General features: G+C 44.6%; 10 protein-coding genes and 2 long non-coding RNA genes across 35 annotated transcripts; 4 read left to right on the top strand and 8 right to left on the bottom strand.

Annotated features, from left to right (window-relative positions):
- Positions 1 to 25,226: 25,226 nt before the first annotated feature.
- LOC144582479 (uncharacterized) lies at positions 25,227 to 28,564 on the bottom strand. Its single transcript, XR_013535212.1, has 2 exons — positions 28,369 to 28,564; positions 25,227 to 25,376 (listed from the first exon to the last, which is right to left on the bottom strand). It is a non-coding gene; the product is annotated as an uncharacterized LOC144582479 (long non-coding RNA).
- A 2,535-nt stretch (positions 28,565 to 31,099) lies between these two features.
- PIGT (phosphatidylinositol glycan anchor biosynthesis class T) lies at positions 31,100 to 41,008 on the bottom strand. 3 transcript variants are annotated; one of them, XM_002747589.7, is made up of 12 exons: positions 40,806 to 41,008; positions 40,459 to 40,636; positions 37,898 to 38,025; positions 37,481 to 37,581; positions 37,286 to 37,372; positions 36,657 to 36,744; positions 36,451 to 36,548; positions 36,191 to 36,356; positions 35,300 to 35,500; positions 32,856 to 33,021; positions 32,658 to 32,741; positions 31,100 to 31,775 (listed from the first exon to the last, which is right to left on the bottom strand). In XM_002747589.7, the coding sequence occupies exons 1-12, from the start codon at positions 40,990 to 40,992 to the stop codon at positions 31,523 to 31,525; spliced, it is 1,737 nt and encodes a 578-aa protein (XP_002747635.4). In that variant the 5' UTR covers positions 40,993 to 41,008; the 3' UTR covers positions 31,100 to 31,522. The 3 variants fall into 3 exon arrangements, with proteins under 3 accessions (XP_002747635.4, XP_008994254.3, XP_078227879.1); XM_008996006.5 differs by lacking the exon at positions 35,300 to 35,500; XM_078371753.1 differs by lacking the exons at positions 37,898 to 38,025; positions 40,459 to 40,636.
- Positions 41,009 to 47,883: 6,875 nt separating this feature from the next.
- DBNDD2 (dysbindin domain containing 2) lies at positions 47,884 to 81,678 on the bottom strand. 11 transcript variants are annotated; one of them, XM_078371759.1, is made up of 5 exons: positions 81,616 to 81,678; positions 71,446 to 71,566; positions 49,820 to 49,966; positions 49,491 to 49,628; positions 47,884 to 48,560 (listed from the first exon to the last, which is right to left on the bottom strand). In XM_078371759.1, the coding sequence occupies exons 3-5, from the start codon at positions 49,956 to 49,958 to the stop codon at positions 48,355 to 48,357; spliced, it is 483 nt and encodes a 160-aa protein (XP_078227885.1). In that variant the 5' UTR covers positions 49,959 to 49,966; positions 71,446 to 71,566; positions 81,616 to 81,678; the 3' UTR covers positions 47,884 to 48,354. The 11 variants fall into 11 exon arrangements, with proteins under 11 accessions (XP_078227885.1, XP_078227888.1, XP_078227886.1 ...); XM_078371762.1 differs by lacking the exon at positions 71,446 to 71,566; XM_078371760.1 differs by lacking the exons at positions 71,446 to 71,566; positions 81,616 to 81,678 and adding an exon at positions 53,018 to 53,167.
- Positions 56,320 to 96,872, bottom strand: SYS1 (SYS1 golgi trafficking protein). 4 transcript variants are annotated; one of them, XM_078371756.1, is made up of 4 exons: positions 96,696 to 96,872; positions 96,318 to 96,482; positions 94,354 to 94,421; positions 56,320 to 61,649 (listed from the first exon to the last, which is right to left on the bottom strand). In XM_078371756.1, coding segments are annotated over exons 2-4 (231 nt in total). In that variant the 5' UTR covers positions 96,480 to 96,482; positions 96,696 to 96,872; the 3' UTR covers positions 56,320 to 61,648. The 4 variants fall into 4 exon arrangements, with proteins under 4 accessions (XP_078227882.1, XP_054111380.2, XP_002747638.1 ...); XM_002747592.6 differs by lacking the exon at positions 56,320 to 61,649 and adding an exon at positions 91,946 to 93,159; XM_054255405.2 differs by lacking the exon at positions 96,696 to 96,872 and having other exon boundaries at positions 96,318 to 96,644.
- Positions 81,797 to 87,377, top strand: TP53TG5 (TP53 target 5). Of its 4 annotated transcripts, none has more exons than XM_078371755.1 (5): positions 81,797 to 81,933; positions 82,525 to 82,599; positions 82,734 to 82,864; positions 84,514 to 85,031; positions 86,052 to 87,377. In XM_078371755.1, exons 1-5 carry the CDS (start codon positions 81,886 to 81,888, stop codon positions 86,153 to 86,155), a joined length of 876 nt encoding a protein of 291 aa, XP_078227881.1. In that variant the 5' UTR covers positions 81,797 to 81,885; the 3' UTR covers positions 86,156 to 87,377. The 4 variants fall into 4 exon arrangements, with proteins under 4 accessions (XP_078227881.1, XP_035154593.1, XP_035154592.1 ...); XM_035298702.3 differs by having other exon boundaries at positions 84,514 to 85,027; positions 86,052 to 86,194; XM_035298701.3 differs by having other exon boundaries at positions 84,514 to 85,027; positions 85,966 to 86,187.
- A 33-nt stretch (positions 96,873 to 96,905) lies between the features above and the next one.
- Positions 96,906 to 134,859, top strand: SDC4 (syndecan 4). 2 transcript variants are annotated; one of them, XM_078371757.1, is made up of 6 exons: positions 96,906 to 97,129; positions 99,243 to 99,448; positions 124,616 to 124,754; positions 126,854 to 126,900; positions 129,459 to 129,657; positions 132,761 to 134,859. In XM_078371757.1, exons 2-6 carry the CDS (start codon positions 99,383 to 99,385, stop codon positions 132,910 to 132,912), a joined length of 603 nt encoding a protein of 200 aa, XP_078227883.1. In that variant the 5' UTR covers positions 96,906 to 97,129; positions 99,243 to 99,382; the 3' UTR covers positions 132,913 to 134,859. The 2 variants fall into 2 exon arrangements, with proteins under 2 accessions (XP_078227883.1, XP_002747690.2); XM_002747644.7 differs by lacking the exons at positions 96,906 to 97,129; positions 99,243 to 99,448 and adding an exon at positions 112,258 to 112,357.
- A 5,758-nt stretch (positions 134,860 to 140,617) lies between these two features.
- On the bottom strand, positions 140,618 to 153,124 carry RBPJL (recombination signal binding protein for immunoglobulin kappa J region like). 3 transcript variants are annotated; one of them, XM_035298698.3, is made up of 12 exons: positions 153,030 to 153,124; positions 151,764 to 151,872; positions 150,312 to 150,437; positions 149,152 to 149,222; positions 148,855 to 148,970; positions 148,414 to 148,588; positions 147,062 to 147,199; positions 146,519 to 146,628; positions 146,098 to 146,250; positions 144,159 to 144,314; positions 143,932 to 144,035; positions 140,618 to 143,823 (listed from the first exon to the last, which is right to left on the bottom strand). In XM_035298698.3, the coding sequence occupies exons 1-12, from the start codon at positions 153,040 to 153,042 to the stop codon at positions 143,550 to 143,552; spliced, it is 1,545 nt and encodes a 514-aa protein (XP_035154589.2). In that variant the 5' UTR covers positions 153,043 to 153,124; the 3' UTR covers positions 140,618 to 143,549. The 3 variants fall into 3 exon arrangements, with proteins under 3 accessions (XP_035154589.2, XP_078227877.1, XP_078227878.1); XM_078371751.1 differs by lacking the exon at positions 153,030 to 153,124 and having other exon boundaries at positions 151,764 to 151,942; XM_078371752.1 differs by lacking the exons at positions 144,159 to 144,314; positions 153,030 to 153,124 and having other exon boundaries at positions 151,764 to 151,942.
- On the top strand, positions 151,477 to 165,221 carry MATN4 (matrilin 4). Of its 2 annotated transcripts, none has more exons than XM_035298696.3 (11): positions 151,477 to 151,840; positions 154,341 to 154,414; positions 155,128 to 155,697; positions 156,405 to 156,527; positions 157,534 to 157,656; positions 157,753 to 157,875; positions 157,968 to 158,090; positions 160,025 to 160,438; positions 160,538 to 160,690; positions 164,667 to 164,774; positions 164,857 to 165,221. In XM_035298696.3, exons 2-11 carry the CDS (start codon positions 154,345 to 154,347, stop codon positions 164,913 to 164,915), a joined length of 1,866 nt encoding a protein of 621 aa, XP_035154587.1. In that variant the 5' UTR covers positions 151,477 to 151,840; positions 154,341 to 154,344; the 3' UTR covers positions 164,916 to 165,221. The 2 variants fall into 2 exon arrangements, with proteins under 2 accessions (XP_035154587.1, XP_035154586.1); XM_035298695.3 differs by having other exon boundaries at positions 154,311 to 154,414.
- A 29,128-nt stretch (positions 165,222 to 194,349) lies between these two features.
- Positions 194,350 to 196,747, top strand: SLPI (secretory leukocyte peptidase inhibitor). The gene is made up of 4 exons (XM_002747642.7): positions 194,350 to 194,454; positions 195,167 to 195,325; positions 195,814 to 195,963; positions 196,551 to 196,747. Exons 1-4 carry the CDS (start codon positions 194,370 to 194,372, stop codon positions 196,553 to 196,555), a joined length of 399 nt encoding a protein of 132 aa, XP_002747688.2. The 5' UTR covers positions 194,350 to 194,369; the 3' UTR covers positions 196,556 to 196,747.
- Positions 196,748 to 220,301: 23,554 nt separating this feature from the next.
- On the bottom strand, positions 220,302 to 221,603 carry LOC103792908 (uncharacterized). The gene is made up of 4 exons (XR_619854.5): positions 221,442 to 221,603; positions 221,025 to 221,183; positions 220,697 to 220,734; positions 220,302 to 220,490 (listed from the first exon to the last, which is right to left on the bottom strand). It is a non-coding gene; the product is annotated as an uncharacterized LOC103792908 (long non-coding RNA).
- A 6,444-nt stretch (positions 221,604 to 228,047) lies between these two features.
- On the bottom strand, positions 228,048 to 243,282 carry LOC100408385 (semenogelin-1). The gene is made up of 7 exons (XM_078375398.1): positions 243,190 to 243,282; positions 241,862 to 242,946; positions 240,877 to 240,929; positions 232,150 to 232,285; positions 231,878 to 232,003; positions 229,595 to 229,724; positions 228,048 to 229,351 (listed from the first exon to the last, which is right to left on the bottom strand). Exons 1-7 carry the CDS (start codon positions 243,263 to 243,265, stop codon positions 228,048 to 228,050), a joined length of 2,910 nt encoding a protein of 969 aa, XP_078231524.1. The 5' UTR covers positions 243,266 to 243,282.
- Positions 243,283 to 280,775: 37,493 nt separating this feature from the next.
- Positions 280,776 to 282,410, bottom strand: PI3 (peptidase inhibitor 3). 2 transcript variants are annotated; one of them, XM_008995991.4, is made up of 3 exons: positions 282,311 to 282,410; positions 281,187 to 281,462; positions 280,776 to 280,950 (listed from the first exon to the last, which is right to left on the bottom strand). In XM_008995991.4, exons 1-2 carry the CDS (start codon positions 282,387 to 282,389, stop codon positions 281,188 to 281,190), a joined length of 354 nt encoding a protein of 117 aa, XP_008994239.3. In that variant the 5' UTR covers positions 282,390 to 282,410; the 3' UTR covers positions 280,776 to 280,950; position 281,187. The 2 variants fall into 2 exon arrangements, with proteins under 2 accessions (XP_008994239.3, XP_002747633.3); XM_002747587.5 differs by having other exon boundaries at positions 281,187 to 281,459.
- Positions 282,411 to 285,748: the final 3,338 nt, after the last annotated feature.

The following is a 285,748-nucleotide window of genomic DNA, read 5'->3' as shown; positions in this document are numbered from 1 at the left end:
TAGAAATAGAAATTCCATTTGACCCAGCAATCCCATTACTGGGTATATATCCAAAAGACTATAAATCGTTCTACTATAAGGACACATGTACACGAATGTTCATTGCAGCACTGTTTACAATAGCAAAGACCTGGAATCAACCCAAATGCCCATTGATAATAGACTGGATTGGAAAAATGTGGCACATATACACCATGGAATATTATGCAGCAATCAGAAATGATGAGTTCGTGTCGTTTGTAGGGACATGGATGAATCTGGAGAACATCATCCTCAGCAAACTGACACAAGAACAGAAAATGAAACACCGCATATTCTCACTCATAGGTGGGTGATGAAAAATGAGAACACATGGACACAGAAAGGGGAGTACTAAACACTGGGGTCTATTGGGGGGAAAAGGGGAGGGCCAGTGGGAGGGGGAGGTGGGGAGGGATAGCCTGGGGAGAAATGCCAAATGTGGGTGAAGGGGAGAAGAAAAGCAAAGCACACTGCCATGTGTGTACCTATGCAACTGTCTCGCATGCTCTGCTCATGTACCCCAAAGCCTATAATCAAATAAAAAATTAAAAAAAAAAAAAAAAAAGAGCATGGAGGGATTTTCAGAGAGCATGCAGTGCTGAGCACAGCAGACCAGGCACCCAGGGGCACCCAGAGAGCAGTTAACTGGAAAAAAAAAAACTCCACAAGTTATGAATTTGAAAAAGGAGAGGAGGCTTTATTTCTTGTATAAAGTGGTGTGTCTGCATATGTTATTGTGGCACTGTTCACAATAGCAAAGACTTGGAACCAACCCAAATGCCCATCAATGATAGACTGGATAAAGAAAATGTGGCACATATATACCATGGAATACTATGCAGCCATAAAAAGATGAGTTCATGTTCTTCCCAGGGACATGGATGAAACTGGAAACCATCATTCTCAGCAAACTGACACAAGAGCAGAAAACGAAACACCACATGTTCTCACTCATAAGTGGGTGTTGAACAATGAGAACACATGGACACAGGGAGGGGAATATCACATACCAGGGCCTAGGGGGTAGGGGAGCTAGGGGAGGAATAGCAAAGGGTGAGGGGATTGGGGAGGAGAAATACCTAACGTAGATGACGGGGTGACGGGATGATGGATGCAGCAAACCATCACCATGGCGCGTGTATACCTATATAACAAACCTGCACAATCTGCAATGTACCCCAGAACTTAAAGTATAATAAAAAATAAACTAATTAATTACTTAAATAAAATTGACAAATAAAAATAAAAAAATAAAGTGACGTGTCTGACCTTCCATCCCATCATGGATGGTAACTAAGATTTTAAAGTTTTCTGGAGTCCCCTTGGCCAAGTGGGGGTTCTGTTTAGCTAGTGGGGAACTTAGGATTTTATTTTCCTTTTATTTTACCCCCAACTCCATTGGGGGTACTTAGCCAGGGAAAGTCATGCAGGGCTTTCCAGAGGTGCTGAGCCCAAGCTGAGTCCCAGAGAAGAGTAAGGATCTTTCTTGTCAGCTGAGAAGGGGAGCGAGTACTAACTGGGAGAAGAGCATAAGGCAAGACTCAGAGGGGTTTTGAGGATGTGTAAATGGGTTTGCACGGATGGTAAAAGTGCCATGGAAAGACGAAAGACGCCAGAGGGATGGGGGTAGGGATGGGGCGCAGGATGCAGGACCTTGCTGTGGATGGGCTCCTTGAGCTGGTGGTTCACAGACAGTCAGGGGGGATGGCAAAGAGGCTGCTGTAGAGCAAGTGAGAGCTGGTGAGGAGGCCTGGTCTGAGGCTGTGGCTGTGATGGAGAAGGACAGCTGAATCAGAGGGATGTTGAAGAGCAGGGGAACCTGTCCTGCTGCCCACCTCCCCTTTTATCTGTTGGTTCTCAAAAGACTCCTCCCAGCATTTGCTGTACCTCAGGTAATGCTTCTGCTGTTGGAGAGGTGATAATGAAAAAAAGACCTGGGTGTATTTTTTGTTGTTGTTTAGCGATAGGGCTTGCTCTCTTGCCCATGTTGGAGTGCAGTGGTTCACTGCAGCCTCAAACTTCTGGACTTAAGTGATCCTTTCACTTCAGCCTCTCAAATAGCTGGGACTACAGGCATGTGCCACCATGCCCAGCTAATTAAAACAAAAATTCTTTTTTAGAGATGAGGTCTCACTACATTGCCCAGGCTGGCCTCCAACTCCTGGGCTCAAGCAATCCTTCCACATCAACCTCCCAAAGTGCTGAGATTACAGATGTGAGCCACCACTCCGGGCCCCTCTGTGTATTCTGAAGCCTAGAATCTAACTGCAGAAAGAAACTAATGCATTTTAGTTAAATGGTTCAGGAGGGTTAGCAGGGAGTTTGGGTCCCATTTAGCAAATACATATTGATTCTTACAGACGGCCAGGCACTGGGGACACAGTAATGACTAAGACATAGCCCTAGCTATTGAGGCCTAGTGGCTCAGTAGGGGAGACAGACAAGGAAACAGGCAGTTCTGGTAAGAGATTGGTTTTTTTTTAAAAGTGTTCTAAGCAGCCAGCAGGAAGGATTTATTTCCCCACCTAAGGAAACTATGGGCAGAGAAAGCAACATCTGAATTTCCCGGAAACATGTGGGGAAGGCATTCTCTACCCAGTTTCAAATAAGGAGGAAAAGGCCAGGCGCGGTGGCTCACACCTGTAATCCTAGCACTTTGGGAGGCTGAGGCAGGCAGACTGCCTGAGCTCAGGAGCTGGAGACCAGCCTGGGCAACAGGGTGAAACCTCATCTCTACTAAAATACAAAAGAAATTAGCTGGGCATGATGGCGGGTGCCTGTAATCCCAGCGTCTCAGGAAGCTGAAGCAGGAGAATTGCTTGAACCCAGGAAGCAGAGGTTGCACTGAGCGGAGATCACACCATTGCACTCCAGCCTGGGCAACAGAGTGAGATTCCATCTAAAAAAAAAAACCAAAAAAATGAGGACGAAATTGTGCAATTGTATATTTACCCAACATAAGAAGTCAGATGGCTAGGGAGAAGGTGGACTCACTCATGCAAGCAAACAGAATGAACCAGCCCCAAGCTATATTTTTATTGTGTTTATGAAACAGTAGACAGCAAAATAACATTTATAAGACATGTTGGATCTGCAAAGAATAACAACACAGCAAACACTTGTGAAAACAATGTGGGTGGTGGACGTCTGAGCGCTTGCCGTCAGGATTGTAATATGATCTGTGAATCTTTATGTGTCTCTATGATGTAATTTCCCTTTCCTTCCCGGCAAGACAGAGCCAACAGCTTAAAACTTCCGCTTAGCAGTTCCCTGCTTTTCTTTACAGTTTAACCATATATGTGTTCATCCCTGAACAATGTATTTAACAAACGTATTAGAGAGTCTTCTTTTACTATCCTTGGAAATCTTAGGCTGTGTGGGTTTTGTTGCATTCTCTGTCATTTCGTTGGCTCTCCTTTACTAGGCCTTGGTTCCCTTTTATTTTGTAATTTTTGACTATGAGCTCAGGTGCCTTAGAACTTTATCTTGTGGGAATTCTTTGAGACTTCAAAGGTAGATTCCTCCAGAAAGCCTTGGTTTCTGCCCAGTTTCTGGAGACACAACGCACACAGGACCTCTTTAAACCACATTTCCAGCTTGAGGCTTTTCAGGTCATGTATGCATTGTGCACTGAAGCTCAGAACCCGCTGCAGAGATAGTTCAAGGTAGGAGTAGGGAGTAACACCTTACCTCCCAGATGCTGAGTCTCCCCGACGTGTGCCCTGTGAGGTCCAGCCAGCTGGGACACTCCAGTCCCTAGCCCAATCCAAGAAAGAGTTTCTGGGCCATATGGCTGGGGCCTTGAGCACCACTCTTTTATTCTCCATTTCTTTGTTCCAGAATTCAAATGAGCAGATACTAGTGGGAATCATGCCCCTACTCTTTGTTTTCCTTTTTGAGACAGGGTCTTGCTCTGTCACCCAGGCTGGAATACAGTGGTACAATCTCAGCTCACTGCAACCTCTGCCTCCCGGGCTCAAGGGATCCTGCCACCTCAGCCTCCTGAGTAGCTGGGATCACAGGTGCACACCACTGCTCTCGGCTAATGCCTGCCCCCACTCTTATTGCTGTGTGACCTCAGCAAGTCACTGAACAACTCTGAAAGCCTTGTTTTCCTCTGCAGCATGGGAAAATGAAGGGAGCGTGGTGGAAGAAGAAATAAGGCAGTATTATGTGCCGAGTGAGTCATCTCTCAATAAAAATTATTTTCCTTGCAGGATGAGGGCAGAATGTAAGAGCTCATTTTAATTGATTACTTACTATGTTTCAGGCCTGTGCCTAAGAAGCTTACATGCAACAATTCACTCAACCTCACACTTCTTTTTTTAGGTTTTTTGAGACAGTCTTGCTCTGTTGCCCAGGTCTGGGTGCAGTGGCATGATCTTGGCTCACTGCAACCTCCGCCTCCCAGGTTCAAGCAATTCTCTGTCTCAGCCTCCCAAATAGCTGGGACTACAGACCACACCACCACCCCCTGGCTAATTTTTGTATTTTTTAAGTAGAGATGGAGTTTCACCATATTGGTCAGGCTGGTCTGACCTCATGACTTCAGATCCATCTGTCTTGACCTTCCAAAGTGTTGTGGTTACAGGTGTAAGCCACTGACCCAGTCACAACCTCACACTCTTTATAAGTGAAGAAACCAGAGTTGGCAGAGAAAGCAATTGGCTTAAGTCTTGCATCCAAGACCAGCAAGGCCAGAAATTACACTCTAGTCCTTCTGACATCAAAGCTTGTGCTCTTAACGCTCTACTATCTACAACACCACCTCCCTAAGAAGGAGAAGCAATGCTAGAATTCTTCATTTCCCAGATGCTTCTAGTTTTTGAAGGAAGCCATATGTAGTGTCATCTCAACAGGTATGGGAGAAAGTCCAGGAATGGAAAACTGATTTAAACCTGAATATTGACTACTGAGCTGATTAACATGATGGTATGACTCCACAGGGAGGATGAGTCAGCGAAAGTGTTCATAAAAGGCATGAAGGCAGGTGGAAAAGAAAGTGAAGTTCTCATTTCCCACAGTGGTAAGTCTTAAACCTGAAAAATCAAATAGTCACAATTTAGGTAACTCACCTAAATTTACACACAAGGAATAAAGTTCCAAAAGAATCAGCCAAGAGGCCGAGGGAGAGGATTGCTTGAGCCTGGGAGTTTGAGACCAGCCTGGGTAACATAACTTGTCTCTCCAAAAAGTTTTTAAAAATTAGCCAGGCATGGTGGCATGTGCCTGTAGTTCCAGCTTCTAGGGAGGCTGAGGTGAGAGGATTGCTTGAGCCCAGGAAGTCGAGGCTGCAGTGAACTATGATCATGCTACCGCACTCCAGCCTGAATGACAGAGAGAGACTTTAACTCAAAAAAAAAAAAAAAAAAATGCAAGATGTAAAGTAGCTAAAAAAAAAAAGTAAAAAAGAAAGAAACCCCTTCTCCATTCCGCACCCCCCCCAAAAAGAAGTCTTCACCAAGGCTTCTCTAATGCCATACTTCATGCATTCCTGAGAGGTGGGAAGAGCAGATTTTATCATCTCTACTTTACAGAGAAGAAAACAGAGGCTGAATTGGCATTCCAAGTTCAGGCAGCATAGCTCAGTCCCTGCGGGAGCAGGATGCAATCACAAGTACTGGAAGAATTCGTGTGGAATGCTTCATAAATGCTGATAAGGAGCATAACTGTACAACAGATCTTTACAGCATGGCAGCATTACACAATTACATGAGTGTTAAAAGGGATGCTTGAGGCCGGCGCGGTGGCTCACACCTGTAATCCCAGCACTTTGGGAGGCTGAGGCGGGTAGATCATGAGGTCAGGAGTTCGAGACCAGCCTGGCCAACACGGTGAAACCCTGTCTCTACGAAAAATACAAAATTACGCAGGCATGGTGGCGGGCACCTGGAGGTTGTGCAGGAGAATAGCTTAAACCCAGGAGGCAGAGGTTGCAGTGAGCTGAGATCACGCCACTGCACTGCAGCCTAGGACAGAGTGAGACTCCTCAAAATAATTAATTAAATAAATAATAAAAGCGGGGGATGCTTGAGTTATCACACCTGGCGCCACCTTCTGTTGTAAATAAGAACTTGAGGGACAGGTGACACTCTCCGGGGTCACGTGGTAAGGCAAGAGCAGAAATGCCCTTTTCCTATCATTGTGACTCTACATACACTCCCCAGGCCATATCAGCCACTCCTGCTGTATCATTTTCCATTTGGGTGGAAAATCTCAGATCTCTATCCATTACAGACCTCTCTCCATTCTTGGTGTGTTACATTCTCTTCATGGCAGCTGGTGATCTTTTAAAAATTAAATCATGACGTTACTTTCATGCTCCACGCCCTTCTGTGGTTTCCACTGTGCCTGGAATTACAATCTAAATACTTTGCCATGGCTGTGATCCAGTCCCTGCCTATCTTTTTCGGTTAATCAGGAAGAGTTTGTTCCTGCCTTAGGACTTCTGCATTCATTCTTTCTTCTGCACCCACCAGAGACCTACACTGCTCCTTCCTTCACTCCACTCAGAGCCATCCTGCCTAAACTGGTCCCTCTTTGCCCTGTACCCTGAATTATTTTCTTCACAGCAATTACCACCACCTGAAACTTATCTTGCTCACTACTTTTACTTATTATCTCTCCAGCTGAAATGTCAGCTCCAGGACGGTGGGGAGCTTGAGTACCGCCTCCACTCCTGTGACCAGTACGTAGAACAGTGCCCAGCGCATACAGTTGGCACTTAATCACAGCATGGCTATTGAGTCCTTCCTGAGTGCAGGCACTATTCCAAAGTCGATACATGTATTAACCTCTCCAGTCCTCACTAACAACCAAAGAGGTAGGAGCTGTTATTATCAACTCCATTTTACAGATGCATCAGATAATGACAGAGAAGTGCAGTGACTTGCCCACACAGCCAGTAAATTGGCAGAGTCTGATTTGAATCCACAGACTCTGGTCTGCACCTGCAATCACTGAATACCCTTTCTAAGAAATGTGTGCTGAACGAGTGCATGGATGAATCAGTGTCTACTCAACATCTTTGTCTAGATACCCTGCAGAGATGGGGTTTCACCATGTTGGTCACACTGGTCTGGAACTCCTGGCCTCAAGTGATCCACCGCCTCAGCCTCCCAAAGTGCTGGGATTACAGGCATGAGCCACCGCATCAAGCTTTTTCCTCTATTTTACAGAGAAGAAACTGTGGCTCAGAAAAGTGAAGCGACTTGCTTACGGTCACACAGTAATGTCTCTAACTACTAACGCCTAACCCCTTTAATTAGTACCAAGCTCTTTTCCATTACACTGTTATAACCTTATTAATTATTATTACTTATTAATGGTATTACTATTACTTTTATTATCCAAGCACCATTTATCGAGAAGTTACTCTGCCAGGTACTTGTACAAATGATTTCACAAACATTGTAGCATTTAATCATCACTATGATTCTGTGAGATCAACATGAGAAGGAAAAAAGCAGAACTTGCAAGGTGCGGTGGTTCACACCTGTAATCCCAGCACGTTGGGAGGCCAAAGCAGGCAGATCACCTGAACCTGTGGTCAGGAGTTCAAGATCAGCGTAGCCAACGTGGTAAAACCCCATCTCTACTAAAAATACAAAAATTAGCCAGATGTGGTGGCATGGACCTGTAATCCTAGCTACTCGAGAGCCTAAGGCAGGAGAATCGCTTGAACTCAGGAGGCAGAGGTTGCAGTGAGTTTAGATCACACTATTGCACTCCAGCCTGGGTGAGAGAGGGAGATCCTGTCTCAAAAAAAGAAAAGAAAGAAGCAGACCTGACTTCTAGGAGCTATCCTGACACTCAGCTGGGCCTTGATGTTCTCCTGATGAACATAACAACTCTAGAACATCACCTGACAAGGCCATACTGTGCCTATGACAGATCTAAACCCAAAACTGTAATCACATTTGAACGCAGACAAACATGAGCAAGCCACAGAAATAACCAAGCAGCCCTCTCCCCAGGCTAATATGAACATCGGCAGCTTCTTTACCAACTGCCGCCTTTTCTTACAGCTCTAACCTCCATTCAGTCATCCCTTCTCACAGCTAAGATTTATTAAGATACCCAGTCATAGAACTGCTGCACTTCCTGACAGCATCTGATGCAGAGCAAAGCCTGTTCTTTGAACCATCCCCCAAATCAACTAACACAAGCCCAAGTCCTATAAGTCCTTTGTAACATCGTTTTAATGAGATGCCACTGTATGGTCACCCAGGTCTGCTCCCTCACCGTAATGAGTAATAAATGCAAATTGTTCAACTTGTAGTTCAGCTAGGAAGAGGGGTATTCCTACTGGTCTTTGACTGGAGATATTGACAGGTATTATCATCATCCATATTTTATCAGTAAGAAAACTGAAGTTCAGAGAAGTTGAGAAGTGTATGAAAGACCACAAGGCAGTGAGTGAGAACCAGCTCTACCTAAAGCTGGGTCTATATCCTCACTTGTTTAACAATCCCTGCTATTTCAGCACTCTATGTCTCGGTTTCCTCATCTGCAGCAAGGCAGGTAGACTTTGCTCTCCAACGGTCCCTCCAGCCCCAATCTTCTCAGAGGCAGGTGGGCGAATGCATTGTCAAAGGGGTCCCACTTGGAGGAGCTGAAGAAAACCACTCTTTGGCTGGGAACCCACTGGATTCCAAACAGATTGTTCCCATGATGCCTTGCAGCTAAGAGGTCTAATAATGAACTTGAAGAGTGGTGCATCCTCAGAAATACCTTCATGAGCCTTGGACCCCTTCCCACCATGTACCTCCTACCCCCTCCTCTCAGCCATCCTCTTTTGGCTGTTTCTATTTCTGAATTACCATTGCCACAGCTCTTGCTTAACTGGGGTGGGCGAGCCAGAGGGCTGACTCAGGAGCTCTTATCCTGCTAAGCACCCTCCTCTTTCTACAGCTGCCTCTCTCCCCATCCCCAGGGCACCTCACAAAGGAGGCTACCATCTGGCAGCCTCTGCAGAAATTGTAGGGAGCTTTAAAAAAAGAGATTGCCTTAACTATGAATCCTAAGAGTCCAAAAGCTCGTGGAGAGGACTTAGCAAAATGTTGCACAAGAACCTAAAATACACTTTGTGGGAGGTGGAAGTACTTTGATTACCATTTCTCAATCTCTGTAGAGCTGTCTCAGTACGAAGACAGCTGATCCGGTTAGTGGGCTTCTTGGGAGTAGTAAGGACCCATGTGAAAATACAAAGCTAGGGGCAAAGGGAACACATATTTGCTTTTTTGTTTGTTTGTTTGTTTTAAACAGGATTTTACTCTGTCACTCAGGCTATAGTACAGTGGCACAATCATGGCTCACTGTAAACTCCACCTCCTGGAATCAGGCGATCCTCCGACCTCAGCCTCTGAGTAGCTGGGACCACAGGTGCATGCCACCATACCCAGCTGATTTTTTTATTTTTTGTAGAGCTAAGGTTTGAACAAGTTGCTCAGGCTGCTTTTGAACTCCTGGGTTCAAGCGATCCACCCGCCTCAGCCTCTCTCCTGGGATTACAGGCATGAACCACAGTGCCTGGCTCACATACTGGTTTAATGGGAAACAAGAGTGTTCTTCTAATCATAAGTACTGTCAGCTGGAACCTGCTGCCAAGAGGAGGTGAGCTTCCCGTTGGAGAAAATATGAAAGCTAAGACTAATTAATAAGCTGACGTCTATGAAATTCTGGGTTTTCATTGTTCAGAAGCCTTTCCCAACTTTTCTTCTTCCAGCACCAAATCCCTCTCACATCCTAACATGCACACACCTATGCCACTCCCCCCATGGATCTGTTTCTTAGAGGTAAGAAAGGTAGTGGGCTCTTTCCCTATGAGCTGGGTGGAGCAGAGGGAAGCAGGAGACTCAGGCTACAGGGGGGAAAGGCGCGGCTGTCATGCAAATGAGGCGGTTCCCCCATTCCTCCTAGGTAACTCGTCTTCCCCTTCAACCCCCGAGGACACTCCAGGTTCACCTATATTCAGGGTTGGGTGAACTCCTATGATCCAGAACAGCTACTTGAAACCAATACAAATACTCCAGCATTCTTTCGGAGAGGTGGGAGGTAAAGGAAATTAGAATCCTTTTCCTAGTGTCCACATCTTTGCCATGCCCCAAAGCTTATGTTTTCCTCTTTCTACCTGATAAAATTCAATTTATCCTTCAAAATGCAGGATGAGCACTAAGGGTCTCCACCTGGGCTCCCACAGCGTTTGTGCTCTGAAACGATTCCTCTGCCTCCTCTCTGGGCAGGGAATCCTTTGAGAGGCTAAAGACTGTTCTGGTCCAGCCTTCTCCTAAGTGGGGTGCGCTGTGGTACAGAAAGAAAATGTTTAGAAAGTTCTGTTTATTCACTTCTAGTCTATACTTTATTAAAATTTATATCATTGGATACTTATAATGTACATATTAGTACAACAATATGTATATATTTATAAATATGGAAACTGCACACTCAAAAACCTTTTACTAGGCTGGGCATGGTGATTCACACCTGTAATCCCAGCACTTTGGGAGGCTGAAGAGGGCAGATCACTTGAGGTTAGGAGTTCGAGATCAATCTGCCGACATGGTGAAACCCCATCTCTTCTAAAAATACAAAAGCTAGCCAGAATTGGTGGCAGGTGCCTGTAATCTTAGCTACTTGGGAGGCTGGGCAGGAGAATTGCTTGAACCTGGGAGGCGGAGGTTGCAGTGAGCCGAGATCACACCACTGTACTCCAGCCTGGGTGACAAAGTGAGACTCTGTCTCAAAAAAAAAACCTTTTACTGATATGGGTGGTGTGAGGGGTCAAATAAATTTGGAGCTACTGTTTTGGTCATTACTGTCTTCCTGGTGCCTATCACAAAACAGGTGCTTAATATTAGAGAGTGAGGCCTGGCGTGGTGGCTGTAATCCCAGCACTTAAGAGGCCAAGCCCAGAGGATTGCTCGAGGCCAGGAGTTCCAAACCAGCCTGGGCAGCATGGAGAGGCCCTGTTTCTACAAAAAGTTAAAAAATTAGCTGAGCATGGTGGCACATGCCTATAGTTCCAGCTACTGGGGGAGCTGAGACAGAAAGATCACTTGAGGCCCAATGATTGCACCACAGTGTTCCAGCCTGGGTGACAGAGCAAGACCTAGTCTCTAAAAACATATATATTATGTGTATACATATGCACACATATGTGCATAATTATACTGTCCCCTATTGGAAAACGATTGACCTGGATATCACTTAGAAGCACTAGCGATACATATGTGTGTATATGCACTATATATGTATCTAATTATATACATGTGTTACGTATGTATAATTATATACATAGAATTATATATATGCCTATGTATATAACTATACATACATGTGCATATGTATACACACATGTGTATATGTAATTATATATTGTTTAACATAAATATGTAGAAATATATATTATATACCTATATATAATGTTATATACATGTCTGTTTTACATATGTATTTAATTATATGCATATATACACACACGAGAGTGAATGAATGCATGAATGAGGCTAACTGGGTTTAGTCTATTATAGTGATTCTATATCTTAGCTGGGTGACATTGGGCAAGATACTTCCCTTTCTTAGGTCTGAATTCCTCGTCTGTGAAATGAGGAAGTTGGATCACATTCCCTCCCAAATGCCTTCCAGCACTAGTGTTTCTAAGTGATGTTGGGGTCCCTCATTTTGCAGTAGGGGGCAGTATAGTTTAGTCAATAACAATCACAGTTAATGTCTAAGCTGCAGTCATTACACAGTCCAAGGTCTCAGCATGTATTAATTCACTTAGCTTCACGACAACCCCACATAGGGAGAAGACAGGTACAGAGTACACACAGAAGTTAAATCACCATTCCAAGCCACATACAGAGTGTGGCAGAAGACATGTGCCCTACCCTTACCCCTAGACCTGACACCTTCGGTGCTGCCAGCTGATTTCCAAATGCTAGTGTCTGCCTCTCTTTGCCCGAGGGCTTCCTTGGAAGCCACACAAGGAGGTCCCAGATCAGGCAGAAACCCTCAGCCCATATGGAGACTGGTGGCCAAATACCTCCATTAGTGCATAAACACTTCCTCTCCTAGGGAAGTGGGGCCATAGCTGATTCAAGCTGGCCCTGCCCTCTAACATTCCCAGTGGGATTAAGCTCAGTCACAAATAGTGATGTGGGGCTTGATGCCTCACCCTTTCTCACCCCCATGCCCACCTTATGTAATAAGTTGCTTCTTAGATCCCCAAATACCCGAATTAAGACAGACCTGAAATTTGGACTCTTGCAGCCTGGCTGGAAAGTCTGGGTTCTTAATTTACATGATCTTCCTCCCTCCAAAGGACAGTGCCTTTGGGTCTGACACAGATGCCTGGGTTCTGCCATTTCTCAGCTGTTATGGGTTGAACTGTATCCTCCCAAAAAAGCTACTTGGAGTCCTAACCCCCAGGTCCCTTTGAACGTGACCTTATTTGGAGATGGGCTCTTTACAGAGGTAATCAAGTTAAGATGAGGTCATTAGCACGGGCCCTAATCCAATATGACTGGTGTCCTTAAAAAGGGGACAGACGGGGGAACACTATGTGAAGATTGGATTTATGCGACCATAAGTCAAGGAGCTTCCAGCTGCCAGGAGAGAGGCCTGGAATGGATCCTTCCCAAGCTTCTTCAGAGGGAACGCAGCCCTGTGAACACCCTGATCTCACACTTCTGGCCTCCAGATTTTAAGAGAGTAAATTGTAGTTGTTTAAACCATTCAGTCTGTCTGTAGTCCTTGTTCCAGTTGCCCCAGGAAAACAATATGCCCATTACGAAACATCACCGTGACTCCATAGCCGCCCCTGTAGAGTGGGGGCAGCCACACACACTCCTTCACAGGATCCTTGGGAATTAAATGCAACAATGCATGTAAAAGGCTACACGTGGAGCCTGGTACATGGTCGGTGTCTGCTGAATGGGTAGGTGTTACTGCTATTACTTAAGTAGCAAACCACCACCCCACAACACACACACACACAGACAAACGCAACTTCAGGGAAGGGGATTCCTTCGACAAGCGGACCATTGACCCTCATGCTCCTTCCCTTCTCCTTCACAGAGTCCAGGAGAATAACCTACCCCTAAACCTGACCTGGCCCAAAAGTTTTTTGTAAAAAAGAAAAATATCTTGATGAATATTTAAGATTGAAATTTAAAAGTCTCTGCAATTATTCAGCCATAGACTTCTTCACCTCCTTAGCAAACCATCCGGTAAACAGAGAAAAAAACCCCTTGGTGAAATGAGAAAACTTTACCATTGATGTGGAAGTTATTTCCTTGGTTTTTATTTATTTATTTATTTATTTATTTATTTTGCATTTTAGGTTTTGGGGTACATGTGCAGAACATGCAAGACAGTTGCATAGGTACACACATGGCAGTGTGTTTTGCTTGCTTTCTCCCCTTCACCCACATTTGGCGTTTCTCCCCAGGCTATCCCTCCCCACCTCCCCCTCCCACTGGCCCTCCCCTTTTCCCCCCAATAGAACCCAGTGTTTAGTACTCCCCTCTCTGTGTCCATGTGTTCTCATTTTTCATCACCCGCCTATGAGTGAGAATATGCGGTATTTCATTTTCTGTTCTTGTGTCAGTTTGCTGAGAATGATGTTCTCCAGATTCATCCATGTCCCTACAAACGACACAAACTCAACATGTCTGATTGCTGCATAATATTCCATGGTGAATATGTGCCACATTTTCCCAATCCAGTCTATCATCATTGGGCATTTGAAATCACATTCTGGTAGACGATTAACATTCTAACTTGACCTTGAAGTCTGGAATGACTCGTATTCAGAACTGAAGCTCTTGGGCTGAGCAGGGCTGGGTTAGGTTTCGGGGAGCAAGGAAGGACTGTGCAGGCACAAGGTTGGACCCTGTCTTTATTTTACATTTTTATATTTATTTTGTTCATTATGGACTTTTTGAATTAATTTTAATTTTTTAAGCCATTGCATTTAAATATGATTTATCTTGATGGCTGAGTCTTTTGACTCTTTAAATTCTGTGTCCAAGACCTCATTCATCTCACCCCAGTCCTGAGGTGAATCCCTGTCCCTTGGGGCTAGATGAATGAGCTGGATCTTTTGCTGAGAGCAGATCTGATGGAGACCTGGAAGGAGGGTAACACCAGAGCCCTGAGGAGGGAAGAGTGGATGCCACAGTGTAGAAATCATTAGGAAAGAGAAGGCTGTATTTCCTGAGGGCAGCCTCACCTGCTGGGTAGCTCCACCTGGGGCAGCTACTCTTCCCTCTTCACCTTTTGATGAGCAAATCAATGAGTTCCTGCACATTTAGAGCTCTAAAGTAGAATAACATATCTGTTTCTTTGAGTTGCAGGGGTTGGGAATATTGTTTAATGCTTTTATTTTCTAAGTTTTCTATCATGAGCATGTATTACTGCATTAATGTATCAGGAAACAGCAAAGGAAAGACATTTAATTACTTATGTAAAGAACAGAAGCACCCTCAACAAAGCAAAGCGTTCCTACTATTCAAGAGACCTGAAACAGATGGAACAACACACATACCCAGGCCTTCAGTGTTCGCCTGGACTGGCGCAGTAGCCTACTCATCCGCCTTCTGTCTCCACCCTTGGTCCCCTACAGGCCACTGTCTACACTGCAGCCAGGGGGATCCTGTTACAATTCGAATCAGATCATGATGTTCCCATGATTTCCCATCTCTCTTACAGACAAAGCCTAAGTCTGTGTACAGCCCTACAAGGCTTGCCCCCATAGCCTCTCTGAATGCATCGTCTTCCACCACCACCCCCACCCACTCAGCCCCAGCCACAGTGGCCTCACGCTGCTACTCAGACACATCAGGCGCAGTCTACCTGGGGCCCTTGCACTAACCACGTCTTCTTCCCACATTGCTCTTCTCCCAGCTGGTCACAATGCTCACTCTCACTTTCTACAGGTTCTGCTCTTTGGGCTACATAAAAGAGCAGCACTTCCTTTATCCCTGTTACTCCCCATCCCCCTCCACTACTTTGTCTTCAAAATGCTTGTCATGACCCACATATTATCTCCTCATTTGTCTGTTGCCTGCCTCCACCTAGAGGGCAGGGTCCTTTGCTGTGTTTTGTTTATAGCTATGTGCTTATGAAGAACATTGCCTTGTAGGTACTTGGCAAATCTTTGTCAAATGAATTAATCTGCTCATGCTCATTGGTGGTGGGGATGGTGCTGCAGTCATTGAATAGAATGAGGATAATTAAGTCCCCTGGAAAAATGTGTATTTGATCATGGGGCAACTCCTTCTTAGGAATCTAGTTCTAACATGCTATAAATGGTCTCGACATGGGAGGTCAGAGGAGGGAATGATTTTTTCCAACTAGAGGATCAGAGAAGTTTCTCAGGGGTTGGCCCTGGTTATGAGCTTTGTAGCACAGGTAGGATTGGGACTGGAAGAGAAGAGGGTGGAAAAGTGGACTAAGGGATCAGCACAAGCCAGGAGCCTGGAGAGTGGGGAGGACTTACGGCATGATTCTGAAACTGCCTTTGCCAAAATTATAACTGAGAAAATGATGACAGTGAAAGAGCTCAGACCTAACCAACTCCATCTTGCTTCTACTCTTTAAGCTGCCCTTGTTCATTCCTGGGTGTAGGCAGAACTAACCTTAGGAAGGAATTTAGTTTACGGTTTGACTGAAACAAAATTGACAATAGCCCTTTCCAAAAAATACCTTCTTCTTACCTGGGGACCAGTCTGCCTTCATTAGCTACAAAATTAGAAGGACAGTGTAGGAATCATGCAGCCTCTGCTGCAACAGTTTGAACCTCCCCAAACTGCTCCTGGCGATAACATCACTGATGTAAAACCTAAGACAGATATTTTGCAGACCCTGCACTTGATGGATCAGCTGACACCACTCAGAGCAGTAATCTGGCTCAACCAGATCTGCCTTCTCACCCAGGAAGAGAAGACAGCAGGAAAACCTCACTTCAAATCCCCTGTGATTCCATCTCCAACCTGACCAATTGGCACTCTCCATGTCCCGAGCCCTACCCACCAAATTATCTGTAAAAATTCCAATCCCCGATTGCTTGAGGAAGCGAATTTGAGTAATAATAAAACTCTGGTCTTCCACACAGCTGGTTCTGCATGAATTACTCTTTTTCCATTGCAATTCCCCTGTCTTGATAAATCAGCTCTGTCTAGGCAATGGGCAAGGTGAACCCGCTGGGCAATTACAATTTCTTCCAGTTGCAGGTATTGCAGGCTCCCAGGGCCTCTCCCTCCAACTCCCATCACTTCCTTCATCTTCCTTCTGGAAGGATTTCCCCATAGTGGCCTAAGCCCATGAAGATGGAAGAAAGAAGGAAGGCTGTGGGCATTGTAGGAGCAGAGGGCCATCAGAATGTAACTTAGAGCGTGGCCCAATGACTCAGCAGAGGACCTCAGTTCCCCTACTTCTCCCTCACCCCTGATGTCACCATGCCCAACCTTCACCTCACATGTGGTTCAACCCCAGAACCACAAAGCCAGAGAGAACTTTTTTCTTTTTGAGACCGAGTTTCGCTCTTGTTACCCAGGCTGGAGTGCAATGGCGCAATCTCGGCTCACCGCAACCTCCACCTCCTGGGTTCAGGCAATTCTCCTGCCTCAGCCTCCTGAGTAGCTGGGATTACAGGCATGCGCCACCATGTCCAGCTAATTTTTTGTTTTTTTTTTTTTTTTAGTAGAGACGGGGTTTCACCATGTTGACCAGGATGGTCTCAATCTCTTGACCTCGTGATCCACCCGCCTCGGCCTCCCAAAGTGCTGGGATTACAGGCTTGAGCCACCGTGCCTGGCCAGAGAGACCTTATAAACTCAGCAAAGCCACAGGAAGTGATGCTTATGGAGAGTGATGCCTTGTTGGTACTTGGCAAATATTTGTCAAATGAATTAATCTCCTGATGCTCACTGGTAGTGGGGGCTTGTGCAGCGATTGAATAGAATGAAGATAATTAAGTTCCTTAGTGAAATGTGTATTGGACCAAGGGACACCTTCTTCTTGCTCTAACAGCAGCACTCCCATGCTATGAGATTCACCAGCCTGAAGACACTCAAAGATCTCAAGAGGATAATAGTTGAGATGTAGGAAATAAAGGGCTTGGCGTTATTACGAATATCATGAGAGCCTGGGAGAAGCACGCCTTGGCCCTTGAGCAAACCTCCAGCAAACTCTCAGAATACAGAACAAGTTTCTTGCTCTCTGCCTACAAGTGCCTCGGGTGGTTCAGCTGTTCCAGATCCTTCTGAATAATTTTTAGAATGGGGAAATAAAATCATGACTTCACATCTGATTTTTTTTTTTCCTTGGAGGAAGGAGGTAGGTAGATAAAGTCTTTGAGAATAAGACATTTTAGTAAAAAATTTCCAGGTCATAGGTGGATTCAAAGATTTGTTTGATTCACAATTGGTTATTATCTAAAGATATGGAATGAATAGAAAGGAATGTCTGCAGTTAGGTAAGTGGTTAGGGAGACCAAGGTTTCATCATGCAGATGAAGCCTTCAGGTAGCAGCCTTCAGAGAGAATAAGTTGTAAACCCTTCTTATCAGCTTAAGGTCTGTGTTGGTGTTAACGATAATGAGGCATGTCTAACTCCCCCTTTCCTGAACCAGTGGCCTGAACTAGTTTTATAGGTTAACTTTGGAATCCCTTTGGCCAAGAGGAGGGGTCCAATCAGATGGGTGGAGGCCCTAGAATTTTATTTTTGGCTTACAGCACAGAGGTTAAGGCAGGTTAAGGACTCAGTCCCACAAGACTGCTCTCACTTCAGATACAAGTTGCAAATTCCAGGAGTCACTCACACTTCTGACTGATTGGCTACACAAATTTCAGTGTTCCACAACCCCCCTTAGAGTTGGATAACTCACTAAAATGACTCACAGAACTCAGGAAAGCACTTTGCTTGCTGTCATAAACCAAAAATAAAATTCTAAATCCCCCAGTCGATGGAATGGACTCCCCCCACCCTCAGCCAGGGGAATTCCAAAGAAACCTGAAAAACTAGTTCAGACCATGTTGGGAAGGGGAGAGTTGGACACGCTGCGTGGCACTCACCTCCCTTTGGAATTCAGGCACAACTGACCAGCATTAACATTGAAACAGAGATCTTTTTTTTTTTTTTTTTTTTTTTTTTTTTGAGACGGAGTTTCGCTCTTGTTACCCAGGCTGGAGTGCAATGGCGCGATCTCGGCTCACCGCAACCTCCGCCTCCTGGGTTCAGGCAATTCTCCTGCCTCAGCCTCCCGAGTAGCTGGGATTACAGGCACGCACCACCATGCCCAGCTAATTTTTTGTATTTTTGGTAGAGACGGGGTTTCACCATGTTGACCAGGACGGTCTTGATCTCTTGACCTCGTGATCCACCCGCCTCGGCCTCCCAAAGTGCTGGGATTACAGGCTTGAGCCACCGCGCCCGGCCTGAAACAGAGATCTTAAGACTAGCAACAGACTAGCAATAGGATACCAAATTCCAGCCTCATTCTGGTATAGTACCACATGTCAGATAGCAGGCCCTGAAAGAAATCAAAGTTAAGCTCTCATATTTATCTGGATAAACACCACTGTAAGGTGCGTTTGCCTTGAAAAGGGAACTGCCCAGCTCTCCCTGTAAAAGGCCAAGTGGAGCCCCCCAGCTGAAGCAGTTGATACACTTCTTGTAATTCCGGAGAATTCCTGAGAACTCTCAAGAATAAGCTCCTGTGCGTTTGGCTCACACACACTCATCAGTGACTGCTCAATAGGGAACGGTGGGTCCTGCATCCACCCGAATGAGCTCTTCGGGTAGCATTTAAAATTAAGGATTTTGTCCCTAAATTAGTGATTTTTACAATCAATTACACTAAAGGTTTCTCAAGAAGCTGATGATACCAATCTACAAAATGGAACAATTCCTTTATATTTATTATTTTTTCTACTTATAATAGTTACTTGATTTTACCTTTCTCCAACATCGACTGTCTTCTTGGTAACCACAGGTCAGAGTTACTTGGATATAGGAACAGGAGGAAGCCAGAGTGGTAGCGGGAAATCAGGCATGAAGAGCCCCCGGGCCTCTCTTCTGATCCCAGGACTAATTACAGAGAGAGGAGACCCAAACTCCTTTGCCTATCATATCCCTGGAAGCCGCCACTGAATCAGCCATCACTGCACTTGGGAAGGGTAGGACTCATGCCAAAGATGGGACACCATGCCGACATTATCTTGGGGCCCAAGATCACATTATCTTGTGGCAGAGGCAAGACCACCGCAGTTTCGCGTTACCACGAAAGCTGATGCACCTGGTGAGCCCCAGAAACCACCACGCATGGAGAGCTTCAGAAGCTGCCATTCCCATGTCTGACCACGCGAGGGCGGTAAGCCCTCAGATTGGGCTGCGTCTTTGGCCGCTGCCCTGATCCCAGACCCAGGGGAGCGGTGAAAATCCACTGGGCTTCCGACGGCAGGGCTGCCTTGGGAGCTGCGAACCGAAAGCATCAGCCCCTGGCCCAGAGCCCTTGGGGCCTGGCCGTGTTACGCAGCTGGAAAGCTTAGACCCTTTGGCGGCGTGGGATAGGAAAGGGATGCGAGTTTGCCCGCAGAGCCACAGCTCGCCCCAACCTGAAATTCCAGTTCACAGGGAAAGAGATGGTGACACCTAATCCAACTCCTCGAGCACAGAGCGTCGTGTCTCACCTTCTTGAGCCAGTTTCTTCTTCTGTAAAAGGGAAATGGTACTGGCAGTCATAAGATTTTGCAGGATCAAAGCAGAAAATCATTAGGAAAACACTTTGCAAACTAGAGAACACTGCAAATGTTATATATTAGGGTTTTAAAGAAAACTTAAATATTCTCTTTATTTGGAGAAAGAGGTAGGAAAATTCTGGAGATATAGTAATGAACAAAAAGTACCAGATGTCTGGCAAAATCTATACCAGGTGTCTGGCAAAATCTGTCCCTGTGTTTCTTTTTGAAATTGACTTGGATTTTATTTCCATTCTTAGTTGTTTAACATTTTGCTTACTTTTGAAATTGCTCATTCTCCATGCTACAGCCAGTGTGATCTTTTAAAAAAGTAAGTATGTTCTGCAAGTACATATAATGAATGGATGAACATCACAAACAACGCTGAGTTCAAAACCCAGATAGAAAACAGCACCTGCTGTATGACTGCATTTACACGTAAAGTACGAAAATCGTTGGAAGTCAAGATAGTGGTTACTCTAGGGGAATGGGTGGAGGGGATGTCTTTAGGGTCCTCGTAATGTTCTATAAAATTCATTGGGTTACACCCTGATGCACTCGTTTCTGTATACGTTATATTACACTTCAGTGTAAAGTGAATACCGTATGGGGGAAGGAAGGGATGTTAATCATGTCTCCACCCACCTAAAAGCATTCAGTAGATGCTGATTCTTCTGAATGCGAAATTTGTACTCCTTTTCCCAGGTCCACCTGGTGCCCCTGGCTTCATCACCAATGGGCTTACCATGGCCTCACAGTCCTCTTTCAGTCCCGCGTGTCACTCTCTTCCATGCTGACCAGCTCTGGCCACAAAGCTGCCTCTTCCATCACTGGGAGCTCTTCTCCCTACCCACCCCCCAGCTGTTCCCTCCACCTGGAATCTTTTCCCTCCACATTCCTGCCAGCTCATTTGCTCAGCCTAAAGGTCACTTTCTCACAGAAGCTGTCCCTGAGCCTCAATCTAAATTGTGTCCAAAAAGGACACAAAGATGGGAACAATACATCCTAAGGATTCCAAAAGGTGGGGGGGGAGCAAAGGTTGAAAAACCACCTGTTGGGCACCATGTTCACTGCTTGGGCGACAGGATCATTAGAAGCCCAAACCTCAGCATCCTGCAATGTACCTGTGTAACAAACCTGCACACATACTCCCTGAATCTAAAGGGATTTTTAAAAATAAGAGAATAACTTGTGCCCCCTTAGTTCTGAGTACCCTCTTTTATCTTTATAGCACCATAACTTGTATTTATAGGCTGATAAATGACCTCCCCTTTTTGATTTGACCTCTAAATCAAAAAGGGCTGGGGCTGTATCTGACTTAGTCTCCGTTGTATCAGCAGCACCCAGCACAGCATCTAACATAAATGATACTTATTTGTGGTTTGGCTTAACTAATAAAAAAAAAAAAAAAACTTTGGGCGGGCAGGGAATTCAATCAGCAGAAAAAATTATTATGTAGGGGACAGAAACAAAATGTAAAATGTTAACAGGTATTGTATTAGTGTTGCAGGATCATGGGAGTTCTTCTTTCTTTAATACAATCTATTTAATCACTTATGTTCTTTTTTTCGTTTTTCTTTTCTGAGTCAGAGTTTCTCTTTTGTTGCCCAGGCTGGAATGCAGTGGTGCCATCTTGGCTCACTGCAACCTCCACCTGCCAGTTTCAAGCGATTCTTCTGCCTCAGCCTCCCGAGTAGCTGGGATTACAGGTGCCCGCCACCATGCTCGGCTAATTTTTGTATTTTCGGTAGAGATGTGGTTTCACCATATTGACCAGGCTGGTCTTGAACTTCTATGTTTTATTTTGAGACAGAGTCTCGCTGTTTCGCCAGGTGCCAGGCTGGGGTGCAGTGGCGCGATCATGGCTCACTGCAACCTCCGCCTCCTGGCTTCAAGCAATTCTCCTGCATCAGCCTCCCGAGTAGCTGGGACTACAGGTGTGTACCACCAGGCCCACCTAATTTTTGTATTTTTAGTAGAGGCAGGGTTTCACCATATTGGCCAGGATGGTCTTGATCTCTTGACCTTGTGATCCGCCTGCCTCAGCCTCCCAAAGTGCTGGGATTATAGGCGTGAGCCACCGTGCCCGGCCCTCCTATGTTCTTTTTATAAGAAAATTAAAAACTTTAAAAATATTCTTGTACTATTTAAAATTAAGTTTTCATTTAAAACAGATTTCTGGGTGTATTAGTCCATTCTCCCACTGCTATAAAGAACTACCTACCCAAGACTGGGTAACTTATAGAGAAGAGGCTTACTGGGCTCATGATTCTGCAGGCTATACAGGTAGCATAGGTGGGGAGGCCGAAAGAAACAAGCATTGTAGAAGGCAAACGGGAAGCAGACATGTCTTACATGGCAGGAGCGGGAGAAAGAGACAGCGGGGACGTGCCACACACTTTTAAACAACCAAATTTCGTGAGGTCTTACTATCAGGAGACCAGCAAGGGGGAAATCTGCCCCCATGATCCAATCAGCTCCCACTAGGCCCCACCTCCAAAACTGTGGATTACGATTTCACATGAGATTTGGGTGGGGACACAAATCCAGACCGTATCACTGAGTAAAGTGCAGATGGCAGAATGGTTTCACAACAGAATATTCATCCTCCGGTTTCTATTGAATTGGATAGAAAAAAAAATATGCAAAAAAAAAAAAGCAGCAGTAAACTGCCAAGGGAAACAGTAGAACCTCATTTCATAAACTTCAAAAAGCAGTAGCAACAGAAAAATATGGAATATTCTGACGTGTTTCACCATGGGTCCTATCCCAACTGCTCTGTCCCAGAAAAGGTGCCAGGGAAAGAGGAAATAGTACAAAAGTCCTGAGAATTCTCATCAGTTGTTCCAGTGAGTTGCCTAACAGGATCCACGCTTAGTGGCATAAAACAACTATTTTCTGATGCACATGGATTCTGTAGGTCTGGAATTCTGGCAAGGTTAAGTTGGCAATTCTTTTGCTCCTTGTGGCTGTGTCTGAGGTCATTCTGTGGTACCCAGCTGGGCTGGGCTGGGCTATCCTGGAGGGCCCAAGATGGCTTCAATCACATGTCTAGGGCCTTGGCAGAATGACTAAAAGGTAAACACAGCTGGGACTGTTGGACAGTGTCCACTACATGCGCTCTTTTCAGCAGTGGCCTCAGTGCAGTCAGACTTTTCACATGGACATCAGCATCTCCCAGAGCCAGCATCAGGACAGCAAGATGGAAGCTGCACAGCCTTTTTTGACTAGCCTTAGAAATCACACAGCATCTCTTCAACTGCATTCTACTGATCATGATGGAGTCGGCCAGGTCAGCCCAGATTCAAAGAGGGGATTGACCCCAATTCTCAATGGGACAAGTGCCAGAAAAATTGCAGACATATTTTTAAACTGAGACAGATCAGTTAAAATTTTTCCTATATGTAAAATATAGTGACTTCCTCCAACCCCCCACTCCACCTACCCCTGCTGCCCTAATTCCCACTTAAAAGAAAAACCTCAGCCAGGTGCAGTGGTTCATGCCTGTAACCCCAGCACTTTGGGAGACTGAGGTGGGAGGATCGCTTGCATTAGGAGTTCGAGACCAGCCTGGGCAACATAGCAAGACCCAGTCTCTATGAAAAATAAACGTTAGACAGGCATGGTGGCACACACCTGAAGTAGTCCCAGCTACTCAAGAGGCTCTGGGGGAACCTGGATGGTCAAGACTGAAGTGGGCGGTGATCATGCCACTGCATTACAGCCTGGGTGACAGAGTGAGATGCTGTCTCAAAAAACAAACACCTCATCCTATTTTGACATCAAACCCAGCTCCAATTTCCGGAGCTTATCTACATCAAGTCCAACTGCAAAGAGGCTTCTTGGGGTCCGTTCCATGGGCAGAGTTTCTCTCCATCTGAAGACCTGTGAACTAAAGAGACATGTTTTCTGCGTCACAGGCACCCAACCTGCCATGGCCAGATCTGCACAGGAAACAACTATTTTCACTACTGTTTACAAAGAGGAAGCTCAATCCCCCAACCTCAGCAATTCTGAAATTGAATTGTGCACCTGTTGCCAGAGGTTTGGTCCTATTGCCTGAATCAGACTCCACTCTGATTCATACTTCCTTTTCCATAAGAAAAGGAAGTATGCTTGCAACTAAGTAGGCTTCTTCTCCTGTGTCTTAACAGAATATCTGAAACTGGGTAATTTATTAAAAACCAATTTTTTTTTTTCTCACAGTTCTGTAGGCTGGGAATTTCAAGGTCAAGGGGATGCACCTGGTGAAAGCCTTCTGGCTGGTGGGGACCCTCTGCAGAGTCCTGAGACAGCTCAGAACATCACATGGTGAGGGGGCTGAGCATGCTAAATCATGTCTGTCTTCCTCTGATGAAGTCACCAGCCCCACTCCTGTGATAATCCATTAATCCATTTATCTGTGAATGGATCAATCTATTCATGATCCAATCACCTCTTAAAGGCCCACCTCTCAGTATTGCCACATTAAAGATTACATTTTAATATGAGTTGTGGAGAGGAGTGTTAGAAAACTGCACGCAAAAAGTCAAGATGAATCCCCAGAAAATGCAAGTCCCTTGTTTTTTTTTTGAGACGGAGTTTCGCTCTCGTTATCCAGGCTGGAGTGCAATGGCGTGATCTCGGCTCACCGCAACCTCCGCCTCCTGGGTTCAGGCAATTCTCCTGTCTCAGCCTCCTGAGTAGCTGGGATTATAGGCACATGCCACCATGCCCAGCTAATTTTCTGTATTTTTAGTAGAGATGGGGTTTCACCATGTTGACCAGGATGGTCTCGATCTCTTGACCTCGTGATCCACCCGCCTCGGCCTCCCAAAGTGCTGGGATTATAGGCCTGAGCCACTGCACCCGGCCTAGTCCCTTGTTACCACCCAAGCTCTTAAGATCTCAGCAGAGATAAAAAGCCCACCTAGCCTTGCCATTCCCCAAGGCTCAAATTTGTAATTGATTGACTGATCCAAAGCTACAGGGAAACTTTTCTCAAAAATGGAAGAACTCATCGCTAGAGGTAGCCAACTGTGGTTCCAGGAATTAAAGAAAATCTCCAAAGAGCAGAGCCCAGACTGATCATCATAGTCAGGAGACATCTCCAACAGCATTCCTTTCTTCCCTCAACCCCATGACTTTGGCTCCACAGAAGTGTATAGAGGCAAACTTCAGACTGCAATCTGGGGATAGGGGATGGAAATAACAATAGATCTCAGATATGGTGAAAAGGAAATCTAAGAGAATATATTGACATCAATTGGGATAAGCAGAGTTGCCCAAACTAAGCATGAGCAAGATGAAGGGAAATTATGGAGTAGCTCTGCACCATAGGACATACAGTTAGAAGGAAGAAAGAAAAGAAAAAGGAAGAAAATTAAAAAGGAAAGTACACTGGAGAAAAGAAATAGACACAAAGAACTCAATTCGGAAGAAAATGTGGTAAGAGGAAAAATTTCCAGGAGGGCTTTCAGCTTAAAAAACAAAAACTTTAATAAAATAAGACATTAGGCTGGGCTCAGTGGTTCACACCTGTAATCCGAGTGCTTTGGGAGGCCAAGGTGGGAGGATTGCTTGAGACCAGCAGTTCGAGACCACCCTGGACAATATAGCAAGATTTCATTTCTAAAAAGAAAATAAATAAATAAATATTTTTAAATAAATACAAAATTTAAAGACCCTTAAAAGTGAGTGTTAGAGAAAAAAATTGAAGATCTAAGTAACACCACTAAAAAACTTGCAAATAAATTGAAAATATCAAGGAAGAAACAAGTCAGAGCTACGAATCAAATTATTAGCATAGAATAAAAGTTAGGATAATAAACACCACTAGCCTGGGCCAGGCACGGTGGCTCATGCCTATAATTCCAACATTTTGGTTGGCTGATGTGGGTAGATCACTTGCAGTCAGGAGTTCGAGACCAGCCTGGCCAACATGGTGAAACCCTATGTCTACTAAAAATACAAAAATTAGCCGGGCACGATGGTGCACACCTGTCATCCCAGCAACTCCGGAGGCTGCGGTGGGAGAATCACTTGAACCCAGGAGGCGGAGGTGGTGGTAAGTCGAGATTACACCACTGCACTCCAGCCTGGGTGACATAGTGAGACTCCATCTTGGCCTAGGAAGAGGAAAAAAAGTCAAATTAATTTTTAAAATATTAGTTTACATGTGTTAGATATTAATTATTGACATTAATTTAAGCATTTTAAATATACATACACATTGACTATGTTAATGAATACTATCTTATAAGGTAGTACTAGGGAAAGGGTTAACTCAACAGGCCTGGGTTGTTATAACCCTACACATTCCCAGGGAAGGTCTGTTTTCAGGACTGGCCTTTGGCCTGCTCCTGGGAACCGAGCTCATTGATCATTCTGGATGATGAAAGTGAAAGCATTTTTTGCTTGCCTGAGGCCTTGGGCTGCACTGTATCACATAGTGTACACCAGCAATGATTTATGGTGAATGCCCCTTTTTCTCTGGAGGTCTGGAGCTTTGTTAACTGAGGTAGGTCATGCAGGTGGTATATGCCTGTGAATGATCCTCAGTAAAATGCTGAGATGCCCAAGCCTGGTCAAGCTTCCCTGGTTGACAGCACTTTGCATGTGTTGTCATTCGTCATTGCTGGAGGAATTAAGCACATCCTGTGCTACTCCCCAGGGAGGAGACACTTGCAAGTTTGTGCCTGGTTTCCTCCAGACTTCATCCTATCCACATTTTCCCTTTGTTAATTTTATTCTGTATCTTTTTGTTGTAAACTTAAGTATAACAAGTATAAACTTACATCCTATGAGTCGTTTTAGGGAATTAAACCTGAGTGTAGTGTTGGGGACTCCAAATGTAGGTAGTTTGGAGTCTATTATCTCCAAATAGAAACTGTAGTACACAGATATTAAATACCTTGTCATGCTGATATTGGATGACACAGGTGGAATTCAAATTATCTGTCTCTAGTGCCCATGGTTTTAACAACTACTTACAAGTAAAGATAATCTGACATGATTGATGTCTCTTAAATAGAAAACTCAATAATTAAAACAGAAAACCTATGCAAAGATATAATACAAGAAAATTTCCCTTTTAAAAAATTTGCAGCCTAAAAAAGCACTGCTTTTCCAGTAAAAAAATAAAAGATGCAGAATATCACCAAAATATTGTTAAGTTACTGAAACTTGAGGATAAGCAAAACTATTTTTAGATATTCATATGGGGAAAAAAGTCACCTTTAAGGGAGAAAACATTCAGGCTGTTTCATAACAACACTCACAGGCAAAATGCAGCGAAGCTATGTTCACAATTGTACTAAAGAAAAGAAAATAGGACCCAGGATTTTGTACCCCCTCAAATTGTCCTTCAAGTATAAAGAAAATATGCAAAAATTCAGGGAAAACAATATCCATAAACTCTTCATTTTTGTAGAATTATTTTTGTCAATCTATCTAACAAAATTCTTATGAGGTTATCCTGAAGTTACTGATAGGTGCTTTATATGATAGAGCTTCAGTATCCAATATGGTGGCCACTGGCTATATGCAACTATTGAGCACATGAGGTACGGCTAATATCGTTAAATGCTATAAATGTTAATATACACACCAGATTTCAAAGACTTAATACAAATAAAAGTAAAATATTGCATTAGTTTTTATTTCATTTTAATGGTATATTCAAATGGCATTTTAGACATATTGTACTCAGTTAAATAAACTATCATTAAATTAATTTTACCTCTTTCTTTCTTTCTTTCTTTCTTTCTTTCTTTCTTTCTTTCTTTCTTTCTTTCTTTCTTTCTTTCTTTCTTTCTTTCTTTTTTCTTTTTTAGACAGGGTCTCCTTCCCTGTCACCCAGGCCAGAGTGCAGTGGCACAATCTTGGCCTACTATCAGCCTTAACTTCCTGAGCTCAAGTGATCCTCCTACCTCAGCCTCCCAAGTAGCTGGGACTACAGGTGCACACCAGCACACCCAGCTACTTTTTTGTTTTTAGTAGAGACGGGGTTTCATCATGTTGCCCAGGCTGGTCTCAAACACCTCTGCCTTCCAAAATCCTGGGATTACAGGCCTAAGCTACCATGCCAGGCCCCTCTTTTTACTTTTTAAAAAAGCTCATAGGAAGTTTAAAATTCAATGTGTGGCTACATTATATTTCTGTTGCACAGCACCATAGTAGACTGTGGGGAGAGATTTCGCTTGTTTGTACTATTTAGTGTAGTTTGATCTTTTAAAATAAGTATGGTTATTCATATAAAACAATAAACTCATTATTTCTAAATTGAATAAATAAACCAGTGGACAAAGAGCTATGCTTTTTCCCCTGGGATGTTGAGACAACTAGCTGGGAGGCTCTGGATGGGAACCAATAACAAAAGAATGGAGAACAGCTGTTCATTGTCCAGCCCACTCCTTTACAGATAGGAAAGCTGAGACCCCAAAGGTCACCTACCACTCTAAAACCTCACGGACTCAAGTGTGCAGCAGATGAAGCTGAAGACCGGCATTTCAGATGAGGCAGAAATACTGACTTCAGGGACATTCTCTGCAGCTCCCACAAGCAACTCCAAGGTGTGTAGCGCCACCTTCAGACAAGGAGTCCGGTTCATCCTGGCTCATACCTCTTGCCCAGAGTGCTTCCTCTTCCAAGAAATCAAAAACAAGATATTTCCTTTGGCCCATGGAAACAGGGACTCTTCTCCCGCAGGTGTAAGTTCCAGCCTCCCAGCCCTGGTTCAGAACTCTCAGCCCTTGGCACCATGAAGTTCAGCAGCTTCCTTGCCCTCTGTCTTGCCGTCTGCCTGGTTAGCTGAGGTGCTGTTGGGGAAGAGGACACTGAGACCTATAGCCTATGGGACAGGGCTGGCTCCAACAGGCTACCGGGTCACCTTCACCTCAGGGGGAATCCAAGGCCCAGATACTGAAAGGGCTCACCTGTGGTCACCATTTCAGTCTGGGGGAAGACCTGGGGCCAGACCTCTCAGATGTCTATTCGATTTAATTAAGTCATCACCAAATTATTATTTAGAGACAGAGTCTCACTCTGTCACCCAGGCTGGAGTGCAGTGGCACGATCTCGGCTCACCGTAACCTCCACATCCTGGGTTCAAACGATTCTCCTGCCTCAGCCTCCCAAGTAGCTGGGACTATAGGCATCTACCACCATACCTGTAATTTTTATATTTTTTTTAGAGGAAGGGTTTTACCATGTTGGTCAGGCTGGTCTCAAACTCTTGACCTCAAATGATCCACCCACTTCGGCCTCCCAAAGGGCTGAGATTACCACGCCCAGCCTGAGAAAGTTAAGTTTTCATACTACTTTAAAAATAAGACCAAGTTCTTAAGCTTGGCTACAGACTGGTGTCACTTGGGGACTTTGTGAGTCCCACCTTCCATAATTCTGATTTAACTGGTTTGGGTAAAGCCTGGACATCAGGATTTTTAAGTTTCCCAGGTGAATCTAACATGCTAGGATAGCAATTTGAAATAGGGTATGGCCAGGGAAAACCTCACTGATAACTTGATAGTGGAGATGGTGAAAAGGGGTGGGATTCTGGATTTATTTTGAAGGTAGGGTGCATAGAGGATGACTCACAGGTATTTGTCCTGGGTACCCGGAAGGATACGAGCTACCTTTTACAGAGACGAGGAGACTGAATGAGGATATCTGGGGTGGGGTGGAGCACATCAGAAGCTTGGTTTTAGAGACACTCAATTTGAGATGTCTTTAGACATCCAAATGGGGAAAGCAAGTAGGCAGTTGGGTGAATGAATCTGAGATCCAGGGAGGAGGTCTCATCTGGAAATATGTGGGTGTTGCCAGAGCATAGGTTACATGTGGCCGGATAGTGGGGGCTGTTTCTAGGTACAGACAGGGCTGCGGGTATGACAGCCAGGCCACAACTCTGTGCTCTTCTGACTTGGTGGACACCCCATGCTATGCATGCTGCATCCCACACCAGGCACACTACACAGACCACTTAGCTTCGTGTATCCACCCACCTGCATTCCTGTCTCATTTACAGTCTGCTTCTTTACCGCTTTGGAAGTAAACTCAAGTAAAAGCACCTTGAACAAAGTGCTTTAACCCATGGTGTAGACTAGCTCACTACCTGCCTACATACATACGCACACATACCACCCACGTGTTGAGGGTCTGAAAACTTTTCAAGGAATGGAAACAGCCTATCCATGTTGGCTACACAGACACCAATGCTACTGTGTTGAGACTGCTACACCCACGCATGTGAGCTTCTAGAGTGCCCCTTGCCCATCCCTATCTTGGATCCCAGATCCCAAGCCAGAATAGCCCTTACCCAATTAATACATTTAGCATTTGCTGATTGAGCACTTACATGTCCTGAGTTGGGTTAGGTCTTAATGAAAGACTGAACCTGTGCCTCCAGGAAGCACGCCATTTGGTGACAAAGAACATGTGTAGGTCTAAGGCAGTCTGGAAGCAGCAGGCAGGGGGCACAGGCAGTGGGCAGGGGGCACAGGTAGCAGCCTGGCACATCAAGGGAAACTTCCAGGAGGGAGCAACTTCTCATCTGGTTTTGTAAGAGGGAACCAGGCAGATGAGAGGTGTGCATGGTTGGTGGAATAGGGCATTCTAGGCCAAACCACTATGATGGGAGAACTGAGTGGGGTGGGAGGTGGGGGGAACTGCAAATAACTCACACAGTTGATGCCAAGTGTGCCAGAGGAAAAGACAGAAGATGAGGGCAGTGGGAGGCATTCGCCTAAAGGCTTGTTTTGCAGGAATCTAATGTTATGTAACCAGCAGGGGAGGTGGGCAGAGTGGGCTTCAATCCAAAGAGCCTGGCTTCGAAGCCTGAGGGTGGTCTGAGGACAGCACACAGCATGAGCTCCTGGGGAGCCTGCTAAAAAGTCAAAGGCTGGGCCATACCCAGACCAACTGAATTAGCAGGATCTGGACCCCAGGAACCTAAGTTATTTTCACAAGTGCCCCCAATACCTGATGCACACTCCAGTTAGAGACCCACCACCCAAAACTCTCCCACCTCTCCACTCTATCCTTGCTGATGTGGACTGGTTCTCAGGGCCCCCAAGAAGTAGGATGATTCATTTCCATGGTCATGGATTATGCTTTCAGAAACCCTCTCAAACAGCCCTGGGCAGCTCTGGGAATTGCAATCAGATGCGGATGGGGATGGGGAGATCAGGAGAAGAAATTTCTGACCAGGTGGGAGGAGGTAGTGGGTTGTTTAGGATTTTTTTTTTTTTTTGGATGTGTGTGTGTTGTGGGGGCAGGCATAGAGTAGGAGGTCCTGTTCAGGCACCTGGCAGCCACCCCCAGTCTGCAGCTCTTCCCAGGACAGAAGGCAAAGAACCAAGAAAACGTCATTTTTATTCCACAACCAGTAAACTCCCTCCACTACACACTGACCACACCGTGCAGCACAACCCATCACCTTGGCCAGTGCTGCCAACAAACCTTTCTGCAGTGACCGAAGTCTTTTCCTCTGCTGTCCAGTAGAGCAGCCACTGACCACTTTTGGTTATTGAGCACCTCAATATAGAGGTGGCCACTACAGGTGAGGAAATGAATTTCTAATTTAATTCAAATTCAAACGCCACATTTGGCTCATGGATCCTGTACTGGACAGCACAGCTGTAGGCCCTGATCCGGTCCGGGGCACTTTGGTTCAAAAGCCAACTCTGAGGAGAGCGAGTGGCAGAAAGAGCCCTTGGGCCTACCGCCACCCCTCCCCAGAGAGAAATGGCAGCTGCAGCTGCTGAAAAGGGCAAGAATCAGAGGAGGGGGACACCTCGGATGCGCCGGATAAGGTTGGCCAGCCGCTTGGCCAGGCCGCCTGTGCGGGGCTCCTCGATGTGGAAGGTCCGGGTGAGGAGATTGTAGAAGGAGCCGTAGCACACAGCCACCACAGTGCACGTGAGGCAGATCACGTTGTAGGGCATGCTGAAGTCCGGTGTCGGCAGGTTCACCAGCAGCGGCTCCGTGTAGAGTCGTACGAAGTAGTTAGAGCCATCAGAGACTGGGAACCTGGGGTTGGGGAAGGAGAGGTGAGACAGGACTGGCTGCTCCTCCCCACCTCACCCCGTCCTCACTCTGGCAGTCCTGGGCAGTGAAGCACAGTAAGTGTTTCCAATGTTCTCTTAGGCTCAAAACCTTTCAAAAGGCAGCACAGCTCAATCTATAAACCTGATAAAAGGAGAGCAGCTGGCAGGTGGGGGGCCGTGAGGCACTGGGAGGGAGGGCTTTAGGACAAAAACACCTAATGCATGCAGGGCTTAAAACCTAGACAATGGGTTGGTGGGTGTAGCAAACCACCATGGCACATGTATAACTATGCAACAAACCTGCACGTTCCGCACAGGTATCCCGGAACTTAAAGTATAACGAAAACAAAAAAGTAGAGAAGCCTGGTGTTGAAGTGGAAGAAAGGGGCCCGGCCTTTGGTTACCTCATTCTTAGCCTGATCTCAGCTTAAATGCCACCTCCTCAAAGAAGCCTTCCTAGATAACCCAGTAAATCAATCCCTATCCCACCTCTAACCCCATTACTCTCTAGAACAGACTCTTTCCTCTAGACTGTCAGCAAAGGGAGGGCAGGGCCAAGTCTGTTTTGTTTATTCTTGTACCTCCAGTGCTCTCAGAAGCACTTGGCATTTCATAAGTGCTTCATTAAATATTTAAGATCAAGGAGTAAATGTAGGCTCTGAATAAATGTGTTCTTTAAAATCATTTTATAAAGTCTTCACAAACTTCACAGGCTGCTGTGACTTTTATTAGGATTGAATTAAATCTGTACATTCTTTGGAAGATGTAACATCTACCCTGACCGCCCCTGCAGGAGCCTGGTCACCTGTGTTAAGACCCAGCAGGCAGTGGAGAATGTGTTATCAGTGAGTGTAGTCACACTTACAGGCTGTTGAAGAGGGGACTCTCTTCCCAGTCCACTGGCTTGGCTGCTACCATGCTGGGCACAAGGGCGCTGAGGACAGATGGGCTACAGAGAAGCAGAGAGATGGCCTGTGTTTCCACCTGGCTCCCCTGCCAAGGGGTAAGCAGCGGAGCGGGTGGGTCGGGAGGATGAGAGGCAGCCTGCGGGAGTGGGGCCCACCTGACGTAGAAGCCATGGTTAGGGTCTGGGGTATACTCAGTCCACTTCAGCAGCGCCCGCTCAAACTGAATGGAAACCTTGGTGACTGAGTTGGCCGGAAGCTGAATCAGCATCTCCAGGAGGTGGGGTTGCAGCCGGTCCTGGGCAGGCTGGTAGTGGATGTAACCTAGAGACAGGCAAGGGTCACCCACACCTCTTTCGTGGGGTCAGGCTACCTACTGCCCCTGTCTCTGCTGCTTGCCGTCTGGCCTCAATCTGGGTGCCTAGAAGGTGGGCTTAGGAGCGTAGCAGCCAGGCAGACTCGGGAAGAAAGTGGGCTAAAAAAAAGGGAGAGGATGTTTCCAGGGCAGTGATCCCAGGATGCAGTCAAGAGAGGCTGCTGGGAGTGCTGCAGGCTACTCATCAATCTTCACAACACTAGAACTGGGGCACCAGACACCAAGTGCCTGATGGGATGCAGAAGAAGCTCACAGAGCCACCTGGGAACTTTTCTTGCCAAAAATGTGGGACATGAATCTAATCAGGTTTCTAAATCTAACCACCAATACACAAGAAATATAGGAGATGGAGGAGCATGCTAAACACCAGCACAAGGACAAAGCCAGAATGTGGAACATTCTATCCAACAAATGACCCAGTTTCTTCCACAAATAAATGGCATAAAAAAAAAAGCACGGGCACTGCTACAGATTAAAGAGACTGAAGAGTACCCCACCAAATGCAAGATGCTTAGTGTTCAGGGAAATTCTGGGTGCAGAGACAGGGAGGATATGGGAACTCTGTGCTTCCTGCTCAATTCTTCGGTAAACCTAAAACTGCTCTGAGAATAGTCTATTAATTTTAAAGAAAGAGAAACTTTTGTGTGGGTGTGACAGGGTTTCACACTGTCGCCCACAGTGAAGTGCAGTGGTATGATCATGGCTCACTGTATCCTTGACCTTCTGGGTTCAAGTGATCCTTCCACCTCAGCCTCTTGAGTAGCTGGGACTACAGGGATGTATCACCATGCCCAGCTAATTAAAAATAATTTTTTTTTTTGTAGAGGTGGCGGCGGTGGGGGGGTGTCTCACGATGTTGTCCAGGCTGGTTTCAAACTCCTGCACTCAAGTGGTCCTTCCGTGTCGGCCTCCCAAAGTGCTGAGATTACACTGCATTTGCTTTATATGAAGTTCTTCGCTTGGGTGCACCACTGTGCCCACTCAAGAGGACCTAATATTAAGCAATTGCAATGTGAGAGCCTTGTTTAGATCCCAATTTAAAGAAACGAATTATAAAAAGACATTTTTAAGACCATAGGGGAAAACAGAAGTGGTAATGATAAGGTTACATTTTTCAAAATCCTTAAAGTATTTAAAGGTTAATTGATCATGTCCAAGATTTGCTTTAAGATACACCAGCAGGTAGTGGCTTACACCTATAATCCCAGCACTTTAGGAGGCCGAGGCATGAGTTTGGGGCCAGGAGTTTGAGACCAGCCTGTGTAACATAACAAGACCCTGTCTCTACGAAAAAATAAAAGGCACAGTAGTTCATGCCTGTAGCCCTGGGGAAGCTGAGGTAGGAGGATTGCTTGAATCCAAGAGTCTGAAACTGCAATGAGCCATCATCATGCCACTGTACTCCAGCCTGGTGACAGACAGAGCAAGAGCCTGTCTCTTAAAAAAAAAAAAAAAGCTGCAGGGTGGGTATAGGGGAGTTTATTATACTATTCTATTTGGGTTTGGGTTTGAAATTTTCCAGGCTAGGCGAGGCAGCTCATGCTTGTAAACCCAGCACTTTGGGAGGCTGAGGCAGGTGGATCATCTGAGGTGGGGAGTTCGAGACCAGCCTGACCAACATGGAGAAACCCTCTCTCTACTAAAAACACAAAAAATTAGCCAGGTGTGGTGGCAGGCACCTGTAGTTCCAGCTACTCAGAAGGCTGAGGCAGGAGAATAGCTTGAACCCAGGAGGCGGAGGTCGAAGTGAGCTGAGACCGCACCACTGCATTCCAGCCTGGGCAACAGAGTGAAACTCTGTCTCAATCAATCAATCAATCAATAACTGTACCTCTTTACCCCTGCCAAGGAAACAAAACACCGTCTACTCTAGCTCTGCTATCTTCCTAGCTTCAAAAACCCAAGACTGCCAAGCCCTTTCCCTACACAAAACCCAATGATCTGGAAAGGAGGCAAAAGTAAGCAAAAAAGGAAGCTACTGTCCTTGTACAGTCCTATTAAGAATCACCAGTATTATGTGTTTTAATTATTTCTGTTTTATAAAATTACCCCTGAACCTGGTACAATGAGGCTCCCGTTGCATTTTTGAAACTATTCCTTACTCTTTATGCCTCTGTAGCTTTTCAGAAGTACTTCAGGAACTACTCTGGGAAATGAGAGTCTGGGGGACCTGGAGAGAGCATGAGAGGGTGGGCTGGGGGCCTGGCTCAGGACTCAGCTCCTCACTTGGTTTGTTGTCCTTGCCCTTGGAGGTGATGGTGAGGGTGTGCACATACAGCCGCAGATACCAGGGTACGGTGTCCAGCAGCAGCACCGGGAAGGCCCGGTATGGGTGGGTGTTGTACAGCAGTGTGCTCAGCTCCCCCTTCTGCAGCCCATAGCCGCTCACATACCGCTGGGCATGCAGGAAGGGCACTGGGGGGAACTCTGTGTAGAGAAATGTCAACAGTTAAGAGCTGCCGAAGGTAAGGGTCACTCCCCACCCCAACTGCCCAGGCCATGTTCAGAGTCCAGAGCCAGAGAGTAGATGGGAAACAGTCCTGCCACTGAAGCTGGGCAATCTGGGTTCTGGAATCATCCTGTCTTTCCCAGCCCACAGGCAATGATGACAATAGGTTGCTAGTATTTACTAAGTGCTTATGTGATGAACACTGTGCCCCTTCGAACCCAAACCAGGTCTTCTCATGATATTCTGCTCTTTACCTTGGTAAGGGAACTGAACACAACCGTAATTAACTGACAGCTGCCCCTCAATTAGTAGACATTATATTTCTTGAGTGCAGTGCCCTCTGTCTTATTCAACACTCTATGCCTGGCACATAGTATAAATTCAAAAATATTTGGTTGATTAAGGGAATGCGTGAACTAACTCCATTTTTCACATCATCTCATCCAATTCGCTAGGTATATTCTTCATTTTTCAGATGTGGATGCTGAAGCTTGGAGAATTTAGGAACCTACTCAAAATCATAGAGCTTGGAAGAGCTAGAGTCAGCAGCATATCACTCCGGAGATCTGGTCTAAATACATCCCTATCATCTTACAGCAAAGACGTGGCATTGTGGTCTTTTCTCTGTAGCTGCTGCAACCCAGCAGTCCAACCATCCACCTACTCACCATTCTCTGCGGGTCTCTTCCACTTGAGCTGGATGTTGAGGTTTCGAGAATTGTTGATCGTGGCGGTGTCAAGCAAATCATAGATGGCATAGGTCTTCCGAGTGCCCAGGATGACATCCTGGTATGTAGTGGTTGGGGGTGGGTTCACCTCCAATGTCTCATTGTCCTAGGGACACAAGGGCAGGGCTAAGAAGCAAGCAGAGAGGGAAGGCTGGTCTTGGGGACTAGGAGTTTGTTTGTGTGGCTGGAGACCCTGTTACCTGGTTGTAGTTGGTAATGTCCACATAGACTCTGCTCTCTGAAGCCAGAGGGCAAGGCTCCGTGAGGGTTCGGGAGAACATTCGGAAGAGGGACCAGTCTGAGAAACAGAGAGCAGTGTTAAGCAGGGGCCAGGCCTAGGCCTAGTCCACACAGATAATGCAGGGCCGGCATAGGTGGGTAGAGATGAGTTGCCGAGATAGCTTACCTTTCTTCCCCTGCCCCGTGATGAAGGCATCAAATACAACTGACAGGGTCTGCCTCAGCTCCCAGGAGATGCTAGTACAGCGTGCATTCTATCAAAAGGGCCAGATGGTAGCAGTGAGGGAGTGTCACTCTCACCCAACCACACAGTCCCAAAAAAAAGACTCCTACTCAGACTCAATCCCTCATCTATGTATCTTCACACCCATTGATTTGCTCCCACAAACTCCTGAGCACTTGACCCCATGCCAGACCCCATGCTGGCAGCTTTATGTGCATCAGTTTGATAAACTATCACAACTCTAGGGGTGGAGTCTATGATCAATGTCATGTGTCAGAGTGGGAAACCAGGTTCAGGGTAATGAAATGATTCACCCAAGGTTATGCCAGCTGGCAAGTGACTAAGCTAGCAATTGCTCCCACACAGCTATTGTTCTGCACCACTGTTTTCCATGACAAATATGTATTCAATGCTTGCTAGGCAACCACTGTTTTCTTGGTGCTTGGCCAATGCCCTGAAGAACCATCACCTCATCTACCACTTAGTACTTGCTTAGCCTGAGAAAGACCCTTGGTCACATGCTTTTCTTCTAAGCCCCAGGATGGCAGTTTCCTCTACTTCCCATGACTTACTCTGCAAACAGGGCGGATATGCACTGCCTGGGAGTGGTAGCTGGTGTGGAACAAGCGATCTGCCTTCAGCAGCACAGAGAGGCCTGCCTGGAGGAGACGGAAAGAGGTAACAGAAGAGATGCCCTGGATGGAGCACTTGGTCTGGGGTGCAGGTTCTCTGTAAACCCCCCTGGCTGCCAGGCTGTGTGGCCTCACCTTGGAACTACAGGGCAAGAGCTTCTTCCACGGGGTGAGGTTCTCAGTGCAGACCACCTCCCGAGGTAGCACAGCATAGCGCAGAAAGTAGTGGTCAGTGTCTGAGGGAGACAAGAGGTCTGCCTGGGGTAGTCCTTGGGCTCTCACCCTTCAGGACCCACACTCCAGAGATGGGGATGACCCTCCTGCTCCCCACACCACTCTCTAGCACCACAGTCTGGACAGTCCCAGGTGGGAGTGGGACTCCCTTCTCACTTGGGAGAAGGCATGCAGAGATGGCACAGTATTGGGGGCCTGCACACATAGGGGACTTAGGATCTAGCCCAGGCTGAAGTAGCTGGAAACTGAGGAAAAAGGAGGCAAAGATTTGGGTAGGAGGTAAGAGGAAGAAGGAAAGGGCTGCAGGGATTATCTCACCATTGGCCAGCCCCAGGGGTTTGAAGGAGGCAGTGGGAGTGACCGTGTTGGTGGAGTCGATGAAGTTGAGAGAGGCGCAGAAGATCCCTGAGAGGACATTACTGAGCTCCTTCCAAGATTTATCCACACTGGATAGAGACACAAATCCACTCACTGTCCTGGGGCTGCCTCTGCTCCCTCTTTCAAAGCCCAAAGTGGCTGCTAAACCCATGGTAGGAGAAGGCTGTATTCTTAACTATCAGACAGGTGAGACCCACCCAGCCCACTTGCTGGGTCTCATCTTACTCAGCCCCTTCTTCCTCACTCTCCTCTGGACATTTCTGCATCCCCACGGGTGCAGACCCATGAGTGTCTGCTCAGGTGATTCTTCCTTCCTTGCAGGCCTTTGCTCATTACTTTCTGCCTACCTTCAAGATCTGGCTCTTTTTACTCCCTCCTCCAGAAGCCTTTCCTGCCCTCCTTAAGCATAACCTCCTCTGTGCAGTCATGGTTCTGACCACCCAAGCCTCTTACCAGGTCACTTCTGGGAGATGGCTGGGTGGCAACTGCATCGTGTCCTGAGCACCTTTTTTCTCTAACTAGGCTGTAAGCAAATTGAGGACAATGACCAGTCTGGGCCATCTATGTGCTTCCCATGACACCATGGAAAGCACCTCATACATCAGAGCTGAAATGAACTCACTGATCTTCCTTGAAGGTGCTCGGCTGGGCAAAACAATGCCTACTGCCCTGTGTATACCCTGGGAACAAAGGTAAGTCCTGGTTCTATCATAGTGAGAAGTCTTACATCCAAAAAAGCTCACTGAACATGGGAAAAACAACTGTTCTAGGACTTTATAAAAACATCAAATTAAATTAGATGGTCTTTCTTGGAGAAATATCAAAAGAAATTTGCTCTCAATAATAGAAAGCATAAAACCTAATAAGCACTAGAAAGAATTCTAAGCATTAGCTTAGGGGAGACAGTGACAGCAGAGTAGATAGGAAAGGGTAGGGGAGCCAGAGTTGAGGCAAGAAAGAAAGTCTTGGCAAGCTGGGAAGTCACTGCTTATTCCTCATTCCTTAGTGTTGTCCAGGGGCTTTTGACACTTCTTTGTTGAGAGCTTTTAAATTGCTCCAATCCTTAAGCCTCAAATAAAAATGGTAAACTTGAAGCCTGAAAGCTCTACCCAAACCATAAACATGCTTCATTTGGCATGCACTACATTGATCTGCACAGCACTTAAAATTTTTTTTTAATTACTTGCTGATACTTGAATTTGCCAATTTTCATATTAAATTGCAGATTGCTGGTATCTCTTGAAAAATGAGGCCAGGTGTGGTGGCTCACGCCTGTAATCCCAACACTTTGGGAGGCTGAGGCAGGAGGACTGCTTGAACCTAGGAGTTTGAAACTAGCCTGGGCAATATAGTGAGAACCTGTTTCTACAAAAAAATTTTAGAAACATTTGGGTCTGACAACATTAGGCCTCTATTCCCACATAGCAACAATCCATAGAAGCTGAGTGACAGAACTGTCCTCGTTAGAATGTCACACAAACTCTCTAGCCTGCAACAATTCCTGCTGCTCCCTTTTACTGGCCTAAAATTTGTTATCATACTTGCACTATTGATTTCTTACACTGGGATTAAGAGGAAAATGAGATATATTTCTCATTCCTGTGTTTGCCAATTTTTAAAATACCTTTATTCATTTATTACCTGTGTGGCTCATGTAGACATGTTTGCAACCATTGCATAGAAAGGTTCTATTCTAAATAGGACAGCCACAGTAGCCACTGGGAAATAGTGGTTTGTGGTTCAAGCACAGTAACTAGATCTGCCCCTCTCCCAAACAAAAGCAGTTCCTCTAACACTGAAGCATTCTGTTGGCCAGTTGTGACCCACAGATATGCTATGGTTGGCCTTTGTGGTATTTACTATTATAGAAAAAAATATTAATTAATGTATTTAAAAAGGTTACCCAGTTGCCAGGTTTCTACTGCCTTACTTCTAAATAAGTATGAATTGGGCCGGGCGCGGTGGCTCACGCCTGTAATCCCAGCACTTTGGGAGGCCGAGACGGGTGGATCACAAGGTCAAGAGATTGAGACCGTCCAGGTCAACATGGTGAAACCCCGTCTCTACTAAAAATACAAAAAATTAGCTGGGCATGGTGGCGCATGCCTGTAATCCCAGCTACTCGGGAGGCTGAGGCAGGAGAATTGCCTGAGCCCAGGAGGCGGAGGTTGCGGTGAGCCGAGATTGCGCCATTGCACTCCAGCCTGGGTAACAAGAGCGAAACTCCGTCTCAAAAATAAATAAATAAATAAATAAAATAAGTATGAATTGTTTGCTATTTGCCTCTGTAGGGATATGCATGTGCTACTTCAGGTCTGAAAGTTTTAGAATTGGGAAGCTTATTCATCTGTGGTAATAGTTCTTACTTCCAATGCCAGCTCTACTCCCGTGGACTAACTGCCTACTGGAAATGCTGTCCCCAAGAGCAGTCGCAGGATAACAACACCTTCCCAGCAACATTCCCTCCATGGCTTGTAACGGGCCCCAAGGTGTGCACTCACTTAGTGACAGTGTCTTGGAACCAGACCCAGAGCTCTGCACCTGATGGAGCCTGCAGGAAGGGTGGCCCCCAGTACCGGGTCCTCCAAAAGCCTTGTGTGAATGACAGGTGCAGCTCCCGTAGAGAATACTTGGAGATCAGCTGCCCCAGGGCTTTGGGAAACAGCCTGTAATGAGACACTGGGCAAAAGGGAGCGGGTGAGTGACGATCCCCACCTCGTCGGGGTCCACACCCAGGATCCAGAACTCCACCCAGGAATTAGACCCCGCCCCCAAGGTTTGCCTCCACTCTACAGCCAGCTAGCAGGCACTACGGAAATCTTTCTCTGGTCAGACCTAGCGCCCTCACCTCCTTCCCGCTGAAGCTCCGAATCCCAGCGCGTGCGGAACTGGAATGTGGCGGCTACATCTCCGGAAGGCAGCGGAGTGATGACAAGCTCCTCTCGCAGGCTGTCGCGCTGGGGTTCTGCAAGGCACCAGCCGCCGGGCCCCAGAAGCTGCAAGACAAATAGAGCAAGCGGCATGGCCGCCGCCATGCCTGCGGCTACTTCCGCCTTCCCAGCGGCGCTAGCCCCCATGGAAGGCCGGCATCCAATAGGAAAGGCGTATGGGAAGTAACTTCCGGTGCCGTCCCGGAAACCGGGATGCAGTTATCAGAGCGACCGCCTGCGCAGGTCGCGGAGATTGTCTCCGAGCTGGTGGGCCTAAAGGGGCACTGCGAGGACATGAGAGGGAGTAGGCAGGACGAGTAACCAGCTTGAAGCCGCGCCCAGTTAAAGGCGATTCCACCCACCAGGACATACTTAATAATATGAAGCTCCGTCACTGTTTTACCCATTTAATAGTTGAGGAAACATTGACTGAAAAAAGTCAATTACTTTTGGGAAAACCGTTCTGGTTTTAAATTGCATTTCCCAAGGTAAGAGGAACCTCCTGCCTCTTAGCTTCTAGTGTCTCCATTTGCTGCAAAACCCCCAAATAACTGTTTCTTTTATTATGAAAATGTTGAAACATACAGCAAAATTGAAAGAATGAGCACCTGTTATAATGAACCTGTTTCCTATCACCTACAAACCTAGACTCTACCATTTATGTTTTACTATATTTGTACTTTACCATATATTTGTCTATACATCCATCAGTCCATCTTGTGTTTTGGTGCACTTTAAATTGCAGACAGTGGTACATTTTACGTAGTTCAGCATGCATAAAATTAGAGTTGTTTTTGATTGCATTTTTCTTTTGATGTAAAATTCACATACAGTGAAACGAACAAATCCAAGGTACACATTCACTGAGTTTTGACAAATGCACACACCTATGTAATCTGGACTCCTGTCATGATACAGAACATTTCTAAAATTGGCCAGCACTCTTTCCTAGTCAATCCCTGCTCCTCTACCACCTTCCAAAGGCAACTACTATTCTCATTTTTTCCCCCACAATAGATTGGTCTGTTCCAGAATTAAATATAAATGAAATCATATAGTATATATACTGTGTAAGACTTTTTTTTTCCCCATGGGAAGAATGTTTTTGAGAATCACCAATGTTGTTGCATGTATCCACAATTCTTTTTGATTACTGCATAGTAGTATGAATTTATCCATTCAACTGTTGATGGGCACCTTTAAAGTTTTTGGTTATTATCAACAAGACTGCTGTCTGTGCAAGTTCCTTCGTAGATGTATATTTCTCATATCCTTTGGCTAGGTATTTAAGAGTGAAATTTCTGGCTCAAAGAACAGGTGTATGTTTAATTTTATAAGAAGCTGTTAGAGCTTTCTCCAAAATGTATTATGTTTCCATCAACTATGAGTTCCCATTGCTCCACATCCTGGTCAGCATTTGATGTTTCTAATTTTTTGTACTTTCTGCTTTTAGCCAGTTGGGTATGTATGTGGTGGTTGCTCTTTGTGGTTTTAATTTGCATTTCCCTGGTAACTAACAATGTTATGCATCTGTTCTTGTACTTATTGGCCATTTATAAGTTTGTGTGTGTGTGTGTGTGTGTGTGTGTGTGTGTGTGTGAAAGGTCTGTTAAGGTCTTCTGTGCCCCCACCCCTTTGTTTACTGGCTTGTCTTTTTATTGAGTTTTAGGAGTTCCAGAGTTAAATTCATGCTTTAGTTTTTCCACCTGCCCTGTGGGAAACACATTCATGAAGGATTCATGAGCAGTCTCTTGGTAAAACTCATGGCCACACTTCTAGAAAGAGCCAAATTTGGTGTCAGGCAGGTCTGCTAAGATATGCCCAACCAGCCAGAAAGGAAATGTCAAAAAGACGTCTTTATCTCATTATGCCCTCATTCTACCTACTTTCAGTGTTCCTGCCCCATTAGACATGACATATTAGGAAGGCCATGGGCTTAGATGTAAGAATGACAGGAGTCCAAATGCCTATGCTAGCCTTTAATCCATATGAGCATGATCAACCCATGTCACTTTTCTTCATTTGTAAAATGAAGAAATCTACTTTCAGGATTGTTAAGATGAGAAATTATGTACATGCAGGATATGGAACGTACCAAGTGCTTAATAATAACACTCAACACTATCACCTTGGCACTGTTATCTCTGTTTAGATAATATCTAAGTTTAGATAATAGTGCCCAGGTGATAGGGTTGAATGTTATTAAGAAATATTTAAGAAGTACAGAAACTGAGATAATAAAGGTCACAATGGGTGATGGAGCTAGGACTATAGTCTACACTATCAAACCTCAAAATAATAATTTTTTAAAGGTATCTGCCATCATTGTGACTATTTTGTACTTCGGTGTTTTCCTTTTGAAATTGCCTGTCTCCATCATTCAGGACCCAGCCACCTCTACCTTCTCCTCCTCTAGTGGCTTCATGTACTTCTGCTACATCCCTCATCACATTCTCTTTCCATTATCTGTGGCTATGTCTGCTCCTGGAAGAGCTAGTAGATGCTCAGTAATGCATGAATGAATGAGCAAACAAGATGACATCATAGTGCAGTTCTGTATTTTCTCCATTCTGCCATGCTGTTCAGTGTCAAGTTCTGTGCACTCCTGGGGTTGCTACACTGTGAGCCTTATAAGGAATCTTTTTCTGAGCTGTAGTCCCTCCTTTCCAGAGTGTGTCAGGATGTCCACCCTATGACAAGTCCATGCAAATATCAGAATATCAGAAGCCACGCTGTGGCTTGGAGACTGCTCCTTGACTTAGAGTTGGCTCCAGATCATCCTTCCATCTGCAAAGGCACTGTGTGGCCTCAGAAACCAGACAGCTAGGCTCTGGGCTGACATAAATCATGGTTTAACTTTAATGCGACACTATAATCAAATAGTGAATCTGAAGATTATCATTTTTAAAAAAGTGACCATAGCAAGTATGTTATTTTATAATCTTTTTCTTTCAACAGTTATCATAACTATCTTTCCACCAAAAATATGTGGTGAATAGATGATACAATCTTGGTACTATTTTGATTGTTTTTGAAGCTGTATGAGGGGAACATCTTTTTATATTTGTTGTATGTTTGAAACCCCCATAATAAGTTAAAAAAAAAAAAAAAAAACCAAAGAAACAAAAAACAGTCAGCTGGAGATGGTGGTGCTGAAGGCCAGCCAAGCCCCTGTGGTTTGGCAGGAGAAAAGGTTATTGTCCCAACTAGGAAGTAGTCCCGGGGTCTCAGCTGACATTAGACTTTTCCAGGCAGGGCTGAGGCTCATAGCAGCCAAGCTGAAGGCTCCCAGTAGACTCACAAACAATTCTACTTCTCTAGAGGGCTGTAAATTCCTCTCCCCAGGCAGGCTCCCCACAATCTTCGCATTGTGTGCCTGGGGTACTAAGAGATTTACTGACATGTTGACAGCAACCACACCAGTCTAGCTTCTCATCATTTGCCATGGAAGGAAGCGGGGTGATCGTGGGAGCTGAGAAGCCCTGCACAGCAAAGCTGTAAGGGTCAAGGGCCGCAGCAGCCCAAGAGATGGCTCAGCCACGGCCAGACAGGAGGTAGACCTTGCTACTCTAAAGGAAGGAGAGAAGGCATAAGAGGACAGAGATTATATCTTCTGTGTGCAGCAAGGTCATAAGGAACCCAAAAAACCCCAAAAGTTAATAGAGGACTGGGCCCTGGCCCAGCTCAGTGGACGATCTCAACTTGGACCTAGAGGCTATTGTACAGAAGGTATTCACTCCACAAGCTTCCTGGAGACAGAGAATGGCTGGTGGACACTTACTTCACTGGAGTTCCCACAAGTTTCTCATTAGTATTAGGAAAAGTACTTAGGAACAGATACTTACACTGGCCTCCTGCAGGGGTGAGAGCAGGATGGGACAATAGGAAGACTGCAGCAGCCTTATCACTCAGCCTTGGGTGGCACAAAATGCTTTAGGATTTTGGCTGAAGGTCACTGATCCCATGGGTGGTATTTAATGTATGAAGGGAGGTGGATTTTTTTTTTTTTTTAATGTGAGAAATGAGTTGATGTTCCTTAAGACTGGATCCTATAACCTCTCCTTTTATTCAGCATTCTCTCCCATCATTCACACCCATGGCTTCACTTACCTCCTATACTCTGAGAATGGATCGATTTCTTTTTCCAGCTCAATCCTCTTATCTAAATTCCACATGCATGGGTACAAGGGCCTACTCAACATACCCTCCTGGATGTCTCAAAGACATCTCAAACTCAACATTTCCCAAACCAAATTTGTGGCCCTCTTCTCAAACCTGGTTCTGAAACTGCCCATCTGAGTGACTAGCCCTCTGTTCCAAAAGGATGTAAGGAGGTGGCATGGCTGGAGTACTGCCTCACTTGACAGGCTAAGGTGTTCATGTCTACCTAGAGACACTGGTTTGAGAGACTCTACTGGAAGACTATAGGATGGTTGGCTGGGTGCAGTGGCTCACATCTGTAATCCTAGCACTTGGAGAGGCTGAGGCAGGTGGATCACTTGAGGTCAGGAGTTTGAGACCAGCCTGGCCAACATGGGGAAACCCCATCTCTACTAAAAATAGAAAAATTATCCAGGCCTGGTGGCGGGCACCTGTAATCCCTGCTACTCAGGAGGCTGAAGCAGGAGAATTGCTTGAACGTGGGAGGCAGAGGTTACAGTGGGCCAAGATCATGCCACTCCAGCGTGAGCAACAGAGCGAGACTGTCTCAAAAAACAGAAGACTACAGAATGGTTTAGGGGAGGGGGAAGTGCTAAGAAAAGCAGTGGCATCTTGTCCAACCTCATTTTCCATCTCCTCGGTAAATTATCCTGTTGCAGGAGGTAGAAACAATGGCAGCACCCTTGACCCCTTTCTTTCTCACACCCAACTGTTAAATTTTTAGGAATTTGCCTCCTAAATCTCTCTGCATTCCTTGTTCTCCATCCTCCCTACCTCCACCCTCATCCATTATCTCTTTTCTGGACAGCTGCAGGCATCCACTCTGGTCTCCCCAAATTAGAACTCCACAAGGAGCCCTGCCAGCTATTCTTCCCCTAGTTTACTCCAGTTCATCATTCAGATCTTAGTTTGGTTCAAATGCTACTTCCTTAAGGGAAACACCCCGTGACCTTTCATAGGCTTAACTCCTTCCTGGCACTATCAACACTTGTAATTTTACATTTGGGCCGCCACTAGACTGTAAACTCCATGACAGCAGAGATGATGCCGTTTTGTTTTGTTTTGTTTTGCCATTACTACATCCACAAGGCCATGCTCAGTATCTTCCAAATGTTAAATACCCACATTTAGTATTTATTGAATGCACAATGTTGTTTATATCCCACTGACCCAATTAAGTTAAATCATCACCACTGTCTTGTAGGCCCCCGTTACCTCTTGCATGGATTGCTGTGTATTTGTCTTGAGCCTGTCCTCCTCCAGTATGTTCTCTACACTGCAGCTAGAATTGGCTTTTTAACAAGCAAATCCAGTAACTTGTAATCCTTCATTACTCCCAATAAAGTTCAAACTCTTTAATGTGGCCTCTAACATGTAAACTGCTGGTTACCTACCCAATGACTACTGTTCTCTTGTCCCTTAGCAACAAAACAATTCTGTCAAGACAGCAGTGTGCACTGTTAAAGGACTATCCCAGTCTGCTCAGCAGCCAGGGTGCTGGCAGGTAGTACTGAAATCAGATGCTATGGCAAATTCAGTGACTTGAGAGGATTATTTTCTTTCCAAAGGCCGGTCTTCTTCTTTTCTGGATAATGCTATATCCCTATGTCTATAAAAGGTTTACAAATGACACATTTCTCAGTGTTACCAAGTTCTGGCCAATGAGATGGACGATGGAAGTAGATGCTACTAATTAGAACTTCCAAAAATTCAGCTGGGTACAGTGGCTCCTGCCTGTAATCCCAGCACTTTGGGAGGCCAAGGTGGGTAAATCATATGAGGTCAGGAGTTCAAGACTAGCCTGACCAATATGGTGAAATCCCATCTCTACTAAAAATACAAACATTAGCCAGGCGTGGTGGTATGCGCCCGTAGTCCCAGATATTCAGGAGGCTCAGACATGAGAACTGCTTGAACTGGGGAGCCCAGGAGGTGGAGGTTGCAGTTAGCTGAGATAGCACCATTGCACTCTGGCCTGGGTGACAGAGTGAGACTCAGTTTCACACAAAAAAAAGAACTTCCAAAACTTTCTTCCTAAATAGACTGGAATAGACTGGCTGTGCCCTCTTTGCCCATTCCCTCGTTTCCTCTCCTGCTTTCTGCCAGTCTCAAGGTTATGATGGCTGGGGCTTTGACACCCACTTTAGACGTGAGGTATCATTAAGAATGCAAGCCATGTGCAAAAGAGCAAAAAAGAAGCCCAGTGCTCAGTAATGATGACGCTTTCATGTAGCCCTGTATGTCTTACTTCTATATGAGGAAATAACTTTATATCTTAAGTCATGATCTTTCACTAGCTATCAAACTGAAACCTGATCCAGGCTTCAACGCATTTTACAACCTGACCTTTGGCAGTCTTACCTCTCCCTTCATTTCCTCAAATCCAACAATTCACCCAAAAGCAGTGTTTTTCAGCTCCTCAAGCATATGCTCTCTCTATTTAAAGTCTTCACGAGCTGCTCATTCTGCCTGGTTTATGGACCTTGCCTGGCTAACTCCCAATCATCCTTCAGCTAAAAACAGCTCCTCAGTGACCATACAAAAGATGCCCCTATTTTCTGGTGCCAGAGTAGTTCCTCATCATGCTATTTATTACACTGTGAACTGCAGCATTTACTTGATCTTCTCCTCCATAAACAGTAAACTCTATGAAGGCAGGTATACAGTACAGCCTGTCTTGCTCTAAACTGTATTCCAGATGCCTAGTGCGAGTGTTCAATAAATATTTCTTGACTAAATGGAATGAATGAGTGATAGGAATATGGGATTGGTTAGAGAGCTAAAGACGTATAGTGGGTCTGATACATTTGCGATGTGAAAAATGAGGTAGAATAGTTGGCATATGATTATTAGTTTATTATTTATACCGTGCTCTGTTCCAAAAAGGATGTAAGGGGGCAGCATGGCTTTAGTACCGCCTCACTTGATGTGTTAAGGAGTTCACGTCCATCTAGAGACACATGTTTGAGAGACGCTATTAGAAGACTACAGGATGGTTTGGGGTAGGGAAGAGTGCTAAGAAAAGCAGTGATATCTTGTTCAACCTCATCTTCTCTCTCCTCACTTGGAAATCCTATCTCAGGAGTGAGCTACAAACTGGCGGGAGGGTTGAAGCAGGAAAAAGGTTAGTAGTAAAGCAAGAGAGGGTTAATTCTTAGAAAGGTACACAATCCCACCATCCTTCCCACCTCTGGTGCCTACTGCAAGTCAAGTCTGGTCTTCTCCCAAAAGGCTCTGGCTGGGCCTACGGTCTTGTGTGGAGAATAGCCAGTGTGGTCAGTCTGTAGGCAGGGCAGGGGCCCACTGCTAGCTGCAGGCTCCAGGCTCTGCCCCTCCATCACTCCTTTCCTCCTCTTCATCCGACTGTGCCAAGGGCGTGTCTGCTCCATCATCACTTGGATTTGGGCTGTGCAGGTTAGTGGAGGAGTCAGAGGATGAGGAGGAGGTCCTAGATGTGGTCCTGTCTGATGTAGGCACCGGCAGGCTCAGCTCCTCCAAATGGCTGTCGACCCCTGCCCAGAGAGAAAGCTGGTCAGGCCACAAACAGGGCTTCAGAGAACTCTTACAGATAAACTCTTACAGAGCCAGGATTAAGACCACCATCTCCTGATTGCCAGCCCCTTCCATGTCATTACGCATGTCTGGGTTCTTAGAGTCGGGTCAATTAATGCAAGAGTTCAAGTTCCACCTGCATCACTTACTGCTGCTGAGTGGCTTTGAGCAAGTCACTTTCCCTTTCAAGGACTCTGTTCCTCCTTGGCAAAATGAAAGGGATACCTACATCCCCAAAACGTTTTGGGACTAAAATCTAAGAATGCTTATAAAATGTCTGGCATAGTAAGCCATCAATAATAAATAGTAGCAGTTTTAATTAAAAGAATATCTATCTTACAGGTTAAGCATATGGGCTTTGGAGTCAGACAAACATGAATTCTAGTCTATCTACCTTCTGGCTACAATGTGACTTAACTTCTCTGAGCCTAATTTCCTGCTTATAAAATGGGGATTATATCACCTACCCTGATGGGACATTGTAAGGACTGAGAGAATATATGTAAAGTACTTTAGTACAGTATTAGAACCTATTAAAGTACTCAATAAATATTAATATCATTATAATGACTAAAACTAGTTAAGTTGCCAAATGTAAAAATTCTCTTTTCACATTATTTTAATTATAGTGACTAATTATATTAATCTAACAAATGTAAAATTAAAGAAGAGATTGGCCATTTCTAGAATTTTGGATTGGAGATGTGTAAACCAGTTCCCCCTCACAGTTAACTTCCCTAAAATCAAAACAGGCAGCTGTTTCGTTGGTGGAAACACCCACTTCCAGCCCTTACTTGTATACTTCCCAGCCCAGCCTTGCAGCCTCATTTTAGAGCCTGACATCCGGCTCTGGCTGACTAGCACTGAAGTCGCCAAAGCAGAGGGCATACCAGACGACTGGGGGGTTGGTGGAGGATCTTCGCAAGGCAGGAACACATCTGCTCCGTCCTGATCCCCAAGGTCAATAAGTTCTACTTGCTCCAGTGTGTCCACATTCACTTCCATGGATGAGATACTACCTATGGGGGCTGTGGATCAAGAAGGGGGCAAGTCAGGAGGACCCAGGCTGCACACCAGGACAGTGAGAGTTACGTGTCAGGTCCCAAGTTAGAAGCAGAGAGGGCCAAGAAAACCAGAGGGGAGAGAGTCCCACAAGATTCAGGACCCACAGGACATTCCTGCCCTACCCTAGTCCCTATACTCAGAACTTGGGACTTACGTCTCTGTGACTCGAGATGCAGGTGGGACAGAGGAAAGACAAACTCTGTCTCTGGCTGTAAAATGTCCTCGAAGAATTTCTGCCGCTCCCGAAGGCGGAGCTGCTGGCGCTCCAGGGTGGCCCGAGGATTTGGGTCCATGTCAGCTCCTGCGGGAAGAGGAGCAAGACAAGTACAGCTGCAAAGTCGAAAGAGAAGATGAGGGCAGGGGCCTGGGCTCAGGGAGCCCCACTGCAGCCAGCATCCCAGCAGTGGGGCCCCTGGCTCTAACCTGGACACCTCTGCCCTTGGCGACCTCTTTCCCCTTCCCCCGAAACCAAGTGTGTCCCACAAACCAAGTCTCATGCAGAGGCGGGGCTTGCCCTAGCTCCACAAAGGGGATGCCAGTTCCAGGCACCACAAGAGAGATACTCTGTATTCAGGGAAAACAGCCAACGTCCAACTCTTCCTATCATGCCCTCCTGAGAGGGGTTAGAGGGATTACACGAGTTGGTTCAGAATAAATGGAGGAGGTACTTTTTTCCCTTAATAGACCCTGCTTGCCTCAGAAGGCCAGGGGCAGGACAGGATAGCGACAGAGATTTCAGGGTAGAGGGTTCCCTTCCTCCAGTGCTGCAGCTGTGACTCCTCCCCATCCTTCAAAACCCAAAGGATAAAGCAACCCCTCCCGTACCCCTCCCTTTCTACACACACACGCACACACACGTGCACACACGCGTGTGCCATCCACTCCAAGCCTTGCTCTGAAGTCACAGACCTGACTTCCAGACTAGGTTCTGCCTCTAGGGAAATCACCTTTCTGGTCTTAGTCTCCCCATCTGAAAATGGCATAATCAACCTACCTGCCTCAAATACAAGACCCTGTTTGTGAAGGTGAGCTATTTAGGAGACGACCATCTTTCCTTTGAATTCCCACAGCTCTTTATCTGTCCCCCTCGTCGGACACATCTCACTGACTTATCTCCCCATTAGTCAGTGAGGAGCAATTGGAAAGGCCGGTCCTGGGTCCAGTTCAGAGCAGGCCTTCTGACCCCTAGGGCTGAGAAGCTGCGAGCCAGCCAGAGCACTGAGGCTATGGGCCAGCTCAGGCCGGTGCATTCACTCGCATTCGCCCCTCTCCTTCCCGGCGTTCTGCTCTGAGCCCATCACCAGAGGCAGGAGAGTTTCCAGCTTGAGGATCAGACGTCATCCTCCGCAGACCGCCTTCCCCACCTCATCTGCACCCAGCGTATCCCAGACCCTGGCCAGCTCCAAGGGCGCCGCGGAGGTGGAGAGGGACCCAACCCCGAGTGGGCAAGGCAGGGCCAAGGAAGTGTGGAGAGACCGTGCAGCCGCGAGCCGGCCGCGGAGGAACGAGGTGCTGACGCCGATTCCAGGGAAAGGCTCTTAGAGCTGCCGACCAGGTCACAACGCTAAAAATACCCAGGCCCCTGGAGCCAGTGCTCCAGAAGCGGGGAGGGGGAGGGAGAGGTCGAGGTGGGGGAGCTGATGGGGTCAGGAGCTCCAGGACGCCCCCTCTCTTTTCCCCTCCCCCTCGCCCCACCGATCTCACGAGACTGAAGGAGCTGCCCCCTGGGTGGCCGCGGAGCCCAGAGCTGGAGAAGCGGAGTTGTTTACGCGACTATAGGTGCTGGGGAGAGGGTGAAGAGATTTGGGGGCAGGAGGCTGCCAGGGGCCGGGCAGAAGCCAGCGAAATGGAGAACTCCCTCTCGGTCTCAGCCCCACCCGCACTGGAGCCAGCAAGAGGGAAAAAAATTCCCTAAAAAGGGACGCGCGGCGTCGGCGGAGGAAGGAGGAGGTGGGGGAGGGCGCTCCCCCCAGGCCGTTCCCCTCGTGGTCCGGTTTCTCTGCGATCCCCTGAGGCACCTGCGCCCACCGCCGCCGGAGCCCCTACCTGCAGCGCCTGCGCCCCCGCTGACTCAGTCCGTCCGCTCCGGCGAGGCGGCGGCGGGGGCGTGGGAGCGAGCCGCGCCGGCCGGGGTGGGGCTGCGCCTCCAGGGCTCCCGGGGGACCGACGGGCCCTGGGAGCCGGGAACGAGGAAGAGGCGGGAGGCGGAAGTGGGGGAGGGGCGGCGGCGGGCGCACTCGCTCGCCGCTCGCCCAGAGGCCGGAGGCAGCCCCGGCGAGCGCGACTACTGGTACTTCCAAGGCGGTCAAAAAGTTACCCGCACGCATCCTTCCTCCCTCCGCCCAGCCGGGTTCCGCTGCACCACCCTCGCCGCCGCCGACGTCGGTGCGCTTGCCTCTGCTTGCTCGGATGCACTTGCTGCGCCCCCGCCCCACGCAGACCCACGGCGGGTACCCACGCCGGCTCTGCCCACGCACACTTGATGCTCTGCGCCTGCTGGGCAGCGCCCACGCAACGACTACGCACCCGAACCCTGCCTCCCGCACCCTTGGCCACACTTGCCACACTTACACGCGCGCACTTCTCCAGAGGACTCACGATGGGAAAGAGAGGGTGGGGACCCGCTGGAGGGGCAGGACACTAACCCGATGCCGCCCAGCAGGGCAGGTGCACAGCAGTGGAGGATCCCTGCCCCGGGACTCGCCCGGCTGGCTGCCCCCGATTCCAGACTCCGGGACTAGACAGAGCCGCCGCCCAACCTACCAGCGCACTGGGCGGGGTGGGAGCCGGGCCGGGCGGGTCAGGGCTGGAGGGGTGGGCCGCTGCGCCGCGCCCCCAGACGTCGGCCAGGAGCCAGCACCTCCACGGTGCTAAGAGGGGCGCTGCACTGCCGGCCTGGCAGGGGTGGAGGGGCGAGGCGGCAACTGCGAGAGGAGAAACGTTTGCCCTCTTCGCAGCGCCTCCTGGCTCAGACCAGTGCTAGAAGTGTCCAGTCTAGCAGCTCCTGGAACGAGACTCCGTGGCCATTCCCTTCCTCCTCCCTTCCAGCCATCCCCTTATAGTCATTGCTCTGAAAGCAGCGTGGGGACGTGTGCGGGGAGGGGAGTGGGGAGATCGCTCTGAGATACTTCTGCCGTAGGGTCACTGGATCATTCATTCGACAAACATCCGCGAGCAAGCCAGGAGCTAGGAGTCATCCTTGCTACTCCCGCTCCCTCTAAAATACACCTTCATTTCCTGTCGATTCTCCTTCCTAAATATCTTTCCAGTCCACCATTCCTTCCGTTTGCCCCACCATCTCCCGCCTGGGCTCCTAATGCAGTAGCCTTCTCTCTGGTTTTCTTGTACTCACTCCGGCCGGGCTACACTCCATTCCCTGCATTGCAAGTCGGCTGTTATTTCAGAGTCCAAGTCTGATGTGCCCCCCCCGCCCCCGCCCCCCGCACCTCCGCCGTTGTCCAAATCCCTCCATTGTTAGAATAAAATCCGGGCGCTGATATCTGAGCTAAGTCTTGAAGACTTGAGTTCAACAAGCAGAAAAGAGGGGGAAGGGCATGTGCAGAGGGAGGGAAGTGTGAACAAATCATTGACACATTCAGGTTTCCCTGACGGGACCAGCATTCTGTACAAATACCTAAAGCACTGACTTCCTCTTATATTACTGGGCTCTCAAAACAACCCTGTGAGATAAATACAGCATGCAACTTTCCCACTAGTTTACAAGCATGGAAACTAGTTTGCGGGAGGCAACAAATGCAGTGGTTAAGAGCACAGGCATTGCAGTCAGACTCTCTTGGGTTGTAAACCTATTGCTGCCTCTACCCAGCTGGGTAAACACTTCTCTGATCCTTGATCTCTTACCGATTAAATAGGAATAATTAATCCCTCCCTCTTATGAAGTAATTTATATAAAATGCTTAGTTCTAGGACTTGGGCACTTTGGAAATGCTCAGTAACCATTAGCTGTTCTGATTGTAATGGGGTCTGAGAAAGGGAGGGAACTGCTCTCTTCCACCAGTTTCTGAAACTGTAGGAAGTAAGCCCTAATTGTTAACACTTCCACAGAGCTTATTATGTGCCAGTCACTATTATAAGTACTTTACAAAAATTAACCCTTTTAATCCTCTTGCTGTTTCCACTTTACATATACAGAAATTGAGATACAGAGAGGTGAAGGAACTTGTCCCAAGCCCTACAGCTTAGTAAGTGATGGAACTGGAATTTAAGCCCAGGTAGACTGCCTCCAGAGACTGTAACCACTACTCCCAGGCTGTTCCCCTTTTATCCTGTTATAGTTTTCATCTACTAAGAAATATTTCAGTGGGTTGGTTTGATTCTTATTTCTCACTATGAATAGAGTAGACAATTCATCTAATTTTCTAGCACAGAAAATGAGGCCAAGTCAGGAGTACAGTGGATGAGAACTTAGCTCCCAAAGTCATGTCCCCATTTTCAGAGATGTATACTTTCTTTTTTTTTTTTTAGATGGAGTCTCGCTCTGTTGCCCAGGCCCGGGCTGGAGTACAGTAGCACAATCTCAGCTCACTGCAACCTCTGCCTCATGGGATCAAGCAATTCTCCTAACTCAGCCTCCTGATTAGCTGGAATTACCGGCATGTGCCACTATGCCCCTGCTAATTTTTGTATTTTTAGTAGAGATGGGGTTTTGCCATGTTGGCCAGGCTGGTTTTGAACTCCTGGCCTCAAATTATCTACCCATCTCAGTCTCCCAAAGTGCTGTGATTACAGGAATGAGCCACTGCGCCAGCCCAGACATATCCTTGAGAACACGACTCCGTGGATTATTTTCAGCCCAAGATGAAGAAAGATTGGGAACCTCTGTCCCTTCTCTTTGCCAGATATTTGCCATAAAGAAGGAATGGAGAGGGGGAAACGTAATCTGAAAATATTTCAGGGGCTAAGCTGGAAGGGTGTCACCTAAGAGAAAGACCAGGCAGCAGGCCAGGAGTGGGTGGCCAAAAGGTTGAAAAGCACTGTGAAAAGGGAGATGGATTTAGACACTGGCTTCCACCTAGGATGCAGAAAGCTAAGAAGAGCATCAATACCACACTACGAAGTTTTAGAAATTGTTGGGTAATGTACAAAATCACAACTTTTGTCAAACTTATGAGAGACCTAAGGTTGCAGAGCAACCAATTAAACTGCATTCCAAAGAAGGACAGGAGCCTCCAAGAAGAGATGGGATGCAGGCACTCGCTCAGTTGTGTAGCAGGAGAAAGACAAGCTCTCCTTGCAAGTATGTAAGAAAAGTTCAGCTAATGTTTATGTTTTTATTTTTTAGAGACAAGGTCTCACACTGTCCAGAGGCTGAAGTGTAGTGCTACAATCATGATTCACTGTAACCTTAAACTCCTGAGCTCAAGGTATCCTCCCACTTCAGCCTCCCAAATATCTAGAACTACAAATGTACATTACCACACATGGTTAATTTTCTGTTTTTGAGGAGAAAGAGATGGGGTCTTGCTATGTTGTCTAGGCTGGTCTCCAACTCCTGGCCACAAGTGATCCTTCTGCCCCAGCCTCCCAAAGTGCTGGGATTATGGATATAAGCCAATATGCCAGGCCAAAATTTTTATGGAATTACTAAATACCCAGTATAGCTAGCATGACTATATAGAATCTGTAGGAGATATAGACACTGAAGTAATCATAGAAACAACAAAACTCAAACCTAATTCAATTCCTGAAAAAATCGATGGAATCCTCCACACTAATAGCCTAAGAGAAGAGATATAACAATTTCTAGGCATAAATAATAATAAACTCGGTCCTTACTATTCTAAACACTGTGGCCAAAACTCAATAAAAAATTATAACACAGGCCAGGTGCAGTGGCTCACACCTGTAATCTCAACACTTTGAAAGACCAAGGTGGATGGATCACCTGAGGTCAGGAATTTGAGACCAGCCTGGCCAACATGGTGAAACCCCATCTCTACTAAAAATATAAAAATTAGCTGGGCATGATGGCAGGTGCCTGTAATCCCAGCTATTCAGCAGACTGAGGCAGAATTGCTTGAACCTGGGAGGTGGAGGTTGTAGTGAGCTGAGATTATTTCACTGCATTCCAGTCTGGTTGACAAGAGCAGAACTCCATCTCAAAAAAAAAAAAAAAATCCCACAAATTTTAAAATACCAAAACAAAACAAACAAACAAAAAACTTGTCAAGAGACAAAGCAGGCCAGATGTGGTGGCTCATACCTCTAATCCACCATTTTGGGAGGCCGAGGCAGATGGACTATTCAAGGACAGGAATCTGAAGACCAGCCTGGGCAATATAGTGAGGCCCTGTTTCTATATTAAAGGGAGAAACAGAAAGAGACAGAGAGAGAGAGGAAAAAAAAAAGACCAGGTTTAAGACCCAGATGCTGTAGTCATCTGACAGAGAACTTAAGACAACTATAAGTAATATGTGAATATGAAAGGCTCGTGTGAATAATGTAGACAATATGAAAGAACAGAAAAGAAATTTTTGCAGAAATATAAAGACTGGCAAAAAAAGAATTATAGAGAAATGCTAGAAATGAGAAAAAACACATATACATAACAGATTTGAAGAATGCTGTTGACAGGCTTATCAGTACACTCGTCCTTTCTCGTGCTACTATAAGAACACATCTGAGACTGGGTAATTTATAGTGGAGAGAAGTTTAATTGATTCACAGTTCCATGGGGGTGGGGAGGCCTCAAGAAACTTACAATAATGGCAGAAGGGGAAGCAAACATGTCCTTCTTCACATGGCGGCAGCAAGGAGAAGTGCTCAGTGAAGTTGGAGGCCTTTGATGCCAAGGCTTGGGGCTTGCACCCTCTGAAGCAACAGCCTGAGCTGTACCTTGGCCCCTTTTTGTCATGGTTGGAGTGGCTGGGATGCAGGACACCAAGTCTGGAGGCAGCACACAGCAAGGGAAGCTCTGCACCTGGCTCAGGAAACCATTTTTCCCTTCTAGTCCTCTGGGCCTATGATGGGAGGGGCTGCTGTGAAGGTCTCTGACATGTCCTGGAGACATTTTTCCCATTGTCTTGGTGATTAACATTTGGCTCTTTGTTACTTATGCAAATTTCTGTAAGGGGCTTGAATTTCTCCCCAGAAGAACATGGATTTTTTTTTCTAAAGCATCATCAGTCTGCAAATTTTCCAAACATCTACACTCTGTTTTCTCTTAAATGTTTTGCCACTTAGAAATTTCTTCTGCCAGAAACCCTAAATCATCTCTCTCAAGTTCGAAGTTCCACAGATCTCTAGGGCAGGGGCAAAATGCCACCAATCTCCTTGCATAGCAAGAGTGACCTTTATTTCAGTTCCAAACTAGTTCCTCATTTCCATCTAAGATCACCTCAGCCTAGACTTCATTATCCGTATCACTATCAGCATTTTGGTCAAAGCCATTCAACAGTCTCTAGGAAGTTCCAAACCTTCCCAAATCTTCCTGTCTTCTGAGCCCTCCAAGACTTTAGGAAGTCCCAAACTTTCCCACATTTTCCTACCTTCTTCTGAACCCTCCAAACTGTTCCAACCTCTGTCTGCTACCCAGTTCCAAAGCTGCTTCCACATTTTCAGGTATCTTTATAGCAGCACCCCACTGTACCAATACCAAATTTACTGTATTAGTCTGTTCTCACACTGCTATAAGGGCACATCTGAGACTGGGTAGTTTACAAAGGAAAAAGGTTTAATTGACTCACTTTTCCACAGAGCTGGGGAGGCCTCTGGAAACTTACAATCATGGTGGAAGGGGAAGCAAACATGTCCTTCTTCACATGGTGGCAGTAAGGAGAAGTGCTCAGTGAAGAGGGAAGCCCTTTATAAAACTATCAGATCTTGCAAGAACTAACTCACTATCATGAGACCAGGATGGGGTAACCATTATCCTCACCTGGTCCCTCTCATAGGGACACGTAGGGATTATGGGAACTACAATTCAAGATAAGATTTGGGTGGGGACACAACCAAACCATATCAGCCAATAAACTCAATATAGCTGAGGAAAGAACCAGTGAACTTGAAGACAGGTCAATAGAGACTACTCAAACTGAAATAGAAAGAGAAAAGAGTGAAACAAACAAAAACCAGAACAAATATCCAACAGCTAACATATAAGTAATTTACATCCCAGAAGAAGAAACAGAGAAAAAAATACATACATAGATATAATATTTACTTGTAGATATAATAGCCAATAATTTTCCAAAAATAATGAAAGATATCTAACCACAGAGCCAAGAAACTCACAATCCAGAAAATATTTTTTTTCTCTCTTTTTTTTTTAAGATGGGGTTTCACCATGATGGCCAGGCTGGTCTTGAACTCCTGACCTCAGGTGATCCACCCACCTTGGCCTCCCAAAGTGCTGGGATTACAGGCATGAGCCACCACTCTCGGCCTCCAGAAAAGATTTAATACCAATATACAAACACAACAAATAAGCACATGCAAACGCAACCTAATATATCATATTCAACCTGCTGAAAACCAAAGATAGAGAGAAAATATTGGAAGTATGTAGAGGAAAAAGACATACTCCCTACAGAGGAACAAAGATAAGAATTACAGAAGACTTCTCATCAGAAAATATATGACAAGAAGATAACAGAGTCATATCTTTAAAATACTGAAAGATAAAAAACTGCCAATCCAGAATTCTATAGCTAGCAAGAATATCTTTCAAAAGTGAAGGAAATGCAAACACTTTTTCAGATTAAAAAAAAATAACAACATAAAATTCATTACCAATGGACCAGCACTATAAGAAGTGGTCATAGAAGTTCTGCAGGCAGAAGAAATATAATACCTGAGAGAAACTTGGATCTATGTAAAGAAATGATGATCTCTGGAAATGGATAGAATAAAGGTAAATATAAGAGACACTGTTTCTCATTTTTTCTCACCTTAAAAGGTAATTGCTTTACTAAAACAATGCATTGTGGCCTTATAGCATATATAAAAGTGAAATGTATGACAATAACAACAGTAAAAATGAGGAGATGGAGGAATTGGAAATATGCTGTTAAAGGGTTCTTATGATATATAAGAAGTGGTATAACATTATTTGAAGATAGACTGATTAATTAAAGGCCAGTAAATTAAATAACAACCACTAAAAATTTTTTTTAGAGAGGTCTAAGTAACAAACCAATAATAGACAGAAAATGGAATCATAAAAATGCTGGAATAGGTAACTATGTGAGATGATGGATATGTTAATTTGCTTCACTATAGTAACCACTTTACTATATGTATCCCATATCATCATATTGTTTATCTTAAATATATACAATAAAATTTATTGTTTTAAAATGACTGTCGAACATGAAAACAAGTACATGTAATAATTTTTTCTAATGTTGGGAGGCTTCCTCCTTGGGCCACTTGTGTCCAATGTGTCTTGCTGATGATGTCAAGATCACAAGGCCCTGACCTCTCTTTCACCTGGGTCTTTGTTCAGGATTGTTAGTACAGCTAGAGTTTTGAGACATGATATCATTTCTTAGACCAAGGCAGACTTGCTTACTGCTTGCTATAAAACGTCCTGGGGCTGGGCGCGGTGGCTCATGCTTGTAATCTCAGCACTTTGGGAGGCTGAGGCAGGAGAATCACTTAAGCCCAGGAATTCAAGACCAGCCTGAGCGACACATGAGACCCTGCCTCAAATAAATAAATAAACAAAATAAAATAAAATAAACAGTGCTGGGCGTAGGTCCCTCAGCTGCAATGCAAACCCACTCTGTGAATACTATGAATCTGGGCTCACTGCATCACTTGTCGAATGTAGGACTAGAGAACCAACACAACTATGCTGATGTTCACATTGTTTGTTATGCTATGAATAATAGACTATTTCAATCAGATGCAATAAATCTTGTCTACTCGCAGAGCCCATGAGATTAGGAGTTTCCCTTTTCAAAACATAATCCTAATAGAGGAAGAAAAAAGAAAAAAACACAGATGCAAGAATAGAAAACAAATAACAAGATGATAGATTTTAATCCAGTGTATCAGTAAAAAGACAATGAATTAAAAGACAAATTAGCAGACTGGAACAAAGTAAGAGGCAATAATATGTTGTCTACAAGAGCCACTTTAAATATAAAGAAATATATGGGTTAAAAGTAAAAGGATGTATAGAGGAATTGGAACCCTAAAAAAAAAAATGAATGGAATAAGATACACCATACAAACATGAATCAAACAAAGTTGGAGTGACAGTATTAATATCAGACAAAGTAGATTTCAGAAGGACTATCACCAGAGATAAAAAGGAGTATTACTTAATTATAAAAAGTTCAATTCACCAAGAAGACTCAACAATCATTAGTGTGTATATACTAACAACAGTGCTTCAAAAATATATGAAGTAAAAACCAGTAGACCTGAAATAAGAAACAGAAAAATCTATATTGCACTTATAAAATTCAACTCTTCTCTCTCAATAATCAATAAAATAAGTAGACCAAGAAAGTAAGAATATAGAAAACCTTAGCACTATCATTAATTTCTCCTAATAATATTTTCATGACACTTCACCCAACAACAGCAGAATAAACATCCTTTTCAACCGCACATACAACATTCAATGAGAGAGTCATCATATTCTGGGCCATAAAAACAACCCTCAACGAATTTAGAAGAATTTAAATCATTTAAATTATGTTATATGACCATAACAGAATTCAACAGAAATAATAACGGAAAGATAACTGAAAGACAATCCCAGTACTTCAAAATAAAACAGGAGTCAAAGATGAAGTCCAAAGGAAATTAGAAAATACATGGCTTGGTGCAATGGCTCAGGCCTGTCATCCTAGCACTTTGGGAGGCTGAGGTGGGCAGGTCGCTCGAGTTTGAGACCAGCCTGGGCAACATGGCAAAACTCCATCTCTACAAAAATTAGCCGGGCATGGTTGCTCAGGCCTGTAGTCCCAGCTACTTGGAGGCCTAAGGCAGGAGGATAACTTGAGCCCAGGAAGTGGAGGTTGCAGTGAACTGAGATCCCACCACCACACTCTAGCCTGGGTGACCAAGCGAGATCCTGTCTCAGAAAAAAAATGAAAACATGTTGAACCAGGCACGGTAGCTCATGCCTATAGTCTCAGCATTTTGGGAGCCTTGCCAGGAGGTTCACTTGAGCCCAGGAATTTGAGACCAGCCTGGGCCACATTGACAGAAACCTCATCTCTACAAAAAATACAAAAATTAGCCAGGCATGGTGCTCCATGCCTGTAGTCCCAGATACTCGTGAGGCTGAGGCAAGAGATTTGCTTGAGCCTGGGATGTTGAGGCTGCAGTGAACTGAGATCACATCACTGCACTGTAGCCCAGGTAACAGAGTGAGACCCCATCTTAAGGCCAGAAGCAGTGGGTCATGCCTGTAATCCCAGTACTTTGGGAGGCCAAGGTGGGTGGATCACTTGAGGTCAAGAGTTCAAGACCAGCCTGGCCAACATGATGAAACCCTTTTTTCTTCTAAAAATACAAAAATTGGCTGGACGTAGTGGTGGTGCCTGTAAACCCAGCTACTCAAGAGGCTGAGACATGAGAATCACTTGAACCTGAGAGGTGGAGGTGGCAGTGAGCCTAGACTGCACTACTGTACTGTAGCCTGGGTGACAGAGTGAGACTCAGTCTCAAAATAATAAGAAGAAGAAGGAGGAGGAGGAGGAGGAAGAGAAGGAAGACAAGAAGAAAAATAGCTAGGTGTGGTGGTTCAGGCCTGTAATCTTAGCACTTGGGGAAGCCAATGAGGGTGGATCACTTGAGGTCAGGAGTTTGAGACCAGCCTGGCCAACATGGTAAAACCCAATCTCTACTGAAAATACTAAAATTAGCCAGGCATGGTGGCATGCATCTGTAATCCCTGCTCCTTGGGAGGCTGAGGCAGGAGAATCACTTGAACTCGGGAGGCAGTTTGCAGTGAGCTGAGTTCACGCCATTGCACTCCAGCCTGGGAGACAGAGTGAGACTGTCTGAAAAAAAAAAGAAAAAAGAAAAAACATATTGGATGGAATAAAATTGAAATGCCACAGTCAGCCACCAAAACAGCTCCCAGTGTTCCTTACTGTCTGTTATTTATACCCTGGGCAGTCCTCTCCTACACTGTACCAAGGTTATGTCATAGGAACCTTTGGGTGTCACTTCATCAGCGTGAAAGCCTCCGTTGCTGGTGGCACCTCTGCTTGAGTTTTGCTTGCGTCCGCTGGGCTCATTCTGCCAACTTGCCTAGCAGGCTCAGCTTGGCTAGTGCTACCATCCCGGATCCCATGCCTGCCAAGGGAGAGCCAGGCATGGAGTGGCGGGCGGAGGTGCTTGTGAGCAAGTGAGTGTGGGGTCCGGTCACTGCACACAGCCAGGCACTCAGGCTGCTGTGGCCTGTTGGGCAGCTCCAGGCACTGGCACAGGTACCAGCTCCGTGCAAGGCTGTGGCTGGACCAGACGTACTGCAAGCAACTTCCGCCGTGGGCACTAGCATCTGGACCAGGGGAACGCAGTGATACCCGAAAGTTCAGAGACACCAGGAACTGCAGAGCCCCAAAGATGGTGTTACAGCATGTCATAGCCCTGCCTTAGGGAGCCCCGAGATCTGGGCCCCCAGAAGGGCCGCAGCTCTTTTCTCTTTCTCATCACCTGCAGCAGTGAGTTGGGAGGTGGGGGGGCTGTATTTCAGAGGGTGGTGTTTCAGCCCATTTGTGTTACCACTCTTTCAGTCCTACCACCCTGCTCTGGCCTGCGGCTCCTGGGCTGGCCTGGACTAGCCACTGCTTCCTCTTGTGTGGGTTGGCAGCTGGGTACTGGCAGAGGGTAAGAGAACTATAGTGTTACCCCTCTGGCTTGAAGAATCCCAAGGTCTGGACCCCCAGAAGGGTCTCCACTCTTCACTCCCGCAGTTCAGAAGCAAATCACTGCCTGCACCTCAGTGAGGTAGCCAGGAACGTATTACAGTCCCTGCAGTTCCCACTGGCTAGGAAAGCGTTAGTTCCTTTCACTTCTGCATTTGGTGGGTCCTGAGTTCTCGTCCAGCATCCAGGAAGAATGAGGTTACATAGACAACTGGAGAGTGAGCAAGGCAGAGAATAGCTTTATGGGGTGACCAAAGAACTCTCACAGGAGAGAGGACCTGAAGTTGGTAGCTCCTATCTACAGGCAGGTAGTCCCAACCAGTCTGTGAGTCTGGCTGGGTCAGGAAAAAGCACCATCTGATTAGTGGAAAGGCATCAAGGAAGTTCTCACTCCAGGTACTGAACTCCACCCAAAACTGGCAGCCTGGCAGTCAGGCTTCAGGCCATCCCTGGCTTGAAGGTGGGGTTTCACCAGGAATCCGCCCCTTCCCACCTAGGAACCTGTCTGCCTCCCGCCACCATCAGTTCCTCTATGTGACCCATAGGGTATGTCAGAAATGATGGTATGTCACTTCTAAATTTAAATTAAAAAAAAAAAAAAAAGACTGCAGCTTCTGTCTTGAGTATGTACTCTATTTTTTGGATCACTCACTCTGGGAGAAGCAAGCTACCATGCTGTCAACAGCCCTATAGAGAGGCCCACATGGCAAGGAATGCAAGCTTCCGTCCAAGAGCCCGTGAAGGCTGAGGCCTGCCAGCAACCACGTGGTTGAGTATGGAAACTGATAAACTGGCCCTAGTAAAATCTTGAGATAATTGCAGCCCTGGCCAGAAGTTTGACTGAAAACTCATGGGAAACTTAGGCAGAACCACTCAGTTAAACCACTCCTGGATTCCTGATGCTCAAGCACTTTTGAGACAGTAAATACTTCTTGTCTTAAGCTGCTAAACCCTGGGATCATTTCTTATGCAACAATAGGTAACATATGAAGATTCTGTTCATGGGAACATACAAAGAAAAAAAGATTTTGGTACTGGGTAAAGTACTGGTGTAACAGCACTCTAAAATGCAGGAGTGGCATTCAAATTGGACTTTGAGAAGAGCGTAGTAAAAACCTGAAGTGCCTTGAAGAAGCTGTTAAAGAAGCCTCAGCCCTTAGATAAGGTGCAGTGAGGGCATGCAGGGAAAATGAAGTAAATACTGTTTTTCTGGTTGTTGTTGTTGTTGTTGCTGTTTTTTCTGAGACAGAGTTTTGCTCTTGTTGATCTCGGATCACTGTAACCTCTGCCTCCTGGGTTCAAGTGATTTTCCTGCCTCAGCCTCCCAAGTAGCTGGGACTACAGGTGTGTGCCACGACGCCTGGCTAATTTTTTGTATTTTTTTAGTAGAGATGGGGTTTCATCATATTGGTCAAGCTGGTCTTGAACTCCTGACCTCAGGTGATCCACCTGCCTCAGCCTCCCAAAATGCTGGGATTGCAGGCATGAGCCACCATGGCCAGTCAAGTGAAGTAAATATGGAAACTACATTTGACACAAAAATTAGCAACCCTATTGCCTGCAATGAAGTAGAAAACAGAATATGTGCCGAATGAATTGGGTGATCTAAGTAAAACAGTTTCCAAGCGAAATGTTAAAGGTGCCACCGGCTTTCTTCTCGCTGCCTATAGTGAAAGGCAGGAGGAAAGGAGTAAACTAAAGCAAGAGCTCTCGAGTGAGAGTGATACTGCCTCCCAGGGGACATTTGGCAATGTCTGGAGACATTTTTAGATGTCAAAGCTGGGGAAGTTGCTACTGCCATCTAGTCAGCAGAGGCCAAGGATGCTGCTAGACTTCCTACAATGTATAGGGCAGGCCCCTTCAAAACACCCCAATCCCCCTACCAAACATACACATCAAGTAACTATCCTGGCTGAAATATCAATAGGGCTCAAGTTGAAAAACTCTGAACTTCTTAAAGGACAGAATATTAAACATGAAAGAGCTAGGACTTCATGATTTAGAAAATGCTCATCCTCTCCAAATTGCAGATGATAGTAATCCCAGCTACTTGGGAGACTGAGGCATGAGAATCACTTGAAGCTGGGAGCTAGAGGTTGCAGTGAGCAGAGATCACGCCACTGCACTCCAGCCTGAGTGACAGAGTGAGACTCTGACTCAAAAATAATAATAATAATAATTTTTTAAAAAAAGGATTTCTGGTTTTGGACAAGGTAGAGTAGATGTATTCCTTTCTATCCCTGCCACAATGTACATTTAAATACTGGGAATTATATATAAAGCAAGCACAAGAAGGCAGAACAGCCTGAAATCTCAGTACTGGAGGAAGGACACAGCAATGAATCTCGGTTTTTTTCTTTTTGACAGAGTGCTGGAAAAGCCTACAACCTGGAAATGCCACAGGTACAGACAAAAATGTCCCCATGAAAAGACTGCTCTTTCTTGTCAAAGGACTAGGGAAGGGGCACCCCAGCAAGAAAAAAACTTTTTTTTTTTTTTAGATGGAGTCTTACTCTGTGACACAGGCTGGAGTGCAGTGGCATAATCTCAGCTCACTATAACATCTGCCTCCCAGGCTCAAGTAATCTTCCTGCCTCAGCCTCTCAAGTAGCTGGGACTACAGGCATGTGCCACCACATCTGGTTCATTTTTTGCAGTTTTAGTAGAGATAGGGTTTTGCCGTTTTGGCCAGGCTGGTCTCGAACTCCTGACCTCAAGTGATCTACTTACCTCCACCTCCCAAAGTATTGGGATTACAGGTGTGAGCCACCTTGTTCAGCCTGCAAAAGCCTTTTGATATTGAATGCCTCCAGCAAAATCCCAAGGTGGGGGAGAGGAGAAACTCCCTGGCAAACTCCATTAGCGGAGGTAGAGAAGAAAGCTAGACTTTAATTTTTGGTGATAAAACATTTCTCCCACTCACCTCTGGGTGGTGTCAGAAAAGGCTGAGTGGGAAGCCTGGGTTTCCATCACTACCCAGCAGTAACTAAGTGCCGCTCCCCATCACCTCCATGATATTTGTGGAGGCCATGTAGAGAACCTGACTTGCCATCCCCATTCAGTAGTAACAAGGCACCATTCCTGTCCCCACAATGTAAAGGAGGACAACTGTGGAGCCTAAATTTCCACTTCGTCCCAGCAATAATGGAGCAGCCCTCCCTTTTCCCTACAGGATGGTGTCAATGGAGGCCATGTAACAAGGCTGGACTTTCAGCCACATCTAAACAGACGGTGTTCCCTTACTTTACTAGCCCAGTTTCAGCAGAGGCCTGTTAAACAGAAGATGTAAATGAGATCCAGAGTCTCGTAACATAGTATTAAAAATGACCAGGTTATAAGTGAAAGTAATTTACCATGCCAAGAACCAGGAACATCTCAACTTGAACAAGAAAACACAATCAACAGATCCTAACACAGGTTGTTGGAACTACTTGACAAGGATTTTAAAAGAGGGACTACAAAAATGCTTCAACAAGCACTTACAAACATTCTTAAATAATTGAAAAAAAAAAGAGAGAGAAGATCTAAGAAAAAAAAATACACAGAAATAACCTCCGAATGTGACTTTATTTGGAAATAGTGTCTTTCCAGATGCAATTAAAGTGAGGTCATATTGGATTAGTATAATAACTAAATCCAGTGACTGGTGTCCTTATAAAAACGCTATATGAAGACACAAAAGAGAACGCCATGTGGAGATGGGGCAGACATAAGAACGATGTGTCTACAAGCCAAGTAACAATAAAGATTGCTGGCAACCATCAGAAGCAAGGAGAGGAACACGGAACAGGCTCTCCCTCTGAGCTTCTGGAAGGAAGCTGCTGACATCTTCATTTTGGACTTTTGCACCCCCAACATTGTTAGAGAATACATTTCTGTTGTTTTAAGGCACGAAGTTTGTCACCCTTTAATACAGAAACCCTAGGAAACTAATACAGTAACCAAAAATTTTTTAAGACTCACCAGGTGGGTTCAATAGAAGAACAGAAATGTGTAATGGACAGAATGTTGGTGTCCTCCCTCACCTCATTAATATGTTGAAGCCTTAGCCTCCAGTGTGGCTGTATTTGGAAATGGGGACTCTATAGAAGCAGTAAAGTTAAGTGAGGTCATAAGGGTAGGGCTCTGATCTGATAGGATTAGTATCTACATATGAGAGAAATCAGCAAACTCTGTGTGTATGCACACAAAGAAGATGTCATTTGAACACAAAACAAGATGGTACCTGCTTATAAGCCAAGAGAAGAGGACTCAGAATGAATCTATCTTGCTGGCACCTTCACCTTAGACTTCCAGCCTTCAGAACTAGGATAAATAAATGTCTATTATTTAAGACATCCAGTCTGTGGTTTTGTTATGCACAGCCTGAAAAAACTAATAAAAGGTAACCCAGGAAAGAATCAGTGAATTTGAAGATAAAACAGTAGACATTACCCAATCTGAAAAAGAGAGAAATTAGATTCAAAAGAAAGGAAGGAAGAAGGGAAGTAAGGGAGGGAAGGAAGAAGGGAGAGAGAGAGAGAGAGAGAGAGAGAGAATGAGAGAGGGAGGGAGGGAAGGAAAGAGAACAAAGCTTCAGGAACCTGGAAGATTATCACAAAAGATTTAACATTTGTGTCATGGGAGTCCTGGGTGAAGAGAAAAAAAGAAGGTAGAGCTAAAAAAGTGTTCAAAGAAATAAGGCTGAAATTTTCCCAAATTTGATGAAAGATATACACACACAGATTCAAGAAGCTAAGCCCCAAACATGATAAACCAAAGAAATCCATTACAAGATACACCCTAAATAAATTTTTTGAAAACTAAAGTCTTGAAAGCAGTTGCAGAGAAATGAACCTTACCAATAAAAGAGCAACAATTTAAATTGCAGCAGATTTCTCATTAGAAACCATGGAAGCCAGAAAGAAATAGCACAACATGTTTAAATACTGAGAGAAAAAACTGTCAAACCATAATGCTAAGCCAAGTGAAACAATCCTTCAGGGATGAAAATCAAGACATTCTCAAATGAAGGAAAAACTAAGATAATTCGTTATCTGAAGAACTATAGTACGTCCTTAATGTCATCAGTAGTTTCTTAGAAACTTCAAGTTTAAGCAAAATGATGTAAAATGAAACCAATTTTATCATAGACTAATTGATATTAACAAGGTTAAGTTCGTACAGCATATTTATGGGCACAAAAACGATACCACACTTCTAAATAAATGCCCGGACATATCTAGTATTAAACATTAAAATAAATGTGAGCTATACATACATTTAAGAAAGATTAATAAAAACAAGGAAGGTAATTATTTACTCAATTGTTGGTGAATCAGTAAGGGACAGCAGTCACCTATGGTGGTAGGTTAAACCAAGGAATAAATCTTTGCAAAGCAAAAACTGTAAGGAGTATCTCCTACAACCATGCAGTTTAACAACAAACAATAATAAATATGGCAGGTTGGCTGAGTGCTTTTATACCAAATTATTTACTGTTATACATTTGTATCAGTATTGTATGCTTTATAAATTTTTATTCTACAATAATTTATATTCATTTATTCTTCATTTCCAACCTGCTTATTCCATTTCAGAGTCCTGGGTGGCTGAGGCTTATCCTGGCAGCTCAGGGTGCAAGGCACCCTGGACAGGATACCACTCCATCACAGAGCATGCATGCACAAGCACACCCCCCGCATTCATACCAGGACAATTTAGATAAGTTAGATACACCAGTTAACCTATTGTGCACATCTCTGGGATGTGGGAGGAAATTGGAGTACCCAGAGAAAACCCACACAGACATAGGGAGAATGTGCAAACTCTGCACGGTGGCCATGGCTGGGAATAAGTTTTTTTTTTTTTCAACATTATAAAGAAATGACATTAAAAAAAACAGCACTACTTGAGGACCTGCTGTTCTGTAAAAGAATGGCTAGCTGGGCCTGGTGGCTCACATCTGTAATCCCAGCAGTTTGGGAGGCTGAGGCGGGTGGATCACCTGAGGTCAGGAGTTCAAGACCAGCCTGACCACTGTGGAGAAACCCCATATCTACTAAAAATACAAAATCAGCCAGGCATGGTGGTGCATGCCTGTAAGCCCAGCTACTTGGGAGGCTGAGGCAGGAGAATCGCTTGAACCTGGGAGGTGGAGGTTGCGGTGAGCCGAGATCACACCATTGCATTCCAGCCTGGGCAACAAGAACAAGACTCCATCTTAAAAAAAAAAAGAATGGCTAAAGAAAGTTATCCAAACATAAAAGAAATGATGAAAGAAGAAAACCCAAAACCTCAGGAATGAAGAAAGAACAATGGAAAGAATACAAATAAGGGTAAATATAATGGGCTATGCTTCTTCACTTGCATTTTCTAAATTATGTTTGATGGCCAAAACAGAAATGATAACATTGTCTGATGAGGATTCAATTTACATAATGAAGAGATTTAAGACAATTACATTATGAAAGGAGAAGGGTAAAGGGACCTAAATAGAGGTAAGGCTTCTATCACTCACTCAAAGTGGCAAAGGTGTCGATACCTGTAGACTGTCACAGGTTATGTATGTATGATATAATACAGAGAGCAGCCACTAAAAAACCTACATAAAGAGATACACTTTAAAAAAACTTCACCATATATCAATAATGGTATTTTCCCAAATTTGATGAAAGATATACACACACAGATTCAAGAAGCTAAGCCCCAAACATGATAAACCAAAGATCAATAAAAGTGGAACTCTAAAATCTGTTAAAGTAACCTATAGGAAGAGTGGAGAAATAAGAGAGGAATGAAAAGCAGAGGGAACAAAAAGAAAACAATCAAATGGCAGGCTTAAATCCTAACAAATGAAGAATTGCATTAACTGCAAGTGGTCTATAAATACATTTATAACTCTGAGACTGGGGAAAATGGAGTGAAAAAAATGACGCAAAATAAGCTCTATAAGAAACTTACTTCAAATATGACATAGGCAGACTGAACATAAAAGGATGAAAAAAGACAGACCATACAAAGATTAATTAAAAGAAAGTAGAGTTGGCAATTTAATATCAGACAAAATAAACTGCTGAGCAAAGAAAATCGCCAGGGGTAAAAAGAGACATTGCATAATAATAACAGGGTCAAATCACAAAGAAGACATAGCAATCATACGTGTATATGTACCAAACGACAGATCTTCAAAATCTATGAAACAAAAATTGGTAGAACTGAAAAAAAAATAGACATCTACTCTGAAAGTTGGAGACTTCAACACATCTCCCTCAACACTTAATAAAAATACTAGAGGAGGCTGGGCATGGTGGCTCATTCCTATAATCCCAGCACTTTGGGAGGCCAAGGCACGTGGATCACCTGAGGTCAGGAGTTCAAGACCAGCCTGGCCAACATGGTGAAACTCCATCTCTAGTAAAAATATGAAAATTAGCTGGGCATGGAGGCAGGCACCTCTAATCCCAGTTACTCAAAAGGCTGAGGCAGGAGAATTGCTTGAACCCAGGAGGCAGAGGTTGTAATGGGCCGAGATCTTGCCACTGCACTCTAGCTTGGGTGACAGAGCAAGACTCGAAAGAAGAAAAGAAAAGAAAAGAAGAAAGAAAGAAAGAAGAAAGAAAGAAAGAAAGAAAGAAAGAAAGAAAGAAAGAAAGAAAGAAAGAAAGAAAGAAAGAAAGAAAAGAAAGAAAAGAAGGAAGGAAGGAAGGAAGGAAGGAAGGAAGGAAGGAAGGAAGGAAGGAAGGAAAGACAGACTAGACAGAAAGCAGCAAGGATGTATAAGAACTTTAAAAAACCATCAACCAAAAGAATCTAATTAGCATTCAGAGAATACTTCACACAACAATAGCAAGATTCACATTCTTCTGAAATGCCTATGGAACACTCACGAGACCATACCTTAAGTTACAAAATAAAAGTCAACTAAAAAAATTTTTTTTTAAAAAACAGGGTCTTGCTCTGTTGCCCAGGCTGGAGTGCAGTGGTGTCCATCACGGCTCACTGCAGCCTTCACCTCCTAGCCTCAAGTGATCCTCCCACCGCAGCATAGAAGAGAGCTGGGATTACAGGCATGAACCACTGCACCTGGCCTTAGAGAATTTTTAAAAATCAAAATCTTACAGCATGTGTTCTCAGATTACAATGAAATCAAACTAGAAATCAATAACAGAAATATAATAGGTAAATCTCCACACACACACACACACACACACACAGAAATTAAACACCACATTTCTTAATAATACATGAGTCAAGAGGTGCAGTTGTGCACTGGGTCACCAAGGTGACTCTCTCAAAGTATACTTCATCACATCTGGCCCCTCCGCCTACCATCCTCAACCCATCTCAATATGACATATCTCCACGAACCACAACCTGAGCAGCTAGCCCCATCTCATTGTACTGAACAAGTACCCCAATTTAAACCCAGATTTAAATTGGGGTACTTGTTCAGTACAATGACCTTAACCATGATGATTCATCTATGGCTTATCAAAGATCTTGCCTAATAATTTGTGGGACCTGTGTAAGATCAGCAAATGTCTATCCCAATTTCAGACCCACTATCAAAAACTCATTCTGTAGCTCCATGTGGAACTAGATCCATTTTCTTCTGGTGTTGTTTTCAAAACTGGTAGGGGTAGAAAAGAAAAGCTTATCCAGAAAGAAAAATTGCATCAAACATTTAACATCTCATACTATGTCTAGCAATGATGACTATATGTATTCCTACTTAAACACATCTTCTATTATCAAAAAAACCCACGACATTTCTAAATAATAAATGCAGCCTGGATGCAGTGGCTCACACCTGTAATCCCAGCACCTTGGGAGGCCGAGGTGGGTGGATCACCTGAGGTTGGGTGTTTGAGACCAGCCTGGCCAACATGGTGAAACCCTGTCTCTACTAAAAGTACAAAAATTAGGTAGATGTGGTAGCATGCACCTGTAATACCAGCTACTCAGGAGGCTGAGACAGGAGAATTGCTTGAACACAGGAGGCGGAGGTTGCAGTGAGCTGAGATGGTGCCATTGCACTGCAGCCGGGCGACAGAGTGAGACTCCATCTCAAAAACAAACAAACAAACAAATAATATTTCTAATATGGGTAATTTGTAACTCCTTCCTTCTTTCCTTCCTTCCTTCCTTTCTTCCCTGCCTCCCTCCCTCCTTCCTTACTTCCTTCTGTTTCTCTCTTTCTCTTTCTTTCTATTGGTTAACCTGGCTAGAGATCGGTTAATTTTATTCATAATACAAAGGGCCAGCTTTTGGTTTCACCGATTTTCTTTATCATCTTCCGGTTTTCAATTTCATTGATTTCTGCTTTGATTTTTATTATTTATTTCCTTCTACTTACTTTAAGCTTAAATTGTTCTTCTTTCTCAAGCTTAGATTGATTTTAGATCTTTCTTCCTCTCGAATATATGCATTTAATGCTATAAATTTTCATCTAAGCATGGTTTTTGCTGCAACCCACAAATTTGGCAAACTATATTTTTCATTTTAATTTAGTTAAAAGTATTTTTAAGTTTCTCTTGAGTCTTTTTTTTGTTGTTGATCCATGTGTTACCTACTAGTATGTTGTTTATTCTACAAATATCTCAGAGACTTTCCAGCTCTCTGTTACTGGTTTCTAGCTTAATTACACTGTGGTTTGAGAACATACTTTGTATGACTCTATTCTTTCACATTTCTTCGGTTGTGTTTTGTGGCCCCGAATGTATTATTCTTTTTTTGAGGTGGAGTTTTGCTCTTGTAGCCCAAGCTAGAGTGTAATGGCACAATCTCAGCTCACAGCAACATCTGCCTCCCAGGTTCAAGCGACTTTCATGCCTCAGCCTCCCAAGTAGCTGTGATTACAGGCATGCACCACCAGGTCTGGCTAATTTTGTATATTTAGTAGAGACAGGGTCATGTTGATCAGGCTGGTCTTGAACTCCTGACCTCAGGTGATCTGCCCGCCTCAGCCTCCCAAAGTGCTGGGATTACAGGCATGAGCCACTATGCCCAGAAAATGTATTATCTCTTGAATGTCCCACGTGAGTTCGATATGAATGTGTATTCTGTTACTGTTAGATGAAGTACCCTATAAATGCCAGTAGATCAAGCTGATTGATGGTGGTATTCAGATCAAATATATCCTTACTGATTTTCTGCCTACTTGATTTATTAATTATTGAAAGAGGGTTGTTGAAGTTTGGAACTATAATGGGATTTGTCTATTTCTCCTTGGAGTTCTACCAGTTTTTGCCTCATGTATTTTCGTACTCCATTGTTAGTGGCATATACATTATAGGTTGTATGTCTCCTTGGAGAATGGACCCTTTATTATTATTTAATGTCTCTCTTTATCTCTGATAATGTACCTTTTTCTGAGGTTTGCTTTGCCTGAAATTAATACAGCTACTCCAGCTTTCTTTTGATTAGTGTTAGCGTGATACATTGTTCTCCATTGCTTTACTTTTAGATTATCTGCATCTTTATATTTAAAGTGTGTTTTTTTTAAAGGCTACATATAGTTGGGTCTTGTACTTTTTATATACTTTGACAAGCTCAGTCTTTTAATTGGTATATCAGGCCATTCACATTTAAAGTGATTATTGATACAATTGGTTTTATATTAATCATGTTTATGATTTTTAAAAATTTGTTGTACTTGTTCTTCACCTCTTTTTCTTTCTCCCCCTCTTTTTCCTCCTTCGCTGGTTCCAACTGAGCATTTTATATGATTCAATTTTCTCTTCTCTCTTAGCCTATAATTTTACATTAAAAAACTTTTTTAAGTCATTGCCCTAAAGTCTGTAATACACATTTATAACTAAATTTTCAAATAACACTATACCACTTCAAAGGTAGTGCAGATACCATAAAACATGGACCCATATTCAATTGAATCCACTGATATATAAAACAAATTACACACCAAAATGAAGTGGGGTTATTCAGGGATGCTAACCTGGTCTCATATTTAAATTAAATTAATATAATCTACCACAGTAATGAACCAAGACGGGAGGGAAACCACATGATCATATCAATTGATAAAGAAAAATCATTAGAGAAAATTCAATATCCATTTATAATAAAACCTCTCAACAAACTAGGAATAGAAGATAACTTTAAACTTGATAAAGGCACCTACAAAAAAGTATGGCTAACATCATACCATATGGGGAAAGACTGGATGCTTTCCCCTCAAGATACAAAATAAGGCAAGAATATCTGCTCCCATCACTTTTATTCAGCATAGTACTGGAAGTCAGCTAGTACAATAAGGCAAGAAAAATAAATAAAAGATATACAAATTTAGAAAGAAAATATTTGCAAATCACACACCTTACAAAGGACTCATATCTAGAATATATAAAGAACTTTCAAAACTGAACACTAAAAATACAAACAAACAGGCCAGGCACAGTGGCTCACATCTGTACTTTCAGTTTTTTGGAGGCTGAGGTGGGAGGATGACTTGAGGCCAAAAGAATTCAAAACCAGCGTGGACAACACAGAAAGACCCTGTATCAAAAGAAAAAAAACCAGCTGGGCATGGTGGTGAGTGCCTGTAGTCCTAGCTACTCAGGAGGATCACTCTAGTCTGGGATTTCGAGGCTGCAGTGAGCTATGCTCATACCACTGCACTCCAACCTGGGCAACAGAGCAAGACTCTTTTTACAGAACAAACATGCAAACAGTCTAATTAGAAAATGGGCAAAAGATGTGAACAGTTATTCACCAAAGAGGATACAGAGATGGCAAATGAGCACATTAAAATTATGTTTTGTTTTGTTTTGTGACACAGTCCTTCTCTGTCGCCCAGGCTGGAGTGCAGTGGTGTGATCTTGGCTCCCTGCAACCTCTGCCTCCCAGGTTCAAGTGATTCTCCTGCCTCAGTCTCCCAAGTAGCTGGAATTACAGGTGCATGCCACCGCAGCTGGCTCATTTTTGTATTTTTAGTAGAGATGGGGTTTCATCATGTTGGCCAGGCTGGTCTCCAACTCCTGACGTGAAGTGATCCACCCACCTAGGCCTCCCAAAGTGCTGGGATTACAGGCATGAGCCACTGCGCCTGGCCTAAAATACGTTAAACATCAATAGTCATTAGGGAAATGCAAATTAAAACTATGGTAAGATATTACTACACACCTATTAAAACAGCTAAAATTATTCTAAAAAGCAAGTCAAGATGTAGAGAAGCTGTATCAATGTATGAAAATTGCTGAGATTATGGACAACTGTATGGCAGCAGTCATATTCCTTGAAGTTTATTCCAGAGAAATAAAAATTATGAGTGGGGACGAAAACCTGCATAATAACCCTATATTGAAAATAAACATTCTTCAATGGGTGAATAGCCAAACTCTGTTATATGTATAGCACTCAGCAAAAAAAGGGACAAATTACTGATACAACAACTAGGGTGGACAGAAAGGCTATTATATGGAAACGTCAATACAAAAGTCACTCTTGAAAGGTTATGTACTATATGACTCCATGTATATAATATTTTCAAAATGACAAAATTACAGAAATCAAGTGGGATTTTTAGGGATTTGGGTGAAAAGAAGGAGGGGTGACTGTGGCTATGAATAGCATGAGGAAGCCTAGGGATGATAGAACAGTTCTATACTTGATTGTGATGGTAGTTACATGAATTTACATATGATTCTGATATTATACCAAAGTTACGTAAGATTTTCCCACCCACTGGAAGAAAATTAGTAAAGGGCACACAAGACCTCTATGTACATTTTTTTAAACTTTCTGTGATTTTTGAAGTACTATTGATACATGGCAATAACTTGGATCTCAAGAGCATTCTGCTAAGTGAAAAGGGCCAACTTCAAGAGGTCACATACTGTGTGATTCCACTCAGATAACATTTAACATTTTTAATATCTTCACTTGCTTGTATTCATATAATATTATTGAAATGACAACAATTATAGAGTGGATAACAAATTAGTGGTTTCCAGGGATTAGGTATTGGATGGAGGAGAGAGGTATAGATGGCACAAGAGAGATCTTTTTGGTGATGAAACACACATACGCAAATGAGTGCATGTACAACTGGTAAAATCTGAACATGGTTTGTATACTGTGCTACTGTCCATTTTCTGGTTTGGATGTTGTTCTAGCTTTGTCGGGTGTTACCTCTGGAGGAAGCTGGGTGAAAGGTACATAGGACTTTTCTATTTTGCAACATCTTTGAATCTACAATAATTTAAAATTTAAAAAAATCTTAAAAAGTGAAAAGAGTCTTTTCTAATTTGGTATTTATATAGGAAGAAAAGAAAAAAGAAAGAAAAAAAACAATTCAAAAAAGTGAAAAGAGGTCTTTGAACCCCAAAATTCTACGGCAGGAAGCAGACTGAGAAAACAACTCAACTGCAAATACACAGAAAAAGGAAGGAATGACTCAGAACGATGAATCCAAAGGGGAATCAAAATCCTAGGAGGATTTTATGTAGAAATCAGCAAGCTGATTTTAAAATTCAATGGAGAGAGGTAGCCTTTTCAAAAAATCATGTTAGGGCCGTGCATAGTGGCTCACACCTGTAATCCCAGCACTTTGGGAAGCTGAGTTAGGTGATCACTTGAGGGCAGGAGTTCAAGACCAGCTTGGTCAACATGGTGAAACCCTATCTCTACTAAAAATACAAAAATTAGCCAGCTGTCTTGGCACACATCTGTAATCCCAGCTACTTGGGAGGCTTATACAGGAGCATTGCTTAAACCCAGGAGGTAGAGGTTGCAGTGGGCTCAGAGCACAACACTGTACTCCAGCCTCGGCAACAGAGACTCTGTCTCAAAACAAAATAAAATCCTGTTGGAATAATTGGATATCTATAAGCAAAAGAAGAACCTTAATCCATACCTTAGACTATATACAAAAGTTCACTTAAAAAAGGTCAAATAACTAAATTTTAAAAACCTACAGCCATAAAACATATAAAAGAAAATACAGGAGTAAGCCTCTGTGACTTCAGGCTAGGCAAATATTTCTTAGATATGACACCAAAAGCATAGCCCACTTTAAAAAGTGATAGATTGGACTTCATCAAAATTAAGAATCTGTTCTTCAAGAGACGGTTAAAAAAATGAAAAGATAAACCACAGGCTAGTGGAAAACACTTGTGAGTCATATATATAATAAAGAGATCCAGAATTAGTAAAACAAACAAACAAACTCTCAATGCAATTCTAATTAAAGGAAACAACTGAAAATGGGCAAAAGACTCGAACAAAAACTTTATCAAAAAACATAGATGTAAAATAAATACATGAAAATATGTTCAACGTTATTAGTCATTAGGGAAATGCAAACTAACACCACCATAAGATATGATGACATACCTACTAGGGTAGCTAAGAACAAAACAAACAAACAAAAATCTAATAATACCAAATACTGCCAAGAACGTGAGTCAACAAGACCTTGAATATATTGTAGGTGGGAATATGAAATGGTACAGCCACTTTGGATACCTCTGGCACTATCTTCTAAAGTTAAACAGATAATTACCATATGATCCAGTAATCTCACGCCTAAGTACGTATCCAAGTGAAATAAAAACTGTATTTCCACAAAAACCTGTATACACGTGTATTCAGTAACTTTATTCCAAATCACTGAAAACCCGAAACTAGTCCTAATGTCCTTTATTGATTGTATATACAAGCTGTGGCATATTTATAGAATGAAATACTACTTAACAATGAAAAAAAACCGAATTATTGACACACCCAACATGTGCAAATCTCAAGTGAAAGAAATCCAGATTCAAAGGGCTGCATACTGTATGATTCTACCTATATGGTATTTTGGAAAAGGCAAAGCTATAGAGACTGAAAACACACATCAGTTTGGTGCCAGGGCTGGGAGTGGGAAAAGTTAACTACAAAGAAGTGGCTTGAGGGAACTTAGGAGGGTTATAAAGCTGTTCCATACATTGATTGTGGTGTTCTACACTAGTATGCATTTGTCAAAACTTAAAAAGGTAAATTTTACTATGTGTAAAATATGCCCCAGTAAACCTGACTAAGGAAGTTAAAGCACTATGAGAGGAACAAAATAAAAAAGTGGAACCTCCCACTTATTAAGATGGCGACTATCAAAGAAACAGAGAATACCAAGTGTTGGCAGGGATACAGAGAAACTGGAATCCTTGTACATGGTTGGTGGGGATGTGAAATGATATAGCCACTTCAAAAAACAATATGGTGGTTTCTCAGAATATTAAAAAGAGAATCGCCATATGATTCAGCAGTTCCACAGTTCCACTTCTAGGTATATACCGAAAAGTTGAAAGCAAGGCCTTGAAGAGGTATTTGTATATCCTTATTCACAGCAGCATTATTCACAATAGCTAACAGGTGGAAAGAATTCAAATGTCCATTGATAAATGAACAGAGAAAGAAAATGCCTACTCATACAATGGAATCAATGGAATATTATTCAGCCTTAAAAAAAAAGGAATTTTTTTTTTTTTTTTTTGAGACAGAGTTAAGCTCTGTCACCCAGGCTGGAATGAAGCGGTGTAATCATGGCTCACTGGAACCCTGACCCTCTGGATTCAAGTAATTCTCCTGCCTCAGCCTCCGAAGTAGCTGGGATTTTAGGCACCCGCCACCATGCCTGGCCAATTTTGGTACTTTTGGTAGAGACAGCGTTTCACCATGTTGGCCAGGCTGGTCTCAAACTCCTGACCTCAGGTAATCCATCTGCCTTGGCCTCCCAAAGTGCTAGGATTACAGGCGTGAACCACCACGTCCGGCCAAGAGAAGGAAATTCTGACACATGCAACACCATGGATGAACCATGAAGACAGGAAATAAGGCAGTCACAAAAAAGACAAACATTGTACCAGTCCACTTACATGAGGTTCCTAGAGTAGTCAAATTTATAGGGACAGAAAGTAGAATGGTGGTTGCCATGAGCTGGGGAGGTAAAATGGGCAGTTATTTACTGTGCACAGAGATCCAATTTTATAGGATAAAAAAAGTTTAAAGATGGATATCCATGATGGTTGTACAAAGAGAAGGTACTTAATGTCACTCAACTACTTTTTAAAAATGGTTAGGACCAGGCGTGGTGGCACACACCTGTAATCCCAGCACTTTCTGAGGCCGAAGTGGGTAGATCATCACTTGAGGTCAGGAGTTTGAAACCAGCCTGGCCAACATGGTGAAACCCTGTCTCTACTAGTAATACAAAAATAAGCCAGGTGTGGTGAGGCACACCTGCAGTCACAGCTACTGGGGAGGCTGAGCCATGAGAATCACTTGAACTCAGGAGGTGGAGGTTGCAGTGAGCCAAGATTGTGCCACTGCACTCCAGCCTGGGTGACAGAGTGAAACTGTATCTCAAAAATAATAAACAAAAATGGTTAGAAGGTAAATTTTATATTATCCGTATCTTATTATATGATTTAAAAAAAAAAAAAAAGAGTGGAGGCTTTCATGCAAGAGCCTTGGATTTAGTCCACATGGCTTACCAGCTATGTATCAATGGATAGGTCTCTTGATGTACTTTTCTGGTTTTAGCCCCTGCCATTATTGGCCCTTACTTTCTATTCCAGCAACACACAACTGTTCATAATTCCATTCCACACTCATATTTTTTAAATTCCCTCTTTTGAAGATGCTCTGCCCACCTCCCCACTCCCCATACCCCTTTTCCTGGCCAATGTCTACTCATCCTTCATTCCTCATCGCCATCTCTAGAAAGAGTCCCTGACATCCTCACACTGGGTTGGGGAGCTTCTCTTCTGTGCCTCCACAACCCTCAATATTACCCATATCATAGATAACACTATTTATTTCATTTTTTTTTTTAATACTTTTTGGAGCCAGGCACAGTGGCTCATGCCTATAATCTCACCACTTTGGGAGGCCAAGGCAGCCGGATCACCTGAGGTGGGGAGTTCAAGACCAGCCTAACCAACATGTCTCTACTAAAAATGCAAAATTAGCTGGGCAGCTACTCAGGAGGCTGGGGCAGGAGAATCGCTTGAACCCAGGAGGTGGAGGTTGTGGTGAGCCGAGATTGAGTCATTGCACTCCAGCCAGAGCAACAAGAGTGAGATTCCGTCTCAAAACAAACAAAAACCCTTTCTGGGTTTCTGTTATCCACCAGGCACTGTTCCAGGATCTGGGGGCTTATCAATGACTAAAACAGATACAAATCCCTGGCCTTGACGAGTCTACATTCTAGAAATACCTCTTCCCTTTGGCCTGTAAACCTAGAAGAATGCTCTGTCTATAATGTTGCTGTCCCTCAGTGCCTAGCACACCCCAGCTCTCGGAGCTTGGGGGCTGAGTGGCAGGTATAGGTGATTCTGATGCAGGCCGCCAGGCACCAGGGCCTCAGAGCAGCCATCGTTCAGTGAAGTCCAGTTGATCAGAGCTGAAAGTGTGTGTAAAGAGAGGGATGTCTGAGCAGGCAGAGCAGCCAAGGAGTATTGGGGCAGACAGGAGGGAGAGAGGGAGTACCCTCTGTGTCTTCCTTGCCAAATCACCACATTGCTTTCTTCTAGGCCACAGCAGCAGTTTAACCCCATACCTAACCTTCACTCTAATAAGAAAGGACCCAACAGGAAAGGATATTTATATGTGAGAAGCTATCCCACAGCCTAGGATTGGCCCCTCACCCCTCTATTCAGAGCTAAGCACACTCTGTGAATGCACATCTCTCACTGCTAGAAGTGGAATGGTGTGGAGTGGGTCCCACACTTGATTGGGTATCTGGTTGGCCTGCTGAATGGGGTGGTGTCCACAAAGATGTTTTTCACAAGCTCTTCATACCATTCTGATGCAGCCAGCTGGGCACCAGAGATTCAGGGCAGCCAGCGCCCTTCAAAGCCTGCTGTGATCTGCCTAACCCACAACTCCCTCTCTGCCTCATCTTCTCCCACCACCATTCATTCTCCTCTCTCCCTTCTCTCTCAGGTGTCTGCTCAAATCTCATCCTGTTGATGAATCTTTCCTAGATCACCTTTTTAATATACCAAACTCTCTACCCCTGCCCTCCCTGTCCCCTTGACCCTGTTTACTGTTCTCCAGGCACTTTATTTCCATCTGACGTAGCACTGGCATACTGGAGCTGACTCATTGGGGCTCACAAAAGTCTACTGTTACACTTCTAGGAATTCTGCAGGCTGCTTGTTAAGCATGACTATCATTAATATTTAATTTATACAACTTCAAATTAAATAAATAATATTAAAAACAAAGGTAAAAAATGTTTAAACTTGTCGTTTTTTATTTTTTTACTACCTTTTACTATTATCTATGTTCTCAGTATTCTATCTGCCTATCTGTACAGTAGAAATTTATCATACATAAATCATATATAGATCTGAAAAAAGACCCTCCAAAAACAACATAAAAGAGAAAACATAAGCAAGTGTCCTGTCTATAGCTGTTTGATTGTAAATAACAAAAAGAATCTGAGAAATATACTTCCAGTATTCAAAAACTATGGCCCAATTCAGCAAATAGGTCAATCAAGTCATTGATAAATGAGTTAAATTTCAGTATCTCTGTTGTTTCATTTTTCCACCTTCTTACTGTTCAGTGTAAATGAAAATACCAGCATTATTGTTGGTATTATACTTCTCTATCCATCACAACCATAGGTTGGCTATAAATAGAAGGGTTAGGCAAAATCCAAGAAAAGCATACTGTAAGAAGAACTCACTAATGGAAGTTACAAAAAAAAATATCATAGAATTTTATTATTTGTTTATTTCTATCAGTAAAATTTATAATACACACACATATATTTTGCTTTAGAAAGCCCATTATTAAACATTTACAAGTACACACACTGTTTCCCCACCAGTAGAATGTAAGCTTGATGGCAAGAATTTCCTATTATTTTAGCACTTAGAAAAAGCACCTGGCATTAGCAGGCAGCCAGTCAAAACAGGCAACATGACTGAATGGATGAGCATGTTTTGGGAATCACTGGTTTCATGGGTTGACTATTAGACCCTGGTTAGGTTTCCAGCCCACTATGATCTAGCTGGGCTAGATCTAGTGGGGCCTTGAGTAAATTATTCAACCTCTTTGAACCTTGGCTTCCTCATTCAAAACGAGATGATGATCCTCTTACCTCCCAGGGAAGTTGTGACAATGTACACAGCTGTCTGTCACCTACTGTCTGTATTTCTTTCTCACCCTCTACCCCTCACCTCTGCCATGTACACTCCTTGGAGACCCCGCCCTGCTGCTGTCACACTTCAGTGATGTCACAGCTACAGGTGGTACAGAGACAGCACCACAATCTGATGCCCAGCCTGAGTGCTGGCTGAACTGAGAGAAGCAGGGTGGGTGCTTGGCAGTGGTCTTGCTCCATTCGTCTCTGAGGTCTCACAGCCGCAGCATGAGTCCATCAGCAAAGAAAAGGCCCAAGAATAGCAGGGTTTCCAAGGTCAGACTTGGGACTAGACCCTGGGAAGGGGGGTGAGTCCCTAGAGGGGACTTTCACAAAGAGTCCACCATGCCAAGGACAGGGGCTTTCCAGCATGGGAGAAAAGGGAAAGGTGAAGGGTGAAGGGTGAAGGGAGGTCAGGAGAGTTAAAATGGTCTCCCAGTTCTGTCCCCAAATCAAGATGACAAAACTCCCAGCCTAGGATTGGTCGAACCATGCTCAGTCAAATGGAGAGGCACATGGAGGAGTTCAGGAGGATTCCTCTAATGTCTCACTCTGACACCCAGGCTGGAGTGCAGTGGCAAGATCTCAGCTGACTACAGCCTTCATCTCCTGGGTTCAAACGATTCTCCTGCCTTACCCTCCTGAGTAGCTCAGACTATAGGCATATGCCACCACACCTGGCTAATTTTTGTGTGTTTTTTTTAGTAGAGCTGAGGTTTCACCATGTTGGCCAGGCTGGTCTCAAACTCCTGACCTCAAACAATCCACCCACCTTAGCCTCCCAAAGTGCTGAGATTACAGGCATGAGGCACCAAGCCTTGCTGATTCTTCTGGGTTTATGTCTCTCTCTTAACCTCTGTCCCTCAGATGCATGATGAGAAACCACAGGACAAGACAGAGCAGCCTGTGAGCAAAGTAATTGAGAGGAACCGTCTGAGAATGGTGAGAGGCCCTGTTTTGGCCCCAGCTTGGGGGAGCTCATATACTCATGCAGTGCTGCCAGAGGCAGGCAGGGGAGAGGGAGGCTTTCCGGGCGAGCTGAAGCTTCTATTTATCTGGTTTCTCGACCCTGGCAGGTGTTAAAAAACTTGTCACTCTTGAAGCTACTCAAGGGCTCGAACCGTCGGATCCAAGAACTGCATAACCTGGCCAAAAGGTGTTGGAATTCACTGCTCAGTGTTCCAAAGATGCTCCGCATCTCCTCTGGGTAAGCATGGGCCACCCATGGCCCCCACAATGGACCCAAATGCCATCTTACTGGGAATAGGCATTGTGCTAAGAAATTTAGTCTTCATTTTCACAGTGGCTCTGTGAGAGGTATTTATTAACTCTATTTTACTGAGGTTCAAGAGATGAAATGATTTGTCTCACTCAGTTAACTCAACTGATAAGCAGCAGAGCTAGGATTGGAAGCCATTCCTGTCTGATGTCACAGCTGTGGCCATAACAACAGCTGTAATCATCCAATTGTGGCCTCACTCCACCCTGGGGCACTGAGACAGGTCACTCCTCCTGACTTCACCCTGGGGCACTGAGACAGGTCACTCCTCCTCCTCCCCTTGCAAATCAATATAACCCAGAGAATCACCTGCAGACTGACCCCTGAAATCTGAGGATTAATTAGTCTTGGTGAGGCTCAGTTTCTTTATGAATTTCTTTTTAGTTTTTTACCATGTCTCCGAGACAAGTTCAAACTATTTCCTCATAAGTCACATGAGAATATTAAGAAAGCAAACATTGATTAGTGCCTGCTAAATGCCATCTACTGTGCTAAGCACTTAAGAAGTTTCCCATTTAGTTTATTCTTCATAGCAATCCTGTTAGGTAGACAGAATTATTCTAGTTTTACAGATAAGGAAGCAAAGGCTCTGAGAGGGTAAACATCTTGCCCAAATCACATAGGCAGTAAGAGGCAGAAGCAGAATCTGTGCTCTGTAAGTCACTCTGCTGCACTGCCTCCTACTTCACAGAACTGTTGTAAGGATCCCGAGTCTGGCATAGAGCAGGCACTCAATCAGTAGGAGCCATTATTGTCATCACAGTATTGCCATTATCTGCAGCCCAAGGCCTCATGTCTCTCCACACCCTTAGCTAGGATGGTGTTGCCACTGGAGAGTTTGCAGGGGGCCTAGTCTGTTACAGACACTCTTTGGGAAAAACTCAGCATTTAATATTTCTGTCAAGGCCACCTCTCTGGTCTCCTTTTTCTGAATTCAGAACTCCTGTCTGTTGTGGACAATCAGGAAACACACAGCAAGAAAGATCAGCCCCATGATTTTCCAACTTAAAAAAATATTTTTGTATGGAGACAGGGTCTCACCATGTCGCCCAGGCTGGTCTTGAACAGTTTTCCAACTTTATTAAAGCAGTAAAACATCTGTTCAAATATCTGTCCCCAAGCCCCAAATGTGTTGCTCTGGGCAGGCGAAGGCATCCTGCCCTCATCTTGCCCACAGTGGGTCTCGGGTTGACATTGAGACACCTCCTCAGAACGCTAAGTTTCTTGGAGCACAATTTAGGAAAACTATTGGACTGTCCACCCTCCCAGCTGAAGTCCAGAGAGACAGAACCCTAATCTAGTGGCAGGTGATGTAGACAATATCCATTCCCAGGGGCCTTAACTACGAGTCATGGCTTCACCTTCCCAGACTCTCACATCCCTTCTGCCAATGCTCATCACATCCCCTCACACCAGCACAAGGCCTCTGGGCAGTAGGGAAGTTTCTTGGCGGGCCCCTCTAGCTTTTTTAACAGGCTCCCCTGAGCTGGCTACATAGCAACTGTCGGGGCAAAGCTAGGGGGCCAGGACCAGGGCCTTGGTCCTGCTCTGCTGACTGCCTTTCCTCTCCCTGCCAGGGAAAACAGTGCCTGCAATAAAGTGGAACAAAATAAGGAAGAGTTCCAGGAGGTCGGGTGCTCCAAGAAGGAACTCAGGTCCAAGAGATTAGAGTCTACAGAGGACTCTAAGAAAAAAGAGTACAAGGAATGGAAGCCCCAGGTGCAGTCAGGGATGAGGAACAAGGCAAAATCATCATTGGCAGCAATGCCATTAAAAGAAAAGCAGGTAGAGCCCGAGGTTCCAAGGACACCGAGGGGTCAAGGCTTGAACCCTGGAGCCCAGGAGAGGCAACCACTCACTGAGGGCCTCCGAGTCATCGTCATTAAGCCCCAGCACCACAGAACTCCCATGGGGGATAGGAAGCAGCTGGATGTGGCCGACCAGAGGATCTGGTTTGAGGGTCTGCCCACACGAATCCACCTCCCAGCACCCCGGGTGATGTGCAGACCCTCCACCCTACGTTGGGTCAAGCGCCGCTGCACCCGCTTCTGCTCCGCATCACTTGAAATGCCTATGTGGCGTCCATACAAGGTGGGTGTCACAACACCACTGCCAGGCCAGGTGAGATGCAAGCCCCAAGCCAGGCCCAGAGCTGGGCCCCAGAGTCAAGGCTCAGGATCTGGAGTCTTGAGTGGTGTGTGGCTGACAGTGCTGTGAGGCTGCACCTTCATGTCCAGAGGGGGAAGCCTTAGACCAACATCATATAGCAGTCTAGTGGCTAGGCTGAGGCCTCCCAGGATACAGCTAAGGGATCTGGGGAAGGAGTGGCACTGGATGTGTGGGTACTAAAGTGAGCCATCTCATTGCCTAAAGGCCTTAGCAGGGGTGGAAACAGCTGTGGCTCTGAATCTCACAGTCAGAGGCCTAAGTAAGCTGGTTTAAGGATTTCCAAATGTGGGAGGAGGGAGGTGGTCAATAGGGCTTTGCTGCATCCCATTCCCTTAGACCAATTCAACTCTCCATTTATGTTTGATGTATTCATGCCTCAAATAAGATTTACTGTGAACATGCTAGGCATGGCAGCTCACGCCTGTAATCCCAGCCTCTTGGGAGGTCAAGGCAGGAAGACTGCTTGAGGCCAGCAGTTCAAGACCAGCCTGGGCAACATACTGAGACACTGTCTCTACAAAAAATTTAAAAATTAGCAAGATGTGGTGGCTTGCATTTGTAGTGTCAGCTACTTGGGAGGCTGAGGTCAGAGGATAGCTTGAGCCCAGGAGGTCGAGGCTGCAGTGAGCTTGACTCTGCCACTGCACTCTACCCTGGGCAACAGAGCGAGACCCTGTCTAAAAAAAAGAGAGAGATTTACTTTGACCAGAAAGTTCCTTAGCAAAACAAGAAGAAAATACTCCAGCCCTTTCGTGGGAGAATTAAAATCTCATGAAAGGAAAGGGGTGAGTGCCCACCGCATCTAGCTTAAAGGGAGGCATTCCCTTTTTAGCAAAGCCATTTCCAACCCATTTCCACAGCACCCTTGTCCCTGCGGCCGCTCCCCAAACGACCAGCGCCCCCCGGGGACAGCCTTAGCGCCTAACACCGAGGTCTCTGCTGGCAGGTGATGTGACCTGGATGGGAGCCAGAGGTGCGAATAGAGGGTGGAGATCGCGCAATCAGCTGAAGGGGAGGGATGAGTGGGGAAATTCACGAGTCTACAAATAAAATCTTCCATATGGCACCTAAGACTAATACTGCTTACTCTGCCTGCTTGTCTGGGGCTGGGAAGGATGAAGGAAACAGGCCTTCGGTAGAGGTGGAAGAGAGCCTGTGTCACGGCTTCGGGCTTCCCCCACCCCCACCCTGAGGGACCTAAACTCAGTCTAGACCCAAAGAAGCCAACGAGCTGCACCCCTCCCCAACCTCCGCGAGCTGGTCTCCTGAGTGGCGCGCTCTGTGAAGTCAGCTCCTGTGCTTCCTGGGTATGAGGTGCCTCACAATCGCCCCATGAGCCCACAAGAGGAAACTGTGGTGTAGAGGCAGAAAGTAACTTGTCCAGGCTCATTCAGCTAGAAAGTATCAGGAGCAAGGGCTCTAAACTAGGTCTCCTGGTTGCTCCCCATTCCATTTTCCCAAGAAAGGGAAAAGGCGAAATGAGAGCCTGCTCAGAAGTCGTGAAGCAGGCGGAGCAGCCCCAGCCCCCTGTGGGTCATGCGCATGCACTGCGACCTGATTGTCAAAAATCGATGGTCAAAAACTGATTGCATTGCAGCTGGTGTCAAAAAGTGGATGTCAAAGTGGACGTCAGCTGTGCTTCCAAATGTGTCCTGCCTTGGTCACAGATCGTAGAAGGCACCGGGTCAGGCCGGGAAGCTGGTACTGCATCCCTGCTGCTCCAGTGTGACATGGCAGGTCCACCCTCAATCTGAAGCTTCAACCTCAAGCCCTGGTTGACCCCATCTGGCCGGGGTCATCCTCTGTCAGTAGGAGTCACAGGACCCTAACCATGTCATGGGGAGAGGAAAGCCCGAGGGAGCCGAGTTTTCTTGGGACCAAGACCCCCATATTCCCTGGAAGCAGGTTGAGTGGTGTCGGTGCCCTTGGGAGAGCAGTGGAGCCACTGAGGGGAGCAGAGCTCTACAGGGTTGGGGGTCAGAGCAGCGACGAAGATAGAGCTTCAGTTTGGGAGAAAGGGAGAACGATTGGATGGACATCCCCCACCCCTCCACTGGGCACCAAGACTGGGCATCAGAAGCCGCTGGGGCCAGCCTGGGTGGAGCCACGGCGCTGCTTAGCACCGCATAGTTTCTGCTCTCAAGGCGGCTGGGTACCCCTGCAGCCCATTCCCAAGGTCCCCTTTCCAGCGCAATCTTCCTGGAGCTCACCTACGGTGCCTAGCTCCGCCCCCACCACCCAGCCACTTCCCACGCAGCATCCACCCCAATAACCTCCACTTCCAGCGGTCTTCCCACCCAGCTTGCACTCCAGCCTATTTCCTGAACAGTATCCATTGCAGTTCCCTTGCTGGGTTTCTTCAATTTTATCCACTTTTGAAAATAATTTATACGGCCAGGCGTGGTGGTTCTCGCCTGTAATCCCAGAACTTTGGGTGCATCATGAGGTCAGGAGATTGAGACCATCCTGGTCAACATGATGAAACCCCATCTCTACCAAAAATACAAAAATTAGCCTGGTGGGCATAGTGGTTTAGGCCTGTAGTCCCAGCTACTCAGGAGGCTGAGGCAGGAGAATCCCTTGAACTCAGGAGGCGGAGGCTGCAGTGAGCCAAGATTGTGGCACTGCACTCCAGCCTGGGCTACAGAGCAAGACTCTGTCTCAAAACAAAAGAAAAAAAAAAGGAAAATAATCTACTCACTCTTCCATTCCATCAACCTTTGTGTGAACTTCTGTCCGGAGCACACTATCAGAAGGCAGTCAAGACAGTGTCCTCCCAACTAGAGAATCTGACCCTTTCTGGGGAGCCCCCTTGCACTAGCCTTCATGGGAGTCTGCCCAGGGAGCCCCAAGTGGAGGTTGGATTGGGGGGGCCTGGGTGAGACTGGCAACTTCCACTTTGCTCCAGAGAGCTGGAGTTGGGCCCCAGTTGCCCACTGGGAATGCCACCAAGTAGAGGGAAGGGCTGTGTGTGAAGGCAGGGACCCAGCATGGCCAGGGCAGCAAGGGGCAGGCCTAGGAGTGAGTGAGTCCCAGCAGTACACTCCTTCCACCTCATATCACCTGCCCGAGCACTTAGGCCTTTGGCCACTCACCTCCCAAAATTTCACAACCGGGGTCTCCCCACTACCACTCTCCTTTTGTTTAATGACTTCAATCCAAGGCCTCTTCTGGGCCCAGTAACACCGATTTGGGGAGGATGCCACCCCAGACATGGCTGCCTAACAGTTAAGTGGGAAAAAATTAGTGTTTGAATCTGATTTTATATTGAGTGACTTTTCAGAAGTCACATGACCTCTCTCTGAGCCTATTTCATGTTTATCAAATAGTGATACTGATGTCTGTTTCAGGGGGTTTTAAGCAAATCAAGCTTGATGTAGGAGAAGCCAGTTTGTGCAGCACTGAACAAATGTTTGGCCTTTTCCCACACCACCCACCTGGCCCTTTGCCACTATAATAAAACCCTGTGGCTGATCCTGGCTCCATTTCCCACTTATCAGCAGCTACCTCACTACCCACCTTGAAGGAACTAGCTGCTTGTTAACAAGCCAAACGTATGTTTACATTCACAACCTTTGCTAATCCGGCATCTAGATCCCCAACAGTATCCGTCTCACAATTGCCTGGATCACACATAAACATAACTGGACAGTGAAAAGAGAATGAGGCTTTTGAGGCAGACAGGCCTAGCTTCTTGTCAACTCTGTAATGGGGAAAAAGTTTACCCTCAATCTCTTTATCTGCAACATGGGGGAAATAGTGGTGCTTACCTTATTGGACTAAGTAAGAAGATACATAAATCACTTTGTAGTACCTAGCAAACAGGAACTCAGTACTTGGTAGTGGTACCTAGAGGACTGGCAAGCCTATCCGCCAACTAACATTTGAAAACACAAGGCTCAGAAGAAAGGTGCCTCTTCTTCTGTAAAATGGATAGGGGGGTGGTAGCCTAATAATTGCCTAAATTATGGATCACTTCCTATGTGCCAGGTGCTGTGCTAGGTGCTTTACATGTGACATCTCATTGCATCTTCACAATAAAACCATTAATTTCATTTTATGGAATTAAGTGTTGCCCCACCAGAAAAAAAACAAACAAACAAACAGCGAAGTATGTACCATTATGACCCTCATTTTACACATGAGGGAACCAAGGGAGGGGAGATTACATAGCTTACCCAAGATCTTACAGCTAGCAATGGGACTCCAGGATTTCTACTCCACTGCAGCTCTCTGAAGCCTTCCAGAATTGGACCCCTATGACTGTGACTTGCCCAGGTAGTGGTAGAGCAGGGATTCAAACCCTCCTGCCTCAATGCTGTTTCTACTACTCTTTATTACTTTCCAATGGAAAACCTTAAGACAGTGGTTTTTCATGTCTCCACAGAGGAGTTCTCCTCTACCTTGATTCTATCCCTATTCCTCCTGTCTTAGGTTCCCAGAGGCCCTGCTTCTGAGACTGTGTGGTCCCCGGGCTGCCAGTACAAGGAGGTGTTCACACTTGTGCAATGCCTGCCTTCTGGGACTGGCAGAAGGAAGCTACTCAGACCTGGGAGTTGCTGAGGAAAGAGTCCAAGGGGATTCCTGTCCAGGGGAGCCTGCGTGAGCTGTGTGGGATAAAGGGAGGTCAACTTCAGACACCTGGATAGTTAAGGGATATGCCAACTCAGCGGAGGGCAAGAAGTAGCTCTCTTACCTAGGTACCATTCTTCATCCTTTGGAAATAGATTTCCCACATTCCTAAGATCACTTGAAAATCTCTGGCCAATGCCAGGCACAGTGGCTCATGTCTGTAATCCCAGCACTTTGGGAGGCTGAGGTGGGTGGATCACTTGAGAGGCAAGGACTTTGAGAGCAGCCTGGCTAACATAATGAAACCCCATCTCTATGCAAGATACAAACATTAGTCAAGAATGGTGCCACGTGCCTGTAATTCCAGCTACTTGGGAGGCTGAAGTATGAGAATTACTTTTCCAGGAGGCAGAGGTTGCAGTGAGCCAAGATCCGGCCACTGCACTCCAGTCTGGGTGATGAAGTTGGAGAGAAATGCATTCTCAAAAAAGAGAAAAAAAAAGGCCAGTTGGGCTTCATGTCTCACACGTGTTATCCCAGCACTTCGGGAGATGAAGGCAGGCGGATCGCTTAAGCCCAGGAGTTCGAGACCAGCCTGGGCAAAGTGACAAAGCCCACCCTGTCTCTAAAAAAAAAAAAATTAGCCAGGCATGGTAACGTGTGTATAGTCCCAGCTATGGGGGGGTGCTGGGGCAGGAAGATCACTTGATCCTGGGAGGTTGAGGCTATAGCAAGCCAAGATCACACCACTGTGCTCCAGCCTGGGTGACAAAGTGAGACCCTGTCTCAAAAAAAAAAAAAAAGAAAGAAATCTCTGGCTATATTTAATGTACTGCATATCAGCTTTTCTTAGAAAGCTAGTAATGTTTATAATGTACTGTTGATCCTTGGTATTTAAAACAATACGGCAGGACAAGAAGATATGATTATACGGTGATAAAGACTATTTAACCAGACTGTTTAACCAGTCAGAACTTACACATCCCTGACTCTTGACCTCTCCAAAATGAGCTTATTAATATCACTACCAGAGCCCAAATCCTGCCTCTGCCAGCTCCTAAAAAGTCACCTTGGGTAAGTTCCTTACAGTTCCCTTATCTGTAAGATACAGATGATGTTACTTCTTACTTCAGAGGGTTCTTGTGAAGATTCAGAAAAGAGACATAAAGCACTCAGCCCACACGGATGGTCACCTCCTAAGCACTCAATAGATGTTATTTATTATTAAACTGACAAGCATGTCACTGCCATTGCCCTGCCCTCTCTGGAGCTCAACTCTTAAAAACTGCTCTTATTTTTACTTTAGAAATCATAAGAATCTTATTAAGGTCAAATATTTTTGATCCCCAACTATCATGCAGCTCAGTCTCCACATTGCTGAAAAAAAGTTTGGATCGTGTGACTTTTGGCCCTTTCTAAAACTCAAATCAACACTCAGGGGACAGAAGTCATCACAGAAGATATGCAGAAAAATAGGCACAAGACCTGGAAGTGAATCCCAAAGAGGTACTCCAACCACAGATGGAGTAACCACCACCACAGCTGGTCAAGGGTGACAGCAGCCACATGATGTGTGTTCTTGCAAAGACAGTCATGTGCCTGTAGAGTTTATGGTGTCTGGAGGGAAATCGATTGACCCAGGGAAGGTGATCCCAGCTGGTCTTACCTCCTAGGCCCTGCAGCCAGGATTACTGTGCTCCATTAACAAACTGCTTCCTTCCAACAAGGCACCATGAGTTACTGAGGTGCCTCACCCTAAAACATTCCCAGTCTCTTCCCAGGCATGTTTACCCCTAAACCTTCATCCTGTCGGCACCGACTCCCTACTCCGTAGGGCTGAGAGCCAGGAGGTCAGATGGGCTTTTCAGGGAGACAGCAAAACTCATCTGTGCTACTATAACACTGAGAGCTGAAAACTGACAGCTCTCTTGGGAAGGTTCTAAAGAGCCGAAAGAGGAATCATGAAGGTTTCAGTGCGGAAGTGGGTCTAGATTGTGTGCTCCATTGAACATGTTCAGAAATCACTAGCAAGTGGGAAAGGAAACTCAAGAATCATGTGGTTCATTTGAGGCATAATAGGGGAGGCTGCAAGTGGAGAAGACAGGATGCAAGAGTTCCCTGCACTGAGTATTGTAACCGAATGGAGGAGTGACTCTGGGGTCCAGGAAAGGGAGAAGGTGCCCTAATCATTCTTTCAAGTTCCCTTGCCTGACCGCACTGATCTCTCTCAATCTCAACCGTGGCATTACAAAGTAAATACAGGCAGAACCGTGGAAAATACTGTATTTATATACACAGGAACAACAGCTGCAAGCCCCTCACAGAGGAAACTCCACCCCAAAGAAAAATCTTAGCAGCAAATTCCTATCTACCTCAGCACTATCAGCACAGCCCAGGCCAGAAGGTTGGGCTTCTTGTCTCCAGGAACCCATCATACCCTTCCCGCCACAGAATTCTAAATAAGGCAGGAAAAAGAACTGGAGTCCAGTGGGAGCTGGGTGCCTGGTCATTCCTAGAAGACAGGCAGTGTCTTTATGATGCAGGTTAGACTTTGAATGATGCTGGGATTCTTCCCTGGGTCCTGTGGCCTGCTATGTTGAGAGCTGGCAGCAGGATGAGGACCTGGTAGAAGGAACTGGAAGCAAGTCATAGGTTCTTGGGTACCCGCATATGTGCGTATAACAGGGCACAGGTTGTGCATTTTCCTTGTGCTTGATGCCTCCATCTGTCATCCTGTCCCTGACAGCAGCCTAATACTTTACACCTACATTTCTTTCTGTGGCTATGGATCTGGAAACCAAGTGTTTCTCCAAACAGTACTGCTGTGATTCGGCAGCACTGCAAAGGTAACAGCTGTCCATTGGAGGTAAGACAGATAACTAAAGAAGTGGTTTGCTCCAATCAGATATCCTTGATTTCTTTTCTCTCTTAAAACAACAGGCTGGTGACAGGTACTGTGGCTCAAGAGTAGCATGGTTCCAATTCTGTTAATACCCTCAAAGAGGTCCCCTTCCTCACCTCTCAGATACCAAGGCTTCAGCAGACAGAGGCCATTCTTGCAGCTGTCATGCTGACTGCTACCTGCCTTCTTTGACAGGCCCTCACTATCTCTCCCACACCAACAGAGACTTCACATTTCCAGGTTTCCTCTCAGATCTGGGCTGGACCTCATCTGGAGGGTCTAAGCAGCCCAAGGTGTTGAGGGGCCCAAGAGCCAGCAGGATGTCCAAAGGGCCCGATTCTAGACATTGGATTTAGGGGCTGAGTTGAGGGGGATCTCCTTGAGCTCCGTCCGCATGCACAGGTACTCCCCGATGACAGCCATGAGTGCAATGCACACGGCTTGGACCAGCCACCAGGTCAGCGCCGAGGGGAAACGGGAGCTGTAGAACCAGCAGCCCAGGAGGTGAAAGAAATGGACAGTGACAGTGAAATCCAGACACTGCTTCCCTCGCCGGATGAAGTACAGCAAGCCCAGGGCACTGTGGGGAGAGGACAGCAGTGAGTTGTCACTGGGTTGTCCTGGCCTTAGGTCATTTGGGAGGGTGGGGAAAATTAGGATGGCAGCACAGTGGTCAGAAGTGACAAGATAAGTGTGAAGCAAGGGTTATGATATTAGATGCCTAGAAGAACCTGGCGGGTAATGTCGAGAGTGAAGTTGACTGAGTATAAGCTTGATGATCGAAGGCAATTATCACTAGGGCATCCTAGGAATTGGTGGGAATTGTGACACCCTGAAGCACACCCTGTGTCTAGCTGAAGTTGGGGCAGTAGCTACTTGCATCTAGGCAAATCTTGTCATGCTAGAAGGTTGGCCTGGAATCAATCAGTCATTCCATTAGTCAAGAGAAGCCAGAAGTCTGGATTTTTATATAAAATAGCCTGATCTTCAACTAAGTGGAAAAAAAATGTTTTAAACACCATGTGTGGGCTGACATCTATGTAAGCCAAATGAAACCTATCTGGAAGACAAATTTAGGTCAAAGTCAGCCCATCAGTTTTCAATCTCCAGTATAAGGACAAGAATCATAATAATGTGCAAGGCATTGTTCTAAGTCCTTCTTGTGAATTAACTTATTTAATCCTTACAACTATGAGGCAGGTAATATTATTAGCCCCATTTTACTGATGAGGAAACTGTGGTAGATTAACTTGCCCAAAGTCACTAAACTAGTGGTAAAGCTGAGGTTCAAAGCCAAATTAGTCTGCCTCCAGAGCCTGAGACCTTGATCACTATGCTAAACTGCCTCTTAAGAGACAGGCAACGGTTACGTGTGACCTTAGACATCACCCAGCCCAACCCTTCATGGACAAAAGAGGAGCCTGAGGCCCATGGCAAGGAACTTGGCCAATGGCACACCAACCAAGAACAGGACCTAGTTCTCCCGCCTCTCAGTGGAATCCTTTCCTCACCTCACTCCACGTCGGGGAAGCGATCTGAGATGGAAGTTGTCTGGTAGGCAGCACAAACATAGTGACATAAAACCTTTCCAGATAAGTCAAAATAGCAATGGAAAAAGACCCATGATAAAGCCGGTCCCAGAACTGGCCTCTGTCACCCACTTTACTCCACAACTCCCCAGAAACAAGTGCCAGCCTGTCTCATGTCCAAACTCAGAAAGTTAGTCCCAGCGCTAAGAACCCAAAAGCTGGATAGCAAAACTGGTGATACTCACCAGGTGAGGGCGTTGAGGATGAAGGACATCATGGAGAGCCGGCCTGGAGGAGTGGAAAAGCCCAGGATCTGAAGGGAATCACAAATGGAAATATGCTGGAGAAGTGACTTGGCAGATCCCCAGGCTCCAGGATCTCAGCAAGCCTCCTAAGAAACCAGCATTCTTCCCAGAGCATAGAAGATAATACCTCCCTTCATCTGCACGGCAGCCTATTTCCAACTAGGTGCTTTCATAGACATCCATTATGGAATTTCACTTATTTCTCACAGCAGGTGGAAAGGGGTTATTATTCTCATTTTACAAAGGAGGATGTAAAACTAAGACAAGTTAAGTTGCCCAAAACACCAAGAGTAAAGTCTAGAAGAGCATTCAGCTGACTATGTCTCCATAGGCCAGTTATCTGCTCCTGTACATAAAGTTTTATTGAAACACAGCCATACCCATTCACTTACATATTTATCTATAGCAGCTTCTGTGCTACAATGGCAGAGCTGAGTAACCCATGACCTAAAATCCTTACCACTTTACCCTCTAAGGAAAGGTTTGCTGATCCCTAGTCTAGAACTCAGGTTGTGCGCATCAGATGGCTCTTGAACAAAGCCCAGCCTTCCCACAGTTCTTCCCACGAGGATGGAGGCTCCTCAGAGATCACGACTAGGCACACAGTGGGTGTGCAACCTCCACTATCTAACACATTATCAAATGCCAAACATCCACACCACACTTTCAGCTGACACAGAAAGGTCTCTGACGTCCATAATCTCATATTATGCCTACAAAAACCTCACAAAGCCATTCTTCTTTTTATTCTTACCTCTTTTTGGATAATAATTTGCCCAAGGGCTACATAGAGAAAAAGCAGCAGGAGCAAGGACTCCATCCCAGGTCTCCTGGCTCTAAGAACTGTACTCATCACCATGCACCACAGCTGCATTTTTTCTCTTTTTTTTGAGATGGAGTCTCGCTCTGTTGCCCAGGCTGGAGTGCCGTGGTGCGATCTCAGCTCGCTGCAACCTCTGCCTCCGGGTTAAACTAATTCTCCTGCCTCAGTCTCCAAGTAGCTGGGATTACAGGAATGCACAACCATGCTTGGTTAATTTTTGTATTTTTAGTAGAGACGAGGTTTCACCATGTTGGCCAGGATGGTCTCGATCTCCTGACCTTGTGATCCATCCACCTTGGCCCCCCAAAGTGCTGGGGTTACAGGCGTGAGCCACTCACCCACAACTGCCTTTTAGATGAAACAACTTACAGACCTTCTCTACATTTTACAAAGTACTTTCTTAGTCCTAAACCCCTCTGGGCCTTGTAACATTTTGTTGAGGGAAACATGGCAGGAGTACTCTGCCCACTTTTCAGAAAAGGCTCAGAAAGGGAAAGCAACTTGTCCAAGGTCCCACAGCTAATAGTATATGTTTAGCTAGACTGAACCCTTGCTTTTCTGAATCTAAAGCACATGCTCTTTATTCAGTCCACCTCTCTGTAACTAGTCTCATGGTTTTGAAGACAGAAAAACAAGCCCACAGAGGTGACATTTGCCCCAGGTCACATAACTAGTAAGTGGAACTTAAAGGAGGCCTGTCTGACCCCAAAGTCCAGGCAGTTTCCACTGTACCCGCATGAATCCTCTTTTATCCACACCTCTCTCCGGTGTGGCACCTGAGAACCTAGCTCAGAGAAGTTAAGTCACTTTCCCAGAGTCTCAGAACGGAAATGTATCAGAGTTGCCTGAAACGCATTTGTATTTATTGTGTTAACATCCAGGCCCTTTCCTTTGTACCAATCAGCCTCTGTTGTCATTCCAGTTTATGGATGAGGCAGCTGCGACTCAGAAAGGTGAAATCCCTTTCCCAGGGCTACAAAGCCAAGAAGGTGGCCTAGCCAGATCTACAGCTCAGTAATGCTGGACCACAAAGCCTGTTCCGGAGGCCGAGACCCCACCCGCGCCAGCCCGGGGACCCTACCTCCGCGTCGAACATCTGGTCCAACGAGGGGGTGCTTCGCACTAGCCCGTCCACCAGTGCCAGCCACAGGCCCAGCGAGCCGTAATACACAGTCTGCATGAGGACGATCTGCGACAGGATCAGCAGCGGGTCCCACACGTAGCTGCGGAACTGGCCCGCCATCCCCTGCAGGAACACCAGCCGGGCCTCAGCCGGCGGCCCGTCTCCATGGCAACGCCACCCCGCCCGGGAGGAGGGACTGGGACTGAGGGGTGAGCCCATTCCAAGAGTTGGGGGGAAGGCGGGATGGACAAACTCATTCTCAGAGTGAGGGGAAATCCAGCCCATTCCGGCTGCGCGGCCCCCGCCCGTACACGAGCTCCTCTAGGGTCTACTCACCAGTGACAGACGACGATCGAAGTCTCTGAGTATGGCCCGGCCTCACCCGTGGGCTACCAAAACAGCGCCGACAGACAAGACCATGGAGGAGAGGCGCTGCTGGCCTAGAGAGGCAAAATGCCAGCTACCGCAGCTGCTGGAGCGGCCGCGTAGGAAAGAAGCGTTTCCGGGGAAAACAGCGGAGGTGGGCAGGGCTAAAGTTGCGCAGGCGTAGTGGGTTCAACCTTTGCCTGCATCGCGGGGACTTGGTAAGGGCAGCCAGATAACGAACGGAGCACAGGCGCAGAAAGAAGAGTGAAGACGAACGGAAGTGAGAAACGAAAGCCGCGGAGCTTGCGCGCCCTCTACAGGGAAATTTCTTTTTAACGGAGGGCGACTAAGAGAGAGAAGTAGGGTGGCTTCGGACGCAGTGACGGTGTTTGGGAATTAACGAGGTGATAAACGATGTCTCCATTTTCAACCTAGATTCTCAGTGTTTTCCCCTAGAGTCTGATAACTTGAAATGAACCTGCAACTCCTCCAGGTAGGAGTTTGCCATTATTCCCACTATACAGATAGTTAAACTAAGGGCCAGAGAAGGAAAGCAACATACTGGCTCAAAGACACAGTTAGTGGCAAAGTCAGGATGAAAATTCAGGTGTTTCCCCAACACTACAACATTGATTTCGCACTACTGGGTGGCAGGAAGGCTAGAACATGTACATATAAGACAGTCCTTGCGCTGAGACACAGTGGAACTGTATTAGAAGGCAGAGTAGTGGGTGTTTTAAAATGTGGGTGTCCGGTGGAAAAAAGCACAGGTTGTGAAGTCGCACCTGAAAGTAAATCCTGACCCTCTCTGCTATCATGACTATTTTATTTATTTTCCAAATCCGAAGAGTGGACAGTCAGTAAATATTTGCTGAATGAGTCAAGAACAGAGAAAGCAACAGCAAATCGATGACTCAGTTATTCCTACTCCAGGGACCAAAAGCCCTCAACTTCCTGGGTTCCCCCTCTCTAGAGTGGAAAGAAGGGAAGTAACTGGTTCTAGGAAAAGAATCTGTGTTTTAGAGCCAGCCATGCCACCTGGTGTGACCAGCAAGCCACTTCCTTCTTTAAACCTCAGCTTCCCTGTTTATGAAATGAGAAGTTGGACATGATTAATGTTTTCTACCATTTAATCTACCTTCCAGTAATTTTTCATTAAAAAATTTATCAAAGAGCCATGTAACCACCAATCAGAATTTCTGAAGCGCTTGCTCATGTTAACACCTTGAGCTGATACAATTCCAGACAAAAGTAAAGAAACTTGAGACTTTATTGAGAGTGTGCGATTGTCCTTATCATTTGGAAATACCCTAAACAATTCTCTTGGACTCCAGTTTGGGAGTTATTAAGGCCCAAAGATTTCTTAGGTGCTTTCCAGCTCAATCGTTCTTTTAGGCACCTCTATTCAGTTCAACAAATATGTATTCAAATCCCTCTAGTTCACTGATTATGCACATGATCTAATGTGTCTGAGCAAACATGTTTCTTAAGTGTCTACATGATCTTGTTTAATCCTTACAATCTGAAAATATAGATATTATCCCCCTTTTTATAGGTGAGGAAACTAGGCTGGGGGGAGGTGGTGTGACTTTCTAGGTTAGAGAGCTCATAGGGAGCAGAGCTGAGATTCAAATTCAGGACATCTGACTCCAAACATCAAGATGCATTTTTGTTTTGGTTTGGTTTGGTTTAGTCTGGTTCTTTGAAACAGGGTTTCACTCTGTCACCCATCCTGGTGTGCAGTGGTGCAATCACGGCTCACTGCACTATCAAACTCTCAGGCTCAAGCCCTGGCCTCCGGAATAGCTGGGACCACAGGCATGTGCCATTACACCTGACTTTTTTTGAAACCGAGTCTTGCTCTGTCGCTCAGGCTGGAGTGCAGTGGCATGATCTTGGCTCACTGCAATCTCCACCTCCTGAGTTCAAGTGAATCTCATGCCTCAGCCTCCTAAGTAGCTGGGATTACAAGCATGTGCAAGCATGCCCAGCTAAGTTTTGTATTTTTAGTAGAGACAGGGTTTCACCATGTTTGCCAGGCTGGTCTGAACTCTGACCTCGAGTGATCCGCCTGCCTCAGCCTCCCAAAGTGCCGGGATTACAGGCATGAATCACCACACCTAGCCCACACCTGGCTTTTTTGTTTTTCATTTCATTTTATCTTTTTGTAGAGATGGGGCCTCGCTATGTTTCCCAGGCTGATCTTGAACCCTGGGCTCAAGTAGTCCTCCCACCTTGGCCAAGGTGTTAGGATTACAGGCATAAGCCACTGTGTCCAGCCACAATGCCATTTTAGGATAAAAGAAAAGACAAGAAGGGAGGAAGGGAGGGATGGAGAGGGAGATGAAGGGAGACAGTAAGATAGTCAGGTGGTGGAATAGCAGGAAGTGGAAAAGAAGCAGTGAATCTCTCTGCTCAGTTAGCCTTGGGGAGAGGGATTAGGGAGGAGTGGGAGGAAAGGCTTAGGAAAAGGGCTGCAGGAGTTAACAGTACCCAGGGCAGCTGTCTTTCTTACAGGTGCTGGAATGCGTGGCTCTTCCTGGAGTCTGCTTCCTTCATGTCACAGCTGGGCCCACTCCACCGCATCTCTTCCCAATAGGGAAGGCCCTCGCTACCCATTCTGCTGAAATGAAAAACACAGGTAGCTTTCGACACTAATGCTGGCTGGAATGTCTGATGTCAACCCTGGAGTCCGGAGCTCACCTCTGGGAAAACCCCACTGGGTGTGTAAGCTAACCTCCTACCCTTTCCTTTTCCTTTTGCGAGTTCAGTTCTTGGATTCCCGCCTTGCCAAGCTTTGGGAATGTACACCATCCTGTGTCTTAATTTGGATCCAAGAAGGAAACCAAGGGCTGGGGAAAATCATGGCAACCCCCTTGTTTAGCTTCCTTGGTCCATTTTGAAATGTGACTACAAGCAGTCCACTTCAGACCACAGAGTCTGAACTACAGCCCCACTGGCTTGCTATGTGACCTTGGGTCAGTTCCCTGGTGGGTCCCAGTGTCCCAAACTATCAAATGAAAGAGAGATATTGGACTCTGACTTGCATATGCTGTTGTGGCCCTGTGCCTTCTGAATCACCTGAGGAACATGTTGGATATTCAGATTTCCAGTCCTTGTTTGCAGATCTAAGTCTAACTCTCCAGAAGCAGAGTGTGGAAATCTGTGTATTTAAAGAGCTCCCCCAGTGTTTCTGAGGTGCACCCACATATGGTAACTACAGCACAAGATGATCTGTAGTTGACCCTAAATCAGCCCCTTCATCTAACAGAAAACTGCTCTGTGACCTTGGCGTGTCACATTCCGGTTTCAGGGTTTTTTTCCATCTGTAATATGAGGGGGTTAGACTAGAATAGCTGGTCTCTGAGGGTGCTTCCTACGCTGCCAAGTCTGTGGTTCCAAACTTATGAATGAAATGTTAAACTTTAGGTCAGAGGCAGAGTGACGACGAACAGCCACAAGCTGGGACAAACTGTCCTCTGGGTGGAGGGAAGTAACCTCTGGTCACTTGGTCTCTTTCATCACTCTCACACTGGAGCCCCACTCTGGGCATGTGAGGACCATCGCTAAGGCCACTCTCTGGATCCACCCCCGTAAATCCCTTGGGAAATGTTCTCCCATAGGTCCATAGGCTTGAGAGTCCTGCCTAGATTCGAATCCTGGCTCTCCTGCTGCCTTGCTGTCCTGCTGCGTGACCTTGGGAAAGTTACTCCATGTCTCTGAGTCTCAGTTGGTTTCCTCTTCTATAAAATGGGGTTGAGAATAGTACCCATGTTACGGGCTATCCTGAGGGTCCAATGCGTGCTTAGTCCACTGCCTGATACGCAGTAGGCACTACGTCAACATCAGCAATGTTCGTATTATTGTTATTATTTCTTCCTTTGGAATGTGGGAACGGAAATGCCTGGTCTCAGATTTATGGCAAGGATCTAACAATATATCAGACAGAACAAGCCTGGTGGCTGGCCCATAGTAGGAGCATATTAAATGTGGTTCCTTCTCCTCCTCCTCTCACCCCTGCTCTCGTGTTCTCTAGATCCCTCCCACTCTCCCTTCCTCCTCCCCCAGCCTACTGCCCTGCTCACGTTTCCTTTTGGGGAATATCTGATGAAGACACTTCAGTACAGACACGTGTCTCAGGGACAGGTTACGCAACTCTGTGCTCACACTTTTTTTGAAACTCCATGTGGAAGGCTTGCAGTTGGCTGCCTGTCCTCTACATCGGTGACCAGCCTGGGCTCTGGCCAGTGAGTTCCTCTCTTAGAAGGGAAACTGGAGAGAGAGCTCATTAGCTGCCTGTTTTCTCCTGCAGACTGAAAACTCCTTTGTTACCCAGGTTGTTTTAAGTGTTGTGTGTGTGTCTGTGTTTGGGGCGGAACATTTGCTGAGTATCTACTGTATGACAGGCACTTATATAATTTAATCCTTATTTAATTTCTAAAACAAGCCTGTGAGTTGAGATACTATTAATAGCCCCACTGAACACATGCAGATCCTGAGGCTCAGAGAAGGGACATTTACCCAAAGCCATGATGCCAGGGAGTTTAGCGCTGAACTCCAACCCAGGTCAGTCCCTCACTCCATACACTATCCCTTCGCAGAGTGCAATAAAAAGTGCACTGGAGGCCGGGTGGCTCCTGCTGTAATTCCAGTACTTTGGGAGGCCGAGACAGGTGGATCCACCTGCGATCAGGAGTTTGCGACCAGCCTGGCCAACATGGAGAAACACTGTCTCTGCTGAAAATACAAAAATTAGCTAGGAGTGGTGAGGTATGCCTTCAGTCCCAGCTACTCCTACTGAGGCAGGAGAATTGCTTGAACCTGGGAGGCAGAGGTTGTAGTGAGCCAAGTTCGCACCACTGTACTCCAGCCTGGGTGACAGAGTGAGACTCTGTCTCATTAAAAAAAAAAAGGGCACTGGACATTACAGTGACATACAACTTTCATCTACCTGACCTCATCTTATCGCAACAGCCCCAGGGAGGTAGGTATAAACATTGTCCCCATGTTACAGATAAGGAAACTAAGGCTTGGAGAAGGAAGCAACTCACACTCAATACAGGTTGGGGTGTGGTGTGTCTTGTCAGCTGGAATAATCAAAGTTAAAAAATATCTGGGGTGTCCGTCTTTCCACTTCAGCTTTCCACTCCAACATCCCTGTTCTTTCCTTTACACCAGAGGGAGTCAGGACACTGGCTTTCTGTGTTCTGTCCCTAACGATCAGGTTTTTCTGCCAACCCTGTCTCTATGCAGGTGGATGATGCCAGGCATGAGAGTGGGTGGATGGACCTCTGAGTATAACCATTACCATCCCTTAGTATCCATAGGGGGTTGGTTCCAGGACCCCTGGCAGATATGAAAAGCCAGGGAAGCTCAAATCCCTTGTATAAAATGGTATAGTATTTGCATATAATCTATGCAATCCTCCCACATTCTTTAAGTTATCTCTAAACATCTAATACAATGTAAGTGTAAATAGTTGTGATACTATATTTTAATTTTTTATTTGTATTATTTTTATTGTTTATTGTTTTGTTTATTGCTGTTGTTGTATTTTATTTATTTTTATTTATTTATTTTCTGAGACAGAGTCTTGCTCTGTCGCCAGGCTGGAGTGCAGTGGTGCAATCTCAGCTCACTGCAACGTCTGCCTCCCAGGTTCAAGCGAGTCTCCTGTCCCAGCCTCCCGAGTAGCTGGGATTATAGGTGTGCACCACCACACCCCGCAAATTTTTTGTGTTTTAGTAGAGACGGGGTTTTACCATGTTGGCCAGATGGTCTTAATCTCCTGACCTTGTGATCTACCTGCCTTGGCCTCCCAAAGTGCTCGGATTACAGGCATGACCCACCACTCCTGGCCTATTTTATTTTATTTTTAAGATGGAGTTTCACTCTTATTGCTCAGTCTGGAGTACAATGGCACTATCTGGGCTCACTGCAACCTCCGCCTCCCAGGTTGAAGTGATTCTCCTGCCTCAGCCTCCTGAGTAGCTGGAATTTACAGGCATGCACCACCGCACCCAGCTAATTTTGTATTTTTAGTAGAGACGGGGTTTCACCATGTCTGGTCAGGCTGGTCTTGAACTCCCGACCTCAGGTGATCTGCCCACCTCGGCCTCCTAAAATGCTGGGATTACAGGCGTGAGTTAACGTGCCTGGACTTTGTTGTTTTAGAGATGGGTCCTTGCTCTGTCACCCAGGCTGGTGTGCAGTGGCACTATCATAGCTCACCGCAGTCAGTCTCTCCTGGGCTGAAGCAATTCTCCCACCTCGGCCTCCTGAGTAGCTGAGACTACAAGTGCATGCCATCAGGCCTGGCTATTTTTATTTTATTTTTTTGTAGAGAAGGAGTCTCACTATGTTGCCCAGGCTGGTCTCAAACTCCTGGGCTCAAGTGATCCTCCCGCTGTGGCATCCTAGAGGGCTGGGGTTATCCCAGCTGGCTCATCCCAGAGGCATGAGCCACTGTGCCCAGCCTTACACCTTCAAGTTTTCTTACTTTGATTCTTTTTTTTTTTTTTTTTTTTGAGACGGAGTTTCGCTCTTGTTACCCAGGCTGGAATGCAATGGCGCGATCTCGGCTCACCGCAACCTCCGCCCCCTGGGTTCAGGCAATTCTCCTGCCTCAGCCTCCTGAGTAGCTGGGATTACAGGCACGCACCACCGTGCCCAGCTAATTTTTTGTACTTTTTAGTAGAGACGGGGTTTCACTATGTTGACCAGGATGGTCTCGATCTGTTGACCTCGTGATCCACCCGCCTCGGCCTCCCAAAGTGCTGGGATTACAGGCTTGAGCCACTGCGCCCGGCCTCTTACTTTGATTCTTGACCCAATCATGTACTAAACTTCCTGTCCCTACCTAGAAATTCTTTATTCTGACCTTAAAGGACTCAGGGCTTTGTTTTAAGATGAAAAGTTTTCTCCACTTTCCTTTTTATCATCGTTTTTCATTCAGTCAATCATCTATTTGATAAATATTCATTAAGCATTTGTAATGTGCCAGAAACTGGTCAGGTGGTAGGGACATAAATGAATAAAGCGACTAAAGAGAAAATTCTAATCTCATAGAGGAGACAGAAGATAAACAAGTCAATCAATATACAATCTAGCATCAAGTAATGTCAGTATACGCAGAGCATCAACAGTGCAGGATTCTGTTATGACCGCAGAAAATGGATGAATCCAATATTTCTCTCCGCTCCTCTTAGGACAGGACACTTGGGAGTTGGGAGCAGGCATCAGGGCTGTAAGCTCAGTTGAGACAGCATGGTGAGGCAGACAGAATCAAAGAAACCTGAGTTCTAATCATGTAGCAGTCACCTCTTGCTATGTAACAAACAACCTGCAAATTTCAGTGGCAAACAGCAATGGATTTCTCAGTCACAGGTTTGCAGTAGGTTAGGGCAGCTTTGTTATAGTTACAGTTCTGTTGTCATTTCTCCTGTCTCAGCCTGTTTTCTCATCTTTAAAATAGAGATAAAACTACTTACTTCACAGCATCCAAGTGAAGATGATGCTCAACACTCCCTTCTGATTAAATATACCCTCTGCTCAGGGTATGTGAGAAGTCAAATGTTCACCCTCTAGGCCAAACAGTAACCCAAAAAGTGGTCTGGGCTGCAGGTGCTCACTTACGGAATAAGGAAGGCCATTGGCCAAGCCAATCAGTCTTGTGGGCCCCTCCCCAAATTTAGACTAGAAGAGAGAACCAGTAAATCAGTAAAAGAGTGAGAGGTACACATCTAGGAAAAAGAAGAGACACTCTTAAAGAAAGACCAATCAGGCTTAAAGAGCAAGAGTTAAGTCTGCTAGCCCGTGGCATCATCTCAATTCTTGATGTTTTCCTTTCAGTTTTGGTTTTTAGCCCTGTTGGTCCTCCCAATAACTCCTAAGCTTTTTCTTAAGGAGTCCTGAGTGAGGCATGTTTCCTTGCAATTGCAAGAGTTGGGCAAAGACAGAGAAGATGCATATAAACTGCCAGCCCATAGCTTGGCATCTAGTAGATCCTCAGTCTACTGTATAACTGGCAGCTATTGACCACTGATCAGGGAGCTGCTTAAGAAGACAGACAGGTCTTGCTGGCCAGAATTTATTGAAAAGCTTCTCACATGCAAGATATTCATCAGATATTTTTTGGATAATTGACCAAGTGAGTGAGTTGCTACATCTGAGCCTTTAAGGGAAAACATCCAAATGGCATTCATCCAATTATCCTACGACATGTATTTACTGAACGTAAACCTGTGCCAGACCTTGGACAAGGTGCAAGGGATGCATTTGTGAACATGGCAATGTTCTTGCCCTCATGAAACTTACATCTGGCAGAGGAAACGGGAAATAAGTAAAAGAATAAGTGCATGATGGCACGTAAGAAAAATGTCATGACAAAAAATAAAGCAAAGCAAGTGGAAAGAGTAATTGGAGGTGTTATTTTTAGAATTCTTCAAAATGCCTGTGGTGGATGCTGACTCACCGTGTGGACCTCGGTTTGCCTGTCTTACAATGGGGGTACTGTAGGATTGGACGGTTTGAGAGGATCCTTCTGGGCCTAGTATTTCTGTGGTTATGCAAGGCAGTGGCTGGACATTCCACGGCCCCTGGAAACTCCAGGCTGTCATTATCCGTAATTGGAGAGAGATTTGCATAAAGTGAGGAAGACCAGAAAGGGTTGGCACCATTCTGGGAGATAGCCCTACAGCCCAATCCCGATTCTGTTCTGAAAGTAGTATTGTGATTACCTGTTATTTACCATGTGTGAGGAGCTGTTGGGGAGAGAAATAACTCGAGACCCTTATGGGCAACCCCCTTGATTATAAAAATAGATAATACTTTGATGCTCCATATTGCACTGTAGTCTTAACATTCTTGTGGTGTTAAGAACTATAATGACCTTCAAATTACGCATGAGAGAACTGAGGCACAGAAAGTAAAAGTGTCTTGCTCCATGCCACACAGTCAAGATTGCAGTCTAGGTCTCTCTAACTTTAAAGACTGTGCTCTTAACCTAAAACTAACATGAATGACAAAGAGTGGGACAGATAGAATCCTAGAAATCTCAAGATAGGAAGAAATGAGAACTAAAAGAAGAACATGATAGAGGCTTCCAGGAGAAGAGGGCATTTAAGGTGTCTCTGGATGTACCAGGTGGACACAGCCTTGGTTAATTCTGGCCTAAGAAGTCTGAGAAAAGGGAGAGGGACACCTTCACCTCTGCTGTAGGCTGGGTCTCAGCTCATTTTTTAGCTCCATGGGAGGGGGCTGCCTGTTAAGTCCTGGATCACTTCCTTTTGCTTGAAAGGAAGCTAGGGGGAGGATGTGAAGTATTTGACCAACGACGTCTCTCAGACTCACTCAATCTCAGGTTAGAATACACAGAATTGAGTGTGTATTCATGGTGCCCACCACATTACTGTATTTCATTCTCCTGTTTACTTCAAGAGGGAATCATCTCCATTTTAAGGCGGAGCAAAGGGACTCACAAACTTTCCTCCAATTGGCAAGTCCTGGAAACAGGATTTTAATGAAGAACTTCTGGCCCTAAACACTGTGGGTTTTGTTTGGTTGGTTGGGTTTTTGTACTTCAGCCCCATGCAGGAAATTAAGAACTCCCATTCAGTATTACAAACCTCTGACTACTACTGCATTTTGTTTTTTGGAAGCCAAAGAAGAACCCAGTAAAACTTCTCAAAAATCTCAGGTTTTAGACAAATCATTTTTAACACTTTGGGGGTCAAAATCCCCCCAAAGGAGAATCCCCCGAATATCCTGTTTTTGTGGATATAAAGAAAGAATCTTAAGTTTCTTGCCCCAAGACAATTTATGCAGAGACATAACCTACAGGAATTCTGACCATTCAAATATTCTCTGCCCAGGTTTCATGGAGCCCATGTTAAAGACCAAAACATCCACAAATAATTATACTCAAACATTTGCATCCCTTCAGAGATTCTCAAAACTTGGGAAAGGGGAAATTATTTCCTTAATTTCAGGAGGTCGAGATAGTTTTATAGAAGAACTTCCATTAACTTTCGAAACTAGCTGTTTTCAGTCTTTTTTATTTTTATTTTTTTGCTAGTGTACTCTCTAAATAATTATTTTAAAACCATATACTCCTTGACACAATTTTTAGTTGATAGCTTAACATTTTTCATCAAAAGTTCAAATAGTTGCAAAGGTTGTAATTTCTGGCATATTGTAAATGTATACACTTAAGTAAAACAATTACATCACTCTTTTAAATGTATCCAGTTAAATGAAATGCCCTAACAATTCGATACCCACAACCATCCATTTAAAAAATACATGAACAAGCCCTTTTCTAAGAGTCAGTCATTTTGCATCATTTCTTTTTCTACTTGAACTCAAATTTCTACTCCAAAATTTTATCATAGTATACTTTTTTTATGCTTCAGACCGATGACTCTTTTAAAAAGTCCTACAACAATTTAAACAGCTTTATTAGTTTACAACTGACATAAAATAAGCTATACATATTTAAGATATACAATTTGACACAAGTATATGCTTACTGTGTCAGGCTGTTTGTGTTACTATAAATATATGAGACTGGGTAATTCATAAAGAAAAGAGGTTTCATTGGCTCACAATACTGCAGGCTATACAAGCATGGCTCCAGCATTTGCTTCTGGCAAGAGGATCAGGGGAGCTTCCAATCATGGCAGAAGGTAAAGCGGGAGTAGGCATCTCACATGGCAAGAGACAGGGAACATGGAGGTCCCAGACACTTAAACAACCAGACTGAATGTGAACTGAGAGTGAGAATTCATTTATCACCAAGTGGGTAATGTTAAACTATTCGAGAGGGATCTGCCCCCAAGATCCAGTCACCTCCAGGCCACATCTCCAACAATGGGAATCACATTTCAACATAAGATTTGGAGGAGACAAACATCCAGTCACATAAGCCAGTTCTACAAACTTTGATAAATAATTATTAAACAGAAAGAGTAAAATTGTTTTAGAAACAGCTGTCTTAATTAGGTGACTGGGGCAATTTTTTCTCTCCAATTAGCTCACTTAAACCTCTAAGATGTGGAGCATGGTGGCTCATGCCTATAATCCCAACATTTTGTTATTTGTTTATTTGTTTGTTTGTTTTTTTAGATGGAGTTTCACTGTTGTTACCCAGACTGGAGTGCAATGGCATGATCTTAGCTCACTGCAACCTCTGCGTCTGGGTTCAAGCAATTCTCCTGCCCAGCCTCCCGAGTAGCTGGGACTACAGGCACGCACCACCATGCCCAGCTAATTTTTGTATTTTTAGTAGAGACGGGCTTTCACCTTTTTGATCAGGATGGTCTCGATCTCTTGACCTCATGATCCACTCGCCTCAGCCACCCAAAGTGCTGGGATTACAGGCATGAGCCACCGTGCCTGGTCAATCCCAGCACTTTGGAAGGCCGATGCAGGTGGGTCACTTGAAGTCCGGATTTGGAGACCAGCCTCGCCAATATGACAAAAACCGCATCTCTACTAAAAATACTAAAATTAGCTGGGCATGGTGGTGCGCACCTGTAATTCCAGCTACCCAGGAGCCTGGGGCACAAGAATCGCTTGAACTTGGGAGGCAGAAGTTGCAGTGAGCAGAGATTGTACCACTGCCCTCCAGCCTGGGTGAAGGAGTGAGATTGCCTGAAAAAAAAAACCTCAATGAATATTGCTAGAATAAAATAGATTTTAGCAACAATTTCATTCCTGTTTTTTATTTTTTATAGCTGTCAAACCGTGGTGTGCTAAAGCCATCTTGTAGTGGTTCATGAAAGTCCATTTTTAGAAATTCTGTGGCTGGGTACCATGGCTCACACCTATAATCCCAGCACTTTGGGAGGCTAAGTTGAGAGGACTGCTTGAGCCCAGGCATTCAAACCCAGCCTGGGAAACATAGTAAGACTCGGTCTCTAACAAAAAAAAAAATTAATTAGCTGGGATATGTCTAGTCCCAACTACTCAGGAGGCTGAGGTGGGAGAATCTCTTGAGCCTAGAAGGTCAAAGCTACAATCAGCAATAATTTTGCCACAGCAATCCAGCCTGGTCTACAGAGAGAAACTCTATTTTTAAAAAAGCAAACAAAAATGTCCTTAGCTAGTTGTTAAACATAACTATTATTAAAAATTAAATTATATGAGCCGGGCACAGTGGCTCACACCTGTAATCCCAGCACTTTGGGAGGCCAAGGCAGGTGGATCACTTGAGGTCAGGAGTTTGAGACCAGCCTGGCCAATATGGTGAAACCCCATCTCTACTAAAAATACAAAAATTAGCTGGGTGTGGTGGTGGGAGCCTGTAATCCCAGCTACTTGGGAGACTGAAGCAGAGAATTGCTTGAACCCAGGAGGTGAAGATGGCAGTGAGTGGAGATTGAGCCACCGCACTCCAGCCTGGGTGCTAGAGCAAAATTCTGTCTCGAATAATAATAATAGAATTATATGAACATACAATTATATTAAAACAAAGGAAATAAATACTGAAAATTCGTAACTCCCTAATTATCTCACTACACTTTACTGTTATCTATGCTTTTGAGATTATTTACACCTATTGTATCTGTGTGATAGAAATATTGCTCATCTCTTCCCAGCTCCATGTTCAGGGACATCTCATTGGTAGCTTGAAATCAGCCCACCTGAGAGTGTGTACACTACACAAATTGGCAAATTAGCACTCGCCACTTCCCTTAGTCGGTTGTCAAACATTTACCAGCACACCACTGGCTGTAAGTGCTGAGAAACTTTCTTTACTTAAATAAGTTGGTAGGAACAGGAGTTTTGTTACAGTAAGGTGACAACAGATAACTAAAATCATATAGTTATCACTCATCAAAAGCTATATTTAATGATCTATCTACTGACTAGATTAGACCCTCCTGCAATTCTGTGGAAAGCAAAGATTGCAAACCATATTACTTTCAAAAGGATTTCTGATTCTGGCATGAGATTTCTTCATTTTCTCAGTTTTGTTCCAAATCCTAGGGAAGCATGTTAAGAACCACTGAAAGTCGTTGCTTACCTTTAAATCTGTGGGAATCCCATGGTCAGCATTTGAAGTTTGCTTTACTGCCAAGATTCTCTGCCACAAGAGACTTTTATTCTTTGATAATATTCAAGGGATGGGAAAAGGGAAGTCACTACCAATTCTCCACTCCACAAAGTGTATGAATTCATAATATGCCAACAGAGGCCAAAATGCCCTACTTCTAAGGCTATGTTATACCCTTAGAAAGATTTATACATAAGTCAGGGAGAGACAGGGCTAGGCTTCTTTTGTACTGTGATCATCAAAGACGCCCGCCTTCACAGGCTGCAGTAATTCCAGCAGTACCTGTGCTTGGGGCCCCAGAGAATTTTACAATCTCCATATAGCATCCCCCTCCACTTCTTCCCCCGACCTGCTCCCACCAATGCACTGTTAGGAGGATAAGGGGGTAAGGAGGACACACAGCTTTCTCTTATAAAGGGTGGAAGCTGACCTAAGAAATAAACTTGTAGACCAGTTCTCAGAGAGATCACACTTTTGAGGAAGTTCAAAATCTGAAACATGAAACCCTTAGTTAGAACAGAGGTGAGCACCTCTCAGACCAGAGTCAGAGTGGTCTCAGAGCGGCTGAGGCCCACCGCCTATTTTTGTTCAGCCCACTGTTAAGAATGGATTTTGTGCCGGGCGCGGTGGCTCACGCCTGTAATCCCAGCACTTTGGGAGGCTGAAGCCGGTGGATCACGAGGTCAAGAGACCGAGACCATCCTGGTCAACATGGTGAAACCCTGTCTCTACTAAAAATGCAAAAACTTAGCTGGGCATGGTGCGCCATTGCACTCCAGCCTGGGTAACAAGAGCAAAACTCCGTCTCAAAAAAAAAAGAATGGATTTTGCATTTTTATTTTTTTGAGATGGAGTCTTGCTCTGTTGCCCAAGCTGGAGTGCAGTGGCGTGATCTCCGCTCACTGCAACCTCCAGCTCCCGGGTTCAAGCAATTCTCCTTTCTGAGCCTCCCAAGTAGCTGGAACTACAGGTGCACACCACCATGCCCAGCTAATGTTTATATTTTTAGTAGAGACGAGGTTTTGCCATGTTGGCCAAGATGGTTTCAATCTCTTGACCTTGTGATCTGCCCGCCTCAGCCTCCCAGAGTGCTGGGATCACAGGAATGAGCCACCATGCCAGGCCTAGTTTTTGCATTTGTATTTATTTTTTTTTTTTTGAGCTGGGGTCTTGCTCTGTTGCCCAAGCTGGAGTGCAGTGGGGAGAGCTTGGCTCACTGCAATCTCTGCCTCCCTGCAATCTCTGCCTCCCGGGTTGAAATGATTCTCCTGCCTCAGCCTCCTGAGCAGCTGGGATTATAGGCACTGGCCATCACACCAGGATAATTTTTGTATTTTGTAGAGATGGGTTTTCAGCACATTGGCCAAGCTGGTCTTGAACCCCTTTGCTCAAGTGAGCCCCTGCCTTGCCCTCCCAGTGCTGGGATTGCAGGCGTGAGTCACCGCACCAGGCCTGCATTTTTATTTTAATATGTTATTTATTTATTTATTTATTTATGTTTTTATTTATTTATGAGACAGGGTCTCACTCAGTCACCCAGACTGGAGTGCAGTGAGCGATCATGGCTCACTGCAGCCTTCACCTCCCCTGCTCAAGCAGCCTTCCCACCTTAGCCACCAGAGTAGCTGAGGCCACAGGAGTGCACCACCATGCCTGGTTAATTTCTTCAAAAACTTTTTGTAGAGACAGGATCTCATTGTGTTGCCCAGGCTGATCTCCAATTCCTCGGTTCAAGTGATCCTCCCATTCCTCGGCCTCCTAAAGTGCTAGGATTATAGTTGTGAGCCATTGACCCTAGCCGATTTTTGCGTTTTTAAATGGTTGGGGGAAAAGTCAAAAGAATAATATTTTCATTACATATGAAAATTATATGAAATTCAAATGTGGGTGTCTATAAATAACGTTTTATTAGGACCTAGCCACGCTCATTCCATTAGTATGTATGACTGCTTTTGAGCTACGACTTTCGAGTTTGAATAGTTGCTACAGGAATGGTAAGGCCCTCAAAACCTAAAATATTTAGCCCTTTACGGAATAGTTTGCCGAACTCTGTCTTAACACTGCTAACGTCCCATTTGGGAATTTCTGTACCTTCGGAAGCAGCACACCCGGTTTGAAGGCTGGTCTACATTCAAGATCCTAGCAAGTCCTTCCCGTCCCCGGGCCTTAGTTTCCCCAACTATAAAATGGGGTTAGACGTAGCGATCTCTGGGGACCTGCCTAGCAGTGGGTCAAATAAATAAGGGGGGCGGAAGCTCCTGGAGGGTAGGAATGGAGGTTGACTGGGAGCCAGCAGGCGTGCGCGGGGCGGGTCCCTCGGGGTTTCCAGCTCCGCGGGCGGGCGCAGCGCCCCGCAGGCCTCGTTTCTACTGGGGAATTCCGGGCGGGGTGCGGGCGGCGGGCCGGGGGCGGGCCGGGGCGGGGCAGGGCTCGGCACCGCTGCCTATAAGATGGGTCGCGCGCCCGCCCCGGGCCACTAGCTGCTGCCTGCGCGACCTCTCACGTTCGCTGTACCATGGCCTCCGCCCGTCTGTTCGCGCTGTTGCTGCTCTTCGTAGGCGCCGCCGCCGAGTCGGTGGGTGCTTGGAGGTCCCCGGGGAGGGGGGACAGGGGGCGGGGCAGGCCGGTGTCCCCTTTGTTCCCGGGAGCCTGGGATCGGGCGGGGGCAGATCAGGGGGTATGTCGCCCCCAACTGAACACTGAGGACTGGGAAACTTTGTTGGAAACTTTGCTCCGGGGTCACCGGCCAGTTTCTCCACGCGCCGTGCGCCCCTCGCCTGTTGCTCTTGCCGCCTCCCCTGGCTTCAGCCCCAGGCTGCGGGCTCGTTAGTGACTAAGCTGGTGTCAACTCTTCAACTCCCACACTCTCGTCCCTTCCCTGGTGACCCTGGGGCAGGCTTGGAGCGCTGAACCCCCCTCCTCGCTCTCTTGGCGCCCAGAGCGGACGGTTTTAGGATCCGAGATGGCCTGGGGATCGGGGGCTGCGTGTACTCGGAAGGGGGAGGGGTTTAGGGCTGTGCGAGGCCCTCTTTCACACACCAGGGAGAACTGAGCCCTGACCTCAGTTCTGGCCCCAGCTTTGTCATTGACTTGTGACATAGGGCAAAGTCCTGCCCTTCTGAATCTCTTCCCAATACTGCACCAAGGGTCCGAGGGAGTGGGGCAAGAGGGGCCTGCTACTGCTTTAGGGTTTCTACAAAGTTGGGGACTCTGCTTTTTCAAGGACAGAGGAGAGGAATGGTTTAGGCTCAACACTTAGCCTGGAGCTGAGCCTCTGCTTTCTGCAAGAAGTATGTTCATTTTTCCTCAACTGCAGATAGGAAATTGAAGCATCCACCTTGAGTGGGGTGAAGGGGGCAGGGGGAGAGAAGTCCTCAATGAGCCCAGAGAAACGTTTCCTTCTCACTGTCCACTGGTCTCCGTCATAGCCGTCCCTGGGCCAGCAGAAGCTCTATCCATCCCCAAAGCCAGTTGAGGAGAAGGGAGGCAATCTCATCTGGCAAGTTGGGGGCATGGGAATTGCTGGTGAAGGCAAATTTGTCCCCCAGAGCCTGAGCTTTGTGCCCCCTTTGTGCCCTTTAGCCCCAGTTTTCAGAGTGAGTGAGTCCTTGGAGTTTAACCATTAATGTTAATTTCTTTGAAAGCTTTGGGGCTCCTGTTCCTCTGAGTTTACTTAGGAGGAGGTTGATTCTGCCTGCAGGCTCTTGATGAGGAATGAATGAGACCCCTAGGCAATACTACTGGCACAATTCCAGACAGGCCATGATGATTGCAAACATTAGCAGACATTGTTCTAATAACTTTCTAATGGGTATTATCAAGGAGCTTAATTCCGACAACAATCCTACTGTGTACTGTTCTTAAACTGGTCCTGTGGCTAGAGAGGTTAGGTAACTTGCCTAGGGTCACTCAGTTAATGAAAGGGTAAGTCAGATTCAAATTTAGGCAGCCAGGCTTCCAAGTTTTGGCTTTATCTTAACTTCTACTCTGTGCTACTCCAGTGTCCCATCCTTGGTAACTCAAGACAGATTTAGAATCTGTTGAGGTTTTAGGCCCGGGAGGCAAAGGAATTCTGAGGTAAAAGAAAACAAGGCCAGAGTGAGGGTGGTGACTTAACCTCATCCAAGGGGGACCGAGCCTAACCAAAGCACAGGGCTCTAAACTAGGCCCTGAAGGATACGCTGGGGTCTAGCAATTGGGGAAGCAACTGAAGGGCTGTACAGGGAAAAAGAGGAAAGGACCCAGGAGTTGCTGAGGTCACCATTTGCCCAGTCACATGCCAGTTTCCTCCCAGGGGCTGCTGAGCCTGCAGGTACTTCAGGGTGAGGAGCAGACAGCTGTGTCCTGGGGGCATTCTGAAGGATGTGGTTTGGGGGAAGCGGACAGTGTCTGTCCCGCCTGGGTGGCCCATCAGGGAGACGTCAGCCCTGCACAGCTGCTTTCTGAGAAAGGTGTCAAGTCTCATCCTGACCTCAGCTCTCCCCTTCCTGGCTAATGTCACAGACCTGGCTGTAACTGGGGCACAGGGCTTCCCCTTTGGCCTATCCCCTCCCTCTTTTCTGGGTTGTGGTTGGAAAAATCAGATCTAGTCACAGTTGGCTTGGACTGACAAGATAGATGATCCAGCGTGGCCTTTTTTTTTTTTGCAGGTGGAGAACAGTGAGACCCAGGGAGAAGGACTTTGCTAATAGTAGTTAGGATTCATAGAGTACTTTTTATATGACAGATATGCTGCATTTTATCCTCACCGAAAACCTATCACATGGGGATTCTATTATGCCTACTTTCCAAACGTGAGAGGTAAAATGGTACTACTTCGGGTTAACAGAGAACATCCAGGACACCAGGATTTCTGACTAGGAGTCCTCCCATTGTGGGTGATGTTCCCCCCACCGTTCCACCATTCTCCTTACCACCCCCAGGTTTTGGAAGGGAACCCAGGCTCAGTACCCAGCTGCCCTCTCCTCTGTTTGGCGGGGCTTGCTACACTAAACCAGTTCTTCCTGTCCAGCTGGGAGCATTCCCTGATCTGCCTTCCTGCCACTCCCTCTCTGACCAATTAAAGGCAGCCTTGTTTTGGGAGCCCCCTCCACCCAAAGGTGTTGCTGCCCAGGGCCACAGCCTACTTACTGACTTGGCCCCAAGCCCAGGCAGTTCTGGGGAAGTGTCTCCCACCCATCGAGTGTACTTCAGATTACGGACATTTCTGGTCTACTTCGTCCTCTTCTGGATTGCATGGGAGGGGTGTTGGCGGCGGAAGCCTAGGGGCTTCTAGGGCTCTTGAGTGCAAAGTGAGAGCTCGAGGGACTTCTTGAGCCCAGGGAGTTAGCAAACACCCAGGAAAATATTTGGGCCATGATTTGGAGGGTTCCATAAGTTGCAGGGGAGGCCTCTTTCCCCCTGGGCTGACATCCCCCACCTTAAAATGAAAGGTTTGCCTCCAGAGTCCTTTCTGGCTTTGAATTTGATTAATAACTGAAATACCTGCTATTCAAAAGGGGTCTCTCTCTTGAAGGAATTAACTTGAGGGAATTAACATACTCCACCAAATTCTGAACCCCCTCCTCCTCCACCCCCACACACCCTGGGCAGGACCTCTGCTCTATTTGTTTCTGTGAAATGCCTGTCCCCTAGTTAATTCTCAGGAAATGCTTGCATGAATGAATAAATTTATGTATGTAACTTTATTCTGAAAGGTTCATTAATGTCATTTATTGCTAGTATGTGTATCTCCCAGTGCTGTGAGGTACTATTTTCTCTGTTTTTACGGGAAATGGATGCTCAGAGGAATGCAGTGTCTTGGTCTTGCTAAGGTCAGAACCAGGTCTGACTGATACGGCAAGGTGGCTGGTTTGAGTGTCCTCAGAATATTCCAGATGAGGAAATTTGCTGGGTTTGAAGGTAGATGCCTTAGGTCCGACCTCAGCATTGCTGGGTGACCTTGAGCAAACATGCCCTGTCTCTGGGTCTCAGTGTCCTCAACTCTAAACTAAGGAGGCTGGACTATTGCCTTCTAAGGGTCCTTTCCTGCCCTCTAGAGCCCGTTGATGAGGGGAGGGGCCCTTTCCTGACCTCCTTGATAAAGAGTCTAAACAAATCCCAGTCTCAGAAGAGAAATGGGGGTGGGGAAACATTCAGCTCCTGCCGTCCCCAGCTCCTAGAAACAAGGGGCTTTTCCAAGGACTTGGAGTGCTGAGCTGTCCTGAATGAGGAGCTGGGGAAGCCAGGCTGGGCTCCCAGCCCCAGCTCCCTGTTGGGAGAAGAGGTTGAAGCTTTCCTTCAACCTCCTGGTCTGGGCAGGCAGGTGTGAGTTCCAAATAAACGCTTAACACTGGGATAAGGGGCCGGACCAAGCGCCATGAGTCACTGCCTGTTAGTGTAGCCTGCCTGAGTCACCCGTTTCCTTTCAACCTCATGGCTAATAGGACAGCTCTGTGGTGCGGGTGTTGGAATGGGTTCAGAGTTTTACCTTGTCCTTTCGGGAGTCACCGTTTCAGTGTCCGGGGCCTTGAGGGGACAGGCAGGAAGCTGGGTCCTGTACCTTCACAGCCCATTGCCTGCGTGTGGACCTTGACCTTGTACAGTGTGCAGCCAGTCCTCAAAATTGGGCTTTAGACCTCTGCAGAGCAGGTAGTACTTTTTTCCCCTGTAAGGTAAAATCAAGGTTGCAACTGGCCTGCATTATTTCATAGAGCAAAGCTGGTACTGTTCGGGTGTGGTTTGCCCCCAGGATTCTCTGATGTTTGTGATGCCTCCTCTTTGCTTCCTGGGGCTGGCCAGAGGGCATTGAAACATCGGTTTGGTGTTAGGCAGACCTAACTCCAGACGTGCTAAGTCCACGTCTTACTAGCTACATGAATTGAGTCATGCTGCTCAACCTCTGAGCCCAGCTTCCTGGTCTGTTAAGAAGATCATGATATCGGGGTGGCGAAGCTTAAAGGAGATGACAGGCTGTTAATAAAGGCACCTAGTGCCATGTCTGGTAGGGAGGAGGTGTTACTGACAGTTGCCTTCCTTGCCCAGGCCACCTTCATGCCAGGGGGTCCTGTGTCTGAAGATTCTGAGCCCAGGTCTCCTGGAAAGCTTTCTCCCATCCCCCTTATTTACCCCCACAGCTGGGAAGTGGGAAGGTAGAAGTCTAGGGTGGGGCCGTAGGAGTCCAAATCTCCTATTTGTTTATCTTAGAAGTGGGCTGTTTGCTAATTATCGAATGAGTTGATGTTTAAACAAGAACCAGCTCTGGGCAGCCCCACCTCTCCTGCTGGGATCTGCTGGAGCCCTGTGCGGAACCATTTGCATCCTGGAGGGAGAGGGGGCAGGGGGTTTGCCAAGGGTACGGGACCACTCTGGACACTGCCCAGGACTTAGGGTCACCCTCCTGTGCTGGAGGGGCGGTTTCTAGTCCTAAGAAGGCTGAGTGACTTCAAATAGCACTTTGAAGGGTGGGGTGTTTGTTGGTGGACTGAAAAGGTACAGTGTTCTGAAAAGCCAGTTTCTTGTATGTTTTCACTGCATGGTGCCCTAGAGAGGGAGGAGAGAGAACACACATGTCAACAGTTAGGGCCTCGTTTAACCTTAGAAGACCAAGCCTGACTTCTTGGGCTGGTTTGTCATTAACTAACTCAGGGGTGACCTTTGGGCACATTCTTGCACCTCACTGGGGCCTCTCTCTGGCCCTGTGTGCTGAAGGCTGGGTGACTGGAAAGAGGGTACAGAAAACTCGAGCCTCCATCCTAGCTCTGCTGCTCACCCAGGGACATACACAGTTAATAAGTCATTTCGTTGATGTGAACCCCAGTGTCCTCTATAAAACACCTGTGACACTCAAGGGTCATAATCGGTGTTTGGCAAACTTGTAAAGGGCTGGCTTTATTAGCACCTAGACGAGGGTTCTTAACCTGGCCAGACTTTGGCTCTGGGGAGGTGGTGTCTGTGCACATGTTGAAAATGTAAACTGACAGTTACAGTTATTGGGGTTCAGACCTTTTTATCCTTTTCAGGGGGCTGCAGTACTCCCTAAAAGGTCACTCTGATCTCAGCAAGGCTTTCTGGCTTTGACCTTCTACAGTCATCCTTCCTCCCTCCCCCACTTCCCAGCCTGGTTCAAGCCTCCTGTTTCCCCCAACCCCCACCCTCAGCCCAGACCTTCCTATTTAGTGGCTGCCACCCCTTCAGGCTGCATCTTGCCCCTCCCCCATCCTCCAGGCCCGGGAGCTCTGCTGCTCCAGTTTTCTCTGGCACAGTAGAAGAGGCTGCTGGTCAGGTGACACCTGGGGTAATGGAAAGGGGAGGCAGGGAGAGGCTGGTATGTGTGGAAACAGTGACTTGGTGAAGCCCAGCAGTCAGCGGCCAGGCCTGCGGGGACTGGCGGTACCACTCCAACCTCTGGGCATAGGGGTAGGTGTGGCACATGGCAGGCCCGGTTACCCAGAGTGGGGATACTCCTTGCTTTGGGGAAGCCCTGCTGGAGCCATCTGTGGGACAGACTGCCTAGGTCTGGAGCATGGCTTCCCCCGGGGGCGGTGGGGGAGGCTGGGAAGGGGCAGGAAGCCAGCACCCAGGGCTGATCTAATCAGCCGAGACAAGGCTTCAGCGTGGGCTCTCTACTCTGCTCTGAGAACACAGAAGGTTTGTTTACATCCCGAGAGCCTCCCTGGCCCTCGGATCCAGCAGGGATTTCGGATCTGCTGCCTAGATTACAAGCTCCAGCTTCAATGCACCTCTGTCTCTGAGGCCCTGAGGGAGGCAGCCCCCTCCTGGCTGTCTCCACCGGTAATCGGAGCAATGCCCAGCTTGGTTACCGGGCTGGGACAGAGGGAGGCTTGTCTCTTTGAGACTTGTCTTTTATAGATGGGGAAACTGAGGCTCAGAGAAGAGAATTGTCCTCGATCATCCAGGCAGTGAGTGAAAAGGGTACTGGATTAGCTCCTGGCAGGGGGACGTCCAGAGGCTCCTGAACCCTCCCCCCATTTCTAGCTGGCACCCTAGGACCCTGCAGTTCTTGCTAGGGAATCGGCTGCCCGGAGGCTTGGTGAAAAGCTGGTTGCTGGCCGTGCCAGGGCTGGCTCTCTCCTGAGTGACTGTGTTCAGAGTAACCCGACCTTGAAGGGGACATTTGAACCCTCATTCCACCCCCACTCCCAGACCTGGTTTAACTATTCAGGTATCAGAGCACCAGACCATGAATTGGTGTGTAGGTTTTTTTTAACCTAGATTTTTTTTTGTTCCTAAGTAGAATTTCAGGTGTTTCTGGTTACTGCCATTTGCTCCTTCGGGGAAGATAAAAATCGTCTTTACCTCTATCTGCTTAGGACAGGTGGTCAAAACTGTGTGACCTCCGGCAGGTCTCTGGCCATCTCTGTGTCTTTTTTTGTGCACAGTCTGAAGGGACCTGATTGGTTGTTGAAAAGACTCTGGGCTCAGAAGCAAAATGATAACTCATTATAGGTTACATTCCTTTACAGTTTGCAAAGCACCATCTCTCTGTCCACAGACTAGCTTCCTTCCAGCGATGGAACTGCCTCTGCACGTTTTCCCAGGTCTCTGATCCTTTGAGCACTAATCCCACTGGCCAGGAGGAAGGCAGGTGGGGGTTAATCACAGCCACTGTTCATTGATCACCTGCTGGGTCCCAGGCCATGTGCTGGGTCCCTTGCACACACAAATGCATTTCACTTAATCCTCATCACTCTGCAAGGTGCTACCAGCCCTAGTCACAAAAGAAGAAACAGGATTTCAGAGATGAAATAAACTCCCAAGCTCACATAGTTAGGAAGTGGCAGGACTCACACTTGTGAATCTGTCTTTATGCACAACCACTCTGGTGGTAGAGTCACAATGTGGGCCCCAGGTTTTAGCCATTCTGGGGAATTCTGGCCCTTAAGAAGTGGGTGGGGTGGGGGAGAACGGTGACTACTAGCGAACGCTGCTGGGGTCTCCTGCCAGAAATCATTCTGGTGGGTCCAGGAGTTGGAGCCCTGGGTGCTCACCATCCCCTTTCCCCACTAAATATGGCTTGCCCAGTTATTACCCTTCTGGTCTTGCCTCCTGAAAGAAGGGTCAAGTGTGTCCCTGCCCCTGCCTCCCCTGGGGAGGAGCCAGATGGGGGGAGGCTCTCATTAGTTCACAGTTATCCAAGCCCTGACCCTGAACTCCTCCCTGGTGCCCCAGCCAAGTTTCTGTTCCTTTGTTTAAGCAATATCATTTTCACCTTTGTTTACTCTTGGGCGGGAGCAGGGGTGCCCTGGAGCCCTGGCCCAGGTGGTGTGTTGTGGACTGGTGGGTTAGGCTAGAGAGATGTGAAGAGTGGTTGGCAGTGAGAAGCCTAGTTGTGGTTAGGATGTGGTCTTGAGAGAGAGCTGGATTTGAATCCCAGCTCTATTGCTTTCTAGTTGCCTGACATTGGTTAAATGACTCAGCTGAACCTTAATTTTCTCATCAGCAAAATGGGTAGAGCACCTTGCAAGGCTGTTTTGCCAATTAAATGAACTCATAAACAAAGTACCCAGCATGGTGCTTGGCATGTAGTGGATACTCCTTTTAGTTGCTCATGCTTTTCCTGGGGTGACAGAAGCCATAGGATTTGGGGATAGGGTTGGGATGGGACCTTTGCATAGCTTCATGTCTATAGCCAAAGAACTAGATGGGAAGTATAACTGTAGTGACAGCTGCTGCCTGTGGATTTGCTGAGACCCTTAGGGGCAGCCAAGACCCTTGAAGGGAAGAGGAGACTATTCCAGTGTGGGAGCCAGGAGACCTAGGTTCTAAGTCCTTCTCTGCTGCCAGCTGCTTGGATGACCTTGGCAAAGTCCCTTGTCTTCTTGTCTGTTTGCTAGATTGTAAAATCGGATGCCGTCTGTTGGCAGGTGTTAGTTTCTATAGAACAAAAGAGCACTTGCCCTCCCTTCTTTCTCCCCAACAGTTTGGGGAAGAATCTAGGATTTCTAAGCCCCCGGGCACCAATCCCAGATCCCCAGCAGCCACAGGGCCAGCAGCATCTGTGGGACCCAGGCCCACAGCCCTATTTTTTTATTTTTTGGAGACAGGGTCTTTCTCTGAGACTCAGGCTGCAGTGCAGTGGCACGACCATAGCTCACTGCAGCCTTGACCTCTTGACCTCCTAAGTTCAAGTGATCCTCCCACCTCAGCCTCCCAAGTAGCTGGGACCACAGATGTGCACGACCACATTTGGCTGATTTTTATAGAGATGGGGTTTCACCGTGTTGCCCAGGCTGATCTTGAACTTCTGGGCTCATCCTCCCACCTTGGCCTCTCAAAATGTTGGGATTAAGCCACTGTGCTCGGCCACCACTGTCTTACTTAGTTGGTAATTTCTGTTATGTGTTCATGAAAAGGACAAAGATACAGGGAGACTTGAGGGCCCAGTGAGGGTGCCTGTGCATGTACACACATGAACACACGTGCCTGGGCAAAGGTGGGGTGAGCTGAGCAGAACAGACCACATTCTTAGCCAGGAGCAGGGTGGAGTCCCTTTCTGGTCAGGGCTGGGCCTGGCTGCTGGGTGGCCTGGTTCTTCAAAGCCACCCCAGACTGAATGGGCCTTATCTGAAAAGCGGGCAGAGGAGAAGAGGGCTATTGGTGCCTTCCCAACCTTTACACAAAAAAAGAGCAATCACCCACAGTTCTGAGGGGCTTGGTCTGGTCTTGCTGGCTGAGTCCTAAATGGCTCTTGCCCGCTGGGGAGTTTCCTTCCCTCTTGTCAGAGGTTGTGGTTGGAGACAGGACCAAAACAGGGCAGGGAGCGGGTTTGCAGAGCTCAAGGAGGGACTTCATTCCCTGTGTCGTCTCATCACCAGTGGGAGCTGGAAGGAGTTTCTTCCCAGCCCCTTGACTGGCTGTAGGAGGGAAATCCTGGGCTCATCTAAATTCAGCCTTTGAAGACTCCATCCTTTCAGAGTTTGGAATAGGATCAAATCCCAGCCGTGCCACAGAGCCCCGGGGTGACTTAAGACTAGACTCGTTTCTGTTTTGGAAACCCAGTGTTGAAAAGAAGGGTTAGGGATGAACTGATGCCCTCAGCTGAACTGGAGATCTTGGTTTCAGCCTTGGTTTTGCCGCTGACTTGGCTGCAAGATCTTCACACCCCCTTGCCCTCATAGCCCTCATTTCTCTAATGTAAAATGGAGATAATTCCTGAAAGCCAGTGGGCATGCTAATCCCATGGCTTGTTTTAAAATACTCCTTAGCACTTTGACGTACTGAAAGACAGGCTGATGCATAAACAACATTCCTTGGCTTCTGGGGTCACTGAGGGGTGGAGAAAGGTGTCTCAGCCTGAGACAAGTCTTGTAATGGAACTACAGCCCCAGGTGAGGACCTTGACCCTGTCAACAAGTTGCTAAAGTGTACCTTCTTTCTTTCTCCTGGCTGGATTTGACCCCCACTTAACGGGGCTTCCTTGAAGCCTGGGGTAGGCTGAGACCCAGTGTACGTATGTGTTCATGCATGTGTTTATGTGTTTGTGGTTAAAAGCCCAGGTGAGTGATGCCTGGGTTCTGGTCTAGTGTGGCTACTTCCTGCTTGTGTGACCTTGGACAAGCGACTTTACCTTTCTGAGCCCTTGTTTTCATCTCTGCAAAGAGGGACTCTGAAAAGGACAGGCTGTGTGCTTGGTTCGGGCTTGTCACTTGGGCTCCTGGGGGATCTGCAGCAAGGAGATGGAGGCAGGAGCACAGGGACCATGGCCTTAGGTACAGGCACTTGGGTAGCCATGAGGAGCTTTCCTCCTGCTCTGAGAAACCAAAGCCACAGGCACCGGCTATGTGTGGGGGCTTAAATTCCAGCACCAGCGGCCCAGCAGCTCCTGATTCCAGAGCCATGAAGTCATCTCTGACCAGGGCTTAACCTCTCTGGCTTCCCACCCCCACGGGTGCCAAGCATTCAGCAGAGATTCTCTCCACTCCCTGGGGTGAGAGTGATTCCTGCCCACTGCCTTCCCTGCAGCCTGACCCTGCTCCCTTCCGGGAATCCAGCATCCTCCCCCTGTGGGGGTGGAAGAGGGAGCATGAGGTCAGGTTCCACCTGCCTCTCCCCGGAAGCCCAATGGCGGGAACACAGGAGTGCCTCCCAAGCCGCTTTCCTGGACCTCTCCTGCAAAGACAATAGCCTTATCTTAGGGACAGATGTTCCTTTTCAGACACCCTCCTGTGTCAATGGCAGTCTCAGCTGAGTGAAGGACAGTCTGGGATGTCTGAAACAGAGACCTGGCCTCTTTCTATCCTGAGTTATGTAACAAATGCCCTGTATGACCTTGGGCAAGTCCCTGCCCTGTTCCGGGGTCAAATCCAAGTTGTGTGAAATGGGAGGACAGGAGCTTCCTGGGTCCTGGCATTCTGTGGTTCTAGGCAGACACTCAGCTCTTGCAGTTACGGGGTCTGGGGGAGATGGGATGTCTTGCAGCGGGAGGGGCATGGTGTATTGAACTTGATGAAAAACCCCGACTCTCCTGGGAAACACTAGGTACCTTCATGTTTTAATTAGTAGAATAATGAACTTTGCTCAGAGCTGCTGTTTGGCAAACTGAAGCCTGGGCCCAGAAGCTGGAGGAAGGGTGATGGGCATCCAAATGTTTTCCGTACTCTTGAGGGATCTTTGTTCCCACTCCGTGGAACTACAGGATGGGAGCAGGGTGACTGATGTACTGTAGGGCCGCCCTAGACCTCTGATACTTTCCTTTTGAAAGCTGTTTGGTGGGAGTGGGCCTGAGGCTCTGTCGTGATCAGCTGTGTCTCCACGGCGTAGCGGCTGAAGGACACTTATGGGTACTGGAGTGAATGGCCAGGGAAGGCAGGGATTGTGCCTCTCGGGGTCTGCACTGTGCTGGCAGCAGAGTAGATCTGTGGGAGACGTTTGGAAGGCAAGACTGAATCCAGGAGTGGACTCCTGAGTCATCAGGTCTGGGCAGCACCCTGACCTGAGGCTGTCTTAGGGTGTGTGTGAGCCAGCCCTGTCTGTCCCAGCCCAGACTGACTCAGCTGGGAAAAGTGTCCTGGACTGGGTAAGACCAGAGCCAGCAGCCCACTCTCTGCCCTGTGTGAATCAGCAGCCACTGCATCACAGATCCCTGGAGTGGAGCATCCCAGGGCCTGTGCATGGGACTTCTGGCTCCGAAGTCAGGCAGGCCTGTGTGTGCAATCCTCACTCTTCCATCTGCCAGCCATGTCACCAAAAGAAAATGACTTCCCGGGCTGTAAAACTAAGTTAATAACATGCCTTCAGAGTTACTAAGAATAGGGCCTGGCACATAGCAAGTGCTTGGTAAGTGATACCTAGCCATATTAATAATTTGATTATTACCTCATTTACTATTTTTATTTTTTTTGAGACAGGGTTCTCACTCTAGCTCAGGCTGGAGTGCAGTGGCGTGATCTTGGCTCACTGCAACCTCTGCCTCCCGGGTTCAAGCAATTCTCCTGTCTTGGCCTCTTGAGTAGTTGGGATTACAGGTGCACACCACCCATGACCGACCAATTTTCACATTTTTGGTAGAGATGGGGTTTCACCATGTTGGCCAGGCTGGTCTTGAACTCCTGACCTCAGGTGATCCACCCGCCTTGGCCTCCCAAAGGGCTGGAATTGCAGGTGTGAGCCACTGTGCCCAGCCTCATTTACTATTTTTATTTGCCCAAAATGGGAAAGAGACTTGCCTAAGGACACATGGCAAATTAAAGAGAGAGTGGGATCCAGGACACATGTCTCAGACCATGGCCTGGTCTCTTTCTAGTTTTTGATTTCCCACTTCACTAGCTTTTGGGGTTTGACTGTCACGGAGCATTGTGAATGTTGGCTGATGTGCCTCCTTTCTTTATCTTAGATACGAGAGACTGAGGTCATCGACCCCCAGGACCTCCTAGAAGGCCGGTACTTCTCTGGAGCCCTACCAGACGATGAGGATGTAGTGGGGCCTGGGCAGGAACCTGATGACTTTGAGCTGTCTGGCTCTGGAGATCTGGGTACGGAAGGTGTGGTGGGCATGTGTGGGCACAAAGCTGGAGGGAGTGGTGGCCTCACCAACCAGGAGGGTGGCCATGCCTTGAGACTTGGATTTTTGTGGGGCTTTTCCTGAAGTGCCTTCCTCCTTCTCAAAAAGAGGAGGGGGTAGGGTGGGGGGAGATAAAAGTAACTGGATTGACTGTTTCCATCCCTGAGAGCCCCTCAGGGCAAGTTGTGTGCTGCTTTGAAGTCACTGGTAGCTCTGGGTTTTCTGAGCTCCAGCCTGAACCTCTCCTCATAGGCTCTTCTCTTTGCTGCAGAGCATGGTGGGGGTGGGGTGAGGGTAGGATGGGTGGCAGGACAGGGTGGGATTGGGAAAGGAGGACCCAAAGAGTGTTTTCCTTTCTTTGAAAGGAAAAGTTCCATCCTGGGCAACATGGTGGGAGCTTGTCTCTACAAAAACACAAAAATTAGCCAGTCGTGGTGGCATGCATCTGTAGGAGTCCCATCTACTTGGGAGGCTGAGGTGGGAGGATCCCTTGAGCCTAGGAGGTTGAGGCTGAAGTGAGCCGAGATCATGTTACTGCAAAGAAAGGAAAAGTAGCAGCTTAGAAGTGGGGATGAGGTGGGAGGGGGCATGAGTGAGCAGAAAAGTGGTTGGGAAATCAGGAACAAGTATCCGCTTCAGAGGGGATGGGGTGTGAAGGGCCCAGACAGCTAATGAGAAGTGCCCCTCCTATGTGCAGGGAAGTGTTAATGATTGCAAGTTATAGCTTTGGAGTCACTCACATAGTCCTGAGTTCAAGTCTCCACCCTGTGTGAACTGAGTCTCAGTTTTCTAATCTGTATAATGTGAATACTTAAGACAGTATTTGTACATCAGTGTTGTACGAACTGAACTGATTTAAAGCTTTTGGCATACACCAAGCACTCAGTAAGTGTGTGTTCAGTTTTTGAAAAAAATAACTTTTATGGCTGGGCATGGTGGCTCATGCCTGTAATCCCAGCACTTTGGGAGGCTGAGGCGGGCATATCACGAAGTCAGGAGTTCGAGAACAGTCTGGCCAACATGGTGAAACCCAGTCTCTACTAAAAATACAAAAATCAGCCAGATGTGGTGGCAGGTGCCTGTAATCCCAGCTACTCGGGAAGCTGAGGCAGGAGAATTTCTTGAATCTGGGAGGTGGAGGTTGCAGTGAGCCAAGATCGCGTCACTGCACTCCAGGCTGGGTAACAGAGTAAGACTCCGTCTGAAACAAAATGAATAAATGAATAAATAAATAAATAAATTTTATTACATGCATTTAAGGCATACAGCATGATGTTATGGGATGCATATAGATAGTAAAAAGGTTACTACAGCAGATCTAATGAACACATTCATCATCTCACATAGTCACCCAGTAAGTGTTTTAATATTGCAATTGGAGTTTTCCTGCTCAAAAGTTAATTCTCTGAAGATCTTGTTAAAATGTTGATTTTGATTCAGTCAGCCCTGAAATTCTACATTTTCTTTTTTTTTTTTTGAGATGGAGTCTTGTTCTGTCACCCAGGCTGGAGTGCAGTGGCACGATCTTGGCTCACTGCAACCTCCGCCTCCTAGGTTCAAGCAATTCTCCTGCCTCAGCTTCCCGAGTAGCTGGAATTACAGGCACCTGCCATCATGCCTGGATAATTTCTGTATTTTTAGTAAAGACAGGTTTTATTATGTTAGCCAGGCTGGTCTCGAACCCCTGACCTCAAGTGATCCACCCACCTTGGCCTCCCAAAGTGCTGGGATTACAGGCATGAGCCACCGTGCCTGATCTTGAAATTCTACATTTCTAACCAGCTCTCAGGTGTTGCTATTGGTTTTTCATCCACACTTTGCACAGCAAGGGTTTGGAGCTAATGAAGCCTTTGCCCAGCTGTCGGCTCACACATTCCGGTGAAAGAGCCAGGGGGTGGGTCTTAGGATACCCAGATGGATGACTAAGGTGTATGGATAGGGAAGCTCCCTTGGTGGACATTAAGCATTTGATGGCTAGTTGTAAGGTGGAACTCCCACCAGCCCTGGCTGAAGGGGTCATTTTCCTGGGGTAATGGACCTCATGCTCACACAGCTATTCTGACCTTACAGATGATTTGGAAGACTCCAAGATGGGCCCTAAAGTGATCCATCCCTTGGTAAGTAGCTACATGCTTCCACCTCTTCCACTTTGCTTCTCTATAGCAGACCTACTGGAAACGGCAGAAAATGCAGCCCCCACAGGCAGAATAAGTAAGGGATCTTACACCACTATGCAGGAAGGCTTTTTAAAAATCTGGCCCTGGACTGGGCATGGTGGCTCAGGCCTATATTTCCAGAACTTTGGGAGGCTTGAGGTCAGGAGTTCAAGACCAGCCTGAACAACATGACAAAACCTGGTCTCTACAAAAAATACAAAAATTAGCCAGGTCTGGTGGCCTGTGCCTGTAGTCCCAGCTACTTGAGAGGCTGAGGTGGGAGAATGGCTTAAGTCCAGGAGGCTGAGGTTGTAGCGAGCCAAGGTCGTGCCAGTGCACTCCAGCCTGGGTGACAGAGCCAGACCCTGTTTAAAATAAAAAAAAAACTGGCCCCAGTCTCATTTTGTAGGTTGCTGGAAGGCCATCCTCCCTGCAAGAATCATCACCGTCAACACCAACTCCTTTTCTCTACATTTATAGCTATTTCCTAGCATTTATATAAAAATATGTACAGGCTAGGTACAGTGGCTAACACCTGTAATCTCAGTACTTTGGGATACTGAGGTGGGCAGATCACCTGAGATCAGGAGTTTAAGACCAGCCTGGCCAACATGGTGAAACCTTGTCTCTACTAAAAATACAAAAAGTTAGCCAGGTGTGGTGGCGTGCACCTGTAGTCCCAGCTACTTGGGAGACTGAGGCAGAAGAATAGCTTGAACTCAAGAGGCAGAGTTTGCCGTGAGCCAAGATTGTACCATTGCACTCCAGCCTTGGCAACAGATTGAGACTCCATCTCAAAAAAAAAAAAAGGTATATATATATATAATTCTATGAACTGTGTTTTTTACTTAGAGTGGTCGTGAGTATTTTCCTGCATAATTAAGTGTTCTTGTCATTTTTATAGGCTGCATAATAGTTTACCTGATTCCCTTTATTGATGGAAAAATGGTTTTTAATTTTAAAAATTTTTAAATTTTAACACCACAGCAAGCATCTTTTTTATTTTTGCAGAGTGATGAGTTTTCCAAGAAAGGAAGGAGTGGGCAATTCCCAGAACTGGGGGTCTTCCCCTTTTTAGACCACATAGAATAACTTCCTGACTTTGTCAGGGGTTTGTAAATTGTCCTGGAGCTGATGGGGACTGTCTCTTAACATGCTAATATATTATAATTAGCATATAATGAACAGCAAGGCCAACTAGAGGTCAGTTTTGTTGCCATCCTGGTTTTGGCGGGTTTTGACCAGCTTTTTATTGCAACCTGTTTTATCAGCAAGGTCTTTATGACCTGTACCTTGTACTGACCTCCTATCTCATTCTATGACTTAGAATGCTTAAGTTAGTGGGAATGCAGCCCAGCAGGTCTCAGTCTTATTTTACCCAGCCTGTATTCAAGAGGTAGGCACTCTGGTTCAAACACCTAACATTTCCCCCTCTTCCTTTTATAAGAGAACCCTTAATCCTAAGGGTTGCAGAGGGACAAAGATCCATCTTCTGCAACTTCTTCCTGCTGAATAGGGTAATGATATTCCCTCTTGTATCTACGGTAGAGAGGAGCTCAGTCAGAAAGCGCCAGTATGGTGAGGGCCGTTCATAACTCTTAGTTCTGACAAAAGGTGATATCCAAAGTCCTCCAATCAGTGCTGCAGTCTCTTTCCTTTGGGTCGGGGTCTCCTCTGTCTTGTCCCTTCTGTGGTTCGCCAGAAAGATATTACCAGAAAGTGGTCTTGATCCCCAAGGGAGAGGGTTCTTGGATCTTGCACAAGGTAGAGTTCAGGATGAGACCATAAAGTGAAAGCAAGTTTATCAAGAAAGTAAAGGAATAAAAGATATGGCTACTTCATAAGCAGAGTAGCTGCAGCATGCATCTTGTACACACAGTCTCTGAAGAGCTCCTTACGATAGTTTCCAGGGAAAAATTGCCACCTTTAAAGGGCAAGCAATGTCTCGGGTTTTGCCAAATTGCTTCCAGAGCGGTTGCTCTAGAATAACCATTGGCCAGCAGTGCATGAGAGCACCTGCTTCCCTTCTGCCTTGGTCGCATTCATTTTTCTTTACTTTTCTTTTCTTTTTTTTTTTTAATTGAGATGGAGCCTTGCTCTGTTGCCCAAGCTGGAGTGCAATGGTGCGATCTTGGCTCACTGCAACCTCTGACTCCTGGGTTCAAGAGATTCTCCTACCTCAGCCTCCTGAGCAGCTGGGATTTATAGGCGCCTGCCACCATGCCCAGCTAATTTTTGTATTTTTTAGTAGAGATGGGGTTTCACCATATTGGTCAGGCTGGTCTCAGACTCCTGACCTCAGGTGATCTGCCTGCCTCAGCCTCTCAAAATGCTGGGATTACAGGCTTGAGCCAACGTGCCCAGCTGATTGCATTCATTTTTCATTTGGGACAGCTCCAGACCACATGGTTTAGCTGAATATGGCAGTACGAGATCCTCTGCCTGGCTGAATGTTCCTGTCCCCTGCCCTGAGTCTCTCCTAAAATATACTGAGTGTCTTCCCCTTTCCACCCATCCAGGTGTCTCTAGATAACCACATCCCTGAGAGGGCAGGGCCTGGGAGCCAGGTACCCGCCGAACCCAAGAAACTGGAGGAGAATGAGGTTATCCCCAAGAGGATCTCACCCTTTGAAGAGGGTGAGGATGTGTCCAACAAGGTGTCCATGTCCAGCACTGTGCAGGGCAGCAGCATCTTTGAGAGAACAGAGGTCCTGGCAGGTAAGGTACCGTGCTGCTTCTAAAATGCCTTGAAGGGGGAAAGGGGGCTCCATGGCGGAGAGCACCTGCAGGCAGGGATGCCTCCAGCCCATGAGGCTCCTTGATTCCCCTTCCTTTCGCCCACTTAGGTTGCCCTAGAACATTGAAGGACTACGCCTCCCTTATGGGGTGGCTCTGACTGTGCAGCCTGATGGAGGGAGAGGAAGTGGCTATCGAAGGCTTCTAGAAAATAGGCATTGAGTCATTCCCTTGCCTTAAGTTCTTCTCATTTATTTTTCAAAGGACTTTCACTGTACGGGTTTGGTGTCAGGGAGTTAATCATTAAAAGTTAATTTCCCTTGAAAGTCTGGAAGCTCCTTCAAATTGGGTTATTTTCCCCTTCCCCTACTCTATCACTTGGCAGCCTCGTGACCTTGGCCGAGAAGCTTTTGAACTGGATGAGCCCCAGTTTCTTATCTGTAAAATGGGTACAGTGATTATATCAATGGGGTTGATATAATGAGTCCATGAAAAACAAAATATGAAATCACTTTGCACACTGTAAAGAGCTGTTCTGATTTGTTAGTGTTGTTTGTCGTTAAATTGTCACTGACCTCTTCAGTAGGTGAGGCACAGGGTGTCTTCATGTCAGAGCTTCAGGAAACAGAAGTTTGGCCTCAACCAGGAGTTCTTTATTGGAATGTGCATTGTGAGGAAAGATATGTCCCAGGGTGTTGTCAGCTGGATGGAGGGAACTCCCCAAGGTCATGCTGAGGGCCAGTCTGGATGAACCGGCCTGGCGAGTGGGCACCCTGGTAACTCCTGTCTCCTGGGAATCAACAGGGCCAGTGGCTCCGAGGAGGCTTGAGCTATAGAGAAAGAGCCCTGTGCCAAACATCAGTGGCCTGTCTTCATCCAGGACAGATGAAGGTTTCACCTGTCTCTAGTAAAGAGGGTTCTTGGAAGCACAACCCCAGGTTACTGGGCCCACCTCAGCCCTGACCCTGGCTTCTTGGCATCTCAGCCAAAATTCTTTTTACTTTTCTTTCAAAAGTAAAAAGATTTGCTTAAGGTTTTGGATTTACATTAGGTTTTGCTTTAATTAACTAAAAGTTCTATGGCTTCTAAACAAAAATTTGAAAAACCACTGATTAATCCAAGCAACTTCTTCTATACATGGGGAGACTGAGGCCCAGGCTTTGGGCCACATAGTAAGAAAGAACTGAAGCCAGTTTATCTGTTAAATATTCCATTTGAGAATTATACAAGCATAAGAGCCTTATGTGAAGAGTTACATTGTCAGCTGGTGAGGTGGATTCCCCCATTCCAGAAGCTTTATTCAGCAATCAGGAGCTTGATTAAATGCTTGCTATATGCTGTATGATTCCTGTCCCCCTCATTGAATACCTACAACACAAAACTGAGTCTAAAGAACTTATGTGAAGTCTCAAAGCCAGGAAGTGGGAGACCTGGCATTTGGACCTAGGTCCACAGTCAGCTTCTGAGCCTGTGCTTAAAACTTGACCCTGCGGGGTGTCCCAGCACAGACCCAGGGCCTCATGGAGGAACTGGGGTCATCAGAGGGAAAGGCGATATAGACTAGAATAGGGTCAATGCCTCATATTCCATGTGCTTTCTTTGGCACCTCCTGGGGATAAATTTTTGCTGCTTTTTCATAGGAGTTCTTTGCTGCTTGCTCATACCCAAGAAAGAACCTTGCTTGAGTCTTCTGTGCCACTCTGTCCCCATTGTGTACATAGATTTGTAGTGTGTGCAGGGATGGAAAATTAATCTTCTTAGCCTGAGTAAGACCGAATTAGGGGACTCAATCTGCCACAGAAGGGATTCTGTGAGGCATCCCTGCCCCTAGCAAACAGGGATGAGTCATTCAGGCCACCTGGCAGAGTGGCCAGATCAGACCCACCAGACCCACTCACAGCCCGTCTTTGCCTGACACTAGCTTCACAGCCCGTCTTTGCCTGACACTAGCTTGGTTCTCCTCTTGGAGCCTGAATGTGTCATTTACTCAGCACCTCCTGTTGTGCACACCTGATTCAGGGGTCTCGGGACACAGATACAAACCTCGGACCTTTACAGTGAATGAATCCTGAGAATATGCTATGCACTAGGAGCTGTTCTAACCACTTTAAGTGGAATAATTTATTAAATCCTTAGGATAAATGTATGAGAAAGGTGTGGCTGTTTCCCTTTTGCAGTGATGGAGATGAAGGATACTTGTCCCAAATCACACAGCCAGGAAGTGGGAGAGGTAGGAGTGGAAGCCAGGCCTTAGCTACTGAGTTCTGTATGCAATTGTAGCTCCAGAGCTCAGAAATTAGTACGTTCTGGATGTGTGCACTTCGGATGTACCTACCTGCCTATGAAGTGTAGGCTGCCTAGGTAAGTATGCACACAGGGAGAGCTAGAGAGTGCCCCTGTGCTAAGGACTGCAGGATAAATATGTCTACAGGGATTTCAATAGCCTGCTGCTTTGCTTTCTCCTGTTCCTGGCTCAGTTAGTGCTAGGCTGTTGCAGGGAAGTCCGCTTGGTGTTTAGAAAGAGCCTGGGCTTTAGACTCAGGCAGATGTGGGTTAAATAGTGGCCTTGTCACTAGCCCTGTGGTCTTCAGTGACTTAAAATGCTAACAACCCCCTTCTTATAACTGGGGCCATGAGGTCAACTTAAATAAGGTATTGGCTGGGCACAGTGGCTCACACCTATAATCCCAGCACTTTGGGAGGCTAAGGCAGGCAGATCAGGAAGTCAGGAGATCGAGACCATTCTGGCCAACATGGTGAAACCTTGTCTCTACAAAAAATACAAAAATTAGCTGGGCATGATGGCATGCACCGGTAGCCTCAGCTACTCGGGAGGCTGAGGCGGTAGAATCACTTGAACTCAGGAGGGAGAGGTTGCAGTGAGCCAAGATCATGCCACTGCACTCCAGCCTGGGTGACAGAGCGAGACTTCATCTAAAAAAAAAATGGGCATCAACTTGCCTGGCACAGACAGTGGTGATGGTGACGGTCTGGTTGTGAGAGAACTGACGGGGGGAAAGAGAGGTGTTCATCCCTAGGTCCTGATGAGCTCTCACCCCTGCCTCTCCTCTCTCCTCCTCTCCAGCTCTGATTGTGGGTGGCATCGTGGGCATCCTTTTTGCCGTCTTCCTGATCCTGCTGCTGGTATACCGCATGAAGAAGAAGGATGAAGGCAGCTATGACCTGGGCAAGAAACCCATCTACAAGAAAGCCCCCACCAACGAGTTCTACGCGTGAAGCTTGCTCTTAGGCACTGGCTTGGACTTTGTGGGGAGGGAAGCCAGGGGATTTTTGAAGGGTGGACGTTAGGGTAGGGGGAGGTCAACCAAATGCTGATTTGTCAGTATCTCCAGCTCTGATTACCTTTGAAGTGTTCAGAAGAGACGTCATCTTCTACTGCTCTGCTAGGTTCTTCTTGATCTTTGGGCCTCAGTTGCCCTGGCAGAAAAATGGGTTCAACTTGGCCTTTCTGAAGGCAAGCCTGGGATTGATGGATCATGTCTTAAACTTCCAGTTAAGAATCTAGGTCTGGCCTCAAGCCCATACCGACCATGCTTCATCCAGAGCTCCTCTGAAGCCAGGGGGCTACTGGGTGTTGTGTGAGTCCCAGCTGGAGGTCTGCCCCCAGTGGCCTTCCTCCCTCCGTTTCACAGCCTGTCTCTCGGCCAGGAACTGGGGGAAGGACCTAGAATCACCTGCACCTTGAGATGCCTCTGCAAATGTGTACTTGTGATCACACCACGGGAGTCTCTGTGGTCTATACCTGGGGCCATTCTAGGCTCTTTCGAGTGACTGGAAACCCCCCTTTTTTTATTTGGCGGGGAGGATGGGGAGAAGAGCTGAGAGTTCATGCCGAAATGGATTTATAGAATATTTGTAAATCTATTTTTAGTGTTTGTTTTTCTAATGGTTCATTCCTTTGTGCGGAGTGTATCTCTGCCTGGGCAAGAGCGTGGAGGTGCTGAGGTGTCTTCACTCTCTCACACATTTCCACAGCACCTGCTAAATTTGTATTTAACGTTTTTGTTTTTGTTTGTTTCTTGAAAATTAGAGAAGAGCGGGAGAGACGATTTTTATTAATTTTTTTTTACTATTTATAGCTTTAGATAGGGCCTCCGCTTCCCTCTTCTCTCCTTGTTCTCTTTCATTAAACCCCTTCCCCAGTTTTTTAAAAACACTTTAAACCCCCCTCCTGATGACCTTGGCCCTTTCTGAAGCTGCTTCCTCTTATAAAATAGCTTTTGCCGAAGCATAGTTGTTTTAGCAGATCCCAAAATATAATGAAGGGGATGGTGGGATATTTGTGTCTGTGTTCTTATAATATATTATTATTCTTCCCTGGTCCTAGAAAAATAGATAAATATATTTTTTCAGGAAATAGTGTGGCATTTCCAGTTTGATGTTGCTGGGTGGTCGAGTGAGTGATTTTCACGTGGCTGGGTGGATTTTTGCCGTTTTCTCTTGCCCTGTTCCTGGTGCCTTCTGATGGGGCTGAATGGCTGAGGTGGGTGGTTCTACCCTTTCTGACTTCTGTTTGGGACCCAGCTGGTGTGCTTCAGTTTGCTTCCTTCAAGCTCTAGCCTTTGCTATTCAATACAGTAACCACCTTCAGCTGTTTAAAGTTAAGCCAATTACAATCACGTAAGATTAAAAATTCCTTCCTCAGTTGCTCTAACCACGTTTCTAGAGCTGTCACTATATGTGGCTCATGGCCACTCTATTGACCGCAGAGAGCATGTCCATCTATTGGACAGCACTGTTCTAGATAACTAAACTGGCTTAACGAGTCACAGCCTCAGCTGCGCTGGGATGACCCTTGTCTCCCTGGGTAGGGGAAAGGGGAATGGGGGGGGTTGATGAGGCCCCAGTTGGGGTCTGTTGTCTGGGACCCTCCCTCTCCTGAAAGGGGAGGCCTGGTGGCTTAGCCTGGGCAGGCCGAGTCTCTTCCTGACCCCAGTGGCTGGGGTGAGGGGAACCACCCTTCCTTGCTGCACCAGTGGCCATTAGCTCCCGTCACCACCCCAACCGAGGGTCCCAGCCGGCTGGATCCTCTTCTGTCCCCCAATGCCCTTTCCCCCTGGGCTGAGTTGGAGTGAGCACCTCCTCCGTAGGCACCTCTCACACTGTTGTCTGTTACTGATACTGTTTTTGATAAAAAGAGAATAAAACCTGGTACTTTCTAGACTGCCTGCCTCTGTCATTTTAGTTCATAACAAGTTATCCTTTTGGGGCTCTGTACCCCCTTGATCTCAGTGAAGCATGAAGAAACTCCCCGGACCAAATCCCCTGCGGGGTGCCAGACGTGCTGGGGGTGGGCAGGAGTGGGGACAGAGATGTAAGAAGGCAGGAAGGGGCCTAGAGAGGGGGGAAGACACCAGAACATGCACGCTGATGGCTTGCGCAGCGTGTCACCCCATGTCAGGGTTTTGTTTAGGTGGCACTGTGTTGAAATAGCAAACACAAAAATCTTTTTTTTTTTTTCTTGAGATGGAGTTTCATTCTTGTTGCCCAGGCTGGAGTGCAGTGGTGCGATCTCGGCTCACTGCAATCTCTGGCTCCCAGGTTCAAGAGATTCTCCTGCCTCAGCCTCCTGAGTAGCTGGGATTACAGGCATGCACCATCATGCCCAGCTAATGTTTGTACTTTTATTAGAGATGGGGTTTCTCCATGTTGGTCAGGCTGGTCTCAAACTCCCGATCTTAGGTGATACACCCACCTGGGCCTCCCAAAGCACTGGGATTACAGACGTGAGCCACCTCGCCCAGCCCCAAAATCTCTGAATTTAGTTGCCAACCACAGAAATCAGGTTTCTCATGAAAATCCAGATTTCTCGCTTTTCTTGGGAAAAAAACCTAAAAACTTGGCCACTGTCGGCCTGCCTGGCAACAAGAGAGCTGCTGAGCAGCAGGCCCCCATCTAGAGGTGGGCTCTCTACACCAGTCTCCGTTTGCTTCACTCAGGGCACCGGTGCTGCCAGGCTGGCTGGCAGGCTCCGGAAATAGCACTGGCCATCTCTCTTGACCATCATAACAACCCTGTGAGGTGGGCAAGATCCTTGTTACCAAGTGGGCAACCTGCCCCTAGTGTGTCTGCAGTGTCGAACCTTAATTCCAGGTCCTTGGACATTGGCGGTCTTCCTTTGGCGCATGTCGCCCAGCACTTTGCTAGGGTTGGGGAAAGGATGCAAAGAGGAATTGGTAGTAGTCGGAGCAAACCCTCACATTCACGCCGTGTGGCCAGGAACCCATTCTTGGGGCTTTATACCTGAGCCCATTTAATTGTCTGAGCTCCACAGAGTAGGCGCTATTAGTAGCCCCATTTGACAGATGGGGAAACTGCATCCAAGAGGTTCAATACCTTGCTCAGCCCAGTGCAGTGGCTCATGCCTGTAATCCCAGTACTTTGGGAGGCAGATCACTTGAGGTCAGGGGTTCGAGACCAGCCTGACCAACATGGTGAAACCCCATCTCTACTAAAAATGCAAACATTGGCCGGGCATGGTAATCCCAACTACTCAGGAGGCTGAGGCAGGAGAATTGCTTGAACCCAGGAGGTGGAGTTTGCAGTGAGCTGAGATTACACCATTGCACTTCATCCTGGGCCACAGAGCGAGACTCCATCTCAAACAAAACAAAACAAAACCTTGCTCAAAGCTATGCAGCTTACCAGTTGCAGAGGTGGGATTTGAACCCAGGCAGTCAGGCTCTAGATGCACTGCCTATCGAGGGTTTTATATCACCTAAGGCCTCCTTTCTGGGGGTTGTTTCAGGCCCCACAAACCCCCTCTGAAGCAGTCAGTCTGGTCTCAAATCCCATGTCAGCTTAAATCTCTCCTGAAACTTTGTTCCACTGTTTCTTTGAGTCCCATGAGGTTGAGAGGGTGTCTGTTCTTGTAACTTGTCTTGTAGAAGGCCCTCACATCTGTTAGATCTGTGCTGTCCAATATGGTAGTCACTGGGCACTGTGTATATTATAAATTTGAATTAATCACAGTTTTAAACATAAAAATTCTCTTCTTAGTCACACTAGCCTCGTTTTAAGTGCTCACTAGCCACATGTGGGTAGTGGCCACTGTGTCAGGTGGTGCATACACAGAACATTTCCAGTTGCAGAAATTCCTGTTAGGGCTGCTTTGGTTGGTATGAGGCTGTGAGTCAGGACCTCTGGGTTTGTGTTTCAGCTTTCACCAGCTGTTTATTTATTTATTTATTCTGAGATGGAGTTTCACTCTTGTTGCCCAGGCTGGAGTGCAGTGACACAATCTTGGTTCACTGCAACCTCCGCCTCTGGGTTCAAGTGACTCTCCTGCTTCAGCCTCCTGAGTAGCTGGGATTACAGGTATGTGCCACCACACCTGGCTAATTTTGTATTTTTAGTAGAGACAAGGTTTTACCATGTTGGCCAGGCTGGTCTGGAACTTCTGACCTCAGGCGATCCACCTGTCTTGGCCTCACAAAGTGCTGGGATTGCAGGCATTGAGCCACTGCCCTGGGCCTTACAGGCTGTTATCTTGTGCTCCAACAGCCTGTAGGGAGGTAAGTCAGAGCTTAGTATACAGTAAGTACTCAATATATGGTGTTATTATCATCAGTGCCATCTTTTTGAGTAAAGTATTACCTTAAGAAGGCCCCCATATAATCTATTAATATTTAAAATTACCCCCAATCTTAGGGGCTTGTAACAACATAAATATTATCTTACATTGTTTCTATGAGTCAGAATTCAGGAGCATTAGCTGGGTGATTCTGGCTCCATCTCGTGAGGTTGCAGTCACAGCATTGGCCAGGCCCTGCTGTAATCTGAAAGCTTGACTGGGCTGGAGGATCCACTTCTAAGACGGCTCAGTTACAGTTCTGACAGCTTGGTGTTGGCTATTGGCAGGAGGCCTCAGCTCCTCATTGCTTAGTCCCACATAAGGCTGATTGACAGGCCTTGTGGTATGACAGCTGACTTCTCTCAGAGCAAGTGATCCAAGAGACCCAAGTGGAAGCTATAGTGACTTTTATGACTTAGCTTGGAAGTCACCCACTAGCTCTTCCATAATATTGCCTGGGTCACACAGGTCACCCCTATTCATTGTGAGAGGAGACTGTCCAGGGTCAGGAGCACCTGGAGACAAGACTCATTGGAAGCCATCTTAAAGGCTGGGTGGCATAGCCCCATTGGTGTTGAACCTCTGTCTAGAGAGCCAACTCTGATTTGGTATAATATTATTTCTGAGAATTGGGCAGTGGATGCAAAATGGATTTTGGATACTATTAGTCCACTTTTTGGCTTTTATTTTTATTTTTTGAGGTGGAGTCTCACTCTTTGGTCCACACTGGAGTGCAGTGGGATGATCTCAGCTCATTGCTACCTCTGTCTCCTAGGTTCAAGTGATTCTCCTGCCTCAGCCTCCCAAGTAGCTGAGATTACAGGCATGAGCCATGTTCCCAGCTAATTTTTGTATTTTTAGTAGAGACAGGGTTTTACCATGTTGTCCAGGCTGGTTTTGAACTCCTGACCTCATGCGATCCACCTGCCTCGGCCTCCCAAAGTGTTGGGATTACAGGCAAGAGCTACCAGCTCTGGCCAAAATGTAGTCACAGGTTTAACTAGTTTTCTATTTGTTTCCCAACCTTGATTAAACTCACTAAATTTAGGGGAAAAACCTCACGTTTTGGCCCAGTCTCGAATGAGGGTCCTTTCGCGTGTGAGGCGAATGTGATAACCACTTAATACAGAAACCAGGCATGGGTCCACGTTTTGTTCATAATCTTGCCAATCTTTGGAGGCAGCAAAGCATGGGACAGTACCTGCATGGGGTGTGGGAAGGTCTACAAGCGAAACACATCTCCCCTTCCAGTGATTTGCTGTGGTGTTTGGGGGGAAGACAGAATTCTAAGACGGCCTGCAAGATTTCTGCCCTGTGATATATACAACATGTATAATTCTCTCTCCTTGAGGACCTGTAAATATGACAGGATGCCACAAGGTTTATGATTAGGTTACATTAGATAGCAAGGGTGAAAGTGCCCAACTGGTGGCAAGCAGTCAGCCATAGTGGAGGTTTATCATTTTGCCCTCTAAATGCATGATTGTGTCACCGCTACCCTGCCTGCCTTTGTCCCTTGGGGTCTGGAACAGAGCCAAGCCTCTCTAGGGGGCCCTTTTGGTGAGTATGCTTAGAGCTGACCTGTGGCAAAACCTTATAGATTTTTTTTTTTGTTAGTTTTTGTTTTTTTCAGACAGTCTCGCTCTGTTGCCCAGGCTGGCATGCAGTGGCACAATCTCAGCTCACTACAACCTCCACCTCCTGGGTTCGAGCAATTCTTGTGCCTCAGCCACCCAAGTAGCTGGGATTATAGGTGTACGCTATCATGCCTGGCTAATTTTTGTATTCGTATTTTTATTTTTTTGAGACAGAGTCTTGCTGTGTCACCCAGGCTGGAGTGCAGTGGCGTTATCTCAGCTCATTGCAATCTCCACCTCCTGGGTTCAAGCGATTCTCCTATCTCAGTCTCCGAGTAGCTGGGATTACAGGCACATACCAGCCACCATGCCCAGCTAATTTTTGTATTTTTAGTAGAGATGGGGTTTTACCATGTTGGCAAGGCTCATCTTGAACTCCTGACCTCAGGTGATCCACCTGCCTCAGCCTCCCAAAGTGCTGGGATTACAGGCCTGAGCCACCGGTCCCAGCCTATTTTTGCATTTTTACTAGAGACGGGGTTCCACCATGTTGGCCAGGCTGGCCTGGAACTCTTGACCTCAAGTGATCTGCCCGCCTCGGCCTCCCAAAGTGGATTATAGGTGTGAGCCACCACATCTGACCAAAACTTTATAGATGTATTATGGGTTTCACTTCCCTTAAAACCACTTCCTCTCTCCCTTGCCATCTTCACAGGTCTGTGCCCTCAGCTGTCTGTGCCTTACCCAGGGGGGGGAAGGTATCAGATAATTTTATCTATGCTATAGTTAAAACTTAATAGAAGTTAAGAAAAAAGAGAGAGAGAGAGAAACCCCAAGGTCAACACTTAAACTGGGCAAGTAGCTTGTTAATAACAGTGGAACACCAGGCAGCGTGAGAGCTGGTAAACTGGGAGGTCTTGGCCTTGTCCTCACTACATGCTCCATCCTCACCCTCTGCAACACACACGTCACCTACACACAGCAGTGTGGGAGAATAAGAATTAAGAGAAACTCAGAGCCCCAGATTCAGTGGTAGGAGTGCAGGATTCGAATTAACTGTAGGCTTTGCCATCTGCTGTGACCTTAGCCTCTTATCTTAGAGCCTCAGTTTCCCCATCTATAAAATGAGTAGGAAATATTGAGTATGGCAATGACTCAATCCTGGCTGCTCACTAGATTCATATGGGAGGGTTTCAAACAATATAGATGTCTGAGCTCTGCACCTAGAGATTTTAATAGAATTGTTCTGTGGTGTGGCCAGTATATCTAATTTTTTATAGCTTGGTAAATGATTCTAATATGAAGAGGACGAAATTAATCCATAAATAGGTTTTAGTGTTTGGAAATTCCCTGGAAGTATGTAGAATCATGTGCATAAACCCCCAAAGGGTCTCCCTCTGTCACCCATGCCGGAGTGCAGTGGCACAATCACAGCTCACTGCAGCTTCTACTACCTGGGCTCCAGCAATCCTCCCACCTCAGGGTCCCCCTGCCCCCATCCCATAGCTGGGATTACAAGCGTGCACCACCACACGGGCTAATTTTTAAATTTTTTGTAGAGATGGCCGGGTGGTGGGAGTCTTTCTATGTTGCCCAGGGTGGTCTCGACTCCTGAGCTTAAGCTATCCTTGTGCCTTGGCCTGCCAAAGTGCTGGGATTGAGGCCCGGTTTTTAAATATAAAGAAAAGGAGAATTTAATCCTTGGGTGGAGAACAGTGCCACCTGCTGGTTTCACCTTGCTTTAGCAATATATAAATATCCACCAATGCAATGTAATGCAATTCGCTGTTTATTGGACATCAACTCAACATGCAAAGCATCTGGATGCACCCTTTAGGGCATGCAGAGATAAGAGCTCCTTTCCCCATGAAGCTGACAGCCTAGAGGGGACAATGGGCATGTACGCAAAACCTTTGAGCCACAGTGGGCAGCCCATATGGTCCCAATGTGGTTCTGTGTGAATATAAGAAAAATGCCTGGGGCCAGGGCTGGCTTCATGGGCGTGCAACCTGTACTGGAGGGGCCCTGCGCTTGGTTTCATCATCTCCTGTGGCTGTCTTGAAATTTCTTTTTTTTTTTTTTTTTTTTTGAGACAGAGTCTTGCTCTGTCACCAGGCTGGAGTGCAATGGTGCGATCTCAGCTCACTGCAACCTTTGCCTTCCGGGTTCAAGTGATTCTGCTGCCTCAGCCTCCTGAGTAGCTGGGATTACAGACGTGTGCCAACATGTCCAACTAATTTTTTGTATTTTTAGTGGAGACGGGGTTTCACCAGGTTGGCCAGGATGGTCTTGAACTCTTGACCTCATTACCCATCTTGGCCTCCCAAAGTGCTGGGATTACAGGTATGAGCCACCTCACCTGGGTTTTTTTTTTTTTTTCTTCCCAGATCCTGTGTTCAGTCAAATTAAAATTCTTAGTAATTTTTGAACAAGGGGCTATTTCACACTGGGCCCCACAAATCATATAGCTGGTTCTACCTGGAGTAGTTTGGGAAATTTTGGAAGAGGAGACATAGACCTGGCAGGGCAGAACTGGAGGGAGAGGAAAACAGGACGCTTATTGTAATGCAGAAGGGGAGGTGGGGTCCTCAGTCCTGGGTGACCAGGTGGTGCGGGGGAAGGAGCTAGAGCTGGTGCTGCAAGGCAGGTGGAGAGGGAAAGGGGTTTGATGTTAGATGGCTTCAGGCTCAATGCAGCGAAGCCTCCAAGGACAGTTTCAGCAGCTGGAACTCAGAAGGTAGTCCAGGGCTTGAGCTTTGGCCACAGACTTCCAGATGCATATCCTGGTGACACTACAGGATCCTTTGGGAGGGGTGAGGACTAAGAGCTCTGTGGCTGGTCCTGGGGTTTTGGTCCAACTTAGATTATTGGCTTCTGAGACTCCTGCTTTGGCGAGTGGTAGAGGAAGACTTTAGGGCAGGGCTGGATGATGAGCGCCTGAGCCCCAGTTCCCCATGTGGTGTACTATGACACTCTTCCCAGCCTCCTTCCACATGGCTGTCTGCTTCAATGCTGCCACGGACCACACTCATTTCAGGGATATTTCCCATTCAACCCATTCCCTGCATTCCTGAGCCAAGATTCACATTCAGGGGCCACAGGCTTCTTCCTCACCCTTCACAGTGGATTGCAGCCTTGATGGCAGATGATGGAACTTAGTCAAGACTTGGGGAAGTCTAAAGAGTATACCCCATTTCCTCTCCTCTGGGTATTGTTAGTGTCTTCTTTCTCATGGGACTTTCCATACTCTGGGGGAGGAGTTTTACAGGAAATGAGCTCTTAGGAGTTCAAGCTTTTTTCCAGAGGGTTAGGACCTGGAACCCACCTTTCAGACCAGTTTTCCCATCAGGCACCACCAGAGGCTGGTACAGGTGGCTGGCACCCAGGATACCTATCTGTGTCCTTGATTCCAATAGCCCAAGCCAGTGTTCTGCCTTTTTTTTTCTTCTTTCCTATAAAGCACAGACTAGGTAGATGGCGGGTAGGCTGGTGAGGAATAGACTGTGATTCTGTCCATCAGCTCCATGCTGAGAGGCCCCTCTCTCAGCTACATTATCGCCTAGTCCATCCCAGGAGTTCTGTCCAGGGTTATCCAGGGAAAACTTGGTTTTGAAAGGGTCCTGTGGTCACCTCTGGGCCTGGGCTGCACCCTTGCTTGGGATGGAGAGATAGTAGGGTAACATCCCCAGGGCAGGGACAAGAACTCAGGATGCCAGCTGCCTCTGAATGCTGTTCCTCCTCCAGAAAAGGTCAAAAAGGTAGGCTCTCTGCTCCATCAGACTTCTGGTTATTTGTTTTCCATGCAGGTCCCCTTTTTGGTGTGTGGGTGTGAGGATGGCGGGAGGCACACTTGGGGCAGTGGCCCATACAGACCGAACTCTGCCTTGGATAGGGGTTGATTTTAACCCCGATCCTCAGGACTGCATCCGGCTGGGTCTGTGAAAGAAGTGACTGGGGGGACAGTTAAGGCGGCAAAACCTCCTCACTGTCCCAGGCACCTGCCCAGCCACCAAAGCTGTAGGCCAGGGAGCAAACACAGGCAAGAGTGCTATGCCTGGCCACAGTCAGAGAGAGTCTAGGGAGGAGCAGGTCTTTGTGCTCCAGGGCAGGGCACAGTGCTCTAGGTGGGAACTGGTGCCCCAGGTGAGAGCCAGTGCTCAGAGAGACCCCGTGCTCCAGGGGGGTCTAATATTCCAGGCAGAACCTAATGCTCCAGGGTCCTGGCATCCCAAGAGCTTGCACCCCATGCCTGAGTGTGTGAAGCTGTTTTCTCTTCAAGAGTGGACACAGATGCCTGGAGGGTAAATGTTCCAGACTTGGCTTCTCCCGGGATGTGAAATTGTGTGTGAGAGGCAGGGGGAGCTGGAGAGAGAAAAGGACAGAGGGACAGGACCACACAAATAGATCTATAGATGAAGTTACTGAGAGAGAGAGGTTTAGAGACAGAGTGAGAGGAGATGAAGACAGGAGAGCCACACAAGATGGACACCAAGACCGCGCCACTCCGGTTGTGTCTTCCTGGGTGTGTAAGGATCAGGGAGTGACCCGGGTAAGAGCCACCAGGCCCGGTTTCCAGGGTGAGCCTTCAGCTGCCCTTCTGCAGCAAAGGGGCAAGGAAGCAGGGCCTAGGACCCAGAAGCACGTCCCCGCGCCTGGCGTGGATGCAGCCCTCCCCAGTGGGCAGCCCCGGCGCCCGGGCGCGCCTAAGTCTGAATGAAGAGGTGGAAGTTGGTGCGCGTGAACTCCTGGTGGATGCTCTCCAGGAGCGCGTCGGCGCCGGTGGCGGGCTCGGGGGCGCTGGGGGGACCCGGCCGCGCGCTGTATTCCGGGGTGTAGGTGAAGGAGAAGGCACTAGGGTAGAAGAGCCCGTCGGCGCGCACCAGGCTCACGGGCACTGTGATGGGAGCGCGCAGCCAGCGCCAATCGCTACCGAAGGCCGCCACGTCCGGCACCACGCACACCAGGGATCGCGGGCTCCTAGGGGTGGGGCACCAGGGTGAGGGCTGCGGCGACTCGGCTGACGCGTGAGCCGTCCCCCCGCCAGCGCTCCCCGGGGTCCAGGGTTGCTGCCTCCCCACTGCGTACCTGTACATGGTTTCTGCTTCCACGTCCCCAAACCACACCTTGAGTCCCGCGTGGAAGTTCTCTCCGTGGAGCTCCAGCGTGGCCACGTCGCCCCCGCCACTCAGCTGGGGGAAGGTGGGACCAGGTGAGGTGAAAGAATCAAGCAGGGCGGGAACCTGCTGCCTTCCTCCCACTGGCACCCAGTGCAGGCAGGTACCCCCTGCCCAACGCCCCTAGCGCAGCTTCACCTCGAGGGTGCTGATGAGGGGCACCGGAGTGACGGGCTCCCGCGTGCACGCCAGGCTGGTGCTGAAGGAGAATTCCACCGCCTCGGTGCCGATGATGGTCCAGCAAGAGCTGTCGTTAAGCAGAGCCCTGTTCGCCTCCTTGGGGCAGGGAGAGGCCTGGGAGGAGACCCGAGGGGACCAGGCCGAAGCTTCTCATGGTGGCCACCAGCTTGGGGAGCCAGCATGGCGCATGGGCTTCTGCACTAGACCAACTGGATACCAATCTCAGGCTCTGGCATTTACTTGTCCCTTCAGCTTGGACAGTGCCCTTAAGTTCTCTCACTTAGAGTTAAGTAAGCTCGTGGGGCTAGCTGATTTCTTTCCCCTTCCTTCCTTCCTTCCTTCCTCCCTCCCTCCCTTCCTTCGTTCTTTCCTTTCTTTCTTTTTCTTTCTCTGTCTCTCTCTCCCCCAGCCGTCCTCCCTACCTCCCTCCTTTTCTGCCTCTTTCTTTCTTTCCTCCTTTCTCTCTCTCCCAGCCCTCCTCCCTTCCACCCTCCCTCTCTCCTTACTTCCTTTCTTCCTTCTCTATTTCTTTTTTCTCTTTTCCTCCCTTCCTCCCTCCCTCCTTCCCTCCCTCCCTTCCCTCTTTCCTTCCTTCCTTCCCTCCTTCCTTCTTTCCTTCCTTCCTTCTCTTTCCTTCCTTCCTCCTTTTTTTCCCTCCCACCCTCCCTCTCTCCTTCCCTCCTTCCTCTCTCTCTCTCTCTCTTTCTTTCTCTCTCTTTCTCTCTGTCACCCAGGCTGGAGTATAGTGGCACAATCTCAGCTTGCTGCACTCTCCACCTTCTGGGTTCAAGTGATTCTCCTGCCTCAGCCTCCTGAGTAGCTGGGATTACAAGTGTGTGCCATGACACCCAGCTAATTTTTGTATTTTTAATAGAGATGGGGTCTTGTCATGTTGACCAGGCTGGTCTCAAACTGCTGACCTCAAGTGATCCTAAAGTGTTGGGATTACAGGCATGAGCCATTGAGCCCAGCTTGGGCTAGCTGATTTCTAAGGATCTTTTTTCTTGGGATCCTAGAATTCCATGTGGCATTTTTTTTAACATTGTGCAATTCTATGCTCTATTAATCTACAATTTTAATATTCTTTGGGAAGGAATATTGTTCCTTCAGGAAGGAATATTCTTTGGAAAGGAATAATACTAGCTATTTTCCACATATTATTCTATCTCCTAACATTCTATGATAATATTCTTTTGGGAGTAATACTGCTTAATGATAATTATTATTTTCCACATTCTGTAATTTCCTACATTCTGTGTCTTTATGCTTTGAATAGTCTTTGCTTAATAATTCTCTGCTATTACCTATTATGATTTTTATTTACATTCTACAATTTTATATCCATATATATATATATATATATTTTTTTTTTGAGATGGAGTCTCACTCTCATTGCTGAGGATGAAGTGCAATGGCGCGATCTCAGCTCACTGCAACCTCCGCCTCCCAGGTTCAAGCCATTCTCCTGCCTCAGCCTCCTGAGTAGCTGAGATTACAGGCACCTGCAACGACGCCCAGCTAATTTTGGTATTTTTAGTAGAGACAGGGTTTCACCATGTTGGCCAGTCTAATCTTAAACTCCTGACCTCAGGTGATCCGCCCACCTCAGTCTTCCAAAGTGCTGAGATTACAGGCGTGAGCCAACCACACCTGGCTAGAGTCCCAATATTATATGACTCTAAACCACTTTAGGAAGGAATATTGCTTCATACTATGACTTACTTCTATTTTTCTACATCCTATGATTCTGTCCTGGGAGTCTATGATTTCAATGCTCCGTGGGAGGCAGTATTGCTCAGGAAGTGGCAATCATGACCACGATGATGACCCTACATTCTGTGGTTCTCTGTATTCTCACTTTCCAGGACACTTGGTGCTGGTATTCTCTGCTTCTTACCTGAAATTGCACCACCTTCTCTGTGGCAAGGCATAAGTAGGTACCTCCCCCTCCTGGGGAACTGCCTGGAAACTGGAATGCACACTTGTGCAGCTGGGAGATGGGCTCATCCACATCTAGGAGCGCACACTGCTTGGCTACTTTACGGATGATCTGCAGTGAAAGGGTGGTAGGAAGAGTGATGGCAAGGTGCCCGGGCGTCCAGAAGCTGCCCTCCCAGCCAGCTCTCTGCTACTCCAATAGCCACACGGGCACTAGTGGATTCTTCCTGCCCTTTGACTTCTGTCTGGTCCCACAAAAGACTGAGTGAGAATAGGTGTCTTCATGCTTTGGGGCCTCACTCTCCAGCCCAGCCCACGTGTGCCACATTCTCTGCGTGGATCTCAGGGAACCCGTCCAGGCATGCCCTCCCTTCCTGTACCATGGGGGGTAATGTGATCCCAGTGACTGTGCAGACGAGCTGCACCAGGGAGCCGTAGCGAACGTAGCCCTCTCGCGGTGGGAAGTCTTCTTGGGAAGAGTGCCCATCAGCTGGGGGTCAAACAAAGGAAGGGGCAAGGTTTTCAGGGGCCCCAAAGCTTCTGCTATAAACTCCGTCTTCTTGCCTCTGGCTCTTCCTCACATCACACATTAGCCTTATGGGAAGGGGTGGTACTCAGGGGAGCAGCTAAGACTGAAGGGTCTAATTCTGGAGGGGTCATTGGAGGCCATCCTCACAAATGTCCACCCCAGGGACAGAGGTGGGGGCAGGCAGCTTAGTTGATATGAGGGGAAAGGGCACGGATAATGGAGTCAGAATAGCTTGTATCAGTCACCAACTCATGGGGACTGTGGTCAAGTCTTTTTGTGTTTCTGAGCCTTAATCACATGGGGCAGAGTTGACTTTCCTTAAGGAGTCATGGCGAAGGTTAAATAAGCTAGTGTATGGGAAGTGCCCAGCCCCAGGGGCTGCAGATGTCATTACCCAGGTGGAGCGTGAAGGCAGCCCACTGTCGCGCACTGGCCACAAAGGCCCCATCCTGCACAGAGAGGTAGCGTGTAGAGACGGTCTGGGAGCGCAGGCGGTTGAAGAGGGAGACCTTTGAGCCGGAGGATATGCACACTGTGAGGGTGAGTGTGAGGGTCAGGATTAGGGTGAGGGTCAGGATTAGGGTTAGGGTCAGGGTTAGGGTGAGGGTTAGGGTCAGGGTTAGGGTGAGGTTTAGGGTGAGGGTTAGGGTCAGGGTTAAGGTCAGGGTTAGGGGGTGCAGCCAGTGCATTGCCCTGGCCTGACTTGGTCCCTTGGACTTTCCAGATAATTTCCAATCCTCTGTTTCCTGTGCCAGCCTGGCTAATATGCCCATGGCCTAGACACACTGGGCATTCACAGTTCACAGTTCACGCCTGGAGGGATCCCCTGAGATCCATGAAGAGAATGTGGCACACATGGGCCGGGCTGGAGAGTGAGGCCCCAAAGCATGAAGACTGTAGTACCAGCGACAGTCCTGCTTCAGAACATTTGTCTGCTCCTTTTGCTGCCTGGATATCTCTCAGTTCAGGAAACAAAATTAAAACACCCCCTTTTTTTTGAGACAGCACCTTACCCTCTCACCCAGGCTGGACTGCAGTGGTGCTATCACAGCTCACTGTAGCCTCGACCTCCTGGGCTCAAGCGATTCTCTGATCTCAGCTCCCCATGTAGCTGGGACTGCAGGCGCCGGTCATCATGCCCAGCTCTTTCTTTTCCTTCCTTCCTTCCTTCCTTCCTTCCTTCCTTCCTTCCTTCCTTCCTTCCTTCCTTCCTTCTTTCTTCCTTGTTTCCTTCCTGCCTTTCTTCCTTCCTTCTTCCTTCCTTCCATCCCTCCCTCCTTCCTTCTTTGTTTTAAAAAATGAGGTTTCGCCATGTTGCCCAGGCTGGTCCTGAACTCCTAGGCTCAAGTGATTCCCCCAAGCTCGGCCTCCTAAAGTGTTGGGGTTACAAGCATGAGCCACCGCGCCCCGCCTATGTCACTTTTAGTCTGTCCCTTGTTCAATCCCTGCCTGCCTAGCTCAGCTCCTGCCTAGTTCAACTTTTTTCTGCTCTGGGACCCCAACTCCCATCCTGGAGTTTGGTGCCCGTCCCTTTCCTCTCTGCTTTTCATCCTCCCACTCTTCTCATCCCCAGGCTTGGGCCGCACACATCCAGACCCCTTCCTCTCTCAGCTCTGACTCCATCTTTTCCACTCTGACCCCACTCCTATAGTCCAGCCTACCCTCACCTCCGTGCCCCAATTTAGCCGCTCTGGGCTTGGTTGCACCTCCCCGCCCAGGCCCGCGGTCAGGCCCCGCCCTGCTCACGGTCGGTGTTTTTCAGCGACTGCTTCTTCTGCGAGGGCTTGGAGATGACCTTGATGAGGCGGCTGTGGAAGGTGCCCAGCTCCCGGCCCCCGCGCAGAACTAGCCGCAGCACCAGCCGAAAGTGCTTTCTCTTGTCTGCATCCGAGATGTACAGGGTCTTGGTGCAGCCGAATTCCTAAGGGACTCGCGGGGACAGGGCCGTCTTATCCCAGCCCTCTGCCGTCGGATGAACCAACCTCTCCCAGACATCGGACGTCCGCCCCGTCGGAGGTGACCAGAAGCTCCACCACCCACGCTCTCAGGCTAGGCCTTAACGCGGGACCCCGGCCTCCCGGTCTCCCCACGGATCTCTTGGCTTTGGGAGGGGTGTAAAAGAGCCCTCCTTTCCCAGGAGAGGCAGGGATGGGAGCAGGAATCCGACCCCTTCCCGTGCGCTCTCACTCTGGAGTCCGACTGCTGCTCGAAATTCAGCTTCTGCGTCTCCGCGGCGCTGCCGGAAGCGCTGTCCAGTCCCATGTAACCACAGACCGTCGGCCCGGTCTCCCCCGCCTGGTGAGCTGGAAAGGGACGCGAACTGGCTCTGGAAGGACTCCGGAAGGACGCAGGTGCCAGGCAAGCTTAGCGCTCGCCACCAGAGGGCGCGGGGAGACTGCGCCTGCGAACCGCCCCTCTCCCGGGCCCAACCTCGGGGTACTCCCTACTGAGCAGGCGGCCGGCAGCCCTTGAGTCCGCCCTCACCTTGGTCCTGCCCCGGCTTCACCCTCCAGCCGGGCCCCGAGAGGTAGACACAGGGCGGGGGGCAGAAGAACCTGCGGAGATAAGTGAGAGCTGGATTCGTGCATCCATGTTCACTTGGCTCTCCTGTAAGCACAGCAGGTAGTAGCGTAAACCCAGCAGAACCTTCGTTTACTCCTCCTGCTCTCTCCCACGCTTTTTCATGACTGTAAACCCCATTCATATCCAAACCTTATTGTTTTGTTTTGTTTTTTCCGGAGTTTTGCTCTTGTTGCCCAGGCTGGAGTGCAGTGGCGTGATCTTGGCTCACTGTAACCTCCGCCTCCCGGGTTAAAGTGATTCTCCTGCCTCAGCCTTCTGAGTAGCTGGGATTACAGGCACCCACCACCACACCCGACTAATTTTGTAGTTGTGGTAGTGAGGGAGTTTCACCATGTTGACCAGGCTGGTCTTGAACTCCTGACCTCAGGTGATCTGCTGCCTCTGCTTCCCAAAGTGCTGGGATTACAGGCGTGATTCACTGCGCCCAGCCCTTCTGTTTCTCCTAATTGCAGCACGCTTTCCCCAGATTTTCTCCAGCCTGGCTCCATTTTAACATTCACGTTTCAGTTCTGATGTTACCTCCCAAAAGGTCTCTCAACCTCCTTGGCCTTTCTAGCTAAGGTACTCTCTGCCTTCAGTTTCCATCAATGGCCTTGTTCAGTTTTCCTTCTAATGCACTTCATAATCTGCAAGTATCTTGTTTACTGATTTGTGGGGAGTTTACTGTCTGTCTCCTCCACACTTGTGTGAGAGTGTGGACTACAGAGCAGGGGCTGTCTCTGTCTTGTTCAGCTGCATGCCCAGTGCCCAGCAGTGCCCATAGAGCCTGGCGCATACATGAGAAACATTCAGTAAGTAGCTGTTGAATGAACGAACAAGTGAATAAATGGGAGAATGAGTGAATGAGTGGAGACAGGCGATCCACAGGGAATCTCCTGGTGTGGGACTACAGACCAAAGTGGGGGCTAATGGTGGCTGAGGGACAAGGCCCCTGGTTGACTAATAGCTGAGATCTCAGTCCTGAGGCCTCCTCTGGGTCTAAAGGAGGCCCAGTGGGTGGATGCAGGGGTGCATAGGGTGGACAGCTGCAGAGACATGGGAGGGGCTACCGAGGCACCTACCGCTTCTCATTTCCATAGGATTTCTGGGCCACCTTGGCGTGCAGGATCCGCACAGTCTGTTCACACTGTTGCTGCAGGCACCTGCGCACGCCTCCCCGCAGAATGGTGGCGTGCTCTGGGGATGACCTGCAGGGTGGAGGGCGGGCAGGCAGGTCGACCGGCCGCAGGAGGGACAGCCAAGGGTCAGGGTAGCACAGGGTCCAAGCACTCAGGTTGAGCAAAATGAGGTGGACAGGGGGTTAGAGTGAGTGGGGAAGGGTGGGGCTGCTCTACATTCTGCCCCCATGGGGTCGGGAAGAGGAAGCCGTTAGGTAAGGAGGGGACTAGGCTGCAAATTGTAGGCTAAATATTTAGGCTTCGAGGTGCTCAATGAGGCCTGCAGAGAGCCCACGGGACCGCCCAGGTTCCACTCTGCAGGTCTGGCGTCTTGCCCATTGGAGTCCAGGGCCATAGGGACACATGGCTGTGACACAAAGGCTGCACTTATACTGGCCTTGGGATGGAGAAGAGTATTTTAGGGTTGATGGCATTGGTAGAGATGAAGCTTCCCCACCCAAGGGAAGCAGGGTGTGGGGGTGAGGGGTGGGGGGATGGGGGAGCCTTTGCTGGGCTCCTGGCCTGGGGGTGCTCTCTAGCCTCCTGCCTGCAAACAGGAAAGGGCCCCAAACCTCATCCCCAGGATGGGGGGTGACGTGGGGGAATCTGAGCCTTTCTGGGGCCAAAGCCTTATTCCTCCCTTTCTCCCATGAGAAGGGGTCTGTTGCTGTGTGGGCTTTCCTTCCCTCGATTACAGGAGTCAAGGCAGAGAATATGGGTTCTGCGGAGCAAGCCAGGTTAGAGCCTAGAGGCCTGGTGGTTCCCCAACCTGGGGGTCTGGATCGGTGTGAGTGGGTATGCCATAGCAATTGCAGGGAGTGAGTAGAGGAGTGGCGGTGGGGAGAGATGTGGGGGGTTAGCACGTTGAGGCCCAAGGAGAGCCGTGAACACTGAGGCTGTCCTTCTGAGCCCTTTATCCTCTTGGCAGGACCCAGTCTCTCCCCACTCCTGGAGGGGACAGTGTAGGACCGCACCCTCCAAAGCCAGGCCAGGCAGTCAGCAGCCACAGCCAGGACCGCTCCACCCCTTGGGGCTCTCCTCAAGGAAGTGCCTCCTAAGCTTCCAACGCATTCCGGCTGCCGGAGTGTGGCTGCCCCAGTCTCCTGTCTCCCGCTGTAGCCAAATTCCAGCCTGGCCCGCAGCTAGCCCGGTCTGCAGCTCCAAGGGTGGTAGGAGCAGGGGGTGCTGGGTTTGCCCCCCCTCAGGAGGAAGGGGGGAATCCCTCCCTGCCAGTGGGAGGGGTTGCAGCCTGCGCTTCCCCTCCCCACCGCCAGCCCTGGGTTAAATGCGGCTGCTGCCTCTGCGTGCTCCAGTAGCCTGGCAGTCCCCACCTAGGGCACGCTGCCACACCGTTACCTGGTCCAAGTGCCTGGGAGGCTTTGCCTGTCGGCTTCGCTCTGCAGCTGCATCTCTGATCTGTCCCGCAGGCTCAGGTGAGTCAAAGGGCTGGGAGCCACTGCAGGGTCTGCAGGGGAGTAGGTGTTAAGCCAGATCAGGAGACTGTATTTTAGCAGAGGCATGGCCTCTGGTGCCCTGTCTGACCCGCAGTACCCTTCCCCACTTCTGCAAGGTCTTTTTGAAATCAAGCCCCCACCAGCAAGGCCATCAAAATAGGGTCATCCCTTTTCTACTCTCATCCATCCCTCCAGGAACCCCCTGAAATGTCCCTAAGGGACATTTGAGAAATGATTTACAGGTCTCTCATCCCTTCCTGGTCCTCTCCCTCAACCTCACCTTAGGGCATCTCTGAATCTTTTAGACACAAGGATGAACTCTGCAGAGGAATCCTGGGTTTTAGTGTCAACCCCGCCACGACATCGCTGTGTGCCCTTCAGCAAGATACCACCCTCTCTGGACCTAGTTTCTTTCTTTGTAAAATGAGGGCTTTGGAAAGGTGATGAACTTTGGGTAGTCGCTATTTTGACTTTCTAGGATTCCTGGGGTGGAGGCAGGTGCCAGGTGAGATGTTGGCTCAGGCCAGGAACAGGATGAGGGGAACCTTAACCAAGTTTTGGGGACCCAGAGATGTCTCTGAGTGGGAAAGGATGGCGGGTAGCAGAGGCTCCTCATGCTGCCCAGGGATGCTGGCCTTGCCGTGGCCCAAGGTAGCGAAGAGTTCCCCGCCCTCCCACCTCCACCAACGCTGCCACATCCAGCTTAGTCACCCTCCCACGACTGGCCCTGCCAAAGGGATTTCTGTTCCTCTACCAAGCCTGGGAGGGGAAAGGGGAGAAGAATCCGGGACAAGAAGGCCGCCTGGAGCCAGGCACAGGCCTGGCTCAGAATAGGCGCATTCACGGAATTGGGGGTGGGGGCGGGGCTGCGGTTGGGTTAGGGGCGGCTGGCCCTCTCTGCCAAGAAACAGCAACAGATAAATGGCTAACACAGCTTCAGCATGGGGCGCCAGGGTGGGGTGGGAACTGGAAGGAAAAGAGGTTTAAAGACTTCTAGGCGCCAGGGGGCCTCAAAAGCGAGAAGGGGAACCAGGAACCCTAGGTTCTAATCCTGTTTTTGCAGCTCGGTGGGCTGCCTTCTTGGGCCTTAGTTTTTCTATCTGTACAGTGGGGGGGTCTTTCGTAGTTCTCACTGGGCGTCTCCGGGGCCGCGGGAGGGTGAGCTCACCTGCAGGGTCCATAGCGGCTCCACCTGGCCTCAGCCGCTTACCCGCCGCCCTCTGGGCGAGTCCAGTGCTGCTGTCGCTGGAACCCTGTACACTCCTGCTCCCCGGTTCTTGCGCGAGATATATCCGGTCCAGGTCTTATCTCCAAGGCCCTGGGCCCTGGCCCGCTGTTTGCTCGGTGTGGGCGCACCTGCTGGGCAGATGTGGGCTTCCCACGCCCCCTGTCATCTCGGGCGCCCCCTGGCGGTCGCTCCTGAGAGCAGGCGGGAAACAGGCGCCAAGCCGCGCGTTCTCTTGCGCGGTGAGTTTTGTTACACTAGCTGCCGCTCCACCACGCTCAGCCCTCCCTGCCGCCTGCAGCTGGGCAGTGCGTATCTCTGTTTGTGTGTGTGGAGGGGTATAGGGGAGTTGGCGAGTTGCGAAGTCAGCCACACAGAAGCTTCTTGTGTGCGTAGGGGAGTGGGCCGAGGTGGGGAAGGGCTTCTGTCTGCAGAGATTCGCCTGGCAGGAGAGGCACCCAACGCCCAGGCTGGCTCACAGAATCCAGCAGGTGTGAGATTCTCCTGCCGCAGCCACTTTCTGGCCAAATGACTGTAGGCAGCAGCCATTAACTTTTCTGAGCCTCAGTTTCCTCATCTATATGATGGGGACAATCACAGCCTTAGTCTTACAATTGCAGAGAGGATTGAATGCCACAAAGTGAGAAGAGCATTTAACACTGTGCCTGACATTTAAGAAAGGCCTTTTTTTTTCCTGTTTAAATTTTGTATATTTGTGTCTATGTATCTATTCTTATTTACTATTCTGCAGTTTCACAAAGAATCTCTTGTGGGCCAAGTGTGGTGGCTTATGCTGAGGTGGGAGGATTACCTCAGGTCAGGACCTCAGTTTGAGACCAGCCTGGCCAACATGGCAAAACCCGTCTCTACTAAAAATACAAAAGTTAGCTGGGCATGGTGGCAGGAGACTGTAGTCCCAGCTACTGCGGAGGCTGAGGCAGGAGAGCCGCTTGAACCTGAGAGGCAGAGGTTGCGATGAGCAGAGATCCTGCCCACTGCATTCCAGACTGGGCAATAGAGCAAGACTCCATTAAAACATAAAACAAACAAACAAACAAAACCTTGTGTTTCCCAGTAATCCCACTGTGATAAAAAATTTTTAATTCTGAATAATTTCAAAAATACACAAAAATAGAGAAATTAGTAATAAAATAAACCCACAACTCTCTTCCCCCTCCAAGTCCTTATCATCCAGAATAAGAGCTCTGTCATTCCTCCATCCAGGCTCTGACACCTCCCTTCTCTGTTCCCAAGCACCATGAGAGGCCTTTGCTGGCTTGTGTTGCTGCTCCTTCATCTGCCCTGGGAAACCCAGCTCCAGTCTGCAGGTGAGCTGGGGCCCAGCCCTCACCAGTGGGAGGAGGGGAGCCGAAGTAGGTCCTCCCTCTGCAGCCAGCTCCTCCTGCTGGGGAGAGGGAAGCAAGGGCTTTGGAACATAAGGGACTGGGTTTAAGTTCCCCGCCTCACCTCTCCGGGCCTCAGTTTCTTCATCTGTAGAATGTAGCTTAGTTTGGGGCACATGCAGACCTGCCCATGGGATGTTTAATTTGGAAAAATTATTTGAAAACATGGAAAACCCAGGAAATTTTACATAAAAATCCCTGTTTGGTACTTCTCTTGAAAAAGCCAGGGATCTGTTAAGATCCAATTCGCAGGTGCATGGCAGCATTTGGATGGAGCTGCCTGCCCAATTTAGGAGTGATTCAGGCTGTTTGGGTCTCCGCCGTCCTAACTCAACCAATTCACCCATGTTGCCTGCCTGATCCCTGCAGGCTTTGAGTTTGTGATGCTTCCTTGCCCCCTCATCAATGGCTAATACCTTCTCGGAACAGCCCGCAGGGCTGTGAGATGAGGGAATTCGTGCAATCTCCTAGGCCAGGTGCCAGGCACATGCCGTGTGAGTGCATCTATCTAACCTGCCTTTGCTGTGCTGGGCGCGGTTATGCCGGAATTGCGGCATTTCCCCTGAGTTTCCCTGGGGGAATCTCCTCGGAGGTAAGGTTTTGCTGACCTAGGAGAGTCTTCCCTGATCTCCCCGCAGGTCCCAGGTGTCACACTGGGCCCCTGGATCTGGTGTTCGTGATTGACAGCTCCCGCAGCGTGCGCCCTTTCGAGTTCGAGACCATGCGGCAGTTCCTTGTGGGCCTTGTCCGTGGCCTGAACGTGGGTCCCAACGCCACGCGCGTTGGTGTGATCCAGTACTCGAGTCAAGTGCAGAGCGTCTTCCCTCTCCGCGCCTTCTCTCGCCGCGAGGACATGGTGCGCGCCATCCGCGACCTGGTGCCGCTGGCGCAAGGCACCATGACGGGACTGGCAATCCAGTACGCCATGAACGTGGCCTTCAGCGTGGCTGAGGGCGCGCGCCCGCCGGAGGAGCGTGTGCCGCGCGTCGCTGTCATCGTGACGGACGGGCGGCCTCAGGACCGCGTGGCAGAGGTGGCGGCGCAGGCGCGCGCCCGTGGCATTGAAATTTACGCGGTGGGGGTGCAGCGCGCGGACGTGGGCTCCTTGCGCGCCATGGCATCGCCCCCGCTGGAGGAGCACGTCTTCCTCGTAGAGTCCTTCGATCTCATCCAGGAGTTCGGCCTGCAGTTCCAGGGCCGGCTGTGTGGTGAGTTAGGAGAGTGCTGGAGAGAGGCTCCAACTCTCAATCCAAATGCTTGAATTCCTTTCCTACCACAGTAAATCCCATCCCTCGGAGTGGCCCCGCGCTTTCCAGGTAGAGTTGCTCGGACCTACCGCAGACTGTTTCAGATTTCAGCTCTGACCACTTCTGCTCAGGCTCCATCAACAAGGAGCAACTTATAGTTTCTTGCCCTGCCCGCCACAGCTTTCCGCAGGCTTAATGTCAAACTCCAGCATCAACCCCCTGTACACAAGGAACCAGCGATTCTCAAAGCTGATCGGCTGCTCCAAAGGGTCACGGCCTTCCCTCATGGGGATGGCTCCTCCCATTATCATCTTAGCTCCTTCCACAAATGCTGCAAGATCTGTTCTAGCCACGTTTTGAGTTTATTCCGCCCACCTTGATTTAGCACCTCTCCACCTCCCTACCCACTCCTGCCCCTGTGGAGTCCTGTTCTATCCCAATGACATGTCTAACTGGGTGCCCCCTCTTCTGAGTCTACTCGCAGGGGCTCCTCAAGCCCTTCTTTCCCTAAGCCCTCCTCCCTGGTACACCCCTCTCAGATGAGTTATTTCCCTCTGAAAGCCATTTGAGGGTGATGCCTGCCTCTGATCCCATCCCCACTCAGCTCTCTCTTGTTGGAGGCTTCTGCCTATCTGTTCTCTACTGAGTCTAGTCCTGTGTGTCCTCAGGGAAGGACTGGTGTGTTGAGGGGAGACATGGCTGCCAGCACCAGTGTGTCAACGCCCGGGGCACTTTCCACTGCGCCTGCTACCGGGGCTACAAGCTAGCAGCAGATAACAAGAGCTGTTTGGGTGAGAGCTACCCCTGCCTTACAATCACACTGCTCCTGAACCTTCTTTGGCTCCCCATTGCCCCAACATCAGACCAATGAGTCTGGAAGGGCCTTTGGCAGTAAAAGCACACCTCCATCACTTTACAGGCCTAAGAAAGAAAGGTATTGCCCGGGGGTCACACAAGTCCCTGGTGGGAGCCCACAGTTCAGTATGCTTTCTGCTCCTCTTTCTCCCTGTTTTCAGGCTAGTCTTCTATCTGGCTCCAAACCACCTCCCAAACTTGTTTCTGTCTTTTCGTTTTGTTTTGTTTGAGACAGAGTCTTGCTCTGTTGCCCAGGTTGGAGTACAATGCTGCGATCTCAGCTCACTGCACCCTCCGCCTCCTGGGTTCAAGTGATTCTTGAGCCTCAAACTCCCTAGTAGCTGTGATTACAGGCACCCACCACCATGCCTAGCTAAGTTTTGTATTTTTAATAGAGATGGAGTTTCGCCATGTTGGCCAGGCTGGTCTCGAACTCCTGACCTCAAGTGATCTGCCAATCCTGGCTTCCCAAAGTGCTGAGATTACAGGCGTGATCCATGCTGCCCAGCCAATTCTCACTTTTTTATACAGGGTAATTATCCTCTCTTCAGTCCAGCTCTTGGCCATCTTTGCATATCCAGAACATCAATATGCTCAACAGGGCAATAGTTTCCCATCTTCCACAGAAGGAAGCTGTAAATAGTAATCACTCTCTTCCATTATATTCCCATTTTGCAAATAGTAAAATGGAGGCGCAGACAGGCAAAGTGGGCCAAACCCGTCCTCTGTAAGTCAGAGAGCATCTTGAGGACAGGGGCCCTGACTAATTAGGTCAGGATTGTTGGGGTTGGGGCCCAGGCATAGGTGTTCTTAAAACTTTCTTATTCCACCTGATTTTGGTTAAAAAAAAAAAAAAAAAGAAAAGAAATTTCTTTAGGTGGTTGTGCTACCAGAGCTGAGAAGGGCAGCCCTGGGCATGGACTGACCTCATCTCTTCCTCAGCCATTGACCTGTGTGCTGAAGGGACCCATGGATGTGAGCACCACTGCGTCAATTCCCCTGGCTCCTATTTCTGTCGCTGCCAAGTTGGCTTTGTACTCCAGCAAAATCAGAGGAGCTGCAGGGGTGAGCAACAACCCTGCCCTCCTGCCACACCCAGGACTGTGGCCTCCGAGGGCTCCAGTCAGAGGTGACATCTTGCTGTTTCTTCCCTCTGGCCAGCCATTGACTACTGCAGCTTCGGGAACCATAGCTGTCAGCATGAGTGTGTTAGCACCCTTGGTGGACCACGGTGCCACTGCAGGGAGGGCCATGACTTGCAGCCCGATGGGAGGAGCTGTCAGGGTGAGGAGGGCTTTCCTACATTTGTGGGAGGGATAAGAGATCTTAGCTGGTGGGATTCATCCTGATTCATTCTGCCCTGTCTCTCCTTTAAGTCCGGGACCTTTGCAATGGCGTGGACCATGGCTGTGAGTTCCAGTGTGTGAGCGAGGGCCTCTCCTACCGCTGCCTGTGCCCTGAGGGGCGGCAACTTCAGGCAGATGGCAAGAGCTGCAGCAGTGAGTGATGGGTGGGAGGGTGTTCTGTCTGCTTCTGCCCCACTGCCCACATTCTGAGTGTCTTTGACTTTGCCCTTGCTGTGGCCCCTAGGCTGTGGTGTGAATGTGTGTGTGTGTTGTGGGGGTGACATTGGAGGGGATGCCATTCCCTGCCTCCATCTCTTTCCCCACAATCCTCTACTCAGCTGCCAATGTTAGTTTTAAAAATATATATTTGATCACACTCCTCCTTTGCACATCAGCCTTCTGTGGCTCACCAATGCCTACAGAAGAAAGATCAAATGACTGAGCTCTAAGTGTTTCACATGGTGAGCAAAACCACATTAATGGATAATGAAATCAAATTACTTGGTTACAACCAACGTTAAAAAAAATAAAGAATGGAAGACAACATAGAGTTTACTGCCTGTAGAAATAGTTATATTATTCTTGAAACTTTAGTTCTATATGTATTCTCATTATTATTTTTGCTGTGGACTGTGATAAAAATTTTGAAACCACTGCCTTAGCTTCAGCCAGCTCCATCAGCCCACCTCCTGCCACACTTGAACATTTCAGTCTTACTGGCCTGCCCCTCCCTGAATGTGTCTGGAGCTCTGCATGCCTCTGTATGTGCTGCATCCCACCTTCTAGACTGTCCCTTACTGCCTTGGCAAACTCCTACTGATCTTTCAAGACCGTCTTAGTTTATTCTGCTATACCAAAGTACCATAGACTGGGTGGCTTAAACAACATTTATTTTTCACATTTCTGGAGGCTGGGGAGTCTAAGACCAAGGTGCCAGCAGATATGTGTCTAATGAGGGCCTGCTTTCTGACCTTAGATGGCATAACTATCAACACCCCCCTGTGCTGCACACACACACACACACACACACCAATCTTCTTGATGCACGCTCTTCTCTCTCTCTCTTTTTTTTTTTTTTTTTTTGAGTCGGAGTTTCACTCTTGTTGCCCAGGCTGGAGTGCAATAGCACAATCTGGGCTCACTGCAACCTCCGCCTCCCAGGTTCAAGAGATTCTCTTGCCTCAGCCTCCCGAGTAGCTGGGATTACAGGCATGCACCACCACTCCTAATTTTGTATTTTTAGTAGAGATGGGGTTTCTTCATATTGGTCAGGCTGGTTTCGAACTCCCGACCTTAGGGGATCCACCTCCCTCAGCCTCCCAAAGTGCTGGGATTACAGGCATGAGCCACCGTGCCTGGCCACATGCTCTTCTCTTCTAGCACTTTCCTTGACCAGAGCATATGCCATGTCTGACTTGCTCTGCTCTGTCCTCGTTGATCAGGATTATGTTTTAATTCTTGTTGAACCCACTTTGGTCCTAGCTCAGAATAGGGAAGGCAGCATTGTAGAGTGATTCAGGAACATGGGTTTTGGAGTCAGACAGACCTGGCTTCCTGCCTTGGCTAGGTTAGTACAAACTATGAAATCTGGGGCAATCACTTTATCCATCAGAACCTTAGGTTATAGAAAATGGGGACAACACTCAAACTTATTGGAGGATTGAGAATATATATAAGCCCTTCACCGAGTACCTGCCACATGGCAAGCTGTCAGTGAGTAATGTTTTTGTTATTATTATTGTTAATATCGGTACAGTGCTTAGAAGTGTGCCTGATACATAGTAGATGATCAATAAATGGTAGTTATTGTGGTCATTATTACAATTGTTGTTAAAAAAAGATGCTTTTAGCAGAGTGTCTGGTTTGTTCTAAACACCGAATAAATGTCAAGGGCGATGATGATGATGATGATGATGATAGTGGTGGTTGTGATGATGGCGATAATTATTACACTGCCCAGCACAGCAAAGACTCAGGAAATTTTGTCTGTTATATAACAAATGTTGGCGAGTGAATGACTAGATGAATAGACAGCTGCTGCCAGTCAAGAATCCGGTCCCTCAATTCAAGCTCTTCTGGCCGTGCAGGGTGCCGGGAAGGCCACGTGGACCTTGTTCTGCTGGTTGACGGCTCCAAGAGCGTGCGTCCACAAAACTTCGAGCTGGTGAAGCGCTTCGTGAACCAGATTGTGGACTTCCTGGATGTGTCCCCCGAGGGCACGCGTGTGGGGCTGGTGCAGTTCTCCAGCCGCGTGCGCACTGAGTTCCCTCTGGGCCGCTACGGCACCGCAGCCGAGGTGAAGCAGGCGGTCCTGGCGGTGGAGTACATGGAGCGCGGCACCATGACAGGGCTGGCGCTGCGGCACATGGTGGAGCACAGCTTCTCCGAGGCACAGGGTGCGCGGCCCCGTGCCCTCAACGTGCCTCGCGTTGGCCTGGTCTTCACAGACGGCCGCTCCCAGGATGACATCTCGGTGTGGGCAGCGCGTGCCAAAGAAGAAGGTGAGCTTGCCATGGGACACGGTAGGCTGGGCTTGGGTCAGACGCGGGGAGGCAGCTTTTCCGAGGCCTGGGGCACCCTCTGAGTCCCTGGCCCGGTAGGCATCGTCATGTACGCCGTGGGCGTGGGCAAGGCGGTGGAGGCGGAGCTGCGCGAGATCGCCTCGGAGCCAGCAGAACAGCACATGTCCTATGCCCCGGACTTCGGCACCATGACACACCTGCTGGAGAACCTCAAAGGCAGCATCTGCCCAGGTGAGAGCACCTCTCTCGGGACTCTTCCTCTCTCTCATTGCCCACCCTCTGATAGCTCCCCTTCCTAGTCACCCCCTACCTTCTTTGTAGTCATAGCCAGAGGTTGGGCTCACTAGACAGAGTTTTGCTCCTCCAAATGTGGTCAGCAGGCCAGCTGCAGGGTGGTGACCCGGTAGCTTCTTAGAACTGAAACATTTCTGGTGCTCTCCAGACTGAATAAATCAGAATTTGCACCTCGCCAAGATTCTCAGGTAATTTCTAAGCATATTAAAGTCTAAGAAACCCTAGACTAAGCTACCCATCCCCCAAAACAGTGGAAGTTCAGAATAATTTGGGAAAATTTTTTTGAAGGCACACCAGACAGCATTTGTAAGTGGAGTCACAGCATATATCCCCTGTACATGTTAGAACTCAACCTTATGAACTTGGCAAAGTGGCAGGACTGAGTATACTTTAGTATACTATACTATATTATACTATGCTATACTATACCATACTATATTATACTATACTATACTATATTATACTATACTATACTATATCATATTATACTATACTATATTATACTATATCATATTATACTATACTATATTATACTATACTATATTATACTCTACTATACTATATTATACTATATTATACTATACTATACTATATCATATTATACTATACTATATTATACTATACTATACTATATCATATTATACTATACTATATTATACTATACTATATTATACTATACTATACTATATCATATTATACTATACAATATTATACTATACTATATTATACTATACTATACTATACTATATTATATTATACTATACTATACTATACTATATTATATTATACTATACTATACTATACTAATATACTATACTTTATTAGCACACGCAGGACTGTTTGTTTTTCATTTTGTTTTGTTTTGGTGGGGGGAGCAATGTAGCTCACAAGTGCAATTCTTCTGCTTCATCATCTGGTGCTCAGCTGAGGAAAAAGACTAACTCTACTTGTGGAGGAGAAGGTGGCTCCTGAATTGCGTGTATTGTGCTCTAGGTGATATAGGGAATGTCTCCAGGGTAACTTTTACCCTAGGGTCTTTAGACATTAACCCAGGCTTAAGATGTGAAAACTCTTCTTCCAGTTTATCAGGCTCCAGCTCCAGAAAACAGATTAAGTAGGACTGATCTGGATCTGGAGAATCTGTCTTTTTTTTTTTTAAGTATATGTTGTAGGGGCAGGCACAGTGGCTCATGCTTGTAATCTCAGAACTCTGAGAGACCAAGGCGGGTGGATCACTTGAGATCAGGAGTTCAAGATCATCCTGGGCAACATGGTGAAACCCTGTTTTCACTAAAAAATACAAAAATTAGCCTGGCATGGAGGCGGGCACTGAGGCAGGAAAATTGCTTGAACCTGGGAGGTGGAGGTTGCAGTGAGCTGAGATTGTACCACTGCACTCCAGCTTCGTGACAGAGTGAGACCTTGTCTCAAAAAAAGTGTATGTATATACATATACAAATACACACACCCCACCCCACCCCGCCACCCCCCCTCCCAGCTAATTTTAATAATTGTGGAGTCCAAGTTCCTGGATTAGCTGCCCTTTCAGGGCTCTTCCTGTGCTGACTCTTACATGCCCCGCAGTGTGACTTCGGACAATTCACTTACTCCCACCCCTACCTTAACTTTTCTTTTCTGTAACAGAGGAGGCACTGGCTGCCCAAGTTTACCTCTAGCTCTAGAGTTCTAAGAGAAGTCTGGGCTCTGTGGTCAAGGCTCTTTACCAAATGGTGGTATCACTGTCTCCTGTCTCCAACCCTTGGTTTCTCCATCTGTTAAATTAGGGGTCTTTGCTGAATTGTTGTTAATAACAAGACTTACAGAAGTTTGTCAACAGTACATATAAGACCAAGATGAAGAGACAACTTTTAAATCATTACAGTTGTTGAAGGCTAAAGGGCAGGCATTGGACTTATTACTTCACTACTTGTAATCCTTTTCCTTTGTATTCCTAAGGTACTTTTGTTGTAGCATTTTTTTAAAAGTAATTCCCTGTAATTTTTTTTGTTTTTTGAGATGGAGTCTGGCTCTGTTGCCCAGGTTGGAGTGCAGTGGCATGATCTTGGCTCACTGCAACCTCTGCCTCCTGGATTCAAGCGATTCTCCTGCCTCAGCCTCCCGAGTAGCTGGGATTACAGGCGCCCACCACCACACCTGGCTAATTTTTTGTATTTTTAGTAGAGACGGGGTTTCAACATCTTGGCCAGACTGGTCTTGAACTCCTGACCTCATGATCCACCTGCCTCGGCCTCCCAAAGTGCTGGGATTACAGGCATGAACCACCTCGCCTGGCCTCCCTGTAATCTTAACAACGGCACATGCTTATAGAAATTTAGTGAATCTAAGATACCATTCATTTTAAGATTCACCATTATGTGCTGCTAAGGAAAAACATGTGCCAATTTTAATTATAAGTTCTCCTGCCCAACCCTCAAGATGTTAAGATGTATAGGGAGATAGAGTTGGATCAGAATTAGTGGTTTCTCAACATTAGGGAACATCAGAATCACCTGGAGGACCTTTAAAAACACAAATTTCTGGCTTCAACTCCAGATTTTCTGATTCAGTATGTTTGGGGTGGTGTCTGATAATTTGCATTTCCGATAAATTTCCACATGATGCTGATGCTGCTGGTTCAAGGACCACACTTTGAGAATCACTGATCTAGTTGAAATACACTATAAAGCAGTGGTACACAACCTTTTTGGCACCAGGGACTGGTTCTGTGGAAGACAATTTTTCCATGACGGTGGTGGGGAGGATGGTTTCAGGATGATTCAAGCACGTTACATTTATTGTGCACTTTATTTCTATTATTACATTGTAATATACAATGAAATAATTAAACAATTCACCACAATGTATAATCAGTGGGAGCCCTCAGCTTGCTTTCCTGCAGTTAGATGGTCCCATCTGTGGGTGATGGGAGACAGTGACAGATCATCAGGCATTAGATTTTCATAACAAGTCTGCAACCTGGATCCCTCCCATGCAGAGTTTACAATAGGGTTTGTGCTCCCATGAGAATCTAACAATGCCACGGATCTGACAGGAGAGGTGCTCAGGTTGTAATGGGAGTGATGGGGAGCAGCTGGAAATACAGGTGAAGCTCCTTTGCCTGCTGGCTGCTCACCTCCTGCTGTGTGGCTCAGTTTTTAACAGGCCACGGGCTGGTACTGGTCCATGTGATGTGCTGGTAATGGTCCATGGCCTGGGGGTTGGGGACCCCTGCTGTATTTACTTGAACCAGGCAGTGTTCTAGATCTGTGCTTTTTCAAAAAGGTAGGCAGTAGCTATTACAGATACCTATTTAATTAAAATGGATTGAAATAAAATAAATTTTAGACCTTTAGTGGCACCAGTCACATTTGAAGTGTTAAACAGCCACATGTGGCTTGTGGCTACTGCTTCGGATAGGACAGGTATGGAACACTTCCATCACTGCATACAACTTTATTTGGAGAGTGCTCCTCAAAGTGGGGTCCACAGACCAGAAGCATCAGCATCATTTGGGATCTTATTAGAAATGTAGCTTCTGAACTCCTTCTCCATTCTGAATCAGAATCTATATGTTAACAAGCTCTCCTGATGATTCCAATGAGCATTAAGGTTTGAGAAACACTCTTGTAAGTTGTGCACATGCGCACACACACGCACACATACACAGGTGACTGAATCCTCGAAGCCACTGATGCGTACATTCTTTCATTATATCCATTTTATAGACGAGGAAACCGAGCTTAGAAAGGTTAGTGAGTTTCTCAGTATTTCACAGCTATTTAGCTTGGGACTCAGCCCAGGTCTCTCTGAATCCAAAGCCCATATACTCAACCATAGGCCCAGTGCAGGGAAATCAGTGGGCCAAGGCTAAAGCAATTTCTCATCCCCCTGACCCTTTGTGCCTGGCTTGCAGAGGAGGGTATCAGCGCCGGGACAGAGCTTCGGAGCCCATGTGAATGCGAAAGCCTAGTGGAATTCGAGGGCCGCACGCTGGGGGCGCTCGAGAACCTGACGCGGAACCATATCCTTTGGGGCTGGTGGCCCGGGCTGGCGGGAAAGTGAAGGGACCCCGGCGAACCCCAGCGGCTTCCTTAACCGCTCACTGGCCCAGCTGACCGCGCGCCTGGAGGATCTGGAGAACCATCTGGCCAACCATAAGTGAGGGACACTCGGGCTGGGGCGCGGCCCCACGGACCGTGCCAGTTGCGCGCCATTGGGGCGCCGGGGCCAGGCAGAACCTGGGCCCGTCGGGATTGGGCTGTCCGGGCGGAGGCGATGGCGAGCTTCCAGCGCTGCGCTGAGCTGGCCTCGCCCGGACCAGAAGGCAGACTCCGGGGGTCACGGGGATAGCGGGTGATGGGGGAAGGGGCACGTGCTAGACCGGCACGCCTTCCCCGCATGCTGTTCTCAGTTCTTTGTTGGATTTGTTTGTTTTCTTTTTCTTAAAAAAAAATCTGATTTCCACCGGGTCCGTTTTTGGGTCTTGCTGCATCGCCAGGGGGAGGGGAAGCCAGACGGAGCACGCTCTGCTGGCGCCCGGGCGGCGTCTCCTTGGAGAAAGGCGCATTGTGCGGGGGTCGGGCGCGGGGGCGCCGTTTTCCCCTGCTTGTTTGTTCAGCGGAGAACAGATGGCTCCTTATGCAGGCTGCGGGAAGGGAGGGGGCTCAACAGGAATCCTTGGGGTCTGAGCAAGTTTGCGCCACCCCATTCCCCCGCGGATTGAACGCTTCGCTCTCCGGCCAGGCCTATCCCATGGTGCCCCAAATCTGGCTCAAAAACTGCTAGGGCTGAGCACTGGTGAGGGGTGCGGGGTGGGGTGGCGTTGGTGGGAAACCGAGAGGCAGTAATTGAACCCTAAATGGATGGAGTGGGAGTGGATAAATGAGCTTTGCCCGATTTTAACTCCCTCCTGCACTAGGTGGGAAGAGGAGGAGGTATCAGCTGGGACCCCTGTCTATCCAGCCTGGTGCCTTCCTTCTGTCACCCTCCCAGCCCCTCCGAAAGCACTTCTATCAGCAAAGAACACAAACCAGTACCATTTTCCAGGTGCATGCAAGAAACCACGGAGTTTAAAATGCTTCCAGTCCTAGAGTGATTTGGGGAAAGTTATTTTGTGTTTGTTTCCTCATCCGCAAAGTAGAGACTGAAATTCTTACCCCCAAGGGTGATGGGGAGAATCAAGGACTTTGTTCTAAGGCATGTGACCTGTGCCTGGTACCTGTCAGGCCCTCAATTAATGGTAGCCGTTAACTATTCTTACAGTAATCGCTAACATATTTAGTGCTGGGCTTTATTGTAACTGATTTGCAGGTGATTGCCACCACTCTTCTGCATGCTGTCAAATATGTTAAGTAGTTAACATATTTAGTGTTGGGCATTATTGTAACTGATTTTCATTTTATCCTTGCAACCATCTTATGAAATAAGAATTATTGCTTTTATCATCCCCATTTTACAGATGAGGAAACTGAGGCACAGAAAGGTTAAGTTTCCAATAGTAACATAACCAGTAAGAAACTGAACCAGGATGTTTCCTATGGCTGCCCTAATAAGTTACCACAAATTGAGTGCCTAACAACACAAATTTATTACCTTACAGTTTTTAGGTCAGAAGTCCAAAATGTGTTGGCAAGGCTTTATTCCTTCCGGTGGCTTTTGTTTCCTGGCCTTTTCCAGCTTCAAGAGGCTACCTGAATTCCTTCGGTCCTGGCCCCACATCACTTCAACCCGTTTCCATCAGTGCATCTCTTTCTCTGACTCTGACTCTTCCATCTCTGTCTTATAAGGACCCTTCTGATTATATTGGCATGACCTGGATAATCAAAGATAATCATCCCATCTCAGGCTCTCTATCTTAGCCACATCTGCAAAGACCCTTTTGTAATGTGAGGTGACATAATCACAGGTTCCAGGGATTAAAACGTGGACATCTTTGTGGGGATGGCTATTCTGCCTACCACATGGGGCTTGAAGCCAGGCTGACTGACGTCAGAGCAGCTTCTCTTAAGCACTCTCTGCCAGGCACCTTGCTAGGCTTGGTGAAGAGGTAGAAACTGACGAATGAGAAAAGCTGTTGAGTTGCGGAAGCTCCAGGCTAGAAGGGCTGCGGTCCACCTGACTACCCCTGTAGCAGAAAGAGGGAATTTCAGATGAGAGGGGGGAGAAATTCCAGAGAGGTGATCGTTAAACAGTGGCTGGAATTTTCACAGGAGGCCACGGGGGACTTTACAGGTGAGTAAAGCATGAACTATGTGTGGTCAGGAGAGACTGGAATATGGGGGATGGGAGTGATCATCTTAACTGGCCATGAGGATCAGATGAGCTAAAGCCCTATGGACACCACTTGGCATGCGACCTCACCTTGCCTTACCACTCATTTTACATTTGTGGAAACTGAGGCCTAGAGGCCAGAGTTGCCTGCCCAAGATCACACAGAGACAAAGCACCAGTTGTGCCAGGAAGAAGCCTAGAGGGGAGGTCAAACTGGAGCAGGATAGTCAGCTGAAAGGGGGCACTGAGGGCAAAGGCCAGGCTTCTTCCCTTCCTCCTCCCTGGAGCTGGCTAGCACTGCCTTCTCGGGTTTCTTTTCTCATGTTCGTTTCTCTTGCAATCTCCCTCATGGCCACTCGATGGCGCTAGAGATCTGATTTGGAGCTGGGTCCTAGCGCCTGTGCAGGCCTTTGGCATCTGACACTTGGGCTGCAGAGCCTGTCCTCTCTTCATTTCCTTACACTGCCAGCCCCACCACTGAAGCCTACAGGCTGCTTCTGTTCCCATGCATTAGCCCCATAGTGCTGGATTTGAAGACCAGCCCCGCTACGTAACAGGTGCGTGTTGGTGTTGACAGGTACTGGTTCCCTTGCTCACCTCTTGGTTCCTTTCTCTCATTTCCCTTTCTTCCTACCCCTGCTACCCTGCTGGATGGAACAGAATTCCAGTTCCCTAATCATGCCCATCATAAGGGCAGCTAGCCCTTGCTTCTTTGTTTATACCCCCGTCCTATGTCCTGGGGTAGAAGACTTACAAAGGACTCGTGAATTCAGTAAAACAAACATCCATTAACCCAAGAACCGAAAGTGAGAACCCAAGTAACAGTGTGAGGAGAGTGACACCGCCAAGAAAGCTCAGAAGGAGAACGCACCGGGCTGAACAAAGAACCCCGGGCCTGGGTCTCTTGGTGCCTATGGCTTTCAGAGCTTGTTAAGATGAGGAACAGAGTAGGTTCGTGCTGGGGGAGTCCTGAGCCCAAGTCCTGCGGAGGGAGCTCAGCGCCCTCAGCCCTCTTGGTTCCCTGGAGAGTTTGAATCATGAAAAAAGGACAGTGTCTTCCCTTGTGGTTAGCAGAGATAGCATTTCCAGAGCTGTTTCTTAGACTTAGTACCATGCACTAGACGTGGCCTTGGGTAGGAAAGTGCAAGGCAGGAAGGGTCTGTCACTTCAGCCTAGTGCCAGGCTCCCTCTCTGAGTTTTGCCTCTCTCTGTGGTGTCTGGCTCTGTTTCTCCGTGGTTTTTGACCTTCCGCTTCTTCTATTCTAGCTCACAGCTCGCTCCATTTCTGCAGCTGGCACAGCTGCTGTCTCCAAGGGTTGTCTACTCTTCTGGCTCTTTGGACCCAGGATAGTGAAACAGAAAGAAAACTATCCATTACCAAACACTGGCAGCATGCAGAAGAGTGGCAGCAATCACCTCCTCCTCCGCTTCATTCTCATCTCAGGCCCCAGCAAATGGTCCCCCCAACTCCAATCCCTGCAGAATTCCTTGGTGGCTCGTTGCGCACCCGAGCCCTCCTTCCTTCAGGGTTAGCTTAGTTTTTGGTTTCACATACACAGACTAAAACAAAAAAAAAATCAGATAGATAAAACCTTCGTATTAAAAATACTTTTCATTGTACAAGCCATCCAAGGTCATTGTTAAAATAAAACTTAGGCCGGGCATAGTGGCTCATGCCTGTAATCCTAGCAATTTGGGAGGCTGAGGCAGGTGAATCATTTGAGTTTGAGATCAGCCTGGCCAACATGATGAAACCTTATCTCTACTAAAAATAGAAAAATTAGGTGGGCATGGTGGCATGCACCTGTAATCCTAGCTACTTGGGAGGCGGAGGTGGGAGGATAGTTTGAGCCTGGGAGGCGGAGGTGGGAGGATAGTTTTTGAGCCTGGGAGGTGGAGGTTGCAGCGAGCTGAGATTGTGCCAGTGCACTCCAGCTTGGGTAACAAAGTGAGAATGTCTCAAAAAATAAACTAATAACATGTATATAGCATAGAACCTATCAAGTGAAAAAAAGATCCCCTGTTTCCATGAATCCCATTCCCTAGAGATTACCACAGAATTGTTTCTTGTGATTCCTTCTGGAAGTCTCCCGACCCTGTAAAGACAGCTGGCATAGTGCTCTGAAACCACTTTGCTTGGTTTAGAATCCCAGGTTTGCTTATTCGTCAAATAAATTGGACACATTTTCTCAGTTTTGTCACTCAGAAGATGAAGTTAATAGCACCAACCTCATAGAATTGTGAGGATTAAACTTCAGATAAAGCAATCAGGAGACCATCCACTTAACATTCTTAGAACAGTGCCTGGCATGTAGTATAGACAAACATGAGTGTTTGTTAATAAATAAAATGCATGGCTGAGGTTTCATTATTCTGTGCCTTTTCTTTGTGGATATAGTCTTGAAAGAATAAGCCAAAGGTGCAGGAACTGTTGGAAAGTCACTTATGATGGGGATGATGTTGAGCGCCACTGACAAAATCCTGACCTGATGATTCTTGCCAGTGACCTTGGCTGACTTTCTTGGTTTCTGATCATTATTTCTATGAACTCCCTGATATCTTTGGAAAGTGTCCAAGTTGTACAGTTTCAAAAAACATAGCAGGAGGCAGGTGTTTACATGGAGCCCAGTGTGGATTGTGCACCCTGGAGTTGTGAAACGGTCTTTCGGCTATCAGCCAGGTGTGGCATGTCTATTGCTTGCATCCAAGAACTCTGACCATGCCTTCCTTTGTTTGTTCTTTGTAAGGACTGCATAATATTCTACTCTATGTATGTGTCGTATTTCTTCTGATTATTTCTTAATAATGGATATCTGGATACTTTAGTTATTTTATACTATACAGACAAATACAATGACATGCTGTGCCCTACCTGTGCCCTACCTATCCCCCTCCTTTTTTTGAGACAGGGTCTGGCTCTGTCACTCAGGCTGGAGTGCAGTGGCACAATCACAGTTCTCTGAGGCCTTGCTCTCGCAGGCTCAAGTGATCTTCCCACCTTAGCCTTCTGAGTAGCTAGGACTACAGATGCATGCCACCACACCCAGCTAATTTTTTCATTTTTTTGTAGAGATGAGATCTCACTATGCTGTCCTGGATGGACTGAAACTCCTGGGCTCAAGCGATCATCCCACCTCAGCCTCCCAAAGCACTGGGATTGTAGGCATGAGTGTGAGCCACTGCATCCGGCCTGAAATGGGCTCTCTATCCTACATGATCCTGTGTAGCGCTCGTGCCAGCACTGTGAGGTTTGCATCAACACTTTCCCTCTACAAATGAGGCAGCTGAGGTCAGAGAGGGCACTCGATGTGCCCCAAACCATCAGTGAGCCCCTTGATGGGCAGGGCTCTTCCCAATTCATTAGAGTGGTCAGTAATAGGGAGAATATTTGGGGTGAAAGCAGGGAAGTTTCCTTGACTCAATACAGCTGGCAAAAGGCAGAGGGTCTTGGAGGAAAGAGAGAAGTCAGGGAGGGACTCGTGTGAGTGCTGGGGAGCCTTCCACTGTCAAGTCAGCTCATTCCAGAGGGCAAGAGGAGAGAGAGGGTGGGGGACAGCTGGCATGTGGATTGAGGAACAATAATGATGATGACTCTAATAATCACAGTGACTAATGTTTTGGGCGAGTCACAAAGCTATTTCCTATTGTTCATGGTTCAGCAGAGCCACACAACCATGTCCCTGGAGGAAGACAAGGCAATGTGGCTATTCCCATTTTACAGAAGGGAAAATTCAGGACTGAAGAGGGAGAGTAACTTCCTCAAGTTTACATATCAAGATAATCGCTGTGCTGGACAGGGCCAGACCTTTTGGCCCTCAAATGAGATCTAGCTGCCTCCCATGGGCACAGCTGTGGCCAGCAGGGAAGTGTGGCCTTTGTCAGGGCAAAAGCTCAGCCACACCCTCTCTCCAGCCTCAGGTTGGGTACCAGGCAGAGGGTTTGGACTGAAGGCTGGGGATGAGGACACCATCCACATGCCCTCCAGATCTCCCTGACCCCTCCCACTGGCTGACTGTGGCTGGTTCTGCCCCAGGACCTCATTCCATGGCTTTGGCCTGGTCTCTGCCCTTTCTCATGGAGAAAGTGTGTGTGTATATGTGTGTCTGTGTTTCCATGTGTGTTTGTGTATGTGTTGGTGTGTTTCTGTTTGTATCTGTGTGTGTGTGGTGTGTGTGTTTGTGTATGTTTTGGTGTGTGCCTCCATGTATATGTGTCTCTGTGTGTGTTTCTGTGTGTACATGTGTGTGTGTTGATGTGTGTGTGTGCGTGTGAGAGAGAGAGAGAGAGAGAGAGAGAAAGAGGCATCTTTCCTGGCAGTGGCCCTCACTCATGCTGGCTCTTCTCCACATCCTTCCTCCTAGCCTGGCTCAAGCTTAGCAGCTCCTCTGCTTGAAGAAAACAAGCCTCCTTCATGAATGAGGGCCATGGAGCACCTACTATGTGCCAGGCTCTGCGCTTTCAGCTTGCAGCTCTGTTGTTTTCACTTGAGCTGCACCTTAGCCCTTCCCAGTGGGTTTCCCTGTTGCCCTCCCCTCATCTTCAAAACCAACTGATGCTCAGGATTGAAACTGCTTTTTAATTTCATCAAAGAAGGAGGGCTGTGGGTTTCAGAGAAAAAAGTGGAGCTACATCACTTTCATTTTGCAATCTTTAACCAGAAGTTCTTGTATTGTTTTTCTAAGAAAAAAATCACTGGCTAACAGGTGTCTGCCTTGCTGTTGGAGAGACCTGCACCTGGGCCCTGGGCATCAAGGCCAAGTTCAACAGAAACCCGAATGCATACCATCCTTCTGCTACCATGGTTAATTTAAATATTTGTATCAAATATAGAAACAACAGGATGAGAGAGAGAGTAGAAAGGAAAATACAGATAGTAAGCAAACAACATCTCTTAAAAAACGTTTGAGATATCTGTTCAGATCCATCACCCACTTTTTGATGGGGTTGTTTGCTTTTTTCTTGTAAATTTGTTTTAGTTCTTTGTAAATTCTGAATATTAGCCCTCTGTGAGATGGGTAGATTGCAAAAACTTTTTCCCATTCTGTAGGTTGCTGGTTCAGTCTAATGATCGTTTCTTTTGCTATGCAGAAGCTTTTAAGTTTCTCACGCCAGTTAGAATGGCGATCATTAAAAAATCTGGAGACAGCAGATGTTGGAGAGGATGTGGAGAAATAGGAACACTTTTACACTGCTGGTAGGAGTGTAAATTAGTTCAACCATTGTGGAAGACAGTGTGTTGATTCCTCAAGGACCTGGAAATAGAAATTCCATTTGACCCAGCAATCCCATTACTGGGTATATACCCAAAGGATTATAAATTGTTCTGTTATAAAGACACATGCACACGTATGTTCACGGTGGCACTGTTTACAATAGCAAAGACCCGGAATCAACCCAAATGCCCATCAATGATGACTGGACAAAGAAAATGTGGCACAAATACACCATGGAATACTATGCAGCCATAAAAAATGATTAGATCATGTCCTTTGCAGGGACATGGATGAAACTGGAAACCATCATTCTTAGCAAACTAACACAAGAACAAAAAAACACCACATGTTCTCACTCATAAGTGGGTGTTGAACAGTGAGAACACATGGACACAGGGAGCGGAACATCACACACTGGGGCCTGTTGGGGGATGGAGGGCTAGGGGAGGGACAGTAGGGGGTAGGGGGAATGGGGAGGGATAACATTAGGAGAAATACCTAATGTAGGTGATGGGGGGATGGATGCAGCAAATCACCATGGCGTGTGTCTACCTGTGTAACAACCCTGCACGATCTGTACATGTACCCCAGAACTTAAAGTATAATAAAAGAAATGCTTGAGGCAATTTCAAAGGGGCTGATGTGTTATTGGAAAGAATTCTGGATGGTGACATTTTGCAATAGAAACTAGATCGAGACCCTAGTTACTTTCCCCAATAGAGACGTTCATGTCCTCCTCCAGAGGGTGTCACATCTTTTCAGAGTCATGCTGTCCCTGGGAAGCGTGCAGAGGAGTTGCTGTCTCTTTGTTCCTTGCTGTCTTGTATACCCATTGTAATTTCTTATGCCATGCAACCCAGAGAAAGGAGTGGAATTTTTTCTTTTTCTTTTCTTTCTTTCTTTCTTTTTTTTTGAGACTGAGTTTCATTCTGTTGCCCAGGCTGGAGTGCAGTGGTGAGATCTCAGTTCACTGCAACCTTCACTTCCCAGGCTCAGGTAATCCTCCTTACCCGAATAGTTGGGACTAAAGGTGCACGCCACCACACTCAGCCAGTTTTTTTTTTGGTAGAGATGTGGTTTCGCCAAGTTGCCCAGACTGATCTTGAACTCCTGGACTCAAGTGATCCACCTGCTTTGGCCTCCCAGAGTGCTGCAGAGTGCTGGGATTACAGGAGTGCACCACTGGGCCTGGCCAGGAGTGGTCTTGAGATAGCAGAAATAGTAATTGACTATAGAACATCATGTGCATGTGTACAAACCAAAGAGAAGCTAATAATATCTTGTTATAAGTAACTCCAACAGTTTTATTTAGGCATTTTATAAATGGTACAAGCAGCTGTAAGACTTTTTGATACATATTTCCATATTACTTTCTGTTTTTCTTCTTTTTTTTGAAACAGAGTCTCACTCTGTCACCTAGGCTGGAGTGCAGTAGTGTGATCTTGGCTTATTGAAACCTCAGCCTCTGGGTTCAAGCGATTCTCTCTCCTCAGCCTCCCAAGTAGTTGGGATTATAGGAACACATGCCTGGCTAATTTTCACATTTTTAGTAGAGATGGGGTCTCACTATGTTGGCCAGGCTAGTCTCAAACTCCTGACCTCAAGTGATCCACTCAGTTTGGCCTCCCAAAGTGCTAGGATTACAGGCATGAGCCACCGAGCCTGACCCCTTATTAGTTTCTAGAAGGAGTGTGCATGTATGTACATTTTATAGATTTGTTCTTCCCCGGAGAAAGTCAGTTTGAGAATACAGAATACCATATAGCAAGAGCTAACATTTTAGGGCCAGGCCCGCCTGAGTTTGAATCTCTGCTTTGCCACTTTCTAGCTGCAGCATGTTGAAAAACTCTCACTTGTAACTCCTCTGAGCCTCGATTTCTTTAACTGTAAAAAATTGATAGTCCATCTCGATTTGTAAATCTCAACCCAAAATTAGAGCATGAGTGTGAAGCGTGGTGCATAGGGCAGTAGTAACATCAGGGTCACAACAGCAAACACCTATTGTGGGACCGTTGTGTGCCAGGCCCTTGACTTTCATTATCTTATTTAATCCTCAGAATTGGTGCATGAAGCAGGCGCTGTAATTTTCCTCATTAAACAGCCAGGAAGGGGGAAAGCTAGGACCTTAACTCACCTCCTGATGGAGCTTTGATATATGGGTGCCATATAGAAGAGAAACTGGGGCAGCCTCATTGGTTTGTAAAGTCTTAGCGAGAGACTTTCTGGGACCTGGCAATGGGGAAGAATCCAATGAGGCTTGTTTAGATTGACATATAATCTGGGATGAGAGGCCAGCTGGGGACACCTCCTTCATCAGAGGTGAAGTATTTGGGAAGATGTAGGCATTGTGGGGACAGGAGCGAGCCAGGGTAGCCCAGAGCAAAGGAGGAGGGAGGAAATGTCAGGAGAGGAGGAGAGAGCCCAGGCTGGGGAAGGAATGAAGGGCATATCAGAGTGAGTATAGGAAATAGAAATTAGGTGGGGTAGAGCTAGAGCTTTAGCGGGTTGGAGGCTAATGTTCTGGGGGCAGGCAGCATTGAAGCTGGGAAGGACTCCAGGTCACTTTGTGTTAGATTTTAACATTAAGAGTTGGAGGGAAAGGTGGACCCTCTTCCCCTACCCCACCGTGTGGGTTAATAATGTTTCAATTTAGGAAATTACAGATACTTTATACATAATTCTATACTCACACTTTGATGAATTACATTTCCTAATAGATTGGTTATGGGGTGTAAAAATAAGTGAGGAGTCAAAGATGATGTCAGGACTTTTGGTCGCCGTGACTAAAAGGATGACATCATCATCAACGGAGATGGAATAGGCAAGGCAGTTTTGGCAAGTGAGATCAGGAATTCAGTTTTAGATCTGCTAAGTTTGAGATGTACATGAGGCATCTATGTTGAGACATCAGGAAGTAGTTGGATATATGAGTTTGGAGTTTAGGTGAGAGGTCTGGGCTGGAGATAAAAATGTGAAACTCATCGGAATTCAGCTGGTACTTGAAGCTATGAGACTAGTGAGATAAAAAAAGAATGAGGTCATGTCCTTTGCAGGAACATGGATGGAGCCGGAGGCCATTATCCTTAGCAAACTAATGCAGGACTGGAAAACCAAATACTGCATGTTCTCACTTATAAAGTGAGGAGCTAAGTGATGAGAACACGTGGACACATAGAAGGGAACAGCATACACTGGGGCCTACCTGAGGATGGAGGGTGAGAGAAGGGAGAGGATCAGGAAATACAACTAATGGGTATTAGGCTTAACACCTGGGTGACAAAATTACCTGTGCAACAAACCCCTGAGCCATGAGTTTATTTCTACCACAAACCTGCACGTGTACCGCTGAACTTAAAATAAAAATTAAACAACGGAAAGAAATGAGTATGGATAAAGAGGAAGACCAAGAGCTCAGCCCTGGGATTCCCAGAATTTGGCATTTGGGGAGGAGAGGAAGAACCAGCAAAGGAGACTGAGAGAGAAACCCATGAGGAAGGGGTATAACCAAGATGTCACGCTGTTTGAAAGGGGGAAAGGCGCTAACATGGAAACATCCACCTTGTGGGGGCATCCTGAGTGGAGCGCAGGGTAGGCAGTGCTCGGAGCTCTCTACAACAGCAGCAACAGCAAAGCAGAAAGGGGGAAGCATCACGTTCAGGCTTTTGAAGTAGCTGCTCTAAAAGCAGAAAATGTTGGGTTTTTGTGGTGGAACCTCTGGGTCTAGGATTGAGTCTTCAACTTTTCTCATTCCCAGACTCGATCTTAGCAGCTTTATCGGAGACACTGATGTTCTAGGAATGCATCAAACGAATACAGAGAAGACTCAAGCCTGCACAGGAGCTTGTAGTTTATAACACGGTGAGAATGTGCATGGCGTCATCCGATCCTCACAGTCCTCTGCAGACATAGGCATTACTGTCTCCATTTGGCAGGTAAGTTAAAGATACGTTGAAAGAGGAAGAAGGGTTGTGCTGAGGAACACATAACTAGCAAGTGACAAAGCAGGGCCTAGAATCAAGGTCAGTTGAAATCAAGCCCAGAGTTCCTGCCACTCCGGAAGAGAGTCTGAAACACAACCTAATAATTTATTCCGTAGAGTATACCTGGTCATTGTTCTCAGCACTCAAGTATGAGGTCTAAAGCCTGTCCCCTGCCCTTCCCTCTATTAAGGTACATGGAAAACCCAATTAGTCACTGAGAATGTTGCTGAGTCTCTTTCAGACATACAGATGGGAGTGCAAATCAGTACAACGTTCCTGGAAAATAATCTTGCAATCAGCACTAAGACATTTATAAACATTGGTATTCACTGACATCATTAGTTTTACTTCTGAACATCTGCCCCAGGACATGTGGACCAATGGAGATACATAAAATATAGGAAAAAAATTTGTGCATGATGAGATGATATTTATGTTAGGACTTTTGTAATAGGGAAAACTAGAAATAAAATGAGCATGCAGTAGGGGACTGGCTAAGTAGTCTGTGGGGGACATTTTTACCAGGTGGAATATCACATGCATACAAAAGTGATGTTTATGAAGAGTTCATAAGGGCATTGGAAAGTGCCTGTAAGGAACAGATATAATTTTTTTCTAGAGTATTTGGATATAAGAAATGTTTTGTTTGATTTTTTTCTAAATTAAATTAAATCTTGTCTTATCCCCACCCTACGTACTGGTGAAGTATGTAAGTTGTTTACAAAATTGAGCCTCTCTCCCATTTCCATTAGATCCAACAAGAATCTCGAGGTTTATTAGGACCCTTCAAATCAGAGAAATCGCCTTTTCCTTAGCCCCCGATGGTCAGTACTGTCTACCATTGGTCTTTGACACAGAATGCCACCGTCAGGTGTGGCTGTCCATGACCTGCTTCAGGAAGAGTATGGGCAACACCCCTTCCAGCAGTCCTCTCCTTTGACCATGGAAGTGACCACGGAGACTTTCACTTTTTCCTGAAGTCCAAAATATCTCTTGGACTGTGACATAGGAACACATCCCTCACCTCAGTTTTCTTATTTGCATAATGAAACCATAAAAGTAACTAATTCATAAAATTTACTGTGAGGATTAAATGAGACATAGCATGTGGAATTGGACCCCAGCTCACCCTGATGCCAGAGCCTGCCTTCTTTTTGTACCTTGGGCAGACAGCCAGTTGGATGGCCTCAGGAGCTATTATTTTTCAGGCTGCAGTTGATTTTTACATTTAAAACTTCTTTACTTCAAAAAAAAAAACTATTAAGAAAATGAAAGTCAGTCACTAGGACTTGGAGAAAATATTCACAATACATGTACCTGACATGAAAATGATTATATTGTGCAAAGGATACGTGTATACTAACAGAATATAGACATACAAAGAGCACCTATGACTCAGTCATACAAAGACAAAACACAAAAAGGGCCAAAGACTTAAATAGGTATTTCACAAAAGAAGATACATGAATAATCATTATTGACACATGAAAAGATCCTAACATTGTTAATTACCAGAAAATGCAATTGTAATCCACAATGAGACATTACCTTGTACCCACTAAAGTGGGTGAGACAAAATGGATTGACAATTTTAAGTGATGATGAGAATGGGAAGCAACTAGAATCCTTATGCATTGCTGCTGAAAATGCAAGATAGTACAACCACTTTGGAAAACCTCGGCAGTTTTTGATGAAGTTCAATATACATCTACCCTACTACCTGCCATTTTACTCCTAGAAATTTACTCAAGAAAAATGAAAGCATATGTCCATATAAAGATTTGAAAAGAATGTTTAAAAATGCTCTACTCATCATAACCCCAAACTATAAAAAAATACAAATATCTGTCAGTAGAAGAATGGATAATAAGATTGTGGATATCCATATAATGGAATATTACTTAGCAATAAAAAGGAACGGGCTGTCAGCAAAGGCAACAACATGGATGAATCTCAAAAACATTATGTTGAACCAAAAAAAAAAAACAGACAAAAGATTACATACAATATAATTCCATGTATCTGATATTCTAGAACAGGCTAAACTAATCAATAGTAAAAGAAAACAGATCAGTGGCTGCCTAGGGCAGGGATTTATTCCCTAGGAGGTAGTGATATTGATTATAAAGAAATACAAAGGAAGTATTCCAGAGTGATGAAAACATTCTGTATCTTGTTGGGGCAGTCGTTACATGGGTGTATACATTTATTAAAACACATCAACCAGTACGTTTGAAACCTGTGCATTTTATTGAATGTAAATTATATGTACAATAGAACTAAAAGTGATTCATGCTTTAATAGTTTAGCAAATCCCCCTCTGGTCCCAGGCCTCTCTTGTGGAAAGTGTTCAGCTCTGGTCGACAGACACTTAATCTCCAATGATCTTTTTTTCAAGGTCTTGTCAGAGCTCCAAAAATCAATTCCTCATGATAGATTGCAGCTTCCTTCATTAGCAATTTGATAAATGGAGTGCCTTCCTCTAAGCCGATGAGAGATTGCCAGAAACGCCCTGGTATGTCTCTGACACAAATCATTTCTGGGGTGATTGTTGGTGGAAGTCATTCGGGCTCTCCCATTACCAGTCTATTTCCCTGTCTTCTAGCACAAACCTTTTCTGCCTTTGCCCCAGGTTTCATTTTCCCTGAGACCTCAAGCTTTCCTCTGTAGGAATTTCATCTCCGAGGAGAAGCACCCTCTTACCAGCCTACATAGAATTTTATTCTGGGAAATCATTGAGGGGGTAGGGAAATTTTAAAAGTACAAGTCAGGAATAATTTCAGTGGGAAAACCCCTATTGGGGAGTGGTTGGGCCACACAGTTGTCTTCTGTGTAGGAGGAAATATTGCAGTCCCATCTGTCATTCGTCACCCATTGATTATCAGGGAGGATTTGAATGATCTGATTCTTATTTTTCTTCCTTTCCCAATCTTTGTCTTTGTCGTCCAGCTTAGCAGAGTTTTTTTCTTTTTCTTTTTTTTTTTTTCACTGTGGCCAACACCACCATGAAAGGGCATCTGGTCACCAAACCAGTCTCCTGACCCCAGACTGGGGGGGATAGTCCCATGCCTTTATCCCAGCTTGGTAGAAGTTAGCATTTTTAAAGGACCTTTTGTAATTAAGAACAAAGAAAACCATAAATCTCCAGTCACTGTTTAGGGGCCCCAAGGATGGGCAAAGATGGAGAGCAAGGTGGCTTCTTTCTGAATGCATTCATAAGTTCACTCCACAAGTTATTTTCTGCATTCAATGTTTATTGAGCACTGACTATGTGTCAGGTTCTATTCCTTGCATCTAAGATAAAGATATGAACCAAACACAGGAGTTTCTTCCATTCATGGAGCTAGCATCCCTTGTTACTGAGTACTGGGTATGTGTTAGTTTGCTGTGAATACAGAGGTAAAAAAGATTGAATACAGTCTCTACTCTTAGGAGGCTCTCAGTTCAGTGCAGGGAGACACTGATTAACAGGTAAATATAATGTAAAGCAAAAAAGGAAAAGGTTGAGTAACATCAGAGGAACATCTAACAAACAAGGAAATCAGAAGTTAAGTGATAGAGGCATGAACTAGACTTCCAGCAATGGGTCTTAATCTTTTTGGGATCTAAGCCATTTTGAGGAGCTGATGAACTCACTCCTCTGAAAAATGCACATGATAGTGGCATGTCATTTCCTGGGATTTATGGATCCCAGAAGGGATCTGTGGACCTCAGAAACAGAAATACTGGCAGAGAAATAAGGCCTTGAGTGGAAGTCAGCAGACAGCCAGAATGGCCCCATTTAAGAAAGAACCCTCCGCCCTTCTCAGAGAAACCTGCTTGGAACTGGGAGCTGACTAAGGGTTCCTCTCTACTGAGAGATTGGCAATCCTGAGTCTGGGGCTCGGGGGATGGAGAGAGCATGGCATTTCCTAGAGCCCCAGGAGTGTCAGTGCTAGGAGGGGCCTTCACTTTGACCTAACCCAACCCAACACTCTTTATACAGATGGGAAAATTAAGGCTTTGTAAGGGCAATACCTTACCCCTCCTAAGCCATTCAAGATTGTGCAATGAATCAGAAATAAGGTCCCAAGAATTCTGGTCTGAGTTTCCATTAATAGAGAATGGGGCACAGAGTAGAGGGACTCTAGCCAAAGTTAACTTTGCTGTTAAGCCAGTGAAGAGAGAACTGCAGTCTTAGACAGAGGAGGACAGATCAGATTGGGCTGGTGGGGTCAACTAGTCTGAACAAGATCTCCCCAGAGATGAGCTTCTGAGGTGATAGAAGAGCCTGACATGCCCTCTGAGATTCAACCTGGCAGGAATGCCATTGTAATGATGATGATAATAATAACTACTATTTTAGACTTACTGCAAGCCAGACACTGAACGGGATGCTTGATGACTGTTCTGCCATTTACTCCTCCCAGTAACCCTAAGAATGCATGAATAAGTCTGTTTCACACAGGTTAGTGAAAACAGCAGAAGTCTCTTCATTTGCCCAAGATTACACAGGAAACAAATTGCAGAGTAAGTCTTCGAACTCAGGTCATTCTAATCTCACAGTCTACCTCTTAGTCGCAATTGTATCTATGTGTTTCTTACTCACATTTGTATTCCCAGTAGACATTTTTGAGGGATTGAATGAGTGAACAAGAGTTAGGAAGAAGTATTGGATGCTGGCTGGAGAAGGCTCAATTGGACTCAAGAAGCCAGATTGAGTCAGCAGGCATGTGGCAATAGGGAATAGGCCCCAGGGAGTGCCCATGGGGGTAACTGTACCTGGCAGGTGACTTAGGCAAGGCTCCTCCTCTCAAGTCTCAGTTTTCTTCCTCTGATGGTTATTTGGCTTAGATGATCTTCAAGACCCCTTCCAGTGCTAACATACTATGGTTTTGGGATTTAGAACTAATAACCGGGTCAGAATGGCTCTGAGCTACTAATATAAAACCTGATTCTGACCCAGAGGGTACTTGGGTCACTGGAAGGAGGTGACAAAACTACAGGTGGACCAGGAAGAGTGGGCACAGAGAAGGGAAACAAAAATTGTCTTGGGAAAAAAGAATTCTTGGGACCTTGTTTCTGATTCATTGCATAATCGTGAATGGCTTTGGAGGGGTAAGGTAATGCCCTTCCCACGCTTTAATTTTTAAACCTTCCGTTCTAGGTAAGTCTGCAAATGAAAATAGGTAAGTATATGCATACAAATAATGCTGGGAAAGCGTGCCGTTTCAGACAGTTGACAAAATCAAGGGCTACTCTTTTCTTGAGTTAGAGCTAATTTTGGTTAATTTAATACAAGCCACAGGTTGAAGTTTTAGAAAACCAAGACACCTAGAAATCAATCAAATAGTTTTTCCGTTGCCCTAAAGGCTGTTTCCAAAACACCATTCAGCCAACACCATGTTGAGTCCAGTCCTAGTAATAGTAGACTAGTAATGGTGGGAAGGAGCATAGAAGGTTTTTGTCAAAACTTCATTTATTTATTTATTTTGAGACAGAGTCCTGCTCTGTTGCCCAGAGTGCAGTGGTTTCACCAGACTGATCTTGAACTCCTGGACTCAAGCAGTCTGCCTGCCTTGGCCTCCTGAAGTTCTGGGATTGCAGGTGTGAGCCACTGCACCCAGCTATAATTTATTTTTAAGAATGCAACTGTTCTTTTGTCTTTCCCAATCTCTCTTGATGCACAAATGATTGACTGCAGTAAAACCTATTTTAATTCCACTACGCCCCGTGAGGCAGGTTCCGTGGGCACCTCCTACTCCGCTTTCAATCTAAACAAAACAGCCAGCTGGCACGATGTTTGCATAGAGAGAAACTTCTCACAGGTACTTTGTAATCATGCCATGTTCTGTTTGTGGCAACACACATGTTTTCTTTCTGAGAAATGGACACCAATCTTGGTATAACTTGCTTAAATGTGATATTCAATTTAATTTCACTTTTAAACCAACACTGAGAAAAATGGTTTTATTGTTAGTGCTAGGAGGCTCCAGGATTACAAAAGGCATTTTGATGAGGGACCTCTTGAAACAGCAACACACTTAACAATTAGGAGATGGGTTAGTTCACTAGAGACAAAACATAAATAACAGCCTAATCCCCAAAATCACCTTGAAATAAGAAGTTTAAGACTCTAAAGGGAAATAAAAGGAATAGCATCCATAAAAAGAGAAGCAGTTCCATAAAAATCCATCCACCCATGTTTTCTTAACATCCATAGACATTATGACATTAAACCAGGTGGGTATGAATCCAGAAGAGAGGGATGTGGAAAAAATAAGAGTGTAAATACAGCCAATTCGAGTTTTAGAATGAGGGAAAAGGACATGAGGGGGGTATTTAGAAAAGTAATCAGAGATATATATATATTTTTAATTTAAAAAATTATTTTTAAAAATATAAAACTATTTATTTATTTATTTATTTATTTATTTTGAGATGGGGTCTCACTCTGTCACACAGGCTGGAGTGCAGTGGCACAATCTTGGCTCACTGTAACTTCCGCCTCCCAGGTTCAGGTGATCCTCTCACCTCAGCCTCTGGAGTAGCTGGGACTATAGGTACGCGCCACCATACTGGGCTAATTTTTGTGTTTTTTATAGAGACAGGATTTTACCATGTCGCCCAGTCTAGTCTGGAACTCCTGGACTTAAGTGATCCACCCACCTTGGCCTCCCAGAGGGCTGGAATTACAGGCATGAGCCACTGTACCCAGCTGAAAATTTTTTTCAAATTAAAGAAAAATGTGAGCGGTCGCCTCAAAAGCATACATGAGATATGGATCATAATGAATCCACTAACATCTATACAACAAGATATTTGGTTACAAGTCCATGGAAGCAAATAGACCAGAGGCTGACTAACATTACGAGTTGTATCACCAGGGAAAGTTCAGCATTGGCCAACAGGGTGGTTGCTTGTTCCTGAAGGCAATCCTCAGGCTTGATTACATCTGCAGGAAGTGGTGGGGCAGAATCCTAGGGACAGGGATGACATATGTCCTTGCTCTTTCTTGTTATACTAAAGGTCTAGAAGTACCAGAGGCCAGTATGTAATGCCCAAACCCCCAAACAACTGTGAGAAGAAAGGCCAGTGCTAAGGTGAATTCAAGTACTGTAAGGGCATGTATGGAAAAGCATGTATTCACATTGTGAAAAATCCAGGAGAGGCTGACTTCATGTAACTCACTGATGACTACAACTTCTGGTGCCCTGAGCCATCAGTAAGAGGCCACCTGCCTATTTATCCCTTACAGGGAGTATCTGCCTGGCATTTCTCTCTCCAACACTTCTTTTTCTCCCATCATCTCAACAATCTTGTTCAAGGAGACGTAGTCCAAAATTTAAAACTAAAATTCTATCTCGTCTACTGCCTTGACATCTGATAAAATCAGGAGGGACCCCGAATACACCAACCTCAAGTTTCCATCTTCACTGTGCTCCCACGGAAAAAAATCTCCTAGCTAAACAACCTCCTTATTAAGGGATCAGGTATAGGTCCTGCTTATTCCTCACTAAATGGGTTTCAGTTTCCTGACAGCCTGCAGGATTATTCAAGCAAGCCAGTCATATCCTCCTGTGGGAGGCAGTAAACATCCACCCTCTTGATACTATAAACCTTGCCTTTTGCAGCCCCTGGTGGTTCACTCGGTTCCCAAGTGCAGTCTCCGTGTGGCCCTCAGTGGCATGCAGTGTCCTTGTCCCCCAGCTGGGATGTGAATAATAAACATCTGTTCATCTCATCTGTTCAGTGTTGGGTGGCATGTGGTTGGCCATTCTTAGAACCCAAGGTCAGAAATTCCTCCCTCACCAATGGGGTGAAGAGGAGTCATCTAAAACGGGGGCCCACAGGATCTCCCTAAGAATTCATTTTACCACAGCCCCTCTGATCAGTGTCCTGAGAGTGCAGGTTACTTGGGGGTCTGGAGCAGAAGGCCACATTCTAAGATTCTTGAGTTTGAACCTCAGCTTTGCCGTCAACTGGCTGATGGACCTCAGGTAACTTCCTGTATCTCTCTTATCTGCTATATTGGTTAAGCATTCTCACAGGTACTTTGTAATCATGCCATGTTCTGTTTGTGGCAACACGTACATTTTCTTTCTGAGAAATGGACACCAATCTTGGCATAACTTGCTGAAATGTGATATTCAATTTAATTTCACTTTTAAATAAATACTGAGGAAAATAGTTTTATTGTTAGTGTTAGGAGGTTCCAGGATTACAAAAGGCATTTTGATGAAGGACCTCTTGAAACAGCAAACCAGAGACTATTACAAAACCAGGAACTATTCTAGCTAGTTTAAACAGAAAGTGATTTGTTATTAGGATTAGGTGTCCTACAAAATCACTTGAAGGGCTAAAGGGGAAGCCTGTACACTGCATATCAGCAAAATCTCCTCCCCCTGAGTCATGGTGCCTTGGCTGCAATTCAGAAAGCTCCCAGCTGGAGAACCATTCTGCTTTGGCCATGGTCTGTACCAGCAAAAATATGTCCTACACTTTGCTTTCATATAACTTAGTCTTGGTTCAACCCTTGTGAGAGTGCATCTGATTGGTGAAACAAATCACAGCCAGACCCTACTTCAGGGGGTCTGAAGTACATAGCTTTTAACATTCTAGCCTGTGCACTATAGAAAGATGCACAAAAAATGGTTGAAATGGATGTGGAGTGCATCAGTCTGTAGATTCTGCCATAGTCTCTGCTTTTCATTTAAAAAATAATTTGCTCATGAAGTCCTTGCCTACTCCTATACGCAACTGTCTTGCATGCTCTGCTCATGTACCCCAAAACCTATAATCCAATAAAAAATTAAAAAAAAAGATTATGATAAAAAAATAATAATAATAATTTGCTAGAATCTCCCAGGTTTGCTGGGATCTCTGGGTGGGTTGAGAACGGACATGAGACGGCTGCCGGGTCAAGCCTAGACTTGTATCATAGTCAGGGTCTCTCTAGAGATTATCTAAGTGTTTTTCCACCATGTTAGACCCAACATATTTATTTACTTATTTATCTGCTTATTTTAGGAGACAGAGTCTTACTCTGTTGCCCAGGCTGAAGTGCAATGGTACAGTCATAGCTCCCTGTAACTTTGAACTTCTGGGCTCAAGGGAGCCTCCTGCCTCAGCCTCCCAACTAGCTAGGACTACAGGTGCATATCATCACACCTGACTTTCCTCCTTCCTTCTCTCCCTCCCTCCTTCCTCCCTCCCTCCCTCCCTCTCTCCCTTCCTTCCTTCTTTCTTTTCGTCCTTCCTTTTTCTTTTTCTTTTGAGATGGGGTCTCATAGGCTGGTTCCCAGCCTATGTTGCCCAGACAGGTCTCGAACTCCTGGCCTCAAGTGTTCTCCCACCTTGGCCTCCCAAAGCATTGGGATTGTATTCAGGGAATGCAGATACCTAACAATTGGTCAAAGGGTTGTCCTGTCTAAGTTAGTAAAAAGGTGGAAGACAGATACATTATTTAGATTTACCAGATGAACATATGAAAAAAGAACCAAATAGAATTCCTGGAAATAAATGATTATTGAAATACAAACTCATTACTCATTAGATAGAACTACCATTCGACCCAGTCATCTCATTACTGGATATATACCCAAAGAAATAGACATTGTTCTACTATAAAGGCACATGCATGCATATGTTAATTGCAACACTATTCAAAATAGCAAAGACATGGGATTAATCTAAATGCCCTGGACAGGACAATGAAACTGTGATACATAAACACCATGGAATACTATACAGACATAAGAAAGAATGAAATAATGTCCTTTGCAGCAACATGGATGGATCTGGGGGCCATTATCCTAAGTAAATTAAAGCAGCAACAGAAAATCCAGAAAAAGCAAAAACAGAATATCACATCATCTCACTTATAAGTGGGAGCTACACACTGAATACATGTGAACACAAAGAAGGGAGCAATAGGCATTGGGACCTACTTGAGGGTAAAATGTTCGAGGAGGGTTAGGGTGGAAAGACTGCCTACTGGGTATTATGCTGATTACCTGGGTGACAAAATTATCTGTACACAAAACATTAACATGCAATTTACCCATGTTAACAAGCTTGCACATGTATCCCATGAACCTAAAATAATAGTTGGAAAAAAATTATTAGATAAAATAGAGTTTAGACTGGATGCAGCTGAAAGAAAACTTGGTGAATTGGTAGCTAGTACTGAGAAATCCACGCAGAGCCCAGCACAGAGAGATGAAGAGAAATATGTAAGAGAAAGGCAAAACAATGGTAATAAAAATAGAACATCTAGTAAATACCCAGTGGAAGTTTCAGAAAGAGAATGGAGAGAATGGCACAGAAGTAATATTCAAAGAGATAAAGAAAGGACTTTTTTTAGAATTAAATTAAGACATGCATCTTCAGATTAAAAGTGCAAATTTGGAGTAAAGCAGAATAAATAAAAGGCAAACATGACTCAGCAAGATTTCTGACCATAGTTACTAGTTCATGCTTTTATGTGAAGCAAATGGATCAGGAGCCAACTAAACATGAAAACCAAGCTTCATTGATAATGGCCACTATCAATCCCAAGGTCCTGTTGCACCTATATAAAGGGGATTCTTGAAAAGGTGCAGATGCCCCTCCTTCCCCGACAAAGGGCATCTTCTGCGATGCTTCTTTGAGATGTAGCCATGGAAGGCAACAGGCAAGGGAGAGGCTCCCAAACAGCAAAAGTGGATCCTTCAGATTTACTGAATAAGGAAGTCACTCCAGCATTAGGTAAGAAGTCCTTACATCCCTGTCTTACAGGATATGCAATCTATATTATGGGCCAGTGATAATTTGTATATTTCTTCCTATGTTTCCCTTTTGCAAATAGGACTTTTTATTGCAGTCATTCTTGCCTCCGTCTACCATTTTATACTGGGTGCATTTGAAGTGGTTAAATTTACTTAAGCTTAGTCAACTCAATCCATAAAGACTATAAACTTAACTGACAGAACTGCTTTCACCCACATTCCAGAACTGGAGATGAATATAGTATCCAGAGAGACATTTTATTATCTTTCTTTGGGAGAGAGATTGAGTGCATTTTATGTAGATGTTGGTTTAGAGCGTATTTTTAAAAATTTACAGTTATGTAGATTTCAGTGACCAAAAGGGGTAGACTTTAGAGAACACTCACTACTAATTTTACCACTGAGCATCCTTTCATCCTTCTTCTGGTAGCTATATCCTAATTTACCCCTGGATCATTCCCTCTCCCACTCTGAAAATTCCATTGGATTTGGGGAGTTCACATGGTGATGAGTATTGTGGCCTTGGCTTAAACCAATCAGTACATCCCATTTCCGTGGTCCCAATCATTGGTTTAAAGATTTAATTCTAGCCACTCCTAGTTAGTTGAGTTGCCCAGAAAAAGTCCTTACTAGATTTGAATTTGGGAAGATGGGAGGAGATGCTACAGCCATATGATAAATGCTAAGAGGGAGCCTGACTAACATTGAAGTCAGCGTGGAGAGAATCTTGTGGGAGCTATAATTTGAGCCCTTCCTCAAATTGCACCTGAAAATAACTCCTATTCCCTTGGTTTATTCAGCACTCTCACTTCTTGCACCTTTAAGATCATTCTTTAACTTTCCTGCACAGGATTATCTGGGCAGTGCTACTATCCCAGGAATATCCAAGTCTGAGTTTAGGACTAAAGATGTCTTGGGGGGACCACACGGAAGCAGCATGTGGCTGAATTCTGAAGACTTGGGTTTGAAACCAATTGTACCTCTGACTTTCTGTGTCATCTTGGGCAAGTGGGATTACTTCTCTGAGGTTCCATTTCCTTTTCTTTAAAATGGGATATAAAAGTGCTTTGTCCTCTGTGAAGTTCTGGGTCATGCATAGTATCTATTACTGGGCTTATTCTTCAGAAAGGTTGGCTCTCTTGGTCCTGGAAGTCTTCTCTAAGGTAAAATCCCAGCTAGAATCTAAGACTTGGGGCCCTCTAAAGAGCACCTGGTCCAATGTGCTGATCTTACAAATGGGGAAACTGAGGCCCAGAGAAAGGAAGGTTCTACATCACATTGGGCAGAGCTAGGATTTCAGCCCGGTCTCCTGAGTCCAGTATCATCCTCTTGCCTCTCTAGCTGACCACAGGGCCCCAGAGGCCAGAAGTGATGCTGTCAAGTGTGAGTTTTCCATGGTGTTTCTGGCACTCTGCTCTGCTTGGGTCACAGAGGTGTCCCCATATGATGCTCTCCACTGACTCCAGGCTTGGATGCCAAACTCTCCCATGGTATTGATCAACCAGGCATTGTCTGCCATGCCCCTCCAAGATCCTGCCATCTCCTGATCTGTAACAGGAAAGTTTCTCTGAGACTCATTTTTTTCTCATCTGTAAATGGACTTGACATTAGTATCTACCAAGTTTGGGGCGAGGCTTAAATGTAATAAAACATGTTAAACCAAAGGAGATGGATTCTAGTGATTTGGGGAAATCTTTTCCCATGCCATGTCTAGCTCTGTTCCACAGTTTAATAATCCAGTTTATTTCTCTGTTTTCTTCCACAGGTAGTCATGATGGTAGTTTCTTAATGCCCAGCACTTGTTTTTCTTTTTGTTTTACTAGGTACCTAAAGTATTCCCTCATGACATACCACAGCCTTTGTTTCTTTAACCTTAGGTTAACCGGATGCCTTCCTCTAGGGAGACAGACACTCAGCTTCTGAAGGAATAAAGTGCAGTATCCTGATCTGTACACCAACATCTCTTGCATGGTAATAAGTTGGAAGACACCAGAGACCCACCACTGTTGGTTATTTTCTCCTGCTAATTCTGTGATGGATGGATGTTTTTCACCCTTGCCCAGATTCTGCTTTACTGCCCCTCACCCATTCACCTGTGGGTCTGAAAGCACAGTTCACATTTCCAGGTTTTATGAGGACTATGACGAGCAGCTGGGGAGGAAATCCAAACCTTGCAGAATTCAAACTTTCTTGGGTGGGGAAGGAAGTCCAAATCTTGCAGAATTCAAACTTTCTTGGGTGGGGAAATGCTAAGGATTGTTTAAGCCATCTATTTCTCTGAAAGGTCTGGAAAAATCGGGCTTCCACGTCTATCACCTGCGGATGACACCTCCAGAGGTGATTGAAATGACCCCACCTCCCTTGCAGTCATCTCTTTCTCATCTGCTTTCCTGTCCCAGCTCAGGGGTTTTCTTCCCCAGTACTCTCCTCACCACACTTGTTACTTCTCCTGACTTCCCAACTCTGCGTCTCCATTCCCATTTGGTCATTATTGAACGTTTTATGTATTTTGTTTAAAACAACATTTCAAGCTAAGTTATAAAGGCAGCTATAAAAGTTAGAGAATTGGATGAGGCTTTGGGGGTGAATTCATGGCCTCAGAGGAAGCAGGATGAAACTGTTTCTTAGAGTCACAGTGACCATCTTGGCATTGATAGAGGAACTGAGGTCCAGGGAAAGGTAGTAGCTGCCTTATTCACACAGGAATGAGCTGTGAAAACCTGGTCGCCTGCCGGATTCTAAAAGAGTTTTTTTGTTCTGTGTTGCTTTTTGGTTTTGAGACTGGGAAACGTAGTAAATTTTATGTAAGAACACAGTGACTTTTAGCTAAGGGTGAAGCTGAAATCTGCTATCAGAATGGGGAGATCCGAAATACATCTCCCTTAGGCCTGAGCAATGGGTTCCTTCCCTGCACCTCACACTTCAGGGGGCCCTGTGCCTTGGGGTATCTTCCTCAAAATTGTCTCTGTTCCCCTCTAGTACCTGAAGCTGGTCAGGATCAACGGTGCCACTGGGGCAGAGAATCCCAGCTTGGACTGAGACCTGCATGGGTCTGCCACTCTGTACTCCTTTCCCCATTGCCAGAATCTGGTGAAATCCTCCCAACACCTTGGATGACTCCATGTGTGCAGGACCCACCAGCTGCCAGGTTTCCCCTGTCACCAACACACTGGAAGTCAGGGACAAGGGGCCACACTATCAACCTTTGAGACAGTAATTGGAAACCAGTATTCAGGGGAGGCATACAGCCTCACAAGTAATAATGTAACTAACTTTAATAAATGGCATAGGGAACTGCAGAAGCAAGCAGGTTCCATCAGCCAGGGTTCTTCAGAGAAACAGAACCAATAGGTGATTACCTGATTATCTACCTGTCTGCCTATCTATCTGTCTATCTATTATCTATCTATCTATCTATCATCTATCTATCTGTCAGTTAAGATCTATCTGGGTATCTACCTACCTACCTACCAATAGGCCCAACCAGGTCTATTTTTCAAGAAATAAGGCCACATTTTGTGAAACATTTAATGTGGCAGAGCCAGATGGGTCCAGACCTGAGGACCAGGCCTATTTAGTGAAAGACTGACAGCTCCCTGTGTGCTTAATGTGTGCAGGGACCCACCAGTGATGAAAACAATGTCTGCTGTACGGAGGGACCAGACACTGTGCTGAGTGCTTTTCAAATACTCCTCACAGCAACTGTAGGACACCAGAGGCAGAAATAGTCTCATTTTACAGCTGACGTAGAGGTTCAGTGATTTGCTTCCAACCCGTGAGACTGACTTTGAAGCTCAGGTTCTTTTTTTTTTTTTTTTTTTTTTTTTTGAGACGTAGTTTCGCTCTTGTTACCCAGGCTGGAGTGCAATGGCGCGATCTCAGCTCACCGCAATCTCCGCCTCCTGGGTTCAGGCAATTCTCCTGCCTCAGCCTCCCGAGCAGCTGGGATTACAGGCAGGCGCCACCGTGCCCAGCTAATTTTTTGTAACTTTAGTAGAGACGGGGTTTCACCATGTTGACCAGGATGGTCTCCATCTGTTGACCTCGTGATCCACCCTCCTCGGCCTCCCAAAGTGCTGGGATTACAGGCTTGAGCCACCGCGCCCGGCCGAAGCTCAGGTTCTTAGCAACCACATGGTGTCGACTTTGTTTGCCTGCTCTTTCCTGTAGCCCTAGGCCTAGTGCAATACTTGGTGGTAGGAAATGTTAAATAACTGTTGGGCAAATCGATTGTATAAATGAATGAATGAATCTATAGGATTTAGGTAGAAGGCAATAGAGGGTGTGTGAAATCGATTTTTTTTTTTTTTTTTTGAGACAAAGTCTCGCTCTTGTAGCTCAGTGGCATGATCTCGGCTCACTGCAACTCTACTTCCCAGGTTGAAGTGATTCTCCTGCCCCAGCCTCCTGAGTATTATCGGTGCACGTCCCCACACCTGGCTCATTTTTGTATTTTTACTAGAGATGGGAGTTCACCATGTTGGCCAGGCTGGTCTCAAACTCCTGACCTCAAGTGATCCACCCGCCTCCGCCTCCCAAAGTTCTGGGATCACAGGTGTGAGCCGCCATGCCCAGCCTTGAAATAGATTTAATGAGTCAATCTCAGGTGAAGACTGGGTTAGGAGAGGAAGAGTCTTCCACCAAACAGGTTCTGGGGATCAGCATGTGAGTAACCCATTTTAGAAAAGCTCAATCTTGTGTTGTATCATTAACCCACTATGCAGCTTTGGGCCTGTATCTTCTTCTAAGGGATTCAGTCTCCTTTATGCAAGCTGCAGGTTTGGTCTAAGGGTTAACATTTTCTGTAAAAGTCCAGACAATGCGTATTTTAGGCTTTGCAGTAAATATTTTAGGTCCCCATTGCCACTGTAGTGGAAAAATAGGCTTAGACAACACTTAAATTAATGGATATATGGCTATTTCCAAATAAAACTTTATAAAAACAGGTAACTAGGTGGATTTGGTCCAAGGACTGTAGTGTGCTGATCAAGAAAAGCCTTGAAGTCCTCTTTAGTCTTAATATTCTATGATGTAAAGGTTTAGAACCAACTGTGTCAAGGATAAAAATGATTATATATCATTATCCTCCTATGAAACCCAGGGAAGACATTGCTAATTGGACACAGGGCTCTTTTCTGATAAGAAAGGAGTTGGCTCTAATCAATTAAGTAATCAGTCAATCACAGATTTTTAAAAAAGTCAGCTGTAGCATTCTTCTTTTCTTTTTCTTTCTTTTTTTTTTTTTTTTTGTGTGTGTGTTTTTGAGATGGAGTCTCACCCTGTCACCATGGCTGGAGTGCAGTGGTACAATCTCAGCTCACTGCAACCTCTGCCTCCCGGGTTCAAGAGATTCTCCTGCCTCTGCCTCCTGAGTAGCTGGGATTATAGGCACACACTACCATGCCTAGCTGATTTTTGTATTTTTCATGGAGATAGAATTTCACCATGTTGGCCAGGCTGTTCTCTAACTCCAGAGCTGAAGTGATCCACCTGCCTTGCCCTCCCAAAGTGCGAGGATTATCGGTGTGAGCCACTGTTCCCAGCCCCATTTCATTCTTTAAAAAGCAAATATTTCAAAAACTCCAGATACTTTCTTAAGTGTGGCTCTGAGTAAAATAGGAACAAACAGAGAAAGAGAAGAACAGAAACTCCGTGAGATAAATCAAATTGTCCCCTGGATGGTGGAGGTGAGAACAAAAATCTTCACCTGAGAATGTCATTACCCACTGGTGGAAGTCATACCCTCCATTTCTCTCCTACCTGCCCTACTAAGTACTCCAACTAGGAGTGAATGCACCTGGCTCATAGTAGTTACCCTATGCATATTAATTTTCTTCCTTTTCTTTTTCCACCAAAATTTGATTGACGATTGATTATGTCCAAGTTTTCCGATCCACCAAAATTTAAACCATGGAGTAACTTTTGCATAAAGGGATCTGCTGCCAGTTCACTGTCTGGCTGCAGAATACTTACATACTTCATGTGGGGCCATCGCTACTTGATAATGAGTGGGTTTTTCATGTCTGTTGAAAGTTCCATGAACCTTCACATGGGAGAATTCCAAGCATGAAGGTAATGAGTCAAGAGCTTGGAGTCTGTAGCCAGATAAGTTTGGTTGAATTTATTTTATTTTATTTTTATAGGGTATTGTTCTGTCCCCTAGGCTGGAGTGCAGTGGCACAATCACAGCTCACTGCAGCCTCAAACTCCTGGTTTAAATCGATCCTCCTGGCTCAGCCTCCCAAGTAGCTGGGACTACAGGCATATGTTATCATGGATGGCTAATTTTTAAAAATTTTTTGTAGAGATGGGGTCTCAGTATGTTACCAGGGCTGGTCTCCAACTCCTAGTCTCAAGAAATCCACACACCTCAGACTCCTGAGTAGCTGAGACTGCAAGTGTATGATGCTACACTCAGCTATGGGCTGAATTTTAGAGACAATCACTCTCTTTATAATTAGAAGAAATCTATGAAGACTGGGTAGCATATAGAATGGGTTTAATTTTTTGCTATCCTATGAGATCTGTAAGGGATTTTGAGAAATTTTAGAAAGCAATCCTCTAAGATCTCAAATTATCTCATAGCTAAATGTTGATTACAGTGACTGATGAGCTGCTTTCCCCCTTTATTTCAGATTCATTTCAGTTCTCTTTAGTGGGAAGGGATACAATTCATTTATTCTTTTCAGAGTCCTTTCATGTCTTTAATCTCATAACCCTCTGAGAAAGGCTGACTTGTTAGTATCATTTCATTTCACAGCTGGGAAAACTGAGCTCCGAAGAGATTTGCTGAGAGCAGAGCTCTTCTTCAGCTTTCATTTGTTGAGTGAGTGCTTTCCCTGTGTCAGGCACAGAACAGGCAGTGGGGATATAACGGTGTAAATATTTCAGGGAACTAAATATTGGTTGGTTGAATGAGCTGAAGTTTTGAGAAAGAAACTGCATTGAGCAATCAGCAGAGTTTCACAATGCCTGAGAGTCCAGTAACGTGAGAATCAGAATTAGTAATGTGAGAATAGTATGTATTACACAAAGTCTCAGCTGAGAGTCTGTATCTGGTTTCAGTTTGAGCTCCAGGTAGCACCTTTGCAATTGACCATGTCTTCCCCTCTCCAACTACAAGGCTAATGGCCTGGGGTCTCTTGATGTTTAGGGCTCAGCTGGACACTGAGATGGCCTTATCGGCCAACCTCCCAGGCCAACCTCTTCCCTTTCCTTCCTGGTAGTTACTGTGTTGGCCTTGTAGCCTTGCCGGGAATAGGAAAGACAAACCGTCTCCCTTCCTGCTTACGTAGTAATAGCTGGGAGAAGCCAAAAGAATTCTGGTGGGGCCACACCCACTGCACTGGTGAAAGAATAAATAGTGAGGTTTGGCATTGGCCATCAGAGTCACTCTGCCTTCACCATGAAGTCCAGCAGCCTCTTCCCCATCGTGGTGCTTCTTGCCCTGGGAACCCTGGCACCTTGGGCTGTGGAAGGCATTACAAAGTGTAAGTAGGAGTCACTCTGGTCCAATCTGGGCTGCAGGGTCAGAGGCAGGGTCTCATGGTGGGGTAGATGTGTCCCCTTTTGTAGGCTCTGATCACTCAGCTTAGTTTCAGGAGACCTCCTTGAGGGTGGGTGGAATACATATCTGGCTGAGCTCCAAGGTCTCTGCGAGGGTTTCTGAGCTTCTGGAAATGCTTCATTTCTGCAGCCATGCTGTCAGCCCAGGTCTCTCTCTCTCTCTCTCTCACTCTGCCTTCTTCTACTTCACCTGTCTGTGACTATCAATCATTTGTTTCTGACTCTGCTTCTTCTTTGTGTCTCTGCTTCTGCTCTTTAGTCTCTGTGTTTCTGCCTGGGGCTTTGGCTCTCAACATCTCTCATGCTGGTTCTATTTATCTTTGTTTATCTCTCTTCATCTCCATTACTCTCAGCCTTCTTCTCTGCCTGTGTTTAGCCTTGTTCTGTTCTAGTGTGGGAGAACTTGATTGGAAGCCTTCTGCCCTTTTCCTGGGTCTGAAACATCCCCTGTCCATATGGCTAATTTAATCAAGCCCATCCATCCACCTGGAGATCAGGCAAGCATATCCCTTTGGGCTTTGTGGATAGCCACTGAGGTAAAGGTCTCTCCTCCTCAGAAGTGGTGCTTTGCCCAGGAGTCACGATGGCTCCTCAGGGCCCAGCCTCCTCCTGATCTCTTGACTTTCTCTTCAAAAGCCTTCAAAGCTGGAGTCTGTCCTTCTACGAAACCTGCCCTGTGCCTTAGATACGAGAAACCTGAGTGCCAGAGTGACTGGCAGTGCCCAGAGAAGAAGAGATGTTGTCCTGGCATTTGTGGCATAAAATGCCTGGATCCCGTTGATACGCCAAGCCCAAGTAAGCAGGTGGGGGAACTGGGTAGAGAGAAGTGAGCCTGAGGACACAGCATTAGGGGGATGGGACTGGGTGATGAGTCCTGCCGGGCCTCCTCGTCAATTACTCAATGAATCACACTGCATTAAGCAGGAAGTTAGCCAGCAGCTGGTGAAGCAGCAGGCTGTCAGGAGGTCAGCCTTCCAGAGAGCCATCGGGCATTTAGATAACCAGGCAGTTAGAAGCCTCCCACCTATCTAGCACTGGACGGCTGGCCACCTGCATCAGTGGGGGCCTGATGTTCCAGGGGAGCCAGGTGCTATGTTTTGGGGGTGCCTTAGGGAGAAGGTGGTGGTGACAGAGGTGGGGAGGGGATGATTCTCCCCCCATCCCCCCCCCCGCCCCCACCACTCACTCTGCTCAGGCTGGAGCAGGACTTTAAGAAGTGGAGATGGGAGGGGTTGTGTAAAGTACAAGGCCTCTCTCTGACCGGCAGCTTCACTCTCACCCAGGAAGGAGAAAGCCTGGGAAGTGTCCAGTGGTTTATGGCCAATGTATGATGATTGACCCCCCCAATCACTGTGAGTCGGATGGCCAGTGTGAGCATGACATGAAGTGCTGCATAGGCATGTGTGGGAAAACCTGTGTTTCCCCTTTGAAAGGTAAGCAGGGGGCCGGGGCACACTGAGCTCCCTCCCTCCAGCCCTCTCAGCCTCAATCCTCTGGAGGCCCAGTCATATGAGCAGGGGGAGTCCTGACCCCCTACTCCAAGCAGAGCCTGTGTCTGACTCCTTTGCCCTTCAAGAGAACTGTTCTCCAGGTCTTAGGGCCAGGATTTCCATAGAATCACCTGTGGCTTTGATTCTATTCTAGTGTCTCTAGGTGGGGGTCTTGGGGAAGTGATTTTCTGAGTCTCAGTTTCTTTATCGGTAAAATAGACATAATGAAATTGCAAGTGATTTGCTAAGCACCATATGCACTAAGAATTTATTATTCAGGTTGTTTCTATCTTGTCTTCTGAGGTTAAATTCCGAAGGATCAGTGGAATTTGAGGATTATCCAGTTCAATACTTTGAGTTTAGAGTATTACGGTGAAAACAAGACTTGTCTCCTGACACCAAGTCTCTTTCAACTATAGCACCATCTTGCTATTTTGTCTCTCTCCGGAGGATCGTTGGGCAGGAGGAAGGATGGGGATATGATTTGGCTGGTTTCTATGCTGAAGCTCTTGTCTGATTTTCTCTCACAGCTTGATTCCTGACATTTGGAGGAGGCTCTGGAGTCTTGCTTGGACTCCTTTTCCACCCCCAGGCTTGGCTGGCTGGGCACTTGAGAATGTGGTGTCACCACTGATATCCTCCTTTAGGGAAAGGCTTGACACACAGCAGGCTTTCAAGAAGTGCCAGCTGATCAATGAATAAATAAACAAGCCTATTTCTCTTTGTACATCCTGCTTCTGTGATTCATTGGGGTGTATGAGTGGGATGGGAGGCCATGAGGGAAGGTCTGGCTATGAGGCCTCCCTCACCCTATGGATGTGTAGTGGGAGGAAGAAGCTTAGGGACCAGGGGGACTTGAATTTATATCATGAGTCTGAAAGTGCTGGCTCTGTGATTTTGGACAAGTGATTTTATTTTCTAAATTTCAATTCTTTTGTCTGGGAAGTGGCAGTAAAAGTCAGCTTCTCATAGCATTTGGAGCATTGGAGAATGCGCTGTGTGTGTAATAAACAGCAATGTTACTAGGCCACAGCAGCTTCTCAGAAAACTGGGGCTCCTTGTTGCCTGCCGGAGTGATTCTGAGTCTCCTTCATTTCCTCTCTCTTCCAAGACACTATTCTTTTCTGTTTTAAAATGAGAACATTGCCATAATGGATAACATTTAGGACACGCTATTGGCCATATCATGCAAGGGTGGTGGTGATCTTGACTCCATGGAGCAGGAGTAGCAGGAACCGGACTGCTAAGAGCTAGGGAGCAGGCAGAGGGTCCTGCTCCACATTGCTCTGCCCTGTGGATTCCAGAGGAAAGAGACAACTTGATTAGATAAGATTTTTTAAAATATTGTAATTCAGTCATGTCCTGGAAAAAGTCATTACACTAAAAAAAAAAAATCTTCTTTACTGCTTTCGACCAATGCTCTAAGAGCAGCAATGGAATGTATTAAATTAACAATTCATTGAAGAGGAAAAACAGGGAGAGGCAATTTATTTATTTGATGAGTGTGGCAGTCACCCTCCGCATTGGCCCCCAGTGAGCTCACCTCTTGGCATACACACCTTTGTGTAGCCCCCTCCTGCATTTTTCCATGGTTGGTCTGTGTGAGGGTTAGTTATGTCCTCACGAAGTTAGATGATAAAATGTTTTGGGGGCATTCTCTCTCTCCTCAATCACTTACTCTGGGGACATTCTGTTGCCAGGTCATGAGGACACTCAGGCCATCTGTTCAGCAGCCCACAGGGTGAGGATTCGACACCTCTGGCTAAAAGCCCACGAGGAATGGAGGCCTACTCACGCACACATGAGTGAGTGAGGAGTGCGTTTTTCAGTCTTGTTCTAGTCTTGTTTTGTTTTGTTTTTCTGAGACAGAGTCTCTGTCGCCCAGGCTGGAGTGCAGTGGCATGATCATGACTCTCTGCAGCCTTCAATTACTGGACTAAGGTGGTTCTTCTGCCTTTGCTTCCTGAGTAGCTGGACCACAAGTGCACATCACCACATCCAGCTAATTTTTAAAAAACTTTTTGTAGAGACAGGGTCTTGCCATTTGGCCAGGCTGGTCTTGAACTCCTGGGCTCAAGTAATCCTCCTGCCTTGGCATCCTAAAGTGTTGGGATTATAGGCATTAGTCACTGCACCTGGCCCCTCTAGTCTTGAAAAGACTGCATTCCCAGCAGACAGCTTCACTATAACCTCACGAGGGCCCTGAATCACAACCACCCAGCTAAGCTGCTCTTGGATTCCTGACCCTCAAACTGTAAGTTGACGTTAATGGTCTTAAGATGCTAAGTTTTGGGGAGAGTTTAGTAATATAATGACTTTATCAAAAATTTGATACTACAACCAAATATGGATAGTAAAAGAAAAGATAATTATGAGTCAATGTCTTTTATAGATGTAGGTGTAAAGATCCCAAGTAAAATGCTAAAAATTAGAATTCATGTTTTAAAAGCTTTCATAAAGTGCAATGTGAATGTGAATTTTTTTTTTTTCTTGAGATGGAGTTTCGGTGTTGTTACCCAGACTGAAGTGCAATGGCACGATCTCGGCTCACCGCAACCTCTGCCTTCTGGGTTCAAGCAATTCTCCTGCCTCAGTCTCCCGAGTAGCTGGGACTACAGGCGCGCACCACCATGCCCAGCTAATTTTTTTATTTTTAGTAGAGACAGGGTTTCACCTTGTTGACCAGGATGGTCTCGATCTCTTGACCTCGTGATCCACCTGCCTTGGCCTCCCAAAGTGCTGGGATTATAGGCGTGAGCCACTGTGCCCAGAGAATGTGAATTTTTAATTATAATTTTTAATTAAAATTAAAAATAGAAATGAATCCAGAAAAGGAAACTTACTGAAATTCTGTAGCAAAATCTACATTAATTATCAGAGGAATTGTCACTGAAGTCAGATAATAAGGATCATCAGTATTTTCAACAGTGTATGAAATATATAAAACTGTGCAATTGGATGAGATAAAGGAACAGGTATACAAGATTGGGAAGAAAGATACAAAATGGTCATTGTTTGCAGAGAGTATCATTTCCTGTATAACAATTTGAGACATTCAATAAGACTGATAAAATAAGATTTACCAAAGTTGCTGGGTGTAAGGCCTGCACAAAATTCTATAGCATTTCTGCATATTGTTTATAACCAATCAGAAATAATAGAAGCAGACATAAATGATCAAAGAAACAGATGTTACAAAATACCTAGGAATAAGCCCTGAAATTGTGCCAGACTTTCGTGGATTAAAAAAAGTTTTAGAAATATAGGTCTAAAATATGAACTCAGTAGTTAAAAAAGTAATGTTTACATTTGGGAAGACTTAAAAGGTAAAAATAATAATTTCCTTAAAATTATTTCTAAATCCAATGTGATTACAATAAAAAACCTAATACAATTTTTGAGAAGAACTTGACAAAGTGATCCTACAGTTAATGTATTAGTATAAAGGTTACAGTAGAGCCAGTAAAAATTTTTAAAAGTACAAGAATGGAGGGCAGCTAGTTTAGGTCTCAAAAGGTGTAAATGATATAATAATTAGTGTAGTATGATGTTGGTACATGAATAAAGAAATAGTACAGTGGAATAGAATACCTGCTACAAGGATATCCTGAGAGTGATACTGCATGAACAAAAAGAATATTTACAAGGAAACCTATACATTTGTGGACATTTATTATATGAAAGGGAGGAATTTTTACAGCTAGGTAGAGCAAAGCTCAAACTAGTAATGAAAGCAATTGACTTTTTTTTTCTTTTAAAGTTCAAACTGATAACTTCTATGGAGTTTAACAATAATATCTAATGTAGTTGTTTGATTCCTGTTTATTCTTTTCAGCCATTACATTTATAATTTTTTTTATTTTTTTGTTTTTAATTGATAAATTATAACTGTATATATGTATGGGGCACAATGTGGAATGATTAAATAAAGCTAATTAACATATCCATTACCTCACATACTTACTTTTTGTGCTAAAAACACTAGAAATGTACTCTCTTTGCAGGTTTGAAATAGATAACACATTGTTGTAAACTATAGTCACCATGCTGTGCAATAGATTTCAAAAACTTATTCCTTTTGTCTAACCAAAACTGGGTATTTTGACCAACATCTCTCCTCAAGCCTAGCCTCTGGCGACCACCATTCTATTCTACTTCTATGGGTTCAACTGTTTTTTATGCAAGTGAGATCATCCACTACTTGTCTTTCTGTGCCTGATATGTCATTTACCATAATGTCCTCTAGGACACTAATGTTGTCACAAATGACAGGATTTCCTTCTTTTTAAAGGCCGAATAATATTCCGTTGGAGATATAGATACATATAGCATTTTCTTATGTATTAGTCCTTTGATGGTTGATTTCGCATCTTGGCCATTGTGAATAATGATGTAATAAACATGGAAATGCAGATATCTCTTCACCATACTGATTTCATTCTGTTCGGACACATACCCAGAAGTGGAATTGCTGAATCATATGGTAGTTACATTTTTAATTTTTTGAGGCATCTTTATACAGTTTTCCACAATGGCTGTACTAATTTACACTTCTGCCAACAATGTGCTAGCGTTCCCCTTTCTCTACATCTTCTCAAAGGTTTTGGTATGTTGTGTTTATATTTTTGATTACTTCGAGGAATTTTGAAATTGTAGTCTCAATTTCTTTTTTACTCATTATCATTCAGGTCATGTTGTTTAATTTCCATGTATTTGTATAGTTTTAAATGTTCCTCTTGAGTTTTAGTTTTATTCCCTTATGGTCAGATAAGATACTTGGTATGATTTTGATTTGTTAAAATTCTTGAGACTTGTTTTGTACCCTCAGGTTAACAAGTAATGATTGTTACTTGTGCTGATGGAAGGCGTATTCTGCAGCTGTTTGGTGAAATGTTCTGTAGATGTCTGTTAGGTCTGCTTGGTCTATGACACAGTTTACATTTGATACGTCTTCATCGATTTTCTGTTTAGATAATCTTTCCAATGCTGACAGGAGGGTGCTGAAGTCCCCAACTATTATAGTACTGGGGTCTCTACATTCCCTAATAGCTAATAATATTTACTTTATGTATCTGGATGCGCCAGGTTGAGTGTATATATGTTTACAATTGTTATATTCTTTACTGAATTAGTCCCTTTATAATTATATAATATTATTCCTTGGCTTTTTTTCCAGTTTTTAATTTGAAATCTGTTTTGTCTGAGTAGAGCTACTCCTACTTGCTTTTAATTTGTTTTCATGCAATATTTTTCCTTCTCTTTACTTTCAGCCTATGTATGTCTTTACAGGCGAGATAGGTTTCCAGTAGGCACTGTATAACTGGGTCTTGTTTTTTAATTCTTTTAGCCAGTCTATATTTTTAAATGGGGAATTCAATCTGTTTACATTCAGGGTTATTATCGGCAGGTGAGTCCTTGCTCCTATCATTTGATTGATTGTTTCCTCATTGTTTTATATGTCCTTGGCTCTTTACTTCACTTCTTATTGTTTATTTTTGTGGTTGGGTGGTTTTCTGTAGTAATAAGATTTGATTTCTTTCTCTTTCTTCCTTGTGTATTGGCTCTACCAGCGAGTTTTACAGTTTCACATACTTTATTGATGGTGTCAATTCATGGTGCACCCTGGGATTGAAATTTAAGTTTTAAAATGAATGCTTTCTTTCTTAGTTCCTCGTTTTATACCTCTATGACTGTGTAAAAACTTCATTAGCTGATGGAGTCAAAAGACTAACTCGAAGTCATTTTGGAATGTGAATCTGGGCCAAAGAAACCTTCGTGATCTCTCTACACTCTTCTAAAAGTGGAAGTTCCTCCTGCTTGCTTGATAGCTAAAAACATATCTGACTTTAGCAATAGTAAGAAGTAAATTTATTAACGCACACAGAGGAGTTGGGACCTGATGTGGGAGGCAGACAGGTGATGAGGAGAAAGATCTCTGGAGCAGCTGCTCTGTTTACCAACACCATCCTTTCTTTCTAGAACAAACTTTGGGCTACCTCCACACATTGAGTGCTTTTACTTTGCAACTCTGCTGTTCTCTTCTAAGTCTGAATTGGCATGTCCTCACTGAGTTCCAGTCCAAATTTACAAAAACAAAATCCTTTCCAATTGGTTTAATTTGCCAAAAACTTAAAGTGTCTGCACGCATATTTTCAAGATGTTTGCAGCCCCACACACTGACCTGTTTGCAAATGAATTTGATATGCACTGCAATTTTGTGATACCAAAGCATGAGAAGGATATTACATAAAGGAAAACAATTTTCCAGGTTTGCTATAAGCATAAAGGCAAAAATCCTAACCAAATTTTACCCAGGGAATTTGGTCATATATAAAAACGATGATACATCATAAGCAAGTAAGGTTTTATGTCAACAATTTATGGTTAGTTTGACATTTAAAAGTAAGTCAGTGGACTACTTCTTATTAATTGAGTGCAGGGGAAAATTATGATTATCTTCATATTGGCTATAGAATGTGTAAAAGAATCACTTATCTATTCATGATAAATGAGAAAATAACAACAGAACATTAGAAGTTCATGTATTTGATAGGAAACCTATACAAAAACCATACAGCAGAGGGAACTACTTACTACTTTCGCAATGGTGGAGTAAAATCTGCTCCTTCTTAAAAGCAGTGAGAATACATTTGAGTATTCACTATTCAAAATTCTTGGAACCAGAAATTTTTCAAATTTTGGAATTTTCACATTTTGTAATCTTGGCATATAAATAATGAGATATCTTAGGGGTGAGAGGCAAATGTAAACATTAAATTTACCTATGTTTCACATGTACCTTATACACATAGACTGAAGGGAACTTTATGCAATATTTTTACCGGTTTCCTGCATGAAATAAAGTTTGGATACACTGAACCCTCAGAAATAAAGGTGTCCCTATCTCAGCCACCCGTGTGGACAATCTGTGATTGTTTAGTAACACCACTGCATCTGACTCAAATTTATATGATACCGACAAGCAATCATTTTATTATTCACCCATATTTTAGTTTTCACTTACTCACCCATAAATATTTTATCATTCACTTATTCACCCACGAATATTTAACAATAAAAATATGACGTGAATACACATGCAGTCCCTTGGAAACATCCAGGTGACTTATTTGTTTAGTATTTAAGATCATTTCTGTCCAATCATGAGTTGACCTCTAAGCTAATGAAACAGAGTCTTCAGTGGCTACACATGACACATGATACAGACTTTATACCAAATTAGTCCAGGAAAGTTACGAAGGAAGTAATCAACAGCAAAGACTGCAAGAACAAACTCTGGGGAGAGAATCTGGTTTCCAAATTTGCCACCTTATATTATGTAAAAGGTTCAATTTCATTAAAGAATTATGAGACATGCAAAGAAACAAAAAATATTGCCCATACACAGAAGGGAGGGGAAACAATGAACAGAAATGATCCTTTAGGAACTCAGACAATGGATTAGTAAACAAAGACATCAGCTATTATAAGTATACTGAAATAACCAAAGGAAACTTTGGACAAAGGACTAAAGGAATGTCTGAGAATAATGTCTTACAATTGGAAAGTAATGAAGTTGTAAAGTATAACCAATGAAATAGAAATTCAAAAGAGGAGTCCACAGGAGATAGAAATAGAGGAAAGGATCAACTAGCTTAATTACAGATCACTTGAGATTATACAGTCTGAGGAACAATAAAGAAAAGAATGAAGAAAAGTGAATACAGCCTCAGAGACCTGTGGAACACAATCTAGGGTAAAAACACATGCATAATGGGGACCTAAGGAGAGAGAAGAAAGAGAAAGGGCAGAAAGAATATATGAAGATAAAATGACCAAGAACATTTTTATTTTGATTAAAAATTAATCTCTATATCAAAGAAGCTCAATGAATACTAAGTAGGAAAATCTCTAAGAGATCCACACCTAGGTACATTATAATCAAAATATTAGTGACAAAGGCAAAGAGAAGATTTTGAAAGCAAGAGACAAGCCACTTATCATAAGCAGTTAATAAATTTAAGAGCTGATTTCTCATTAAAATCATGAAAGCCAGAAGGTAGTGAGAGGACATATTAAAAATGGTAAAAGAAAAACCTATCAATCAAGGATTCTATATCTTGGCCTGTCTATTCTTCACAAGTCAGAGAAAAATTAAGACATTCCCAGATATGCGAAAACTGAAGAGTTCATCAGCATCAACCTGCCATAAAAGAAATACTAACTGACATGATGATATATATATAGAAAACTTTTAAGAATCGTTCAAAATATTATTAGAGCTAATAAATGACCTCAGCAAGGTCCAGGACATAATGCCAATGTACAACACATGGTGTTAAGAATAAAATTTCATTTACAATACCGACTGGCATTTATGGCCCTCTCCCCTTTGGGTACGCAGGTTTAATTTTTGGATGTAGTTCCTCCTCCCTTCGAGGTTTACAGATCATATCTGGGGTTATTGATAATGACTATACTGGAGAAATCAAAGTTATTGCCTTCTCTCCTTTAGGTGTTTGCACTATAGACCCAGCTCAGCCTTTTGCTCAGCTCTTGTTAGTTCCTGTTAATGTATCAATTGGACATCCTTTATCAAAGAAAACTAGAGGATCTAAAGGTTTTGGCTCCTCTTCTTATGCTTATTGGATTCAGTCCATCTCAGCTAACAGACCTGAGATGACTCTTAACATTAATGGTAAAACTTTTAAAGGACTTTTGGATACTGGTGCCGATGTTTCAGTCATCTCTATACATTGGCCTTCTGCCTGGCCACTTACTGTGTCAATAACCTCTTTACAGGGTATTGGCATGAGTTCCAATCCCCAACAGTCTGCTACTTTATTGTCTTGGACAGACTCTGATGGTCATTCTGGTACTTTTCACCCCTATGTCCTCCCAGGCATTCCCATTAATTTGTGGGACAGAGACATTTTGGAAGCTATGGGGACTCACCTAGTTACACACAGCCCTGCTTTAGACATTATGCTTAAACAAGGATTCCATCTGGCTAAAGGTCTTGGTAAAAATCTGCAGGACTCTTCTGAGCCCCTGCCTGTACAGGTGAAAACTGATCCTGCTGGTCTTGAGTGTTTTTAGAGGGGGCCACTATAACTCCCGATACTCATGCTGATCCCATCACTTGGATATCTGATGCACCCGTATGGGTAGAGCAGTGGCCCTTCCCTTCTGAAAAAAGTTTAGCAGCTCACAAGTTGGTTCGAGAGCAGCTCAAAGTGGGCCATATCAGACCCACTAATAGTCCTTGAAATTCTATTTTTGTTATCAAGAAAAAGTCTGGCAAATGGAGATTGTTACAGGACCTGAGAAAAGTTAATGACACTATGGTGGTTATGGGGGCACTTCAACCTGGACTGCCCTCCCCTGTTGTGGTTCCACAGGAATGGCATATGTTAGTTATTGATTTAAAAGATTGTTTCTTTTCCATTCCATTAGCTCCTCAGGATTGTAAACGTTTTGCCTTTAGTATACCAGCTACCCATTATGACAGACCTTACGAAAGATTTGAATGGGTTGTCTTACCTCAGGGTATGGCTGATAGTCCTACTTTGTGTCAATCCTGTGTTGCTAAGGTACTCTCCCCACTTGGACATCAGTTTCCTGAGGCCTTACTGTTACATTACATGGATGACTTACTCTTAGCAACACCCACAGAGAGGCTTCTTTTTGAAATCTATAACTCTTTGCAGGCATGTTTATTAAGTGCTAATCTTGTTGCTACTGACAAGGTTCAGCCAGTTACTCCTGATCATTATCTAGTCAGACTTACTGATTCTCATCAGGTTTTCTTTAAAACTCCTGTATTGGTTACAAGTCATTTAAAAACTCTTCATGATTTTCAGAAGTTTCTTGGAGACATTAATTGGATATGCCCTAGTTTAAAATTAACTACTGGTCAATTGAAACCTCTGTTTGATATTCTTAAAGGTGCCTCTGACCCTAAGTCTCCTAGGCAACTGACAGAACTGGCTAAGCAGGCTCTACAGTTGGTTAGTGAGTCTCTAAGACAACAAAAACTTACCAGAATTTCTGTGAAAACTTCTTGGTGTTATTGTGTACTTCGCACACAGTATACTCCCACTGGAGTGTTTTGGCAACAGGGAGTGTTAGAGTGGCTCCATCTGCCAGCTAGTAAAAACAAAGTCATCACCCCTTACTTTAACCTTGTAGCCACTCTGGTCGCCAAAGGCCGATCCAGAGCCCTAACACTGGTTGTGAACCATCAAAAATAGTTATTCCTTGTAATAATTCACAGCAACAATGGCTTTGGACATTTTCTGATTCTTGGCAGATTGCCTTTGCTGGATATCCTGGTAAAATTTTATGTCATTATCCTACTGATAAATTTCTCCAATTTTATTCTCAATGCTCTCTTATTTTTCCACAAGTTTGTGTAAAAACCCCCTTGCCTTCCGCTTATTTAGCCTTTACTGATGGATCAGCATCTGGCATCGCTGCTGGAGTCGTTAATGATCAATCCTTTTCTTTTCAGACTGAGGAACACTCTGCGCAAAGAGTAGAATTACTTGCTGTTCAACATGTGCTTTCAAATTGGGATTTCCCTTTAAATTTATATTCTGATAGCCAATATGTTGTTAACTTAGTTCAGAACCTTGAAACAGCTCCATTATCTTTCTCAGACTCCTCTTCCATCATTTCCTTGCTCTTACCTCTCCAACAGGTTCTTAGACGCCGTTTCCATTCTTTCTTTATAGGGCATATCAGAGCTCACTCTAACCTACCTGGACCCTTGGCTACTAGAAATTTTGCTGCTGACGCCCTAACTCAAAATATTTTTCCTGCTCTTTCTCCTGTATAGCAGGCCGAGTCTTCCCATGCTATACATCACCAAAACGCAAGGAGCCTCTGACCGCAGTTTCACATTACCAGGGAACAGGCAAGACAAATAGTTAAACAATGCCCTGCCTGTGTTTCTTTTCTCCCACAGACCATTCATCTTGGAGTTAACCCGCGCGGTTCGCAACCTGCTCATGTTTACCAGATGGATGTTACACATTTTATTCCTTTTGGCAAGCTTAAGTTTATTCATGTTAGCATTAATACCTTTTCACACTTTCTTGTAGCTTCCGCCCACACCGGAGAAGCAGTTAAGGATGTTATTTCTCATTGCCTCTTGGTCTTTTCTATTATTGGTCCTCCTAAAATTTTAAAAACTGACAATGGTCCTGCATATACTAGTAAACGTTTTCAGTCATTTTGTTCACAATTTCAAATCGCTCATCGTACAGGTATTCCTTACAACCCTCAAGGCCAGGGTATTGTTGAACGCTCTCATGCTGTTCTCAAAAATCTGCTATCTAAACTGAAACATGATTCTAATACTGTGTCTTTTTCCAAGTCTCCACATGACTGGCTTCGTCATGCACTCTATGTACTAAACTTTCTCACTTTGGATGACAACAACTGTTCTGCTGCTGATCGCTTTTGGCATCCTGATCATAAGGCTCGCCCCGAAGTTATCTGGGAAGACGCCCTTTCTAATCAGTGGCATGGCCCAGATCCAGTCCTCATATGGGGACGAGGACATGTTTGTGTTTTTCCTAGGTCTGCTGATTCACCTATTTGGTTCCTGAATGCCTTGTAAAGCATGAACATAAACAACAAACAAAGTCCAAACTCCTTGATCCCGAGATTTTGTCAACTACGCGTGACGACTCCTCCTCGTCACAGACGCCGGTCCCGACAGAACAACAGACGTAATTCGTCATACCGCGATGTGTCTCAACCTTCCTGGAATCAACTTCGCCGTCTTAGTGCTAAAGCCCCTGATCTTGTTCGGCATCCAGGACATTTAGGAATCCTGCTACCTTGTTTCTTGCCATGATTGCTATTTTGGCTTGTGAACAGGCTACCGCCTTTCCCGTTTCTCATTCTCCCCCCTCTACCCGCCAAACGCTGTGGGCTTATGTTCCTGATCCACCTGTCTTAAGACCTGTTACTTGGGATGATCCTGCTTTTCCTGTTTACATTAATGACACCTCTATACTTGGTTTTCCTTCTTCCTCTCATATTACTCCTCAACTTGCCAATTACACATATACAGCTCAGGCCACTGCTCCTCCTATGTGTTTTTATGCTTCTTTCATATATGATAAATTTTCTTACAGTGATTATGTCTCTTTACAACCTTCCCCTCCTCTGCCTATTCCTGGAGACTTTTGTTTTCCTCTAGGAGTTAAACAATTACAAACATACAATGACCCTTCCACTCTTGTCCCTGGTTAATCCGTTTCTGTAAGAGATTGGACAGTATTTTATCCTAGTATTTGGGAATCTCCTAACATTTGTTCTCCTGATTTTCCTTTCATGGAACCACAACCTTGTCACTCTGACAACACTCCCTTTAATCCTTCTCCCCCATGGCGATTTTGTTATCCTAATCAAAAACAAGCTCTGTATTATACTCTGCCTTCTGGTTTTACTTTGTATGACTGGTCCATCCCTAACCCTTTAAGTGATGATCTAACTCATTATGAAATGCCCGGTGGGTGGAGCACTCCTATTTTTACCACTGATAAGGGCACAATTTACACCTCTCTTTGGAAATTGTTTTTGTCTGTGTACCCCAGTTATTATTTTGTTGGCTCTCGTAGCCGTGCCTATCCAGGTAGAGGTCATGTATACATTCAATCTTGTGTTACATCCCCTTACACTATTTTACTTGGTAATGTTTCTTTTTCTGAAAACAATGGCCATTATTCAATTTCTTGCATTAATTGTACCCTCACCAATTGTATGGACTCCTCTATGTTTCCTACTTCTACAATATTGATTGTTCATCAACCTCCTTATGTTTTGCTTCCTGTTAACATTTCTGGTGATTGGTATGATGAAAAGGCCTTACAAATTTTTCATGAAGTTCGTAAACTTCTGTTAAGACCCAAACGATTTATTAGTATTCTCATTGCTAGTATTATAGCTATTGTTTCTGTTGTGGCTACTGCTGCCACTGCGGCTGTTAGTCTTGCTCATAGTGTTCAAACTGCTTCTTATGTTAATCATTTGGCAAAAAACATTTCAGTTACTATGGAAACTCAAAAGGACATTGAAAAGAAAATTGAGGTTAAACTTAATGCTTTACAAGAAACTGTTAACATAATTGGAGATAAGGTGTATAATATTCAAAATCATCTTACTCTTCATTGTCATGTGGATTTTAAGTATATTTGTGTTACTAATACTCCCTATAATGATACTCATTGGAAATGGCCCTTAGTTAAGGCTCACTTGCAAGGTATATGGAGTCATAATAATATGTCATTGGATATTCTTAAATTGCAACAAGAAATTCATGTTATTGACTTTTCCCGCAGAGAGCTTCCTGAGGATGCTCGTGACATCATTAACACCCTGTCGTCTTGGACCCAGGGCTTCCACCTGCCATCATTTTCTTCAATCATTGCAGTCAGTGGCTGTGTTCTTTTACTAATTGTGTGCCTACCTTTCATCTTTCGCCTTGTGTTCTCCTCCCTCCAGAAGATGCAGCTTAAACTTTTTGAGTTGCATTTAAAATCTAGAAATGGAGGAAATGCGGGGATCGCTCCTGCGAAGGGCCCTTGACAGGACCCTCACCATCTTGAGCTTGAGCCCATACACATTTCTCCTCTCCTGGAGGCTGTTGAGCTAAGGGAAAGGAGGAAGTCTGGTTGCACTGATTTTATAAACATCCATCTTTGCCTCTGACATTTGCAACAGAATGGCTGAGCTCAGGCCTTGTGGTCTAATGAGACATTGTATGGTTAGACATTGTGTGCCTCCTAGTTCCTTCTCTGCACAATAACTCTATGACTTTGTTTACCTCTGCTAACGCAATCATATTGTTTGCATATGATCCTATATGAATAGGCAAGGTTAGAATGACATTTGGAAAGGTCCAGCTATACCTTGTTAACAATCTTACTTGCTTGCTTAACTGATTTTAGAAAAACACATGTTTAGATTTATGACCCCCTTTTTGCAAACTTTATTGTCCTTTTGCTGTACACCCTATGATTAAGAGTCATACTTTCTGTACCCCTTTTCTTGTGATTTATGTTCTTTATTTTATTTCAAGATACAATGGAATGTACATCACTCCTTAAACACTGAAAGGTCTATAACCTGTAGTTTGCACAAATAAACTTGCTGTCTTGGCACTTCTTGCTCCGGCATTGCCTGGCAGTCCTCCAGACCCTGCTCTCTATCTATTTTTTCTTCCGCGCACTCCCTCTTCCAGGTTAAGAACACTTGAGTGGGGCTGAGGCTCTCCACTGGTCAGAAGCCCCCCGGCTGATGTGCCGGACCCCCACACTTTCTTTCTCCCTTTTGTTCCTTTCTTTCTTCTTTCCTTCCTTCCTTCTTTCTTTCCTCTTCTTTTTTTCCTTTCTCTCCTTTCTTTTCTCTTTCCTTCTTTCTTTTTCTTTCTTCTTTTAAATGAACTCTCAGAATGTTAGGCTAACATGCATGGTCAAAATTACTACACCAAACTTTTCTATGTGCAGATGAGGAACTTAAGCTTGGAGAGAAAACAGATTTAGCTGAAGATGCACAGGTTCTTGTGGCAGAGCTGGAACTAAAATCCAGATCTCTTATCCCCAGTCCAAAGGTTTTCTACTCCCCCATTCTGGCTTCTTCTTCTAGAGGTTTATCCTTCCCTGGAAACTTTCTTCGGAGAGGGGAAAGAAGATGGTATAGACAGCAAAGTTCCCATTTTTAGGACTTCCCAACCCCAAAAACTCTTTTAGACCATCCTCTGGTTTGTCTATTCACAGATAGCATTGTTTTACTCATGCTTGCTGAAGTGATAGAGTTGCTGTAACAATCTTTGGTACAAGATCTTAATGGATACTATAGGAGGAGCACAGTCCTTAAACCAAGTGAAGGGGTGGGCTGCTGTGGATTTGCAGAATTGACAGCTCTTGTAGATTAGGGACTAACAATCTCACAGAAAGACCAGAGAAATGTATTGCAACAGGCCATGGGAAAGTCTCTGATACATCGAGGTACAGGAAGTTCACCAATCAGAATCAGTCCAAAAAGTACCAGACACACATATAATAATAAAGCTATAAAAGATCAAAGACAAAGAAAGGATCCTGAAAGCTGCAAGAGAAAAGAAGCAAATAATATATAAGGGGTTTCAGTATACCTGCATACAAACTTCTCAGTAGGAATCTTAAAGGCCAGGAGAATGGCATGAGATATTCAAAGTGAATTTTTAAAAAACCCTGTTATTCATGAATATTGTATCCAGAAGAGTTGTCTTTCAGAAATGAAGAAATACTTTCCTAGATAATCAAAAGACGAAGAATTTCATCACTAATAGACGTGTCTTACAACAGTGGTCCCCAACCTTTTTGGCACCAGGGATTGGTTTCATGGAAGACAATTTTTCCATGGATGGGGCCAGGAGGGAGGGGTGGTGTGGCAGGTCAGTGGGGGCCATGAGGGCATTAGATTCTCATAAGGAGCATGCAGCCTAGATCCCTTGCATGCACAGTTCACACTAGGGTTCCCGCTGCTGTGAGAATCTAATGCCATCACGAATCTGACAGGAGGTGGAGCTCAGGTGGTAATGCTCACTCACCCTCTGCTCACGTCTTGCTATGTGGGCTGGGTGAGGGGGCAGATGGGGACCCCTGTCTTACAAGAAAAGCTACAGAAAGTTCTAAGATGAAAGAAAGAGCACTCATATGTAAAAAAAATAATTCAAAAGTATAGAACTCATGAGTAGAAGTAATTACACAAATTCAGAATGCTCTAATAGTATAACCGTGATGTGCAAATCACATCTTTAGTATGAAAATTAAGAATAAAAATAAAAGTGACTCCAATAATTGATAAAGGGATAGGCAATTCCAAAAAAATAGGCTAAAGAAATTTAGCTCAGTGGTGTCACCAGGATGGCTGACGAGAGAAGACAGACACTCATCCTCCCCACGAGAAAGGACCAAAGCAATGAATAAACTAAAAACTTGACCAGAGAGTCGAAGAGAGAGAGTTCAAATACAGCAGGGGAGTGGAGATGCACCTGTGGGGATTGGAAGTCCAGGAGGGCAGCATGAATGCATCCAGCTTCTGCAGACCTGTCTTCCACCCCTGGATCTGATCTGTCTGGAGTCAGGAATGAACATCCTATTGTGGGGAAAAGATACGCAAAAGAACGACACTAGTCTTCACTGGCACCACAAACACCTAAAATCCTTCTACGGAGAAGGCTGCAGTCCTCACAAGCCCTGAGGCTTGAAATCCTGCTGCTAGAAATCCATGTAGGTACATTGCTCTGAACAGAAAGCACAAGGGGTGCGCTCCCCACATTCCACCTACCCATTCTCAGCCAAGATGCTGCAGCAGGCTGACGTCTTGAGACCAGAGCCGCCCATGTAGTGCGCCCTCCTGTGGAGGCCACTAGCCATTGCACTTCTCCCTTAACGGGACTGGATCTCCATTCCACCAGGCCCACACCAGTGCCTTTAATACGGTGTGGTGACTCCTCAAGGATCTAGAAATAGAAATACCATTTGACCCAGCAATCCCATTACTCCCAAAGGATTATAAATCGTTGTTATAAAGACACATGCACACGTATGTTTGTTGCAGCACTGTTTACACTAGCAAAGACTTGGAACCAACCCAAATGCCCATTGATGATAGGCTGGATAAAGAAAATGTGGCATATATACACCATGGAATATTATGCAGCCATAAAAAAGGATGAGTTCATGTCCTTCCCAGGGACATGGATGAAACTGGAAACAATCATTCTCAACAAACTGGCACAAGAACAGAAAACCAAACACCACATGTTCTCACTCATAAGTAGGTGTTGAACAATGAGAACACATGGACCCAGGGAGGAGAACATCACACACTGGGGCCTGTAGGGGAGTTGGGGGCTAGGGGAGGAATAGCAGGGGGTGGTGGGATTGGGGAGGGATAACATTAGGAGAAATACCCAATGTCGGTGATGGGGGGCTGGATGCAGCCAACATGTATACCTATGTAACAAACCTGCACGTTATGCCCTTGTACCCCAGAACTTAAAGTGTAATAATAAAAAAATTTAAAAACACTTTAAATTGACTTATATTTTGTGGGCCAGAAATCACCCTGAAACAATATGAACCAGGAAGGTTGAAATTAAAGAAGAAGAAATAATACCAGGCAAGAGCTGACAAAACAAGTGTACCAATGAATGTGTCAGAATTACTGTAAGGAAAAGAGAATTCAATGTGAAAGTGTCCAGGATGCAGCGGGTGAATTTCACATTGGTGCAGAATTCAAACCAACAGCTTAATATAAGTGATATCTTTTTGTAAGTGATTAAATATAAGGTTAAAAACTGGCATTAATTTAATACAATTTTAAAAACAAAATTAAAAGCCATAGACAAGGGGAAAATGTCAGAGATATTTTTCTCACTTAGGAAGAAATTAGTACTTATAAATAGAGTGTAATAGCAATTAAATAATCAATAGGTATTTTTCTTTTAATTGGAAAATCAACTGAAACATCATCTGGAAATATAAACACTTGATTTCTCAGGAAGATAGTAACAACAAATTATCCCGAGATGGTGGGGATTATGTGACGTTAAGTGTGTCTATGATTTGAAGAGTGCAGTACATGTGTTGGAAACATTTTAAATAAAATATTATAAATGAATAAAACATTAAAATAAAAATTTAATACAAATTAGAAATTAAACATAAATGAGAATTTAGCATGTGATAATGGTGAACTTTCAATCTTGAAGAATAAAATATCTAACAATACTGAGATAACTGGCTCACACTTTGGGAGAAAATATTGGTTATTCTCATTATCTCAATATTTTAAAGACAGATCTAAAAGAAAAATCAATTTAAAAGTAAAAATATACTTTGAAAATAAAAACAGAAGAAAGTTAAAAATTGACAGAATAGCAAAGCAAAGATACTTCTTCAAGGACATTGATATAATTAACCACATTTTAAAATGGATACAATATTTCGGCAATAAAAGATGAATAAGTTTTAGAGATCTGCTATAAACGTGCCTGTAGTTCAAAAATGCTGTATTGTACACTTAAAAATTCGTTCAGAGTAGATCCCATGTTAATTATTCTAACTAAAGTTAAAAAAAAAAAACCTACCTACATTAAAAAAAACTATAAGGCAGAGATCTTTCACCACCTTGGTTAAATTTATTTCTAAGTATTTTATTATATTGGATGCTTTTGTAACGGATTATTTTCTTAACTTCTTTTTCAGATAGTATGTTGAAGCAGATGTGGCAGTCTTTACCTCACACTACCCAGAACAGTGTACAATTTAAAACTTATGAATTGCTTATTTCAGGATTTCTATTTAGTGTTTTAGGCCCAGAGTTGGCCATGCACAACTGAAACCTTAGAAAATGAAACGACAGCTAAGGGAGAACTACTGTATATGTCTATCCTTATGGCAGTACCACACTGTTTCGAGTACTGTAGCTTTGTGGTAATTTTTGAAATTGCAAAATGTGAGTCTTCCAACTATGTTCTTGATAAGAATTGCACTGATCTAATGACCTGTTTGGGTAGCATGCCATTTAAAAGATACTTAGCTTTTTATTTCATGAATACACACTCTACATTTATTTAGGTCTTTACTGCCTTTGGAAAATGTATGACTTACAAGTCATTGACTATTTTTTATTTTTCTATGACACTCTAAATAGAATGTTTCATGAATTTTATTTTTTGATTATCATCATCAGTGTACAGAAATACAACTGATTGTTATGTGTTAAGCAAGCATTAAGCAATATTGCTACTTTCATTTATTAGGTTCCATGGTTTCTTGGTGGAAGCTTTGAACTTTTTTGCATGCTATATGTTGTCTGCTAATAAAGGCGGTTTTACTGATTCCTTTTAAATTTAAATGGATTTTATTTCTATTTATTGCTTACTTTGTCTAGAACTCCAAGTACAACATGAGTAGAAATGACAATAGCTGTACCCCTGTCTTGTTTCTGATCTTACAGAAAAAAAATTTATCCTTTCAGTATTGAGTACATATTGTACTAAGCTTTTCAAAGTACCACCTTTTGGATTAGTTGATATGCTGTGTTTTCATTTTCATGTATCCCAAGGTATTTTGTAATTTCTCTTGTAATGTCTCCTTTGACTAATCTATATGTTGTATAATACAACTATATGTCTTTCTGAAAAAAAAGGCAACATTTTGGAGACAAGAAGAAGATTCATGGTTGCCATGGGTTTATGGGAGGAAGACGGGATGAACAGAATGAAGGGAGGATGAACAGAATGAAGGGAGGATGAACAGAATGAAGGGAGGATGAACAGAAAATTGAAGGTTTAAAAGCATGTCATTTACTATTCACATCATGGTGAAATTTCTAGTTTCCTTCTTTTATTGATTTCTACTTCCATTGCATTGTGATTAGAGAAGATACTTCATATAAAGTCAGTCTTTTAAATTCATTGAGACTTGTTACGTGACCTAACATATGGACTACCCTGGAGAACCGTGCATGTGCACTTGAGAAAGAGAAATGAGCATTTTGCTGTTTTAAGGTAAAATGTCCTTTATAAATCAATTAAGTTTATTTGATTTACAGTGTTGTTCAAAACCTCTATTTTCTTATTGGTTTTATGTCTAAATTCTTCTATTATTGAAATGGGGTAGGAGTTCCCTAACTATTCTTGTAGAAACAATTATTTCTCCTTTTGTTTTATCTGTTTTTGCTTCATAAACTTTGGGAATCTGATGTTAGGTGTGCATAGGTCTATGTTGCTAAATCTTCCTCATTAATTGCCCCTTTTATTTACACATGATGTCCTTCTTTGCCTCTTAATAACGGGTTTTCCCTGAAATTGTATGTTGTCTGATATTTGTGTAGGCGCTCCATCCCTCTAATTGCCTCTATTTGCATAGGATATATTCTTTCATTCCTTTCTTTCTCCTTATTTGAGTATTTGGCACAAAAGTGAATCCCTTCTAGACATATTATAGTTGAAGAAGGTTTTTTATTATTTTTGCAATCACTGCCTCTTGATAAGGAGGTTTTAAATCATTTACATTTAAAGTAATTACTAATAGGAAGGACTTCCTTCTACCACTCTGCTATGTTTTCTATATGCCGTATTTCAAAGGTCTATAGTTGGCCAGGTGTGATGGCTCATACCTGCAATCCCAGCACTTTGGGAGGTAGGTGGATCACCTGAGATCAGGAGTTTGAGACCAGCCTGACCAATATGAAGAAACCCCATCTCTACTAAAAATAAAAAAAATTAAAAAATTAGCTGGGTGTGGTGTCACATGCCCGTAATCCCAGCTACTCAGGAGGCTGAGGCAGGAGAATCACTTGACCTCAGGAGGCAGAGATTGTGGTGAGCCAAGATTGTGCCATTGCACTGCAGCCTGGGCAACAAGAGCGAAACTCTGTCTCAAAATAAATAAGTAAATAAAAAAAAGTCTGTGGTTTATATGAAGATTTAGTCTGTGGCATACAGTTCTATGAATTTTGATGAATACATAAAGTCACATAGCTGTTATTATCACCAGAAAGATTTTATTGCCCTTAAAAAGATCTGTGCTTCATCTGTCCATCTTCCTTTCCTTCCCTAAACCCATAACAAAAACCAATATTTTTACTTTCTCCATTGTTTTGCCTTTTTCAAAAAGACATATAATTGGATCATACAATATGGAGCTTTAGGAGATTACTTTCTCTCACTTAGCAATACATCTTCATAGGTTTGCTACGTCCTTTTTTTGGTTTACTAGGTGATTTCTATTTTGTCACTAAATGGTCTTTTATATTATCCAGTCACTTAGAGAAGGCCATCATAGTGGCTTTTAGTCTTTGGTAAATACATACAAAGCTGCTACACATATTTGCATTCAGGTTTTTGTGTGGACATACTATATCATGCGGTTCGGACAAACACCTAAGAGAGGGATGACTGCATTATGTCATGGAATACTTACCCTGGGCTGCTTTAACAATGTTCCATAAAGATGAAAAAAAGAGTAATTTATTATCTCACAGTCCTGAGGCCTTGAAGTCCCAAATCAAAGTGTCAGCAAGATTGGTTCCTTCTGAGGGATCTGAGGGAGACTCAGTCCTTGCTAGCTCTATCCACGCTGTTACAAGACATGGTTTCATTATTTTTAATGACTGCATGTTATTCCATGGTGTATGTGCCACATTTTTGTTATCCAGTCATGGTTGATGACTTGTAGGTTAGTTCTATGACTTTGCCTTTGCTACTGTAAATAGTGCTGGGATGAACAAAGGAGTGCAGGTGTCTTTTTTAATATAATGATTTATTTCCCTTTGGGTAGAAGCCGGTAGTGAGACTGCTGACCCAACTTCCAGTTCTAGTTTTAGTTATTTGAGAAATCTCCATACTGTTTTCCATAGAGGTTGAATTAATTTACATTCCCACCAATAATATATTACCATTCCCTTTTCTGTACATCCACATCAACATCTGCTTTTTTAGAAAAAGTTTTGAATAACAGGCATTCAGATTACTGTAAGATGATAGCTCACTGAGGTTTTAATTTGTATTTTTCTGATGATTAGTGATTTTGAACATTTTTTCATGTGTTTGTTGGCGTTTCTTCTTTTGAGAAACGCCTGTTACTATCCTTCGCTAAGTTTTCAATGATGTTGTTTCTTTCTTTTTGAGTTGGATTCCTTGTAGATTCTGGTTACCAGTACTTTGTCAGATGCATAATTAGCAAATACTTTCTCTCATTATGCAGGCTTCTGGTTAATCTGTTGATTATTTCTTTTGCTGTGCTGAAGTTTTTTAGATTAATTAAGTCCCATTTGTCTGTTTTTGGGCTTATCCCATTTTCTTTATGTGGCTTTACCATTTATTCTTTGCCTAGGCAAATGTCCAGAAGAATTTTCTCTAGGGTTTTTCCCCCCTAGGATTTCTATAATTTCAGGTGTTACAGTTAAGTCTTTAACCCATCTTGGGTTGAGTCTTGTATATGGTGAGAAATAGGGGTCCAGTTTCATTCTTCTGATTATAGCTAGCCAATTTTCCCAGCACCGTTTATTGAATAGGGAGTCTTTATCCTATTGTTAATTTTTGATAGCTTTGTTGAAGATCAGTCAATTGCAGGTTTGTGGCTTTATTTCTGCATTCTCCATTCTGTTCCACTGATCTATGTGTTCATTTCTGTACTGGTCCCATGCTGTTTTAGTTACTATAGACTTGTAGTATAATTTGAAGTCAGGTAATGTGATGCTTCTAGATCTGTTCTTTTTGCTTAGGACTGCTTTGGCGTGTTGGGCTCCTTTTGGGGTCAATGTGAACTTTAGGATACTTTTTTCTAATTCTGTGAAGAATTATGTTGGTATTTTGGTAGGGATGGCATTGGACCTGTAGCTTGCTCTAGGTAGTATGGTCATTTTAATGATATCGACTATTCCAACCCATGATTATGGGATAGTTTTCCATTTGTTTGTGTCATCTGCAATTTCTTTCATTATTCTCCCCCTCCGCCTCCTGACTAATGTGCTTCCCATGTGGACCTCCTCCATAGCATGGTGTGTTTTTCCTCTTGAGATTTGTTAGTATAACAAACACTCTTTTCAATGGCAGTCACCTCCTAATGTGTTGGCCATGTCATACCTAAATAATATTAAAACCTAAGTTTTAAAACAAGGGCTTGTAAAGCACAAAACTGGGCAACCAAGAGCAAGGATGTCTAGAGCAGGACAAGAGGACAGATGAACACTTACCGTAAAGATCTGTGTGTTACACATTAACAACCACCAGGAATCATTGATGATGGACAAGACACTGGACATCCAAAAAGAAGAAAACTCAACAAGGTGACATTAATCAGTCTTCATTACCATACCTGGAGAAGTAACTGTGCAGCACAAGGCAGAGGACAGTGGTAGGCATGAAAATGCAGCACTCAGATCTCTTACTGCTTTGAGGTGAGTAATTGACGGACAGCCCCAGCTACTGCTCTCTTCATCTGCCACCATGTCTGTGCAGAGGTCATGCTTCCCTCAGGTTGATCCCAGCCAATGACTGATTGCTGCTTGAATACTAAGGCAAGCCCATCTTGAGACATGGGTCTCCTCTGATGTGACTAGTTCAAGCCTTGTCTTTCAGCATTTGTCAGTGCTGTACTTCATTCTGAGTCTCTTCCTCCACAAGCCTCCTTTCTTTTCTCCTTCCTCGGAGCAGTCAGTCCTGATCATATTCTGATGTTGTTCTTGCCACTTGGGCTACCTGCCATTTCCCCTCACAGACATTGTTCCCTATACACTGTTGATTATCTAATCTTGTGTAGGCATCTGCTTTTCAGAGGTTCCAAACTAACTAACTATAGTTTTGGTTTGAATAGTTGAGGAAATGATAGGAAATGAGTAGAGATGAGGATGAAAATAATGAAAAGAAAGGACTTTTTTTTCTTTCTTAATAGATGTTACTAACAAATGAACACTGTAATTAGATTCCATTAGAAAACATTATGTAGAGAAAGATACCCACGTGATTTAAATGACAACATTTAGCATATACCTAAGTTTTTATCTCTTGAAACTATGCAATGATGATAATAATATTAGATGTCAATTTGAAACATGTTTGGGAAAAAGTAGTTTTTCAAAATGTTACTTGTCAGAGATAAATAAAATGTTGGAAAATCACTTTTCTAGACCTCTGCTACCTTTGTGGGAGCTAAGGAAGAATGAGGCACAGAGTTATAAATCTGGAATATTCATGGCTAATTACACTTCATTACTAGATAGATCTAGGGCCCAGCCCCCAAGCAAAGACTCAAGGGAGGTAAGGTGAACCACAGGGATTTTGTTCTCTTAATTTATGGCGGCCCAATTTTTAGGAATGAAAGTACCTAGATCTAAAGTACATCTTGCTCAATTTCCAACCCTAAGTTCCAAATCCAAGCGCAGATCATACTACTTCAACACTTGGAAAGGCCACCAGCAGTACTACCAGAAAAACTGGCTTGCTCTTCCATTACAGGATTAATCGGTGTGCCATTCATAGGATGCAAACAGAGAATTTAACTCCAAAATGCATTTGGAATCTGACCAACAGAGAATCTGAGTGTCAGGAGATCCTGAAAGAGACAATTATATCAGAAAAACACAATTGCAGGAATCGATGAAACTAAATATGAAACAGTAACTCTGTCCTTCTTACAGTTCCTAAGGGATTGTGCAACACGGCTGAGAGAGAGAGAGAGAGAGCAAGAGATCAATCCAGCAGACTTACAGATTTTCATGGAGTTTTAAATATATAACACTTTATTCTTTCTCTTGTTATCACGGTAATAAACATTTAACTCTTGCTAAAAGGAAGTCTTGGGCCTGAGAACCGTGGATGACATGGAGACCAGTTGTCCCAGTCTGAGCCTGTAGCACCTGTGTCTCCTCAGTCCTGGTTAAGAAGGGATTTCCACCTTGGGAAAGAATAGAAAACCAGAGATATGGGAAGATGCAAAATGTACAGGGCACATGGTTTTTTGTCCCAGGGCCACTGTGGTGTGATTCCTGTTAGGTATTCCCCTCACAACAACACTGGCATGTGCTGCCAAGGAGTCAGGGACTGGGGATCAGGGATTCTAGGCAAGGCGTCCTAAGGAAATTTGAAATTATAAACTCTTACCTCACAATGTAAAGAGGAAAGTGTTTCATGATTGTAAACTGTAAGAAAAAGGATTTGAAAATGAATAATAAAATCCAGTAACTATTGAGTACCTTAGAGAAAATCTTGTTGAAATGTCGACATTATAGAGAGTTACAGAGAGGAGAAGAGCGATGCCCATTATGTGAAATGGAAGGTGCATATCTGAGCAAACAAGTCTGTTGAGCCTCCTCCTTCACTTTAGAGAGGCAAATCCGTAGACTCACCCTACTTAAAAAATCAGCTCACAAGGATTGCTAAAGGCAGATTTAGGGGCAACATGAAGAACGGCAGATCTAGGGCTCCTCACCTCAATCCAAAACCCACCACGGCTCCATACACTGACGCCGACAGTTGTAGTAGCAACACTTCTTGTCCCCCTTGCAACTCTTATCGCGCCAGCACATAGGTAAGAGGGTGAAGGGGCACTCAAGATCAAACTCTGGGCAATATCCCGGTTTCTGTGTAGCTGGAAAAAATGCCATAGGTCAGGAGGCTGAGGCAGGAGAATCGCTTGAATCCGGGAGACAGAGGTTGCCATGAGCTGAGATCGTGCCACTGCACTCCAGCCTGGGCAACAGAGCGAGACTCCATCAAAAAATAAAAAAGCCACAGGGAGAGTGGGCACCAAAGTGTGATTTCCAGGCGTTAGGGCCAGGTCATCCCATGGACTCCTCAGAGGAAACGCTCCCAACCCCAACAGCATCCAGGGTCGCCAACGCCCTACCCACACGCCTCAGGATTCCAGGCTGGGTCATGCAGAGGCAAAGGAGGATGGTCACAGAGAGTAGAGTGAGGCTGCTCAGCTTCATAATGCAAGAAAACGGTGTGGAGGCACCTGGAGGGTGGGCCTGTGTATGTCAGCTCTGGTGCGGCCTCACGAACAGACGGCGCTGTGGCTCACGGGACTGAAGGTTAGAGGTGCCTTCGCTTGACCCGGAAGCACCAACTGTTTCCCTTCATCTCCCGGAAGAGACAACGTGAAGCAACTCGGATGTAACTTGGAGAGCCCTCGTGGACTGCCTCTCTTCAGGGTGTTGCAGGACTGTCCTGGCTCTTCATCATTCTTACTTTATCCGGCAGATTTTGAGGCAAGAGAACGCCATTGTCTTTGCCGGAGCCTGCATCAGGGTCTGACGAGCTCCCCTCTTCCCACTGTGTATCCGGAATAATTGAAACCTACCTCTCTAAGCATTTGAGGTGTTTACTTTTACCACATTAACATTAAAACACACAAGACACAAAGACAAAGCAAGATAATGTGCTAGTCACAAGATAATTTCTAGATTTATGAAAAATTTCTAGATTTTTGTGCACCACAGACCTCAAGTTTAACTCGTGAAAAAAAATTGTCTCCTTTAATTCATGTCTTAATGTTTCCTCGACTGTGTAAAAACTTCATTAGTTGATAAAGTCAAAACTCCATCTTGAGGCCATTTTGGAATGTTAACTCCAGGCCAAATAAATCTTCATGCTGTCTCTATACTCCTCTCTCTGTTCTACTTGCTTGGTAGCTAAAAGCATATAAGATTTTAGCAACGGTAAGAAATAGGTTTACTAATGAACGTGGGAGAATTGGGACCTGATATGAAAGAGAGATGACGAGGAAAAACCTCTATGGAGCAGGCACTATATTTAACACCTTTCTTCTAGCACAACCTTCAGGCTACCTCTATACCTTGCATGTTTCTATTGTTCAACTCTGCCGCTCTTTTCTAGCTCTGATTTGCCATGTCCTCGCTGAGTTCCAGTCCAAAATCCTTTCCAATGGGCTTAATATGCCAAAATCTTAAAGTGTTGGCACTTTTATTCTCAAGATGATTGTTTTAGCCTACACACTAACACAGGATGATTCTATTTCCAAAGCAGTTTAATATTGCTGCAATTTTATGGTAACAAAACATGACAGGGATATTACACAAAAGGAAAACAATGTGCCAATCTTGCCATTAACAGTAAGGCAAAAGTCCTGAACAAAATATTACTAAGTGAATATTTTCATATATAAAAATGGTTATACATCATGCACAAGTAAGATTTTCTGTCAACAATGTATGGTTATTTTAACATTTAAAATTAAGTCAGTAGAATACTTCTCATTAATAGAATACAGGGGGAGCTGGTATGATTATCTATATTGGCCATAGAATATGTGAAAAAAATCACTTGTCTCTTCTTGTTAAAGAGAAAATAAGGACATAGAATTAAAAGTTCACCTATTTAATTTGATAGCAAGTCTCTGCAATTGCAACAGAGGAACTATTTTCACAATGACAGAGTAAAATCTGCTCTTCCATCAAAGTAGTGAGAATACATGTTGAGTATCCATTATGTAACAAGCTTCAGAGCAGAAATGTTTTGGATTTTTCAGATTTAAAAAAATCTTTTCATACATATAATGATGTATCTTGGGGATGGGACCCAAGTGCAAATGCAAAATGTATTTGTGTATCACATACACCTTATATACATGGAATATTTATAGTAGTTTCCTGCACGAAACAAAGGTTGTGTACATTGAGCCAACAGAAGGAAAGCTGTCGCTATCTCAGCCACACGTGACCACTTTGTGGTCATTTGACATCACCATCCTTCCTGACTCTGCATTATATGCTACCATGAAGCAATTAATTCTTACAGTTTTTTACACATAAGTACTTAATGGTTAAAAATTTGGCATACCATTAATACAGTGAAAATAATGCATTCAGAGTGCTTAAGCAGCACAGTAACACAACTTGAATATCTGGATCAGCTGTTAATCATCAGCAATGACATAGTAGCAGGTTTTGATCTCCACCTACAATGCTGTGTTCTGGTTAAAAGGTTATAGCACTCCGTTGTTTTTTTTTTTTTTTTTAAGGTTAGAAGAGACATCAGAAATAGTTGAGGGACCAGAATATCAGTCCTCTAAGGATAAAGAGATATTGTGCTGGATAATTTAAAAAATGTTTTTTTCCAGAGTCACCTGTCTCTTTTGTCCTAGAAATCCCTCTTTGAATTTTTTAACTGACATGACTTTTTTCCTTAAGAATGCATGCTGCTAATAAACCCATCACATATTTTCACCATGCCGTCTACAGGCAGTTTTTCTGTGGGGTTCGTAGTGTCATTTTCATCATTTTGAATGAGACCAATCACATGAAATCAGGAGTGATGTTTTCCACTTGTGACTTCATGTTGGCCCTCAAAGACTTCAGGATTTTGGAGTATTTTGGATTTTGTTTCTTGGTTAGGGATTCTCACCCTGTACTCACAAATGTAAAAGTCTACTTTTTTCAAGTAAGTCAATCTCATTTACAATAACTAATAAAAACCCTAAGGATACATCAGTGACAAGGGCAAAGAGAAATTCTTGGAAGCAGCAAGAGATAAGTAACTCAAAATGACTAATAAATAAGCTTAACAGCTGATTTATCATTAGAACTATGCAAACCAGAAGATAGTAAGAGAACATATTAAAAGTGATGAAAGTGGCTCAAGCCTGTAATCCCAGCACTTTGGGAGGCCAAGGCGGGTGGATCACAAGGTCAAGAGTTCAAGACCATCCTGGTCAACATGGTGAAACCCCATCTCTACTAAAAATACAAAAAATTAGCTGGTTATGGTGGCGCGTGCCTGTAATCCCAGCTACTCAGGAGGCTGAGGCAGGAGAATAGCTTGAACCCAGGAGGCAGAGGTTGTGGTGAGCCGAGATCGTGCCAGTGCACTCCAGCCTGGGTAACAAGAGTGCAACTCCATCTCAAAAAAAAAAAAAAAAAGTAATGAAAGAAGTATCTATCTACCAAGAATTTTGTATCTTGGCAAATCTATCCTTTACAAGTTAGGGAAAAGTTAAGACACTCCCAGATATATAAATACTTCATGTTTTTCACCATTAGGCTTCCTATACATGAAATACTGACATGATGGCATATGTAGAAAACGTATAAGAATCTACATAACCCCAAAATATTATTAGAGCTAATAAACTCATCAAGGTGCAGGACAAAATATCAACCTATACCTCTCAATTGCATCATGAAAAATATCCATTTACAATAGCATCAAAAATTATGAAATTTATAGGAATTTATTTAAGAAAATAATGGCAAAACTTGTGCACTTAAAACAACAAATCATGATCAAAGAAATTAAAGAAGACATAAAAATAGAGAGCCATTCCATGTTTGTGGATTGAAGACTCAATATTGCTAGGCAGGCAATTTCCATATTTTATCTAAAAACTCAATGGAATTCTTATAGAGTTCCAGATGACTGTTTGTCGAAATTGGCATGTTAATCCTAAAATTCCTGTGTCAATGCCTAGGACCCAGAATAGCCACCATAATCTTGAAAAAGAGTGCAAAGTTAGAAGACTCATACTTCCTTATTTCAACACTTACTACAAAGCTACAGTGTCGAGACAGTGTGGTACTAGCATAAGTTTAGACACATATATCAAAGGAATAGAATAGAAGAACTAATGTGGAGACAAACAGTGGAATACTATTCAGCAATAAAATGAACTGCTGATACGTACAAAACAGAATGAATCTCAAAAACACTGAATAACGGATACCAAAGGTAATGTTATTACATAATTTCATCATATAGAGATTAAAAACAGGTGAGTTATGAGTTTCTAGAAGTCAGTATAACATTTGCCCCAAAGGACTGGGACTGAATTTGAAAGGAGCATAAGGCAAGATGAATGTTCCATATGTTCATCTAGGCATTGTGCAATCACATGTATGTGTTTGTTAAATCTCATTCAAGCAAATGCATGAGGTCTGTGCTTTTCTTTATATGTATTTCACCTTCATTTCAAAAGAAGACATAATGAAACATTATTTTATTATGATTACTTCCAAATTTGTTGTTCTGGCACCTTTTAAAGCACTGGGGCTGAGATAATCTCATTTAATATCTCTAAGCACCTCTATAAGATGGTTATTATTATCCCCACATTAAGATGAAGGAACGCTGCATCAGAGACCTCACTTCCCAAGACTGTGCAAGCCATGGGAACCATAGTTCATGCAAATTCTACCACAGCACACATCATTTATGACTCTGGCTCTCTTGCTTATTTACATGTTAATTTAGCTTTCCTTCCCTGCATAATCAGCAATATGTCAGGGAATATATGTCTCTCCACATATAGAGAAGAGAATTTATTCAGCAGACTGCAGCAGGTAATTCTAGCTTTCCTAATGCTAAGGCCTCTAAGCCCATCATAGCCTCTCTTTAACTGCTGGGTTGGTGAAATAAGGCAGGTGACTGAGGACAGGGCCCCTGTGCTCTTGGGAAGGATTCAGTGGAGAGAGACAGGATTCTTATGACACTATGACCAAGTCTCTTATCACACACATGCAGGCAATATTTACACCTCATAGAGAAGATTCTTTCTTTCTTTCTCTCTCTTTCTTTTTTTCCTTCTTTCTTTCTTTCCTTCTTTGTATCTCCTCTTTCCCTCTTCTCCCTCTCATTCCTTCTCCCTCTCTTTCTTTTTAAGGAAGCTCTACAATATTGAGTCAGCATGTATTATGAAGTTAACTGTGTCAAAGTTTTCCATGGTGCAGATGTGGGATTTAAGCTTGTGGGGGAGAAAATATTTAATTAAAGATATACTAGTTCTTACAACAGAGCTAGAATGGAATCCAGATTTCTTATTCCCAGGCTAGTGGTTTCCCTACTCCTCTCCGTTGGCGTCTTCTCCTGGATGTTTGGCTTTCCCTGGAAGCATCCTTAGAATAGAGGGTGAAGAGATGTAAAAGAAATAGCATTTCTATTATTAACACACCACCTGCCCCAAGACTCTAGCCTAGTCCTCTGGTCTTTCCATTCACAGATGACATTTTTAAATCAGCTCACTCTTGCTGGAGTGGTGGAGACTTGACATATCACTCTTTGGTGTAACTGCTTCTAAATGAATGCTGAAGGAGTAGAACAATTCTTAAGCTAAGTGAAGGGGTGTGCTGCTGTGGACTTGTGGATTATTCATGGCACTAGTAGGTCAGGGACTTTTCCAGGGCTTGTGGCAATACATTTTCTCTGTTCTTTCTGTGATTCTGTTAGGTTATGGGGTCCTATTAGTACAGAGGTCATGAGAGACTTTAGGGTTAGCATCAGGAAGTAGATTTGTGCCTGGCAGGGTAGCAACACCCTGTTTTTAGTGTTGGATTTCTATCAGTACATCTAGAAATGTGGCTTTGATTGCTATTCTCCCTAATGCTTCAAAAATATCCCATTTTTTTCTTCCAAAATCATTTTGATCAGAAATGCTTTCAGACCCTTGACCCACTAAGAATTCACAGATCACCAGAGCCAAAAGCAGATATAGCAAAAAATGATCTCTTTATTGGAAGTTTGAAGGACTCTAGGTTTAGAAAGCCTAATGCAAGGAAGCATGAGCAGCTGGTGTCATCCATCAACCAAGGATCTGGGACCATGTGGGTGTCTGGATCTCAGAAACATCATAGACTTCACTGAGGTCAGGTGACACCTAAAGAAAAAGACAACCAGATATGTGAGGATAGTGGGGAGGAGGGGTGAGCATGGGACCCTTGTCTCCTTTAGCTCCAATTTTGCCAACCTCCTGATCATGAGGATACTAGACCACTAGTTGTCAGCTGGGACCATTGTTTCTGCTACTTCCCTCTCTTCAGGTACAGCATTACTTATTGCGAAGGGGCACGAAAGAACCGTCTCCCCAGTCCGGGTCAAAGTTTTCCTCTCCTGATATTGCAAGTGTCAAATTAGCACCCGAGATCTCTCACCATCTCCTGTGCCCCCCTTTCCACTTCCTTTTCACAATCTGAACAGGAATCCTTCTTTCTACTCATATCCTTCTTGTATAATGAGAGAGTGGATCGCTAGTCTTTGGGCTTGTAGTCTCTGAAGGAGCAAAGATGAACTCTAACAGTATACAAGAACATTCATGTGTGTGCATAAAGAAAATATTAACTGCTGTAATATTGCATACTATATGAGAAAGAAATTGAGGTTTACTAAAGTATAAGAATTGATGTGTATGCCATAAACTGGTAAGTATGCATATATAGCAATGCATATTCAAAAAAACCTATAGCAGGCAGGCATGTATAAAAATATTACTGAAGAATGCTCAATTAAGAACAGGAATTCTAGGACCCAGTGATAGTCCAAGCATCCTTTCCTGCTACTACCAGGTCCTCTACTCACCAGGAAATGGTGCTCATCTTCCCACTACTTGTAATACAACCCTTCTACTGATGTGAACAAAGGTTACCAGTCCTACCTTGTTCCTGGAGAGTCCCCAACTTTGGGCCAGGGACCTCTCCTATTTGGTAAGAAAAGCAAACTTACCTTGCTATTGGTCTAGCTTTTCAAGTGGTTGCTGAACGATAAGTCTATTTTGGTCTTTATCATGATGTTGTGCCAAGTGATGATCATGGCTAACTTCGTGCTCTATAATTACAATATTATGTGCTCCACTGGATTCCTCTTGGTGTCTGCCTTTTTGGTCACGAATGAGTAGGTCTTTTTCTTTATCTGCAGATAGGCCAGACTTTCCTTTTGCGTCTTGGCCAGACCGTTGATCTTGACTAGGAGTTGTTATCTGTTTTTGAGGCTTGTCATGTATTTTATCTTCAGTTTTGTTAGAAGAACTGCCTTTGGATGCATCTTTCTGTATGCCCTTTTCTCCATGGTTAGGTCGTCTTTCTGCTGTACCTGAAGATCGGGATGACGTTTTATTTGCCCTATGGCCATCTTCTTGACTAGGAGTTGTTACCTGTTTTTGAGACTTGTCATGTATTTTATCTTCAGTTTGGTTAGAAGTACTGCCTTTGGATGCATCTTTCTGTATGCCCTTTTCTCCATGATTAAGTGGTCTTTCTTCTGTACTTGAACATTGGCAGGACCTGTTATGTGCCTTCTGGCCATGCTCTTGATCTTGATTGGGATTTCTTGTCTGGTTTTGATTCTTGGAAAAAACGTCTTTGGATCCACATTGGAGTCTGTCTTCTTGTGCAGAACAGAGTGGGGTTTGCACTTTACTTGAATGTTTCTGTTTCGTTTCATTCACATTTGGGGAACTCCCTTTATTTTGAAGAGAATTTTGAGTCTCAGGTTTTTTGTTATGTACTGGATCTTCAGTTTGGAGGACAGGACTGCTTTGGGATCCACCTTGTGTTCTATTTCTTTGTGTACCAGAGACTGAATCTTGTTCTTTACCTAGTCCAAGAGCCAGTAGGCTTTCTTTTGTGTTTGAATCTTGACTGGATATTCCCTTTCCAGATGTGCTATTTCCCTGATCTTGAGAAGGATTTTGTGTCCCATGAGGAGCGTGGCCTCCTTTATGGTGTATAATTAACACATGAAAATCACCTTTTGATTTACCATGTTCTCTGCTTTCTTGCTTGTGATTGAATGGTTCTTGACTTCCAGCTGCATGTTTTTCTGATTTTATCGTTTTATTTTGGGCATTCAAGTCATATTGCTTACTTTTTCGGGTCTGGTCATGACCGTGGACGTCTACATGATATATGTGTTCAATATAAACACTGCCTTTGGATTCAGCATGCTGTTTGTCTTTTTGTGCAGAATACTGCTGGCCCTTTTGTCCATGTGGAAATTGGGAAGATTCACTTGGTAATCGGCCTTTTGATCCACCTGGTAATTGATAATAGAAATATATGCATTCCTTCTCTCCAAAGCTCCCTTGCAATGCCTACCTCCCACCCTTTCCCAGCAAACTGCTGATGTTTCTGGAAAGGTTGAAGCTTTGGATGGAGAAAATCAGTTCTCTTTAATGAGAAGAATCTGTGTCTGAACAGGTTGCTGTTTGCACCCTGAATACCCTTAGAGGCCATTCTGCCTGAGCAGCTTTCCCCAAGGCTTACCCTCTCCACTCACCTTTTTGTCCCATCACAGCTGCTTGCTTCTCCAGGATGAGGAGCAGGGAAAGTACGAAGAAGATGATGGGCTTCATCTTGCTTGGAAAACCTTGTCTGAGAGCCGAGTGGATATCTTCGTTTGTATCTTCCTTGAGTGGGTGTACCATGGGTGGAGCTGAAATTTCAAAAGGCACTGCCCTTTCATAGCTTATTAATAAATGTCAGCTTCCTCACCCCTGCTCAGTGGGGGATAATATCAAAGTCCCCAGGGACTTAGCACGGGGACATAACGTCAAAGGCAATTTTTTTACTTCCCCAATCCCCAGCAAATTTTATCAGAACTTGCATATCATCATGCCAAGTTGCTTGTAGTTTACAGAAGAAATTCAGTCTAGAGTGGGAAGGAGACTAGCTTCAGGTTACAAAAGTAACTGGTGGCTGGCAATGCCTTCTTATTCTAAACGTGAGTTTCCTTTCTGATGCAATGATTTAAAAATCCAATTTTAGATGTAACTCTGTATTTTGTCTTGTTTTAAAATAATCCTAAGACACATTCTGTTTTACTTGAAAAGGAGCAATCATAGAAGTAGAATGACACATAAGAGAAAGAAACTTTATGGAAGCCAAAGAAAAAAGTTTCAACAAGTAAATGAGGTACACCAATGTCAAATGTACCTGTGAAGTTCATCACAATGAAGACCGACGTGTCAAAAGCTTTCTAATGTTACTTGCTGCTAGTAATGTTAATGAGAGACTAATACAGTTGTGTTGGGTTGTCCATTGAAGGATGGAGTCCAGCTGAAACCTTCTCAAGAAGTCTGATTTCATGGTTAGAATGAGCATTGAGGCTGTATCTGGAGGGTGAGATAACTCCAGAGATTTTTTTTGAAAGGATGAGATAAATTTAACATATTTTTTATGGTGATAGAAACAACTGTTGGAAAAAGAAGTAAGAACATTGGTTTCCAAACTGGATTATTTGATTATATCTATCTAAATGACAAAATATGTTTTTTTAAATTAAAAAATTGCATACTTCTGTAATAAACTGGTAATCTCTCCAACAGGCTGTTAGAAATATTTGCCACTTTCAATGGATTAAATAATGTATTGAGAGTGGACCTAAAGCTAAAATTTTTACTTTGGGTAGAAGCGCAAGTTGTTTTTGTTTTTGTTATTGTTGTTGTTACAATTGTGAAAACTTCCTGAAAAGTCCAAGGAAAGTTTCTTACTTTGACTGGAAAAGACCTTATTCTGAACAGACCACAGGAGAAGCAGCAACATCTGAACGGTGACCCTCTATGCATTCAGAACACTGTGGAGGGTGGTTCTGGAGAAAGGATGGCTTGAAAACTTATTTTCAATTATTCTGTCTTAACCTTCCTGTAGCCAATGCTGTGTGAAAGGGGAGAAGGAAAAAGTCAGCCATAAGAAAAAGTGCTGTGCCATCAAATGTAAAGCATGTGAGCTACATGGTTTCACTATGAGCCACTCTGAGATCTTACCAAGTTTATCTGTTTGCCCGAAGGGCAGTAAGTATTTCCTTATGGCGGACCCCAAAAGAGAAGAGTAAAATTTTCCTGAACACAAATTGATTGCTGTACCTGCTAATCGCTGTACTCTTCCTTACACTTCCCTTAAGGAAATACCAGGAGCTGTTCTGTTCCAGGATTACTGGAACAAAAAAGAGCCTGAAATATTAATCTTACTTATGGATCAAGAACAAAACTTTCAACTAATCTAGTGTCAAAGGCTACAGATAAAACAAAGGGGCACACGATTTGCAAAAACAAACCAGGAAAATGCAAACCAGGCGTAACCTGTGATTACGATACTCATATCATGACTGGGTTTAATGAAATTAAAAAAAAAAAAAAAGCATTTCAAAATAAAAAAAGAAATCTATTGATAAAAACGAAAGCAGAAATCGGTGATTTGGAAAGCATAAAAATGGTATAGTGCTGCACACATCTTAGATATCGTATCATGATTGGGAAAATACCAAATGATTAAAAAAAAAAAAAAACAAGGAAAAAACATTAGAAGATTTTCAAGTTCACCACATAGGAGAGGCCCTTGAGGTTGACACAGCTTATGTGCCCCTGTGGCAGCAGAGTGGTACTTAGTGTCTACACTACGTACCTGAGAACTAGCCCTGTAACACCCTCTCCCTCCACAGACACATCCATGGCCTGCCCAATGGCCCTTTGCTCCCAAAAAGTGCCTGAGAAACAGACTCAGAAGGTCCCCTGCTGGGCATGACACCATGCTGGCCCAGGTGCCAAGAGCCCATTTCCCAAACCTGAGAAATAGCCCATGGGCCATCCCTGTTGAGCATGTGGTCATCTTCCAGGTCTGAGAAACAGTCCCACAGACTGCCACTGGTGGTCACACCTGAAGGACAACCATGAAGCTCTATGCCTTCACCCTAGGTCTACAAAACATCTTCTTAGGACCCCTCACAGAAATGCTCCAAGCCTTCCATGCAGCCATGCAGCTGTGTCAAGTGCCTAAGAAACATCCCTCTTTCCTCTCTCATTCCCTTCCTCTCGTAGGCCATCTAAGCAACCTTACACTCACATCTTGGGTCTGAGAAAAAGCCCAATAGGGCTTTTTGGGTCTGACTCTGGAAGACATGTCTTCAGACCAGTTGAGCAGCTGCACTTCCATGGCCTGAGACCAAGAAACAGCGCCACAGCCCACTCCTAGCCTGTAGGCAAGCACACTGACTGAACAAACATGTGCGCATGCTTCCAGCCAGAATAACAGCACCCTGGCCCCAACGTCATTGAGTTATACCTTAATTGAATTACCTACCATGTGCATGCACACACCCCTGACCTGAGAATTAGCCCTGGAACCACAGCACTGGCAAAGCCATGCCACTGTATCAGCACACTTTCTCAAGTAGGGCACTGAGAAATACTCAAGTGCCACAAGCGTGGATTCTAGGTGAGGAAAGCATGTGGAAACAATACTGCTACCTACACCTAGAACAAAACCCAACAAACCCAAAATAAGTAACATCTAAAGCCCCATTCATAAAAATAAGTCTTTGCTTATGAAATCTACTCTATGAAATTGAAAGAGGCAACTTTTCCACCAGATGCAAACAATAATAGCAGAGAACTTCTCCTATCTTGGGAGAGAGAGAGAAATCCAGGTCCAGAAAGCTATAAGAATCTTAAATTCAACCCAAATAGATTCTCTCCAAGGCACATTTTAATCACATTACTAAAAGTCAAAAACAAAGAAAGGTTTTTGTTTGTTTGTTTGTCTGTTTTTGAGATGGAGATTTGCTCTCATTGCCCAGGCTGGAGTACAATGGCACGATCGTGGCTCACTGCAATCTCCACCTCCCGGGTTCAAGAAACTCTCCTACCTCAGCCTCCTGAGTAGCTGGGATTACAGGCATGTACCACCACACCTGGCTAATTTTGTATTTTTAGTAGAGACAGGGTTTCTCCATGTTGGTCAGGCTGGTCTCAAACTTCCGACTTTAGGCGATCCACCCGCCTCAGCCTCCCAAAGTGCTGTGATTACAGGCATTAGCCACCGTGCCTGGCCCACAAAGAAAAATTTTTTAAAGCAGCAAGAGAAAAATGTCAAGTCACATATAAGGTAATCCCCATTTGACTAACAGAATTTCTCAGCAGAAACCTTACCGGCCAGGAGAGAATGGCATAAGATACTCAAATTACTAAGAGAAAAAACTGTCAGCCAGGAATATCACACTCAGCAAAGCTATTCTTCAGAAATGAAGGAGAAATAAAATATTTGCAAGAGAAGCAAAAATTAAGGGAGGAGGGTGGCAGAACAAGATGGTGAAATAGAAGGCGCCAATGATTTCCCCTTCTCCCAGCAAGGTGGCCAATTTAACATATACCTGCAGAGAAAGAGCACCTTCATAGGAACCAGAAAAATCAGGTGAGTACTCGCAGTAACTGATTTTAACTTGATGTCACTGAAAGAGGTGCTGAAGAGGTAGGAAAAACACTTGTATCACTGATGCCACTCTTCCCTCATCTTTCATCTCCCGGTTGCAGGTGTGCGGCATAGAGCATTTCTGTGCATGGGGGTGAGAGAGAGCACAGCAATTTTGAGTTAAAAGGTGGAGGGACTGAAGCTAAAGTATAGTTCTTTATTAGTTTTCTTTCTCTTATTTGTTTATGCAAGCAGTGTTCAGTTATTATCAGTTTAAATAACAGGTTATGAGATAGTATTTGCAAGCCTCATGGTAACCTGAAACCAAAAAATACACAACATATACATAAGAAGCAAGAAACGAAATCATATCACCAGTGAAAAACACCTTCACTAAAAGGAAGACAGGAGGGAGGAAAGAAAAGGAGAGTACCTCAAAACAACCAGAAAACAAGAAAACGTCAGAAGTAGGTCCTTGCTTATCAATAATAACCTTGAATGAAAATGGAATGAACTCTCCAATCAAAAGACATAGAGTGGCTGAAAGATGAAAAAACAAGACCCAATAATTCATTGCTTAGAAGAAACATACTTCACCTAGAAAGACCTAATAGACTGAAAATAAAGACATAAAAAATTCCATGCCAATGGAAACCAAAAAAGTACAGAAGTAGCTATATTTATGTCAGACAAAATAGATTTCAAGACAAAAACTATAAAAAAAGACAATGTCACTATATAATGATAAAGAGGCCAATTCAGCAAGAGGGTAGAACAATTTTAAATATATGTGTACCCAGTACTACAACACCTAGACATGGAAATTATTAGAGATGAAGGGAGAGATAGACACCCATACAATCATAGCTGTATACTTCAACACCCCACTTTTAACACTGCACACGTCTTTGTTGACAGAAAGTCAACAAAGATATATTGGACTTAATCAGCACTATAGACCAAATGGACTTGATAGATATTTACAGGATATCTGCAGAATACTCATTCTTTTCCTCAGCACTTGCATCGTTCTCAAAGATAGACTATATGTTAAGTCACAAAACAAGTCTTTCAACATCCACTAAAATTGAAAACACAGTGGAGCTTCTTCCATGAGCACAATGGAATAAAATTAGAAAAAAATAACAAGATGAATTTTGGAAACTATACAAATACATGGAAATTAATCAATATGCTCAACAATGACCAGAGGGACAATGAATAAATTAAGAATAACATTGAAAAGTTTCTTGAAACAAATGATAATGGAAGCACACCATACCCAAACCTCTGGGATACAGCAAAAGCAGGGTGAAGAGGAAAGTTTATAGCTATAAGTGCATACATCAATAAAGACAAAAAACTTCAAACAAACATCCTAAAAATACATCTTAAAGAACAAGAAAAGAAAGAGAAAACTAAACCCAAATTAGTTGCTGAAAAGAAATAATAAAGAGTGTCACTATATAATGATATATATCAGCTGGGCATGGTGGCTCACACCTGCAATCCCAGCACTTTGGGATTACGAAGTGCTGATCAGATCAGTAGATCACTTGAGGTCAGGAGTTGGAGACCAGCCTGGCCAACATGATGAAACTCCATCTCTACTAAAATACAAATATTAACTAGGAGTGGTGGCATGCATCTGTAATCCCAGCTACTTTGGAGGCTGAGGCAGGAGAATCACTTGAACCCGGGAGGCAGAGGTTGCAGTGAGCCAATATTGCACCACCTCACTCCAACCTAGGTGACAGAGCAAGACTCTGTCTAAATAATAATAATAATAAAGATCAGAGCAGAAATAAATGAAATATGAAGAAAGCAATACAAAATATCAAAAGCTGTTTTTTTTTTTAACGTTAGACAAAATTGACAAATCCTCAGCCAGATTAAGAAAAATGAGAGAAGATTCAAATAAATAAAATTGGAAATGAAAAAGGAGACATTACAACTGGCATCACAGCAATTCAAAGGATTATTAGAGGCTACTGTAAGTAATTATTTGCTAAAATGTTGGAAAATCTAGACGAAATAAACAAATTCCTAGACTCATACAGCTTAACCAAGATTTAACCATGAGGAAATCCAAAACCTGAAGAGACCAAGAACAGGTAATGAGATGGAAGCCATAATAATAATCTTCTCATTTAAGAAAAGCCTGGGCTGGGCACAGTGGCTCATGTCTGTAATCCCAGCACTTTGGGAAGCCAAGACAGACAGATCACCTGAGGCCAGGAGTTCAAGACCAGCCTGGATGACATGGTGAAACCCCATCTTGATTAAAAATACAAAAGTTAGCCAGGCGCCTGGAATCCCAGCTACTCATGAGGCTGAGGCAGAAGAATTGCTTGAATTCAGAAGGTGGAGGTTGCAGTGAGCTGAGATGATGCCACTACACTCCAGCCTAAATGACAGGGCAAAACCCTGTCTCCAAAAAAAAAAAGAAAAGAAAAGCTTCAGACCTGATGGCTTCACTGATGAATTCTACAAAACATTTAAACATTTAAGTAACTAATACCAATTCTACTCAAACTATGCCAAAAAATAAAGCAGGAGGAAATACTTCCAAACTCATTCTATGAGGCCATATAGATACCTATAAGGCCACCCTCATATCAAAGCCAGAAAAACACACATTAAGAAATATTTCTGATGAACATGAATGCAATAATCCTTAACAAAATATGAGCAAACAAAGTTAAGCAATACATTAAAAAGATAATTTATTATGACCCAGTGGCTTATTCCCAGGATGCAAAGATGGTTCATCATATGCAAATCAATCAATGTGATACACCATATTAACAGAATGAAGGGTAAAAACCATATGATCATTTCAATTGAGGATGAAAAAATATTTGATAAAATTCAATATTTCTTTATGATAAAAACCCTGAAAAAACTGGGTGTAGAAAGAACATATCTCAACATAAAAAAAAGCCGTATGTAACATACCCACAGCTAGTATTACACCGAATAAAGAAAAACTGAAAGCTTTTCCTCTAAGATCTGGAAGAGGACGAGGATTATGACTTTCACCACCGTTATTCAACATAGAACTGAAAGTCTTAGCTAGAGCAATCAGACAAGAAAATAAAATGAAGAGCATCCCAACTGGAAAGGAAAAAGTACCATTATCCTGGTTTGCAGGTGATACCATCTTATATTTGTAAAAAAACTAAAGGCTTCACTAAAAAACTATTAGAACTGATAAATTCAGTAAAGTTGCAGGATACAAAATCAACATGCAAAAATCAGTAGCATTTCTATATGGCAACAGTGAACATGGTGAAATACAAAAAAATTAGCTGGGCATAATGGTGAGTGCCAGTAATCCCAGCTACTCTGGAGGCTGATGCAGGAGAATTGCTTGAACCTGAGGGGTGCAGGTTGCAGTGAGCTGAGATCATGCCATTCCACTCCAGCCTGGGTGGCAGAGTGAGACTCTGACTCAAGAAAGGAAAGAAAGAGAGAAAGAGAGAGAGAGACAGAAAGAAAGAAGGAAAAGAAAAGAGAAATGATGTGTGATATCATTAGTCGTCAGGAAAGTACAAATCAAAACCAAAACACGATACTACTTCACACTTTTTACAGTAACTATAATCTTCAAAAACACGCAATAACAAGTGTTGATGAGGATGTGGAGAAATAGCAACATTCATACATTGCTGGTGGGACTAGAAAATGGTAGAGTCATTGTAGAAAATAGTGTGTCAGTTTCTACTAGAGTTAAACATCGTTGCCATGTGACCCAAAAATTCCACTTCCACGATTATACCCAAGAGAACTGAAAAGTAGTCACATAAAAATTTGTAGATGAATTCCCATGGCAGCATTATTAATAATTAATAAAAACAAGCACATCTTGGAAGAAAGGAACCTTGATCTATACTTTGCATGGAGCAAATATTAATCAGTTTGAACAATAAACCTTAACCTAGATGCTAAACCTATGCAGCTTCTAGGGAAGGACATCACAGACAGAACATTTTTGCAGTCTTGGAGAAGGCAAAACTTCTTAGACACAATAATATTCCATTTAAAAAGGAAAATGGATATATTTGATACCATCACACTTCAAAACTTCTACTCTTCTGAATACACTATCATTAAAAAAATGAAAAAAAAAAACCTCAAGCCACACACTGGGAGAAAATTTCACTCCTAGGTATTTATCATGGATAATTAAAAATATATGTTATTGCGCCTGGTACTGGAATTTATGTGATATCTTAATTTGCAATTGCTCAACTGAGAACACCAAATGCTCATCTATCAGCAGAAAAATGGAAGAACAAGTAGGGAGACTCAAACAATACAATGTTATTTGACAATAAAAAGAATGAACTGCTGAAATATACGAAAACAATGAATCTCAAACATTGAACAATGGCCAGACACAAAAGGTGATGTTATTATATGATTTCATTATGTAAGGATTAAAAAAGCAAGTTACGAGTTTCTATGTCAGTAAACATTTGCCCCTGAAGGGCTTGCAGGGAATTTGAAAGGGGCCTAAGACAAGATGAATGTTCCATATGCTCATCTAGGGGTCGTGCAACCACATGTATGTGTTTGTCAATCTCATCCAAACAGATATATAAGATCTGTGCATTTCTTTGTATGTATTTTGCCTCCATTTCAAAGGAGACAAATAATGTCCATTATGTCAAATAATAAGACATAATAAAAGATTGTGTTATTATTATTATTATTATTTCCAAATTTGTTGTCATTCTGGCACTTTTCATTGAGCATTTGGGCTGTGATCATCTCACTCAATATACCTAAGGATCTGTATGAGATGGTTATTATTATCCCCTCATTAAGAGGCAGGAGGTCAGTATCAGAGATCTGCTGCCCAAGACTATACAAGTGATAGGAACCAAAGTTCATGCTAATTATACTACTGCACACAGCATTTATAACTCTGGCTCTTTTGCTTGTTTGCATGTCAATTTATGTTTCCTTCCCCCTGCAATCAGCAACGTGTCAGGGAAAACTGTTTAATGTGTTTCTGTCCAAACATAGAGGAGAGAATCTGTTCAGCAGACTGTAGCAGGTAATTCTAACTTTCCTGATAGGCTTCTAAGCCCATCATAACCTCTCCTCTCTAACTGCTGGGCTTGGAACATTAAGCAGGTGGCTGAATACAAGGTCTCTACGCTCTTGGGAAGGTAGCAGTGAAGAGAGATAGAGTTCTCATGCCACTATGACAAAGTCTCTAATCACACACCTACAGGCAACATTAAGACCTGATAGAGAAGATATTTCTTTCTCTCTTTCTTTTCTTCCTTCCTTTCTTCTTTCTTCTCCTTCCTTCCTTCTCTTTTTCTTTCTTTCCTTTCTTTCTTCCTTCTTTCTTTCTCTTCCATCTGGAAACAGTACTTTGATTGTACATACGAGGCAAACAAAAAACAATAAATTGTTTGCTGGAGTCATACAGCCAAAGAAGGAGAAATAAAAGAAGAATTTATGATAAGCAGTTGCTAGTTCTCTACAATTTCTTCTTCACCAGGCTGTTGTAGCACAGGGGCCATTCAACTGTATATTGTGTGCTACATGTGTGTGAGAAGTGGAGGTGGGTACCTGTAGGCCCACAGCCACATACATATTTCTCGGCTGATCTATACTAATTCTTAGCAGTGACATATTTGGTAGATTTCATGACTTCGTAATACACATCTCACTGCCTAGCTGTGGTGATGGACAAACATAGCTACACCTATTCTTTTGGCTTTTTTGATGGAGCTGACCCACTGACTTGCAAGTCATTGAATAGCTTAGAGAGTGATTCACTTTCCCTGGAAGACGTCAATGACTCTTAAATACCCTTATGGCTCCTTGGTTGTTGGTAGGTGAGGTCCAGGCTAACCCTCCTGGGCCTATATGATCAATGGTTTTGAGGGTGGGCAGCAATGCCAATCTCTGCTCTGAGTAGGCCTGTGTTGTTCTGAACCATTCATGCCCATCTGACCTATTCTGGCCCTACCAAATTTATTCTAACAATGGACCTCATGAGACACCATCTTTAGGGCCTGCCTGCCTTCCTGCCTTCTTTCCTTCTTTCCTTCCTTCCTTCCTTCCTTCCTTCCTTCCTTCCTTCCTTCCTTCCTTCCTTCCTTCCTTCCTTCCTTCCTTCCCTCTCTCCCCTTTTCCTTTCCTTTTCTTTATGAGATGGTTATTATTATCCCTTCATTAAGAAACAGGAGTTCAGTATCAGAGATCATGCTACCCAAGACTATGCAAGTGGTAGGAACCAAAGTTCCTGCTAATTATACCACAGCACACAGCATTTATGACTCTGGCTTTTTTGAATGTCAATTTGTGTTCCCTCCCCCATGCAATCAGCCACATGTCAGGGAAAGCTGTGTAATGTATTTCTGTTCAAATATAGTGGAGAAAATCTATTCAGCAGATTCCGTACCGTTCCTTTCCTTTCATTTCTCTCTTTCTTCTTTCTTTCTTTCTTTCTTTCTTTCTTTCTTTCTTTCTTTCTTTCTTTCTTTCTTTCTTTCCTTCCTTCCTTCCTTCTTTCTTTCAACCGCTACAGTATTGAGTCACCATGTACTATGAAGATTGCTGTATCAGTTTCTCATGTGCAGGGTTGGAACTAGAATCCAAATCTCTTATTCTTAGGCTGGTGATTTTTTTACTCCCCTATGTTGGCCTCTTCTCCTGGAGGTTTGACTTTCTCTAAAAACTTTTTTAAAATAGAGGGAAAAAAGGCAGTATAGGCAGCAGAATTTCCATTACGAAGACACCACCTCTCTCAAGATTCCTTTGGCTGCTCCTCTGGTCTTTCCATCCACCCGTGAATTTTAACCCACTTGCCCTTACCAGAGTGTTGGAGATATAACCTATCACCTTTGGTGTAATTGCACCTTAGATGCTGTAGGAGTAGGACATTCTTAAGCTAAGTGAAGGGATGTGCTACTGTGGAATTGACCACCAGCAGATCAGGGACTTTCCCAGGGCCTGTTGCAATACATTTTCTCTTGTCTTTCTGGGATATTGTTAGTTCCTGGGGTCTTAGTACCAGGGTCACGAGAGCCTTTAGGGTTTGCCTCATGTGGTAGGCATGTGACTGGTAGAGTAACAGCACCCTGTTTTTAGTGTTGGGTTTCTATCAATACAACTAGAAATGTGGCTTTGATTACTATTCTCCCTAATGCTCCAAAAATATCCCTTTGTTTTCTTTCAAAACCATTTGTATTAGAAATGTTCCCTCAACCTCCTAAGCCACTAGGAATCCAGAGAACACAGGAGTCAAAAGCAGATGAAGCAGAAAATGATCTCTTTATTGGAAATGTGAAGGGCCTTCAGGTTTAGGAAGCCTAATTCAAGGAAGCATGATCAAGAATCTAAAACTACACAGGAGTCTGCATCCGAGAAACATCACAGGATTTGCTGAGGTCAAGTGCCACCTAGAGAGAAAGAAGAGAATCAGCGACGTTAGGGTAATAAGAAGTGAAGGGTGAGGATGGTAGCTGCACCCCCTGTCCCCTTCGGCTCCAAACCTGCCAGCCTCCTATTACTAGGATGCCAAGCCACTAGCTGCCAGCTGGGGCCATTGTTTCTGCTGCTTGCCCTCTCTTCAAGTGCAGTGTTACTTATTGCAAAGAGACAGGGAAGCACCATTACCCATCTCAGGGCTTCAGTTTTCCTCTCCTGACACTGCAAACATCCAACTGGCCCATGAGATCCCTCACCATCTCTTGTGCCTCCCTTTCCATCTCCTTTCACAACATGAACAGGGATCTTTCTACACATCTCGTTCCTGTATTCTGAGAGGGAGGACTGCTAGTCTTTGGGCTTGTGGTCTCCAAAGGAATATAGATGAACCCTAACAGGGATGCAAGAACATTTATTGGTGTGCAGAAAGAAAATATTAACTGCTGTCTTACTTCATACTATATAGGAAAGAAATTCAGGTTTACTAACCTAAAGTATAAGAATTGACAAGAATATACCATAAAATTATAAATATGCATATGTAGCCAGTACATATAAAAAAAAACCTTTAGCAGGTAGGCATGTATAAAAGTATTACTGACGAATACTCAACTAAGGATAGGAATTCTAGGACCTCATGATAGGCCAGACATCCTTGTCTGCCACAACCAGATCCTCTCCTCACCAGGGAATGGTGAGGCTCATCTTACTACCACTTGTAATACAGCACTTCTATTGGTGTGAACAATGGTTATCAATCCCACAAAAGTCCTGGAGAGTTCCTAATAGTCCTAAACATTGGGAGAGGTATTACCCTGATTTGCTTAAAAAAAAAATCGTACCTTGATATTGGGCCATCTTTTCACCTGGTTACTGCATGGTAGGTTTATGTAAATATTGAGTTTTGGTTGTTGTCGTGATGTTGTGTCAAACGATGATCATTGTCAGCTTCATGCTCTATGATTACAATATCCAATCCCCCATGAGATCCGTGTTGGCGTCTGCCTTTTTGGTCACAACTGAGTAGGTCTTTTTCTCTGTCTGCAGATTGGCCAGACTTTCCTTTTGCTTCTTGGCCAGACCATTGATCTTGACTAGGAGTTGTTACCTGTTTTTGAGACTTGTCGTGTATTTTATCTTCAGTTTGGTTAGAAGTACTGCCTTTGGATGCATCTTTCTGTATGCCCTTTTCTCCATGATTAAGTGGTCTTTCTTCTGTACTTGAACATTGGCAGGACCTGTTATGTGCCTTCTGGCCATGCTCTTGATCTTGATTGGGATTTCTTGTCTGGTTTTGATTCTTGGAAAAAACATCTTTGGATCCACATTGGAGTCTGTCTTCTTGTGCAGAACAGAGTGGGGTTTGCACTTTACTTGAATGTTTCTGTTTCGTTTCATTCACATTTGGGGAACTCCCTTTATTTTGAAGAGAATTTTGAGTCTCAGGTTTTTTGTTATGTACTGGATCTTCAGTTTGGAGGACAGGACTACTTTGGGATCCACCTTGTGTTCTATTTCTTTGTGTACCAGAGACTGAATCTTGTTCTTTACCTAGTCCAAGAGCCAGTAGGCTTTCTTTTGTGTTTGAATCTTGACTGGATATTCCCTTTCCAGATGTGCTATTTCCCTGATCTTGAGAAGGATTTTGTGTCCCATGAGGAGCGTGGCCTCCTTTATGGTGTATAATTAACACATGAAAATCACCTTTTGATTTACCATGTTCTCTGCTTTCTTGCTTATGATTGAATGGTTCTTGACTTCCAGCTGCATGTTTTTCTGATTTTATCGTTTTATTTTGGGCATTCAAGTCATATTGCTTACTTTTTCGGGTCTGGTCATGACCGTGGACGTCTACATGATATATGTGTTCAATATAAACACTGCCTTTGGATTCAGCATGCTGTTTGTCTTTTCGTGCTGAATATTGCTGGCCCTTTTGTTCATGTGGAAATTGGGAAGATTCACTTGGTAATTGGCCTTTTGATCCACCTGGTAATTGATAATAGAAATGTATGCATTCCTTCTCTCCAAAGCTCCCTTGCAATGCCTACCTCCCACCCTTTCCCAGCAAACTGCTGATGTTTCTGGAAAGGCTGAAGCTTTGGATGGAGAAAATCAATTCTCTTCAACGAGAAGAATCTGTGTCTGAACAGGTTGCCGTTTGCACCCTGAATACCCTTAGAGGCCATTCTGCCTGAGCAGCTTTCCCCAAGGCTTACCCTCTCCACTCACCTTTTTGTCCCATCACAGCTGCTTGCTTCTCCAGGATGAGGAGCAGGGAAAGTACGAAGAAGATGATGGGCTTCATCTTGCTTGGAAAACCTTGTCTGAGAGTCGAGTGGACCATGTCATTTATATTTTCCTTGAGTGCTTGTGCCACGGGTGGAACTTAAATTATGAAAGGTCTTGCCTTTTCTTAGCTTATCAGTAAATGGAAACTTCCTCACCCCTGCTGAGTATGAGGTAGTCAATGTCCCCAGTGACATAATGTCAAAGGCATTTTCTTTCTTCTGGAAGCCACAGCAAATGTTTATGAGTCCTTGTAGATTATCATGCCAGATCACTTGCATTTTATGGAACTATAGACAAAAGCAGGAAAGAGACTAACTTCAGGTTACAAAGTGATTGGTTTCTGAGAATGCCTTTATATTCTAAATGTGAGTTTTCCTTTATGGTATAATAATTTAAATACTCTAGATAGAACTCCATACTTTTTTTTGTTTTAAAAATGATCTTGAGACACATTCTATTTTACCTAAGAATGAGCAATCATAGCTGTTGGATGGCATAGAATATAATGAAACATTATGGAATCCAAAGAAGGAAATTTTAAACAAGTAAATGGGGCATACCAATGTCAAATATGTCTGTCAGTTCATCACAATAAAGACTGACATGTGTCCAAAGTTTTTCTTAGTTGTTGCTAGTAACGTTAATGAAAGAGAAATACAATTGTGTTGGGTTTTCAGTTGAAGGATAGAGACCAGCTGTAAGCTTCTCAGGAAGTCTGAATTCATGGTGGAATGAGAGCTGAGGCTGTAAGCTCCAGATATGTTTACAAAGGTTGAGAGAATTGTAACATGTTTTCATGGTGGTAGCAACAATTATTAGAAAAAGAGTCAAAATGCTGGTTTCTAAATTGGGTTCTCTTCATGAACTCTACCTAAACAGCAGAATATATTTTTTTAATTAAAAAAGGTTTCTACTTCAGTAGTAAACAGCTATATCCCCCAACAAGCTGTGAGAAATATTTGCCACCATCAGTGAATTCAATAACGTGTTGTGAATGGACATGAAGCTAAAATTCCCACCATTGGTAGAAGCATAGATTTTTCCAGTTGTGACGACGTCCTGAAGAGTTCAAATAAACTTTCTTTACTTTGAGTCATGAAGACTTTGTTACGAGCACACCACAGGAGAAGAAGAAAGCATCCCAACAGTGTCCCTGTGCACATTCAGAACACCTTGGAGGGTAGTTTTGGGGAAAGGATAGCTTGAAAATTCATTTTCAATTATTCTATATTAAAGTCTTAACCTTCCTGTAGGCAACGCTCTATGGAGGGGAAAAGGAAAGGCCAGCCACGGAAAAAAGTGCTATGCTATCAAATATAAATCATGTGAGCTGCATGGTTTCTCCATGAGCCACTCTGAGATCTTACCAAATTTATCTGTTTGCCTCAAAGGCAGTAAGTAGTTCCTTATTGCAGAAACTCGAAAGAGTAGGGTGATGTTATCCCGAACTAAAATTGATTACCCTGGCAACATAATGTCAATGGCATTTTGTCAAAGGCATTAGTGTCTGCTAACCACTGTAATCTTTCTCATGCTTCCAAATCTGGAAACCATCATTCTCAGTAAACTGACACAAAAACAGAAAACCAAACACTGCATGTTCTCGCTCATAGGCAGGTGTTGAACAATGAGAACACATGGGCACAGGGAGGGGAACATCACACACTGGGGTCTGTTGGGGGATGGGGGGCTAGGGGAGGGACAGCGGGAGTTGGGGAGGTTGGGGAAAAATAACATTGGGAGAAATGCCTGATGTAGGTGACAGAGGGATGGAGGCAGCGAACCACCATGGCACGTGTGTACCTATGCAACAATCCTGCAAGATCTGCACATGTACCCCAGAACTTAAAGTACAATTTAAAAAAAAAGAAAAACAAAATACCAGGAGCTGTTCTGTTCCGTGCTTACTGATAGAAAATAGAGTTTGAAATGTCAGTCTTACTTACGGATTAGGAGCCAAACTTTCATCTTATCTAGTGTCCAAAAGATACAGATAAAAAAAAGGGGGTCACAATATTTGCAAAAACAAACCAGGAAAATGCAATCCAAGCATAACGTGATTATTAAATTTATATTAAAACTGAATTCAATAAAATGTGGGAAAAACGCATTTCCAAATAGCCACGGGGGTAGTAGGGAGTGATGCAAATTCTATAAAATTTCTTGGTTATTGACAGCCTTAGCGTGTTGGCTTCCTTGAACGCTGGTTATAGTAGTACTGAACTGGTCACTTGTACAGAATCAGGACTACTTAGTTAGTCAGAGTGGTATAGGCAGTGGTAATAGCTGAGATTGCTCAGCCATTTTCTCCTTCCTAGGCGCAGCGTTAATCCACTGGGAGATGCTGTAATTGTGTTGATTGGCTGTGTTGATTGGCCTCCAGCCAGGAGATGGCGCTTGCAAAAGAGCACCAGCTACGGTAGCAGAAGTGGGATTTTTCGCTTGCTTTATGTTGCCTGGGTTTCTCAGGCAGTAGGTGGGGTCATGTAGCTTCCAAGAGTTTCTGGTTTCTCAGAAACTCTGGTTTCTCATGCAGTAGAGGGGGCTATATAGCTTCCAAGAGTTTCTGTTTTTTGGGGGGTTAAACTACCAGGGCAGGTGGCAGAACAAAACCAGGCAGGTTTGCACTCTGAGTCTTCACACTCAGGGAGTGCAGCAGCCCATGTGGGTGCTGAAGGGACAGGAACAGTTCTCAGGCCACTGGGTTGATGTTCCAGAGGGACTGTTGCTGAATGGCTGTAATTTCAAAGTCAAGAAACAACAGATGCTGTGAGGCTGTGAAGAAAAGAGAGTGCTTATATCCTGTTCCCCTTTGGTTGGTTGGTATGAAAATTAATGCAGCCCCACTATGGAGAACAGTTTGGAGACTTCTCAAAGAAGATAAAACAGAGCCACCGTTCAACCCAGCAATTCCACTAATGAATATATACCAAAAGGAAAATAAATCATTCTACAAAAAGGACACCTGCAGTCATGTTCATTGCTTTCCTATGCACAATAGCAAGGACATGGAATCAACATAGGTGCTCATAAATGGCAAATTATTTAAGGAGAATATAACATGTATACACCATGGAATACTACGCAGCCATAAAAAGAATGAAATCCTATCCTTTGCAGCAACATGAATGCAGCTGGAGGTTATAATCCTAAGCAAATTAATGCAGGAACAGAAAGCCAAATACCACATGTTTTCACTTGTAAGTGGGAGCTAAACACTGAACACACACTGACATAAACATGGGAACAATAGACACTGCAGGCTTCTAGAAGGAGGAGAGAGGGAAATGGGCATGGGTTGAAAAACTATCTATTGGATACTATGCTCACTACCTGGATGATCGGATCTGTACCCCAAACCTTAGCATCGCACAATATGCCCATGTAGCATGTACCCCCGTACCTAAAATAAAATTTGAAAAAAGTGGCCAAACTATATAAAAATGTTTAAGTTGTGAGGTAAAACCAGCCACAGATAAAGTAACAGAAATTGGAATACATTAATAAACATATACCAGATAAAGGATGAATCATAGCATATTGAAAAAAATTCTTCAATATAATAAAGAAGAACACATCATCTAATAAAGAATGTAAGAGATGAGTAGCACCAGGTATTTAGAGAAATTATAATACCAACAGTTAATGCATATATGAAAACAATGATAGCTTCATTCATAGTTCAAGAAATGCAAGTTAAATAAAATATAATTTGTCTTTTCACAAATGAGACTGATTTCCCAGTAATGATTCTGGACAAGTTCCTTCTATCTCCCACCTCAGTTCTAGTTATTGTAAGACGAGAAAATGGGACTATGTAGTCTCTTGAAGTCCTTGCTGTGGCGAGAAGAACTAGCAGATTAAGCAAAGCCCTCTGCCTGGTGAAGAGAACATTTGCAAGAGCACAACACAGAGCACATGAGGTTGGGATCACTGTGCGTGGTGACACCAAAGTAGTACAGAAGACCTCAAGATAATGGCTGACTTGATATTCTGTAACAAGTGTTTATTCATCTTAAGTTTTAAATGGTTCCAAAAATTGAAGTTTCTTTGATCTTCATGGCCCTCTCATATCTGTGGTTTATTTGTTTGTTCCTTGGTTTGTCAAACATATAGTTTGTATTTGATTGCAAATTATCTCCCAATCCTATGGGGTTTATTCATTTATTCATCTGAATATGTGATATTTTCACATGGCTCTACAGTTAGATTTGTGCATAAAGGTATAGTCCGAGAAGAAACAGATATCCATCCCCATTCTCTCTTTCCTTTCTACCAATTCCTGACCACATCCTATAGGTACAACTCTCATTGGTCTCTGGGTTTTTCCTTTCCTTTTTTTTTTTTCTTTTTGCAATGAGTAAGTAAAGAGATATTTTCTTATTTTTCATTCATTATTACAGGACACTTTCAATTTATCATTCCACAGTGTATTTACAATTAACATACATCCGCTCATGGACAGCTTCCATGTTCCTTAGAATAGCTGCTTAGTACCTCAGTTTACAGTTGTACTACTATTTATACAATCACTCTTTTCTGTATGGGTATTTTGGTTGTTTCCAACATTTTTCAGTCATAAACAATGCTGAAATTAATATGTCTACTGTAATTCCACACTTTGGCTTATTGTTCTGTTGGTCTGGAATTTCTATTATAACCCTACCCTTTCACTCAGGGTCAGGCCGAGCTGATGGAACAATGGTTTTATGAGAAAGACTCCTACCTCTTCTTGTCTTGGTCTACATCCTATGGAAAGAAAAATGACTTGAAATCAAAACTGATCATTTTCATTTTCAGCTTTATTCCTTAATCCTAAGCAATATTCCTCTTTATTAGATAAGGGTAATTTTCCAGGATATGTTACCAGGTATTTCTACTCCAAATTCAATGGAAGATTATAGCTCAGGACATTTATCACAAGCTGGAAAGAATTCAGTGCCTGGCTTGGCCTGACTCCTGGGCACTCTGTGATCCTAGGGACAGACACACATGGCTGGCTAGAACTGAGTCAGCAAGGCCCTGAAGAGTGGCTCCAGTGTGTCTGAGGTCATCTGTGATGCTCACTGCTCTACCCCTGGGGTGCATCCGGAACCTGGAGAGATGCTATCTGGGCTCCTTGGTTCAGTAAAGCTCTATGTTGCCAGAGGACTCGAGGTATTTGCTGGAGGGTGGAATCAGTTGAGTTGTGCCTAAAATAATGCTTTCTGGCTTCTCTACTCACAAATCTCACAGAATACTGCAGCTGCCTTCTCTGGGCAATTTAAAACACTTTTTGCAGTCCAAGAACCTTTCGTCTTTCTTTCCCTTCTTCATCTTTCCTCAGCAAAGAATCCACGGTTGCCTGAATGAGGCATAAGCATCTGTATAATCAAGGAATATCATGGTCACGAATGCACAGAGGGCCCACTAACCTCAAAGCCCTGCTTATTCTTTTTGTTTGTTTTTTGTTATTTGTTTTTTTTTCCAGCAGGTATTCTGAGCATCAGAACAGATAGTGATTGTCCAAGATCCTACAGAAGGTTGGTAGCACAGATGGGGCTAGGTAGAATATAATCTGCAAGAAGAAAATACAAAGTGTCACTTGCTCCAGGACTCAAGACTGATGAGGGTGGATGTTGTAGACAGTTTTCATTTCTTGACTTCTAAGCATAAGAATGTCATTCCTATTTTGGGGGGATTAACCATCATATGAGCCCTGGAGTCCAGAGGCTCTGACACTTTTTATAACAGAATAGGAAAGTATGCTTTTTTTTTTTTTGGTGTTCTGTTAGCCTTTATTTTTTCCCCAAGCAAGGATCTAATGGGAACCAGATTTGTGTGTAAAGGTATAGTCAGAGAAGAATCAGATATCCATCTCCATTCTCTCTTTCCTTTCTACCAATTCCTGACCACATCCTATAGGTACAACTCTCATTGATCTCTGGGTTTTTCAGAAACCGACCATTATATCCATAACGAATTGCAGATGAGGTATATTCCTGAAGCCAGTGGTTGCACCGTCAGCCTTTTGATTTTCTTTTTCTTTTTTTTGTTTTTGCTAAATTTAAAAAATATATATATATTTTATTGCACTTTAGGTTCTGGGGTACATGTGCAGATCATGCAGGATTGTTGCATGGGTACATACATGGCAATGTGGTTTGCTGTCTCCATCCCCCCATCACCTATATCTGGCATTTCTCCCCATGTTTTCTCTGCTTCCACTGAGAGACAACCTCATGTGAGCACGTGCTGTGTTCAGATCATCAGATGCACAAACTCTGGACCACACTTGGGAGCTAGTGATAGTAGGAACTGAACATTCATTCCTGGGGCAGTTACAGCAATGGCAGCTGTATTTGACTTCTCAGAAGAGAAATGGAAATTATGGCCGCCCATGCAGTGAAGAGCATCGGGCTTTGGCATATTGGCTGAGAGACATGTAGCCTCCATCTGCTCCGAGGGGGCACCAATGAGCTCCACAAAAGCCAATATTTGGCTAATTTTGACTGTGATTCTGCATTCAGTGACCCTTGTTTTTGCCTTTTCTTTTAACTTGAATTTCTATGTTTCCTAGTGGTTCTCTGAACCAGTCAGATACTTTTCATTTTAACTGAGCCAAATAGACATCTTTGGAATCAAGAAGAAAATAATGGGGTGAATCTTGCTAGGGAATAGTGTGAAGAGCTCCTTGGATTACTCTAAACCAACAACCACAGCTGTCGAAGGTTATTTTTATTTTATTTCTTTAAGATTTTATTTTTATTGTACACATTTAAGGTATACAACATGATGTTTTGACAAACATAGACATAATTGAATGAGTCCTGCCGTTAAGCCAACTACCATATTCATTGTCTCATGTAGTTACTTTTTGTTGTTGTGAGAGGAGGACATAAAATCTACTCTCTTAGCAAGTTTCCAGTAGATAATAAGAGTTGAGTGACCTGGTGACTTCTTCTCTGGAATAGCACTGTGAGGAGTTCCATGGAAATACCCTCAAACCAAACAATCATACTTAATAAAACTTATTTTTAAAACAGCCACTTGAAGTCTCTGGGAATTGTCTTAAGTATGTATATTTATTTTTAAAACTCTACTAAGCCTTGAAAGAACACAGAGTATCTACAGCATTTGAATCATAACCCACTCTATACTTTCTATATCCTAGCTCACTATGAGGGAAGCTTCACTCGGAGCACATCTAGCCAAGAAATGGGAGAATCTCTTTCCTGTCACTTCCCTGTAAAGGGTTTTTATATCTCACCAGGAGCAAAAGATTGCCAGCATCTCTCAAACCCATTCCAAGGCTGTGTTGCAGAGATTCCAGGTGAGTGTGACGAAGAGATTCAGAACTCCATTATTCCACCCAGCAGTACTTGTAGTGAAGAGGTTCAATCCCAGATATTGTAGGTCAAGAATGCTGAGACCCCCATAGCCCTTAGCTATGCCTCAGCTCATTTGCTGGGCAGTTTTCATGCCAGTGAATGCCTGCCAACAACATCAGAGGCTACTGCTCATGCCCAAAACCATGTTGGTAAAACAGGGCTGTCACTCTGAGGGAAGTGGGCCGCTATTTCCAAAATAGCTCCACAGAAGGAACTCGGTGATTTTCCAAAAGTGAGAGGCAGGCTATAAGAACAGAGAGCTCCAAAGTCCTCCCTCAGGAACTGACAGTATTGGGAACAGAGTATGAGGAATACCTAGCCTAACAGCGCTCTTAAAAACAATGGGGATTTTAGTGGTAAACTATCAAGAGTAAGTTGGCAGCCCATGAGATGAAATCTAATGATTAATGAAATTGAACACACCAACTGATAAAATAAAGCATTTGAGGTTTTCCAGGAAAATATTGGTGATAAATTGTCATAGGAGAGTTATTCATGACACATTTTAATTCCACCAAAATTATTACAAAAATATAATTAGCATAATTATATTTTTGCTAATTTTGCTATATTTTTGCTATTTTTCAACATAATTAGCACATACAGTAAAGCCAAGAAAATACACACATCTCAATGGAATAAAAGATAAACTCAGTGCCTCTGAGACTTTTACATGGTAAGGGCAGAACTCCACATCACTCAAGAAATGTTAGTAACTCAGTGAATGATGTGGAGACTGATTACTAGCAACTCAAGGGGTAAATACTGGATTTCCACCTCACCCATTATTTCAAAGTACATTTTAGATGGTCAAGGATTTAAGCATAAAGATCAAACTATAAAAGTATTCAAAGCAAACATGAGACAAGTTTTGTAGAATATTTACATGTGAATGACTTTCTGAAGGAAATTAATACCATTAACTACAAGCGAATAAAAAGTTTTACAGGGAAAATCATACAGTAAAAAAAACAAATTTAAAAAGTATAAGTATGATGGGAATAGAGATATTCTGTAACATATTGAAAGAATTTTTAAAACACAATAAGGAAAATAGATCTTCTAATAGAAAAAGGAACATAGACCATGAACATGTGGTTTACTAAAAAAAAGTAATGCAAGTAGCTACTACATATTTAAAAATAAATAAAACCACACTCATAATTAAATAAAATCACACCGAGTTAAAACAAACACGAGTCTTTTGTTGTTGTTCCTATGCGATGGTCTTCCAAATTTGGGGCAAATTTTATCTACCCAACCTTTGCCCAAATTTCATTTTCAAGTTTGGGGCAAATTTCATTTGCCAGCGGTCTGTGTCTCAATTATTATAAAAGGAGTAGCTTGGTCTCTTAGGACTCTTGTTGCTGTGAGAAAGAGTCCAAGAATATTACTAAAGTTTCTTCCAAGTGAGCTGTGAATGTGCCATAGAATAGTAGAAAGCTCGTGCAGTGGGAACACCGCAAGTGAGGACACCAAGGTGATGCAGAGGACCTCGGTGCATCACCAAGGTGGCGGAATTAGCATATTGTGGAGTATCAGTTTATAGTTGAGTTCCTGACTTCTTTGGGGTCTCCTGAAATCTGTATTTTTCTTTGATTCCACACTTTGGCTTGGATCATTTTATTTCCCTGGAATTCCTATTGTCACTGTGCTTTTTGGCAAGTTAACCCCTCAACTAGTCTTTTTTGAAAAGCTAATGAACCCTTCTCCTTTGGTCAACATTCTACCAAAGAGAATGACATCATATTAGAACAGATAGTTGCCAGCCCCAGCTCTTCCCCTGATTTTTAGAGTAAACTTTGATGGATCCCTGGATTCCAGTTTTTCCATCCACAAGATAGGGGGTTTTGTCTGGATATTGCAAAGGGAATTCCCAACTTCAAATTCAAGAAAAGTTGGAATCTGTTACAAGCTGAGAAGCACCTGGTACTTGTGCATGATTCTTGTCACTCTGGACTCCAAGACACAGACACACATGACCAGCTAGAACAGAGCCTCCCCATCTCAGGAGGTAGTGGACAAGGAAGGCCTAAGAAGGTTTTTCAAAAATTATCATTAGTGATCCTCACTTTTAACCCCTATGGAGCACACAGAGCCTGCAAATATGTTATCAGAGTTTCCAGTCTCAGCTAAAACTACTTTGTTAGAGAACATTATGCCTCTAGGAGGAACATGGTAACAGTGGAGCTGTCCCAGAATAACCATATCTTTCGTGACTGCAATGCAAATTCTGGGCAGTGCTTTGCCATTTTAGAGTCTCTGTGTAATTTCATCAATATCATGCAGCCCCTGAACTTTTCATCTTTCTCATCATTCTTGATCTCCCTTCATGATTACATCCAGAATTGTAAATGCCTTTTCAAGGAAGTAAGCGGATTAGAGAATCCAGCCAAGAGGCTGCAGAGTGCCTACTATTGCCAATCTCCATTTCCTTTTTACAGCTGATTAAACTGTAGGCCATAAGCTGGGGCTAGAACACAGAGTGAAAGAAAGGAGGGGCATAGTCAGTGCTCCAGTGCTCACAGTGGGTTGAGAATGGTTGTGTGGACAACTTTCATGTCTTAGCCTCTAAGCACACAAGCACCATTCCCAGCAGAAGCTGCAAAGTCCACATGCCTGTTTCTCTGACTTCTTGGCAGCCTCCACATGTGCACATGTACTGGTTCACACAGTCAGAGGTACACACTGCGATGGACTGAGAATTGGTGATTAAAAAAAGCAGACATAGAGATGGCAGGAAGTGAGAATTTACTTCGGCAGCAGTGGCATAAATGACTGCAGCGTGAGTGGAAGTTGTGTCCAATTTGGCAAGATGTTGCCACGCCTGGAGGTAGCAGTGGTGTGCTCCATTGTGACTGGAGAGAAAAAGACGGTGGGACTGGTATTGTTGAGTAATGAGTGTGCCCAAAAAAACACTAAACACTAAGCTGAGAGGATAAAGTATCATCTAATGTGGAGAAGCTGATGATGCAGCCTGTGTTTAAAATATAGGCAGAAAAATGGGTCGGGCCCATTAAAGGTGACCTTGTGAAATAAGTTACTGCCATTGAAGAAACTGATTAAAAAAAAAAATCTAGACTTCTGTCCAATAAAAAGAGGCACATTCTTAGGAGTATTTCCATGGTGATTAGGGAGTGTCCCTTCTATTTTCAGAGGTGAACATTTGTGCTGTTCACTTTATACCTGCCAACGTGTAAGTTTCATGGGGAGTTTGGAAGCCTATGAAAATCTACGGTATGGGAGAGATGTCTATGCTTTTGACTGTCCACTATGCGGAACTCCCTTGTTATGTTGTGGTATCTCCCTGTTGAAACCACCTTTGAGACTTGCTGAATGACAGAGCTGGCCTCCTACTGCAAAAGCAGAACAAACCAGGGGGTCACTTTCCTTCACCCCTGAGACCTAGGGCTGCACTAACACGCTCAGCAAATGCAATGCTTCCACGTCACCTTAGATCTCCGTTGAGTGACTCAAAGAAGCAAGGATGAAGGGGCATTCTTTCCCAGAACAAAATAGTTTTGTTGTCCACAGCAACACCCAATTTCAGAGTCATGGGCGGCAGTGATGAGCATCCAGGACTGCAGCAGCTGTGTACACATCACACAATTGTTGAGACGAGGTTCTGGCTGTTATCAGGCTACCCAGACACTCTTATATCTTACAGTGGTCCTGATCCTGAATATTCAGGCTTCTCATAATTCTGTGAGCCATGTTTTGGAGAAGGGGTTCTCCAGGAAGCTCAGGGTTCTCAGGGGTTGAGACAGAGTTAAGAGTGCAAGTTGCCTTATGAGGTCACACCTGTGAAAGTAAAGGTGAGGAAGCAGGATTAGGCTAAGGATGCATTGCCAGGCTGTCTTGACATCTCTGTCAGCCCAACAGGAAGCTATGGAGCAAGAACTTTTTTTGAGAGGAGTTCAACATTGGGCATGAAGGGTAGAATCTCATCCTACAGCCTTACTTTGCCCTTGGCTGGAGTCCCCTGGTTCTGTGTAATCTCAGCTCAAACACTGAGGCCGTCCCTGATGAAGCAGGGCTGGCAGCAGTTAACTAACCACACTCCACACAACTGGGCAACAAGGTGCCCCCTGAATAGGGACCCAAGGAGTGCCTCTCTATCAACCATGGTGCACCCCGGTGCTTCTGGGATCCAGGCTCCATACACTTTGGGAAGCTTTTCCCAGGCTCTGGTGGGCTCTCCCTCTGACATAAACCATAAGAAGGTGGAAGGGAAGGGGGTACACACAGCCTTGGCCTCTGCAGTTGTGTGGGTGGCAACTGGTTTTCATGATCACCCTCTTGTATTCCCATTTAAGTCCCCCACCTTCAGCTACCATCAGTGCTGATGTCAGTGGCTTACCTGGTGGTAGGACTCACATTCTCATTACCGGGCATAACTATGCCCTACTCAAGACAGGGGATCCTATTAAAAATTTAAGATAAATCTCTTCTTTTCGCTAAGCAGATGTGCTACTTAGAGAGTCTGCCCTTTAATTATCATGTTTGTTTGCAGCCCTGCTTAGTAAAGCTGAAACGTTATTCACTATGATACTTGAAACTCACAGTGCCTGCCATATGTTAGGGAAGATACAGAATAGGAGGTTTTTCAGCCCTTACACAATGCCCAGACAGATGACAACCAGTGGCTTTATCCCTTGCCCAGCCTCCTCATCCTCAGGACCTCGGGTGTCAGGACAGCAGCCAGGAGGTGAGAAAGGAACCTGGTCTACAAAGGAGTCTCAGGGCTTTATTTTTTCCCTCTTTCAGGGGTCATTCCCTCCATTTTACTTGATTTTATTTAGCTGTGCTTCACTCCTTTTCATCTTGACTATAATAGCAAATTATTTGCCTGTTTTATATTTTTTTCAAAAACAATATTTAAATCTATTAATTAGAGCTACTGTTTGTCTCTTCTTGATCTCAGAATTTTGCTTTTATCTTTATTGTTGTTTTTTTGTCTTATTTTGTCCTTCTTTTTCTTTTTTGTTGAAAATTTGATTTATTTATCTTTATTATTTCATTTTTGTTGATACAAGTATTTAAGGCCTGGGTGTGTCCTCTGCATCCTTGTTTACCTTTTTATCCACTTGGTTTGTCTTGTATCAATACAGTGTGTTCAATTCTGCTACTGTTAGTGTGTTTTTATCTATGTCTCCTTGGTGTATCCCATATTTTCTTCTTTATAAGTGTTTTTTATGCTATATGGTGCTTGCATACTCTTAGCTAACATCTTTACTGAGAATTGTGGCTTTTAATATTCAAAAGTGTCCCTCTTACTGTTTCAGCAACAAAAAAAGTTTATAACTAACGTATGTAATAAATATCTGTAAGTCCACACTGATATAAATAAACAATTGAATAAGTAAGTACGTGAGGTATAATAAATATCTGACATCAGATATTTATAGATGATTATATTCTATCTGTAATTACTACAGAATAATAATTACAATTATCTATTATAGAATAATTCCAAACAACTTATTTAGATACTTGCCCTTTAAGGAATATCTTCTTTATGGTTGGGCAGTGACTTCCTTTCAAAGAGTGTAGTATGGAAAGATGGGGGGAAAGCTGACTTTTCAGTGTAGAAACATGGCAAACACTGCCTCAGCCTGTCCCTCTAGGTCACCATCATCAATAGTAAGTCACGTTGAAGTCAGTACCCTGGATATTACGTGATAAGAAGGGCACTTTACCTCTGAAATTTTCCTCCAAAAAACCATGACCCTACTATAATGAGAAAAACATCGGACAAATCTCAGTAGAGGGACATTCTATAAAGTACTTAGGCAGCACGCCTCAGAACTGTCGAGGTCTTCAAAAACAAAGTCTTTGCAGCCGTCACAACCAAGAGGAGCCTAAGAAGACGTGACCACTAAATATAATCCACATTGTCCCGGATGGGCTCCTGGAACAAAGAGAGCACTGGTAACAGCAAAGGCAATATGAACAAAGTCTGGACTTCAGTTAATAATGATGTATCAACACTGGTTCATCTGGATGAAAAATGCACCCTGGTAAAGTACTAACTGCAGCAAAGTCTGCACCAGCACACAGAAAGTCTAGCAAACGCTCTGAGCTACCAGGACTCTTCTCCTGTATTTTCATATGTGGACATTCTCCTTCTGGGAATGAGTTTATTTCCACTTCAATCATAGACTCTCCATTCCTCTCTTCTCTTCTTCACACACATATTTCTGGACCCCACTATTCTCTCTGAAAAAGGCAGAGGGAAAAGTTCAAGACAGTTCTCCATTCAAAATCAGATATTCTTTCTATATAATTTGAAGTTTTTACTGTTCTCTGACTTCAGATTATGTTGAAGAAATTATGTTTCTGAGGTTTTCTCGTTTTTCAGTGTAATGATATAGCTTTGTAAGAATATCTTGGGAGATTTACATTCACAAGGACACCATAACTCTAGCTACCCTCAAAGTCTGGTGAATTTTGATTTTTTTCTGGTAAAATACTCATGTGGAGAACATTTTGTAAGAACATTTAAAAAATGTGACTTTATGGAAATTAAAAATATTTGCAAGGTTAAATATTATATAATCTAGCTAAAACAATGGTTAACAACTAACCAGGAAAAAATGTTAAGTGTATGAGAGCAAAGGGTGTGTTTTCTTTATATAAGAATTACTCTTAGAAATCAATTGAAATATTACAGACACCCAATAGAAAAAAACAGTAACGGGTATGAAAAGAGAGTAAACAGAGAAAAATAATGTTAGCACATAAATCAATATGAAAAGTGTACCACCCCATTCATCATTAAATACAAGTTAAAAATTATCATGTTTTTATTTTATTTCCTCTATCACAACTTTAGGCAAATTATTTTGCATCTCTGGGCCTCAGTTATATCAAGTAGAAAATGAACCAGCTAGAGAGATTCCATCAAAGGGCTTATGTAGTCCTTTCCACACACAAAAAAAGAAAGATCTATCAATGCCATTTCCTGAAGTTGTGACATTAAAGTACAAAACACAGAGCTGAGATCATTAAAACGGGAGAATATAGGGGTGCTGAAGACCCCACTGAGAAATACTTCCATCTGCAGCATCTTCTCCAATTTACTTTTCTTTTGCTTTCACACGTTATCTTAATGCTGTTCCATTACTTTAGGCTGTCACTCCCAACCCAATGGACTACTCTTCATGGCCTAGATCAAGTGAATTCATCAATGTGACCTTCTAAGAAGTTAATTCTACCTCTTAATTCTAGGCCCAGCATGGCTATGGAACACTCTGTGACTGAAAGATCTTCATCTTCCTCTCTAGATTTAGTTATCTCATCCTTAATGTGAAGAGGTGGTTCATGATAATCTCAAGAAGTACTTCCTATTCTAAAGTGGATGGAAGACTGCGTAATCAGGGGACATGCTAAGAGCTGATAAACACGGCCTGTTTTTACCTCCTTGGGCTGGCACCTGCTTACACTGAGAGGGCCGGCCCATATGACTGGTTGAAGGAAATCTCTCTGTCCTAATTCTAGACAGGGCAAAAGAAGTAACTTGAGTTTTCCTTAAGCTGACCAATGGCTGTCTCGATTGTTCTGTCTCAAAGATGGCTGCAGAACCTCAGGAATAGGCAGAGGACTCTCTGCCTCAGAAGAATATGAGGTTCCTGGCAGGGTGTTAGAGTGTTAGATCCAAGCGGTGAAAGCAGGAGAGTGAAGCAAAGAAAATGTGTCTCCTCTTGATACTGATTGCTTGATATCTGCCCTACCCATCAAGCCACTATAAGTCACTCAAATAGCATTTTAGGTGACCTTAATTGTGCCAGGCAGACATCAAATCCAATAATTTTCCCCCTTTTGACTTTCTCCCCAAAGATACCACATAGTCAGATGTGCCCTGAGAAAGCTCTAGGCAGTTTGGAGGTTCTTTCAGAAGGGTTCTGAAAACTTCGCATGCTCCAGCTTCTCTTTTGCAAATGGTGTTGCTGAGGTTGGTGAGAACAGGGAACTTGTTTCAGTCCATTAGGAGTAGGATTTAGGTATGGCAGATGGCACAGTACTGTCTGTTCCTGAATTCCAGAAGCAAATCAGAGAAGGGAGGTTACTTAGAAGGAAGATGAAGCTGGTTATGTAAATAGGAATGAAAAGGCACTCTTTTCTGCCCAGTTACATTGTCTCCAAGGTGGGCAGGACCAAGCTTAGATGTGGCCAAAACCCAATGGATACTTGGTCCGAAGTCATGTCTCTGAAAATGGGCTCTCATCAAGCTGTAAACTTCTTGTTTCTTTGAATTAGTAATTTCCCTTGAAACTCTAAATAACTGAAAAATAATGGCAGATTCCAGGTATTGGAGACACCTCAGGCATGAATTGTAATCGCAGAAATTATATTTGAAACAATTTATTAAAGTCAGCCAGTTCTACAGAATGGTAGAATGAACCCATGTCTGGGAGTTAGGGAACCAGTTATATTCTGTCCTTAACTTACTCAGTGAAATTAAGAAAGGCAAGTCTTAAGAGGCCTGTACAACTGGGATAAAGCAAAGGGGGAGGCTACACCCACCGCAGTCATTTTGTAGTCCCTATGCCCTTCATGGACGATTTTGTTAATCATGTGCCAATATCTCTAGAAAGGCTGTGCAGGGGCAGCAAAGTGAAATGTGGGAGCCTCATATCTCTCTTTGAAGACCTGGGTCTTAATGCCCTTGTCTTGGTCCAGCACTCCTTGGACAAGGTCATCTTGCTTAGTGACAGTGTCTCCCATTGCTTGGGAAGTTGGGAGAACTGATACCCCATATCTGCTTTTGAAACCTGCTTTGTGTCTGGAGGACACATTCAATGCATGGACCGTAGTCAGAATTATTGCACAGGGAAGCAATGCTACAGAGGTAAGAAAAATAGCTTCCCTCGAACAAGCTTCAGACTGCTTTCATCTGCAGCGTCTTCTTTTTGCTTTTGCGATCACAGAGCACTCTGTGACTGAAAGATCGTCATCCTCCTCTCTGGGACTCAGTTATTTCACCCTTAATGTGAGGGGGTGGTTTGTGATAATGTCAAGGGGTACTTCCTGTTCTAAGTTGGATGAAGGCTGTGGAATCAGGGGACATGCTAATAACTGATAAACACTGGGTGCCTGTTTTTACTTCGGAGGGCTGGCACCTGCTTATCCTTGAGAGGGCTGGCTCACATGACTTGTTGGAGGAGAGTCTCTCTGTTCTATTTCTAGACAGTGACAGAAGTGCCTTGAGTTTTCCTTAAGCTGACCAGTGGCTGCTCTATGGTTCCATCTTGGGAATAACCATAGAGCCTCAGGGACGAATAGAGGGATGCTGGCCTCAGACAAGAATCCAGGACCCTGGTGGGTTTGGGATTATTGGATCCAGATAGTGGAAACAAAGTGGGGAGAGCAGAGAATATGTGTCTTCTCTTGTAATTGGAAATTTGATGTCTGCTGTATTCATGAAGCCACTGTGAGTCACTCAAATGGCATTTTAGAGGACTTAAATGTACCAGGTGGACCTCAAATCCAATCATTTTTCCCCTTCCTCTGACTTCTTCCCAAAAGTTACCCACATAGTCAGATTTCTCCTTAGAAAGCTCTGGGTCAGGGGTGTCCAATCTTTTGGCTTCCTTGGCCCACATTGGAAGAATTATCTTTGGCCACACATAAAATACACTAACACTAACAATAGCTGATGAGCTTTAAAAAAAATAACAAAGAAACTCATTTACCAATTTGTGTTGGTCCATATTCAAAGCCATCCAGGGTCACATGCAGTCTGCAGGCCACGGGTTGGACAAGCTTGCTTTAGGTAGCTTGGAGGCTCTGTTAAAGGGCTCTGTTAGAGGGATTCAAAATCCCCACATGCGAGGGGGATTTCCAAGATGGCACGGTAGGAACAACTCAGGATTGCAGCTCTCAGTGAACGTGCAGAGGGTGAGTCCTAGCTGCATTTCCAGACGGATCTTTGTTGCCCACAGAATGGGGAAATTCCCAGGAGTAGGAGAGACCCGGGATGCCAGCGCAGCCCTCTCAGCTTGCGCCACCGTTTCGGCCAGCGCCGCAGCACAGCGGTACCCCGCACAAAAAGCGCTGGTCTGGGTGCCCTGTTAAACTGACAATCTGAGATTTGGGAGGGCAGATTAGCATATCCATCTGATTAAATGGGACTTGGACAGAGAGCCAGACCAGGAGATCCCTGGGAAGTGACATTTGAGCCGATGCAGTGGATCGCTGCACGTGAAATCGCACGCATCCCGGTGCCCTTTCAGCAGGCGACTAAAACACCTGGGAGAGAGTCAACCGTTCAACTTAAAAAAAAAAGAGAGAGAGAGCAAGGGCTCTGAGGCAGGGAGCCAGGTGATCAGGCTCGGCGGGTCCCACCCCCACAGGGACAAACAAAATGGCGATTCAAAATGCTTGGGGTTGAGAGTTTCACTGCGGGCACAGCTGAATCCAGGACAGTGCAGCTCGGTGTGTGAGGGGCATGTGCCACTACCGAGGCATTCTGCGCCTACTGAGGTACACTCCCATTGCTGACGCAGCCTGCCATTGCTGAGGCAACCCACCATAACAGAGAGACTCTGCCAACAGGGAGGAGCCTATGACAGCAGGGTGGAGCCCATGGGCAACAGGCCAGAGCCCACAGCAACAGGGCAAAGCCCATGACAGTAGGGCGGAGCACATGGCAGCAGGACGGAGCCCACAGCAGCAGGGCAAAGCCCACGGCAACAGGGCGGACCCCGCGGTAGAAGGGCAGAGCCTCAGCAGGCAAATAGGGACTAGACTGCCTCCTAGCTGGGCAGGACAGTGCAATGGATATTCATAAAGAAAGCTCTAACTCCCCGAGACAGAGCATCTGAGGAAAAAAGGGGGATTTATAAGCTCTGCTGCACCAGACATAAATGCACCTGCCTAATAGCCCTGAATGAACAATGGAGCTCACAGCTCAGTACTTGAGCTCCTATAAAGTACAGTCTGTCTCCTCAAGCAGCTCCCTGACCCCTGTATATCCAAAGAGTCACCTCAAAAAGGACTGATCAGACTGACATTTGGCGGGCATCATTCTGGGACAAAGATAGCAGAAGAAGACTGGTAGCATCCCTCACTGTTCCGCAGCTGCTACAGGTGTACCCCAGACAAGAAGGGCCTGGAGTGGACCTCAGCAGCTGTATAGCAGAGGGTCTAGACTCTTAGAAGGAAAACTAAGCAACAGAAATACTTCAACATCAACAACCTGGGTGTCCACTCAGAGACCCAATCAAAAAGTCAGCAACTACTCAGACGACAGATGAATAAATCTACAAAGATGAGAAGAAACCAGTGCAAAAAGGAGGAAACACACGAAACCAAAACACCTCACCTCCTACAAAGGACCAAAACTCCTCACCAACAAGGGAACAAAGCTGGACAGAGAATGAGTGTGACGAAATGATGGAATCAGACTTCAGAAGGTGGATAATGAGAAACTTCTGTGAGCCAAAAGAACATGTTCTAAATCAATGCAAAGAAACTAAAAACCTTGAAAAAAGATTTGAAAAAAGATTCGAGGAAATGATAACAAGAATGGACAATTTAGAGAGGAATATGAATGAATTAAAGGAGCTGAAAAACACAACACAAGAACTTCGTGAAGCATGCACAAGTTTCAACAGCTGAATTGACCAAGCAGAAGAAAGGATATCAGAAGTCAAAGATCAATTCAATGAAATAAAATGAGAAACCAAGATTAGAGAAAAAAGTGCAAAAAGGAATGAACAAAGTCTCCAAGAAATGTGGGACTATGTGAAGAGACCTAACCTACGTTTGATAGGTATACCAGAATGTGACAAAGAGAATGAATCCAAGCTGGAAAATACTCTTCAGGATATTATCCAGGAAAATTTCCCCAACCTAGCAAAGCAGGCCAATATTCAAGTCGAGGAAATACAGAGAACACCACGAAGATATTCCTCAAGAAGAGCAACCCCAAGGCACATAATCGCCAGATTCACCAGGGTTGAAATGAAGGAGAAAATACTAAGGGCAGCCAGAGAGAAAGGTCGGGTCACCCACAAAGGGAAGCCCATCAGACTCACAGCAGATCTCTCAGCAGAAACTCTACAAGCCAGAAGAGAGTGGGGGCCAATATTCAATATCCTTAAAGAAAAAAACTTTCAACCCAGAATTTCATATCCAGCCAAACTGAGCTTCATAAGTGAAGGAAAAATAAAATCCTTTGCTAACAAGAAAGTACTCAGAGATTTTGTCACCACCAGGCCTGCTTTACAAGAGCTCCTGAAAGAGGCACTATACATACAAAGGAACAACCAGTACCAGCCATTCTAAAAACATCCCAAATGCTAAAGGGCATCAACAAAATGACGAGTCTTCATCAACTAACGGGAAAAACAGCCAGCTAGCATCAAAATGGCAGTATCAAATTCACATATAACAATATTAACCCTAGATTTTTGGGGGAGGACTCAAGATGGCGCTGTGAGAACAACCCAGGATTGGAGCTCTCGTTGAATCCGCAAACGGTCAGTTGGAGTTGCATTTCCAGACTGATCTTTGTTGCCCACAGAACGGGGAAACTCCAAAGTATAAAAAAGACACGGGACGCCAGGCAGTAGGTCTGCCTGGTGAAGCCGGCAGCCGGGGCGGCGGTGGCCGGCCCTACCCAGCAATCCCCACAGGGCGCGCTTGTCTGGGTGCCCTGTTGAACCGGCAACCTGAGACTTGAGAGGGCTGGACTTGAGACTGAACGAGACTTGGACAGTAGTCCAGCCCAGGGATTGCAGGGACAGATCGTTTAGGATACCCAGTGGGACGAACAAAACCGCGATTTCAAACAATCCCGAGCAGACGGGCCGAGACGCTCTGTGGGGGAGGGGCGTCCACCACTACCGAGGCAACCCGTCCCTACTGAGATACACGCCCACTGCTGACACAGCCTGCCATTGCCGAGGCAACACGCTACAACGAAGAGACTCCGCCGCAGGGCATGGTGGAGACCACAGCAGAGCCTGCAGGAACAGGGCGAATCACACAACAGCAGGGTGGAGACTCGGCAGCCAAACAGTGGCTAGTCTGCCTTCTAGCTGGGCAGGACACCTCATCGGACATCGAAAAATAAAGCCCGAACCCCCCAACACAGAGCATTTGAGAAAAAAAGGGTTTTTTTTAATGAGCTCTGTTGCAGCAGAATCAAACATAACAGCCTAACAGCCCTGAATGAACAACAGAGCTCACAGCTCAGCAACTGAGCTCCAAAAAGTACAGACTGTCTCCTCAAGCAGCTCCCTGACCCCTCTATATCCAAAAGACTGACATTTGGCAGGCATCATCCTGGGACAAAGATAGCAGAAAAAGAAACGGGTAGCATCCCTCACTGTGCCACAGCTGCTACAGGTGCACCCCAGACAAGCAGGGCCTGGAGTGGACCTCAGCAGTCGTACAGCGAAGGGGCTAGGCTGGTAGAAGGAAAACCAAGTAACAGAAATACTTCATCATCAACAATCTGGGTGTCCACTCAGAGACCCAATCGAAAAGTCAGCAACTACGTAGACGACAAGTGGATAAACCCACAAAGATGGGAAGAAACCAGCGAAAAAATGAGGAAAACACCCGAAACCAGAACACCTCGCCTCCTAGAAAGGACCAAAACTCCTCACCAGCAAGGGAACAAAGCTGGATGGAGAATGACTGTGACGAAATGATGGAATTAGACTTCAGAAGGTGGATAATGAGAAACTTTTGTGAGCTAAAAGAACATGTATTAAATCAATGCAAAGAAACTAAGGAACTTAAAAAAAGATATGAGGAAATGATAACAAGAATGGATAACTTAGAGAGGAATATGAATGAATTAAAGGAGCTGAAAAACACAATACGAGAACTTCGCGAAGCATGCACAAGTTTCAATAGCCGAATTGACCAAGCAGAAGAAAGAATATCTGAAGTCGAAGACCAACTCAATGAAATAAAAAGAGAAACCAAGATTAGAGAAAAAAGCGCAAAAAGGAATGAACAAAGCCTCCAAGAAATGTGGGACTATGTGAAAAGACCTAATCTACGTTTGATAGGTGTACCAGAAGGGGATGAAGAGAATGAATCCAAGCTGGAAAATACTCTTCAGGACATCATCCAGGAAAACTTCCCCCACCTAGCAAGACAGGCCAACACTCAAATGCAGGAAATACAGAGAACACCACAAAGATATTCTGCAAGAAGAGCAACCCCAAGGCACATAATCGTCAGATTCAACAAGGTTAAAATAAAGGAGAAAATACTAAGGGCAGCCAGAGAGAAAGGTCGAGTTACCCACAAAGGGAAGCCCATCAGACTCACAGCAGATCTCTCGGCAGAAAAACTACAAGCCAGAAGAGAGTGGGGGCCAATATTCAACATTCTTAAAGAAAAGAACTTTCAACCCAGAATTTCATATCCAGCCAAACTGAGCTTCAGAAGTGAAGGAAAAATAAAATCCTTTGCGAACAAGCAAGTACTCAGAGATTTTGTCACCACCAGGCCTGCTTTACAAGAGCTCCTAAAAGAGGCACTACACATAGAAAGGAACAACCAGTACCAGCCATTCCAAAATCACACTAAAAGTTAAAGAGCATCAACATAATGAAGATTCTACAACAACTAACAGGCAAAACAGCCACTTAGCATCAAAATGGCAGGATCAAATTCACACATAACAATATTAACCCTAAATGTAAATGGACTAAATGCACCAATCAAAAGACACAGACTGGCAAATTGGATAAAAATCCAAAACCCATCAGTGTGCTGTATCCAGGAAACCCATCTCACATGCAAGGATACACAAAGGCTCAAAATAAAGGGATGGAGGAAGATTTACCAAGCAAATGGAGAGCAAAAAAAAGCAGGAGTTGCAATTCTCATCTCTGATAAAATAGACTTTAAAGCAACAAAGATCAAAAGAGACAAAGAAGGCCATTACATAATCGTAAAAGGATCGATAAAACAAGAAGAGCTAACGATCCTAAACATATATGGACCCAATGCAGGAACACCCAGATACATAAGGCAAGTTCTTAATGACTTACAAAGAGACTTAGACTCCCACACAATAATAGTGGGAGACTTTAACACTCCACTGTCAATATTAGACAGATCAACCAGACAGAAAATCAACAAGGATATCCAGGGCTTGAACTCAGACCTGGAGCAAGCAAACCTGATAGACATTTACAGAACTCTCCACCCCAAATCCACAGAATATACATTCTTCTCAGCACCACATCACACCTACTCAAAAATTGACCACATAATTGGAAGTAAAGCACTGCTCAACAAATGCAAAACAACTGAAATCATAACAAACAGCCTCTCAGACCATAGTGCAATCAAGTTAGAACTCAGAATACAGAAACCAACCCAGAACCGTACAGCTTCATGGAAACTGAACAACTGGCTCTTGAATGTTGACTGGGTAAACAATGAAATGAAGGCAGAAATAAAGAAGTTCTTCGAAACCAATGAGAACGAAGACACAACATGCCAGAACCTCTGGGACACATTTAAAGCAATCTCTAGAGGAAAGTATATAGCAATAAGTGCCCATATGAGGAGAATGGAGAGATCCAAAATTGACACCCTATCGTCAAAATTGAAAGAGCTAGAGGAGCAAGATCAAAAAAACTCAAAACCCAGCAGAAGACAAGAAATAACTAAGATCAGAGCAGAACTGAAGGAGATTGAGATACGAAAAACCCTTCAAAAAATCAATAAATCCAAGAGCTGGTTTTTTGAAAAGATCAACAAAATAGACAGACCACTAACCAGACTGATTAAAAAGAAAAGAGAGAACAACCAAATAGATGCAATAAAAAATGATAAAGGGGAAATCACCACAGATTCCACAGAAATTCAAACCATCATCAGAGAATATTACAAACAACTCTATGCACATAAACTAGTAAACCTGGAAGAAATGGATAAATTCCTGGACTCCTGTGTCCTCCCAAGCCTAAACCAGGAGGAAGCTGAAACTATGAATAGACCAATAACAAGGTCAGAAGTCGAGGCACCAATTAAGAGCCTACCACACAAAAAAAGCCCAGGTCCAGACGGGTTCACAGCTGAATTCTACCAGACACACAAAGAGGAGCTGGTACCATTCCTTCTAAAACTATTTCAAACAATCCAAAAAGAGAAAATACTTCCCAAATCATTTTACGAGACCAACATCATCCTGATACCAAAACCCGGCAGAGACCCAACAAGAAAAGAAAACTTCAGGTCAATATCCATGATGAACATAGATGCAAAAATCTTCAATAAAATATTGGCAAGCCGAGTGCAACAGCAAATCAAAAAACTTATTCACCATGATCAAGTAGGATTCATCCCGGGGATGCAAGGCTGGTTCAACATACGCAAGTCTATCAACGTAATTCACCACATAAACAGAACCAAAAACAAAAACCACATGATTATCTCAATTGAGGCAGAGAAGGCATTTGACAAAATTCAACAGCCCTTTATGCTAAAAACCCTAAATACACTCGGTATCGATGGAACGTATCTCAAAGTAATAAAAGCTATTTATGACAAACCAACAGCCAATATCATACTGAATGGGCAAAAACTGGAAGCATTCCCTTTGAAATCTGGCACTAGACAAGGATGCCCTCTTTCACCACTACTATTCAATATAGTACTGGAAGTTCTAGCCAGAGCAATCAGACAAGAAAAAGAAATAAAGGGTATTCAAATAGGAAAGGTGGAAGCCAAATTGTCTCTATTTGCAGACGACATGATAGTATACCTAGAAGACCCCATTGTCTCAGCCCAAAAACTCCTGAAACTGATAAGCAACTTCAGCAAAGTCTCAGGATATAAAATCAATGTGCAAAAATCACAAGCATTCCTATACACCAATAACAGACTTAAAGAAAGCCAAATCAAGAACGAACTGCCATTCACAATTGCTACAAAAAGAATAAAATACCTTGGAATACAACTCACAAGGAACGTAAGGGACCTCTTCAAGGAGAACTACAAACCACTGCTCAACGAAATCAGAGAGGACACAAACAGATGGAGAAACATTCCATGTTCATGGTTAGGAAGAATCAATATCGTGAAAATGGCTATACTGCCCAAAGTAATTTACAGAATCAATGCTATCCCCATCAAGCTACCATTGGCTTTCTTCACAGAACTGGAAAAAACCACCATGAACTTCATATGGAACCAAAAGAGAGCCCGCATAGCCAAGTCAATTCTAAGCAAAAAGAACACAGCGGGGGCATCACACTACCGGATTTCAAACTATACTACAAGGCTACAGTAATCAAAACAGCATGGTACTGGTACCAAAACAGAGATATAGACCAATGGAACAAAACAGAGGCACCGGAGGCAACACAACATATCTACAACTATACAATCTTTGATAAACCTGACAAAAACAAGCAAGGGGGAAAGGATTCCCTGTTCAACAAATGGTGTTGGGAAAACTGGCTAGCCATGTGCAGAAAGCAGAAACTGGACCCCTTCCTGACACCTTACACTAAAATTAACTCCAGATGGATTAAAGACTTAAACATAAGACCTGGCACCATAAAAACCCTAGAAGGAAATCTAGGCAAAACTATCCAGGACATAGGAGTAGGCAAGGACTTCATGAACAAAACACCAAAAGCATTGGCAACAAAAGCCAAAATAGACAAATGGGACCTAATGAAACTCCACAGCTTCTGCACGGCAAAAGAAACAGTCACTAGAGTGGATCGGCAACCAACAGAATGGGAAAAAATTTTTGCAGTCTACCCATCTGACAAAGGGCTGATATCCAGAATTTACAAAGAACTCAAACGGATTTACAGGAAAAAACAAACAAGCCCATTCAAAAGTGGGCAAAGGATATGAACAGACACTTTACGAAAGAAGACATATATGAGGCCAACAATCATATGAAAAAATGCTCATCGTCACTGGTCATCAGAGAGATGCAAATCAAAACCACATTGAGATACCATCTCACGCCAGTTAGAATGGCGATCATTAAAAAATCTGGAGACAACAGATGCTGGAGAGGATGTGGAGAAAAAGGAACACTTTTACACTGTTGGTGGGAGTGTAAATTAGTTCAACCATTGTGGAAGACAGTGTGGCGATTCCTCAAGGCCTTAGAAATAGAAATTCCATTTGACCCAGCAATCCCATTACTGGGTACATATCCAAAAGACTATAAATCGTTCTACTATAAGGACACATGTACACGAATGTTCATTGCAGCACTGTTTACAATAGCAAAGACCTGGAATCAACCCAAATGCCCATTGATAATAGACTGGATTGGAAAAATGTGGCACATGTACACCATGGAATATTATGCAGCAATCAGAAATGATGAGTTTGTGTCGTTTGTGGGGACATGGATGAATCTGGAGAACGTCATCCTCAGCAAACTGACACAAGAACAGAAAATGAAACACCGCATATTCTCACTCATAGGTGGGTGATGAAAAATGAGAACACATGGACACAGAAAGGGGAGTACTAAACACGGGGGTCTATTGGGGGGAAAAGGGGAGGGCCAGTGGGAGGGGGAGGTGGGGAGGGACAGCCTTGGGAGAGATGCCAAATGTGGGTGAAGGGGAGAAGGAAAGAAAAGCACACTGCCATGTGTGTTCCTACGCAACTGTCTTACATGCTCTGCTCATGTACCCCAAAACCTAAAATCCAATAAAAAAAAAAAAAACAATATTAACCCTAAATGTAAATGGGCTAAATGCACCAATCAAAAGACACAGACTGGCAAATTGGATAAAAAACCAAAACCCATCGGTGTGCTGTATCCAGGAAACCCATCTCACAAGCAAGGATACACAAAGGCTCAAAGTAAAGGAATGGAGGAAGATTTACCAAGTAAACGGAGAGCAAAAAAAAAAAAAAAAGGAGTTGCAATTCTTGTCTCCGATAAAATAGACTTTAAAGCAACAAAGATCAAAAGAGACAAAGAAGGTCATTACATAATGGTAAAAGGATCGATACAACAAGAAGAACTAACAATCCTAAATATATATGGACTCAATACAGGAGCACCCAGATATATAAGGCAAGTTCTTAATGACTTACAAAGAGACCTAGACTCCCACACAATAATAATGGGAGACTTTAACACTCCACCCTCAATATTAGATCAACCAGACAGAAAATTAACAAGGATTTCAGGGCTTGAACTCAGACCTGGAACAAGCAAACCTGATAGACATCTACAGAACTCTCCACCCCAAATCCACAGAATATACATTCTTCTCAGCACCACATCACACATACTCCAAAATCAACCACATAATTGGAAGTAAAGCACTCCTCACCAAATGCAAAACAAATGACATCATAACAAACAGTCACTCAGACCATAGTGCAATTAAGTTAGAACTCAGAATTCAGAAACTAACTCAGAACTGCACAGCTTCATGGAAACTGAACAACTAGCTCTTGAATGTTGATTAGATAAACAATGAAATGAAGGCAGAAATAAAGAATTTCTTCGGGCCGGGTGTGGTGGCTCAAGCCTGTGGTCCCAGCACTTTGGGAGGCCGAGGCAGGTGGATCACGAGGTCAGGAGATCGAGATCATCCTGGTCAACATGGTGAAACCCTGTCTCTACTAAAGATACAAATAATTGGCTGGGCATGGTGGCGCATGCCTGTGGTCCCAGCTACTCGAGAGGCTGAGGCAGGAGAATTGCCTGAACCCGGGAGGCAGAGGTTGTGGTGAGCCGAGATTGCGCCATTGCACTCCAGCCTGGGTAACAAGAGTGAAACTCCATCTCAAAAAAAAAAACAAACAAACAAAAAAAAGAAGTTCTTCGAAACCAATGAGAACGAAGACACAACATACCAGAATCCCTGGGACACATTTAAAGCAGTCTCCAGAGGAAAATATATAGCAAGAAGTGCTCACATGAGAAGAGCAGAGAGATCCAAAATTGACACCCTATTGTCAAACTTGAAAGAGCTAGAGGAGCAAGATCAAAAAAACTCAAAACCCAGCAGAAGACAAGAAATAATGAAGATCAGAGCAGAACTGAAGGAGATAGAGACACGAAAAACCCTTCAAAAAATCAATAAATCCAAGAGCTGGTTTTTTGAAAAGATCAACAAAATAGACAGACCACTAGCCAGATTGATTAAAAATAAAAGAGAGAACAACCAAATAGATGCAATAAAAAATGATAAAGGGGAAATCACCACAGATTCCACAGAAATTCAAACCATCATCAGAGAATATTACAAACAACTCTATGCACATAAACTAGTAAACCTGGAAGAAATGGATAAATTCCTGGACTCCTGTGTCCTCCCAAGCCTAAACCAGGAGGAAGCTGAAACTATGAATAGACCAGTAACAACGTCTGAAGTTGAGGCAGCAATTAAGAGCCTACCACACAAAAAAAGCCCAGGTCCAGACGGGTTCACAGCCGAATTCTACCAGACACACAAGGAGGAGCTGGTACCATTCCTTCTAAAACTATTTCAAACAATCCAAAAAGAGGGAATCCTTCCCAAATCATTTTATGAGACCAACATCATCCTGATACCAAAGCCTGGCAGAGACTCAACAAGAAAAGAAAACTTCAGGCCAATATCCATGATGAACATAGATGCAAAAATCTTCAATAAAATACTGGCAAACCGATTGCAACAGCACATCAAAAAACTTATCCATCATGATCAAGTAGGATTCATCCCGGGGATGCAAGGCTGGTTCAACATACGCAAGTCTATCAACGTAATTCACCACATAAACAGAACCAAAAACAAAAACCACATGATTATCTCAATTGACACAGAGAAGGCATTTGACAAAATTCAGCAGCCCTTTATGCTAAAAACCCTCAATAAACTCGGTATCGATGGAACGTATCTCAAAGTAATAAAAGCTATTTACGACAAACCAACAGCCAATAATATCATACTGAATGGGCAAAAACTGGAAGCATTCCCTTTGAAATCCAGCACTAGACAAGGATGCCCTCTCTCACCACTCCTATTCAATATAGTACTGGAAGTTCTAGCCAGAGCAATCAGACAAGAAAAAGAAATAAAGGGTATTCAAATAGGAAAGGTGGAAGCCAAATTGTCTCTATTTGCAGACGACATGATAGTATACCTAGAAGACTCCATTGCCTCAGCCCCAAAATTCCTGAAACTGATAAGCAACTTCAGCAAAGTCTCAGGATATAAAATCAATGTGCAAAAATCACAAGCATTCCTATACACCAATAACAGACTTAAAGAGAGCCAAATCAAGAACGAGCTGCCATTCACAATTGCTACAAAGAGAATAAAATACCTAGGAATACAACTTACAAGGAACGTAAGGGACCTCTTCAAGGAAAACTACAAACCACTGCTCAATGAAATAAGAGAGGACACAAACAGATCGAGAAACATTCCATGTTCATGGTTAGGAAGAATCAATATCGTGAAAATGGCTATACTGCCCAAAGTAATTTACAGAATCAATGCTATCCCCATCAAGCTACCATCGACTTTCTTCACAGAACTGGAAAAAACCACCATGAACTTCATATGGAACCAAAAGAGAGCCCGCATAGCCAAGTCAATTCTAAGCAAAAAGAACACAGCGGGAGGCATCACACTACCAGACTTCAAACTATACTACAAGGCTACAGTAATCAAAAGAGCATGGTACTGGTACCAAAACAGAGATATAGACCAATGGAACAGAACAGAGGCATCAGAGGCAACACAACATATCTACAACCATACAATCTTTGATAAACCTGACAAAAACAAGCAATAGGGGAAAGGATTCCCTGTTTAATAAATGGTGTTGGGAAAACTGGCTAGCCATGTGCAGAAAGCAGAAACTGGACCCCTTCCTGACACCTTACACTAAAATTAACTCCAGATGGATTAAAGACTTAAACATAAGACCTGGCACCATAAAAACCCTAGAAGGAAATCTAGGCAAAACTATCCAGGACATAGGAGTAGGCAAGGACTTCATGAACAAAACACCAAAAGCATAGGCAACAAAAGCCAAAATAGACAAATGGGACATAACCAAACTCCACAGCTTCTGCACGGCAAAAGAAACAGTCACTAGAGTGAATCAGCAACCAACAGCAAGGGAAAAAGTTTTTGCAGTATACCCGTCTGATAAAGGGTTGATATCCAGAATTTACAAAGAACTCAAACAGATTTACAGGAAAAAAACAAACAAGCCCATTCAAAAATGGGCAAAGGATATGAACAGACACTTTACAAAAGAAGACATACATGAGGCCCACAAACATATGAAAAAATGCTCATCATCACTGGTCATTAGAGAGATGCAAATCAAAACCACACTGAGATACCATCTCATGCCAGTTAGAATGGCGATCATTAAAATATCTGGAGACAACAGATGCTGGAGAGGATGTGGAGAAATAGGAACACTTTTACACTGTTGGTGGGAGTGTAAATTAGTTCAACCATTGTGGAAGACAGTGTGGCGATTCCTCAAGGCCTTAGAAATAGAAATTCCATTTGACCCAGCAATCCCATTACTGGGTACATAACCAAAAGACTATAAATCGTTCTACTATAAGGACACATGCACACGAATGTTCATTGCAGCACTGTTTACAATAGCAAAGACCTGGAACCAACCCAAATGCCCATCGATGATAGACTGGACTGGGAAAATGTGGCACATATACACCATGGAATATTATGCAGCAATCAAAAAGGATAAGTTTGTGTCCTTTGTAGGGACATGGATGAATCTGGAGAACATCATTCCCAGCAAACTGACACATGAACAGAAAATGAAATACCACATATTCTTACTCATAGGCGGGTGAGGAAAAATGAGAACACATGGACACAGGGAGGGGAGTACTACACACTGGGGTCTATTGGGGGAATAGGGGAGGGACAGCGAGGTGGGAGCTGGGGAGGGATAGCCTGGGGAGAAATGCCAAATGTGGGTGAAGGGGAGGAAGGCAGCAAAACACACTGCTGTGTGTGTACCTGTGCAACTATCTTGCACATTCTGCATATGTATCCCAAAACCTAAAATGCAATCAAAAAAAAAAAAGAAAAGGAAAGATAAATCCCCACATGCTCAAGGCCTTCTCTTTTCCAGATGGTGTTACCGAGGTTGATGAGAACAGGGAATTTGTCCAGGTCCGTTACGAGTAAGACTTAGGTCTGGAAGTTGGCACAGTACTGCCTGTTCCTGAATTGCAGAAGGGAATCACAGGACAGAGGGTGCCTGGAAGGGGTTTGAAGCTGGATGAATGAATGTGGGTAAAAAGATTATCTTCTCTGCCCAGTTACACAGTCTCCTAGGTGGTCAGGACCAAGCTTAGATGCGGCAAAAAAAAAAAAAAAAAAAAAAAAAAAGGATACTTGGTCCAATGTCAAATCTCCAAAATTGGGCCCCCATCATGCTGTAGATTCCTTATTTCTATTAATTGATAATTTCCTTTAAAATGCCAAATAACTGGAAAACAATGAAAGACACCAAGTATTAGGAGACAATACTCAGGCATCAATTGGGATCATAGAAATTACATTTGAAACAATTTGATCAAGTCAACTATTTTCAGATAATTGTACAATGAACCCATGTCTGGGAGTCAGAGAACCATTTCTTTTCTGGACTTGACTTACTGAGTAAAATTAGTAAATGCATTTCTCCCTTCAGGGGCCTGTGCAATCTGGATAAAGTAAAGAGGTAAATGACATCTCCCCACAGTCATTTTGTTGTCCCATATGCCCTTCAAGATTTGTTAATCAGGTGTCAATATCTCTAGGGAGGCCATGCAGGGGCAGCAAAGTGAAACGTGTTGGGGCATAATACCTTTCTTTGAAGTCCTGGGTCTCCAAGCCCTTGTCTGGTTCCAGCACTTCTTGGACAAGGCTGTCTTAATGACCTCTCATTGTTTGGGAAGCCGGTACCTCATATTTGCTTTTGAATCTGGTTTGTTTCTAGAGGACACATCCAACGTATGGATCATCCAAAATTGCTGCAGAGGGAAGCAATGAGGGAAACAAGAAAAATAGCTTCTTTTTAATTCACTCAACACATTACTCACACTTTGTTTTTTCTTTATCTCCTTGAAGTGCATTAATAATTTTTCTCCACCTTTTTTCAGAGATCAGTTTCCAGGGGATTTTGGGGGGTAGTTGAAGATAATAGAAGGCAGAAGAGGAGGAATAAGTAACTTCCACATCTCCTCCCCAAGCGGTATAAAATAACACCACTGCTTAGAAATTTCTAAGCAGAAGGATCCAAGATGGCCAATCACTAACATCTCGGGATTGCAGCTCTCAGTGGAAGCGCAGAGAACTAGAGGACACCACACTTTCAGACAAATTCTGGTCACTCATGGAGCAGAAGAACCCCAGTGGAGGAGTCACACAGGTCACCAGCGCGACTCTTGTGGCCGGTGCAGCGGTTTTGCCCGCACCTCAGTGCGGCAGCTCTCGGAGCAGAGTAAACAGGGCGGGCTCCCCTTCCGACCTAGGTTTGGAGGACCCACACGGGTCCCCAACACAACTCCTGAGGCCAGCGCAGCGGCTGTGACAGCACCTCAGTGCGGCAGCTCTCGGCACAGAGTAAACAAGACTGGTTCCCCTTCTGACCGAGGTTTGGAGCCCTGGGAAGGCAGAGGCGCCTATTACGGACACAAGAAGGAAGCCAGACAGGAGAATCCTGGGCAGAATTCCATCAGTCTTAACGCAGCTGTTCTGGCCCTGGGAACTAACAAGTTGGACGTCCACTCAAGAGACCTAATCTGAAAGTTGGTAATTTCAAAGATGACAGGAGGATAAATTTACAAGATGGGAAGAAACCAGCATAAAAAGGCTGAGAATACTCAAAATCAGAACACCTCTCCCTCTAAAGATGATCACAGTTCCACATCAACAATGGAACAAGGCTTGATGGAGAACGAGCGCATCCCAGTAACAGAATCACTCTTCAAGGAATGGATAAGAAACTTCTGTGAGTTAAAAGAACATGTTGTAGCCCAAAGTAAAGAAACTAAGAACTTTGAAAAAAGGTTTGATGAAATCCTATTGAGATAGACAACTTAGAGAGAAATATAAGTGAATTAATGGAACTGAAGAATACAATACAGGAACTCCGAGAAGTATGCACAGGTTTAAACACTCAAATTGTTCAAGCAGAAGAAAGGGCATCAGAGGTCAAAGTCCAATTTAATGAAATAAAACAAGAAGACAAGATTAGAGAAAAAAGGTTAAAAAGGAATGAGCAAAGTCTCCAAGAAATGTGGGACTATGTGAAAAGACCAAATTTATGTTCGATAGGTGTACCTGAATGCAACGGAGAGAATAAATCCAAGCTGGAAAATACCCTTCAGGATATTATTCAGGAAATTTTTCCTAAACTAGCAAAGCCGGTCAATATTCAACCCCAGGTAATACAGAGAACATCACACAGATATTCCTCAAGAAGAGCAACCCCAAGGCACATAATCATTAGATTCACCAGGGTTGAAACAAAGGAGAAAATACTAAGGGCAGCCAGAGAGAAAGGTCAGGTTACCCACAAAGGCAAGCCTATCAGACTTACAGCAGATCTCTCAGCAGAAACTCTACGAGACAGAAGAGAGTGGGGGCCAATATTCACCATCCTCAGAGTACAGAACCTTCAGCCCAGAATTTCATATCCAGCCAAACTAAGCTTCACAACTGAAGGAAAAATAAAATCTTTTATGAGCAAGCAAGAACTCAGAGATTTTATTACCACCAGGCCTGCTTTACAAGAGCTTCTGAAAGAAGCATTCACACAGAAAGAAACAACCAGTATTAGCCTTTCTAAAAATACACCAAAAAGTAAAGAGCACCAACATAAAGAAGAATTTACATCAACGAAAGGGTAAAATAGCCAGTTAACATCAAATGACAATAACCCTAAATTTAAATTGACTAAATCCCCCAATCAAAAGACACAGCCAAAACCCAACGGCATGTTACATCCAGACCTGTTTCACATGCAAGGATACATAAAGACTCAAAACAAAGGGATGGAGAAAGATTTACCAACCAAATGGAGAGCAAAAATAAATAAATAAATAAAAAGCAGGAGTTGCAATTCTTGTATCGGATAAAATAGATTTTAAAGCAACAAAGATATAGTGGTAAAAGGATCAATGCAACAACAAGAGCTAACGATCCTAACACCCAGATACATAGAGACTTAGATTCAATGAGACAGAAAATTAATAAGGATATCAAGGACTCAAACTCAGATCCAGAACAAGTAAACTTAATAAAAATTTATAGAGCTCTCCACTTCAAATACACAAAATAAACATTCTAGTCAATACCACATCACACCTACTCATAGGTTTAAATGAAACATTGATTGGCCATTATTAATACCCAATTTTTTTCAGAATAAAGCAATATTTCCATTCACCCTCCCTCTTTCTCTTCCTCTTTCTTCCTCTCCTTTACTCATTTTTTTTCTTTCCTTCTCTCAAGAAAAAAAAAAAAAGAAATTTCTAAGCAAAACCACACCCTCAACATAACTTGAAAAGAAAGAATGACAAAAATACAAAACACCTGTCAGGAAAAGAGAGCAAACAACAAATCCCAGTGCTGGGACCCACACTGTCCTGCCATTTCCAGGCCCGTTGTAAAACTTAAAGCTTTGCAAAATTGACCCGAAAAACTGCTGAGGAAGGAGTGACATCACCAAGATGGTGAATAGAAGGCACCTGCTCATGTCCCAACACCACGACAAGAATTCTACACTCATTCACAAAGTCTCCATGTGGGAGCTTCTGGATCTGGATTCGGGGGGAGTTTGTGAAACGCTGGTGGAGCCCAAGACCTTGGAGGGTCATATTGAGAGTGCAGACAGACACCCGTGTGGCTGATCCGCTGAGCTGGCTCCAGAGTTCAATCCCAGAAATAGCCCAGTCTTTCAGGGGTTTGGTTACATTTGGCCTTGAGCCTGCAATGAAACCCATCTATTGTGGGGTCCAGAATGAATCACACACAGTAGGGCTTCGGCAGAAGGGCCACTCTGCTCACTGACATCATCTGGGCAGTGAACCTGAAAGTTGCCTGGTGATTCAGCTCCAGCCCCCATCAGCTGAGGTTCCAGCTCACAGTTGCTCACACAACAATCCAGACAGACATTCACACATCTCTCATAGCCTAAGAGTCTGAGCCTCCCCGGCAGGCTCGCCAACCTCTGTTGCACAGCAGTAGAGATGGGATCCAGTCTCAACTCTGATGCTTCCTGCTGTAGTTGAGGAACTATCCCTTCGGTGCTGAGTATTGCAGGAAGATAAGTACTTGTCTTGGCCAACAAGATGGGGTCTCCAGCCTCCATCCCACAGCAGATCCCAAGGGGGGCCATTCTCAGCTTCAGCTCCTTCTGCTGCAATCAAGAAATTATCACGTCTATGCAGGAACTTGCTGGAAGATGTGCACTCCTTCTAAGCCAATGAGACCAGGCTCTTCAGCCGCTGCCCCACAGCAGACCCTGAGGGGCCCAGTATCAGCTCCAGCCCCTCCTACTGCAGCCAGAGGACTATTCCAATTGGCAGGGTCTTCCTGAGAGATGTGTCCCTGACTGAGAATGTGAAAGGAATTCCAGCCTCTGTCGCACAGAAAATCCTGGATGGAAGGAGCCACTGGTGTCTGTAAGGTCTCAAGTTGCTCAGCTACCTTGCTAGGCATAGACTGCTCATCCTGGACTGCTTCCTGAGGGAAAAGAAAATGTCTTACTGGAAACTCTCCATTTTTCTCTCTCAGTGGGTTCATCTTTGCCCAAATTCAGACAAGAGTTAGTTCTTTTGTCAATAGTGAATCTACCATCTGAATCTTGTTTCTTAAAAAATCCAAGTTTTCTTCATTGTTTTGGAACTTGATGTTGATCTTTACCTGAATTAGATATAATGAGGCCTGTTTTGGGGTTTCCTTTTGTTTTCTATTGATTTCTCAGCCTGACTATTCTTCTAACAAAAACAACATCTTGATGATTGCTACTTTGCAAAACTTTTAAATCTAGGAGGTTCCAGTGCCCTCAGATTAATCTTCAATTGTAAGTTTGTAAATTCATAGATTCTTGTGAATCTATGCCTGTTCACAAGAATTTATTCTTCTTCATAAATGTAAGTACGATTTGAAGTTCCCTTAACCTCCGTAACCATACCATATTAAAAATGAATTTGGGGTATAATGCACCTTAGGAATAAATTAAATAAATATTGAATATTGAATAAATATTGACATCTTCACCACATTCGTGTATTGTGATACCTGTATAGTCCAGCATTTTTATATACCTCTGAAAAGTTATATAGATTTCTTTTTTAAAGCTCTGTCTCTCTCGTTAAGTTTATTCACAGCAATGATGTGATTTTGTTGATTTTTTTTTTAAGACAAGAGTCTTACTCTGTTGCCAGACTGGAGTGCAGTGGCACGATCTCGGCTCACTGCAACCTCTGCCTCCCAGGTTCAAGCAATTCTCCTGCCTCAGCCTCCTGAGTAGCTGAAACTACAGATGTGCATCACCATGCCCAGCTAATTTCTGTATTTTTAGTAGAGATGGGGTTTCACTGTGTTAGCTGGGATGGTCTTGATCTCCTGACCTCATGATCCACCCGCCTCAGCCTCCCAAAGTGCTGAGATTATAGGCATGAGCCACCTCACCCAGCCAATGTTGTTGTTATTAATAACAGGAAATGCAGCAGGTGTAACTGACTGTTGTTGGTGTATAATAAAAACATCATTTACTAGCACTTACTAACCTTGTGGCTTTTAATGGCTACTTCATCTCTCTTAGAGTCAATCTTTTTACAAAATTAGAAAATAAAATATTTATAATGGGCATCTGAAAGGGACTTATGAAAAATAAGTGACAAATACCTGTAATCTACTAGATATAGGAACTGGAGTAGAGTAAAAATTAAAAAAACAGAAACCATTATTGCCTCCAATGATGTATTTTATATTTATCAAGACAGAAATTTGGGTACTGCTCTTACCTGTACTCCAAGATACTCTAGTATCAAAACCCTACTGTAGTTCAGACTAGCCTCTGAACAAAAGGCAAAAATCATGGCTCAGATATTCATGGAAGGGGCAAAGTGGTGCAGGGATCCATATTGCCTCAACCCAAGCCTCTACTCCCCATGTCTCAGAGCAGGAACCCAACACACAAAGAAGAGCTGTTTCAGATCCCAGAATGGCAGGATTAGACCTTCCTTTGCAGAATAATTATATATTACCCCCTCAACTGAAATAGACCTCTGAGTCCTGGAAGGGGACATACATTTGCCAGAGGTCACCCCATACGTGGGGAGGCAAAGCCCGTGCTCAGATCACCTGACTCTCAAGCCTGTGCTCATTTCTCTTTACCCAGGCTGCTCCCCATCCAGGGGTGCAGCCTTCCCTGAGAGTTCCCTTGTGCAATGGCAGTGGGATGAGTGGGTCAACAGGAGAGCCATGAGGTTGCTCATATTCCCTTTCTCCACTACTCAAGTCTGCCCTGCCCGCAACATATATGCCTCCAGAGAATGCTATTCACCAAACCTCTGACACCAGAGTATGAAAGATTTAGTGTGTCTTGCCTCCTCATTCACATCTTAGAAATCTGAGGGGATATTGCTCACCCTAAAGGAAAGCTACATTATGGAGGAATCTCAGGCACGAGCCAGTGAAATTCTAATGTGTAGGAATTTCACAGCATCTCTAACATCATCCTTTCTATGTCTTCTTGGAAAGATATTGATCCCTGGGAAATATTAATGAGAAGGAAGCAGGGAGCTGTAGGTTCAGCTGTAAGGGTTGGCTGGTCACACTGGCAAGGCCAGCAGAGGCCAGGTCAGGACTAACGGTGGATTGGAAAAAAAAGAGACTTGCTTACACTTTATGTAACACTTATTTATTTTTTGTGTTTTCTGTTTTCCCTGATCCTTGGCCAAAGGCAAGATTTCCAGATTTCCATTTTCTGGTGAAATGGAGATGGCAGCAGCACTAGGGCTGATAATTGGATTTATAATATGAAGTCCTAGGGATGGGCCTCCTGTTCCCCCCTCCCCCACTCTCATTCACCATGGGACCCTTTCCCCTCTTCACTGGAGAGAAGTCCCAATTCTACATCCATTTCCCCAAAGCATCTAGGAGCCCAGAAGTCATAGGAACCAGAAACAAGTGGAGCAGAAAGGACTCTTTATTGGAAAGTGGATGAGAGAGGCAACTCCAGGCTTGGGCATCCTGAGTGGGAGGAAGAATGGGCAGTTTGGGAAGGAATAGGGTGGCAGGAACCTAGGACCAGATGGGGACTGCAGCTCTGAGGATGGCACAGGTGCAGCAAGGACAGGCTCCATCTGTGGAAGAGAAGAGAATCAGAGGTGAGTGAGAGTCAGCGCATCAAAGCACTCAGAGGAGTGAGGAGGTCAGATCATCCTTCCAGGCGCTCTGGCTATACCCTCTCAGACACCGCAGGCTCCCAGTCTTTCTGTCACCTCCCACAACCTCCCTCCCACCAGCCTGGGATGGTTCCCTACCGCTCAACCTTCTTTTGTGTCTTCAAGGGTTCCCTCTTCCTCCAGCTAGTGCTCACCTCACCGGGGATCCAAACAGGCCATCCCACAAGAGCCTTCACAGCACTTCTTGATTCCTGGGCAGTCAGTATCTTTCAAGCAGCGGTTAGGGGGATTCAACATGGCGCACCGGATCAAGGTCTTGGGGCAGGAGCCAGACTTAATGGAGGCTTGACCTTTGACTGGCCCTTGCCCTTTGACTTTATCTTGACCTTTAACTGAAACTTGTCCTTTAACGGGATCTTGTCCATTGACCAGAACATGACCTTTGACAGTGTCTGTTAAAACAGGAACTGCTAAAAGAAGAAATGAGCCCACAGTTATACCCAGTAAGCACCTGCTTCAGCTACCATGTCTTTCCCCTGGATCCATCCACTGCTCACTGCAGCATCCTCAAACCATGACCTGAGTAGGGAAGATACACCTGGGGGACCTAGGGGAGCTGCACTCTTGGAAGGTTCTTCCCTTTCTGGGGTCTACAGGACCAGAGTTCCCTTGAGTATCTGTTTCCCCCTTTCTCCACTCCAAGTCTCTCAGGAGCAGTGGTCAGACTGGAGTGACACCCAGCAGCAAACAGGACATATTGTCATTTCTTAGAAAGCACATGGAGTAGGAAAGAGCCCTGAGTCACATACCAGGAGACTTGAGCCCCATCCTGGCTCTGGGAATTAGCTTGGCAATTGCTCACTCATTTCTACATTTTGGTTCCCTCCATAAAATGGGGATCCTCAAATGATGTGATTTCTGAAGCCTTGTTGTTTCTTAACCTCCTTTTGGAGTACTGATTACTCTGGTGCTTTCATGGGGCAGAGAAACAGGGGACAGTGTCCACACCCAAGGCTTAAAATCCTGGAGTTCATCATTTTATTGCACATTCTGCACAGGTATTAACACCTGAGACCAAGGTCACATACCAACACTACTTCCACAAATACTCCTGATACCTTAGTCACTGGGGTGAAAGCATGTGGAGTCCACCAGCCCAAGTCCTGCCTTTTCTGGATATGATGGCAAAGTCCAGAAAGCTGAAGTCTGGGCTTCGGTCTGCCTACTGCTTCATAAGTGCTCCCTGTCCTGGCCCAGGGTGTCCCAGAGAGCCTCCCCTTAGTCCAACTCAGCCCCAGCAGGTCACCTGTTCACTCACCTCCCATGACAGCTGCCTCTACAACCAGCATCCCCGCGATGAGGAGCACCACGGCGATCAAGAAGCTGCTGGCCCTCATGGTGTCAGGAAGGTGTTTGGCTAAGAGCTAAGGCCATACCAATCTTTATGCAGTCCAGCTTGGCCTGGCTCCAGGGGCGGGTTTGTGGTATTTACAAGGGGCATTTCTTTAGCTGCTTTGGGAAATATCCACCCTATTCTGGGAGGGACTTGGGGGCTTTCCCCAGGGATTAGTCACAGGGAGAGCTAATAGACATTACATCATATCACCTCTGATCATCCCAAGAGGTTTCCTACTTTCCCACAGAGTAGAAGTGCTGGCTCACTTGTCAGGTAACATTACAACCAAATTATTCATGTTTTGAAATACTATGAGGCCCAAGAAGAGAAAGGAATTACAGAAGGTTATTCAGCTAGTCACTGGTAGATCCAGTCTTCATTCCAAAACCAAGGTGTTTCCTCATTATGCTCTTATAAACCCCACCCAAATCTACTATATCATTTTACCACTCCTGGCATCAAACTAGACTTTTCCTTCCTTCTTCCTGCAAAAACTCTGTGAGACAAGTTTGCCTTGAATAAATAGTGACAAATTATTGTACTTTGCCATTTCACAGACAGTCTTTGAGATGCATCAAGAAAGTAATTGGAAAGTGGAATTCTAGGTCTGGAGAGGGATGACGCCCTGGAAATCACAGTGGTAGGGAGAAAATAATCAGAAAAGTGAAGAGTAGAAAACATAAATCATGCATACACTGGACATCTACACTTTGTGTGCCCAGCATGCCCCAATTCTTTGAACAGCATCCTGTTGCTTGTGAAGAATTATCTCTCTTTACCATCAGCTTGTGAATCTAATGGAAACTTCTAATCATGAAAGCCTGGCCCCTGACCACAGGTGTGTGTGTGTGTGTGTGTGTGTGTGTGTGTGTGTGTGTGTGTGTGTTGTGTGAGACTTAGCCTGGTCTATTAAAGTCTTTTATTTGAATTCAGGATAATAAGAGGAAAAGGGTGATCCCTCCTTTTGGCAAAGGTGATGTATATGAACCAGGGAATTCCAGAAGCAGTGATCCCAGTCTGAGGGTGGAGATCAATCGTCTGAGAAAAACGACCCTAATACGCAGAGACAAGGAGAGAAGTGATGGTCAGAGAAGATTCAGATGAAACAGCCAGTCTTCCTCCTTTCCCTTGAGAGCAGTCCTTCACACACCCTTCTCATGGTTGGGTTATGAGGCAATAAATTAGCCCTCTGCTTCAGCTAGTCTGACTTGCTATTCTGTCATTGTTACCAAGAGTTCTGAGTAATAGAAATGAATATCCTCAAGTTGGGTTGTCAGGGACAGAATCTGAGTTCAGAAAGTCACTGAGTTGAGGTGGAGTGAAGGCAGGGAAGATAACAAACTAATTATTGGATATTAAATCCCCACCTTTTGTCTCTTTAGGCTCTGATCACATGCCCACCAAGCCTGAAACTGAAGGAGACAGAAAAAAATCTCAGACTGTTTAAGTCTTTCCGCTACCTTACAAAAAGGCTCATTGTACAATAAACCATACAAACAAACAAAATTGCATAGAAAATACCTATATTCTTTAAAACATAGCATTAAAATGAGCTGCCAGGAAAAGGAGGAGAGTAATTACTGTATCTATGCTCCATGCCTCTCCCCAGTTGCTTCATTCTCCTTCCTCCCCAGAGATAGCCACTTTCCGAGATTTTATGGTAATTACCTTGCTTTCCTTTATAGTTACGCCACTTCTGTCTGTATTCTGAAACATATATTCAGTGTACTATACTTTTCAATGTGTATGTAAATGAAATCTAAGGCATAGTGGTCATAGGTCTTGCTTATGTTGCTCAACATTCCATTTTTGAGAGTCATCCATTTTGAAGCCTACAACTGTAGTTCATTTTCACTGCTGAGTTCTATTATATGAAAAATACCAAAAATGTTATATATTCATTCTACTGTCAATACACATTGGATATTTCTAGGTTTTAGCTATTGTAGTGTTGCTGCAAATATTCATGCTCATATCTTTTGGAGAACATAGGTATGCGTTTATTTTGGATAAATTAGGAATGGAATTGCTGGATCACAGAGTGCAAATCACAGAATATAGATGCATCCAGCTATCATAAATACTGCAGTCAATTTTCCAATATGATTGTACCAGTTCACACTGCCATCAGCAGTGTGAGAGCATTCCATTTGCTCCACAGCCTTACCATGCTTGGCATGAATTGCCTTTTCATTAGCCTTTCAGATGGACATCTTGTGGGATTTCCTGTGATTTGAATTTGTACTTTCCTAATAAATGGTGAAGCTGACCCACTTTTAGTATTTCTTTCTTTTCTTTTCTTTCTTTCTTTCTTTTTTTTTTTTCTTTTTTGAGACAGAGTCTCACTCCACTGCCCAGGCTGGAGTGCAATGGAGAGATCTTGGCTCACTGCAACCTCCGTCTCCTGGGTTCAAGCGATTCTCCTGTCTCAGCCTCTCAAGCAGCTGGGATTACAGGTGCACACCACCACACCCAGATAATATTTGTATTTTTAGTAAAGACAGGGGTTCACTGTGTTGATCAGGCTGGTCTTGAAGTCCTAACCTTGAATGATCCACCCGGCTTAGCCTTCCAAAGTGCTGGGATTACAGGCATGAGTCATCGTGCCTGGCCCATTTTTAATATTTCTATTATCCATTTGGCTATCCTCTTTTGTGAAGCACCTATTCAAGCATCTTACCTTTTATTTATTTAAATTTCAACTTTTATTTTAGATTTGATTGGGCTGTTTATCTTTTCTTATTGATTTGTAGTAGAAAAGAAACTTATGCATTACTAATGAGAGTTTATATTGGTGAAACTTATTTGAAAAACAGTTTGACCTCAGCTGGTAACATTGAATGTGTACACAATCTATAATCCAGCAATTGCACTCCTAAAGATTTAATTAAGAAAAATATATCCACATGTTTACCAGGAAACATGCAGGAATAATGTTCATAAAAATACTGTTTTTAACAATATACTAGAAACAGTCCATATTATCAATACTAAGATACTGGATAAATACATTATGACATACCAATGCAAGGAAGTATTATACAGTTGTGAAAATAACTGAAATACAGCCATGCACAATATGACTGTAATTAAAATAATGTTGAATAAACAACACAAGTCCAAAGTGACAATATTTAGAATTACACACTTGTTATAAAACTCAAAATGAAGGAAAACTGAGAAATATATTGCCCAGGCATGTTTACATAGGAAGCAAAGATCAAAAAGGGATACATAAAAAATGAGAAAACTGGCTGGGCGCAGCGGCTCACACCTGTAATCCCAGCACTTTGGGAGGCCGAAGTGGCTGGATCATGAGGTCAGGAGATCTAGACCATCCTGGCTAACATGGTGAAACCC

The sequence above is a fragment of the Callithrix jacchus genome, chromosome 5 (assembly GCF_049354715.1).
Source record: "Callithrix jacchus isolate 240 chromosome 5, calJac240_pri, whole genome shotgun sequence".
Lineage (NCBI taxonomy): Eukaryota > Metazoa > Chordata > Mammalia > Primates > Cebidae > Callithrix > Callithrix jacchus.
Note: the sequence above shows the minus strand (reverse complement) of the source record. Positions and strands in the feature narration are given on the sequence as shown.

Coding starts and splice junctions, on each gene's coding strand:
- PIGT (XM_002747589.7), bottom strand. CDS start 40,992: ATGGCGGCGGCCATGCCGCTTGCTCTATTTGTCTTGCAGCTTCTGGGG. Junction 38,026..40,458: donor TTCCAAGACACTGTCACTAA/GTGAGTGCACAC, acceptor GTCTCTATCCAG/TGTGGATAAATCTTGGAAGG. Junction 36,549..36,656: donor CACGGGGCAGGGGAAGAAAG/GTAAGCTATCTC, acceptor TCTGTTTCTCAG/ACTGGTCCCTCTTCCGAATG.
- DBNDD2 (XM_078371764.1), bottom strand. Junction 49,629..49,819: donor GCATCTCGAGTCACAGAGAC/GTAAGTCCCAAG, acceptor CTTGATCCACAG/CCCCCATAGGTAGTATCTCA. Junction 48,561..49,490: donor ACCAACCCCCCAGTCGTCTG/GTATGCCCTCTG, acceptor CTCTCTGGGCAG/GGGTCGACAGCCATTTGGAG.
- TP53TG5 (XM_035298700.3), top strand. CDS start 81,886: ATGAGTCCATCAGCAAAGAAAAGGCCCAAGAATAGCAGGGTTTCCAAG. Junction 82,600..82,733: donor AGAGGAACCGTCTGAGAATG/GTGAGAGGCCCT, acceptor CGACCCTGGCAG/GTGTTAAAAAACTTGTCACT. Junction 82,865..84,513: donor ATGCTCCGCATCTCCTCTGG/GTAAGCATGGGC, acceptor TCTCCCTGCCAG/GGAAAACAGTGCCTGCAATA.
- SYS1 (XM_035298703.3), bottom strand. CDS start 96,578: ATGGGCTCACCCCTCAGTCCCAGTCCCTCCTCCCGGGCGGGGTGGCGT. Junction 94,422..96,317: donor ACCAGATGTTCGACGCGGAG/GTAGGGTCCCCG, acceptor GATTCCCTTCAG/ATCCTGGGCTTTTCCACTCC. Junction 93,160..94,353: donor ATCCTCAACGCCCTCACCTG/GTGAGTATCACC, acceptor CTCTCCCCACAG/TGCCCTGGGCTTGCTGTACT.
- SDC4 (XM_078371757.1), top strand. CDS start 99,383: ATGCTGGCTGGAATGTCTGATGTCAACCCTGGAGTCCGGAGCTCACCT. Junction 99,449..124,615: donor CTCTGGGAAAACCCCACTGG/GTGTGTAAGCTA, acceptor TCTTTATCTTAG/ATACGAGAGACTGAGGTCAT. Junction 124,755..126,853: donor GTCTGGCTCTGGAGATCTGG/GTACGGAAGGTG, acceptor CTGACCTTACAG/ATGATTTGGAAGACTCCAAG.
- RBPJL (XM_078371751.1), bottom strand. CDS start 151,927: ATGCCTCTGCTAAAATACAGTCTCCTGATCTGGCTTAACACCTACTCC. Junction 147,200..148,413: donor GTCGCTGAAAAACACCGACC/GTGAGCAGGGCG, acceptor TCACCCTCACAG/TGTGCATATCCTCCGGCTCA. Junction 146,251..146,518: donor GGATCACATTACCCCCCATG/GTACAGGAAGGG, acceptor CTTTCACTGCAG/ATCATCCGTAAAGTAGCCAA.
- MATN4 (XM_035298696.3), top strand. CDS start 154,345: ATGAGAGGCCTTTGCTGGCTTGTGTTGCTGCTCCTTCATCTGCCCTGG. Junction 154,415..155,127: donor AACCCAGCTCCAGTCTGCAG/GTGAGCTGGGGC, acceptor ATCTCCCCGCAG/GTCCCAGGTGTCACACTGGG. Junction 157,657..157,752: donor AAATCAGAGGAGCTGCAGGG/GTGAGCAACAAC, acceptor CCCTCTGGCCAG/CCATTGACTACTGCAGCTTC.
- SLPI (XM_002747642.7), top strand. CDS start 194,370: ATGAAGTCCAGCAGCCTCTTCCCCATCGTGGTGCTTCTTGCCCTGGGA. Junction 194,455..195,166: donor TGTGGAAGGCATTACAAAGT/GTAAGTAGGAGT, acceptor TCTCTTCAAAAG/CCTTCAAAGCTGGAGTCTGT. Junction 195,326..195,813: donor CGTTGATACGCCAAGCCCAA/GTAAGCAGGTGG, acceptor ACTCTCACCCAG/GAAGGAGAAAGCCTGGGAAG.
- LOC100408385 (XM_078375398.1), bottom strand. CDS start 243,265: ATGAAGCCCATCATCTTCTTCGTACTTTCCCTGCTCCTCATCCTGGAG. Junction 240,930..241,861: donor AACATCACGACAACAACCAA/AACTCAATATTT, acceptor CTTTCTCTCTAG/GTGGCACTTGACCTCAGCAA. Junction 229,352..229,594: donor AGCTGTGATGGGACAAAAAG/GTGAGTGGAGAG, acceptor ATCAATTACCAG/GTGGATCAAAAGGCCGATTA.
- PI3 (XM_008995991.4), bottom strand. CDS start 282,389: ATGAGGGCCAGCAGCTTCTTGATCGCCGTGGTGCTCCTCATCGCGGGG. Junction 281,463..282,310: donor AGAGGCAGCTGTCATGGGAG/GTGAGTGAACAG, acceptor TTCTTCTTTTAG/CAGTTCCTGTTTTAACAGAC.